The sequence below is a fragment of the Chamaea fasciata genome, unplaced genomic scaffold, assembly GCF_029207755.1.
Source record: "Chamaea fasciata isolate MVZ Bird 193981 ecotype frontalis unplaced genomic scaffold, bChaFas1.0.hap1 SCAF_42, whole genome shotgun sequence".
In the NCBI taxonomy this organism is placed as follows: Eukaryota; Metazoa; Chordata; class Aves; order Passeriformes; family Sylviidae; genus Chamaea; species Chamaea fasciata.
The window spans coordinates 1,438,167-1,684,126 of record NW_027094127.1 but is presented as its reverse complement, the minus strand read 5'-3'; the positions used below and the strand labels follow the sequence as shown (position 1 = coordinate 1,684,126).

General features: G+C 53.0%; 4 protein-coding genes across 4 annotated transcripts; 2 read left to right on the top strand and 2 right to left on the bottom strand.

Annotated features, from left to right (window-relative positions):
* Positions 1 to 59,007: 59,007 nt before the first annotated feature.
* Positions 59,008 to 69,962, bottom strand: LOC136303908 (serine/threonine-protein kinase PAK 3-like). Its single transcript, XM_066207607.1, has 10 exons — positions 69,884 to 69,962; positions 69,464 to 69,501; positions 68,897 to 69,019; positions 67,979 to 68,320; positions 64,903 to 65,015; positions 64,147 to 64,264; positions 63,204 to 63,303; positions 62,561 to 62,757; positions 60,460 to 60,597; positions 59,008 to 59,091 (listed from the first exon to the last, which is right to left on the bottom strand). Exons 1-10 carry the CDS (start codon positions 69,960 to 69,962, stop codon positions 59,008 to 59,010), a joined length of 1,332 nt encoding a protein of 443 aa, XP_066063704.1.
* A 21,912-nt stretch (positions 69,963 to 91,874) lies between these two features.
* On the top strand, positions 91,875 to 93,441 carry LOC136303907 (transient receptor potential cation channel subfamily M member 8-like). Its single transcript, XM_066207606.1, has 3 exons — positions 91,875 to 91,926; positions 92,278 to 92,396; positions 93,112 to 93,441. Exons 1-3 carry the CDS (start codon positions 91,875 to 91,877, stop codon positions 93,439 to 93,441), a joined length of 501 nt encoding a protein of 166 aa, XP_066063703.1.
* Positions 93,442 to 124,279: 30,838 nt separating this feature from the next.
* On the bottom strand, positions 124,280 to 135,228 carry LOC136303906 (serine/threonine-protein kinase PAK 3-like). Its single transcript, XM_066207605.1, has 10 exons — positions 135,150 to 135,228; positions 134,730 to 134,767; positions 134,163 to 134,285; positions 133,245 to 133,586; positions 130,174 to 130,286; positions 129,418 to 129,535; positions 128,475 to 128,574; positions 127,832 to 128,028; positions 125,732 to 125,869; positions 124,280 to 124,363 (listed from the first exon to the last, which is right to left on the bottom strand). The coding sequence occupies exons 1-10, from the start codon at positions 135,226 to 135,228 to the stop codon at positions 124,280 to 124,282; spliced, it is 1,332 nt and encodes a 443-aa protein (XP_066063702.1).
* Positions 135,229 to 136,897: 1,669 nt separating this feature from the next.
* Positions 136,898 to 241,837, top strand: LOC136303905 (transient receptor potential cation channel subfamily M member 8-like). The gene is made up of 3 exons (XM_066207604.1): positions 136,898 to 136,901; positions 240,675 to 240,793; positions 241,508 to 241,837. The coding sequence occupies exons 1-3, from the start codon at positions 136,898 to 136,900 to the stop codon at positions 241,835 to 241,837; spliced, it is 453 nt and encodes a 150-aa protein (XP_066063701.1).
* Positions 241,838 to 245,960: the final 4,123 nt, after the last annotated feature.

The following is a 245,960-nucleotide window of genomic DNA, read 5'->3' as shown; positions in this document are numbered from 1 at the left end:
CAGCCGCATCCCTAGCCTCCTGGGATGGCACCAGCGCCCTGTGCTGCTGCTGCCTGGGGCTGGCCCTGGGCAGTTCTGGGCTCCTGCCAGCTGGGCCCTGTACCACTGCCCTGTGCCTTTCAGGTTCTGGAGTGCCTGGACTGGACTAAATGTGGTGGCTGGGTCCTGAGGGTCGTGTCGAGGTACCTGCGGACCGAGTGCAGGAAGAGGTGTCGCCTGGCGCTCAAAGGCCTGCTGGTGCTCAGCAAGGATCCCCTGATGGTGAGAAGGGGGCAGCAGCTGAAGCTGCACTGGGGAGAGCAGCCCCATGGGCTGGCTGGGCTTCAGGAGCTGAGGCAGCTGCTCCCAGCTCTCCTGCCTCAGCTGCCCGAGTGCTTTGGGACAGGCCTTTGGTGTCTGGGCCCTGCGGCAGCAGGCTGGGCTTGCAGTGCCTGGGCGCTGTCGCTGGTGCAGCTGTTCACGGCTTCACAGCGCAGCCTTGTGTTCCACACAGGCCAGAAGAATGTGCTGCCTGTCTGAAAGCTTTGTGGATCTGCTGGCTGATGAAGATGGAGTGGTGGTTGCCCTGACCCTCCGTGTGCTTACTAATATGCTGGAGAGCGAAGACATCCTGGTATCCAGCACCACCGCCCCAAAGCTGGCTGAGGCACTCCTGGCGCTCTTTAACAATGTAAGGTTCTGCAACCCGAGCCACAGGAATTGGGTGCTGCCCAGAAACCTTGTGCTGTCTGCATTTTCAGGCCTTTGCCTAGGTGGGCCTGGAGTAATTGATGCTTAGGTTTTTTCCTTTCCTCTAGGAAAATAGCTACATGCAACTGCTCTCCATTGACCTCTTCTGTAAGGTGATGGAGTTGGTAGTGAAGGAGGGAAAAAAGCGCCTGAAGGCAACTGTAAACAAGAGCCTGTACCTACTTTTATTCTACTGCCATGATGAGAACCGGCGTGTGGCAAATGTGAGGTTTTGTGCATCCCTGGGACGGGGGCTCAGCTGCCTCCTGCCCTGCTGCAGGAGGAGGAGGAGGCTGCGTCCTTCTCCAGGCCTTGGCACAGGGATGCGGGTCCTTGTGCCCTGGGCTGTGGTGCCATCTCTGCATCTCTGCTGCTCTTCAGGCCTCTCGGGAAACCCTGTATTGTGCGGCCAAGTTCCTGAAGAGGAGGGATCTCGAGAAGCTCCTGACAAAGGAACATCCCTTGACTATCGATGACTGCAAGGTAAGGATGGCTTGGAGAAGTGGCAGCCTCAGCCTGGAGAAGATCCGTGGCCGCGGGGCTGGAAGCCGTGGCCCCTGCCCAGTGCTGCACCCGGGGGCTCCAGCCTGCGCCCCACACGCCGCTGCCTTCCCTGGGCCCCGCGGGCTCTTCTCCAGGCTCCTGCGGCCCCGAGCCGGGTGCCCGTGGAGTCCCGGCCCAGCGGGGCTGCGGGCACGGGGCGGCACCGCGGCTCCCCGGGCAGCAGCCGGCCCTCTGCCCCCTCCAGAGCCCGGCGCCAGCGGCTGCTGGCCGGGCCTCAGGGCCGTGCGGGCAGGGGAGGCCGGGGCTGGGCGCGGCCAGAGCCCGGCCCAGGGGCTGAGCCCGCGCCAACCCTTCCCTCCTGCCGCTCTCTCCAGCTGGCAGATGACAGGATCCTAGCGGCCGAGCACCTGCGCCGGGCCCTGCCCTACCTGGAGAACCCACAGGAGTCCCTGCCAGAGGCAGCCATGTGGTTCTTGGGTGAGCCACGAGCCCGGGCTCCCTCCCTGGCCCGCCGCAGCTCGGCCCCGGCCCTGGCTGCTGCTGCCCCGGCTGCAGCAGCGGCATCCGGGCCCGGCGCCGTGGAGCCCCGCCTGCCCTCGGGGCTGCTGCCGCCCTCTGGCAGCCGTGCCCTGGGGCGGCAGCTGGCGGCAAGGGCCCGGGCTGAGCCCTGCCGGGGCAGGAGGCCGTGTGGCCACAGGGCTGGCAGCGGCGCTGGCAGGGAGCCGTGCCGCTGGGGCCGTGACACGCTCTCTGAGGGGGCAGCCAGGACAGCTTCACCTTCTCAGTCAGGGTGAGTGAGGGCAGCGGGCCGTCAGCGGCTCTGGCGGGGGAAGCTGCACTGCCCGGGCAGACAGCTGCAATCCTCAGCTCTGGAGGCCTTTGCTCCCTGTGTGGACGAGGGCTGGATGGGATGGCCCTGGCAGGAAGATCTCCTAGGATTCCCACAGATCCAGCCTCTGACCATGTCTCTATTCTTCTCTCTTGCAGCCCTTCAAACCCAGAGGCAAGACAACAGGCCGTCATGCTCTGAACCTGCAAAATGAAGCCTGCTTTCCCCAGAAAGCTAAACAACTGGGGACGTCTTCTGAATCCAGCAAACCGGTGTCCCAAGAACACACCAGGAGACACTGAAGAGGACACCATCTCTCAGTGCTGCTGGAGCTCCACGCACAGCTGAGGCTGAGCACAATTCTCCTGGCTTCACACCTCTCGCTCTTTGTACTTAGCTCCCTCCCCCCAGCCCTCAGACCCTGCCCATCCCCCCTTATTCCTTCCCAGCTCATCCCTTTGCTTGGCCTTGAATTAATAAACACTTTGGCTTCTTCACTTCACCTGCGTCTCTGTGGAGCTGAAACGGTGTAAAATCTGAGCCCTAGCACACACAGGCCCCTGCTGCCGTCCTCTTGCGCGCCGTCTTTTGTGCAGAGACACAGAGGAGCGAGGCCGCGTCAGGTTGGAAAGGTGCCTGTGCTGAAGGTCCAGTTCCACAACACTGTGCAGTTTAAGGTCCTACTGAGCAGCCTGAAGCTCCCGGATTTTGAGAGAGCCAACCTGAGGACGCTCTGAAGCCAGCTGTGAGGGATTCCATGGCAAGCATCTACAGAGGGCAAAGGAGCTTGGAATGCTGGAAGCTTTCAAGAATAGCTTGCTGAAAGCACAGCAGTGCTCCATCCCTGCACAGGGTCGGGGAGATGGCAGAAGCAGAGACCATCAGGCCTTAACAGGGAGCTTGGGGTGTGCCTAAGGGCAAGTGAAGCAGCAGCAGCAGCAGCACGGTGGCCGAGACTCGGACGCGTGACCCGGCCAATGGCCCCAGCACCGTCAGGCAGTTCCGGGATCCCGGCTGCGGTTCTGGTGCCCAGAGCTGAGGAATCGCAGCCCCTGCCTCAGAGGCTGCCAGAAAGCCAAGCGAGTGAGAGCAGAGGGAGGGCAGCCTTCCAGTCTCTCCTGGGCATGGCCGCAAAGCAGCCCCTGCTTCTCCTTCCTCTGCCCGTGTTTGCAGTGTGCTGATGGCAGCGCCAGCCAGGTTGTGCTCTGTCTTCCAAAGGCTGTGGAGAGCGGGCAGGAAAAGTGCTGCGTGCACAGCGGAGAGTCCTGGAAGGTGCTGGCGAGAGCGTCCTGCGGGGTCAGGGCTCTGGTCTCTGGCCGGGAAGAGCCTGCTTTTGCTGCTGTGAGCGCAGGCAGGAGTGGAGGCAGCGGGCAGCTTGTGTTTGTAGAGGGCCTGGGGCTGCATGTGTCAACCTCCAGCTGGAATCACACTGGGGGAAATGCCAGCTAGAGCTGGAGCGCCTGTCCAGAAAGGACCAGAAAGAAATTCAGCCTTGCCAGGGTTTCTTAAGAGTGTCTTGGCATTCCCCAGGAAAGCTTCCAATCTGGGGAAAGGCCTCTGGGGGAAAGGGGCTTGCTGCTGAAGGAATGCGCTTTCCTAGGAGCTCCCAGTGATGTAGGAACAACTGTCCCCCTTTGGCTCTCTGTGGTCCTTTCAGTCCTTGAGGCCCGTTGCCCTTGGCAGGCGGACAAGGGAAGGGAGAAGGCTGTGAAGAGCAGGTTTGGAATCCAGCTGGACCTGCAGAGACCAAGGCAAGCACCTGCAGCAGGGTGTGTTTCCCCCCTTTGGACACAGGTGTGAGCAGGAGCATCTCTGTCCAGCTGCCAGCCCCAAAGCTGTCTTGGAGAGCTGTGAATTCAAAGGCCTTCCCGCACACACGTCTCACATCTTACCTGTCTGCTGTGCTTCAACTCTTGGCAATATGCATTTGCCTCTTGCTTGCTGGAGGCTGCTGCGGCCCAGAGGGCCAGCACCGAGCTGGGCTGTGTGGGCCAGGCAGCAGGGAGAGTCTTGGCTGCTCTTGGTGTGTGAGCGGCCTCAGAAAAGGCTTGGAAGCTTTGCCTCCCAAGGCGCCCTGCTCCCTGCCTCTTCCTCTGCATCTTGGAGAGAACAAGGCAGGCATTTCTGGCAGCTGGGCATTAGCAGGCCTTCAAATGGGGGCGTCTTGTGGAGCAGGCCCAGCTGAGACACCCTGAGAGGAGCCCAGCGCTCCTTGCCCCTCTGCGCTGACACGTGAGCCTTGTCTGCTTTCGGGATGACCCTGGCTGTGTCAGGGGGTGCTACGTGGACACGAGACAGCCGGTCCTGTCCTGCTGGGTCCCAGCAGTGCCTGGCAGCGGTCCTGCCTCCCCGTCAGGATGCCGGCCAAGAGAGGTCCTGGAAGCTGAGGGAGCTGATCTGAAGCTTGCGCGGGTGCCTACAGCTCAAGGCCAAGGGCCTTCCCTCAGGATAGAGCAGTCCTGAGAGGTCTCTAGAATTCAATGAAATCAGCAGACAAATGCATTGTCCACCAAGAGCTCTTTTATTGGCAGGAGGTTAGGGCTCTGCACCCCAGCACAAGGCTTCTTCGCCACGTCCAAATTTCAGTGGGTTTCTGTAGGAATTCTATCAAAAATCCCTTCCGTCTTTAGACTGCTGAGGTGATTCCATAGGCAGGGGCTTAGAAGGAAACACATTGCGTCAGAATCCTAGGCCTGAAGTTAATGTCCACCTGCTGGCCAGGAGGAGTCTCAGCTCACCAAAGCAGCTCATCTTCCTCATGCCTTCCCTACACAGGGCTGATTCTGTAGCCGCCCTTAGGTCTTCCCAAAGGCTATGTCTCAAGCTTTTTGTCAAGTCACTCTCATGTCAAGTTAGGCTTCCAGGTTTTGCTGATGTTAACTGGTGCTAAGGACTTCTGGATATCTGTGCTAAGTCCTCTTCACTTCTGTCAATTGCTTGTGCTTCCTTCCATCGAACAAAGGCCTTGTTTCATTCCTCAATGTGCCTGATGCTGGCCCAAGTCTTTTGGCACTGCTTGCTTTCCTGTGGCATGTTCTACCTGCCCCAAGAGTAAAGAGGGAGCTGGAGAAGGAGCTTGCCGGGCTGCTCTCCATCCTTTAGCAGCAGTCCTGGTGAAGCGGCCAAGTCGGAGCTGAGCGCAAATGGACCAGCCGTGCACGGGAAGGGTGGGTGGGAAGGATGATCCAGGAACCGTAGGCCTGGCAGCCTGAGCTTGCTAGCGGGGAAGGCCTTGGAGCACATCCTCCTGAGTGCCATGCCACGGCACGTGCAGGGAACCAGGGGTTGGGAAAGCTCTGCGCAGGCATGGGGACGGCTGCGGGTCTTGGCAGGGTGTTGAGCTGGGGTTGCTGTTGCTGGGCGTGTTGGGGAAGGAGTTGTCTGGAAGGTGAGAGGTCTAGGCTGGAACTGGGGTCACTTTGAAGGCAGCACCTGTGCTATGGCACAGCTTTGGTGATGGAGGACTGAAGGAATAGCTGGGACTTTTTCTCTTAGTCATCCTGCTTCTCCTGCAGAGAAGAAGAGGGGAGAGCTCTACTTTTTTGGCCACTTCCATATCTGGAGCAGGGGGAGGATTAGCCCTTTTGCAATCTACTCATTTGTTTGGGCTTCTTTTGTAACACTGAGTGGGCTTTCATTCCTGGAGAGCTTTGATTCCTTAAGAGAATTAGGCTCTTCCCATGCCTTCCTAGAAAAATGTTTGAAACCAAAGTAAGGCCTTTGTTTTGCCTCTGTGTGGTCTTCTGCTTTGCAAAGCGACATGCAGTGGATGACCTTAAGGCAAATGTGTTGCTGCTGTAATAGATACAAAGTATTAAATTCCTGGATTTTAATCGTGTGTCTTAAAACTTTGCAGTGGAAGGTAAAATCCCCTGAATTGCTGGAAACACTTCCAGGGCCTCTCTTTGCATACCACAGTCTTTTCACTGTCCTAAGGTGTTACCTGGACATCTGCCAGAGAGATAAGCGGGAAAGGGCCCATGAAGCATGGGCTGACCACATCTTCACAGCTCATCAGGAGATCCCATACCAATCTGGGCGGAGGGCGGCAGAAACCATCTGACAGAAGATTCGGAGACTTTTCATGCAGACGTCTTTTCAATTTCTCAGGAAACTCTTTCAGATACCCCTTGCGGACACCAGACATTTCAATGATTCTCTTATGTACACGATGTCATGTTCTTCGGGTTCTTTGTTACCGTCTTGTTTTTGCCTCAGGGTAGAACAATGGTCTAAAACACCTCCCCCGAGACCCCGAAGTTGTGGGCAGTACTCTGGAGAAGCACCCTTTGCTGCTCCCGGATTGACCACCCAACATTGGATCCATGTTGTCCTGATTTATCGTAGCATTTCCCGAAATTGCTTTTCAAATTTGTTAACTAAATCTTTGAGTTTGGAAATTGGCTCTGATCATTTCTAACACTGCTTTGAGATGGGAAGGAAGCTTGCAAATCTATCAGGTTCTCAGGCCATTGCTATAAATTTAGGAAGTTGGCAACTTTTTGCAACTACTTGAGTTGAGTAACGGGAAGAAAAGCTTTCCTGAATTGAGGATTCTTAAATGCCAACTCCTTCTATGCCTCTGCTGCCAGGGTGATTTTGTGCTTCAGGAAATCACTCCAAGTAGAAAACAATTTCAGCATGGAGTAAGAGCTTCTGACAGAGACCAAGTGTTGCCAGCACTTGCTCCAGGTGCTCCTGCCAACATCCCCTGTAGGAAGGAGCCCAGCCGCCAGGGCCCGTTGGCTTTGGCTGCCCTGTGGCAGAGAAGCGCCCCGGGGCACAGGTCTCTGGGGCAGGAGATGGCACCAGCGTTGCCAGGGCTCGGGGGGCGGCAGCTCTGCTTGGGCGGGGGCTCCGTCACGCCTGCCGATTTCAGCGCTGCCCTGGCCCCAGGGGTCAGAGCAGCGTCCGTGCCCCGGCCCACAGGTTCCTCGTCTGTGTCACACCCGCGGGTTTAGGACGGCCACCGGCTGGGACGTGTCCCAGGGAGGCCGCGCCAGCTTCTGTGCGAGGCCCCGTGCCCTTCCCGCTGCGGCTGCATCGGCGGCCCTGGGGGCTCCTTCTGCTGCCCTGAACCCGCAGAGCAGGGCAGCGTTTGCCCACGGTTTGAGCCGCTGCGAAAAATGCTGTCTCAGGGCTGTCTTAGACACTTGGGGTGAGGGGTTCCTTCCAACCTGGGCCACTTTGGCTGGGCTGGGAGCGGCCCCAGGGCAGGTGACAGTGTGTGCATTGGCCCTTTGTGACGCGGTGCAGCAGCGCGGTCACCGTGGCTTGGAATGGCACAGGGTGTCCAAGGACCCTTTGTGACACGTGGGGACATAGGTGCTGGCGGTGACGCAGCCAGGCCACATTCCTTGGAGCAGGCGACGGGACAGGACGCGCCAGAGCGGTGCTGTGAGGAGCCCCCACACAGCGCACTCGTTTGTGCCTGACCCAGAGCTTCTACGAGGAGTGACTCGTGCAGCTGACCTCACGGCCAGACTGCACGACTTGGTGACTCGGAGGTTTTCCAAGTCATCTCTTATCCCCGTGGCCTGTGGCCTCCAGGCCGGACTGTGGGATTTGGTGGCTTGAATCGTCTACGAGGAACCTCCTGTCATTGTGGCAGGAGCCCTTGAGACCAGAGTGCAGGACTTGCTGTCCTGCAGCCTTCCTGAGGCTTCTTCTGCCACAGGTGCTTTCAAGGCGCAAGTGCACAACTTGTTGCCTCAGTGCTTTCCTGAGGCATCTCTCTTGAAAGGTGCTGTGGCATGGCGGGCAGAATTCTCGGCCTGTCCAAAGTGTTCAGGGGGAAAAAAAGCAAAGGCCCTGGAGCTACCCCAGCACAAGAGCCTGAAGAGCCCGAGCGGATCCAGACACTACAGGATGGTGAGTGGCAGAGCTGGGCCACAGGGCTGATGGCTGCAGCCAATGTGGCCCCATCCCATCCCATCCCTATCGCAGCCTGGGGAGGGCAGGGCTGGGCTGTGTTCTCCGGCCTCTCCCGCAGCCCCTCAGCTCTGGCTGCTCTCGCTCTTTGCCAGATGCAGCCATGGATGGCACACAAGAGCAGAGGCCTGCCGGTGGAAGCTTCCGCAGGACACTGAAGGTACCTGCAGCCATCCCCGCCTGGGCTGGGCCTGCTGTCACTGCTCAGCCGAGCACCGCGCTTGGAGCACTCCATGGAACACGTCTCTCTTCCCTGTCCTTTGTTCTCCTGCAGATGATCCGAAAATTCCTGCGCATACGGCGTAGAAACACCAGCAGCACGGCAGCTGAGGGCTCAGCTGAGCCTGACTGTGGGCTGACCGAGCCCCAGGCAGAGCCTGATGTCAACACGGATTTGGCTGAGCCATTAGAAAATTTTGATGCTGCATTGAATGATCAAAGGGCAAGGGCTGACAAGGCAGTGGCTGAGGCTGTGGCCCTCCAAACGGCTGACACTGGAGAGACTCAGGGCATCAGAGATACTGGCGCCACGCCCACTCCCACTGCCATTCCTGCTCCCGCCATGGATTTTATCCAGAAGAGTGGTATTCCTTCTGAGCAGCAGGTAAACAGCCTGGGGCTGGGGCTAGAGGCCTCCCAGGATTGTGTGTCATCTCCAGCCACGGCCACTGGGCCCCCTCAGCCTTTGAGGCCGGCACAGCGTGGCAGGAAGGGAAGCGATTCTTGGGGGAAGCTGGTGAAGTTGCTCCCCTAGACAGCGGCCCAAGTCTTCCCCATGCCTTTTCCAGGTGCCAGCCATTGTAAAGAAGATGCACCAGAATTTTGCATCGCATGGAAATGTGGATACCAGGCTGCCCATGAACATCGTGAGGCTGGCCGAAGAACACCCAGCTGATGTGGTGCTGACCCTCCTGCGCTGTGCCCCAACATGTGACAGGTATGGGCCCACCTGCCTGGAGAGCTCAGGCCTCCTCGGCCTTTAGGACCATGGCCCTGCACGGCCTGTGCAATGGGCTCTGCCAGAGCGGCAGACAGGTCCGGGACCCTCGGGCCCCTCTGTTTCCCGAGCCTGCTGCCGTGCTCCCTCCCTGCCCTTCAGGGCACCGGGGCTCTGTCACCCGGCCCCCAGAGCCGCACAGGGCATGGTAGTGTGGCTGAGATGCCCCTGACACAGAGCTCTGATCCCACAGAGCTGCTGCAATGATCTGGAGAAGCATAGGCTCATCGAGTCCCACAGTGGAGAAGGTTCTGCCAACACTGCTCTGTGTGATGGAGGATTGGCCTCTGCACAGCACGTTCACCTCGGATGGGGACAAGGAGGACGTCTTTGCCCTGGCTGTGAGTTTCTGGGCATTTGCTCACCCCCAGGTCACCTCTCCAGCAGCTCTCCATCCTCTCCCTGCCTCAGGCCCTGGGCTGAAACCTGGCCTAAGGGCAGGCTCAGGGGCCACCAGGCCCGCTGCTCCCCCTGCGTCTCCCCTGGGGCCCTGCCACATGGACACCTCGCACTGAGCGCTCTCCATGGCAACTTCTTTTGCAGGCAACTCTGGTGGTGTGGGTGATTGTCCAGGTGCCTGAGTGCCACGAGGCAATGATCCTTTTTTCCTCCCGCCTCTTTGTGGCTCTGCTTTTCCATGTTGTCGTCACCACACAGCAGATGCCACCACAGGAAGTCGATCACTTCTGGAGAGCGTGCCGAGAGGAACACCACCTTCCCAGCGACCCCAACAGGTCTCCGTCCTCCCGTCCTTTCCATGTCCTTGTGGCCAGTGCCAGTGCTCCCAATGTGACCCGGGCTTTGCTCTGCACACAGGTTTGCAGTGCAGGTCATGAAGACCCTGCTCTGCCGGCTGCAGTGTGAGAATGAGGTGATGGCTGTGGAGTCCAAGCATGGCTGGGACACCATGCTCTGTGCTCATACCCAGTACTATGCTGTGGCTCTGCTGGCCAGGTGAGACCCCCTGCTCCCTGCTGTCCCTGGAGTTGGTGCCCTGTGCCCGGGCTGCCCCACACAGTCCCTCTGGTCATGGGCCAGAGGGCCTCGTCTCTTTAGGGACGGCCGAGCAGACTGGAAAAGGCTGGGAGAGGAGGGTGCACAGGAGTGGCCACCTCCCAAAGCACCCACGTCCCCTCCAGGGATACTGGGGAAAGACTGCACCTCTGGGAGTCAGTCCTGAGAAAAGTGTGCCCCCCCCTACTCAGGCTCTTTCTTCCTTTTTGCCCCTGACAGGGAGATGCGCCATGTCTTGATCCCTTTCTCTTCCTGCATCGCAACCCGCATGCTCCGGCTGCTCAGCATTGAGAAGCCAGGCTGCGATCTGCCTTTCCTGGCATTCCTTGTGGAGGTGAGCCTGAAGAGCAGCGCTGCCTGGCTGAGCTGCCTCCCAGCTCTCTGCCCTCTCGCAGCCGCATCCCTAGCCTCCTGGGATGGCACCAGCGCCCTGTGCTGCTGCTGCCTGGGGCTGGCCCTGGGCAGTTCTGGGCTCCTGCCAGCTGGGCCCTGTACCACTGCCCTGTGCCTTTCAGGTTCTGGAATGCCTGGACTGGACTAAATGTGGTGGCTGGGTCCTGAGGGTCGTGTCGAGGTACCTGCGGACCGAGTGCAGGAAGAGGTGTCGCCTGGCGCTCAAAGGCCTGCTGGTGCTCAGCAAGGATCCCCTGATGGTGAGAAGGGGGCAGCAGCTGAAGCTGCACTGGGGAGAGCAGCCCCATGGGCTGGCTGGCCTTCAGGAGCTGAGGCAGCTGCTCCCAGCTCTCCTGCCTCAGCTGCCCGAGTGCTTTGGGACAGGCCTTTGGTGTCTGGGCCCTGCGGCAGCAGGCTGGGCTTGCAGTGCCTGGGCGCTGTCGCTGGTGCAGCTGTTCACGGCTTCACAGCGCAGCCTTGTGTTCCACACAGGCCAGAAGAATGTGCTGCCTGTCTGAAAGCTTTGTGGATCTGCTGGCTGATGAAGATGGAGTGGTGGTTGCCCTGACCCTCCGTGTGCTTACTAATATGCTGGAGAGCGAAGACATCCTGGTATCCAGCACCACCGCCCCAAAGCTGGCTGAGGCACTCCTGGCGCTCTTTAACAATGTAAGGTTCTGCAACCCGAGCCACAGGAATTGGGTGCTGCCCAGAAACCTTGTGCTGTCTGCATTTTCAGGCCTTTGCCTAGGTGGGCCTGGAGTAATTGATGCTTAGGTTTTTTCCTTTCCTCTAGGAAAATAGCTACATGCAACTGCTCTCCATTGACCTCTTCTGTAAGGTGATGGAGTTGGTAGTGAAGGAGGGAAAAAAGCGCCTGAAGGCAACTGTAAACAAGAGCCTGTACCTACTTTTATTCTACTGCCATGATGAGAACCGGCGTGTGGCAAATGTGAGGTTTTGTGCATCCCTGGGACGGGGGCTCAGCTGCCTCCTGCCCTGCTGCAGGAGGAGGAGGAGGCTGCGTCCTTCTCCAGGCCTTGGCACAGGGATGCGGGTCCTTGTGCCCTGGGCTGTGGTGCCATCTCTGCATCTCTGCTGCTCTTCAGGCCTCTCGGGAAACCCTGTATTGTGCGGCCAAGTTCCTGAAGAGGAGGGATCTCGAGAAGCTCCTGACAAAGGAACATCCCTTGACTATCGATGACTGCAAGGTAAGGATGGCTTGGAGAAGTGGCAGCCTCAGCCTGGAGAAGATCCGTGGCCGCGGGGCTGGCAGCCGTGGCCCCTGCCCAGTGCTGCACCCGGGGGCTCCAGCCTGCGCCCCACACGCCGCTGCCTTCCCTGGGCCCCGCGGGCTCTTCTCCAGGCTCCTGCGGCCCCGAGCCGGGTGCCCGTGGAGTCCCGGCCCAGCGGGGCTGCGGGCACGGGGCGGCACCGCGGCTCCCCGGGCAGCAGCCGGCCCTCTGCCCCCTCCAGAGCCCGGCGCCAGCGGCTGCTGGCCGGGCCTCAGGGCCGTGCGGGCAGGGGAGGCCGGGGCTGGGCGCGGCCAGAGCCCGGCCCAGGGGCTGAGCCCGCGCCAACCCTTCCCTCCTGCCGCTCTCTCCAGCTGGCAGATGACAGGATCCTAGCGGCCGAGCACCTGCGCCGGGCCCTGCCCTACCTGGAGAACCCACAGGAGTCCCTGCCAGAGGCAGCCATGTGGTTCTTGGGTGAGCCACGAGCCCGGGCTCCCTCCCTGGCCCGCCGCAGCTCGGCCCCGGCCCTGGCTGCTGCTGCCCCGGCTGCAGCAGCGGCATCCGGGCCCGGCGCCGTGGAGCCCCGCCTGCCCTCGGGGCTGCTGCCGCCCTCTGGCAGCCGTGCCCTGGGGCGGCAGCTGGCGGCAAGGGCCCGGGCTGAGCCCTGCCGGGGCAGGAGGCCGTGTGGCCACAGGGCTGGCAGCGGCGCTGGCAGGGAGCCGTGCCGCTGGGGCCGTGACACGCTCTCTGAGGGGGCAGCCAGGACAGCTTCACCTTCTCAGTCAGGGTGAGTGAGGGCAGCGGGCCGTCAGCGGCTCTGGCGGGGGAAGCTGCACTGCCCGGGCAGACAGCTGCAATCCTCGGCTCTGGAGGCCTTTGCTCCCTGTGTGGACGAGGGCTGGATGGGATGGCCCTGGCAGGAAGATCTCCTAGGATTCCCACAGATCCAGCCTCTGACCATGTCTCTATTCTTCTCTCTTGCAGCCCTTCAAACCCAGAGGCAAGACAACAGGCCGTCATGCTCTGAACCTGCAAAATGAAGCCTGCTTTCCCCAGAAAGCTAAACAACTGGGGACGTCTTCTGAATCCAGCAAACCGGTGTCCCAAGAACACACCAGGAGACACTGAAGAGGACACCATCTCTCAGTGCTGCTGGAGCTCCACGCACAGCTGAGGCTGAGCACAATTCTCCTGGCTTCACACCTCTCGCTCTTTGTACTTAGCTCCCTCCCCCCAGCCCTCAGACCCTGCCCATCCCCCCTTATTCCTTCCCAGCTCATCCCTTTGCTTGGCCTTGAATTAATAAACACTTTGGCTTCTTCACTTCACCTGCGTCTCTGTGGAGCTGAAACGGTGTAAAATCTGAGCCCTAGCACACACAGGCCCCTGCTGCCGTCCTCTTGCGCGCCGTCTTTTGTGCAGAGACACAGAGGAGCGAGGCCGCGTCAGGTTGGAAAGGTGCCTGTGCTGAAGGTCCAGTTCCACAACACTGTGCAGTTTAAGGTCCTACTGAGCAGCCTGAAGCTCCCGGATTTTGAGAGAGCCAACCTGAGGACGCTCTGAAGCCAGCTGTGAGGGATTCCATGGCAAGCATCTACAGAGGGCAAAGGAGCTTGGAATGCTGGAAGCTTTCAAGAATAGCTTGCTGAAAGCACAGCAGTGCTCCATCCCTGCACAGGGTCGGGGAGATGGCAGAAGCAGAGACCATCAGGCCTTAACAGGGAGCTTGGGGTGTGCCTAAGGGCAAGTGAAGCAGCAGCAGCAGCAGCACGGTGGCCGAGACTCGGACGCGTGACCCAGCCAATGGCCCCAGCGCCGTCAGGCAGTTCCGGGATCCCGGCTGCGGTTCTGGTGCCCAGAGCTGAGGAATCGCAGCCCCTGCCTCAGAGGCTGCCAGAAAGCCAAGCGAGTGAGAGCAGAGGGAGGGCAGCCTTCCAGTCTCTCCTGGGCATGGCCGCAAAGCAGCCCCTGCTTCTCCTTCCTCTGCCCGTGTTTGCAGTGTGCTGATGGCAGCGCCAGCCAGGTTGTGCTCTGTCTTCCAAAGGCTGTGGAGAGCGGGCAGGAAAAGTGCTGCGTGCACAGCGGAGAGTCCTGGAAGGTGCTGGCGAGAGCGTCCTGCGGGGTCAGGGCTCTGGTCTCTGGCCGGGAAGAGCCTGCTTTTGCTGCTGTGAGCGCAGGCAGGAGTGGAGGCAGCGGGCAGCTTGTGTTTGTAGAGGGCCTGGGGCTGCATGTGTCAACCTCCAGCTGGAATCACACTGGGGGAAATGCCAGCTAGAGCTGGAGCGCCTGTCCAGAAAGGACCAGAAAGAAATTCAGCCTTGCCAGGGTTTCTTAAGAGTGTCTTGGCATTCCCCAGGAAAGCTTCCAATCTGGGGAAAGGCCTCTGGGGGAAAGGGGCTTGCTGCTGAAGGAAAGCGCTTTCCTAGGAGCTCCCAGTGATGTAGGAACAACTGTCCCCCTTTGGCTCTCTGTGGTCCTTTCAGTCCTTGAGGTCCGTTGCCCTTGGCAGGCGGACAAGGGAAGGGAGAAGGCTGTGAAGAGCAGGTTTGGAATCCAGCTGGACCTGCAGAGACCAAGGCAAGCACCTGCAGCAGGGTGTGTTCCCCCCCTTTGGACACAGGTGTGAGCAGGAGCATCTCTGTCCAGCTGCCAGCCCCAAAGCTGTCTTGGAGAGCTCTGAATTCAAAGGCCTTCCCGCACACACGTCTCACATCTTACCTGTCTGCTGTGCTTCAACTCTTGGCAATATGCATTTGCCTCTTGCTTGCTGGAGGCTGCTGCGGCCCAGAGGGCCAGCACCGAGCTGGGCTGTGTGGGCCAGGCAGCAGGGAGAGTCTTGGCTGCTCTTGCTGTGTGAGCGGCCTCAGAAAAGGCTTGGAAGCTTTGCCTCCCAAGGCGCCCTGCTCCCTGCCTCTTCCTCTGCATCTTGGAGAGAACAAGGCAGGCATTTCTAGCAGCTGGGCATTAGCAGGCCTTCAAATGGGGGCGTCTTGTGGAGCAGGCCCAGCTGAGACACCCTGAGAGGAGCCCAGCGCTCCTTGCCCCTCTGCGCTGACACGTGAGCCTTGTCTGCTTTCGGGATGACCCTGGCTGTGTCAGGGGGTGCTACGTGGACACGAGACAGCCGGTCCTGTCCTGCTGGGTCCCAGCAGTGCCTGGCAGCGGTCCTACCGCCCCGTCAGGATGCCGGCCAAGAGAGGTCCTGGAAGCTGAGGGAGCTGATCTGAAGCTTGCGCGGGTGCCTACAGCTCAAGGCCAAGGGCCTTCCCTCAGGATAGAGCAGTCCTGAGAGGTCTCTAGAATTCAATGAAATCAGCAGACAAATGCATTGTCCACCAAGAGCTCTTTTATTGGCAGGAGGTTAGGGCTCTGCACCCCAGCACAAGGCTTCTTCGCCACGTCCAAATTTCAGTGGGTTTCTGTAGGAATTCTATCAAAAATCCCTTCCGTCTTTAGACTGCTGAGGTGATTCCATAGGCAGGGGCTTAGAAGGAAACACATTGCGTCAGAATCCTAGGCCTGAAGTTAATGTCCACCTGCTGGCCAGGAGGAGTCTCAGCTCACCAAAGCAGCTCATCTTCCTCATGCCTTCCCTGCACAGGGCTGATTCTGTAGCCGCCCTTAGGTCTTCCCAAAGGCTATGTCTCAAGCTTTTTGTCAAGTCACTCTCATGTCAAGTTAGGCTTCCAGGTTTTGCTGATGTTAACTGGTGCTAAGGACTTCTGGATATCTGTGCTAAGTCCTCTTCACTTCTGTCAATTGCTTGTGCTTCCTTCCATCGAACAAAGGCCTTGTTTCATTCCTCAATGTGCCTGATGCTGGCCCAAGTCTTTTGGCACTGCTTGCTTTCCTGTGGCATGTTCTACCTGCCCCGAGAGTAAAGAGGGAGCTGGAGAAGGAGCTTGCCGGGCTGCTCTCCATCCTTTAGCAGCAGTCCTGGTGAAGCGGCCAAGTCGGAGCTGAGCGCAAATGGACCAGCCGTGCACGGGAAGGGTGGGTGGGAAGGATGATCCAGGAACCGTAGGCCTGGCAGCCTGAGCTTGCTAGCGGGGAAGGCCTTGGAGCACATCCTCCTGAGTGCCATGCCACGGCACGTGCAGGGAACCAGGGGTTGGGAAAGCTCTGCGCAGGCATGGGGACAGCTGCGGGTCTTGGCAGGGTGTTGAGCTGGGGTTGCTGTTGCTGGGCGTGTTGGGGAAGGAGTTGTCTGGAAGGTGAGAGGTCTAGGCTGGAACTGGGGTCACTTTGAAGGCAGCACCTGTGCTATGGCACAGCTTTGGTGATGGAGGACTGAAGGAATAGCTGGGACTTTTTCTCTTAGTCATCCTGCTTCTCCTGCAGAGAAGAAGAGGGGAGAGCTCTACTTTTTTGGCCACTTCCATATCTGGAGCAGGGGGAGGATTAGCCCTTTTGCAATCTACTCATTTGTTTGGGCTTCTTTTGTAACACTGAGTGGGCTTTCATTCCTGGAGAGCTTTGATTCCTTAAGAGAATTAGGCTCTTCCCATGCCTTCCTAGAAAAATGTTTGAAACCAAAGTAAGGCCTTTGTTTTGCCTCTGTGTGGTCTTCTGCTTTGCAAAGCGACATGCAGTGGATGACCTTAAGGCAAATGTGTCGCTGCTGTAATAGATACAAAGTATTAAATTCCTGGATTTTAATCGTGTGTCTTAAAACTTTGCAGTGGAAGGTAAAATCCCCAGAATTGCTGGAAACACTTCCAGGGCCTGTCTTTGCATACCACAGTCTTTTCACAGTCCTAAGGTGTTACCTGGACATCTGCCAGAGAGATAAGCGGGAAAGGGCCCATGAAGCATGGGCTGACCACATCTTCACAGCTCATCAGGAGATCCCATACCAATCTGGGCGGAGGGCGGCAGAAACCATCTGACAGAAGATTCGGAGACTTTTCATGCAGACGTCTTTTCAATTTCTCAGGAAACTCTTTCAGATACCCCTTGCGGACACCAGACATTTCAATGATTCTCTTATGTACACGATGTCATGTTCTTCGGGTTCTTTGTTACCGTCTTGTTTTTGCCTCAGGGTAGAACAATGGTCTAAAACACCTCCCCCGAGACCCCGAAGTTGTGGGCAGTACTCTGGAGAAGCACCCTTTGCTGCTCCCGGATTGACCACCCAACATTCGATCCATGTTGTCCTGATTTATCGTAGCATTTCCCGAAATTGCTTTTCAAATTTGTTAACTAAATCTTTGAGTTTGGAAATTGGCTCTGATCATTTCTAACACTGCTTTGAGATGGGAAGGAAGCTTGCAAATCTATCAGGTTCTCAGGCCATTGCTATAAATTTAGGAAGTTGGCAACTTTTTGCAACTACTTGAGTTGAGTAACGGGAAGAAAAGCTTTCCTGAATTGAGGATTCTTAAATGCCAACTCCTTCTATGCCTCTGCTGCCAGGGTGATTTTGTGCTTCAGGAAATCACTCCAAGTAGAAAACAATTTCAGCATGGAGTAAGAGCTTCTGACAGAGACCAAGTGTTGCCAGCACTTGCTCCAGGTGCTCCTGCCAACATCCCCTGTAGGAAGGAGCCCAGCCGCCAGGGCCCGTTGGCTTTGGCTGCCCTGTGGCAGAGAAGCGCCCCGGGGCACAGGTCTCTGGGGCAGGAGATGGCACCAGCGTTGCCAGGGCTCGGGGGGCGGCAGCTCTGCTTGGGCGGGGGCTCCGTCACGCCTGCCGATTTCAGCGCTGCCCTGGCCCCAGGGGTCAGAGCAGCGTCCGTGCCCCGGCCCACAGGTTCCTCGTCTGTGTCACACCCGCGGGTTTAGGACGGCCACCGGCTGGGACGTGTCCCAGGGAGGCCGTGCCAGCTTCTGTGCGAGGCCCCGTGCCCTTCCCGCTGCGGCTGCATCGGCGGCCCTGGGGGCTCCTTCTGCTGCCCTGAACCCGCAGAGCAGGGCAGCGTTTGCCCACGGTTTGAGCCGCTGCGAAAAATGCTGTCTCAGGGCTGTCTTAGACATTTGGGGTGAGGTGTTCCTTCCAACCTGGGCCACTTTGGCTGGGCTGGGAGCGGCCCCAGGGCAGGTGACAGTGTGTGCATTGGCCCTTTGTGACGCGGTGCAGCAGCGCGGTCACCGTGGCTTGGAATGGCACAGGGTGTCCAAGGACCCTTTGTGACACGTGGGGACATAGGTGCTGGCGGTGACGCAGCCAGGCCACATTCCTTGGAGCAGGCGACGGGACAGGACGCGCCAGAGCGGTGCTGTGAGGAGCCCCCGCACAGCGCACTCGTTTGTGCCTGACCCAGAGCTTCTACGAGGAGTGACTCGTGCAGCTGACCTCACGGCCAGACTGCACGACTTGGTGACTCGGAGGTTTTCCAAGTCATCTCTTATCCCCGTGGCCTGTGGCCTCCAGGCCGGACTGTGGGATTTGGTGGCTTGAATCGTCTACGAGGAACCTCCTGTCATTGTGGCAGGAGCCCTTGAGACCAGAGTGCAGGACTTGCTGTCCTGCAGCCTTCCTGAGGCTTCTTCTGCCACAGGTGCTTTCAAGGCGCAAGTGCACAACTTGTTGCCTCAGTGCTTTCCTGAGGCATCTCTCTTGAAAGGTGCTGTGGCATGGCGGGCAGATTTCTCGGCCTGTCCAAAGTGTTCAGGGGGAAAAAAAGCAAAGGCCCTGGAGCTACCCCAGCACAAGAGCCTGAAGAGCCCGAGCGGATCCAGACACTACAGGATGGTGAGTGGCAGAGCTGGGCCACAGGGCTGATGGCTGCAGCCAATGTGGCCCCATCCCATCCCATCCCTATCGCAGCCTGGGGAGGGCAGGGCTGGGCTGTGTTCTCCGGCCTCTCCCGCAGCCCCTCAGCTCTGGCTGCTCTCGCTCTTTGCCAGATGCAGCCATGGATGGCACACAAGAGCAGAGGCCTGCCGGTGGAAGCTTCCGCAGGACACTGAAGGTACCTGCAGCCATCCCCGCCTGGGCTGGGCCTGCTGTCACTGCTCAGCCGAGCACCGCGCTTGGAGCACTCCATGGAACACGTCTCTCTTCCCTGTCCTTTGTTCTCCTGCAGATGATCCGAAAATTCCTGCGCATACGGCGTAGAAACACCAGCAGCACGGCAGCTGAGGGCTCAGCTGAGCCTGACTGTGGGCTGACCGAGCCCCAGGCAGAGCCTGATGTCAACACGGATTTGGCTGAGCCATTAGAAAATTTTGATGCTGCATTGAATGATCAAAGGGCAAGGGCTGACAAGGCAGTGGCTGAGGCTGTGGCCCTCCAAACGGCTGACACTGGAGAGACTCAGGGCATCAGAGATACTGGCGCCACGGCCACTCCCACTGCCATTCCTGCTCCCGCTGTAGATTTTATCCAGAAGAGTGGTATTCCTTCTGAGCAGCAGGTAAACAGCCTGGGGCTGGGGCTAGAGGCCTCCCAGGATTGTGTGTCATCTCCAGCCACGGCCACTGGGCCCCCTCAGCCTTTGAGGCCGGCACAGCGTGGCAGGAAGGGAAGCGATTCTTGGGGGAAGCTGGTGAAGTTGCTCTCCTAGACAGCGGCCCAAGTCTTCCCCATGCCTTTTCCAGGTGCCAGCCATTGTGAAGAAGATGCACCAGAATTTTGCATCGCATGGAAATGTGGATACCAGGCTGCCCATGAACATCGTGAGGCTGGCCGAAGAACACCCAGCTGATGTGGTGCTGACCCTCCTGCGCTGTGCCCCAACATGTGACAGGTATGGGCCCACCTGCCTGGAGAGCTCAGGCCTCCTCGGCCTTTAGGACCATGGCCCTGCACGGCCCGTGCAATGGGCTCTGCCAGAGCGGCAGACAGGTCCGGGACCCTCGGGCCCCTCTGTTTCCCGAGCCTGCTGCCGTGCTCCCTCCCTGCCCTTCAGGGCACCGGGGCTCTGTCACCCGGCCCCCAGAGCCGCACAGGGCATGGTAGTGTGGCTGAGATGCCCCTGACACAGAGCTCTGATCCCACAGAGCTGCTGCAATGATCTGGAGAAGCATAGGCTCATCGAGTCTCACAGTGGAGAAGGTTCTGCCAACACTGCTCTGTGTGATGGAGGATTGGCCTCTGCACAGCACGTTCACCTCGGATGGGGACAAGGAGGGCGTCTTTGCTCTGGCTGTGAGTTTCTGGGCATTTGCTCACCCCCAGGTCGCCTCTCCAGCAGCTCTCCATCCTCTCCCTGCCTCAGGCCCTGGGCTGAAACCTGGCCTAAGGGCAGGCTCAGGGGCCACCAGGCCCGCTGCTCCCCCTGCGTCTCCCCTGGGGCCCTGCCACATGGACACCTCGCACTGAGCGCTCTCCATGGCAACTTCTTTTGCAGGCAACTCTGGTGGTGTGGGTGATTGTCCAGGTGCCTGAGTGCCACGAGGCAATGATCCTTTTTTCCTCCCGCCTCTTTGTGGCTCTGCTTTTCCATGTTGTCGTCACCACACAGCAGATGCCACCACAGGAAGTCGATCACTTCTGGAGAGCGTGCCGAGAGGAACACCACCTTCCCAGCGACCCCAACAGGTCTCCGTCCTCCCGTCCTTTCCATGTCCTTGTGGCCAGTGCCAGTGCTCCCAATGTGACCCGGGCTTTGCTCTGCACACAGGTTTGCAGTGCAGGTCATGAAGACCCTGCTCTGCCGGCTGCAGTGTGAGAATGAGGTGATGGCTGTGGAGTCCAAGCATGGCTGGGACACCATGCTCTGTGCTCATACCCAGTACTATGCTGTGGCTCTGCTGGCCAGGTGAGACCCCCTGCTCCCTGCTGTCCCTGGAATTGGTGCCCTGTGCCCGGGCTGCCCCACACAGTCCCTCTGGTCATGGGCCAGAGGGCCTCGTCTCTTTAGGGACGGCCGAGCAGACTGGAAAAGGCTGGGAGAGGAGGGTGCATAGGAGTGGCCACCTCCCAAAGCACCCACGTCCCCTCCAGGGATGCTGGGGAAAGACTGCACCTCTGGGAGTCAGTCCTGAGAAAAGTGTGCCCCCCCCTACTCAGGCTCTTTCTTCCTTTTTGCCCCTGACAGGGAGATGCGCCATGTCTTGATCCCTTTCTCTTCCTGCATCGCAACCCGCATGCTCTGGCTGCTCAGCATTGAGAAGCCAGGCTGCGATCTGCCTTTCCTGGCATTCCTTGTGGAGGTGAGCCTGAAGAGCAGCGCTGCCTGGCTGAGCTGCCTCCCAGCTCTCTGCCCTCTCGCAGCCGCATCCCTAGCCTCCTGGGATGGCACCAGCGCCCTGTGCTGCTGCTGCCTGGGGCTGGCCCTGGGCAGTTCTGGGCTCCTGCCAGCTGGGCCCTGTACCACTGCCCTGTGCCTTTCAGGTTCTGGAATGCCTGGACTGGACTAAATGTGGTGGCTGGGTCCTGAGGGTCGTGTCGAGGTACCTGCGGACCGAGTGCAGGAAGAGGTGTCGCCTGGCGCTCAAAGGCCTGCTGGTGCTCAGCAAGGATCCCCTGATGGTGAGAAGGGGGCAGCAGCTGAAGCTGCACTGGGGAGAGCAGCCCCATGGGCTGGCTGGGCTTCAGGAGCTGAGGCAGCTGCTCCCAGCTCTCCTGCCTCAGCTGCCCGAGTGCTTTGGGACAGGCCTTTGGTGTCTGGGCCCTGCGGCAGCAGGCTGGGCTTGCAGTGCCTGGGCGCTGTCGCTGGTGCAGCTGTTCACGGCTTCACAGCGCAGCCTTGTGTTCCACGCAGGCCAGAAGAATGTGCTGCCTGTCTGAAAGCTTTGTGGATCTGCTGGCTGATGAAGATGGAGTGGTGGTTGCCCTGACCCTCCGTGTGCTTACTAATATGCTGGAGAGCGAAGACATCCTGGTATCCAGCACCACCGCCCCAAAGCTGGCTGAGGCACTCCTGGCGCTCTTTAACAATGTAAGGTTCTGCAACCCGAGCCACAGGAATTGGGTGCTGCCCAGAAACCTTGTGCTGTCTGCATTTTCAGGCCTTTGCCTAGGTGGGCCTGGAGTAATTGATGCTTAGTTTTTTCCTTTCCTCTAGGAAAATAGCTACATGCAACTGCTCTCCATGGACCTCTTCTGTAAGGTGATGGAGTTGGTAGTGAAGGAGGGAGAAGAGCCTCTAAAGACGATTGTCAACAATAGCCTGTACCTACTTTTAATCTACTGCCATGATGAGAACCGGCGTGTGGCAAATGTGAGGTTTTGTGCATCCCTGGGACGGGGGCTCAGCTGCCTCCTGCCCTGCTGCAGGAGGAGGAGGAGGCTGCGTCCTCCTCCAGGCCATGGCACAGGGATGCGGGTCCTTGTGCCCTGGGCTGTGGTGCCATCTCTGCATCTCTGCTGCTCTTCAGGCCTCTCGGGAAACCCTGCAATGTGCGGCCAAGTTCCTGAAGAGGAGGGATCTTGAGGAGCTACTGACGAAGAAACAACCCTTGACTATTGATGACTGCAAGGTAAGGATGGCTTGGAGAAGTGGCAGCCTCAGCCTGGAGAAGATCCGTGGCCGCGGGGCTGGAAGCCGTGGCCCCTGCCCAGTGCTGCACCCGGGGGCTCCAGCCTGCGCCCCACACGCCGCTGCCTTCCATGGGCCCCGCGGGCTCTTCTCCAGGCTCCTGCGGCCCCGAGCCGGGTGCCCGTGGAGTCCCGGCCCAGCGGGGCTGCGGGCACGGGGCGGCACCGCGGCTCCCCGGGCAGCAGCCGGCCCTCTGCCCCCTCCAGAGCCCGGCGCCAGCGGCTGCTGGCCGGGCCTCAGGGCCGTGCGGGCAGGGGAGGCCGGGGCTGGGCGCGGCCAGAGCCCGGCCCAGGGGCTGAGCCCGCGCCAACCCTTCCCTCCTGCCACTCTCTCCAGCTGGCAGATGACAGGATCCGACCGGTCGAGCACCTGCGCCGGGCCCTGCCCTACCTGGAGAACCCACAGGAGTCCCTGCCAGAGGCGGCCATGCGGTTCATGGGTGAGCCATGAGCCCGGGCTCCCTCCCCGGCCCGCCGCAGCTCGGCCCCGGCCCCGGCTGCTGCTGCCCCGGCTGCAGCGGCATCTGGGCCTGGCGCCGTGGAGCCCCGCCTGCCCTCGGGGCTGCTGCCGCCCTCTGGCAGCCGTGCCCTGGGGCGGTAGCTGGCGGCAAGGGCCCGGGCTGAGCCCTGCCGGGGCAGGAGGCCGTGTGGCCACAGGGCTGGCAGCGGCGCTGGCAGGGAGCCGTGCCGCTGGGGCCGTGACACGCTCTCTGAGGGGGCAGCCAGGACAGCTTCACCTTCTCAGTCAGGGTGAGTGAGGGCAGCGGGCCGTCAGCGGCTCTGGCGGGGGAAGCTGCACTGCCCGGGCAGACAGCTGCAATCCCCGGCTCTGGAGGCCTTTGCTCCTTGTGTGGACGAGGGCTGGAGAGGGCACAACACACAGAGATTTTAGGGGCACGTGGGGGATTCGTGGCAAGGACCTTCAGGCTGATCCCAATGTCTCCTGCTTGCTTCTGGGTGGGATGGTTCTGGCAGGAAGATCTCCTAGGATTCCCACTGATCCAGCCTCTGACCATGGCTCTGTTCTTCTCTCTTGCAGCCCTTCAAACCCAGAGGCAAGACAACAGCCCGTCATGCTCTGAACCTGCAAAATGAAGCCCGCTTTCCCCAGGAAGCTAAACAACTGGGGACGTCTTCTGAATCCAGCAAACCAGTGTCCCAAGAACACACCAGGAGACACTGAAGAGGACACCATCTCTCAGTGCTACTGGAGCTCCACGCACAGCTGAGGCGGAGTACAATTCTCCTGGCTTCATACCTTTCCCTCTTTGTAGTTAACTCCCTCCCTCCAGCCCTCAGACCCTGCCCATCCCTCCTTATTCCCTCCAAGCTCATCCCTTTGCTTGGCCTTGAATTAATAAACACTTTGGCTTCTTCACTTCACCTGTGTCTCTGTGGAGCTGATGCGGCGTAAAAACCTGAGCCCTGGCACACACAGGCCCCTGCTGCCGTCCTCTTGCGCGCCGTCTTTTGTGCAGAGACACAGAGGAGCGAGGCCGCGTCAGGTTGGAAAGGTGCCTGTGCTGAAGGTCCAGTTCCACAACACTGTGCAGTTTAAGGTCCTACTGAGCAGCCTGAAGCTCTGGATTTTGGGAGAGCCAACCTGAGGACGCTCTGAAGCCAGCTGTGAGGGATTCCTTGGCAAGCATCTACAGAGGGCAAAGGAGCTTGGAATGCTGGAAGCTTTCAAGAATAGCTTGCTGAAAGCACAGCAGTGCTCCATCCCTGCACAGGGTCGGGGAGATGGCAGAAGCAGAGACCACCAGGCCTTAACAGGGAGCTTGGGGTGTGCCTAAGGGCAAGTGAAGCAGCAGCAGCAGCAGCACGGTGGCCGAGACTCGGACGCGTGACCCAGCCAATGGCCCCAGCGCCGTCAGGCAGTGCCGGGATCCCGGCTGCGGTTCTGGTGCCCAGAGCTGAGGAATCGCAGCCCCTGCCTCAGAGGCTGCCAGAAAGCCAAGCGAGTGAGAGCAGAGGGAGGGCAGCCTTCCAGTCTCTCCTGGGCATGGCCGCAAAGCAGCCCCTGCTTCTCCTTCCTCTGCCTGTGTTTGGGGTGTGCTGATGGCAGCGCCAGCCAGGTTGCGCTCTGTCTTCCAAAGGATGTGGAGAGTGGGCATGAAAAGTGCTGCGTGCACAGCGGAGAGTCCTGGAAGGTGCTGGCGAGAGCGTCCTGCGGGAACAGGGCTCTCTGGTCTCTGGCCGGGAAGAGCCTGCTTTTGCTGCTGTGAGCGCAGGCAGGAGTGGAGGCAGCGGGCAGCTTGTGTTTGTAGAGGGCCTGGGGCTGCATGTGTCAACCTCCAGCTGGAATCACACTGGGGGAAATGCCATCAAGAGCTGGAGCGCCTGTCCAGATAGGACCAGAAAGAAATTCAGCCTTGCCAGGGTTTCTTAAGAGTGTCTTGGCATTCCCCAGGAAAGCTTCCAATCCGGGGAAAGGCCTCTGGGGGAAAGGGGCTAGCTGCTGAAGGAAAGTGCTTTCCTAGGAGCTCCCAGTGATGTAGGAACAACTGTCCTCCTTTGGCTCTCTGTGGTCCTTTCAGTCCTTGAGGCCCGTTGCCCTTGGCAGACGGACAAGGGAAGGGAGAAGGCTGTGAAGAGCAGGTTTGGAATCCAGCTGGACCTGCAGAGACCAAGGCAAGCACCTGCAGCAGAGTGTGTTTCCCCCCTTTGGACACAGGTGTGAGCAGGAGCATCTCTGTCCAGCTGCCAGCCCCAAAGCTGTCTTGGAGAGCTGTAAATTCAAAGGCCTTCCCGCACACACGTCTCACGTCTTAGCTGTCTGCTGTGTTTCAACTCTTGGCAATATGCATTTGCCTCTTGCTTGCTGGAGGCTGCTGTGGCCCAGAGGGCCAGCACCGAGCTGGGCTGTGTGGGCCAGGCAGCAGGGAGAGTCTTGGCTGCTCTTGCTGTGTGCGTGGCCTCAGAAAAGGCTTGGAAGCTTTGCCTCCCAATGGGCCCTGCTCCCTGCCTCTTCCTCTGCATCTTGGAGAGAACAAGGCAGGCATTTCTGGCAGCTGGGCATTAGCAGGCCTTCAAATGGGGGCGTCTTGTGGAGCAGGCCCAGCTGAGACACCCTGAGAGGAGCCCAGCGCTCCTTGCCCCTCTGCGCTGACACGTGAGCCTTGTCTGCTTTCGGGATGACCCTGGCTGTGTCAGGGGGTGCTACGTGGACACGAGACAGCCGGTCCTGTCCTGCTGGGTCCCAGCAGTGCCTGGCAGCGGTCCTACCGCCCCGTCAGGATGCCGGCCAAGAGAGGTCCTGGAAGCTGAGGGAAGTGATCTGAAGCTTGCGCGAGTGCCTACAGCTCAAGGTCAAGGGCCTTCCCTCAGGATAGAGCAGTCCTGAGAGGTCTCTAGAATTCAATGAAATCAGCAGACAAATGCATTGTCCACCAAGAGCTCTTTTATTGGCAGGAGGTTAGGGCTCTGCACCCCAGCACAAGGCTTCTTCGCCACGTCCAAATTTCAGTGGGTTGCTGTAGGAATTCTATCAAAAATCCCTTCCGTCTTTAGAGTGCTGAGGTGATTCCATAGGCAGGGGCTTAGAAGGAAACACATTGCGTCAGAATCCTAGACCTGAAGTTAATGTCCACCTGCTGGCCAGGAGGAGTCTCAGCGCACCAAAGCAGCTCATCTTCCTCATGCCTTCCCTGCACAGGGCTGATTCTGTAGCCGCCCTTAGGTCTTCCCAAAGGCTATGTCTCAAGCTTTTTATCAAGTCACTCTCATGTCAAGTTAGGCTTCCAGGTTTTGCTGATGTTAACTGGTGCTAAGGACTTCTGGATATCTGTGCTAAGTCCTCTTCACGTCTGTCAATTGCTTGTGCTTCCTTCCATCGAACAAAGGCCTTGTTTCATTCCTCAATGTGCCTGATGCTGGCCCAAGTCTTTTGGCACTGCTTGCTTTCCTGTGGCATGTTCTACCTGCCCCGAGAGTAAAGAGGGAGCTGGAGAAGGAGCTTGCCGGGCTGCTCTCCATCCTTTAGCAGCAGTCCTGGTGAAGCGGCCAAGTCGGAGCTGAGCGCAAATGGACCAGCCGTGCACGGGAAGGGTGGGTGGGAAGGATGATCCAGGAACCGTAGGCCTGGCAGCCTGAGCTTGCTAGCGGGGAAGGCCTTGGAGCACATCCTCCTGAGTGCCATGCCACGGCACGTGCAGGGAACCAGGGGGTGGGAAAGCTCTGCGCAGGCATGGGGACAGCTGCGGGTCTTGGCAGGGTGTTGAGCTGGGGTTGCTGTTGCTGGGCGTGTTGGGGAAGGAGTTGTCTGAAAGGTGAGAAGTCTAGGCTGGAACTGGGGTCACTTTGAAGGCAGCACCTGTGCTATGGCACAGCTTTGGTGATGGAGGACTGAAGGAATAGCTGGGACTTTTTCTCTTAGTCATCCTGCTTCTCCTGCAGAGAAGAAGAGGGGAGAGCTCTACTTTCTTGGCCACTTCCATATCTGGAGCAGGGGGAGGATTAGCCCTTTTGCAATCTACTCATTTGTTTGGGCTACTTTTGTAGCACTGAGTGGACTTTCATTCCTGGAGAGCTTTGATTCCTTAAAAGAATTAGGTTCTTCTCATGCCTTCCTAGGAAAATGTTTGAAACCAAAGTAAGGCCTTTGTTTTGCCTCTGTGTGGTCTTCTGCTTTGCAAAGTGACACTCAGAGGATGACATTAATGGAAATTTCTTGCTGTATCTAATTACTGAGATGATATCTTGGTGTTAAAGATGATCTGCATCGGGGAATCACATTTCTTTGCTGTATGTTCAGAGGATAATTAATGTTGTCCTTTGGTGACTTTAAAATCCAACTCATTATCTACTTCCACTTAGGCTTGTTTAAATTTGTTAAAACCCAGGACTGATGAGAAGCAGCTTTACTACGATGCGGTGATAAATTTCTTTGTTAAAGGATCTAGAAGATCTGCTACTAAACAGCCTTGAAAGCTTTGAAAGGGAATTTTTCTCTTTTTTTGTAGATCAAAGACGTCCTTGAAAGCCTTCATTTACTGACAGTGATCAGAATAGAAGTTGGAGATGGAATTGTGGGCAATGCCATTTCCTTTGCTCTGTACAAAGGCAAATAATTGTTTTTCTGGGTTTGTTTGGGAATTTAATAATAAATGGAAATGGGATGGCTATTTATTCCCTAGAGGAGGTTTCCTTAGAGCAGTGCCATCTCCCTAGAGCTAAGCTCCTGCCTCAATTTGGAGCCTGTCTTCTTCTGCTGAAGGGGTGTGGGCAGGCTACAACAGCAGTATGGGATCTCTGAGCATGGGAAAGATCCAAACCAGGTAACTGGGAAGGCATTTTGGAGAGTCTTGGGGATGCTGGTAGGGCCCCACTTGGGAATCCTGCAGAATCTCCCTGGTGTAGAGGGTGCAGGACTCTGAGCAGCCTGAAGAAAGCCTTGTGCTGATCTTGGTTAGGAAGTGGTCCTGGACCATAAATACATCCCTGAGCCTCCAGCAGCCTCCAGCCCCCAGTCAGGAAGATGTGCATGAGTCTGGGGAAAAAGCCACTTGGAAGAAGTCTTGTCCTGGCAGTGTGAGAAGCAGAGATGATAAATGTGCCTGGTTGTTACTCAGAGATTGTTCCTCGCCTGCAGCTTTCAGCACCAAGGAGCACGACAGGGAGAACTGGAACGGGCAGCTGAAGCTGCTGCTGGAGTGGAACCAGCTGGACCTGGTCAGCGACGAGATCTTCAACAATGACCGAAACTGGCAGGTGCAGCCCCCTTCTGAGGGAGTGCTGGGAGCTGTGGGGAGGGACACATCCCAGCAGGAGCCACTGTCTCAGCACCTGGGCCTCTGTGTCAAGAGAGTGTCTATTGCTCCCGCACTGACCGTCACATTCTGTTCAGCCTGGAGAAGAGGAGGTCAGACCTCCTTGGCAGCTGCTGCTTCCTCACAAGGGGCAGCTCCCATCTCTACTGTTACAGGGACAGGACCCCAGGGAATGGCTGGAGCTGTGCCAGGGGAGGCTCAGGCTGGAGACCAGGGAAAGGTTCTTCTCCCAGAGGGTACAGGGCGCTGCCCAGGCTCCCCAGGGAATGGGCACAGCCCCAAGGCTGCCACAGCCCAAGGAGCATTTGAGCAACACTCTCAGGGATGCATAGGGTGGCATTGTTGGGGTGTCTGTGAAGGGCCGGGAGCTGGACTCCATGATCCTTGTGGTCCTTTCCAACTCATTCAGTCAGGATAGTCCATAGAGCCAGCTCCATCATTCCCTGATGATCCATCCATTCTATCATCACTGGTTAGAAAGGTGATCTGCCCATGCCAGAAATGCTCTGGGCCATCTAGCCAAGGCAATTGTGCACAGAAAAAGCCCCCGGCCTGATTCTGATGAAAGTGTGACAGTGATTGTGTATCAGGCCATAGATGAAATTTACATGTCTCACATGTGATCCCTCACATTTGCTTTTCCAGTTCTTCCTAGGCTGCTGACCTTCAGGATGTGATGTTCACAGCCCTGGTGAAAGACAGGCCCAAATTTGTCTGGCTCTTCCTGGAGAACGGCTTGAATCTGCGGAAGTTCCTCACCACAGGGGTCCTGAGGAAGCTATACACCAACAACTTGAGCAGCCTGGTGTTCTGGAACCTGCAGATTGCCAAGAACCCCTACAACGATGCCCTCCTCACCTTCGTGTGGAAGATGGTGGAGGATTTCCAGAGAGGTTTCAAAAGACATTACAAAAACAGCAAGGAGGAGATGGAGATACAGCTTTCAGTGAGTGAGGAGCATTACCACATAACCATCACCACATAATAAGTCATTCACTCTTAACTGCAAATGTCAAGATTAAATGAAATATATGATTTGCAATTGTTTTTTGCTTGTAGCTTACAAGCTTTTCTTGAAAATGTCTTTGTTTCACATTAACTTTTTTGATTAACCAATTCCAGGCAGTAGACAGAAAGGTGGTTTGGGCCCTCCATTCTACACATGTTGTACCTTTAGAGTCTGTAAATTTCTGCAACCAGCTCGATTTCTAACTCATGACTTGTGATGTAACTCCTTTCAGTTTTTATACAGCAGATATCATTTCATATTTCAATTGGAACTTCATATTGTTTCTAACACAATTAGAGAAACTCTTAACGTAATGGTAAAATCTTTGTGTACCCAAAATAACCTCTAAATGGTTTCAGTATTATGGAGCTTTTTATTCAGAGCAACAACAAATGGCCTTTATATTCTTGATTTTAACTACAGAGGAAGGGGAGGAAGAGTGTGTGCAGTCTGCTCTGCTAGATATGATTGCAGGACCTTGCTCATCAAACCATCTGTTTACCATGACAGCAAAAGCTGCTGTGCATAGTTAGACAAAGGGGCCAGTGGGGTTCAGCAGAGGCCAGTTAGGAACGGAGTCAAAGCAAGGCAAGCAGATAGTAAGATTTTGCTTCACAGAATCATTGGACAGTCTGAGTTGGAAGACACCCTAAAGATCTCCCCGTGTGACCCGCATGCCATGGGCAGGGACCCTTTCCACTAGACCGGATTCCCTAAAGCCTCATGCAAGTTGGCCTTGAACACTTCCAGGATGGGGCATCCACAGCTTTTCTGAGCAACCTGTGCCGGTGCTTCACCACCTTCACAGAGAGGAATTTCTTTCAAACATCTAATAATGCCCTGGCCTCTTTCAGTTTGAAAACATTCTTCCTTATCCTATCACTCCATGCCCTCATCAAAAGTCCCTCTCCAGTTCTCTTATAGCACTCTTAGTTGCTGGAAGGTACTCTGAGATCTCTCCAGAGCCTTCTCTTCTCCATTCGGAACAACGCCTGTCAACCGTTTCTCACAGGAGAGCTGCACCAGGCCCTATGACCTGCTCTGGACGTGATCCAACAAGGTGATGTCCTTCTTTTTCTGAAGGGCCCAGAAATGGACCCAGTGGGGTTTCATGCGAGGGTAGTAGAAGGACAGAATGCCTTCCCTCAACCTGCTTTGGTCCCATTTCTTTGGCTGCCGCCAAGGACAGAGGCTTTCTAATCTGGGAGCTCACATGTTGGGCTTCTCATCCACCAACACTCCTAAGTCCTTCTTCTTGGGCTGCTCTTAATCTAGTCTCCTCACAGCCTGTAATTTGTGCTTGGGATTGCCTTGGCTCAAGTGCCTGACTTTGTACTTGGCTTAGTAGAACTTCAGAAGGTTTTTTCATAAACCTTCTAGAAATATAATACCTTCAGACAATGCAGTCTGCAATGTCACTGAAAGAATATTAGGAAGGAAGATACACAGATGCACAGGTGCAGGCATGCCTCTTAACCTGTGAAAACATGAGCTTTGTCTCTTTGGACAAGTAGGTAAGAAAGAAATTTGAAACTAGTCTCATCTCATGTCTCTCTTTCCCACTGTCGACTCCATCTGCATGGCCAAATTGTCTTTTTTGTTTCTTTTCTCACTTGAGATGCATCAGTTCAACAGCCAATGAAGAAGAATAGATGTAAAAAACCACCTTAATTTTAGAAAATGGGTAAACCATCCTCCTTTAATTTTCATTGATGAGGATTTTCTTAAGAACATCTCCTTGGATGCCACTCTGACTCTGAGGTGAGGTTTGGTTTGCCATACACATCCATTCCTCATTAAAAATCCAGTACTTGCCATCTGTCTGAGTCTTCCCTACTGGCAGAGGCAGTAAAAATAGACAACGTGAAAGGCAGAAGGGGACGCTAAAATAAGCAATGGGAAGAATGCTCTCCATCTTTTCTTGGTGGTCTGGATAGATAATAGGCAGCATTTTGTGCCTCCAAAAAAGCATGGTAGGAAGGGGAAAAGATATTCTGAAAGAGTATCAAAGGCAAAATGTGCAGAGGAAAGGCCTAGGAGGATCCAGGAGGATAAGAGGAGAGAGTTGGTTTGGGTTTAAAAGGTACAAGAGGTTCCTTGAAGGAACAAGTCAAGTGTGAGAAGATTCCTAAAGGATCTGAAAATTCCATTGCATTTCTCACATCAATTTTTAATTCTTTAGCTGATTTCCACTTTTGCTGAATTAACTTCTTTCTAATCAGACTTGCCCTGAAATAATATGCCCTTGATCTTTGCTAATATTTGTAATGGAATCAAAATCCCCAAGGATAAAGACATTAGGATTCAGAGGCAAATCTATCTTCATTTTTGTATCTACTTTTCCATTACTTTTCTTTCGAATTAATGCTCTTCCTAGCCTGGATTCACCCTTGAAAGTCCACAAGGACAACTACAGAACACTCCTCCACCCTCTCCCGCATTCCTGACCCTGGAGGCAACAAATTCCTCTTCAGAGAGACAAGTTCTGGTGCAGAGTCCCATTAAGCCTGTTCCTGAAGTTTCAGATAGAAATTGAAGTAGTAATTCTTTCTTCTATACAGACAGATGAAAAAAGCTTGTCTGTGTTGTCACTGTGAATTTTTAAAACTTTTTTTCCTGTCTTCAGGCCTAAAGAGCTGGACTGACACTTTGGCACAGTGGCCCCCTATTGTCCTGCTCTGGGGACTGCTAAGTCTTAACTCTCCAAAAAAATTATACTTTCATCCACTAAAGCAGCTCCAGTTCCTATGTGTAAAATGAAATCAAGGTTCAAAATTCTGTTGATGTCTTTCATTACAATTTGTTTCCACTAATCTTTTAATTCAAAGTCTCCAGTTATTCTCAATCTCACTACTTCTGGTAGCATAGGGCTGGAAACACCTAATCAAACGGTGGGGGCATTTATTGGTATAGTGATGAGAGAAGGGATGGGTCACAGGAAACTGGAAATGTACAGCTATTCTGTGAGGGGAAATTGTTCGTAATGTCTTTAACTTTGGGCTGAAAACAAAAGAAGGCACAAAAGAAAGCACAACATCCAGAAGTTGTCTATGGGACAATCCTGAAAGGTCTTTTAGCTTAAATTGTTTCTACATTAGTTCTGAAACATGTGTCTCATAAGGGGAACTCAAAGTTCTCACAAAAGCTTAGGATGGGTCATCTTTCCATGTCTTGCCATCTCAGAGGATGGGGGAGATGGCAACACACCTTCATTTCCCATCTGTGGGTAACCATTCTTTCCTGCTCAGCTGTCAAAGGAAGGGTAGCAGGAGACGGGAGGTTTCATGTTCAGGGTGTGAACTGCTCTTGCACCTGCTGGTGCCCAAGACAGTGCTGAAACAAACTCAGTGGGAAAAGGGAAAAATGCAACAGAGGAACAGGCATGAAAATAGGACTCTCACGTTTTTGGGGGCATGAATCCCAATATATCACAGCAATTTCCTAGACAACTGCACACCTTCCAACAGAAAGAGAGGGTGCCCTTTACTGAGGTGCTTTTCATGAAGCGTTTTTCTGAGGCCATGGAAGACCTGGCAATAGCTCACTGTAGATCTTCCCACTGAATTAATTAATGAGCAGGCATTTGGATAAACATGGCCAAAACATCCAAGGGCTGTTAATCTCCACGTGCAAAATTGTCTATTTCAACAGTGTGGTAAAAGCAACTTTTAGCCTGCTCCTGCAGCCAGGTCACATGAAATGCTCTTGATGAGTGCATCAGCCCATCCATTGAAGTGATGACCAGCAGAAAGATGGACAAGCTCACAGGGCAGCGTTTCTGGAGCTCAGCCTCCTTTTCCTACCCCAATTCAGTTTCTCTCATCTTGAGAGTAAGAAAGCACATGCAGGGGCTTGACACACAGGCAGCAACTGACAGGCAGCATAAAAGGACACAGTCTCAAGCTGTGCCAAGGGAAATATAGGCTGGATATTATAATAAAGCTTTTTACACAAAGGGTGATAAAGTATTGGTATGGTCTGCTCAGGATGGTGGAGTCACCATGCCTGGATGTGTTTAAAGAAAGACTGGGTGTGGCACTTGGTGCCTTACTTTAGTCGAGGTGTTAAGGCTTGGTTGGACTCAATGATCTCGAAGATCTCTTCTGACCTAGGGATTCTGCGATTCTGTGACTTATCACTTTGCCCTGTGGAAAATGAAATCCAAGGTTCAACATAATTTGCACCCACACACCTCAGCCACAAGGTCCAGGGCAAGGCTGCTTCGTATACGGTGAGTGTATGTGTGTATGTGTGCTGCACTGAGTCTGACAGGTAATATCAAGGCCAGTAGAGGAAGGCCACTTGTTGCTTCTGTCATTGCTGAGGCGATTGTCATTAATCCTCTGTGCTTTCATGTATATAGGGGCTGTGTTCACTGGGGATTCACTTTCATAAATAGCACTTAACATGTATGCAGGCTTCTGTCATTCCCTCCTGTCCACATCCTGCTTTTTTCTCCTATTTTTAAGGCACCCCTTGAAGAGTCCCAGGAGCTTTCATAGGGGGCTGCACAGCAGGGAAGAAAAGGTGATGTGCTATTTTTCTGAGGCAGCTTTTCTGTGCCCAGGACATTCCTGTAAATGACAGGAGTATTAAGACTCTAACAAAACTCAGATAAAGGGAAAAGATGAAGGGACAAAAGGAATGAAACTTCCATTAAGCATAATGTAAGCAGTCTCTTCATGATAGCTGAGGTTAATCAGGCTGACAAGTAAACAATTCTCTTTTCACTTTAACAAAAGCATTCCATCTGTGTGCAATGCAGTGGAGCCACAAAAGTGTCATGTTTAAATTAACTAAAGCAGGAAAGAAAGCTCTTGACCAGTTCAGTGAGGAAAATCAGTGAGTTTGCTTTTCCAGTTAGCATGGTGAGAAGTGCCCCTTCTCCCTTCTGTTACTCCAATGAAAAATGCTTTCTTTCTCCAGACTATTGCCCTTAAGTGCTCTTGCACTAATTCAAGTGAAAAGTTTTACATTCCATCAGTTCAGAATCTTGCCATGGGAAACATGGCCAGCTCTTCTGTCATGATTCCTTTTATTTCTGCTTGGCTGATTTTGGGATTTAAAACAGCTCTCACTTTCAATGGCTGCTCAAAGATTTTCTCCTGTACTCATCGAGTCTTCAGACAGAGGGTTCAGGTGATTCTTCTGTCATCTCTGGTGATGAGAAATTCTTAGATGAGAGAAGGAATCCAGATTCGGGTCTGCCTGCAGCCCTTCTGGAAGACAGCAACTCAATGACCGCAGTTCTTGCAGTTTGTGAGGAGACATTAATATCTTATCGGACAATTGGTCATGAGCAGAAGTTCTTGCAGTGAATGTTGAGGCATTTCATGTCCTCCCAGGCCAGACCAACACAGTATTTTGGAGGCCAAATCCACGCTTAGAGCCTTCTTATGCATTGGTTAGGCACTTTGGCACTGTAAGAGGGAAATACAATGTTTTTATGGAGCTGGGGAAGGGGAGAAGGAAAGCAGGAGTAAATTGCCCAGTGACTGCTAATAACTTGAGGTTAGAGCCTCTCCTAGATTTATGCAGAACAGTTACAATGTAAGGAGTGGAAAGAAGGCAAATATTAATTCCTCCCTGTAAATTTAAAAGCTAGGCTGAAGAGAGCTGGATTGACAATTCTTCGGTATTTCTGCTTTCTCTGCAGATCTTGCAGAGCCTTGGCTTCATGCTCATTTTCTGTAGTAAAACAAATGACAGTACATCAGAGGAAAATCCCTCACATTTTAGCAAAGTACTCAGTGGTACATGAACTTAGGACAGTGGTTAAATACTGCCATGGAACTGGATGCTTCCTTCACAAGCAATTTTACACTCTAAAATCAGCAACAAGCGATCTCTGGGTTCAACGGACCTGAATTTTAGAGGCTGAATATCCAAGATATATGCCACCTTGTCTGAAGCTTTGATCTTGTGTTAGAAAGAAAAATAACATTATTATCATGCTGTTCAGCCCAGCTGACAGATGATTTTGTATTTCAAGAATGCTTTTAAGATGCCTAAATTGAGAACAGAAGGATGTTCTATTCCTCGCTAAATGGAATGAGAGTTGTAGTTTGATCAACATGGTGTTGCCGCTGAAAATAAAGCACCTAAAACACAACAAAGCTAATATGTGATGAAAGAAGATGAGCGTTGAGTGATTGGCCAAACCTCTACTTGACACAGATAACATAATCACGTTTCTTCATTATAACATTGACACTTGCAGGGATGTGTGGGTCTGTCAGTTCCCAATTCAAAGTAATGCAGCATTGTCAAGCATCAGTGCTCAAAAAAAGTGCTCTGCCATTTATTCCCCTCTCACAGGCAAGATGTTAAGTCACCACATTATTTCTATATAGATATATTTGTGGATATAGATGGAATAAATGCACACATATTCAAATTTAGAGATACACATGTGTAAACATGTATTTGTACATACATGTGCAGATGTTGGGGGTTAGGTTTGTTCCTTCTTTCTCTAAAGAATTTTTTCTCCAGAAGTTACCAAGGAGACCAAGTGTTGGAGTTGGAGAGTCCTTAACTGAAACAAAGAGGTGGACAAAGTTGGAAGAGGGAGATAAGGCAGGTAAAAGACAGAGCTTGAGGCAGCTGCGGGCTGTTCTTTTTCCGGCGTTCGGCGTTCGGGGAGGGAGAGAAGGGCTATTGCTGGCTGGAAGAGTTTCACTGTGGCCAAAGGGATCCAGTCCTGGAAATCGACTATCACCGGTTCGGCCTGAATCCGGAGTTTTCTCTGCCACCCACGGGAGCTGGGCCGGCTTTGCCTCGCCTTCAGCTCCTTCGGCGCTGCTCGTCTTGCTGCAGTGTGACCCTGCACCCCCTGCCCTGCCGGGACATCCTGCCCCTGCCTGCCGGGACACCCTGCCATCCCAGCTACCAGCCCGGGACTTTTCCACTCTTTCAGCTTGGTGCTCTGAGGATCCTGCAGGAACACCGAAACCAAACTGCCCTGGGTTTTGTGAAACAATGCCCTCAAGGTTCTTAGTACTGTTTTTGTTTGTTACTAATGCTGTAGTTGTTTGGTAGGGGTTTTTTGTGTTTGTTTGCTTTGTAATACATTCTAGTAAAGAACTGCTATTCCTATTTCCCAAATCTTTGCCTAAGAGTCTCTGATTGTAAATTTATAATTGAAAAAGAAGAAAAAAGGGGTGGAGGGTGTAGTTTACACTCTCCATTCCAAAGGAAACTCCAGTTGTTTTCTTTTTATTACCTGGCAGATACCTGTCTCCCCAAACCAAGACAGCAGATATATATAAATACATTAAAGGAACTCCTCATTTCTCCACCTCATTTGTAATCTATCTTTATGTACCTGCTTCTCAAGTGCGGGACTATTTTTGTTCAGTCTCTAGGCCAAGCAAAATGCCTTTTTTTAATTTGGGGGTTCTTAGATTGTGTTGATTTGTTGGGAGGGTTTTTTGCTGTTATTTTTTATTATTAACACAGCTGGAAAAACTGCTCCTGTCACCACATCATGTTTACAAGGACTTGAGGGCTAAAAATAGAAGTTTAATGCTATGTTGACTTAGTCAATTATCTGGTTTGGATAAAAAATCCCTGCAGACTGTTCAGAGGAATGGGAAATAATTCCATTACCTTTCCCAATTATTTCCATGACTGTGCAATAAATTAGAAGAAATCAAACTCTTTTATTCTAGAAATCCCAGCAAGGGATGTTTCAGCAGGTAGATGTCCTGTAAAAACATTCACTGCCCAGACACAATCAAGGTGAGCTGTTACAAGACAGGTATAGTTTTTGCTACAAACACCGAGAGCAAAGGCTTGGACCAAGACTGCTGCTGGGATGAGGCAGGTCTCTGTTTAGCTGTGGTCTCACCATGTCCACAGGTCACATGCAAATATTTAATCTTACCTATAAAAATGTAGATAATATTCCTGTCAATGTGGCATTTTAGAAGGGGCGTGTAAACGAAAGATGTGTGGATTCTTTTTTTTCTAGTAGACAGGTGCACAAGTTAGAATAAATTGGCTGCCAGCCCAAATCACTGGAGTGGTCTCTGGAGTTCATGCGAGTCTCATCTGATGGTGTTGCTGGTGCATCTTAAGGTGAAGGTTATGCCAGGTGGAAAGTTTTTCCTAGGATGTCCTGAAATGGGTTCTTGGTCTTACACCAGAGAATTTCTAAAGTACAAATGAGTGTAATCTCTTAGAGTGACCACAAATTTGGCAAGTATATCTGCTCATTAAAGTTTTATTTTTAGCAAATCCAAACCTGGAACTTGCTTGCAGACAACACACATATGCGCTAGCATCTGTTTTAACTTTGGTTTTAATGTCTGGTGTAATTATTTTAAAAAGTGAAATATGAAGGGAAATGAGATGGTGCTTCCTTTAATGTTCCTTTTAAAAGATAAGGATGTTTCATTCTTTTTCACTTAGTACTGGCAGAAAAATCTTGATTGAAATTAAGTTCCAACAAAACCAAGGAAAATATTAAATCTTTGAATGAATATTTTATCCTAACTTAAACAAGGTCTACCTTCTTTGCACAGGACAGACAAAGAGAACCAGAGGTTCTTTTTCCCTCCAAAAAAAAAACCAAAATCATTTCCTATACACTGAAATTATTACTTCAAGTTAAAACAAAATAGGCACGTTCATCTTTTAAGCATTAAAAGGGTGATTAAGGAAGTATCTGAAGCTTTAAATTGGTTTTATCTGCATCCCAAAATGTTCCTCGTTTCATAAAAATATAGTCACTTGTTAGGAGCTTTAGAAGCTGTTGCAAAAAAAAATCAAGGTAGGTAGAACAAACCATTTTACAGAAATTTGGTAAACCTGAATTTCACTTCCCAACAAGTAAAGAATCAGACAAGGTAAAAAAAAAATGATCGTGGTCTGAGTCAAGATAGAGCAGTTTGGACAGGCCAAATTCTCTGATCCATGGCAGAGAGTCCGTTTTAAGATTTATTGATATCTTCCCACTAGAAGTTACCAGGAGATAAATGGCTGGTAGTGAGACCCTATTCAACAGCAGTAGGGAAACCATGACTCCCTTACCAGTGTGGGTGCAAGGTCTTGTGGACATGAGATTTGCCAAAGCAATACACTAATGAAATGTACTTTTCATGGGGCATTCTCTTAAGAAACATTGCCGGTGGGAACAAAAGGAACATGTCTTTGTTCCTTGAAGGCCATGTCCCTAAGAATTGGGGCCCATCTGCCTCCTTTCTACCTGACCCTGAAATACATCTCAGAGGGTGCAGAAGTTAATGCAGATCCTGCCTACCATGGACTTTCTCACAATTAGTAGAAAGTGCTGTACTGTAATTAAGGGGTGAAGTGGGGCATGATGAATATATGGAAAGGAAGACCCTTAATAACTGATAGAGCCTTGAAAAGAAATTTCTAATTCGTATGCATTTGATGTGTAATGTACCACTTTTAAGACTTTGCCTGGAAGAAACTGCTATGGTTGGTCTTTGAAGGAGTGGTGAGATTAGCATTTACAACGGGGGCAATTTCCTGTCTTCTTGGCTCTGTTCAATGAAGGAAATAACTTCCAAGATGGAAGCAGTAGTCAGCCCATCAATCATCCTCACAGCTGGAAACAGGGTCCCAAATGCTGAGATGAGTTAATCTGTCACTTAATAAATACATAGTGGCAGCGTATGGTGCTGACACACTGCACACTGTGGCAAAGGACAGAACTGTTTACACAGGCATGCTGCTTTCTCAGGTACCTCCCCACTGGCAGACCCTTTTGTTTGGGAGGATCAATTTACTTTGCACAGTAATTTGGCTGAACTGATCAGTTCAGAGAACCTAAGTGTTGGCTAATCCTAGGTAATTCTGTTCTACCCAGATGGAAGGAACAAAGGGTGCTGGCAGCAGGCCAGTTTTTTCTCCATTCTGGAGGATGCTGTCTCTGGGCATGATGAACTTGAATTAAAGCTGATGGTAGGCAGATGTGTAGCCTGTACCCAATGGGTGTCAGAGATAACAGGAGGAAGCTAATTTATATGTCCCAGACTGGCTGCTGTCCTTAATAGTCCCTCTGCCAGTTGTCCTGACTGGGAGAGGAACACAAACAAAAGTCAGGATTACTAGCTCCAAGAGTGACTGCACTTCTTTACAAACCAAATGAGGAATGATAGGCTGGTAAGCAAAAAATAGTAACCCCTCCCTTCAACATGTTTAAAACCACATGAGCAGGACAATTTAGTACAAGTCATGAACATGACATTTTTTCTGAATCATATAAGGACACACCCAGACTGTGCTAGGCACTGCAGAATATGTAACTTTCTAGTTTTAACTATTAAATTCCTCAATTTTACACTTATGTTTGAAGCCACTAATTCTAAATACTTTGGTTACATTTCAACTGGAGTAATAAAACTCAAAGCAGTCTGTAAATATTCAAAGTATTCATTTGAATATTTTCTTTTGAATCAAGCTTCTTTTCTATAGCCAGCACCTTTCTGATTAGTCTTCAACAGAGGTGGTAGCTTATTCTTTCACTTTAAAAACAGAATAAAATAAAATAAAATAAAATAAAATAAAATAAAATAAAATAAAATAAAATAAAATAAAATAAAATAAAATAAAATAAAATAAAGTAATCTTTTTTTTTTTAAAAACCAGCACAATAAACAAATTTCCAAATATCAAAATACATGTTTGGAATTTGTAATGCAGCATGAAACAGTTTCCCAAAATTGGGATTATAGCACTGAGAAATACAATCACACATTTTTAGGGAGTTTCCCCACCTTGTCTTCACAGCATCTTTTTAATACATGGTGCAGGGACTTTTCTTAACTTTTAGCTTGCTGTTCCTTTCAGTTTCCTAACTTTTACCTTGTATTACTTCCATCCCTTTGAAATTGGTGGACTGAAATTGATGGATAAATATGACCTAGAATTTAGAAATAGCCCCCCACTCTGAGGTAGATCTCATGAACTGAAAGAGATGCGTAATAGACAATTGGTTGGTGATTGTAAATGGTTTTGAGCTATTATGTTTATTTTATGGTCCACTGTTTTTGGATATTCATCTCAGTAGGCAGAACTGATCATTGTGACAGACAAAAAACTGTGAAATGTCCCTTTTCCTCCCCTCTTTCCTCTTCCATGTCCTCCAAACTTGTTCATTCATTTCAACAAAGATGTGCTGGAAGGAAGCTTGGACTGTCAGGAGAATTTTGCCAGAATTCTCCCCAACTTCTAGGAAAGCTTGTCTTGTCCCTTTTCAGCAGTGAAAACTAGAGTTTAGAAAACTACCGCTCAGCAATCTTTTAGGATAAATTAGAAAGGATCAGTGGCAAATACCTTCAAAATCAAGGGATGCAGCTTCCACATCATTCCATAAAAGAAAGATGTGATTTATTCAAGAGCAGACAAAGGCAGAGCGGATGACCTTAGTTCACTCAGTGAAAGGGCAGCTCTTCACATGTACTTTTTCAGAAGGTAGTTCTATGTGGAAAGTACATGTAAGAGAGTGTAAATACTGGAATGTATGTTCCTTATTTTCCTCTTGAAAGAAAAGAACTTCAGAAGAACAAAAATTCAACTAAATTTATTTCTTGCATAGAAGTAGAAGAAAAAAATTTTCCTGCATATTAGTCCTTGTGTTTTTTAATCCCATAGTATATTAGTTCATACAGAGTGCAATATTAACTACAATAGAAAATTCCTATTGGAGGGTATGACTTTATTTTAAATGAATGATGGAACTTTTGAGGAGGGAGATAAAAGAGAAGCCTTGTAGATATTAGATTTGGGCATGGATCTGTTTTCAAAATGATAGGCAAAAGTATATGTTAATGAAGATCTTTTCATTAGATCATTTCAAATTTCAGAAACAATCTGGTGACATACAAACCCTCAAAAACCTGTATTATTAACCACTAGCTGTTTGAGCAACAAAGTCAGAGTTGAGTGTGCTGAAAATAGAATGCCCCACTAGCATGCTTATAATATGTACAGCACTATATACATGAAGTATGCAATATATAAAAGAATCAGTTATTTATACCAACTTTCATTTCAAAGTCTATATTTTGCAGCTGAGTTCTGCAAAGCTTTCAAAAGCTGTCTTCCAAATGGAAGTACATCTATATCTTCATGTGGAAAGCAATAAAGGCATGTTTTCCTATGTAAAGAATGTGGAAACAGGTTTCATATTCTGGGTTGTCTGTTTTGACTAATTTTATTTTCCTTTCTTTACTACCTTTATATATGCAAAGCATAGAGAATTGGCAGAATATTTAGAGACAGCCTCATTGCTATTTGTGAACTCCCACTAGGCTTATCCTCTCCCTAAAAAATGCACAGAGAAGATTCCTGAGGTCACAAGTGCTGTCCAACAGAAAGGGGACAAATGGACACTCTAAGGAATCCTTGGCAATGGCAGCAGTAAATTGTAGTTACAATTAAAACTTCATTTTATTCAGAGAATATATGGTTAGTAGAGCACAGAATTTATGTTTATGGCACTAGTTCCCTACAAACAGATAGAATATAGTACAACTTATAACATTACTGGGTTTCAAGCTGGGGAAGCATGTCACAGGCAGGTGCCACTCATGCAGATGAGGTCAGTGCTTTGAAGACACATCCCAGAGACCCCTAAAACCTCCTTGGCTGTAATCCAATCTTACCTGTGAGCCTCTGTAAGAGCTAGGCTGAGCAGATGTGAAGTACCATGGATGTCCTCTCCAAAGGAGTGTAAAGGACTTCTCTACATTTTTCATCCTTGAAAAAACAAAGAGAAACATCCTATGCATGGGATACTGTGACAGAACACCACCTAGTGAACGCAACTGGTTCAGTTTTACCTCCATTAGCTCTTCCCTCTCTTTCAGAAAAAGAAAATACAGTACATGAAAATACAGCAACCCTTCATCAAGGAGTATCTACTCCACATCCCCTGAGTTTCTGGCACACACAGCAGGACTTTGAGAAGGAGTTCCAATCCAGAATGTGCAATTGCACAGCTGAATTTGGGACAAGGCTAAACAATCAGAGGTTTCAGTTTCAAAAAAGCGGTTTCATCATTTTCTCAAGGCAGAGAGAATACTCAAATTGCCCTTCCCGATAGTTTCAGTAGTTTTTTGATTTATTAAGGTCCTTAGACAAAAATGAGATTCTAGAAAGCGCTTACCTTTGTGTCTCACCATCTTACAGTGTCCACAATACTGACAACAAAGGAGCAAGGAAAACAGAAAATTTTGATTGATTTACTAGCTATCTTTCAAGGTACCTGAATGCTCCTTTTCTGTTTTGCTTGACATACATGATCATTGAGCATAATATAAAGGCAAAACATTAACCTCTTTTGCCTTGTGCATGTCAAGAATCAAAGTTAATAGGACTAGAACCAACGCCAAATAGCTGTTCTGATACGTAAAAACATTATTGGTACAAAGAATTGACCAATATGAATATTTCTGGGTTTTATTTGCTGAATACAATCCTCCTCAAAGAAGAGATCTTCTTGGCAAGAATTCCCTTAATAAATAATCACACTTCTAGAGCTTGAAATTTTTGGCTTCAGTTGCAGGAGACATTTTTCCATTTTTGAGGGGGAAAAGTCACCCAGCCCCCATATTTTTTCAGTCAGCTATGTTTTCTCAGACTCCTAGTAAATCAGCCTTCCCGTGTTCATGTGGTTCTTACAGACAGTATCTCATTGTGTCCTGATTGCAGACAATTTATACTAATTTTTTCATAGATTCTGGAAAGAAACCTTTGTGTGACTGTGTAACAGGAGCAGTGGAAAAGGACTGGAATTTGCAGGAATTGTGAACAATTCTCTTCCAATTACACTCATGTAATTAAGAGTGTAATTTGAGGCACAGCTATTATGACCCAGAGCAGCAGGTTTGCTTTCTTACCTGCTTAGGTCATTTCCATCCCTCACTGTGTTTTGAAGGTTTATGTCAGAACACTGAGTGCACGCATAGACAACCATTATCACCATGCTACTTGAGGATATTTTGCTGCATCCCACAACCCCCAGGTACAAAATGATGATGCCCAGGTTGCTTCTGCAGACCCAGTTGCACTTTTGGAAGCATGTAATATTAAAACAGATCCCACTGTCCTGCTAGGCTGCACTGTCCAGCTTGCAGAGTACATAGCAACAAGTGGCCTGTTAAATGATGAAAAATCCTTTAGCTCCTGGCTTTAGATCTCTGGCCTCCCTGCCTGTACCCAGGGAGCAGTCTGGGGAGAAGTCTGGGAAAAGAAATTACATCAAAACCAGCTGTTACATTAAAGCTACTACCATTAAAGATGGACAACATGTTAACCAAAATAGGGTCTTTTTACAGTGTGGGCTTTTGCGGTCACTGAGAGTCCTAAGCTGCTTCCTCTCCATGCACACCAGCCGCCCCCCCCCCCCCCCCACCCCCCCCCACCCCGGTCCCCGCTTTCCCACTTTATGGAAACAGCAGTAAATGTCCTTCTAAGATGTCCTATTGTCCCTTAAATTATGAGTAAATCGTGTTTTATTGAAATCTCTTCTTTCTTCTTTTAATTTACTATGTTTCTCAGCTCTGAGCATTATGTGTTCCCAGCTTCACAGCACAGAAGTGATTCAGCACATAAGTCCTGCTTTTCAGTTGCTCTGACTGACATTTAGAGTTTGCTTTTATTGTAATTATGAATGATAATAAAATCTCTGATTTTCTTCTGGAAATTTATACACAGGAACATAGGAAATAATGTCTACGTTTGCCTTGCTAGTTTCAGTGCTGGCACCTGAAATTATTTGAGGCACAAGTTAAAGTGGATTGTGCCCAACAGAGGATGTCAAATTTTACCATGGGAGGTTTCAAACACCCACTGTGCTGTTCATACACACCTGCATCCAAAATAGAGAAAACCAGCAAGCATCTCAGAATTGTAGAATTACTGACTCATTTATGTCGGACAAGACCTCTAACATCATACAGTCTGTGCATTTACGCAGAGCTCACAAGCCCATCACTAAACTGTGCCCCCGAACAACACATCTACACATTTAGATCACTCTGGGGATGGTGACTTCAACATTGCCCTGAGCAGTCTGTGCCAGGGCTTGACAACCTTTCCAGTAAAGAAATTTTACTTGATTTCCTATCCCAACCTGTCATGGCCCAACTTGAGGCCATTTCCTCTTGTCCTATCACTTGCTGCTTCAGGGATTTGGCTGTCGTGCATAGAGGAGAAAACAAGGGAAGGAGCATGATGGTGGTGGAGAAGCTCAGAGAAGAATGCATGCTGAGAAGCACCTCTTAAGAGTCCTTCAAACCCAAAATAGTTGTCTGTAGAATATTTGAACAAGAGTAGAGATGGAAAGGACAGCTCCTGAGAAGGAAGTTCAAACTTTTTTCACCACTTCTATTTTCCTCACTTTCACCACTATCATCTCAAGGTTTTTCATCAAATCTCCACTTGTTGCTGTTTCCTCTAACACTCTATGCTCTTTCTATGCCATTCCCTATCAAACTCAATTCTCCCTCTAATCAAATTCTATGCGGTAAACTAAAGGAAAAGAATAGTATTGGAAGTTCAACCAGAAACTTCAGTGAAGACATCGATTTATGGCCTTGTAAATAATCATTTTAAAAAGGTATTACTTTAGGTGACAGAGAAGAGTTGTTTTCAGCGAATGTTTGTCTAAAACCACCAACTGTGTCAGCTGTTGACATTTGTGAAAAGTAGTTAAAAGTTGAGGAAATCTGGCAAGAGGAGGCAGCTACAACAGTTCATGTGAAGTCACATGATATTCCCAAAACACAGAAGAGACTGCCTCCTGCTGGTGAAGAAGAGATGGAGAGCAACATTTAGTCTGGAGTAAATATAACTGTTAATATAACTAGAGACCAAAATTAAGCCTATCTGTAGGTGTCTAGTAGCTGTCTCAGCAGTCTACTTACTTTTCCAAACCTGTCTAAGCTTACAATACAGCAATGTGCTCAGAGGAGCTTGATCTGTAAGAAACAGGCTCTTACTTTTTGTTATTCATTAGAATACAGGACTAAAGAGAATACTGTTTAACAGGACTTTGTGGTACTCCACTTGAGTAGCTGATGGGTCCTTCACTGAGATAGCGCAGGTCCACTTTTAGGAAGGATGACAGCCTACATTCAAAGAGAAATTTCTCATTCCTAGGTAAGCTGGGCGAAATTCCTCCTCTTCCAAATCATGATACTAAATTTCTAAAACTGAATATGTGAGTGGAGGATAGACAGTTTGATGGCTTTATGGACCAGTTGTGGTGGGTACGTTTTTGGAATAGCAGTGGCCTGAGATCCTGCCCCTCATTTTTGTGAGTTCTATGCAAGCCAGTTCACTGGCCTAGGGCCAAATCTCTGCTACGTGTCACCCAAAAGTTGCCTATCCTCCTGTCCTCTTTCTTACTAATCCTAAGGATCTTCCTTTTCTGCCGTTCTACTAGGATAGAAAAGGAAGGGGCTAGGGGGCTCTATTACAACGAGTAACCAGGAAGATGGCTTTCGAAAAAAGTGGTCAGACACCAGTTTCTGTTACTGTTTCTATTTTTCCCATCCTTAAAGGAGAGGAGTTCTCAGATCATTGGTATTTCCTCTGACTCTCTCAGTAGGCTAACTGGAGCCTCACTTAAATACAGTTAAGCCCATTCCACACGCTTACTTGGAAATTTGGTATTTTGTTGGGAGGAATGGATGAGCTCTGAGTGTATGCACTAACATTTAGGCAAAGCAATGCACTATGGCTCACTCAACAAACAGAAAAGAGTTGGGCAAGAGAACAGAATTAAATTTTAGGGTTTAAAATGTATATATTATTGAGCTTTACAGATCTGAGTAGAAACAAAAGGTGTTTAGGTACCCAAAATTATTTTCTTACATTTCAAATCTCCTTGTAGGATCCAACTGAGCTGCCTTCACAAAGGACTCTTATTCTGTGTTTAGGATGACACTTCAGTAGGTATATGCATACATGGATTTTTCTCACTTTGTGAGAAAATGGATAAGAATACTTTCAACTTTTCTACCTACCAAGGAAACAGTTCTATCTGTAACAGCTAAAAGATATGCAGCTCCAGCTGGTTTGGAAAGTTACAAAGTGTGAAGGGAAGTTGAAAAACCCTATATGAGTTACATGTGGAAGAGCAGAAAGAAAGAAATGGCAACTTGTGTTCATTTAAGAGAAACCTTAACAGCAAAAGGATAATTGTCTTGAGGTTTTCCTTCCCCAAGCTCTACATTTAACCGATTCTCTTCCCTTTTTTTAATTTTATTTATTTATTTATTTATTTATTTATTTTTTTAATCATAGAAACCAAGACTGAGAAATACGCTTTCAGGAGTATATGTGCATATTTCCCAACAAATCAGGTAGTAGTGTCACTCCATTTTTTATTTGTTTTCAATCATTGTAAAAAATACCTTCCTTCTGGAAATGTGAAGGATAGCAAAATGATTGGCCAGGGAGACCAAATGCCCCTGTTTTGGTTTAGATCATTTATTTGAGGTTTGTTTTTGGGTACAGGAAGGTTTGTGAGCCATCTTCATTGTCACACCTCATAGAATCATGGAATCATCATGCAATCACTGAAACACAGAATAGTGTGGACTGAAAGGAACTATAATCATCACCTCTATCCAACCCCTCTGTCATGGGCAGGGTCACCTTCCACTAGACCAGGATGCTCTAAGCCTCTTCCAACCTGAATTTAAACATTTCCAGATGTATAAATTCCCTGTGCCAATGTCCCACCCTCCTCACAGAAACAAATTTCTGCCTAAAACTCCCCTCTATTATTTCAAAACCATTCCCTCCTTATTCTATCACTATTTTCCCATGTAAAAAGTTGCTTTTCACCTTTTTTAGAAACTCTCTTTAATAACTGAAAGACCATATCTATCTTACTTCCAGTTTGCTTCAAAACTCTCCGTCAGCCCTCAGAGTCCAGCTACCTGGTGCATCACTAAAAATGATGCAATCACAAGACCAGCAGGTAAGACCTGCTTTCTTCCCCCAAAGACCTGTGATGACCTCTGACACAATGTCGGGCTCACAGCTGAAACTGAAGGCCGAAACAATTTCATTCTGTAAGAGGACAATGGGCACAAGCACTGCTTCAGAGAAATGCTTCTGCCTAGATGCCAAAACTGTGAGAACCTGTGAAGAAGCAATGTCAAGGCCAAGATGTATTGCTCTGCTGAAGCTAAACAGGCCCATTAATACTACTCCTGAAGTAATAATTAATAATAATTAATATTTAATACTACTCCTGAAGTCTTCTAGCACCTCTTTTCGTCCACAAACCTGTCCACTTTCAGAATGTGCTAAATAATACGAAAGACAGAATTTTCCAGTGGCCTCCTTGGTGATGCACCGGCTAGAGAAATACTCATCACAAAATTCTTAATTGTTCCGTGGACGTTGTTTTTGCAAAGCAATATTGGCAAATCTTTGATTTTCTTTTCTGTGCTGAACGACCTCTGTGATTTCCCTATATAGTTTCTAATCATCTAAGCAAAATATCCCCAGTGTTGCTCCTCTTCCTCATAGGAAATTTAACTTTCTGAGGTGGATTAAAAAGTCAGTAGTCCATGGAAGTCTAAAGTGATCAGCTAAGCATTAGCATACACAAGTGGCAGAAAAATAATTAAGTAATCCATTGCAGAAAAAAGTCAACTAGGATTCTCTAGCTGAAAAGCAGAAAAAACCCCAGTTCTGACTCAGTACACTGAAAGTACTGAGTTTTTCTATTGATGCCACCGGATAAGAGCTCTAACTTATTTATTTAGCAAGGTCATGGGGTAATTGCATATTTCAGACTGATGTCAGCAAAGTCAATATCTGTCTTCTGAATTCACCATTGTTTCAATTCACTCCTGTCTAATTCATTTCAGAATTGCCCACACATTGTTCCCAACTCGTGAAGAAATGCAATTAACAATTAAAAGGGGAGTAGCCTCTCGACAAATAATTCCACTTAACCATGTTAGACATAAGCTATTAATAGTATTTGCAAAATAGTGGGTGATGAACTAATGAAATACTTCATTCTGTCATGTAAGACAAAATTTCCTCCCAATTCCAGACAGGAATATCGTCTCAGAGACCGTGCTGCCAAAATGGAACTTTTCCTGATACGTAATGATTCTGTGACAGTTCTGTGTTTCCAGTTAAGGTACTGATGCTTTGGAGTGGCTACCTGGAACAGAGTGGGGGCCCAGAACTGGCACAGCACTCCAGCTGTGCCCGCAGCGCTGCCCAGCACAGGGGGACGGTCACTGCCCTGCTCCTGCTCTTCCCCTATTGCTGACACAGGCCAGGATGCCCTTGGCCTTCCTGGCACCCTGGGCTCACATTCTGCTGCTCTTGACCCGCACCCCTGCCTCCTTTTGTCCCACCCACCTCTCCTGGCACACAGGTGCACGTTTGCTATAAAATACAGCCTACAGGATTTCAACGTGTCCTTCCTGTTCTTAGCAACACAAGACAACAGGCAAGGACCTGCAGCTTCATCCCCGCTCCAGGCTCCAATGCACTTTTCAATGCTGTAAGACTTCACCACAAAATGGAGCAACAGAGACTTGCTGCTTCTGCCTTTTGCCTTACGAGAAGGATTCAGAGCCATATGGTTGCTTTCTTTTGCCACACGGGACAACAGTGGCCCCACAGCTTCATGGACAACACAATCACCTCCTTGCAGCTTATCAAAAGCCAGAAGACTCTGTAGAAGTGAAGAACGACTCGAGAAAACTGCAGAACACTTCCACAAGTCAAACACAAGTCCCAAATGGGAAAACAAGCAAACAAAACCTCGTGACCTCCAGAAGGAGCCCCTGCACCCTTGGGCTATTGCGCTGCAGAAGACATGACACAGAGCTTCACTGAGCCAGATGCTCACATGGAGCACCAGCCCTTTGGTGCCTCAACATGGCAGATCAAAGCCCATTGCCCAGCTGTCACTGGCTGGGGCAAATGCTAGGTCCTGGCAGGACTGCAGCACTCAGCATCCTTAGCCAGCAGCAGCAAGTGCTGGCTGGGCAGAAACTTGCACCTCTGCCTTGCACTAAAGACAGCACCCTCCAGAACTGGCATTTACTATCTCAGGAAAATCTGACTCTGCTGTCACCACAGCTGTAGGGTTGTGGTAACTTTGCTCATTTTGCTCCTCTTTGGCCTCTTCTCCAGCAGAAGGGAGAGCCATCAGCACAGCAGGTGGCTGAGGAGCTACCAGTAACTGTAGCAATGGATCTGCAGCAATGGATCCGCACAACTTGGAATACAAAGTGCTCCAGCCGAACTACCACCTAGAGATATTAGTTACAAGTATCAGCTCTTTGGGAATATATCAAGGCCACAGAGACACAAACTGTTCTAAAAAGAAGAGGAGCCTGGGAAATTGAATACCAGGACAAGAAGAATGAGATAGAGGCCATGAAGGCTCGGAATTATAGCCAATCAAATTGCCTAAGGGACGTGTGCTGAGCAAACAAAGCAGACGAACCGATCAAGAAAGGCATGAAGGTGTGAACAGTGGTCTTACAATCTATAAACATAGTGTAATGTAAATATGAAATGGCTTCTGCAGAAATCTAATTGGTTCTGTTGTTCAGAGGTACCGAGCTCCCACAAGTATCATTCAGATGTATTTGCTGGCAGCCAGAAATGAAAATTCAGAACTCAAGCTGTAGCCCCAAAGAGCAGGGAGATGCTCGAGGAGGCACAACCGTTGTTTCAGCAATTCAGCAAGTGAGCAAGTCCTTCAGTGAAAGGAGCCACTCCCCTCCTTGCCTTCCTTCTGGCAGCTGAGAAGGACAAAGACTGTCCCAAATGCAATTGGCAGGCTGCCACAAGTCTGTGCTTCTTGTGTCTTTTCAACACAGCTCTAGCCAAAGCTGCAGCTACAGCTGACACAGAGAGGAAAGCCCCCAAGAGCAGCAGAGTCTGTGGGGGCTGTTGACATTTACCTCTCCTCCTGTGGCAGTGTCGAGTGCTCTACAAACCTCTCCAAAAGTCCTAGAAACAAAAGAGCAGCAAAGAAAGGAGAAAGCGTTTAGACCTTGGAGTGAAAGCCAGCCCAGACTGGAGATCTCTGCTGGAAATGCCTAGAACCTGCAGGATGCAGAAGGGCTCTGTCAGAAGGCAGATGATGCATTTTGCTCTCAAGTGCATGGCCACTGGGCCTGAAGCATTGAGGATTACTGCCTCAGCTCAGAAAGAGGGTTTCTTCTTTCTTCTCAGGTTTCAGTCTCTAACTTATGCAGTTCTAATCCTGACCATGGAGGATTTCCTTCAGCAAACTCTTGGAAAGAAGGCTATGGCAGAGGGTAGGTTTCTCTTTCAGGCAAGCAAGATCCTTCTCCCTCTGGTATTGTGGCCAGCTGATTATAGATATACAAAAATGCAAAGGAAATTAACACAGAGCTGTCCCATGCTTGAGAGACCAGGAGATCAACCAGGTCATATTCCTTGCTCCAGGCAAGGCCTTGGCAGTGTGACAATTTGACAATTTGACAATGTCTTCTGGTCATGCTTACAAACTCTGACTGATACTGAGAGATGGGACAATCTATCCTCAGTGTCTGAACATTTTTGCAGCTTGCCTGACTTCAGACTTGATAGATATTCTACCAGGAAAACACCTGGCCCATGGTTTTGTGGTTGGACTCATCCACTGCTGATATTTTTGACTTTGATTTATTCTGTCATAGGATTTTCCATGCTCACAATTGTCACTGAGGAAAACAAAACTCAAGATGCTGACTTTCAAGCAGAGATCCCAGCTTCCAGGAGACACCTAAAAAGGCAGCCCCATTGCTGGGGCTCTGAACCCTTTGTGGTGAGCTGGGTAACAACAACCAAAGAACAAGACAGACAGATCTGAAGCAAAAATGGCCAGCAGAGACTGATTTTCTACACAGGTTCCTATGGGGAATCCTAACTGTCCCTGTGATATCAGACTGAGGAGGAACATTTGGTCCAGCTACGCTGCCACGTGCACACAAGACACCGTCCCTCAGACAAGAAATACACAAGACGTACTCAGTAGCTCCAGGGAGTCCTCCTCGATCTGCTGTTGCTGAGCAGCAGCTGTGTCAGCGCTGCAGATGAACCGACTGCCCGGGCTCACCTTCTCGGCTTGGGGAGCAAAGGCTCTTTGACACAATGCTCCTGCTGCAGCAGGTTTGGTGCAAGAGCCTGTGTAGATCTGGGAGAAGAAATGAGTTTGGTTCAGAAAGGTGGCTGGCAGAGATGACCCTGAGATGCCGTTCCAAATGCAAGCCCTTAGGAAGATGCTGTCAGCCTGCCACACGCAGGGCTCTTAAAATGGATTTTTTGCACGTCCACTTCCCTTTGACTGGATGGCTCAAAGTCAAAGACTGGTTTTACTGGAGTTCATGGTCAGATTTATGTTCCATTTTCAGAGATCTTCTGAAGGACGACTGCCACAAGGACCATTCCACTTCATCCCAAGGGCTCTTTCCCCCCTCCAAGGGCTGCAGACACACTTGCAGCTCCCGGTTCAAATGTTCTACCTCCCCCCACGGAGTGCTCTTGTCCTCCAACACGTTCAGGTCATTCTCAACCGGCAGCACTTCTGGTGGAGGCAGTTCCTGCGGCTCACGCCGATCCTAGGGCTCCTCCTTGTCACTCATTTGCAGGAGGCCTTTGCAGGCTGCCTGGCCAGATGACAACACTTCCACCTCGAGTCAAAGAGAACAAAGCAGTCAGAGACTACAGCTTGTCCCTCTTAGCCAAGAGTCATCAGCTGTGAGCAAAGGGAAAGAAGAGATTTACAAGGGCTACAGACAGCTTGTTTCCATCCTCCATCTTGGGCACCACGTTCCACTGTTAGAACACCACAAGAAACGAGGAGAGCAAGAAGAGGCCAGCAGGAGTCAGTTTGGATGACTGCTGGCCAAAAGGCCAAAGGACTACTTCCATTGTCCAAGGCAGCAGTTGAGATTCAAGATACCAGGAAATGTCCTTCAGAATGGCTGCCACAGACACTACAGCAGGATGGCCCTCAGAGGCATCACCCCAACCCCCTGCACATAGTTTCATATATTTAAATCACTTCCACAAAATTAATTGCATCAGAATAGAGGTCGCTTTAAAAGTCTCTGGTGGTCATTTGGGAAAGATCTCACGCCTCAAATTCTCCTTTGATGGTCAAGAGCCTCTGAAAACAAATTTCTTCCCCTTAAATACATTGAAGCTATCTTTTCAGCAGGCCCACTCTCTTTATTCTCCCACCTCAGATAACCACTTGCACTGCTAAGAGGGAATACAGGACTAAGAACTGTCTGGTAAAGCTTAAGGAATTCACAGTTTGTTACAGTCAAACATTTCCCCAATCTTTTCCACTGCACTCTCTTGCCAGCAGACATCACCAACCTGTTCCATTCTCCTTGCAGAACCCTGTACCTGCTATCCATGGGCAGCCAGGAGCAGAGGCAGTCACATAGGAGACGCACCTGCCACAGCAGGCAGCAACCAAAACCCTCTCGAGTCACAGCTGCAGGCCTGTAACTGCACAGAATGCTCTGGCTGCCCCACTCCTTGTGGGCTTTTGGCTGGAAATGTGTTTTCTGCCTCATGTAGAAGGACCAGAGCTGTGCAAACAAGGGCGGATGGGCCATATTCCAAAGGCACCGCAGTGTGGAGGAAGTGGTGCCCTAATGACTGAAAAATAAAACAACCCACTTTTGCCACATTACTATAGCAGGTAATATCAAATCTGGCCTTTAACTGGAGGCCTCCAGGGGCAGGTATGGAAAAACACCCGCCCCACATAGGGCAAATGTGGTTTTACAAGTGTGGAACATTAGCATAATTGACAAGAATTCTCAATTAGCAGCACAAGAAATGAGGAAATATCCCTGCTTTGTTCCCACCTCCTCTGGAGCCCCTCTTTCTTGCTCCTAGCTGTACTGCCTATCAGTACTGCTGTTTCAACCTTTGCTCCTAGAGGAGGCAAGATCAGATAGGAGACTTTGGAATGTGTTTTGTCTTTCTGCCTATCAGAGGAGGAAAAGTACTGAAGTTACCTAGGAACTATATAACTATACAACAGTAGTCGACAGAGGTAGGAATATATATGAAGGAAATAGAAAAGCAGAAATCGTGTTGGCATTAGAAGGAGACCATTCCGCAATTCCTAACTGAACCAAAATCACCATCAACAGGATTTTCCATCTTGAAAAGACAATGGACAATTCAGAAAGGTCATGTAGACCTTATTCACAGGGTGACAAGGAAGGGAATCTTCCAATGGAGTTGAGGTTTGATAGAGTTTTTATTCTGACTCCCACTCAGGGCTTGAACTGGAGAGAGTCATCCTGAAATGGTCGTCACCACCTCCTGAACTGCCTGCATTGCTTCACTGCAATGATCAGAGATGCCCATCTGGAGAGAGGCTCGGCTGGCATCAAATAGGGATGCAGCACAAAGGGAAAACAATAAGAACAACAACAGCAGCAGCAACAACAACAGCAACAATGGAACCATTACTTTGCAAACTCAGTGCCTCATAGGATCAAGAGGGATTCCCTGGTTCCCAGAAATACGCTGAAATAGGACTGGCAGGACACTCTGCACCTCTGCCTTCATGTCCAGGACCTTGCTATCACAGGCTCATATGGCCCACAACCCCACTAATCCATTCATTGAGGTGTCTTGAGCAGCAGCAGTGGCGCAGCTGAAAAACGTCAGGCAGCAGTTCCCATTCCCTGTGCATGCATGGCAGTAGGGCCAGCACTGCCACGGCCAGGGCCAGGGCCAGGGCAGAGAGCACAGGCAGCACCAATGCCGAGGAGCCGCTGCTCTGACACTGCCGGTGGGACTTCCACTGAGATGAGGCATCTGGGCGTGCCATGAGCACTGAGATGGATTTTGCAGTGCGGCGAGGCAGCTCAGGTGCCTACCTGAGCCTTGAGTAGGCAGCAGCTAGCTCAGCCAACAGCACCGAAAGGCCAGAGAGCTGCTGTGTTTCAGACTCACAGCAAAGCCCACGCAGCAGGACAATTTCCATGTCAGAACTGCAGAAGCGCTTTCCTCTTTTTACCTTGGTAAATCCCAGAGCAGAATTTTGGACTCCGTGACAGAGAATCTGCTCACCCAAGAGACTGACGACTCCGCTCACAAGGAGTGCAGCACAACCAGAGTGTTGGCAATCCCTGTGGGACCAGCTGAAGATGCCATTGCAGCCGAGGGGACAGCACCACTGCCTGTAAAAAGACAATTCTGGTGAAGTACTAAAAACTCAACAACAGGCCCTAAGCCAAAGCTAACCTCCGGACGACCCTTCCAACCAAACATTGTATTTATATTGGCTCATAAACAAAACAGGCAGGACCGTTACCGGGATGATAGATGAATCCGGTTGGTAGTGCAACAGGTATTTACCTTTCCGCACTTAGAAGCCAGACAAGGCCACAGAATCAGATCTGTGTGGTCTTGTTTGAAGATATATGGTCAAAGCAAACTGCCTTGGTTCCTCTCTGAGCCCGGGCCAAGAGAAGGATGAAATCAGATGTTCCTGCACTAAAAGTTTTGGTAGCTTGTTTATTCAACAGAATAAAATCTGGGGTCTCTAACAGCAAAGTCTGCGGCCTGGCCTGTGGGTGGGCCAGCTGCATAGGAATCCCTGGCTACGGGGAGTGCATTTCCAATCCTTTGGTGTGACAGGGGCTCGCCAGCTGACGAGTGTGTCAGGAGGATGGCAAAGCATATGGGTAACTGTCGATGTACCTTTCTTAATCCCTACGGGCAGTCTTCTGCTGTAATAATCAGGTGCATTGCTTAGCTTATCCTCTGGTACTCCTTTGCTGCTTTGCACTCCAGTAAAAGCCGCTTACTCCTTACGCTGGTGTTGGCGTCTCTGGTGCTGACTGCTGGCAAAACAGCGACACGTTTGTTTCAGAGTTGGACTAGGTGGATGCACAAGATGGCAGCCAGGGCTGAGGCAGCCAAGAACAACATGGCGGCCGGGGCTGGAGCAGCCACGCCCAAGATGGAGGCCAGAGAGCAGAGGCAGCCACGCACAAGATGGCGGCTGGGGCAGGCCGAGCCCTCAGCCGTCTGCTGAAACGGACATTAACAGACACCCGGGAAACGGAGACGGCGTGGCACCTCTGCTCTGCGCACACCAACACAGACCAGCCAGTTTGGAACGGCGGCTGGCAGTATTTGGATGTCGAGGCAATTCAAATAGGTGAACAGAGGAAGAAACTCCGGGGTTTGAATGTTTTCAAATAAAAACTTTTCTTTTTTTTCCAGGAGAGGGCCAAAAGCATTTCCTGTGCAGATGGACTTGGTTTAGCATCAAGAAGCATCACAAGTGGTTTCGTCCAGGCAGGAGTCACAGTGACTGTGAGGTGATGAAAACGGAGATGGGATCCGCTTGGGGCGGATGGTGCAGTGGCTGCTCACCTGCCATGTGTATCCCTCGGGGTACCTCTTTATTTAGAACACTGTGAAGACCCTATAGAATTGAAACACTAATCAAAACTGCAGCAGGAAGTGCAGTGCAGCTGAGGTTGTTCTTAATGGGATTCTTCAAGCTGAGCAGCGACATTCTGTTCAGCAGACGCACAGGCAGGGGCTTCTTGGAGCGCTGCTCTGGCGCCCATTATTTGGAGTAGGGGATGACAGGAGGAAAGAAGAGAAGCCCCTCAGCTTCTGAAGAGGAACAGTCACTGACAGGAAGCAGTGGCTTAAGAAATGTGAGGGGAAAAAAAGGCAGCAAACGTGAGGTGACAAGTGTGAGAAATGTGAATGAAAAAAGGAGGGAAGTGTGAGGGAAGAAAAGGGAAGGAAACCTGAGTGGGAAATGGTGAAAAATGTGAGCGAAAACAGGAGAGGAAGGTGAGAGGAGGAAAAGGCAGGAAATACAATGGGAAAATTCTAAAAACATGAGGGGAAAAGCGTGAGAACTCTCGGGGGAAAACATGGAAGGAAATGTGGGGGGAAAAGAGGGAGAAACTTGACTGGCAAAGAGAGAGAAAGGGGCAGAAAACGTGAGGGGAACATGGTGAGAATCCTGCGGGGAAAAGAGTGAGAAACCAGAGGGCAGAAAAAGGCAGAAAACATGAGGGGAAAGAAAGGTGGGAAGTTTGATGGGAAAAGTGGCAGAAAACAGGAGTGAATAAAGGGCACAAAATGCAAGAGGAGAAGTAAAAGGAACGTGACGGGGAAAGAATGCTAAACGTGAGGGGAAAAGTGTGAGAAATGTGAGAGGAAAAGGGCGAGAAACCGGAGGGTGAAAGTGAGAAACGAGAAGAGAAAATACTGAGAAATATGACGGAGAAAAGAAGAGAAACGTGAGGGGAGAAAAGGGCAGGGTAAGTGAGGGAAAAACGGTGAGAAGCATGAGGGAAGAAAAAACCAGGCAAGAGTGGGAAGGTGGGAAAAGATGAGAGATAAAGCAGGAGGAAAGTGAGCTGAACAGGGTGGGGGAAATGAGAAAACTGGGAGGGAAACACGACAGGAAAACTGTGAGAATTGTGAGTGGGAAGGGGGGGAAATGTGAGATGGAAAAGAAGAGGAAATGTGAAGAGAGAAAAGGAGAGCAGGCAGTGTTGGCACAACAGTTGAAATGATTCCTAACACATTCTCCCATACATTTGCCCACTTCTTGGACAAGCCCGGGCTTTCTCTGTATGTATGTCTCTGTCTCCACCTGGATTCCCACTTGGAAGCGATACAAGGGGCCAGGTCTGCCCCCCACCAGCAGCAGCTGCTCCAAGCCGGGAACGCGACATGTGGTGCTGCTTTCCAGAGGCTTCTGTGTCCCAGGCGAAGCCAAGGCAGGAGTGGTTTGAAAGGTGCCGGCACTGCTGCTGCTCTGTGCCAGAGTGCCCCGGCTGGGCAGGGCACGGTGCCCACTGCGCTGCGGGCTCTTTCTCCTGCCACAGCTGGGCACACCTGGCAAGAAATCATGATGGCTTGTGGGGAAACCAAGGGCTTTGTGGAGGCTGCATTGCTCTGCACACACCCGGGCCACCTGCAGCACAGAGCTTTGGCCCCCAAGAATGGAAACCAGAGGGAAACGGCTGGAAGAAGTTTCATTCTCACCTTTCAATAGAAGGGACTAAAATGGAAGTTCCCAAGCAGGGCCCGGTCCCCGGTGCCAGCTCAGTGTGAGAAAGGAGGCATGACTTTATTTCAGTGCTGCCTGTGTGGGGAATCACTTCTCTAACATGTGCTCACTCAGAAATCTCACCTACTGATTTGTAACCATGGAAATAAGACCTACTCATTACTTTGCAGAAACTCACAGGCTAAATATTCCCTCAAATTATTGGACAAATTTAAATCACGTCTCAGAAGTGAAGAACGAGAGAGTAGGGCTCTCTTAAGGATCTCTGGTGGTCATTCGGGGAACATCCCATTCCTCAAATTCTCCTCTGATGCTCAAGAGCCTCCTAGAACCACTTGCTTCCCCTTGAATGCATTCCCGCTACCTTCTTAGGAGGACCACTCCATTCTCAAGGCTAAGGTAGCCACTTGCACACATTAATCAGTGCACTGGAGGAAATAGACAGCTCAACTCTCTCTGTTAATGCTAAGGGAATTCATGATTTCTTTCAGTTCAAGATTTTCTCAGCACCTTCCTTCTCTGGGAATTGCTCCCAAGCATTTTGTCACTGCACCTTGAAAAGGTGTTTGCTGACTGAAGCCACGTTGTGTCTTTCCTTCAGAAATTAATCAAGAAAACACCAGTCACCTACTGAAAGCCTTCTGCTCCCATCCAAATCAGTTCCCTGCTCAAGCGCAAGCCACAGGCTCATCCCCGATTCCCTCTGTGAGATACAGGGTAATATTTTGCTGCAGCCGGAAGATGATTACAAAAATGAATGAAAATTGTTGGTTCTAGGTACTGTTATTTATGGCTTGGATTTGTTCTAGTTAATTTGTTGGCTTTTGCTGGGAGCTGGGAGAGGGGCCAGCTTGAAGCCCAGACCAAAAGGGAAGTAGTAGAAGAGGGGAGGGGACAGAAAGGTAGGCAGTCAGGAGAGAATAAAAGTTCCCCAGTACCCAGCCAAAGGGAAAGGGCACATGGTTCACCCTGGGCTGGGAAAGGCAATAAAAAGCAGCATTCCATTGCAGTGGGTGTGTGTGTTTGGCCCTTGGGGCAAGCTGTCCCTGCCGCCCGCCAACCTCGGTTCCCTCGGCAGAAGCGCCGTGCCTGGAGGACACTACTCTGTGCTGGAGCCTGCAGAGCAGCCCGGCTCCCTCCCCTGTGCCCGGAGTGCTGCACACACTGCTCCCCTTTGCCAGGAGTTCCAGGGCAGCCGGCACAAGAGTGGGAATCCTCAGCCAGGCCTGCAGCCCTCGGCTGCCGTTTGCCTTTCTCTGCTCCTGTGCAGACTGCAGACGGCCGATGCCACCCGTCTGTGCTGTGCCCAGCTGGGCTACGCTTCCCCTCGGGAGCGGCCGGCTGCCAGCCGGGCTCTGAGAGCGGAGCATTCGCCTGCTCCCAGGCTACAAGGGCCTCCTTGCAGCCTGCCTCTGCCCAGGCTCAGGCTGCTCCGGGCTCTGCCAGGGGCCTCCGCCCTGGGCGAGACTGCGTCCGCTCTCACCTCACAGACGCTGACAGCTCTGCACCAGAGGAAACCTCTCAGAGCATTCTCACTGATCTTGCTGATTTCTCACTTGAGCAAGACTCTCCTGCAGCCAAAGAGATTGCACTTCGGGATACAAATCCAAATGGCACGAACCCAAACGCTCTTGAGTCACAGCTGAAGACCTGCATGTGCACAGGATCTTTTGGCTGCCCCACTCCTCCTTTGGTTTTGCCTGCCAATGCCACTGTCCTTTCTGCCTCAAATTGAAGTACCACAGGTGTGCAAAATACGGTCAGTGGGCCGTATTCCAAAGGCACTGTGGTCTGGAGAGGATGACTGAAGCGGAGCCTTCCCCACTTTCAAGGCACACCTAAGAAGCTGTCAATGTCACTCTGCACCTTCAACAGACAACGGAACACTCAGACAGAAAAGCTGCACTTATTGACGGGGTGAGAAAGAACGGAATCTTCCAGATGAGCTTACGTTTCAGCAATTTTATTTCCTCATAACCCTATTCTATATAGATAATATAGAATATCAAACCTATAATCCTACTCTACAAGCCTTCTCTAAGGTGGTTATTGAGATAACCAGTCACTACATGAATGTCACATTCATGTCTACTCCTTCTTCTTTATCTTCTTCACTGCCATGATCAGCGGTGTCAGGGTGAATGCTGAATTTCCTGATCTTACAAACGGATGCTGTCCACAGGAAAGAAAATAAAAAACACAAACCAAAAATCAATGAACCATGACTTTCCAAGCTTAGTGCTTCACAGGCTCAATCAGGGTCCCTCTGGTTTCTAGAAAGAGCCAGAAACACGACCAGTGGGACAATCTGCACCTACAGCTTCGTATGAGGACCTTGGCATCATAGGCAAACCTGGCCCAGAATCCCACTCATCTGTTTATTCTGGTGTCTTCATCTTGATGGGACTTTTGCCCTGCCGCTGCTCTAGAAATTTCCCTGGGGTTTCCTCTTTCCAGGATACCTCTATGACTCACATAGGTCCCTCTCTTTGAAAGACAGGCACTGTGCTGATTTCCACAGGGACACGGAACAGTGCCTACCTTTCCATGCCCTGCCCCTCCTGTGCTGGCTGGCACCTTGCTTCCCAGCAGGGACAGCCGAGCGGCACTGGATCCTGCACTTCCCTCTCTGCCACACAAGCTGGCAGTAAACCCTGGGGCAGTTGCCATCGGCTTGACTGTGCCAGGCAGCAGATGGGGCTGGGACCAGTCACCCTCAGCTGTCCCTGTCTGCGTGGCAGAAACATCCAAGAGTGGAGGGGGGGTACAAACCAGAACCCCTCAGAGGCCCCCAGTGAGCCCTCCACAGCCCCTTCTGCCCACGGCCAAATGCCTGACTGCTTGGCTGGGACTGGTTTCCCATGCTTCCTCCACCACTATTTCATGCCTCTGTTCTCCACATTGCTCTGCTTCAACTCTTTTGCCATTAGATAGAACTGAGCACCCCACCAAATTACAAAACAGGGCAACAGAAACAGTCAGAGGACAGAGCACCTGTCCTCTGAAGACAGGCTGAGAGACCTGGACTTATACAGCCTGAAGAAAGAAGAATGGACCCCAGGGAGACATTATTGCCACCTTCTAAAACTTCAAAGTGGCTTCTGAGGGAAAATAGAAGACTTTTTTACATAGGTCCACTTCCAATAGCAAGTGGGCTAATACTTTTAAACAAAATGGGGATGGAGTCAGAGCAGGTCTAACAACAAACCTGTTTACTCAAAGCATGGTGCAGCACTGGCACAGGTTGCCCTGAGAGCTGGTAGGTGCATTGTCCCTGGAACCATTCAAGGTCAGATGGGACAGGCCTCTGAGCTACCCGATCTCTTCAAAGATGTCCCTGCTCATTGCAGGCCACTTGGACCAGATGAACTTTACAGGTCCCTGCCAGCCCAGGCCACTCTAGGATTCCTCAGCGTTCTCATTTGAAAGCACCAAGTGTGGAAGTGAGGAGGAGGGGAGCTCATCTGATGCCTTGCACTTCAGTGCAGGAGGAGCCCGTCCCTGGGACACTGTTTCCCCTGCGGCCCCTTGGCATTTTACCTGCAGCAGCTCCTTGGCAGACCAGCGCCGTGCCTCGTCTGTCTGCAGGCAGCAGCTCAGGAAGTGACGTGTGCGCGGCAAGAACAGGTTGGGCTGCCACAGCCTTGGTCTCCCTCCAGTGGCTATCAGCAGTTGAGGCTGGAGAAAATGGAAACACCCGGCTCCACCTGCTTCTTTCCCTGGAACTGCAACTGCCCTCCCAGATCCCATTGTTTAAGCTCCACTCTGCAGCGACAGTTTGTGCCCTGGCCGAGAGGCAGAGCTGACTTTCCTGTACCAACAAAAACCCCAATGCCCATGCAGCCACAGATTTCCAACATCCAGCAGATCTTGCTTTGGCAGCTATTTCATTGACTGACGTAGTTAGTGGGAACTCCATCAGCAAAAGCATGTTTCCTTCTCTGAGGATTCACAGCAGCCTGACAGGCTTTTTAGAAGAGGCACTTTGCTAGTCTAACTAACCCTACTATTTCCAAGGATTATTACATGAAAGGCACCTCTGCACTGCTTGTTGGTCCCTTCCGCACAGCTGCCATAAAACAAAACTCATCAGGCCTTTTGTCCTGTTCCAGAAAACAATGGGAATTGGAAGAAATGAAAGGAAATCCACCAGGCGTTCCTCGGGGAAGGAAACAAACATTTGGAATCTCCTATTCAACACAGACACAAAAAGATGCCTGCACCAATCTTTTGCCATGAAAATGCCTCTTTGGGCACAGAGGAGACACCTACAGCTCTGTCTGTCCGCAGTCTGCAAGTTTCAGCTTCTTTATGTGGCAAAAGGAAACCTTCTCATGGTCAAATCAGAGGAAGGAGAAGTGCCATCCCTATGATAAGCCAATGCTCATTTGGATACTCGAGTCAATGCACTCATGGTGTGCCCAGCGCAGAAAGTGCCGGGCAGAGAACGGCAAGTTTCGGCAGGCTCTGCGCATGACACCAGGAGGCTTCTGAGCTGGTCTCTGTAAAAATGCCCATCACAATACCAACAGCTCTGTGCTGCTGGCACTGAAATAGATGGTGACCAAAGAGACTTTGTTATTATCTTCTTCAATCCAGAGAAAAATTTCCAAACCTAAACCAGCAAACAAACTCCCCTTGAGTGCAAATACTTATGGCAGCTTGCTTTCCTTTTCTCACACCGCCAGAGGTGAGATCAAAGGGGCTTTGATCGTGTCCCTCTGCAGCTGAGCTCAGCCACTGGGCATGGTGGGGAGCTGCAGTGCTCCCTGTCATTACAACTGTGCAACCCAGGGCTGTCCCTGCTCCCACGGTAAAGGAACAGCAGCGGCGTCAACCGCACCCCTTGGATCCCAGCCACGGGCACCTGACTGCAAGCCCATCAACTTTTTAAAGTACCCAGAAACAGCTCAGGGTCCGGCATACAATTCTAACTGCAGTTGGGGAGCAACACATCCTGAATTTAGAGAGGCCACCCAGACAGATGTCTTGAAAAGCTGAAAATCTGGATAACTCACAGGATTTGGGAAAGATGCTACAGCATGGAGAAAAATTGTTGTGCTGTGGTCAAAAAAGGAAAAAGGAAGCACGACTGCTTTGGGATTTACTTGGTGATTGTTTCTTTTCTCTTTTGATCTTTCTTTTGGCTTTTCTTTTTCTCTATTCTTTTGGCTTTTCTTTTTTTTTTTCTTTCCCTTTTTCACTTGCTTTTGCTATTTTTCCTTTTTCTTTTTCTCTGGGGTTTTCCTTGGCTTTTTCCTCTTTTCTTACTTTGTCTATAAAATTGAAACTGCGAAGATTAAACCTCCCTTTCCAAGGGTACTAAGAACATATCTAACCATTCCACAGTAAAATTCCTTTCCTTCAGAGACAGAGCTCCAACATGGTTCAAAAAGCAAATGTCAGGCATGGCTGGAGGGCAAAATGGCAGGTTTCTGAACTGCTTGACCTTCCACTTCCCTTCTGATGCAACCAAAGCTACAGCAGATGCTGATGTGCTGCAGGGGACACTTTTAGGAGGCCACCTTCTAAAAAGAGCTGCAAGTGGTACCAGCAGATGGCAATGGGATTTTGTCCAATGGCACACACAACATGGGACAGCTGAGAAAGACAGCGGGATCGGTGAGCATTTGCACCTTACCGAGACAGGAGTTTCATTCCAGGAAGGAACTTCTCCTTCCACCATGTGAATGCCCACGATTCCAAGCGACCAAATGTCTGCTTTGGGGCCATACGGTTGGTCTTTCATAACTTCAGGAGCCATCCACCCAGGTGTCCTGGCCACTGAGCTCTGCCTACTTTGCTCAGGGAGGAGCTGAGCAAAGAGGCCAAAATCAGCTGTGGAGAAAACAACACACAATGAAAACCACCTCAAATTAGGAACCCAAAGAAAAGAATTCCCCGCTCTCAGTCTAAGAATGTGCTCTTGAATCTCCTGGAGCACTGTCCACACTTCCTTTCCTCGGGGCTTAAGCCCAGGAAGTGTGGTATTGGCCACCTGCAAAAAAATGCCAGCTTTCTAAACACTGCTCACAGCAGTGTCCTTTATTCCCCTGAAGCTTTAGATTGTAGCTCTCTCCCTCTGGAAGGGACACAGACCCACGCCACTCTTGACTGCTTGTGGTTCCTTGTCACACCTCTGTGCATGTTGCAATTTTGCCTTCAGCTTGCAACAGGAGCCCCTGCACTCCCACCAGCACCATTTTTGGGGAGCTGGCAGTCACTCAAAGCAGCCCCACGCTCTGCGTGCTTGGAACGCCGCACCTGACTAAGAATACACTGACCCAGCTTGACAGAGCCGTCGCTTCCCAGAAGGATGTTGTGGCTCTTCACATCTCGGTGGATCACGTGCTTCGAGTGAAGAAAATACAATCCTTGCAGGCACTGAGAGAGAAAACAGAAACAGGAGGGCGAAACTTAGGGAAGTGATTTCATCACACAAGAAAGGAAACAGCCTAAAAATTCCCTCTCCAGGGGAATGGGGCGGCATGGCAGAACACAGTGCCAGCGAGAGGAAGAGCTTGCTGCTCCAAGACTAGCAGAGCAGCACCTTTCTAAGGAGAGGCATGCCAGCCTTTGGAAGAGCAGCAGCAACTGCCTTTGTAGACTGCCTTCTGCAAAGCAGCCAGAATGACTGCTGCTGCAGTGCATGTGCTCTCTTCATGCAGAGGTCAAACGAGGGTTGCCAAGAAAGAAAATGTCCCTCCCTTTGCTGTCAAGTTGGATCACTTTTGGCTGGGAGGCTGCATGACAAAGGTTTTATTGCTGGCCTCAGCACAGACTTGGAAGTATCACAGCAGTTCCCTTCCATGAGCAGAGAGCATTTTGGCTGCACTGCTGTCCTTTTCAGCTTAGGACTGTGAGAAATGAATCTCTCTCTTTTGTTTGCACTTTGTTTCAAATCCTGCTGCCACCACCTTGGCTTTTACAGGCAAGGAATGCAGTGCAGACAGGCTTGAGGTAAACATTTAAAGAGGCAAGGCGGAGAAGGGCAGATACAAATACAAGAAACAGAGCGAGAATACAACAGCAGGAGATAAGAGTACAGGATCAGAGTCCAGTGAGTGCAGAGGCCCTGGCAGGCAGTTGTCTTGAGATGCTCTTGCCTGCCCATAGCACACCAGCAATACTGAAACAAAGGCTGGCACATGGAATCACTCCAGTTCTGAGCCCAGTTTCCCAGACCACCCTGCCCAAGGCCTGAGAAGTACAGATGGGATCCCTGACCTCACGACTGATTGCTGCCATCTCGTCTTCAGAAAGGCAGACCTTGCTGATGATTTCACTCAGCGTGCCTCCATCCACGTACTCCATAACCAGCCAGAATTGCTCATTGACAAGGTAGCTGAAAGAAGGAAACAAGGGCATAGACATAAACATGCATGGCTACCTTGGTCTCGTGCTTGATTCTTGTTTCCAGGTCCCTCTGTGACAAGGAGAGAATAAAAGGAATGACATTGCCTCTAGGTTGTGCAGTGTTTGCAGTCTGTCTCAAGGAGAAAGGCAGAGCTGTGAAAAAGGAGATGCCAGCAAGTGAAAAATGCAGTTTAGGAACAGGCCAAATAAAAGACCAGTCAAGCTGCATGTTTCTGGGAAAAAAGCCCCTAGTCTTCCTGCCATGCAAAGCCATGGAAAAGAGGAGACACAATCCAAGGCAAATCCTTGTTTCGTTTATCCGCACCTAAGAAGATACTTGAAAAAAAATCAAGCCCCAAAACAACATGGCAGCACTGAACTTGCAGGCTGTTGATTTACTTAGATACGATTGATCCAGGTCTTTGAACACTTTTCAAACTACACATGCCAGGCACGACTCATGCAGGCAAGATGCACTCTCTTCCCATCCATGGCAGATGAACAGAGCAATAAGAATCAACCAATAATTAACAGCTCTATTTTCTGCCAGTGACCAAAGCGGGTTTTTACTTTGCGTCTCTGCAAGAGGTAACCAAACATTCATGGGACAGAAGCACAACAACCCACCTGTCTAAAATGTTGACCAGGTTGGGATTCCCATTCATCTTCATGACCAGTAATTCAGAGAAGGTTAATTCCTTCTTCCGCAGTCCTTGGAGATTGATTTTCTTTATGGCCACCTAAAATGACATTGAAAATCAGTCACTTTCCAAGCTGGTGGCAGGAGACCACAACGCTCATGCAGTGCATGGTTTTGGAATGGCACAGCTAAGCTGTGCCAAAGTGCCTTGGGATTAGACCAAGGAGTAATTAGCAACTGACATTCCAACAGCCCATTTCTCTGCTCCTTTGGGGGCCAGTCACAGGACACGTGGTCACTGATATTTTGTCTTGTCCACTTGGTAACAAGGGTGTCTCAGCTATCACCCACAGACCTCTGAGCACACTCTTTGCTGCTCTTTCTGGGATTCAGAAGTAATCCGCCCCTTACTACTCTGTGGCTACCTCTTGGGCTATGGGCAGGGCTTAGGGCTTTTAGGGATGCCTTGCAGCTCTCTCCCTAAGGGCACTTCCTAAGTGCAGCACTGCAGGTGGCTAAGGGAACTACCAGTGACATTCAGATGTATTTGCTGACAGTCAGAAATGAGAACTCAGGACTCAAGCTGTAGCCCCAAAGAGCAGGGAGATGCTCGAGGAGGCACCACCTTTGTTTCAGCAATTCAGCAAGTGAGCGAGTCCTTCAGTGAAAGGAGCCACTACCCCCCTTGCCTTCCTTCTGGCAGCTGAGAAGGACAAAGACTGTCCCAAATGCAACTGGCAGGCTGTCACAAGTCTGTGCTTCTTGTGTCTTTTCAACACAGCTCTAGCCAAAGCTGCAGCCACAGCTGACACCAGAGAGAAAAGCCCCCGAGAGCAGCAGAGTCTGTGGGGGCTGTTGACATTTACCTCTCCTCCTGTGGCAGTGTCGAGTGCTCTACAAACCTCTCCAAAAGTCCTAGAAACAAAAGAGCAGCAAAGAAAGGAGAAACCATTTAGACCTTGGAGTGAAAGCCAGCCCAGACTGGAGATCTCTGCTGGAAATGCCTAGAACCTGCAGGATGCAGAAGGGCTCTGTCAGAAGGCAGATGATGCATTTTGCTCTCAAGTGCATGGCCACTGGGCCTGAAGCATTGGGGTTTACTGTCTCAGCTCAGAAAGAGAGTTTCTTCTTTCTTCTCGGGTTTCAGTTTCTAAACTGTGCAGTTCTAATCCTGACCATGGAATATTTCCTACAGCAAACTCTTGCAAAGAGAGCTATGATAGGGGCTAGGCTTCCTCTTTCAGGCAAGCAAGATTCTTCTCCCTCTGTTAGTGTGGCCAGCTGATTAGAGATATACAAAAATGCAAAGGAAATTAGCACACAGCTGTCCCACACTTGAGAGACCAGGAGATCTACCAGGTCCTGTTGCCTACTGCAGGCAAGACCTTGGCAGTGTGGAGATGTCTTTGATAACGCCTTCTGGCCAGGTTCACAAATTCTGACTGGTACTGAGAGATGGGACAGTCTAGCCTCAGTGTCTGAACACGTTTGCAGCTGGCCTGACTTCAGACCTGATAGATACTCCACCAGGAAAACACCTGGCCCATGGTTTTGTGGTTGGACTCACCCGCTGCCGATATTTTCGACTTTGATGTATTTTGTCATGGGATTTTCCGTGCTGACAACTGTCCCTGAGGAAAACAAAATTCAAGATGCTGACTTTCAAGCAGAGATCCCAGCTTCCAGGAGACACCTAAAAAGGCAGCCCCGTTGCGTGGGGCTCTGAACCCTTTGTGGTCCGCTGGCTAACAGCAACAACAACAAGTAGACAGACAGACAGACAGACAGACAGCTCTGAAGCACAGATGGCCAGCAGAGACTGATTTTCTACACAAGTTCCTATGGAGAATCCTAACTGTCCCTGTGATATCAGACTGAGGAGGACCACTTGGTCCAGCTACGCTGCCACATGCACACAAGACACCGTCCCTCAGACAAGAAATACACAAGACGTACTCAGTAGCTCCAGGGAGTCCTCCTCGATCTGCTGTTGCTGAGCAGCAGCTGTGTCAGCGCTGCAGATGAACCGACTGCCCGGGCTCACCTTCTCGGCTTGGGGAGCAAAGGCTCTTTGACACAATGCTCCTGCTGCAGCAGGTTTAGTGCAAGAGCCTGTGTAGATCTGGGAGAAGAAATGAGTTTGGTTCAGAAACGTGGCTGGCGGAGATGACCCTGAGATGCCGTCCCAAATGCAAGCCCTTAGGAAGATGCTGTCAGCCTGCCACACGCAGGGCTCTTAAAATGGATTTTTTGCACGTCCACTTCTCTTTGACTGGATGGGCCAAAGCCAAAGGCTGGTTTTACTGGAGTTCATGGCCAGATTCATCTTCCATTTCCAGGGATTTTCTGAAGGACGACTGCCACATGGACCATATTCCACTTCTTCCCAAGGACCATATTGCACTTCCTCCCTCTTTTCCCCCTCCAAGGGCTGCAGACACACTTGCAGCTCCCGGTTCAAATGTTCTACCTCCCCCCACGGAGTGCTCTTGTCCTCCACCACGTTCAGGTCATTCTCAACCGGCAGCACTTCTGGTGGAGGCAGTTCCTGTGGCTCACACCAATCCTGGGGCTCCTCCTTCTCAGCCATTTGCAGGAGGCCTTTGCAGGCTGCCTGGCCAGATGTCAACACTTCCACCTCGAGTCAAAGAGAACAAAGCAGTCAGAGGCTACAGCTTGTCCCTGTTAGCCAAGAGTCATCAGCTGTGAGCAAAGGGAAAGAAGAGATTTACAAGGGCTACAGACAGCTTGTTTCCATCCTCCATCTTGGGATCCACGTTCCACTGTTAAAACACCACAAGAAACGAGGAGAGCGAGAAGAGGCCAGCAGGAGTCAGTTTGGATGACTGCTGGCCAAAAGGCCAAAGGACTACTTCCATTGTCCAGGGCAGCAGTCGAGATTCAAGATACCAGGAAATGTCCTTTAGAATGGCTGCCACAGACACTACAGCAGGATGGCCCTCAGAGGCATCACCCCATTTGCCTGCTGCTCTGCAGTGGAAAGGCAAGAAGGGCAGAAAGCACCAGCTTGGTGACTGTGGCAGTTATTGCTGTTTCACTCACTTGCTTTTGAAGATTTTGACGGAGGGCATTGAGTATGTCTCTCATTGTTTTCATTTCTTGCTCCATCCTCTTCTCTTTTGCCTTGACCCTAGCCTCCATTTCCTGCAGCCCTGCTTGCAGCTGTTCCTTGTCATTCTGAAAATAAAGTGAGAGAGGATGTTTCCTCATTGGAGTAGCTTCACCTCTCTCACTCACCTGAGCTTGTTGATGTCCCCTCTGCTGATGGAGATGCATCTCCTCTTGAGGATGAATCTCCATCATGTCTTCTGTGTTCCTCCTCTTCACTGCCTTGATGTCACTCTGAGCTTCAGGCAGCTCTGCTTGTGGCTCTGCCTTGAGATTCTGCACACACAAACGCAGAGCAAGTGACAGGGAGCTGCCATCAGGCTCAGCTTTTTCCTCTTTCAGCCTCAAAATCACATTCGCTCAGCCACTTCTTTCTGTGTCCCTGCCCACCTCTGCTTCCACTGCCAACCTCCTTTCCCAGTGCCGATCTCTGCACGTGACAAGGCTGGGCACAACTGGAGTGCCCAAAAGACTCTGTAGAAGTGATGAACGACTCGAGAAAACTACAGAAACTTTCCAGAAGCCAAACACAGGTGTCCCAAGTAGGAAAACAAACAAACAAAATCTCTTGACTTCCAGAAGGAGCCCGTGCGCCCTTGGGCTATAGCTCTGCAGAAGCCAAGGCATAGAGCTTCGCTGAGCCAGATGCTCACGCGGAGCACCAGCCCTTTGGTGACTCAACGTGGCAGATCAAAGCCCATTGCCCAGCTGTCACTGGCTGGGGGGAGACCCTAGGTCCTGGCAGCACTGCAGCACTCAGCATCCTCAGCCAGCAGCAGCGAGAGCTGGCTGGGCAGAAACTTGCACCTCTGCCTTGCACTAAAGACAGCACCCTCCAGAAGTGGCACTTACTGTCTGGGAAAGTTCCAGCTGTGGTGTGACCGCTGCTGGAGGCCTGTGGTCATTTGGCTCCTCGTTGGCCTCTTCTGCAGGAGCAGAGGGAGCCAGAGGAGAGTCTGCTCTTGCTTCTGTGATCTGTGGACAGAGAGGACGGTGAGATACAGGCTCATTTATAAGCTTCCTTCTCTTCAGCCCTCAAACCGCCTGTACTAAGCACAAATCATCGACCTTAAGAGCAATGGGATTCTAAGTCACTCAGACTAAATTCAAATAGGCTGATTCAACTGTGCTGCCAATTGCTCTGAATTAGATTTTCCCCCCTTGGCTACTATGTGGGGGCAACTTTCTCCCTGCAAAACTGGGCTTTTAGCTCTTTTAAAGCTCTGCAATGGAAAATGAGGAAATGGAAAATTAGGAAATAGCCAGTGACGCCTTTGCTCTTGCTGCTGCAGACATGGAAATGGATTTTCTTGCAGCCTGCTCATCTGGTCCTCTGCACTCTACTGCCACAGGCCAAGCTGACAGCTTGCTGCACAATTCTTAAACGCCAGGAACATCAAATGTTCCTTTCTTACTCACCTCAGGATCAGAACCTCTGAACACTCGGCTCAGGTGACCTGCAGTGGGCAAGGGAAAATAAACCAGATTTTTTGACAACGCTGGAGACAACCAGAGCATTTTTACAGCACCTTCCAAGAAGGCCTCCCAGTCCACATTTTCAAAGTTGTCCCGCTTGACCCAGCAAAGGGAGGAAATGACAGACTCTGCTGCCACACACTCTCTCATGGAGGGAACACAACCCCTGCAGGCTCCCTTGCAAATGCTGCCCGCACAGCCCTGGCTACAGACACCCCCTTTTGAGCTGAACGTGTTGACAGCGCTTCACCCAAGCGGCATCCAAATGGCCTTTCTGTTTCCAAATAAACTCAGTCACTAAGAAAGAGCAGGAAGACATACAAAAGCCAGGTTAGGTGACACCCAGGGGAAACCTCTACTTACCTGCCAGCTGTGTCAGGAAATAGCAGGAATATCCGACTCCATAAACAGAGAAAACTACAGCTGCAAGCTGCCCAATCATTGTGGCAGCTGCTGTGCAAGTTTGCAAACTCTAACACTAAAGAACAGCAAGGCTACTCTCCGTGTTCAGCTGCCCACTGACAAAAGACTCAAGCGCAGGACAAAAGCTCCTGTGCTGAGCAAGCTCAAGAGCTGCTCTGACACCCCTGAGGCCTTCCGTGCACCAAGACAACCTCAGATGTCACCACGACCACGTGGCAACCGTGCCCTGACATCACAAAGCAAACGCTCTGTGATGGTCTGTGAATTGATACCGACGGAGAGACTGATGTCTGTGTAGGCCTAGGCTGCATTTTCACCTCTTTCCCTCCTCGGCTGCCTGTTTCAGCTCTTGTTTTTCCCCCTGTGCCCCCTGTGCCCCCTGTTGCTGTGCCCAGCCCCAGCTGGCGGCCGGGCCGGGCGGAGCAGCAGTTCCAGCCCCGGGTGTCCCTGGAGCGTTGGGAGCTGCCGGTGGCCCCCGGCGCTGTCCCCTGAGGAGCTGCTGAAGGACGGGGAGACACAGGGGGCTGAGGGGGCAGCTCTGCCAGGCCGTGGAACCAATTCCAGAGGCTCCACTTTGGCCACGGCTGCCCTGCCGACCTTGAGGACAGGCAGGGACTGACAGGAGGCAGCGGGGAGAAGCTGAAGGCCACCAGCTCCAGCAGTGAGCAGGGAGCTGCTGCTGCTAGCCCCGAGCCCAGGTGAGGCCGCAGGGCCGGTCAGGCGGGCTGGACTGAGGGTGCCGCGGGGCTTTGGCCCTGGGCCGTGCAGCTGCCCCGGCCGCCACAGCGGCTGTCCTTGGGCAAGGCAGCTCTGCCCGCAGGGCCCGGGAGCTGTGCCCCTCTGAGGATCGTTTCCTGAGGCAAACTCCAACTCTAACCCCGAGCAGGAAGCAGAACCCCTCACAGTGCCTTTGCAGTAGCTTGGAAGGGGAAGGGCCAAGGGAGGAGTTTTGGGGGCAGGAGCCAATACCAAAGCAATAGGGGCAGGGTTCAATGTGGAGTGACAAGGTTTGAGCCAACCAGGCGGAACATGACAACACTGGAGGACTTTGTCCCTGCAATTCTCCAGCCATGCCCAGCACATGCCCCACTTGCGCCCTGGCTGGGCAAGGCAGGCACAGATTTGGGATGGCAGCAGAGCCACACGTTGGCTGAGAACTCGCTGCAAAGGCTGCTGAGAAAACTCGGGGACTCCAGAGTGTAGAACTCCAACCAGAAGCCAGCTGGGCAGGAGAAATCCTTCACCAGGAAAGAAAAGAGAGAAAATGTGGCAAAACCGGTGTGAGGATAACTATGAGAGTCACAAAATGCTCTAAAATCACCATTGCCTAGGCATGTCTTCAGCAAAAATAATCTGTTAAAAACTGAACAGCTTCCATGAAAGATAGATTGCACTTTCTCTTTCACTTCCCTTGCTATGATAAGTGAAGATGTCCTTATCACTGAGAATTTTTGCCCTTCAGCACCTCCCACACATTCAATCAAAGGTTCTGTGCTGCCACATGGCACCATAAATGGAAGCAGCCCTGCCCTTGTACCAGTGTTTGCAGCCTGTTCCTTCTCCTGTCTCCACGTCTCAGAAACTGAACCGTCCCCCTCCTGTCCAAACTGTGCCTGAGGGGACTGGGGCCTCCAGGAGCTCAGGAGGCTGCAACACCACTAGAGGTGGGAAGGTTTTGCAAAGGTTTCCTAAGCATGGGTAAACTCTGGGTTTGCCAGTCTTCCCCTGGAACATGTCCTACTCGTGAATGGTCTTGGAGGACACTGTGCCCAGCTCACTCAAGAAAGTTTGTTTTCTTGACGGCTTGAATAGAGGAGAATGAAATTTGTCATTTTTTAGAGTGAAACTTGGGGTTGGGTGCACCTGGGTATGCTTCATTCTTTGCTGCCAAAAGTAGAGGAAAAGCTTTAAATTGCCAACAGAAGCTGACTACCAGCCCACACAGAGACCTGAAGGAGGCCCAGGTGTGCTTGCTGCTCACTGGTGCGAGGAACAAAAGCTGGAACAAAATCCCCTTTTATTGCGGATTGAGCCTCAATGCAGTGTTGTCTCCAGGGCTGTCTGTGGTAAGACAAAGTAATCCAGCCAGAAACTGTGCATGTGTGAGTTCCAAGAGCAAGCTGCTTCTCCAGAGTGAGGGACAAGGCCAGCCCAAAAGCCTGAAAGATGGTTGGGTACTGGAGAAGGCCAGGCTGTCCTTGTGCAGAGACGGCCCTCAAAGAGGACCTTCACACCTTCTGCTGCTGGCAAAGGGCAGCTGGTGGCCTTCCACAAAACGCTTCTTTTCTCCAGCTCTTCAAAATGTTCCAGCCAGCAACATTCCTGCTGCTCACACCAGCCAATTCCAAGCAGTGCTCCCAGCTTGGCTCTCTAGCTGTATTCCCAAACCTGGGCATTCCCACTGAGCCTGACCTCATCCTAAACCCACTGCAATTAGCGTTTTACAGAATTCTCCTGTTACGTGAGGGTCGTGGGTTGGAGACAGGCACATGACACAGCACGCACCAAAGGTTGTCAGCAAACAGCTCCTTTTATTGTTCACAGCTTCTTTTTAGAGGGGCTTTGAATTTCCCAGGCTTGGATAGCTGATTAGTTGGGATCTCTGCACTGCCCAGCTCTCTGGCCAGTGATATGTTTGCATCCAGGGCTCGGATGGGGTTGTCTGAGGTCTCTGCTTGAGTTCAATTGTTGACCTAGGGATTTGTTTCTAGAACAAGCCAGGTTAGCCCAATTGGATTTATGACCAGATTTATTTTGTCCAGCTACAGACCAGCTGTGCTGCGACATCTCTGTGTTAGAGACGGTCTGAAGATCCCTCATCTGCCTAACGACTATCCTCAAGGACAGAGATTGAAACCCCTAAAAGGGACTTTAAAATCTCAACACAGGAGTTCTGGCCTGGCTGAGGTGGGATGTTGGCCAAGTGCTGCCTGCAGGTGTGTTCGATGGAAAAACCCAGCATCCATATGGGAACATCAGAACCTGAGCAGAAACACTGGGCAAGTCAAGGTGAAGTGACTGCGCCTGCTGACTTGTACTGGTTGTCACTGTACCTGCTGACGGCCGACTTGTTCTGAGTTCTCTTAATGAACACACTGCAATGATTTCCCCCACCTGTTTGGCCAACTGCCTGTCGCTTCGGAGAGGACTCTAAGGAGCCCTGAGTTAACCACAGACTTTGTGATCACCCCACTGGAGACACTCGCGTCTATAGGCATCTTCAAAAGCCTCGAAGACTTGACCCTCCACGTTAATCCTAGCTATAATCCCTTTCCCCTCTTTTTCTGTCTTTCTTACTGTTCTCTTTTCTCTCCCCATTATTGCCTTTGTTGGCACTAAATAAAGGTGCATTTGTGGTTGAGTAAACTGAGTTTGTCCCCCGCTGTGTCTTTTGCGCTCTGAGATCCCTAAAACGGACCATCACAAACGCCGCTTCTGTGAGCGGATCGTGACATTAAATTGGTGTCACGGACAGGGTCTTGATGGACAGAGGGGTTGCGGGTTTTATATCGTTTGTAAAAGGGGAAGGACCCTCGTCTCAGCAGCACCTAGCACGCCACTTCGGTGAGCGCTGTTAGAAAGCAAGGGGGGCGAGGGAAAATTCCCGCAAACTGTATACACCCAGGCGAATAGCACTCCCTGTCATCAGGATTTCTCAGAAAGATCTCATTGTGCAAAAGATGGGACTGCAGTTAGTTTTTGTGTTTTGGGCTGCTTGGTGTAGTTGAGGAGACAACTATTTGTAACTAAGGTGAACCTCCCAGGCAGTTTTGGTCTCCTCGCCCATTCCAGGGAAGTGAAGGGAAACACCGTTTTAGCTGTGCCTTTGGTGTAACTTGAAGAGTACCTCCCTGAGAGTGGTTTTGGTCCCTTCACAAAATGAATGAAAAAGATAAGTATGCATTTTATGCCTTGTTAGCAAAACATGGTGCTAGACTTTCTCTAGACGGAGAAAGGTGGGCACAGAATAATTGGTTTAACTTTGAAAACATTGTAGATAGAATATATTCTTTGCAACATGATGCTAGATACAAACTGGGCAGAAATAAAAGCATTCTTTGCTCAGTTTTGGGGGCCTGCCTTTCGGCAGCCATAGAAACCCGTTTTGAACAGGTAAGTGAAGAAAAAACAGTAATAGAATCCCTGCTAAATATGGTAGAAGCTTTGAAAGAGCAATTAGAACAGGAAAGAAATCAGAATTATTTGCTGCAGATTTCCCTTGCAGAAGGGCGAAGTAAAAACTTAAAATCTGCAGATTCACCCACAGAAATAGAAGGAAAGGAGACATACAGCCTTAAACGAATATATCCTCAGAAAGAATTAGTACACATGCAAAATTGTGGGGAACACTGTTGCTCCAACTTGAGACCTCTCATTAAAACAGAATATAATTATATAAATGAAGAGGATCATGATCCCCACATAACCACCAAAGAAATACCATACACAGCCACTGAATTAGCTCAATTAACCACCAAAGAAATACCATACACAGCCACTGAATTAGCTCAATTAAAGAAAGAATACTCCCGCCTCCCTAGTGAATCAGAGACGGAGTATGTTTTTAGAGTCTCACTCACTGTGGGTGACCAAATTAAATTAAGTGAACAAGAAGCAAGTGGCTATTGGGGACATGGAGTTTTCTTAACAACAGGAAATACGCCTGCTCCATGGTCCCTGACACAGCGCGCAGCTTACTGGGCAGGGGGGTTAAACCCCCTTGAGAGGGGCGACCCTCTGGCAATAGTTGGCACCTCAGACCAACTCCTAGAAAACATACACCAAGCGGCGTGCTTGCAAATGATACATGAATGGAAATTAATCCCTGGCTATGAGTCACCATTGCAACAGCCTGTAAAACCTGAGATTATGACCCCCCCTAATTGGAGGTTTGCCAGAGTCTCTTAAACCAACAGCAATTCTTCAGAAAACAATAGCATCTATCTCTCCGGTAGATAGACTTGAAAGATTTCTTGGACATACAAGAGATCAAACTGGTTCCACTGACTTCTCACCTTTCACAACTCCTAGATCACAATGTAACAGCAGTCATAAAGTTGGGACATGGAGTGAGGTAGCAGAAGAGTTAATAAGTTACAGTAGAAAATATGGACCAGTGAAGTACTCAGAGGACAAACAAGAAAAACCCAGAGGAGTCAGGCACATTGCTTCTCCGAATGAAAACCCAGAAAAGGGAAAACAAATTTGCAACCGGCAGCAGCTGTGGTTGCTAGGACTGAAAAGGGGAGTTCCACGAGAGTAATGGATAAATAGCCGTATGATAAATTGGCGAAAATAATTTCTAATTGGCCCTGTCCCAAACCTATTGTGTCGGAATCATCCAACCGACAACCCAGCGCACCTCCTCTTCCACAAGCCTTGGGCAACAAGCCACAGCACTCCCTAGCACAAGTTTTAACAATAAAACACAGCAAGTGGGGGTGTTCAACAGAAAATAACTTCCCACTTAGAAAGCCTTGGTTTGCAGGTCCCCTTAGAGAGACTACAAAAGCCTTTTCAAGAAGTAAAATTTCAGGGTATCCGGTGGAAAGGAGGTCTGACATGTATCCCACCTGACACCCTAACCTCCTCAGATCAAATTAAAGTGCCTGAGTCCAGGAAAGATCTACAGCATGCCTTGGGATTATTAGTGTTTTGGGGAAAACACATTCCAGATTTTTCCATAATTGCCAGACCTCTTTATGATTTGTTGAGAAAGGGAGTAAAATGGGACTGGAGCCCTTCTCAGGAAAAGGCATCACAGTTGTTGATTTTTGGAGCCACAGCTCATCAGGCCCTAGGCCCTATCCACCCAACAGATCCTTTTCAGGTAGAATGGGGATTTGCTTCCTCAGGGTTGTCAGTACACATATGGCAGTGGGGTCCTGAGGGTCCGACATGGCCTGTTGGTTTTTATTCCCGTGGTTTCAGAGATGCTGAAAAGAGGTATACTACCTGGGAAAAAGGCTTGCTTGTGGTTAGCCTAGCTCTGACAGAAGTAGAGAAGATTGTACCACAACAACCAATTGTTTGGAGAAGACCTTTCCAAGTTTTTAAGTCAGTCACTACTGGGACTCCCCCACCTGATGGGGTGGCCCAGACAGCCTCAGTAAGAAAGTGGTATGCTCAGATTGAACATTATTGTAACATCTTCTCAATAACTGAAGGAGCTGTGGAAAAACTGGCAGTACAAGAAGCAGAAAACTTGGATAGCATCCAAGACAAACCTGCCTCAGTTATAGCCCCTCCCTTTTCCCCCGAACAGTCAGCAAATCCTTGGTTTACTGATGCTTTTCCTTTTGGCCCAACAGCTCCAAGCATAGTTCCCTCACTACGGGGACCAAGTGATTCCAAGAATCCAGCACGTTACCCTGGACAACCTGTTTTGGTGGACCTCCCCACGGAGGGAGAGGTACCACTAGTGCTAAAAACCCCTCTGAATAAATACACATGGGTAACCTTTGATGCTCTAGGGAAAGAGTATTGAATAAATGCACATTGGAGAATTTCCATTATTCTAACTTTCTGCCTTCTGGTGGCAGATTCTCTTGTGCTTACTTTTTACAGGAGAACTCCGAGGGACATGAAGGCCATATAAACCATGATAAATATCTTAAATTGGGAATTTTGAACAGTATTGATTTAGAGGTATTAATGAACAAATTGGCTTCTACAACTAGGGATTTGACCGAATTACAACAACCATTGCAGTTGTCCTTATTGGTTTTGGGGACACATCAGTGGTTGCTATCAAACACATTATCAAATTGGGAAAAGGTGAATGTGAATGATCACAAAATGTTAATCGATGCACTTGGTGCTACACAAAACAATGTTTCTTTGGCTCTTAGCTGCACCCAGACACACCTTTGGATGCAGACAGTTGTTGCCTCAATCATAAGGGAAGGAAAAGAAGGCACTTTTCCTACTGAAATTCAGAAAATAATTTGGGACAATGCAAATGATTTTGAAAAGGAATTCCAATCCTGGTGGAAGTTGGTGAACTTTACTTGTAACCCCAATACCAACAGTCACAGCTTTTGTGTTAACCATATGTAATGCCTTTTTGCACTCGATATTCCCCATCATTGCATTAGGACTGAATCATGATAGAGCTGTCCTCTATCTTTCCGAGCATAGGGAATAGGCCTATCAAAATGGTGAGAAATGGCAAACTGTTAATTTAGAGTCATGTATTGTCTGTGAAAAACAAGGGTTCATCTGTGAGAGTAATGCAATCATAGCTCAAGACATTTGTTTGGACACAGAGCAAACTATTTGTCATTTTGAAGTACACCCTAACGAAAGTCCTGAAAGAGTGCTTGTGTATATAGGCAATGGACGTGCTTGTGTAAGGACTGCTTGTGATGTAGTGTTTGTAGAAGAAATAGGAGTGAATCTTAAAAATCACTCAAATTTTTGTGTCTGCAATTTTACCCCAATTACAGGATGTGACTTTTCTTGCTCAGCCCCAGTTACATGCTATCACATTTTACAATCACATTTTACCCTGTTTCACCGGATAACATCTGCCCCCATTGGAATGAATCTGACTTTAATTAAGCAATTGTTGCTTCACGAAGACTTAGTAGGAATTTTGGAAAAGGTCAAGAAAAATGGACAGAACACTTTGGTGACAGTCCATCATGATGTGAAAGAAATACATTGTGTTTTAGAAAGGGTCAAAAAAGATGCTGAATACAGGTGGTGGGATATCCTTTTTGGGTGGTCACCTGCTGCCACAGGTATCCTGAACAGAGTGTGTCACCCCCCTGTTGTTCTTTCGGTTTTGGTTTTGATTGGTTTTGTCTTAGCAATCATTTTATACATCCTAAATTGGAAAATGATGAAGAAGTTAACCCACTTGGCATCTATAATGGAAGCGCACAGTTTAATCAATACCCCTTTTGCAAGAGACACTCCCAAAGTTATTGACACAAGACGTACTACCCTAAGAGTGAAAATTAGACCTCCAACAGCAGCTTAATTTGAACTAGTTGGTTGCTTGTTTTGATTATTGTTGTTTGTTTTAATTATGTTATATTGTAATCAAAATTAAGCTTTTGTTTGAAAATTGTTATAACTTTAAGGAATTTGATGATTTGTTTTGATTATTTTGATGAAATTGTTTTAATCAATATTGATTGATTTGTTTTGTTTCTATTTCCTTTTCCTATTTCTCCTCTCTCTCTCTCTCTCTTACTCTCTCTCTCTCTCTCTCTCTCACTCTCTCTCTCTTTCATACACGCTCTCTACTGTCTCTGTTTTTTCCAGGATATGCTACTAACATGGATGAGTCCTGAAGACTTTGCAAGACTACGGAACCCTGCTGAAGGAGCTCTCTTGACGACAATTGTGAGTCACGGGGTGGTGTACAAGATGGCCTGAAGTTCCCTCATCTGCCTCACAACCATCGTCACGGACAGAGACTGAAACCCCTAAAAGGGACTTTAAAATCTCAACATTGAAGTTCTGGCCTGGCTGAGGTGGGATGTCGGCCAAGTGCTGCCTGCAGGTGTGTTCGATGGAAAAACCCAGCATCCATATCAGAACATCAGAACCTGAGCAGAAACAATGGGCAAGTCACGGTGAAGTGACTGCGCCTGCTGACTTGTACTGGTTGACACTGTACCTGCTGATGACCGACTTGTTCTGAGTTCTCTAAGTGAACACACTGCAATGATTTCCCCCACCTGTTTGGCCAACTGCCTGTTGCTTCGGAGAGGACTATAAAAACCCTGGAGACCCTCGCTCACTTTTGAGATATCCCCACTGGAGAAGAACACGTCTATAGGCATCTTCAAAAGCCTTGAGGACTCGAACCTCCATGTTGGAAGCTATAATCCCCTTCCCCTCCTTTCTGTCTTTCTTACTATTTTCTCTCCCCACTATCGCATTTGTTGGCACTAAATAAAGGTGCATTTGTGATTGAGTAAACTGAGTTTGTCCCCCACAGTGTCTTTTGCGCTCTGAGACCCCTAAAACGAACCCGGCTTGTGTAAGCGGATTGTGACAAGGTGTGAGCAGGAGCATCTCTGTCCAGCTGCCAGCCCCAAAGCTGTCTTGGAGAGCTGTGAATTCAAAGGCCTTCCAGCACACACGTCTCACGTCTTACCTGTCTGCTGTGCTTCAACTCTTGGCAATATGCATTTGCCTCTTGCTTGCTGGAGGCTGCTGCGGCCCAGAGGGCCAGCACCGAGCTGGGCTGTGTGGGCCAGGCAGCAGGGAGAGTCTTGGCTGCTCTTGGTGTGTGCGTGGCCTCAGAAAAGGCTTGGAAGTTTTGCCTCCCAAGGCGCCCTGCTCCCTGCCTCTTCCTCTGCATCTTGGAGAGAACAAGGCAGGCATTTCTGGCAGCTGGGCATTAGCAGGCCTTCAAATGGGGGCGTCTTGTGGAGCAGGCCCAGCTGAGACACCCTGAGAGGAGCCCAGCGCTCCTTGCCCCTCTCCACTGACACGTGAGCCTTGTCTGCTTTCGGGATGACCCTGGCTGTGTCAGGGGGTGCTACGTGGACACGAGACAGCCGGTCCTGTCCTGCTGGGTCCCAGCAGTGCCTGGCAGCGGTCCTGCCTCCCCGTCAGGATGCCGGCCAAGAGAGGTCCTGGAAGCTGAGGGAGCTGATTTGAAGCTTGCGCGGGTGCCTACAGCTCAAGGCCAAGGGCCTTCCCTCAGGATAGAGCAGTCCTGAGAGGTCTCTAGAATTCAATGAAATCAGCAGACAAATGCATTGTCCACCAAGAGCTCTTTTATTGGCAGGAGGTTAGGGCTCTGCACCCCAGCACAAGGCTTCTTCGCCACGTCCAAATTTCAGTGGGTTTCTGTAGGAATTCTATCAAAAATCCCTTCCGTCTTTAGACTGCTGAGGTGATTCCATAGGCAGGGGCTTAGAAGGAAACACATTGCGTCAGAATCCTAGACCTGAAGTTAATGTCCACCTGCTGGCCAGGAGGAGTCTCAGCGCACCAAAGCAGCTCATCTTCCTCATGCCTTCCCTGCACAGGGCTGATTCTGTAGCTGCCCTTAGGTCTTCCCAAAGGCTATGTCTCAAGCTTTTTGTCAAGTCACTCTCATGTCAAGTTAGGCTTCCAGGTTTTTCTGATGTTCACTGGTGCTAAGGACTTCTGGATATCTGTGCTAAGTCCTCTTCACTTCTGTCAATTGCTTGTGCTTCCTTCCATCGAACAAAGGCCTTGTTTCATTCCTCAATGTGCCTGATGCTGGCCCATGTCTTTTGGCACTGCTTGCTTTCCTGTGGCATGTTCTACCTGCCCCGAGAGTAAAGAGGGAGCTGGAGAAGGAGCTTGCCGGGCTGCTCTCCATCCTTTAGCAGCAGTCCTGCTGAAGCGGCCAAGTCGGAGCTGAGCGCAAATGGACCAGCGGTGCACGGGAAGGGTGGGTGGGAAGGATGATCCAGGAACCGTAGGCCTGGCAGCCTGAGCTTGCTAGCGGGGAAGGCCTTGGAGCACATCCTCCTGAGTGCCATGCCACGGCACGTGCAGGGAACCAGGGGGTGGCAAAGCTCTGCGCAGGCATGGGGCCAGCTGCGGGTCTTGGCAGGGTGTTGAGCTGGGGTTGCTGTTGCTGGGCGTGTTGGGGAAGGAGTTGTCTGGAAGGTGAGAGGTCTAGGCTGGAACTGGGGTCACTTTGAAGGCAGCACCTGTGCTATGGCACAGCTTTGGTGATGGAGGACTGAAGGAATAGCTGGGACTTTTTCTCTTAGTCATCCTGCTTCTCCTGCAGAGAAGAAGAGGGGAGAGCTCTACTTTTTTGGCCACTTCCATATCTGGAGCAGGGGGAGGATTAGCCCTTTTGCAATCTACTCATTTGTTTGGGCTACTTTTGTAACACTGAGTGGACTTTCATTCCTGGAGAGCTTTGATTCCTTAAGAGAATTAGGCTCTTTCCATGCCTTCCTAGAAAAATGTTTGAATCCAAAGTAAGGTCTTTATTTTTCCTCTGTGTGGTCTTCTGCTTTGCAAAGCGACATTCAGTGGATGACCTTAAGGCAGATGTGTTGCTGCTGTAATAGATACAAAGTATTAAATTGCTGGATTAAAATTGTGTGTCTTAAAACTTTGCAGTGGAAGGTAAAATCCCCTGAATTGCTGGAAACACTTCCAGGGCCTCTCTTTGCATACCACAGTCTTTTCACTGTCCTAAGGTGTTACCTGGACATCTGCCAGAGAGATAAGCGGGAAAGGGCCCATGAAGCATGGGCTGACCACATCTTCACAGTTCATCAGGAGATCCCATACCAATCTGGGCGGAGGGCGGCAGAAACCTTCTGACAGAAGATTCGGAGACTTTTCATGCAGACGTCTTTTCAATTTCTCAGGAAACTCTTTCAGATATCCCTTGCGGACACCAGACATTTCAATGATTCTCTTATGTACACGGTGTCATGTTCTTCGGGTTCTTTGTTACCATCTTGTTTTCGCCTCAGGGTAGAACAATGGTCGAAAACACCTCCCCCGAGACCCCGAATTTGTGGGCAGTACTACGGAGAGGCACCCTTTTCTGCTCCCGGATTGGCCACCCAACATTCGATCCATGTTGTCCTGATTTATCGTAGCATTTCCCGAAATTGCTTTTCAAATTTGTTAACTAAATCTTTGAGTTTGGAAATTGGCTCTGATCATTTCTAACACTGCTTTGAGATGGGAAGGAAGCTTGCAAATCTATCAGGTTCTCAGGCCATTGCTATAAATTTAGGAAGTTGGCAACTTTTTGCAACTACTTGAGTTGAGTAACGGGAAGAAAAGCTTTCCTGAATTGAGGATTCTTAAATGCCAACTCCTTCTATGCCTCTGCTGCCAGGGTGATTTTGTGCTTCAGGAAATCACTCCAAGTAGAAAACAATTTCAGCATGGAGTAAGAGCTTCTGACAGAGACCAAGTGTTGCCAGCACTTGCTCCAGGTGCTCCTGCCAACATCCCCTGTAGGAAGGAGCCCAGCCGCCAGGGCCCGTTGGCTTTGGCTGCCCTGTGGCAGAGAAGCGCCCCGGGGCACAGGTCTCTGGGGCAGGAGATGGCACCAGCGTTGCCAGGGCTCGGGGGGCGGCAGCTCTGCTTGGGCGGGGGCTCCGTCACGCCTGCCGATTTCAGCGCTGCCCTGGCCCCAGGGGTCAGAGCAGCGTCCGTGCCCCGGCCCACAGGTTCCTCATCTGTGTCACACCCGCGGGTTTAGGACGGCCACCGGCTGGGACGTGTCCCAGGGAGGCCGTGCCAACTTCTGTGCGAGGCCCCGTGCCCTTCCCGCTGCGGCTGCGTCGGCGGCCCTGGGGGCTCCTTCTGCTGCCCTGGACCCGCAGAGCAGGGCAGCGTTTGCCCAAGGATTGAGCCGCTGCAAAAGATGCTGTCTCAGGGCTGTCTTAGACACTTGGGGTGAGGGGTTCCTTCCAACCTGGGCCACTTTGGCTGGGCTGGGAGCGGCCCCAGGGCAGGTGGCAGTGTGTGCATTGGCCCTTTGTGACGCGGTGCAGCAGCGCGGTCACCGTGGCTTGGAATGGCACAGGGTGTCCAAGGACCCTTTGTGACACGTGGTGACATAGGTGCTGGCGGTGACGCAGCCAGGCCACATTCCTTGGAGCAGGCGACGGGACAGGACGCGCCAGAGCGGTGCTGTGAGGAGCCCCCGCACAGCGCACTCGTTTGTGCCTGACCCAGAGCTTCTACAAGGAGTGACTCGTGCAGCTGACCTCACGGCCAGACTGCACGACTTGGTGACTCGGAGGTTTTCCAAGTCATCTCTTATCCCTGTGGCCTGTGGCCTCCAGGCCGGACTGTGGGATTTGGTGACTTGAATCGTCTACGAGGAACCTCCTGTCATTGTGGCAGGAGCCCTTGGGACCAGAGTGCAGGACTTGCTGTCCTGCAGCCTTCCTGAGGCTTCTTCTGCCACAGGTGCTTTCAAGGCGCAAGTGCACAACTTGTTGCCTCAGTGCTTTCCTGAGGCATCTCTCTTGAAAGGTGCTGTGGCATGGCGGGCAGATTTCTCGGCCTGTCCAAAGTGTTCAGGGGGAAAAAAAGCAAAGGCCCTGGAGCTACCCCAGCACAAGAGCCTGAAGAGCGCGAGCGGTTCCAGACACTACAGGATGGTGAGTGGCAGAGCTGGGCCACAGGGCTGATGGCTGCAGCCAACGTGGCCCCATCCCATCCCGTCCCTATCGCAGCCTGGGGAGGGCAGGGCTGGGCTGTGTTCTCCGGCCTCTCCCGCAGCCCCTCAGCTCTGGCTGCTCTCGCTCTTTGCCAGATGCAGCCACGGACGGCACACAAGAGCAGAGGCCTGCCGGTGGAAGCTTCCGCAGGACACTGAAGGTACCTGCAGCCATCCCCGCCTGGGCTGGGCCTGCTGTCACTGCTCAGCCGAGCACCGCGCTTGGAGCACTCCATGGAACACGTCTCTCTTCCCTGTCCTTTGTTCTCCTGCAGATGATCCGAGAATTCCTGCGCATACGGCGTAGAAACACCAGCAGCACGGCAGCTGAGGGCTCAGCTGAGCCTGACTGTGGGACGACGGAGGCCAGGGCAGAGCCTGATGTCAACACGGATTTGGCTGAGCCATTAGAAAATTTTGACACTGCATTGAATAATCAAAGGGCAAAGGCTGACAAGGCAGTGGCTGAGGATGTGGCCCTCCAAACGGCTGACACTGGAGAGACTCAGGGCATCAGAGATACTGGCGCCACGGCCACTCCCACTGCCATTCCTGCTCCCGCTGTGGATTTTATCCAGAAGAGTGGTATTTCTTCTGAGCAGCAGGTAAACAGCCTGGGGCCGGGGCTAGAGGCTTCCCAGGATTGTGTGTCATCTCCAGCCACGCGGCCACTGGGCCCCCTCAGCCTTTGAGGCCGGCACAGCGTGGCAGGAAGGGAAGCGATTCTTGGGGGAAGCTGGTGAAGTTGCTCTCCTAGACAGCGGCCCAAGTCTTCCCCATGCCCTTTCCAGGTGCCAGCCATTGTAAAGAAGATGCACCAGAATCTTGCATCGCATGGAAATGTGGATACCAGGCTGCCCATGAACATCGTGAGGCTGGCTGAAGAACACCCAGCTGACGTGGTGCTGACCCTCCTGCGCTGTGCCCCAACATGTGACAGGTATGGGCCCACCTGCCTGGAGAGCTCAGGCCTCCCTGGCCTTTAGGACCATGGCCCTGCACGGCCTGTGCAATGGGCTCTGCCAGAGCGGCAGACAGGTCCGGGACCCTCGGGCCCCTCTGTTTCCCGAGCCTGCTGCCGTGCTCCCTCCCTGCCCTTCAGGGCACCGGGGCTCTGTCACCCGGCCCCCAGAGCCGCACAGGGCATGGTAGTGTTGCTGAGATGTCCCTGACACAGAGCTCTGATCCCACAGAGCTGCTGCAATGATCTGGAGAAGCATAGGCTCATCGAGTCCCACAGTGGAGAAGGTTCTGCCAACACTGCTCTGTGTGATGGAGGATTGGCCTCTGCACAGCACATTCACCTCGGATGGGGACAACGATGGCGTCTTTGCTCTGGCTGTGAGTTTCTGGGCATTTGCTCACCCCCAGGTCGCCTCTCCAGCAGCTCTCCATCCTCTCCCTGCCTCAGGCCCTGGGCTGAAACCTGGCCTAAGGGCAGGCTCAGGGGGCACCAGGCCCGCTACTCCCCCTGCGTCTCCCCTGGGGCCCTGCCACATGGACACCTCGCACTGAGCGCTCTCCTTGGCAACTTCTTTTGCAGGCAACTCTGGTGGTGTGGGTGATTGTCCAGGTGCCTGAGTGCCACGAGGCAATGATCCTTTTTTCCTCCCGCCTCTTTGTGGCTCTGCTTTTCCATGTTGTCGTCACCACACAGCAGATGCCACCACAGGAAGTCGATCACTTCTGGAGAGCGTGCCGAGAGGAACACCACCTTCCCAGCGACCCCAACAGGTCTCCGTCCTCCCGTCCTTCCCATGTCTTTGTGGCCAGTGCCAGTGCTCCCAATGTGACCCGGGCTTTGCTCTGCACACAGGTTTGCAGTGCAGGTCATGAAGACCCTGCTCTGCCGGCTGCAGTGTGAGAATGAGGTGATGGCTGTGGAGTCCAAGCATGGCTGGGACACCATGCTCTGTGCTCATACCCAGTACTATGCTGTGGCTCTGCTGGCCAGGTGAGACCCCCTGCTCCCTGCTGTCCCTGGAATTGGTGCCCTGTGCCCGGGCTGCCCCACACAGTCCCTGTGGTCAGTGGCCAGAGGGCCTCGTCTCTTTAGGGACGGCCGAGCAGACTGGAAAAGGCTGGGAGACGAGGGTGCACAGGAGTGGCCACCTCCCAAAGCACCCACGTCCCCTCCAGGGATGCTGGGGAAAGACTGCACCTCTGGGAGTCAGTCCTGAGAAAAGTGTGCCCCCCCCTACTCAGGCTCTTTCTTCCTTTTTGCCCCTGACAGGGAGATGCGCCATGTCTTGATCCCTTTCTCTTCCTGCATCGCAACCCGCATGCTCCGACTGCTCAGCATTGAGAAGCCAGGCTGCGATCTGCCTTTCCTGGCATTCCTTGTGGAGGTGAGCCTGAAGAGCAGCGCTGCCTGGCTGAGCTGCCTCCCAGCTCTCTGCCCTCTCGCAGCCGCATCCCTAGCCTCCTGGGATGGCACCAGCGCCCTGTGCTGCTGCTGCCTGGGGCTGGCCCTGTGCAGTTCTGGGCTCCTGCCAGCCGGACCCTGTACCACTGCCCTGTGCCTTTCAGGTTCTGGAGTGCCTGGACTGGACTAAATGTGGTGGCTGGGTCCTGAGGGTCGTGTCCAGGTACCTGCGGATCGAGTGCAGGAAGAGGTGTCGCCTGGCGCTCAAAGGCCTGCTGGTGCTCAGCAAGGATCCCCTGATGGTGAGAAGGGGCCAGCAGCTGAAGCTGCACTGGGGAGAGCAGCCCAATGGCCTGGCTGGGCTTCAGGAGCTGAGGCAGCTGCTCCCAGCTCTCCTGCCTCAGCTGCCCGAGTGCTTTGGGACAGGCCTTTGGTGTCTGGGCCCTGCGGCAGCAGGCTGGGCTTGCAGTGCCAGGGCGCTGTCGCTGGTGCAGCTGTTCACGGCTTCACAGCGCAGCCTTGTGTTCCACACAGGCCAGAAGAATGTGCTGCCTGTCTGAAAGCTTTGTGGATCTGCTGGCTGATGAAGATGGAGTGGTGGTTGCCCTGACCCTCCGTGTCTTTACTAATATGCTGGAGAGCGAAGACATCCTGGTATCCAGCACCACCGCCCCAAAGCTGGCTGAGGCACTGCTGGCGCTCTTTAACAATGTAAGGTTCTGCAACCCGAGCCACAGGCATTGGGTGCTGCCCAGAAACCTTGTGCTGTCTGCATTTTCAGGCCTTTGCCTAGGTGGGCCTGGAGTAATTGATGCTTAGGTTTTTTCCTTTCCTCTAGGAAAATAGCTACATGCAACTGCTCTCCATTGACCTCTTCTGTAAGGTGATGGAGTTGGTAGTGAAGGAGGGAAAAAAGCCCCTGAAGGCAACTGTCAACAAGAGCCTGTACCTACTTTTATTCTACTGCCATGATGAGAACCGGCGTGTGGCAAATGTGAGGTTTTGTGCATCCTTGGGACGGGGGCTCAGCTGCCTCCTGCCCTGCTGCAGGAGGAGGAGGAGGCTGCGTCCTCCTCCAGGCCTTGGCACAGGGATGCGGGTCCTTGTGCCCTGGGCTGTGGTGCCATCTCTGCATTTCTGCTGCTCTTCAGGCCTCTCGGGAAACCCTGCATTGTGCGGCCAAGTTCCTGAAGAGGAGGGATCTTGAGGAGCTACTGACAAAGGAACATCCCTTGACTATCAATGACTGCAAGGTAAGGATGGCTTGGAGAAGTGGCAGCCTCAGCCTGGAGAAGATCCATGGCCGCGGGGCTGGCAGCCGTGGCCCCTGCCCAGTGCTGCACCCGGGGGCTCCAGCCTGCGCCCCACACGCCGCTGCCTTCCCTGGGCCCCGCGGGCTCTTCTCCAGGCTCCTGCGGCCCCGAGCCGGGTGCCCGTGGAGTCCCGGCCCAGCGGGGCTGCGGGCACGGGGCGGCACCGCGGCTCCCCGGGCAGCAGCCGGCCCTCTGCCCCCTCCAGAGCCCGGCGCCAGCGGCTGCTGGCCGGGCCTCAGGGCCGTGCGGGCAGGGGAGGCCGGGGCTGGGCGCGGCCAGAGCCCGGCCCAGGGGCTGAGCCCGCGCCAACCCTTCCCTCCTGCCGCTCTCTCCAGCTGGCAGACGACAGGATCCGAGCAGCCGAGCACCTGCGCCGGGCCCTGCCCTACCTGGAGAACCCACAGGAGTCCCTGCCAGAGGCAGCCATGCGGTTCATGGGTGAGCCACGAGCCCGGGCTCCCTCCCCGGCCCGCCGCAGCTCGGCCCCGGCCCCGGCTGCTGCTGCCCCGGCTGCAGCAGCGGCATCCGGGCCCGGCGCCGTGGAGCCCCGCCTGCCCTCGGGGCTGCTGCCGCCCTCTGGCAGCCGTGCCCTGGGGCGGCAGCAGGCGGCAAGGGCCCGGGCTGAGCCCTGCCGGGGCAGGAGGCCGTGTGGCCACAGGGCTGGCAGCGGCGCTGGCAGGGAGCCGTGCCGCTGGGGCCGTGACACGCTCTCTGAGGGGGCAGCCAGGACAGCTTCACCTTCTCAGTCAGGGTGAGTGAGGGCAGCGGGCCGTCAGCGGCTCTGGCGGGGGAAGCTGCACTGCCCGGGCAGACAGCTGCAATCCCCGGCTCTGGAGGCCTCTGCTCCCTGTGTGGACGAGGGCTGGATGGGATGGCCCTGGCAGGAAGATCTCCTAGGATTCCCACAGATCCAGCCTCTGACCATGTCTCTATTCTTCTCTCTTGCAGCCCTTCAAACCCAGAGGCAAGACAACAGCTTGTCATGCTCTGAACCTGCAAAATGAAGCCCGCTTTCCCCAGAAAGCGAAACAACTGGGGACGTCTTCTGAATCCAGCAAACCGGTGTCCCAAGAACACACCAGGAGACACTGAAGAGGACACCATCTCTCAGTGCTGCTGGAGCTCCACGCACAGCTGAGGCTGAGCACAATTCTCCTGGCTTCACACCTCTCGCTCTTTGTACTTAGCTCCCTCCCTCCAGCCCTCAGACCCTGCCCATCCCCCCTTATTCCTTCCCAGCTCATCCCTTTGCTTGGCCTTGAATTAATAAACACTTTGGCTTCTTCACTTCACCTGCGTCTCTGTGCAGCTGAAACGGTGTAAAATCTGAGCCCTGGCACACACAGGCCCCTGCTGCCGTCCTCTTGCGCGCCGTCTTTTGTGCAGAGACACAGAGGAGCGAGGCCGCGTCAGGCTGGAAAGGTGCCTGTGCTGAAGGTCCAGTTCCACAACACTGTGCAGTTTAAGGTCCTACTGAGCAGCCTGAAGCTCCCGGATTTTGGGAGAGCCAACCTGAGGACGCTCTGAAGCCAGCTGTGAGGGATTCCATGGCAAGCATCTACAGAGGGCAAAGGAGTTTGGAATGCTGGAAGCTTTCAAGAATAGCTTGCTGAAAGCACAGCAGTGCTCCATCCCTGCACAGGGTCGGGGAGATGGCAGAAACAGAGACCATCAGGCCTTAACAGGGAGCTTGGGGTGTGCCTAAGGGCAAGTGAAGCAGCAGCAGCAGCAGCACGGTGGCCGAGACTCGGACGCGTGACCCAGCCCATGGCCCCAGCGCCGTCAGGCAGTGCCGGGATCCCGGCTGCGGTTCTGGTGCCCAGAGCTGAGGAATCGCAGCCCCTGCCTCAGAGGCTGCCAGAAAGCCAAGCGAGTGAGAGCAGAGGGAGGGCAGCCTTCCAGTCTCTCCTGGGCATGGCCGCAAAGCAGCCCCTGCTTCTCCTTCCTCTGCCCGTGTTTGCAGTGTGCTGATGGCAGCGCCAGCCAGGTTGTGCTCTGTCTTCCAAAGGCTGTGGAGAGCGGGCAGGAAAAGTGCTGCGTGCACAGCGGAGAGTCCTGGAAGGTGCTGGCGAGAGCGTCCTGCGGGATCAGGGCTCTGGTCTCTGGCCGGGAAGAGCCTGCTTTTGCTGCTGTGAGCGCAGGCAGGAGTGGAGGCAGCGGGCAGCTTGTGTTTGTAGAGGGCCTGGGGCTGCATGTGTCAACCTCCAGCTGGAATCACACTGGGGGAAATGCCAGCTAGAGCTGGAGCGCCTGTCCAGAAAGGACCAGAAAGAAATTCAGCCTTGCCAGGGTTTCTTAAGAGTGTCTTGGCATTCCCCAGGAAAGCTTCCAATCTGGGGAAAGGCCTCTGGGGGAAAGGGGCTTGCTGCTGAAGGAAAGCGCTTTCCTAGGAGCTCCCAGTGACGTAGGAACAAGTGTCCCCGTTTGGCTCTCTGTGGTCCTTTCAGTCCTTGAGGCCTGTTGCCCTTGGCAGACGGACAAGGGAAGGGAGAAGGCTGTGAAGAGCAGGTTTGGAATCCAGCTGGACCTGCAGAGACCAAGGCAAGCACCTGCAGCAGGGTGTGTTCCCCCCCTTTGGACACAGGTGTGAGCAGGAGCATCTCTGTCCAGCTGCCAGCCCCAAAGCTGTCTTGGAGAGCTGTGAATTCAAAGGCCTTCCAGCACACACGTCTCACATCTTACCTGTCTGCTGTGCTTCAACTCTTGGCAATATGCATTTGCCTCTTGCTTGCTGGAGGCTGCTGCGGCCCAGAGGGCCAGCACCGAGCTGGGCTGTGTGGGCCAGGCAGCAGGGAGAGTCTTGGCTGCTCTTGGTGTGTGCGTGGCCTCAGGAAAGGCTTGGAAGCTTTGCCTCCCAATGGGCCCTGCTCCCTGCCTCTTCCTCTGCATCTTGGAGAGAACAAGGCAGGCATTTCTGGCAGCTGGGCATTAGCAGGCCTTCAAATGGGGGCGTCTTGTGGAGCAGGCCCAGCTGAGACACCCTGAGAGGAGCCCAGCGCTCCTTGCCCCTCTCCGCTGACACGTGAGCCTTGTCTGCTTTCGGGATGACCCTGGCTGTGTCAGGGGGTGCTACGTGGACACGAGACAGCCGGTCCTGTCCTGCTGGGTCCCAGCAGTGCCTGGCAGCGGTCCTGCCTCCCCGTCAGGATGCCGGCCAAGAGAGGTCCTGGAAGCTGAGGGAGCTGATCTGAAGCTTGCGCGGGTGCCTACAGCTCAAGGCCAAGGGCCTTCCCTCAGGATAGAGCAGTCCTGAGAGGTCTCTAGAATTCAATGAAATCAGCAGACAAATGCATTGTCCACCAAGAGCTCTTTTATTGGCAGGAGGTTAGGGCTCTGCACCCCAGCACAAGGCTTCTTCGCCACGTCCAAATTTCAGTGGGTTTCTGTAGGAATTCTATCAAAAATCCCTTCCGTCTTTAGACTGCTGAGGTGATTCCATAGGCAGCGGCTTAGAAGGAAACACTTTGCGTCAGAATCCTAGGCCTGAAGCTAATGTCCACCTGCTGGCCAGGAGGAGTCTCAGCGCACCAAAGCAGCCCATCTTCCTCATGCCTTCCCTGCACAGGGCTGATTCTGTAGCTGCCCTTAGGTCTTCCCGAAGGCTGTGTCTCAAGCTTTTTGTCAAGTCACTCTCATGTCAAGTTAGGCTTCCAGGTTTTTCTGATGTTAACTGGTGCTAAGGACTTCTGGATATCTGTGCTAAGTCCTCTTCACTTCTGTCAATTGCTTGTGCTTCCTTCCATCGAACAAAGGCCTTGTTTCATTCCTCAATGTGCCTGATGCTGGCCCAAGTCTTTTGGCACTGCTTGCTTTCCTGTGGCATGTTCTACCTGCCCCGAGAGTAAAGAGGGAGCTGGAGAAGGAGTTTGCCGGGCTGCTCTCCATCCTTTAGCAGCAGTCCTGCTGAAGCGGCCAAGTCGGAGCTGAGCGCAAATGGACCAGCCGTGCACGGGAAGGGTGGGTGGGAAGGATGATCCAGGAACCGTAGGCCTGGCAGCCTGAGCTTGCTAGCAGGGAAGGCCTTGGAGCACATCCTCCTGAGTGCCATGCCACGGCACGTGCAGGGAACCAGGGGGTGGGAAAGCTCTGCGCAGGCATGGGGACAGCTGCGGGTCTTGGCAGGGTGTTGAGCTGGGGTTGCTGTTGCTGGGCGTGTTGGGGAAGGAGTTGTCTGGAAGGTGAGAGGTCTAGGCTGGAACTGGGGTCACTTTGAAGGCAGCACCTGTGCTATGGCACAGCTTTGGTGATGGAGGACTGAAGGAATAGCTGGGACTTTTTCTTTTAGTCATCCTGCTTCTCCTGCAGAGAAGAAGAGGGGAGAGCTCTACTTTCTTGGCCGCTTCCATGTCTGGAGCAGGGGGTGGATTAGCCCTTTTGCAATCTACTCATTTGTTTGGGCTACTTTTGTAGCACTGAGTGGACTTTCATTCATGGAGAGCTTTGATTCCTTAAGAGAATTAGGTTCTTCTCATGCCTTCCTAGGAAAATGTTTGAATCCAAAGTAAGGCCTTTATTTTGTCTCTGTGTGGTCTTCTGCTTTGCAAAGTGACATTCAGTGGATGACCGTAAGGCAAATGTGTTGCTGCTTCTAATTACTGAGACGATATCTTGGTGTTCAAGATCTTCTGCATAGGGGAATCATAGTTCTTTGCTGTATGTTCAGAGGATAATTAATGTTGTCCTTTGGTGACTTTAAAATCTAACTCATTATCTACTTCCATTTAGGCTTGTTTAAATTTGTTAAAACCCAGGACTGATGAGAAGCAGCTTTGCTACGATGTGGTGGTAAATTTCTTTGTTAAAGGATCTGAGAGATCTGCTACTAAACTGCCTTGATAGCTTTGAAAGGGAATTTTTCTCTTTTTTTGTAGATCAAAGACATCCTTGAAAGCCCTCATTTACTGACAATGATCAAAATAGAAGAAGGTGGCAATGAAATTTTGAGCAATGCCATTTCCTTTGCTCTGTACAAAGGCAAATAATTGTTTTTCTGGGTTTGTTTGGGAATTTAATAATAAATGGAAATGGGATGGCTATTTATTCCCTAGAGGAGGTTTCCTTAGAGCAGTGCCATCTCCCTAGAGCTAAGCTCCTGTCACAATGTGGAGCCTGTCTTCTTCTGCTGAAGGGGTGTGGGCAGGCTACAACAGCAGTATGGGATCTCTGAGCGTGGGAAAGATCCAAACCAGGTAACTGGGAAGGCATTTTGGAGAGTCTTGGGGATGCTGGTCGGGCCCCACTTGGGAATCCTGCAGAATCTCCCTGGTGTAGAGGGTGCAGGACTCTGAGCAGCCTGAAGAAAGCCTTGTGCTGATCTTGGTTAGGAAGTGGTCCTGGACCATAAACACATCCCTGAGCCTCCAGCAGCCTCCAGCCCCCAGTCAGGAAGATGTGCATGAGTCTGGGGAAAAAGCCACTTGGAAGAAGTCTTGTCCTGGCAGTGTGAGAAGCAGCAATGATAAATGTGCCTGGTTGTTACTCAGAGATTGTTCCTCGCCTGCAGCTTTCAGCACCAAGGAGCACGACAGGGAGAACTGGAACGGGCAGCTGAAGCTGCTGCTGGAATGGAACGAGCTGGACCTGGCCAGCGACAAGATCTTCACCAATGACCGAAACTGGCAGGTGCAGCCCCCTTCTGAGGGAGTGCTGGGAGCTGTGGGGAGGGACACATCCCAGCAGGAGCCACTGTCTCAGCACCTGGGCCTCTGTGTCAAGAGAGTGTCTATTGCTCCCGCACTGATCGTCACATTCCGTTCAGCCTGGAGAAGAGGAGGTCAGACCTCCTTGGCAGCTGCTGCTTCCTCACAAGGGGCAGCTCCCATCTCTACTGTTACAGGGACAGGACCCCAGGGAATGGCTGGAGCTGTGCCAGGGGAGGCTCAGGCTGGAGACCAGGGAAAGGTTCTTCTCCCAGAGGGTACAGGGCACTGCCCAGGCTCCCCAGGGAATGGGCACGGCCCCAAGGCTGCCACAGCCCAAGGAGCATTTGAGCAACACTCTCAGGGATGCATAGGGTGGCATTGTTGGGGTGTCTGTGCAGGGCCGGGGGCTGGACTCCATGATCCTTGTGGGTCCTTTCCAACTCATTCAGTCAGGATAATCCATAGAGCCAGCTCCATCATTCGCTGATGATCCATCCATTCTATCATCACTGGTTAGAAAGGTGATCTGCCCATGCCAGAAATGCTCTGGGCCATCTAGCCAAGGCAATTGTGCACAGAAAAAGCCCCCGGCCTGATTCTGATGAAAGTGTGACAGTGATTGTGTATCAGGCCATAGATGAAATTTACATGTCTCACATGTGATCCCTCACATTTGCTTTTCCAGTTCTTCCTAGGCTGCTGACCTTCAGGATGTGACGTTCACAGCCCTGGTGAAAGACAGGCCCAAATTTGTCTGGCTCTTCCTGGAGAACGGCTTGAATCTGCGGAACTCCCTCACCCCAGGGGTCCTGATGAAGCTATACACCAACAACTTGAGCAGCCTGGTGTTCTGGAACCTGCAGTTTGCCAAGAACTCCTACAACGATGCCCTCCTCACCTTCATGTGGAAGATGGTGGAGGATTTCCAGAGAGGTTTCAAAAGACATTACAAAAACAGCAAGGAGGAGATGGAGATACAGCTTTCAGTGAGTGAGGAGCATTACCACATAACCATCACCACATAATAAGTCATTCACTCTTAACTGCAAATGTCAAGATTAAATTAAATATATGATTTGCAATTGTTTTTTGCTTGTAGCTTACAAGCTTTTCTTGAAAATGTCTTTGTTTCACATTAACTTTTTTGATTAACCAATTCCAGGCAGTAGACAGAAAGGTGGTTTGGGCCCTCTATCCTTCACATGTTGTACCTTTAGAGTTTGTAAATTTCTGCAACCAGCTCGATTTCTAACTCATGACTTGTGATGTAACTCCTTTCAGTTTTTATACAGCAGATATCATTTCATATTTCAATTGGAACTTCATATTGTTTCTAACACAATTAGAGGAACTCTAAACATAATGGTAAAATCTTTGTGTACCCAAAATAACCTCTAAATGGTTTCAGTATTATGGAGCTTTTTATTCAGAGCAACAACAAATGGCCTTTATATTCTTGATTTTAACTACAGAGGAAGGGGAGGAAGAGTGTGTGCAGTCTGCTCTGCTAGATATGATTGCAGGACCTTGCTCATCAAACCATCTGTTTACCATGACAGCAAAAGCTGCTGTGCATAGTTAGACAAAGGGGCCAGTGGGGTTCAGCAGAGGCCAGTTAGGAACGGAGTCAAAGCAAGGCAAGCAGATAGTAAGATTTTGCTTCACGGGATCATTGGACAGTCTGAGTTGGAAGACACCCTAAAGATCTCCCCGTGTGACCCACATGCCATGGGCAGGGACCCTTTCCACTAGACCGGATTCCCTAAAACCTCATGCAAGTTGGCCTTGAGCACTTCCAGGATGGGGCATCCACAGCTTTTCTGAGCAACCTGTGCCGGTGCTTCACCACCTTCACAGAGAGGAATTTCTTTCAAACATCTAATAATGCCCTGGCCTCTTTCAGTTTGAAAACATTCTTCCTTATCCTATCACTCCATGCCCTCATCAAAAGGCCCTCTCCAGTTCTCTTATAGCACTCTTAGTTGCTGGAAGGTACTCTGAGATCTCTCCAGAGCCTTCTCTTCTCCATTCGGAACAACGCCTGTCAACCGTTTCTCACAGGAGAGCTGCACCAGGCCCTATGACCTGCTCTGGACGTGATTCAGCAAGGTGATGTCCTTCTTATTCTGAAGGGCCCAGAAACGGACCCAGTGGGGTTTCATGAGAGGATAGTAGAAGGACAGAATGCCTTCCCTCAACCTGCTTTGGTCCCATTTCTTTGGCTGCCGCCAAGGACAGAGGCTTTCTAATCTGGGAGCTCACATGTTGGGCTTCTCATCCACCAACACTCCTAAGTCCTTCTTCTTGGGCTGCTCTTAATCTAGTCTCCTCACAGCCTGTAATTTGTGCTTGGGATTGCCTTGGCTCAAGTGCCTGACTTTGTACTTGGCTTAGTAGAACTTCAGAAGGCTTTTTCATAAACCTTCTAGAAATACAATAGCTTCAGACAATGCAGTCTGCAATGTCACTGAAAGAATATTAGGAAGGAAGATACACAGATGCACAGGTGCAAGCATGCCTCTTAACCTGTGAAAACATGAGCTTTGTCTCTTTGGACAAGTAGGTAAGAAAGAAATTTGAAACTAGTCTCATCTCATGTCTCTCTTTCCCACTGTCGACTCCATCTGCATGGCCAAATTGTCTTTTTTGTTTCTTTTCTCACTTGAGATGCATCAGTTCAACAGCCAATGAAGAATAGATGTAAAAAACCACCTTAATTTTAGAAAATGGGTAAACCATCCTCCTTTAATTTTCATTGAGGAGGATTTTCTTAAGAACATCTCCTTGGATGCCACTCTGACTCTGAGGTGAGGTTTGGTTTGCCATACACATCCATTCCTCATTAAAAATCCAGTACTTGCCATCTGTCTGAGTCTTCCCTACTGGCAGAGGCAGTAAAAATAGACAACGTGAAAGGCAGAAGGGGACGCTAAAATAAGCAATGGGGAGAATGCTCTCCATCTTTTCTTGGTGGTCTAGGTAGATAATAGGCAGCATTTTGTGCCTCCAAAAAAGCATGGTAGGAAGGGGAGAAGATATTCTGAAAGAGTATCAAAGGCAAAATGTGCAAAGGAAGGGCTAGGTGGATCTACGAGGATAAGTGGAGAGAGTAGGTTTGGGTTTAAAAGATACAAGAAGTTCCTTGAAGGTCCAAGTCAAGTGTGGGAAGACTCCTAAAAGATCTGAGAATTCCATTGAATATCTCACATCAGTTTTCAATTCTTTAGCTGATTTCCACATTTGTTGAATTGACTTCTTTCCAAACAGACTTGGCCCTGAAATAATATGCCCTTGATCTTTGCTAATGTTTGTAACGGAATCAAAATCCCCAAGGATAAAGACATTAGGATTCAGAGGCAAATCTATCTTCATTTTTGTATCTACTTTTCTACTACTTTTCTTTCAAATTAATACTCTTCCTAGCCTGGATTCACCCTTGAAAGTCCACAAGGACAACTACAGAACACTCCTCCACCCTCTCCCGCATTCCTGACCCTGGAGGCAGCAAATTCCTCTTCAGAGAGACAAGTTCTGGTGCAGAGTCCCATTAAGCCTGTTCCTGAAGTTTCAGATAGAAATTGAAGTAGTAATTCTTTCTTCTATACAGACAGATGAAAAAAGCTTGTCTGTGTTGTCACTGTGAATTTTTAAAACTTTTTTTCCTGTCTTCAGACCTAAAGAGCTGGACTGACACTTTGGCACAGTGGCCCCCTATTGTCCTGCTCTGGGGACTGCTAAGTCTTAACTCTCCAAAAAAATTATACTTTCCTCCACTAAAGCAATTCCAGTTCCTATGTGTAAAATGAAATCAAGGTTCAAAATTCTGTTGATGTCTTTCATTACAATTTGTTTCCACTAATCTTTTAATTCAAAGTCTCCAGTTATTCTCAATCTCACTACTTCTGGTAGCATAGGGCTGGAAACACCTAATCAAACGGTGGGGGCATTTATTGGTATAGTGATGAGAGAAGGGATGGGTCACAGGAAACTGGAAATGTTCAGCTTTTCTGCAAGGGGAAATTGTTCGTAATGTCTTTAACTTTGGGCTGAAAACAAAAGAAGGCACAAAAGAAAGCACAACATCCAGAAGTTGTCTATGGGACAATCCTGAAAGGTCTTTTAGCTTAAATTGTTTCTACATTAGTTCTGAAACATGTGTCTCATAAGGGGAACTCAAAGTTCTCACAAAAGCCTAGGATGGGTCATCTTTCCATGTCTTGCCATCTCAGAGGATGGGGGAGATGGCAACACACCTTCATTTCCCATCTGTGGGTAACCACTCTTTCCTGCTCAGCTGTCAAAGGAAGGGTAGCAGGAGACAGGAGGTTTCATGTTCAGGGTGTGAACTGCTCTTGCACCTGCTGGTGCCCAAGACAGTGCTGGAACAAACTCAGTGGGAAAAGGGAAAAATGCAACAGAGGAACAGGCATGAAAATAGGACTCTCACGTTTTTGGGGGCATGAATCCCAGTATATCACAGCAATTTCCTAGACAACTGCACACCTTCCAACAGAAAGAGAGTGTGCCCTTTATTGAGGTGCTTTTCATGAAGCGTTTTTCTGAGGCCATGGCAGACCTGGCAATAGCTCACTGTAGATCTTCCCACTGAATTAATTAATGAGCAGGCATTTGGATAAACATGGCCAAAACATCCAAGGACTGTTAATCTCCACGTGCAAAATTGTCTATTTCAACAGTGTGGTAAAAGCAACTTTTAGCCTGCTCCTGCAGCCAGGTCACATGAAATGCTCTTGATGAGTGCATCAGCCCATCCATTGAAGTGATGACCAGCAGAAAGATGGGCAAGCTCACAGGGCAGCGTTTCTAGAGCTCAGCCTCCTTTTCCTACACTAATTCAGTTTCTCTCATCTTGAGAGTATAAAAGCACATGCAGGGGCTTGACACACAGGCAGCAACTGACAGGCAGCACAAAAGGACACAGTCTCAAGCTGTGCCAAGGGAAATATAGGCTGGATAGTATAAAAAAGCTTTTTACACAAAGGGTGATAAAGTATTGGTATGGTCTGCTCAGGATGGTGGAGTCACCATCCCTGGATGTGTTTAAAGAAAGACTGGGTGAGGCACTTGGTGCCTTGCTTTAGTTGAGGTGTTAAGGCTGGGTTGGACTCAATGATCTCGAAAATCTCTTCTGACCTAGGGATTTTGCGATTCTGTGACTTATCACTTTGCCCTGTGGATAATGAAATCCAAGGTTCAACATAATTTGCACCCACACACCTCAGCCACAAGGTCCAGGGCAAGGCTGCTTCGTATACGGTGAGTGTATGTGTGTATGTGTGCTGCACTGAGTCTGACAGGTAATATCAAGGCCAGTGGAGGAAGGCCACTTGTTGCTTCTGTCATTGCTGAGGCGATTGTCATTAATCCTCTGTGCTTTCATGTATATAGGGGCTGTGTTCACTGGGGATTCACTTTCATAAATAGCACTTAACGTGAATGCAGGCTTCTGTCATTCCCTCCTGTCCACGTCCTGCTTTTTTCTCCTATTTTTCAGGCACCCCCTGAAGAGTCCCAGGAGCTTTCATAGGGGGCTGCACAGCAGGGAAGAAAAGGTGATGTGCTATTTTTCTGAGGCAGCTTTTCTGTGCCCAGGACATTCCTGTAAATGACAGGAGTATTAAGACTAACAAAACTCAGATAAAGGGAAAAGATGAAGGGACAAAAGGAATGAAACTTCCATTAAGCATAATGTAAGCAGTCTCTTCATGATAGCTGAGGTTATTCAGGCTGACAAGTAAGCAATTCTCTTTTCACTTTACAAAAGCATTCCATCTGTGTGCAATGCAGTGGAGCCACAGAAGATCCATGTTTAAATTAACTAAAGCAGGAAAGAAAGCTCTTGACCAGTTCAGTGAGGAAAATCAGTGAGTTTGCTTTCCCAGTTAGCATGGTTAGAAGTGCCCCTTCTCCCTTCTGTTACTCCAATGAAAAATGCTTTCTTTCTCCAGACTATTGCCCTTAAGTGCTCTTGCACTAATTCAAGTGAAAAGTTTTACATTCCATCAGTTCAGAATTTTGCCATGGGAAACATGGCCAGCTCTTCTGTCATGATTCCTTTTATTTCTGATTGACTGATTTGGGGATTTAAAACAGCTCTCACTTTCAATGGCTGCTCAAAGATTTTCTCCTGTACTCATCGAGTCTTCAGACAGAGGGTTCAGGTGATTCTTCTGTCATCTCTGGTGATGAGAAATTCTTAGATGAGAGAAGGAATCCAGATTCAGGTCTGCCTGCAGCCCTTCTGGAAGACAGCAACTCAATGACCGCAGTTCTTGCAGTTTGTGAGGAGACATTAATATCTTATCGGACAATTGGTCATGAGCAGAAGTTCTTGCAGTGAATGTTGAGGCATTTCATGTCCTCCCAGGCCAGACCAACACAGTATTTTGGAGGCCAAATCCACGCTTAGAGCCTTCTTATGCATTGGTTAGGCACTTTGGCACTGTAAGAGGGAAATACGATGTTTTTATGGAGCTGGGGAAGGGGAGAAGGAAAGCAGGAGTAAATTGCCCAGTGACTGCTAATAACATGAGGTTAGAGCCTCTCCTAGATTTATGCAGAACAGTTACAATGTAAGGAGTGGAAAGAAGGCAAATATTAATTCCTCCCTGTAAATTTAAAAGCTAGGCTGAAGAGAGCTGGATTGACAATTCTTCGGTATTTCTGCTTTCTCTGCAGATCTTGCAGAGCCTTGGCTTCATGCTCATTTTCTGTACTAAAACAAATGACAGTACATCAGAGGAAAATCCCTCACATTTTAGCAAAGTACTCAGTGGTACATGAACTTAGGACAGTGGTTAAATACTGCCATGGAACTGGATGCTTCCTTCACAAGCAATTTTACACTCTAAAATCAGCAACAAGCGATCTCTGGGTTCAACGGACCTGAATTTTAGAGGCTGAATATCCAAGATATATGCCACCTTGTCTGAAGCTTTGATCTTGTGTTAGAAAGAAAAATAACATTATTATCATGCTGTTCAGCCCAGCTGACAGAGGATTTTGTATTTCAAGAATGCTTTTAAGATGCCTAAATTGAGAACAGAAGGATGTTCTATTCCTCACTAAATGGAATGAGAGTTGTAGTTTGATCAACATGGTGTTGCCGCTGAAAATAAAGCACCTAAAACACAACAAAGCTAATATGTGATGAAAGAAGATGAGCGTTGAGTGATTGGCCAAACCTCTACCTGACACAGATAACATAATCACGTTTCTTCATTATAACATTGACACTTGCAGGGATGTGTGGGTCTGTCAGTTCCCAATTCAAAGTAATGCAGCATTGTCAAGCATCAGTGCTCAAAAAAAGTGCTCTGCTATTTACTCCACTCTCACAGGCAAGATGTTAAGTCATGACATTATTTCTATATAGATATATTTGTGGATATAAATGGAATAAATGCACACATACTCAAATTTAGAGATACACATGTGTAAACATGTATTTGTACATACATGTGCAGATGTTGGGAGTTAGGTTTGTTCCTTCTTTCTCTAAAGAATTTTTTCTCCAGAAGTTACCAAGGAGACCAAGTGTTGGAGAGTTGGAGAGTCCTTAACTGAAACAAAGAGGTGGACAAAGTTGGAGAGGGAGATAAGGCAGGTAAAAGACAGAGCTTGAGGCAGCTGCGGGCTGTTCTTTTTCCGGCGTTCGGCGTTCGGGGAGAGAGAGAAAGGCTGTTGCTGGCTGGAAGAGTTTCACTGTGGCCAAAGGGATCCAGTCCTGGAAATCTACTATCACCCGTTCGGCCTGAATCCGGAGTTTTCTCTGCCACCCGCGGGAGCTGGGCCGGCTCTGCCTCGCCTTCGGCTCCTTCGGCGCTGCTCGTCTTTCTGCAGTGTGACCCTGCACCCCCTGCGCTGCCGGGACATCCTGCCCCTGCCTGCCGGGACACCCTGCCATCCCAGCTACCAGCCCGGGACTTTTCCACTCTTTCAGCTTGGTGCTCTGAGGATCCTGCAGGAACACCGAAACCAAACTGCCCTGGGTTTTGTGAAACAAAGCCCTCAAGGTTCTTAGTACTGTTTTTGTTTGTTACTAATGCTGTAGTTGTTTGGTAGGGGTTTTTTGTGTTTGTTTGCTTTGTAATACATTCTAGTAAAGAACTGCTATTCCTATTTCCCAAATCTTTGCCTAAGAGCCTCTGATTGTAAATTTATAATTGAAAAAGAAGAAAAAAGGGGTGGAGGGTGTAGTTTACACTCTCCATTCCAAAGGAAACTCCAATTGTTTTCTTTTTATTACCTGGCAGATACCTGTCTCCCCAAACCAAGACAGCAGATATATATATAAATACATTAAAGGAACTCCTCATTTCTCCACCTCATTTGTAAGCTATCTTTATGTACCTGCTTCTCAAGTGTGGGACTATTTTTGTTCAGTCTCTAGGCCAAGCAAAATGCCTTTTTTTAATTTGGGGGTTCTTAGATTGTGTTGATTTGTTGGGAGGGTTTTTTGCTCTTATTTTTTATTATTAACACAGCTGGAAAAACTGCTCCTGTCACCACATCATGTTTACAAGGACTTGAGGGCTAAAAATAGAAGTTTAATGCTATGTTGACTTAGTCAATTATCTGGTTTGGATAAAAAATCCCTGCAGAGTGTTCAGAGGAATGGGAAATAATTCCATTACCTTTCCCAATTATTTCCATGACTGTGCAATAAATTAGAAGAAATCAAACTCTTTTATTCTAGAAATCCCAGCAAGGGATGTTTCAGCAGGTAGATGTCCTGTAAAAACATCCACTGCCCAGACACAATCAAGGTGAGCTGTTACAAGACAGGTATAGTTTTTGCTACAAACACCGAGAGCAAAGGCTTGGACCAAGACTGCTGCTGGGATGAGGCAGGTCTCTGTTTAGCTGTGGTCTCACCATGTCCACAGGTCACATGCAAATATTTAATCTTACCTATAAAAATGTAGATAATATTCCTGTCAATGTGGCATTTTAGAAGGGGCGTGTAAACGAAAGATGTGTGGATTCTTTTTTTTCTAGTAGACAGGTGCACAAGTTAGAATAAATTGGCTGCCAGCCCAAATCACTGGAGTGGTCTCTGGAGTTCATGCGAGTCTCATCTGATGGTGTTGCTGGTGCATCTTAAAGTGAAGGTTATGCCAGGTGGAAAGTTTTTCCTAGGATGTCCTGAAATGGGTTCTTGGTCTTACACCAGAGAATTTCTAAAGTACAAATGATTGTAATCTCTTAGAGTGACCACAAATTTGGCAAGTATATCTGCTCATTAAGGTTTTATTTTTAGCAAATCCAAACCTGGAACTTGCTTGCAGACAACACACATATGCGCTAGCATCTGTTTTAACTTTGGTTTTAATGTCTGGTGTAATTATTTTAAAAAGTGAAATATGAAGGGAAATGAGATGGTGCTTCCTTTAATGTTCCTTTTAAAAGATAAGGATGTTTCATTCTTTTTCACTTAGTACTGGCAGAAAAATCTTGATTGAAATTAAGTTCCAACAAAACCAAGGAAAATATTAAATCTTTGAATGAATATTTTATCCTAACTTAAACAAGGTCTACTTTCTTTGCACAGGACAGACAAAGAGAACCAGAGGTTCTTTTTCCCTCCAAAAAAAAACCAAAATCATTTCCTATACACTGAAATTATTACTTCAAGTTAAAACAAAATAGGCACGTTCATCTTTTAAGCATTAAAAGGGTGATTAAGGAAGTATCTGAAGCTTTAAATTGGTTTTATCTGCATTCCAAAATGTTCCTCGTTTCATAAAAATGTAGTCACTTGTTAGGAGCTTTAGAAGCTGTTGCAAAAAAAAATCAAGGTAGGTAGAACAAACCATTTTACAGAAATTTGGTAAACCTGAATTTCACTTCCCAACAAGTAAAGAATCAGACAAGGTAAAAAAAAAATGATCGTGGTCTGAGTCAAGATAGAGCAGTTTGGACAGGCCAAATTCTCTGATCCATGGCCGAGAGTCCGTTTTAAGATTTATTGATATCTTCCCACTAGAAGTTTCCAGGAGATAAATGGCTGGTAGTGAGACCCTATTCAACAGCAGTAGGGAAACCGTGACTCCCTTACCAGTGTGGGTGCAAGGTCTTGTGGACATGAGATTTGCCAAAGCAATACACTAATGAAATGTACTTTTCATGGGGCATTCCCTTAAGAAACATTGCCGGTGGGAACAAAAGGAACATGTCTTTGTTCCTTGAAGGCCATGTCCCTAAGAATTGGGGCCCATCTGCCTCCTTTCTACCTGACCCTGAACTACATCTCAGAGGGTGCAGAAGTTAATGCAGATCCTGCCTACCATGGACTTTCTCACAATTAGTAGAAAGTACTGTACTGTAATTAAGGGGTGAAGTGGGGCATGATGAATATATGGAAAGGAAGACCCTTAATAAATGATAGAGCCTTGAAAAGAAATTTCTAATTCGTATGCATTTGATGTGTAATGTACCACTTTTAAGACTTTGCCTGGAAGAAACTGCTATGGTTGGTCTTTGAAGGAGTGGTGAGATTAGCATTTCCAAAGGGGGCAATTTCCTGTCTTCTTGGCTCTGTTCAATGAAGGAAATAACTTCCAAGACTGAAGCAGTAGTCAGCCCATCAATCATCCTCACAGCTGGAAACAGGGTCCCAAATGCTGAGATGAGTTAATCTGTCACTTAATAAATACATAGTGGCAGCGTATGGTGCTGACACACTCCACACTGTGGCAAAGGACAGAACTGTTTACACAGGCATGCTGCTTTCTCAGGTACCTCCCCACTGGCAGACCCTTTTGTTTGGGAGGATCAATTTACTTTGCACAGTAATTTGACTGAACTGATCAGTTCAGAGAACCTAAGTGTTGGCTAATCCTAGGTAGTCCTGTTCTACCCAGATGGAAGGAACAAAGGGTGCTGGCAGCAGGCCAGTTTTTTCTTCATTCTGGAGGATGCTGTCTCTGGGCATGATGAACTTGAATTAAAGCTGATGGTAGGCAGATGTGTAGCCTGTACCCAATGGGTGTCAGAGATAACAGGAGGAAGCTAATTTACATGTCCCAGCCTGGCTGCTGTCCTTAATAGTCCCTCTGCCAGTTGTCTTGACTGGGAGAGGAACACAAACAAAAGTCAGGATTACTAGCTCCAAGAGTGACTGCACTTCTTTACAAACCACATGAGGAATGATAGGCTGGTAAGCAAAAAATAGTAACCCCTCCCTTCAACATGTTTAAAACCACACGAGCAGAACAATTTAGTACAAGTCATGAACATGACATCTTTCTGAATCATATAAGGACACACCCAGACTGTGCTAGGCACTGCAGAATATGTAACTTTCTAGTTTTAACTTTAAAATTCCTCAATTTTACACTTATGTTTGAAGCCACTAATTCTAAATACTTTGATTACATTTCAACTGGAGTAATAAAACTCAAAGCAGTCTGTAAATATTCAAAGTATTCATTTGAATATTTTCTTTTGAATCAAGCTTGTTGTCTATAGCCAGCACCTTTCTGATTAGTTTTCAACAGAGGTGGTAGATTATTCTTTCACTTTAAAAACAGAATAAAATAAAATAAAATAAAATAAAATAAAATAAAATAAAATAAAATAAAATAAAATAAAATAAAATAAAATAAAATAATCTCTTTTTAAAAAAACAGCACAATAAACAAATTTCCAAATATCAAAATACATGTTTGGAATTTGTAATGCAGCATGAAACAGTTTCCCAAAACTGGGATTATAGCGCTGAGAAATACAATCACACATTTTTAGGGAGTTTCCCCACCTTGTCTTCACAGCATCTTTTTAATACATGGTGCAGGGACTTTTCTTAACTTTTAGCTTGCTGTTCCTTTCAGTTTCCTAACTTTTACCTTGTATTACTTCCATCCCTTTGAAATTGGTGGACTGAAATTGATGGTTAAATATGACCTAGAATTTAGAAATAGCCCCCCACTCTGAGGTAGATCTCATGAACTGAAAGAGATGCGTAATAGACAATTGGTTGGTGATTGTAAATGGTTTTGAGCTATTATATTTATTTTATGGTCCACTGTTTTTGGATATTCATCTCAGTAGGCAGAACTGATCATTGTGACAGACAAAAAACTGTGAAATGTCCCTTTTCCTCCCCTCTTTCCTCTTCCATGTCCTCCAAACCTGTTCATTCATTTCAACAAAGATGTGCTGGAAGGAAGCTTGGACTGCCAGGAGAATTTTGCCAGAATTCTCCCCAACTTCTAGGAAAGCTTGTCTTGTCCCTTTTCAGCAGTGAAAACTAGAGTTTAGAAAACTACTGCTCAGCAATCTTCCAGGATAAATTAGAAAGGCTCAGTGGCAAATACCTTCAAAATCAAGGGATGCAGCTTCCACATCATTGCATAAAAGAAAGATGTGATTTATTCAATAGCAGACAAAGGCAGAGCGGATGACCTTAGTTCACTCAGTAAAAGGGCAGCTCTTCACATGTACTTTTTCAGAAGGTAGTTGTATGTGGAAAGTACATGTAAGAGAGTGTAAATAGTGGAATGTATGTTCCTTATTTTCCTCTTGAAAGAAAAGAACTTCAGAAGAACAAAAATTCAACTAAATTTATTTCTTGCATAGAAGTAGAAGAAAAAAAAATTTCCTGCATATTAGTCCTTGTGTTTTTTAATCCCATAGTATATTAGTTCATACAGAGTGTAATATCAACTACAATAAAAAATTCCTATTGGAGGGTATGACTTTATTTTAAATGAATGATGGAACTTTTGAGGAGGGAGATAAAAGGGAAGCCTTGTAGATATTAGATTTGGGCATGGATCTGTTTTCAAAATGATAGGCAAAAGTATATGTTAATGAAGATCTTTTCATTAGATCATTTCAAATTTCAGAAACAATCTGGTGACATACAAACCCTCAAAAATCTGTATTATTAACCACTAGCTGTTTGAGCAACAAAGTCAGAGTTGAGTGTGCTGAAAATAGAATGCCCCACTAGCATGCTTATAATATGTACAGCATTATATACATGAAGTATGCAATATATAAAAGAATCAGTTGCTTTATACCAACTTTCATTTCAAAGTCTATATTTTGCAGCTGAGTTCTGCAAAGCTTTCAAAAGCTGTCTTCCAAATGGAAGTACATCTATATCTTCATATGGAAAGCAATAAAGGCACATTTTCTTATGTAAAGAATGTGGAAACAGGTTTCATATTCTGGGTTGTCTGTTTTGACTAATTTTATTTTCCTTTCTTTACTACCTTTATATATGCAAAGCATAGAGAATTGGCAGAATATTTAGAGACAGCCTCATTTCTAATGGTGAACTCCCACTAGGCTTACCCTCTCCCTAAAAAATACACAGAGAAGATTCCTGAGGTCACAAGTGCTATCCAACAGAAAGGGGACAAATGGACACTCTAAGGAATCCTTGGCAATGGCAGCAGTAAATTGTAGTTACAATTAAAACTTCATTTTATTAAGAGAATACATGGTTAGTAGAGCACAGAATTTATGTTTATGGCACTAGTTCCCTACAAACAGATAGAATATAGTACAACTTATAACATTACTGGGTTTCAAGCTGGGGAAGCATGTCACAGGCAGGTGCCACTCATGCAGATGAGGTCAGTGCTTTGAAGACACATCCCAGAGACTCCTGAAACCTCCTTGGCTGTGATCCAATCTTACCTGTGAGCCTCTGTAAGAGCTAGGCTGAGCAGATGTGAAGTACCATGGATGTCCTCTCCAAAGGAGTGTAAAGGACTTCTCTACATTTTTCATCCTTAAAAAAAAAAGGAGAAACATCCTATGCATGGGATACAGTGACAGAACACCACCTAGTGAACTCAACCGGTTCAGTTTTACCTCCATTAGCTCTTCCCTCTCTTTCAGAAAAAGAAAATACAGTACATGAAAATACAGCAACCCTTCATCAAGGAGTATCTACTCCACATCCCCTGAGTTTCTGGCACACACAGCAGGACCTAGGGAAGGAGTTCCAATCCAGAATGTGCGATTGCACAACTGAATTTGGGACAAGGCTAAACAATCAGAGGTTTCAGTTTCAAAAAAGCGGTTTCATCATTTTCTCAAGGCAGAGAGAATACTCAAATTGCCCTTCCCGATAGTTTCAGTAGTTTTTTGATTTATTAAGGTCCTTAGACAAAAATGAGATTCTAGAAAGCGCTTACCTTTGTGTCTCACCATCTTACAGTGTCCACAATACTGACAACAAAGGAGCAAGGAAAACAGCAAATTTTGATTGATTTACTAGCTATCTTTCAAGTTACCTGAGTGCTCCTTTTCTGTTTGGCTTGACATACATGATCATTGAGCATAATATAAAGGCAAAACATTAACCTCTTTTGCCTTGTGCATGTCAAGAATCAAAGTTAATAGGACTAGAACCAACGCCAAATAGCTGTTCTGATACGTAAAAACATTATTGGCACAAAGAATTGACCAATATGAATATTTCTGGGTTTTATTTGCTGAATACAATCCTCCTCAAAGAAGAGATCTTCTTGGCAAGAATTCCCTTAATAAATAATCACACTTCTAGAGCTTGACATTTTTGGCTTCAGTTGCAGGAGACATTTTTCCATTTTTGAGGGGGAAAAGTCACCCAGCCCCCATATTTTCTCAGTCTGCAATGTTTTCTCAGACTCCTAGTAAATCAGCCTTCCCGTGTTCATGTGGTTCTTACAGACAGTATCTCATTGTGTCCTGATTGCAGACAATTTATACTAATTTTTTCATAGATTCTGGAAAGAAACCCTTGTGTGACTGTGTAACAGGAGCAGTGGAAAAGGACTGGAATTTGCAGGAATTGTGAACAATTCTCTTCCAATTACACTCATGTAATTAAGAGTGTAATTTGAGGCACAGCTATTATGACCCAGAGCAGCAGGTTTGCTTTCTTACCTGCTTAGGTCATTTCCATCCCTCACTGTGTTTTGAAGGTTTATGTCAGAACATCGAGTGCACGCATAGGCAACCATTATCACCATGCTACTTGAGGATATTTTGCTGCATCCCACAACCCCCAGGTACAAAATGATGATGCCCAGGTTGCTTCTGCAGACCCAGTTGCACTTTTGGAAGCATGTAATATTAAAACAGATCCCACTGTCCTGCTAGGCTGCACTGTCCAGCTTGCAGAGTACATAGCAACAAGTGGCCTGTTAAATGATGAAAAATCCTTTAGCTCCTGGCTTTAGATCTCTGGCCTCCCTGCCTGTACCCAGGGAGCAGTCTGGGGGGAAGTCTGGGAAAAGAAATTATATCAAAACCAGCTGTTACATTAAAGCTATTACCATTAAAGATGGACAACATGTTAACCAAAATAGGGTCTTTTTACAGTGTGGGCTCTTGCAATCACTGAGAGTCCTAAGCTGCTTCCTCTCCATGCACACCAGCCGTCCCCCCCCCCCTCGGTCCCCGCTTTCCCACTTTATGGAAACAGCTGTAAATGTCATTCTAAGATGTCCTATTGTCCCTCAAATTATGAGTACATCGTGTTTTATTGAAATCTCTTCTTTCTTCTTTTAATTTACTATGTTTCTCAGCTCTGAGCATTATGTCTTCCCAGCTTCACAGCACAGAAGTGATTCAGCACATAAGTCCTGCTTTTCAGTTGCTCTGACTGACATTTAGAGTTTGCTTGTATTGTAATTATGAATGATAATAAAATCTCTGATTTTCTTCTGGAAATTTATACACAGGAACATAGGAAATAATGTCTACATTTGCCTTGCTAGTTTCAGTGCTGGCACCTGAAATTATCTTAGGCACAAGTTAAAGTGGATTGTGCCCAACAGAGGATGTCAAATTTTACCATGGGAGGTTTCAAACACCCACTGTGCTGTTCATACACACCTGCATCCAAAATAGAGAAAACCAGCAAGCATCTCAGAATTGTAGAATTACTGACTCATTTATGTCGGACAAGACCTCTAACATCATAGAGTCTGTGCATTTACGCAGAGCTCACAAGCCCATCACTAAACTGTGTCCCCAAACAACACATCTACACATTTAGATCACTCTGGGGATGGTGACTTCAACATTGCCCTGAGCAGTCTGTGCCAGGGCTTGACAACCTTTCCAGTAAAGAAATTTTACTTGATTTCCTATCTAAACCTATTGTGGCCCAACTTGAGGCCATTTCCTCTTGTTCTATCACTTGCTGCTTCAGGGATTTGGCTGTCGTGCATAGAGGAGAAAACAAGGGAAGGAGCATGATGGTGGTGGAGAAGCTCAGAGAAGAATGCATGCTGAGAAGCACCTCTTAAGAGTCCTTCAAACCCAAAATAGTTGTCTGTAGAATATTTGAACAAGAGTAGAGATGGAAAGGACAGCTCCTGAGAAGGAAGTTCAAATTTTTTTCACCACTTCTATTTTCCTCACTTTCACCACTATCATCTCAAGGTTTTTCATCAAATCTCCACTTGTTGCTGTTTCCTCTAACACTCTGTGCTCTTTCTATGCCATTCCCTATCAAACTCAATTCTCCCTCTAATCAAATTCTATGTGGTAAACTAAAGGAAAAGAACAGTATTGGAAGTTCAACCAGAAATTTCAGTGAAGACATCGATTTATGGCCTTGTAAATAATCATTTTAAAAAGGTATTACTTTAGGTGACAGAGAAGAGTTGTTTTCAGCGAATGTTTGTCTAAAACCACCAACTGTGTCAGCTGTTGACGTTTGTGAAAAGTAGTTAAAAGTTGAGGAAATCTGGCAAGAGGAGGCAGCTACAACAGTTCTTGTGAAGTCACATGATATTCCCAAAACACAGAAGAGACTGCCTCCTGCTGGTGAAGAAGAGATGGAGAGCAACATTTAGTCTGGAGTAAATATAACTGTTAATATAACTAGAGACCAAAATTAAGCCTATCTGTAGGTGTCTAGTAGCTGTCTCAGCAGTCTACTTACTTTTCCAAACCTGTCTAAGCTTACAATACAGCAATGTGCTCAGAGGAGCTTGATCTGTAAGAAACAGGCTCTTACTTTTTGTTATTCATTAGAATACAGGACTAAAGAGAATACTGTTTAACAGGACTTTGTGGTACTCCACTTGAGTAGCTGATGGGTCCTTCACTGAGATAGCGCAGGTCCACTTTTAGGAAGGACGACAGCCTACATTCAAGGAGAGATTTCTCATTCCTAGGTAAGCTGGGCGAAATTCCTCCTCTTCCAAATCATGATACTAAATTTCTAAAACTGAATATGTGAGTGGAGGATAGACTGTTTGATGGCTTTACGGACCAGTTGTGGTGGGTACGTTTTTGGACTAGCAATGGCCTGAGATCCTGCCCCTCATTTTTGTGAGATCTATGCAAGCCAGTTCACTGGCCTAGGGCCAAATCTCTGCTACGTGTCACCCAAAAGTTGCCTATCCTCCTGTCCTCTTTCTTACTAATCCTAAGGATCTTCCTTTTCTGCCGTTCTACTAGGATAGAAAAGGAAGGGGCTAGGGGGCTCTATTACAACGAGTAACCAGGAAGATGGCTTTCGAAAAAAGTGGTCAGACACCACTTTCTGTTACTGTTTCTATTTTTCCCATCCTTAAAGGAGATGAGTTCTCAGATCATTGGTATTTCCTCTGACTCTCTCAGTAGGCTAACTGGAGCCTCACTTAAATACAGTTAAGCCCATTCCACACGCTTACTTGGAAATTTGGTATTTTGTTGGGAGGAATGGATGAGCTCTGAGTGTATGCACTAACATTTAGGCAAAGCAATGCACTATGGCTCACTCAACAAACAGAAAAGAGTTGGGCAAGAGAACAGAATTAAATTTTAGGGTTTAAAATGTATATATTATTGAGCTTTACAGATCTGAGTAGAAACAAAAGGTGTTTAGGTACCCAAAATTATTTTCTTACATTTCAAATCTCCTTGTAGGATCCAACTGAGCTGCCTTCACAAAGGACTCTTATTCTGTGTTTAGGATGACACTTCAGTAGGTATATGCATACATGGATTTTTCTCACTTTGTGAGAAAATGGATAAGAATACTTTCAACTTTTCTACCTACCAAGGAAACAGTTCTATCTGTAACAGCTAAAAGATATGCAGCTCCAGCTGGTTTGCAAAGTTACAAAGTGTGAAGGGAAGTTGAAAAACCCTATATGAGTTACATGTGGAAGAGCAGAAAGAAAGAAATGACAACTTGTGTTCATTTAAGAGAAACCTTAACAGCAAAAGGATAATTGTCTTGAGGTTTTCCTTCCCCAAGCTCGACATTTAACTGATTCTCTTCCCTTTTTTTAATTTTATTTTTTTCTTTTGTTTTGGGTTTTTTTTTTTTTTTTTTATTATTTTTATCATAGAAACCAAGACTGAGAAATATGCTTTCAGGAGTATATGTGCATATTTCCCAACAAATCAGGTAGTAGTGTCACTCCATTTATTTATTTGTTTTCAATCGTTGTAAAAAATACCTTCCTTCTGGAAATGTGAAGGATAGCAAAATGATTGGCCAGGGAGACCAAATGCCCCTGTTTTGGTTTAGATCATTGTCTTGGTTTAGGAAGACAGGTATCTGCTAGGTAAAATTACAATCAGAGGCTCTTTGGCAAAGATTTGGGAAATAGGAATAGCAGTTCTTTACTAGTATGTAATACAAAGCAAACAAACACAAAAAAAACTCCCCCCCCCCACCAAACAACTACAGCATTAATGACAAACGACAACAGTACCAAGAACCTTGAGGGCTTTGTTTCACAAAACCCAGGGCAGTTTGGTTTCGGTGTCCCTGCAGGATCCTCAGAGCACCAAGCTGGAACAGTGGAAAAGTCCCGGGCTGGTAGCTGGGATGGCAGGGTGTCCCGGCAGGCAGGGGCAGGATGTCCCGGCAGCGCAGGGAGTGCAGGGTCACGCTGCAGCAAGACGAGCAGCGCCGAAGAAGCTCGAAGGCGAGGCAGAAAAGCGGCCCAGCTTCTGCTCCGCGTGCTTTGCGGCGGCTGAGATCTTCGAGGAGCGGCCGACACGCGTCTCCCGAACGCCGGAAGAAGAAGAGCACGCCGCTGCCTCAAGCCCTGTCCTCTACCTGCGTTATCTCCCCCCTCTACCTTTTGTCTACCTCTTTGTTTCAGCCAAGCACTCTCAAGTATCCAACACCCGGTCCCCTTGGCAACCCGTGGGGAAAAAATTCCCCAGAGAAAGAAGGAACAAACCCAACCCCCAACAATCATTTATTTGAGGTTCGTTTTTGGGGACAGGAAGGTTTGTGAGCCATCTTCATTGTCACACCTCATAGAATTATGGAATCATCATGCAATCACTGAAACACAGAATAGTGTGGACTGAAAGGAACTATAATCATCACCTCTATCCAACCCCTCTGTCATGGGCAGGGTCACCTTCCACTAGACCAGGATGCTCTAAGCCCCTTCCAACCTGAATTTAAACATTTCCAGATGTATAAATTCCCTGTGCCAATGTCCCACCCTCCTCACAGAAACAAATTTCTTCCTAAAACTCCCCTCTATTATTTCAAAACCATTCCCTCCTTATTCTATCACTATTTTCCCATGTAAAAAGTTGCTTTTCACCTTTTTTAGAAACTCTCTTTAATAACTGAAAGACCATATCTATCTTACTTCCAGTTTGCTTCAAAACTCTCCGTCAGCCCTCAGAGTCCAGCTACCTGGTGCATCACTAAAAATGATGCAATCACAAGACCAGCAGGTAAGACCTGCTTTCTTCCCCCAAAGACCTGTGATGACCTCTGACACAATGTCGGGCTCACAGCTGAAACTGAAGGCCGAAACAATTTCATTCTGTAAGAGGACAATGGGCACAAGCACTGCTTCAGAGAAATGCTTCTGCCTAGATGCCAAAACTGTGAGAACCTGTGAAGAAGCAATGTCAAGGCCAAGATGTATTGCTCTGCTGAAGCTAAACAGGCCCATTAATACTACTCCTGAAGTAATAATTAATAATAATTAATATTTATTACTACTCCTGAAGTCTTCTAGCACCTCTTTTCGTCCACAAACCTGTCCACTTTCAGAATGTGCTAAATAATACGAAAGACAGAATTTTCCAGTGGCCTCCTTGGTGATGCACCGGCTAGAGAAATACTCATCACAAAATTCTTAATTGTTCCGTGGACGTTGTTTTTGCAAAGCAATATTGGCAAATCTTTGATTTTCTTTTCTGTGCTGAACGACCTCTGTGATTTCCCTATATAGTTTCTAATCATCTAAGCAAAATATTCCCAGTGTTGCTCCTCTTCCTCATAGGAAATTTAACTTTCTGAGGTGGATTAAAAAGTCAGTAGTCCATGGAAGTCTAAAGTGGTCAGCTAAGCATTAGCATACACAAGTGGCAGAAAAATAATTAAGTAATCCATTGCAGAAAAAAGTCAGCTAGGATTCTCTAGTTGAAAAGCAGAAAAAACCCCAGTTCTGACTCAGTACACTGAAAGTACTGAGTTTTTCTATTGATGCCACCGGATAAGAGCTCTAACTTATTTATTTAGCAAGGTCATGGGGTAATTGCATATTTCAGACTGATGTCAGCAAAGTCAATATCTGTCTTCTGAATTCACCATTGTTTCAATTCACTCCTGTCTAATTCATCTCAGAATTGCCCACACATTGTTCCCAACTCGTCAAGAAATGCAATTAACAATTAAAAGGGGAGTAGCCTCTCGACAAATAATTCCACTTAACCATGTTAGACATAAGCTATTAATAGTATTTGCAAAATAGTGGGTGATGAACTAATGAAATACTTCATTCTGTCATGTAAGACAAAATTTCATCCCAATTCCAGACAGGAATATCATCTCAGAGACCGTGCTGCCAAAATGGAACTTTTCCTGATACGTAATGATTCTGTGACAGTTCTGTGTTTCCAGTTAAGGTACTGATGCTTTGGAGTGGCTACCTGGAACAGAGTAGGGGCCCAGAACTGGCACAGCACTCCAGCTGTGCCCGCAGCGCTGCCCAGCACAGGGGGACGGTCACTGCCCTGCTCCTGCTCTTCCCCTATTGCTGACACAGGCCAGGATGCCCTTGGCCTTCCTGGCACGCTGGGCTCACATTCTGCTGCTCTTGACCCGCACCCCTGCCTCCTTTTGTCCCACCCACCTCTCCTGGCACACAGGTGCACGTTTGCTATAAAATACAGCCTACAGGATTTCAACGTGTCCTTCCTGTTCTTAGCAACACAAGACAACAGGCAAGGACCTGCAGCTTCATCCCCGCTCCAGGCTCCAATGCACTTTTCAATGCTGTAAGACTTCACCACAAAATGGAGCAACAGAAACTTGCTGCTTCTGCCTTTTGCCTTACGAGAAGGATTCAGAGCCATATGGTTGCTTTCTTTTGTCACACGGGACAAAAGTGGCCCCACAGCTTCATGGACAACACAATCACCTCCTTGCAGCTTATCAAAAGCCAGAAGACTCTGTAGAAGTGAAGAACGACTCGAGAAAACTGCAGAACACTTCCACAAGTCAAACACAGGTCCCAAATGGGAAAACAAGCAAACAAAACCTTGTGACCTCCAGAAGGAGCCCCTGCACCCTTGGGCTGTTGCGCTGCAGAAGACATGACACAGAGCTTCACTGAGCCAGATGCTCACATGGAGCACCAGCCCTTTGGTGCCTCAACATGGCAGATCAAAGCCCATTGCCCAGCTGTCACTGGCTGGGGCAAATGCTAGGTCCTGGCAGGACTGCAGCACTCAGCATCCTTAGCCAGCAGCAGCAAGTGCTGGCTGGGCAGAAACTTGCACCTCTGCCTTGCACTAAAGACAGCACCCTCCAGAACTGGCATTTACTATCTCAGGAAAATCTGACTCTGCTGTCACCACAGCTGTAGGGTTGTGGTAACTTTGCTCATTTTGCTCCTCTTTGGCCTCTTCTCCAGCAGAAGGGAGAGCCATCAGCACAGCAGGTGGCTGAGGAGCTACCAGTAACTGTAGCAATGGATCTGCAGCAATGGATCCGCACAACTTGGAATACAAAGTGCTCCAGCCGAACTACCACCTAGAGATATTAGTTACAAGTATCAGCTCTTTGGGAATATATCAAGGCCACAGAGACACAAACTGTTCTAAAAAGAAGAGGAGCCTGGGAAATTGAATACCAGGACAAGAAGAATGAGATAGAGGCCATGAAGGCTCGGAATTATAGCCAATCAAATTGCCTAAGGGACGTGTGCTGAGCAAACAAAGCAGACGAACCGATCAAGAAAGGCATGAAGGTGTGAACAGTGGTCTTACAATCTATAAACATAGTGTAATGTAAATATGAAATGGCTTCTGCAGAAATCTAATTGGTTCTGTTGTTCAGAGGTACCGAGCTCCCACAAGTATCATTCAGATGTATTTGCTGGCAGCCAGAAATGAAAATTCAGAACTCAAGCTGAAGCCCCAAAGAGCAGGGAGATGCTCGAGGAGGCACAACCGTTGTTTCAGCAATTCAGCAAGTGAGCAAGTCCTTCAGTGAAAGGAGCCACTCCCCTCCTTGCCTTCCTTCTGGCAGCTGAGAAGGACAAAGACTGTCCCAAATGCAACTGGCAGGCTGCCACAAGTCTGTGCTTCTTGTGTCTTTTCAACACAGCTCTAGCCAAAGCTGCAGCTACAGCTGACACAGAGAGGAAAGCCCCCGAGAGCAGCAGAGTCTGTGGGGGCTGTTGACATTTACCTCTCCTCCTGTGGCAGTGTCGAGTGCTCTACAAACCTCTCCAAAAGTCCTAGAAACAAAAGAGCAGCAAAGAAAGGAGAAACCGTTTAGACCTTGGAGTGAAAGCCAGCCCAGACTGGAAATCTCTGCTGGAAATGCCTAAAACCTGCAGGTGGGCTCTGTCAGAAGGCAGATGATGCATTTTGCTCTCAAGTGCATGGCCACTGGGTCTGAAGCATTGAGGATTACTGCCTCAGCTCAGAAAGAGGGTTTCTTCTTTCTTCTCAGGTTTCAGTCTCTAACTTATGCAGTTCTAATCCTGACCATGGAGGATTTCCTTCAGCAAACTCTTGGAAAGAAAGCTATGACAGGTTTCTCTTTCAGGCAAGCAAGATTCTTCTCCGTCTGTTAGTGTGGCCAGCTGATTATAGATATACAAAAATGCAAAGGAAATTAACACAGAGCTGTCCCATGCTTGAGAGACCAGGAGATCTACCAGGTCATATTCCTTGCTCCAGGCAAGGCCTTGGCAGTGTGACAATTTGACAATTTGACAATGCCTTCTGGCCACGCTTACAAACTCTGACTGGTACTGAGAGATGGGACAGTCTGTCCTCAGTGTCTGAACATTTTTGCAGCTTGCCTGACTTCAGACTTGATAGATATTCTACCAGGAAAACACTTGGCCCATGGCTTTGTGGTTGGACTCACCCGCTGCCGATATTTTTGACTTTGATGTACTTTGTCATAGGATTTTCCATGCTCACAATTGTCCCTGAGGAAAACAAAATTCAAGATGCTGACTTTCAAGCAGAGATCCCAGCTTCCAGGAGACACCTAAAAAGGCAGCCCCATTGCGTGGTGCTCTGAACCCTTTGTGGTGAGCTGGGTAACAACAACCAAAGAACCAGACAGACAGATCTGAAGCAAAAATGGCCAGCAGAGACTGATTTTCTACACAGGTTCCTATGGGGAATCCTAAATGTCCCTGTGATATCAGACTGAGGAGGAACACTTGGTCCAGCTACGCTGCCACGTGCACACAAGACACCGTCCCTCAGACAAGAAATACACAAGACGTACTCAGTAGCTCCAGGGAGTCCTCCTCGATCTGCTGTTGCTGAGCAGCAGCTGTGTCAGCGCTGCAGATGAACCGACTGCCCGGGCTCACCTTCTCGGCTTGGGGAGCAAAGGCTCCTTGACACAATGCTCCTGCTGCAGCAGGTTTGGTGCAAGAGCCTGTGTAGATCTGGGAGAAGAAATGAGTTTGGTTCAGAAAGGTGGCTGGCAGAGATGGCCCTGAGATGCCGTTCCAAATACAAGCCCTTAGGAAGACGCTGTCAGCCTGCCACACGCAGGGCTCTTAAAATGGATTTTTTGCACGTCCACTTCCATTTGACTGGATGGGTCAAAGCCAAAGACTGGTTTTACTGGAGTTCATGGCCAGATTCATCTTCCATTTTCAGAGATTTTCTGAAGGACGACTGCCACAAGGACCATTCCACTTCATCCCAAGGGCTCCTTTCCCCCTCCAAGGGCTGCAGACACACTTGCAGCTCCCTGTTCAAATGTTCTACCTCCCCCCACGGAGTGCTCTTGTCCTCCAACACGTTCAGGTCATTCTCAACTGGCAGCACTTCTGGTGGAGGCAGTTCCTGCGGCTCACGCCGATCCTGGGGCTCCTCCTTCTCAGTCATTTGCAGGAGGCTTTTGCAGGCTGCCTGGCCAGATGTCAACACTTCCACCTCGAGTCAAAGAGAACAAAGCAGTCAGAGACTACAGCTTGTCCCTCTTAGCCAAGAGTCATCAGCTGTGAGCAAAGGGAAAGAAGAGATTTACAAGGGCTACAGACAGCTCGTTTCCATCCTCCATCTTGGGCACCACGTTCCACTGTTAGAACACCACAAGAAACGAGGAGAGCGAGAAGAGGCCAGCAGGAGTCAGTTTGGATGACTGCTGGCCAAAAGGCCAAAGGACTACTTCCATTGTCCAGGGCAGCAGTTGAGATTCAAGATACCAGGAAATGTCCTTCAGAATGGCTGCCACAGACACTACAGCAGGATGGCCCTCAGAGGCATCACCCCAACCCCCTGCACATAGTTTCATATATTTAAATCACTTCCACAAAATTAATTGCATCAGAATAGAGGTCGCTTTAAAAGTCTCTGGTGGTCATTTGGGAAAGATCTCACGCCTCAAATTCTCCTTTGATGGTCAAGAGCCTCTGAAAACAAATTTCTTCCCCTTAAATACATTGAAGCTATCTTTTCAGCAGGCCCACTCTCTTTATTCTCCCACCTCAGATAACCACTTGCACTGCTAAGAGGGAATACAGGACTAAGAACTGTCTGGTAAAGCTTAAGGAATTCACAGTTTGTTAAGGTCAAACATTTCCCCCAATCTTTTCCACTGCACTCTCTTGCCAGCAGACATCACCAACCTGTTTCCATTCTCCTTGCAGAACCCTGTACCTGCTATCCATGGGCAGCCAGAGCAGAGGCAGTCACATAGGAGACGCACCTGCCACAGCAGGCAGCAACCAAAACCCTCTCGAGTCACAGCTGCAGGCCTGTAACTGCACAGAATGCTCTGGCTGCCCCACTCCTTGTGGGCTTTTGGCTGGAAATGTGTTTTCTGCCTCATGTAGAAGGACCAGAGCTGTGCAAACAAGGGCGGATGGGCCATATTCCAAAGGCACCGCAGTGTGGAGGAAGTGGTGCCCTAATGACTGAAAAATAAAACAACCCACTTTTGCCACATTACTATAGCAGGTAATATCAAATCTGGCCTTTAACTGGAGGCCTCCAGGGGCAGGTATGGAAAAACACCCGCCCCACATAGGGCAAATGTGGTTTTACAAGTGTGGAACATTAGCATAATTGACAAGAATTCTCAATTAGCAGCACAAGAAATGAGGAAATATCCCTGCTTTGTTCCCACCTCCTCTGGAGCCCCTCTTTCTTGCTACTAGCTGTACTGCCTATCAGTACTGCTGTTTCAACCTTTGCTCCTAGAGGAGGCAAGATCAGATAGGAGACTTTGGAATGTGTTTTGTCTTTCTGCCTATCAGAGGAGGAAAAGTACTGAAGTTACCTAGGAACTATATAACTATACAACAGTAGTCGGCAGAGGTAGGAATATATATGAAGGAAATAGAAAAGCAGAAATCGTGTTGGCATTAGAAGGAGACCATTCCGCAATTCCTAACTGAACCAAAATCACCATCAACAGGATTTTCCATCTTGAAAAGACAATGGACAATTCAGAAAGGTCATGTAGACCTTATTCACAGGGTGACAAGGAAGGGAATCTTCCAATGGAGTTGAGGTTTAATAGAGTTTTTATTCTGACTCCCACTCAGGTCTTGAACTGGAGAGAGTCATCCTGAAATGGTCGTCACCACCTCCTGAACTGCCTGCATTGCTTCACTGCAATGATCAGAGATGCCCATCTGGAGAGAGGCTCGGCTGGCATCAAATAGGGATGCAGCACAAAGGGAAAACAACAAGAACAACAACAGCAGCAGCAACAACAACAGCAACAATGGAACCATTACTTTGCAAACTCAGTGCCTCATAGGATCAAGAGGGATTCCCTGGTTCCCAGAAATACGCTGAAATAGGACTGGCAGGACACTCTGCACCTCTGCCTTCATGTCCAGGACCTTGCTATCACAGGCTCATATGGCCCACAACCCCACTAATCCATTCATTGAGGTGTCTTGAGCAGCAGCAGTGGCGCAGCTGAAAAACGTCAGGCAGCAGTTCCCATTCCCTGTGCATGCATGGCAGTAGGGCCAGCACTGCCACGGCCAGGGCCAGGGCCAGGGCAGAGAGCACAGGCAGCACCAATGCCGAGGAGCCGCTGCTCTGACACTGCCGGTGGGACTTCCACTGAGATGAGGCATCTGGGCGTGCCATGAGCACTGAGATGGATTTTGCAGTGCGGCGAGGCAGCTCAGGTGCCTACCTGAGCCTTGAGTAGGCAGCAGCTAGCTCAGCCAGCAGCACCGAAAGGCCAGAGAGCTGCTGTGTTTCAGACTCACAGCAAAGCCCACGCAGCAGGACAATTTCCATGTCAGAACTGCAGAAGCGCTTTCCTCTTGTTACCTTGGTGAATCCCAGAGCAGAATTTTGGACTCCGTGACAGAGAATCTGCTCACCCAAGAGACTGACGACTCCGCTCACAAGGAGTGCAGCACAACCAGAGTGTTGGCAATCCCTGTGGGACCAGCTGAAGATGCCATTGCAGCCGAGGGGACAGCACCACTGCCTGTAAAAAGACAATTCTGGTGAAGTACTAAAAACTCAACAACAGGCCCTAAGCCAAAGCTAACCTCCGGACGACCCTTCCAACCAAACATTGTATTTATATGGGCTCATAAACAAAACAGGCAGGACCGTTACCGGGATGATAGATGAATCCGGTTGGTAGTGCAACAGGTATTTACCTTTCCGCACTTAGAAGCCAGACAAGGCCACAGAATCAGATCTGTGTGGTCTTGTTTGAAGATATATGGTCAAAGCAAACTGCCTTGGTTCCTCTCTGAGCCCGGGCCAAGAGAAGGATGAAATCAGATGTTCCTGCACTAAAAGTTTTGGTAGCTTGTTTATTCAACAGAATAAAATCTGGGGTCTCTAACAGCAAAGTCTGCGGCCTGGCCTGTGGGTGGGCCAGCTGCATAGGAATCCCTGGCTACGGGGAGTGCATTTCCAATCCTTTGGTGTGACAGGGGCTCGCCAGCTGACGAGTGTGTCAGGAGGATGGCAAAGCATATGGGTAACTGTCGATGTACCTTTCTTAATCCCTACGGGCAGTCTTCTGCTGTAATAATCAGGTGCATTGCTTAGCTTATCCTCTGGTACTCCTTTGCTGCTTTGCACTCCAGTAAAAGCCGCTTACTCCTTACGCTGGTGTTGGCGTCTCTGGTGCTGACTGCTGGCAAAACAGCGACACGTTTGTTTCAGAGTTGGACTAGGTGGATGCACAAGATGGCAGCCAGGGCTGAGGCAGCCAAGAACAACATGGCGGCCGGGGCTGGAGCAGCCACGCCCAAGATGGAGGCCAGAGAGCAGAGGCAGCCACGCACAAGATGGCAGCTGGGGCAGGCCGAGCCCTCAGCCGTCTGCTGAAACGGACATTAACAGACACCCGGGAAACGGAGACGGCGTGGCACCTCTGCTCTGCGCACACCAACACAGACCAGCCAGTTTGGAACGGCGGCTGGCAGTATTTGGATGTCGAGGCAATTCAAATAGGTGAACAGAGGAAGAAACTCCGGGGTTTGAATGTTTTCAAATAAAAACTTTTCTTTTTTTTCCAGGAGAGGGCCAAAAGCATTTCCTGTGCAGATGGACTTGGTTTAGCATCAAGAAGCATCACAAGTGGTTTCGTCCAGGCAGGAGTCACAGTGACTGTGAGGTGATGAAAACGGAGATAGGATCCGCTTGGGGCGGATGGTGCAGTGGCTGCTCACCTGCCATGTGTATCCCTCGGGGTACCTCTTTATTTAGAACACTGTGAAGACCCTATAGAATTGAAACACTAATCAAAACTGCAGCAGGAAGTGCAGTGCAGCTGAGGTTGTTCTTAATGGGATTCTTCAAGCTGAGCAGCGACATTCTGTTCAGCAGACGCACAGGCAGGGGCTTCTTGGAGCGCTGCTCTGGCGCCCATTATTTGGAGTAGGGGATGACAGGAGGAAAGAAGAGAAGCCCCTCAGCTTCTGAAGAGGAACAGTCACTGACAGGAAGCAGTGGCTTAAGAAATGTGAGGGGAAAAAAAGGCAGCAAACGTGAGGTGACAAGTGTGAGAAATGTGAATGAAAAAAGGAGGGAAGTGTGAGGGAAGAAAAGGGAAGGAAACCTGAGTGGGAAATGGTGAAAAATGTGAGCGAAAACAGGAGAGGAAGGTGAGAGGAGGAAAAGGCAGGAAATACAATGGGAAAATTCTAAAAACATGAGGGGAAAAGCGTGAGAACTCTCGGGGGAAAACATGGAAGGAAATGTGGGGGGAAAAGAGTGAGAAACTTGACTGGCAAAGAGAGAGAAAGGGGCAGAAAACGTGAGGGGAACATGGTGAGAATCCTGCGGGGAAAAGAGTGAGAAACCAGAGGGCAGAAAAAGGCAGAAAACATGAGGGGAAAGAAAGGTGGGAAGTTTGATGGGAAAAGTGGCAGAAAACAGGAGTGAATAAAGGGCACAAAATGCAAGAGGAGAAGTAAAAGGAACGTGACGGGGAAAGAATGCTAAACGTGAGGGGAAAAGTGTGAGAAATGTGAGAGGAAAAGGGCGAGAAACCGGAGGGTGAAAGTGAGAAACGAGAAGAGAAAATACTGAGAAATATGACGGAGAAAAGAAGAGAAACGTGAGGGGAGAAAAGGGCAGGGTAAGTGAGGGAAAAACGGTGAGAAGCATGAGGGAAGAAAAAACCAGGCAAGAGTGGGAAGGTGGGAAAAGATGAGAGATAAAGCAGGAGGAAAGTGAGCTGAACAGGGTGGGGGAAATGAGAAAACTGGGAGGGAAACACGACAGGAAAACTGTGAGAATTGTGAGTGGGAAGGGGGGGAAATGTGAGATGGAAAAGAAGAGGAAATGTGAAGAGAGAAAAGGAGAGCAGGCAGTGTTGGCACAACAGTTGAAATGATTCCTAACACATTCTCCCATACATTTGCCCACTTCTTGGACAAGCCCGGGCTTTCTCTGTATGTATGTCTCTGTCTCCACCTGGATTCCCACTTGGAAGCGATACAAGGGGCCAGGTCTGCCCCCCACCAGCAGCAGCTGCTCCAAGCCGGGAACGCGACATGTGGTGCTGCTTTCCAGAGGCTTCTGTGTCCCAGGCGAAGCCAAGGCAGGAGTGGTTTGAAAGGTGCTGGCACTGCTGCTGCTCTGTGCCAGAGTGCCCCGGCTGGGCAGGGCACGGCGCCCACTGCGCTGCGGGCTCTTTCTCCTGCCACAGCTGGGCACACCTGGCAAGAAATCATGATGGCTTGTGGGGAAACCAAGGGCTTTGTGGAGGCTGCATTGCTCTGCACACACCCGGGCCACCTGCAGCACAGAGCTTTGGCCCCCAAGAATGGAAACCAGAGGGAAACGGCTGGAAGAAGTTTCATTCTCACCTTTCAATAGAAGGGACTAAAATGGAAGTTCCCAAGCAGGGCCCGGTCCCCGGTGCCAGCTCAGTGTGAGAAAGGAGGCATGACTTTATTTCAGTGCTGCCTGTGTGGGGAATCACTTCTCTAACATGTGCTCACTCAGAAATCTCACCTACTGATTTGTAACCATGGAAATAAGACCTACTCATTACTTTGCAGAAACTCACAGGCTAAATATTCCCTCAAATTATTGGACAAATTTAAATCACGTCTCAGAAGTGAAGAACGAGAGAGTAGGGCTCTCTTAAGGATCTCTGGTGGTCATTCGGGGAACATCCCATTCCTCAAATTCTCCTCTGATGCTCAAGAGCCTCCTAGAACCACTTGCTTCCCCTTGAATGCATTCCCGCTACCTTCTTAGGAGGACCACTCCATTCTCAAGGCTAAGGTAGCCACTTGCACACATTAATCAGTGCACTGGAGGAAATAGACAGCTCAACTCTCTCTGTTAATGCTAAGGGAATTCATGATTTCTTTCAGTTCAAGATTTTCTCAGCACCTTCCTTCTCTGGGAATTGCTCCCAAGCATTTTGTCACTGCACCTTGAAAAGGTGTTTGCTGACTGAAGCCACGTTGTGTCTTTCCTTCAGAAATTAATCAAGAAAACACCAGTCACCTACTGAAAGCCTTCTGCTCCCATCCAAATCAGTTCCCTGCTCAAGCGCAAGCCACAGGCTCATCCCCGATTCCCTCTGTGAGATACAGGGTAATATTTTGCTGCAGCCGGAAGATGATTACAAAAATGAATGAAAATTGTTGGTTCTAGGTACTGTTATTTATGGCTTGGATTTGTTCTAGTTAATTTGTTGGCTTTTGCTGGGAGCTGGGAGAGGGGCCAGCTTGAAGCCCAGACCAAAAGGGAAGTAGTAGAAGAGGGGAGGGGACAGAAAGGTAGGCAGTCAGGAGAGAATAAAAGTTCCCCAGTACCCAGCCAAAGGGAAAGGGCACATGGTTCACCCTGGGCTGGGAAAGGCAATAAAAAGCAGCATTCCATTGCAGTGGGTGTGTGTGTTTGGCCCTTGGGGCAAGCTGTCCCTGCCGCCCGCCAACCTCGGTTCCCTCGGCAGAAGCGCCGTGCCTGGAGGACACTACTCTGTGCTGGAGCCTGCAGAGCAGCCCGGCTCCCTCCCCTGTGCCCGGAGTGCTGCACACACTGCTCCCCTTTGCCAGGAGTTCCAGGGCAGCCGGCACAAGAGTGGGAATCCTCAGCCAGGCCTGCAGCCCTCGGCTGCCGTTTGCCTTTCTCTGCTCCTGTGCAGACTGCAGACGGCCGATGCCACCCGTCTGTGCTGTGCCCAGCTGGGCTACGCTTCCCCTCGGGAGCGGCCGGCTGCCAGCCGGGCTCTGAGAGCGGAGCATTCGCCTGCTCCCAGGCTACAAGGGCCTCCTTGCAGCCTGCCTCTGCCCAGGCTCAGGCTGCTCCGGGCTCTGCCAGGGGCCTCCGCCCTGGGCGAGACTGCGTCCGCTCTCACCTCACAGACGCTGACAGCTCTGCACCAGAGGAAACCTCTCAGAGCATTCTCACTGATCTTGCTGATTTCTCACTTGAGCAAGACTCTCCTGCAGCCAAAGAGATTGCACTTCGGGATACAAATCCAAATGGCACGAACCCAAACGCTCTTGAGTCACAGCTGAAGACCTGCATGTGCACAGGATCTTTTGGCTGCCCCACTCCTCCTTTGGTTTTGCCTGCCAATGCCACTGTCCTTTCTGCCTCAAATTGAAGTACCACAGGTGTGCAAAATACGGTCAGTGGGCCATATTCCAAAGGCACTGTGGTCTGGAGAGGATGACTGAAGCGGAGCCTTCCCCACTTTCAAGGCACACCTAAGAAGCTGTCAATGTCACTCTGCACCTTCAACAGACAACGGAACACTCAGACAGAAAAGCTGCACTTATTGACGGGGTGAGAAAGAACGGAATCTTCCAGATGAGCTTACGTTTCAGCAATTTTATTTCCTCATAACCCTATTCTATATAGATAATATAGAATATCAAACCTATAATCCTACTCTACAAGCCTTCTCTAAGGTGGTTATTGAGATAACCAGTCACTACATGAATGTCACATTCATGTCTACTCCTTCTTCTTTATCTTCTTCACTGCCATGATCAGCGGTGTCAGGGTGAATGCTGAATTTCCTGATCTTACAAACGGATGCTGTCCACAGGAAAGAAAATAAAAAACACAAACCAAAAATCAATGAACCATGACTTTCCAAGCTTAGTGCTTCACAGGCTCAATCAGGGTCCCTCTGGTTTCTAGAAAGAGCCAGAAACACGACCAGTGGGACAATCTGCACCTACAGCTTCGTATGAGGACCTTGGCATCATAGGCAAACCTGGCCCAGAATCCCACTCATCTGTTTATTCTGGTGTCTTCATCTTGATGGGACTTTTGCCCTGCCGCTGCTCTAGAAATTTCCCTGGGGTTTCCTCTTTCCAGGATACCTCTATGACTCACATAGGTCCCTCTCTTTGAAAGACAGGCACTGTGCTGATTTCCACAGGGACACGGAACAGTGCCTACCTTTCCATGCCCTGCCCCTCCTGTGCTGGCTGGCACCTTGCTTCCCAGCAGGGACAGCCGAGCGGCACTGGATCCTGCACTTCCCTCTCTGCCACACAAGCTGGCAGTAAACCCTGGGGCAGTTGCCATCGGCTTGACTGTGCCAGGCAGCAGATGGGGCTGGGACCAGTCACCCTCAGCTGTCCCTGTCTGCGTGGCAGAAACATCCAAGAGTGGAGGGGGGGTACAAACCAGAACCCCTCAGAGGCCCCCAGTGAGCCCTCCACAGCCCCTTCTGCCCACGGCCAAATGCCTGACTGCTTGGCTGGGACTGGTTTCCCATGCTTCCTCCACCACTATTTCATGCCTCTGTTCTCCACATTGCTCTGCTTCAACTCTTTTGCCATTAGATAGAACTGAGCACCCCACCAAATTACAAAACAGGGCAACAGAAACAGTCAGAGGACAGAGCACCTGTCCTCTGAAGACAGGCTGAGAGACCTGGACTTATACAGCCTGAAGAAAGAAGAATGGACCCCAGGGAGACATTATTGCCACCTTCTAAAACTTCAAAGTGGCTTCTGAGGGAAAATAGAAGACTTTTTTACATAGGTCCACTTCCAATAGCAAGTGGGCTAATACTTTTAAACAAAATGGGGATGGAGTCAGAGCAGGTCTAACAACAAACCTGTTTACTCAAAGCATGGTGCAGCACTGGCACAGGTTGCCCTGAGAGCTGGTAGGTGCATTGTCCCTGGAACCATTCAAGGTCAGATGGGACAGGCCTCTGAGCAACCCGATCTCTTCAAAGATGTCCCTGCTCATTGCAGGCCACTTGGACCAGATGAACTTTACAGGTCCCTGCCAGCCCAGGCCACTCTAGGATTCCTCAGCGTTCTCATTTGAAAGCACCAAGTGTGGAAGTGAGGAGGAGGGGAGCTCATCTGATGCCTTGCACTTCAGTGCAGGAGGAGCCCGTCCCTGGGACACTGTTTCCCCTGCGGCCCCTTGGCATTTTACCTGCAGCAGCTCCTTGGCAGACCAGCGCCGTGCCTCGTCTGTCTGCAGGCAGCAGCTCAGGAAGTGACGTGTGCGCGGCAAGAACAGGTTGGGCTGCCACAGCCTTGGTCTCCCTCCAGTGGCTATCAGCAGTTGAGGCTGGAGAAAATGGAAACACCCGGCTCCACCTGCTTCTTTCCCTGGAACTGCAACTGCCCTCCCAGATCCCATTGTTTAAGCTCCACTCTGCAGCGACAGTTTGTGCCCTGGCCGAGAGGCAGAGCTGACTTTCCTGTACCAACAAAAACCCCAATGCCCATGCAGCCACAGATTTCCAACATCCAGCAGATCTTGCTTTGGCAGCTATTTCATTGACTGACGTAGTTAGTGGGAACTCCATCAGCAAAAGCATGTTTCCTTCTCTGAGGATTCACAGCAGCCTGACAGGCTTTTTAGAAGAGGCACTTTGCTAGTCTAACTAACCCTACTATTTCCAAGGATTATTACAGGAAAGGCACCTCTGCACTGCTTGTTGGTCCCTTCCGCACAGCTGCCATAAAACAAAACTCATCAGGCCTTTTGTCCTGTTCCAGAAAACAATGGGAATTGGAAGAAATGAAAGGAAATCCACCAGGCGTTCCTCGGGGAAGGAAACAAACATTTGGAATCTCCTATTCAACACAGACACAAAAAGATGCCTGCACCAATCTTTTGCCATGAAAATGCCTCTTTGGGCACAGAGGAGACACCTACAGCTCTGTCTGTCCGCAGTCTGCAAGTTTCAGCTTCTTTATGTGGCAAAAGGAAACCTTCTCATGGTCAAATCAGAGGAAGGAGAAGTGCCATCCCTATGATAAGCCAATGCTCATTTGGATACTCGAGTCAATGCACTCATGGTGTGCCCAGCGCAGAAAGTGCCGGGCAGAGAACGGCAAGTTTCGGCAGGCTCTGCGCATGACACCAGGAGGCTTCTGAGCTGGTCTCTGTAAAAATGCCCATCACAATACCAACAGCTCTGTGCTGCTGGCACTGAAATAGATGGTGACCAAAGAGACTTTGTTATTATCTTCTTCAATCCAGAGAAAAATTTCCAAACCTAAACCAGCAAACAAACTCCCCTTGAGTGCAAATACTTATGGCAGCTTGCTTTCCTTTTCTCACACCGCCAGAGGTGAGATCAAAGGGGCTTTGATCGTGTCCCTCTGCAGCTGAGCTCAGCCACTGGGCATGGTGGGGAGCTGCAGTGCTCCCTGTCATTACAACTGTGCAACCCAGGGCTGTCCCTGCTCCCACGGTAAAGGAACAGCAGCGGCGTCAACCGCACCCCTTGGATCCCAGCCACGGGCACCTGACTGCAAGCCCATCAACTTTTTAAAGTACCCAGAAACAGCTCAGGGTCCGGCATACAATTCTAACTGCAGTTGGGGAGCAACACATCCTGAACTTAGAGAGGCCACCCAGACAGATGTCTTGAAAAGCTGAAAATCTGGAAGACTCACAGGATTTGGGAAAGATGCTACAGCATGGAGAAAAATTGTTGTGCTGTGGTCAAAAAAGGAAAAAGGAAGCACAACTGCTTTGGGATTTACTTGGTGATTGTTTCTTTTCTCTTTTGATCTTTCTTTTGGCTTTTCTTTTTCTCTATTCTTTTGGCTTTTCTTTTTTTTTTCTTTCCCTTTTTCACTTGCTTTTGCTATTTTTCCTTTTTCTTTTTCTCTGGGGTTTTCCTTGGCTTTTTCCTCTTTTCTTACTTTGTCTATAAAATTGAAACTGCGAAGATTAAACCTCCCTTTCCAAGGGTACTAAGAACATATCTAAACATTCCACAGTAAAATTCCTTTCCTTCAGAGACAGAGCTCCAACATGGTTCAAAAAGCAAATGTCAGGCATGGCTGGAGGGCAAAATGGCAGGTTTCTGAACTGCTTGACCTTCCACTTCCCTTCTGATGCAACCAAAGCTACAGCAGATGCTGATGTGCTGCAGGGGACACTTTTAGGAGGCCACCTTCTAAAAAGAGCTGCAAGTGGTGCCAGCAGATGGCAATGGGATTTTGTCCAATGGCACACACAACATGGGACAGCTGAGAAAGACAGCGGGATCGGTGAGCATTTGCACCTTACCGAGACAGGAGTTTCATTCCAGGAAGGAACTTCTCCTTCCACCATGTGAATGCCCACGATTCCAAGCGACCAAATGTCTGCTTTGGGGCCATACGGTTGGTCTTTCATAACTTCAGGAGCCATCCACCCAGGTGTCCTGGCCACTGAGCTCTGCCTACTTTGCTCAGGGAGGAGCTGAGCAAAGAGGCCAAAATCAGCTGTGGAGAAAACAACACACAATGAAAACCACCTCAAATTAGGAACCCAAAGAAAAGAATTCCCCGCTCTCAGTCTAAGAATGTGCTCTTGAATCTCCTGGAGCACTGTCCACACTTCCTTTCCTCGGGGCTTAAGCCCAGGAAGTGTGGTATTGGCCACCTGCAAAAAAATGCCAGCTTTCTAAACACTGCTCACAGCAGTGTCCTTTATTCTCCTGAAGCTTTAGATTGTAGCTCTCTCCCTCTGGAAGGGACACAGACCCACGCCACTCTTGACTGCTTGTGGTTCCTTGTCACACCTCTGTGCATGTTGCAATTTTGCCTTCAGCTTGCAACAGGAGCCCCTGCACTCCCACCAGCACCATTTTTGGGGAGCTGGCAGTCACTCAAAGCAGCCCCACGCTCTGCGTGCTTGGAACGCCGCACCTGACTAAGAATACACTGACCCAGCTTGACAGAGCCGTCGCTTCCCAGAAGGATGTTGTGGCTCTTCACATCTCGGTGGATCACGTGCTTCGAGTGAAGAAAATACAATCCTTGCAGGCACTGAGAGAGAAAACAGAAACAGGAGGGCGAAACTTAGGGAAGTGATTTCATCACACAAGAAAGGAAACAGCCTAAAAATTCCCTCTCCAGGGGAATGGGGCGGCATGGCAGAACACAGTGCCAGCGAGAGGAAGAGCTTGCTGCTCCAAGACTAGCAGAGCAACACCTTTCTAAGGAGAGGCATGCCAGCCTTTGGAAGAGCAGCAGCAACTGCCTTTGTAGACTGCCTTCTGCAAAGCAGCCAGAATGACTGTTGCTGCAGTGCATGTGCTCTCTTCATGCAGAGGTCAAACGAGGGTTGCCAAGAAAGAAAATGTCCCTCCCTTTGCTGTCAAGTTGGATCACTTTTGGCTGGGAGGCTGCATGACAAAGGTTTTATTGCTGGCCTCAGCACAGACTTGGAAGTATCACAGCAGTTCCCTTCCATGAGCAGAGAGCATTTTGGCTGCACTGCTGTCCTTTTCAGCTTAGGACTGTGAGAAATGAATCTCTCTCTTTTGTTTGCACTTTGTTTCAAATCCTGCTGCCACCACCTTGGCTTTTACAGGCAAGGAATGCAGTGCAGACAGGCTTGAGGTAAACATTTAAAGAGGCAAGGCGGAGAAGGGCAGATACAAATACAAGAAACAGAGCGAGAATACAACAGCAGGAGATAAGAGTACAGGATCAGAGTCCAGTGAGTGCAGAGGCCCTGGCAGGCAGTTGTCTTGAGATGCTCTTGCCTGCCCATAGCACACCAGCAATACTGAAACAAAGGCTGGCACATGGAATCACTCCAGTTCTGAGCCCAGTTTCCCAGACCACCCTGCCCAAGGCCTGAGAAGTACAGATGGGATCCCTGACCTCACGACTGATTGCTGCCATCTCGTCTTCAGAAAGGCAGACCTTGCTGATGATTTCACTCAGCGTGCCTCCATCCACGTACTCCATAACCAGCCAGAATTGCTCATTGACAAGGTAGCTGAAAGAAGGAAACAAGGGCATAGACATAAACATGCATGGCTACCTTGGTCTCGTGCTTGATTCTTGTTTCCAGGTCCCTCTGTGACAAGGAGAGAATAAAAGGAATGACATTGCCTCTAGGTTGTGCAGTGTTTGCAGTCTGTCTCAAGGAGAAAGGCAGAGCTGTGAAAAAGGAGATGCCAGCAAGTGAAAAATGCAGTTTAGGAACAGGCCAAATAAAAGACCAGTCAAGCTGCATGTTTCTGGGAAAAAAGCCCCCAGTCTTCCTGCCATGCAAAGCCATGGAAAAGAGGAGACACAATCCAAGGCAAATCCTTGTTTCGTTTATCCACACCTAAGATGATACTTGAAAAAAAATCAAGCCCCAAAACAACATGGCAGCACTGAACTTGCAGGCTGTTGATTTACTTAGATACGATTGATCCAGGTCTTTGAACACTTTTCAAACTACACATGCCAGGCACGACTCATGCAGGCAAGATGCACTCTCTTCCCATCCATGGCAGATGAACAGAGCAATAAGAATCAACCAATAATTAACAGCTCTATTTTCTGCCAGTGACCAAAGTGGGTTTTTACTTTGCGTCTCTGCAAGAGGTAACCAAACATTCATGGGACAGAAGCACAACAACTCACCTGTCTAAAATGTTGACCAGGTTGGGATTCCCATTCATCTTCATGACCAGTAATTCAGAGAAGGTTAATTCCTTCTTCCGCAGTCCTTGGAGATTGATTTTCTTTATGGCCACCTAAAATGACATTGAAAATCAGTCACTTTCCAAGCTGGTGGCAGGAGACCACAACGCTCATGCAGCGCATGGTTTTGGAATGGCACAGCTAAGCTGTGCCAAAGTGCCTTGGGATTAGACCAAGGAGTAATTAGCAACTGACATTCCAACAGCCCATTTCTCTGCTCCTTTGGGGGCCAGTCACAGGACACGTGGTCACTGATATTTTGTCTTGTCCACTTGGTAACAAGGGTGTCTCAGCTATCACCCACAGACCTCTGAGCACACTCTTTGCTGCTCTTTCTGGGATTCAGAAGTAATCCGCCCCTTACTACTCTGTGGCTACCTCTTGGGCTATGGGCAGGGCTTAGGGCTTTTAGGGATGCCTTGCAGCTCTCTCCCTAAGGGCACTTCCTAAGTGCAGCACTGCAGGTGGCTAAGGGAACTACCAGTGACATTCAGATGTATTTGCTGACAGTCAGAAATGAGAACTCAGGACTCAAGCTGTAGCCCCAAAGAGCAGGGAGATGCTCGAGGAGGCACCACCTTTGTTTCAGCAATTCAGCAAGTGAGCAAGTCCTTCAGTGAAAGGAGCCACTCCCCTCCTTGCCTTCCTTCTGGCAGCTGAGAAGGACAAAGACTGTCCCAAATGCAACTGGCAGGCTGTCACAAGTCTGTGCTTCTTGTGTCTTTTCAACACAGCTCTAGCCAAAGCTGCAGCTACAGCTGACACAGAGAGGAAAGCCCCCGAGAGCAGCAGAGTCTGTGGGGGCTGTTGACATTTACCTCTCCTCCTGTGGCAGTGTCGAGCGCTCTACAAACCTCTCCAAAAGTCCTAGAAACAAAAGAGCAGCAAAGAAAGGAGAAACCATTTAGACCTTGGAGTGAAAGCCAGCCCAGACTGGAGATCTCTGCTGGAAATGCCTAGAACCTGCAGGATGCAGAAGGGCTCTGTCAGAAGGCAGATGATGCATTTTGCTCTCAAGTGCATGGCCACTGGGCCTGAAGCATTGAGGATTACTGCCTCAGCTCAGAAAGAGAGTTTCTTCTTTCTTCTCGGGTTTCAGTTTCTAAACTGTGCAGTTCTAATCCTGACCATGGAATATTTCCTACAGCAAACTCTTGCAAAGAGAGCTATGATAGGGGCTAGGCTTCCTCTTTCAGGCAAGCAAGATTCTTCTCCCTCTGTTAGTGTGGCCAGCTGATTAGAGATATACAAAAATGCAAAGGAAATTAACACAGAGCTGTCCCACACTTGAGAGACCAGGAGATCTACCAGGTCCTGTTGCCTACTGCAGGCAAGACCTTGGCAGTGTGGAGATGTCTTTGATAACGCCTTCTGGCCAGGCTCACAAATTCTGACTGGTACTGAGAGATGGGACAGTCTAGCCTCAGTGTCTGAACACGTTTGCAGCTGGCCTGACTTCAGACCTGATAGATACTCCACCAGGAAAACACCTGGCCCATGGTTTTGTGGTTGGACTCACCCGCTGCCGATATTTTCGACTTTGATGTATTTTGTCATGGGATTTTCCGTGCTGACAACTGTCCCTGAGTAAAACAAAATTCAAGATGCTGACTTTCAAGCAGAGATCCCAGCTTCCAGGAGACACCTAAAAAGGCAGCCCCGTTGCGTGGGGCTCTGAACCCTTTGTGGTCCGCTGGCTAACAGCAACAACAACAAGCAGACAGACAGACAGACAGACAGCTCTGAAGCACAGATGGCCAGCAGAGACTGATTTTCTACACAAGTTCCTATGGAGAATCCTAACTGTCCCTGTGATATCAGACTGAGGAGGACCACTTGGTCCAGCTACGCTGCCACATGCACACAAGACACCGTCCCTCAGACAAGAAATACACAAGACGTACTCAGTAGCTCCAGGGAGTCCTCCTCGATCAGCTGTTGCTGAGCAGCAGCTGTGTCAGCGCTGCAGATGAACCGACTGCCCGGGCTCACCTTCTCGGCTTGGGGAGCAAAGGCTCTTTGACACAATGATCCTGCTGCAGCAGGTTTAGTGCAAGAGCCTGTGTAGATCTGGGAGAAGAAATGAGTTTGGTTCAGAAACGTGGCTGGCGGAGATGACCCTGAGATGCCGTTCCAAATGCAAGCCCTTAGGAAGATTCTGTCAGCCTGCCACACGCAGGGCTCTTAAAATGGATTTTTTGCACGTCCACTTCTCTTTGACTGGATGGGCCAAAGCCAAAGGCTGGTTTTACTGGAGTTCATGGCCAGATTCATCTTCCATTTCCAGGGATTTTCTGAAGGATGACTGCCACATGGACCATATTCCACTTCTTCCCAAGGACCATATTGCACTTCCTCCCTCTTTTCCCCCTCCAAGGGCTGCAGACACACTTGCAGCTCCCGGTTCAAATGTTCTACCTCCCCCCACGGAGTGCTCTTGTCCTCCACCACGTTCAGGTCATTCTCAACCGGCAGCACTTCTGGTGGAGGCAGTTCCTGTGGCTCACACCAATCCTGGGGCTCCTCCTTCTCAGCCATTTGCAGGAGGCCTTTGCAGGCTGCCTGGCCAGATGTCAACACTTCCACCTCGAGTCAAAGAGAACAAAGCAGTCAGAGGCTACAGCTTGTCCCTGTTAGCCAAGAGTCATCAGCTGTGAGCAAAGGGAAAGAAGAGATTTACAAGGGCTACAGACAGCTTGTTTCCATCCTCCATCTTGGGATCCACGTTCCACTGTTAAAACACCACAAGAAACGAGGAGAGCGAGAAGAGGCCAGCAGGAGTCAGTTTGGATGACTGCTGGCCAAAAGGCCAAAGGACTACTTCCACTGTCCAGGGCAGCAGTCGAGATTCAAGATACCAGGAAATGTCCTTTAGAATGGCTGCCACAGACACTACAGCAGGATGGCCCTCAGAGGCATCACCCCATTTGCCTGCTGCTCTGCAGTGGAAAGGCAAGAAGGGCAGAAAGCACCAGCTTGGTGACTGTGGCAGTTATTGCTGTTTCACTCACTTGCTTTTGAAGATTTTGACGGAGGGCATTGAGTATGTCTCTCATTGTTTTCATTTCTTGCTCCATCCTCTTCTCTTTTGCCTTGACCCTAGCCTCCATTTCCTGCAGCCCTGCTTGCAGCTGTTCCTTGTCATTCTGAAAATAAAGTGAGAGAGGATGTTTCCTCATTGGAGTAGCTTCACCTCTCTCACTCACCTGAGCTTGTTGATGTCCCCTCTGCTGATGGAGATGCATCTCCTCTTGAGGATGAATCTCCATCATGTCTTCTGTGTTCCTCCTCTTCACTGCCTTGATGTCACTCTGAGCTTCAGGCAGCTCTGCTTGTGGCTCTGCCTTGAGATTCTGCACACACAAACGCAGAGCAAGTGACAGGGAGCTGCCATCAGGCTCAGCTTTTTCCTCTTTCAGCCTCAAAATCACATTCGCTCAGCCACTTCTTTCTGTGTCCCTGCCCACCTCTGCTTCCACTGCCAACCTCCTTTCCCAGTGCCAATCTCTGCACGTGACAAGACTGGGCACAACTGGAGTGCCCAAAAGACTCTGTAGAAGTGATGAACGACTCGAGAAAACTACAGAAACTTTCCAGAAGCCAAACACAGGTGTCCCAAGTAGGAAAACAAACAAACAAAATCTCTTGACTTCCAGAAGGAGCCCGTGCGCCCTTGGGCTATAGCTCTGCAGAAGCCAAGGCATAGAGCTTCGCTGAGCCAGATGCTCACGCGGAGCACCAGCCCTTTGGTGACTCAACGTGGCAGATCAAAGCCCATTGCCCAGCTGTCACTGGCTGGGGGGAGACCCTAGGTCCTGGCAGCACTGCAGCACTCAGCACCCTCAGCCAGCAGCAGCGAGAGCTGGCTGGGCAGAAACTTGCACCTCTGCCTTGCACTAAAGACAGCACCCTCCAGAAGTGGCACTTACTGTCTGGGAAAGTTCCAGCTGTGGTGTGACCGCTGCTGGAGGCCTGTGGTCATCTGGCTCCTCGTTGGCCTCTTCTGCAGGAGCAGAGGGAGCCAGAGGAGAGTCTGCTCTTGCTTCTGTGATCTGTGGACAGAGAGGACGGTGAGATACAGGCTCATTTATAAGCTTCCTTCTCTTCAGCCCTCAAACCGCCTGTACTAAGCACAAATCATCGACCTTAAGAGCAATGGGATTCTAAGTCACTCAGACTAAATTCAAATAGGCTGATTCAACTGTGCTGCCAATTGCTCTGAATTAGATTTTCCCCCCTTGGCTACTATGTGGGGGCAACTTTCTCCCTGCAAAACTGGGCTTTTAGCTCTTTTAAAGCTCTGCAATGGAAAATGAGGAAATGGAAAATTAGGAAATAGCCAGTGACGCCTTTGCTCTTGCTGCTGCAGACATGGAAATGGATTTTCTTGCAGCCTGCTCATCTGGTCCTCTGCACTCTACTGCCACAGGCCAAGCTGACAGCTTGCTGCACAATTCTTAAACGCCAGGAACATCAAATGTTCCTTTCTTACTCACCTCAGGATCAGAACCTCTGAACACTCGGCTCAGGTGACCTGCAGTGGGCAAGGGAAAATAAACCAGATTTTTTGAGAACGCTGGAGACAACCAGAGCATTTTTACAGCACCTTCCAAGAAGGCCTCCCAGTCCACATTTTCAAAGTTGTCCCGCTTGACCCAGCAAAGGGAGGAAATGACAGACTCTGCTGCCACACACTCTCTCATGGAGGGAACACAACCCCTGCAGGCTCCCTTGCAAATGCTGCCCGCACAGCCCTGGCTACAGACACCCCCTTTTGAGCTGAACGTGTTGACAGCGCTTCACCCAAGCGGCATCCAAATGGCCTTTCTGTTTCCAAATCAACTCAGTCACTAAGAAAGAGCAGGAAGACATACAAAAGCCCGGTTAGGTGACACCCAGGGGAAACCTCTACTTACGTGCCAGCTGTGTCAGGAAATAGCAGGAATATCCGACTCCATAAACAGAGAAAACTACAGCTGCAAGCTGCCCAATCATTGTGGCAGCTGCTGTGCAAGTTTGCAAACTCTAACACTAAAGAACAGCAAGGCTACTCTCCGTGTTCAGCTGCCCACTGACAAAAGACTCAAGCGCAGGACAAAAGCTCCTGTGCTGAGCAAGCTCAAGAGCTGCTCTGACACCCCTGAGGCCTTCCGTGCACCAAGACAACCTCGGATGTCACCACGACCACGTGGCAACCGTGCCCTGACATCACAAAGCAAACGCTCTGTGATGGTCTGTGAATTGATACCGACGGAGAGACTGATGTCTGTGTAGGCCTAGGCTGCATTTTTACCTCTTTCCCTCCTCGGCTGCCTGTTTCAGCTCTTGTTTTTCCCCCTGTGCCCCCTGTGCCCCCTGTTGCTGTGCCCAGCCCCAGCTGGCGGCCGGGCCGGGCGGAGCAGCAGTTCCAGCCCCGGGTGTCCCTGGAGCGTTGGGAGCTGCCGGTGGCCCCCGGTGCTGTCCCCTGAGGAGCTGCTGAAGGACGGGGAGACACAGGGGGCTGAGGGGGCAGCTCTGCCAGGCCGTGGAACCAATTCCAGAGGCTCCACTTTGGCCACGGCTGCCCTGCCGACCTTGAGGACAGGCAGGGACTGACAGGAGGCAGCGGGGAGAAGCTGAAGGCCACCAGCTCCAGCAGTGAGCAGGGAGCTGCTGCTGCTAGCCCCGAGCCCGGGTGAGGCCGCAGGGCCGGTCAGGCGGGCTGGACTGAGGGTGCCGCGGGGCTTTGGCCCTGGGCCGTGCAGCTGCCCCGGCCGCCACAGCGGCTGTCCTTGGGCAAGGCAGCTCTGCCCGCAGGGCCCGGGAGCTGTGCCCCTCTGAGGATCGTTTCCTGAGGCAAACTCCAACTCTAACCCCGAGCAGGAAGCAGAACCCCTCACAGTGCCTTTGCAGTAGCTTGGAAGGGGAAGGGCCAAGGGAGGAGTTTTGGGGGCAGGAGCCAATACCAAAGCAATAGGGGCAGGGTTCAATGTGGAGTGACAAGGTTTGAGCCAACCAGGCGGAAGATCACAACACTGGAGGACTTTGTCCCTGCAATTCTCCAGCCATGCCCAGCACATGCCCCACTTGTGCCCTGGCTGGGCAAGGCAGGCACAGATTTGGGATGGCAGCAGAGCCACACGTTGGCTGAGGACTCGCTGCAAAGGCTGCTGAGAAAACTCGGGGAATCCAGAGTGTAGAACTCCAACCAGAAGCCAGCTGGGCAGGAGAAATCCTTCACCAGGAAAGAAAAGAGAGAAAATGTGGCAAAACCGGTGTGAGGATAACTCTGAGAGTCACAAAATGCTCTAAAATCACCATTGCCTAGGCATGTCTTCAGCAAAAATAATCTGTTAAAAACTGAACAGCTTCCATGAAAGATAGATTGCACTTTCACTTCCCTTGCTATGATAAGTGAAGATGTCCTTATCACTGAGAATTTTTGCCCTTCAGCACCTCCCACACATTCAATCAAAGGTTCTGTGCTGCCACTTGGCACCATAAATGGAAGCAGCCCTGCCCTTGTACCAGTGTTTGCAGCCTGTTCCTCCTCCTGTCTCCACGTCTCAGAAACTGAACCGTCCCCTTCCTGTCCAAACTGTGCCTGAGGGGACTGGGGCCTCCAGGAGCTCAGGAGGCTGCAACACCACTAGAGGTGGGAAGGTTTTGCAAAGGTTTCCTAAGCATGGGTAAACTCTGGGTTTGCCAGTCTTCCCCTGGAACATGTCCTACTCGTGAATGGTCTTGGAGGACACTGTGCCCAGCTCACTCAAGAAAGTTTGTTTTCTTGACGGCTTGAATAGAGGAGAATGAAATTTGTCATTTTTTAGAGTGAAACTTGGGGTTGGGTGCACCTGGGTATGCTTCATTCTTTGCTGCCAAAAGTAGAGGAAAAGCTTTAAATTGCCAACAGAAGCTAACTACCAGCCCACACAGAGACCTGAAGGAGGCCCAGGTGTGCTTGCTGCTCACTGGTGCGAGGGAAAAGCTGGAACAAAATCCCCTTTTATTGCGGATTGAGCCTCAATGCAGTGTTGTCTCCAGGGCTGTCTGTGGTAAGACAAAGTAATCCAGCCAGAAACTGTGCATATGTGAGTTCCAAGAGCAAGCTGCTTCTCCAGAGTGAGGGACAAGGCGAGCCCTAAAGCCTGAAAGATGGTTGGGTACTGGAGAAGGCCAGGCTGTCCTTGCGCAGAGACGGCCCTCAAAGAGGACCTTCACACCTTCTGCTGCTGGCAAAGGGCAGCTGGTGGCCTTCCACAAAACGCTTCTTTTCTCCAGCTCTTCAAAATGTTCCAGCCAGCAACATTCCTGCTGCTCACACCAGCCAATTCCAAGCAGTGCTCCCAGCTTGGCTCTCTAGCTGTATTCCCAAACCTGGGCATTCCCACTGAGCCTGACCTCATCCTAAACCCACTGCAATTAGCGTTTTACAGAATTCTCCTGTTACGTGAGGGTCGTGGGTTGGAGACAGGCACATGACACAGCACGCACCAAAGGTTGTCAGCAAACAGCTCCTTTTATTGTTCACAGCTTCTTTTTAGAGGGGCTTTGAATTTCCCAGGCTTGGATAGCTGATTAGTTGGGATCTCTGCACTGCCCAGCTCTCTGGCCAGTGATGTGTTTGCATCCAGGGCTCAGATGGGGTTGTCTGAGGTCTCTGCTTGAGTTCAATTGTTGACCTAGGGATTTGTTTCTAGAACAAGCCAGGTTAGCCCAATTGGATTTATGACCAGATTTATTTTGTCCAGCTACAGACCAGCTGTGCTGCGACATCTCTGTGTTAGAGACGGTCTGAAGATCCCTCATCTGCCTAACGACTATCCTCAAGGACAGAGATTGAAACCCCTAAAAGGAACTTTAAAATCTCAACACAGGAGTTCTGGCCTGGCTGAGGTGGGATGTTGGCCAAGTGCTGCCTGCAGGTGTGTTCGATGGAAAAACCCAGCATCCATATGGGAACATCAGAACCTGAGCAGAAACACTGGGCAAGTCAAGGTGAAGTGACTGCGCCTGCTGACTTGTACTGGTTGTCACTGTACCTGCTGACGGCCGACTTGTTCTGAGTTCTCTTAATGAACACGCTGCAATGATTTCCCCCACCTGTTTGGCCAACTGCCTGTCGCTTCGGAGAGGACTCTAAGGAGCCCTGAGTTAACCACAGACTTTGTGATCACCCCACTGGAGACACTCGCGTCTATAGGCATCTTCAAAAGCCTCAAAGACTTGACCCTCCACGTTAATCCTAGCTATAATCCCTTTCCCCTCTTTTTCTGTCTTTCTTACTGTTCTCTTTTCTCTCCCCATTATTGCCTTTGTTGGCACTAAATAAAGGTGCATTTGTGGTTGAGTAAACTGAGTTTGTCCCCCGCTGTGTCTTTTGCGCTCTGAGATCCCTAAAACGGACCATCACAAACGCCGCTTCTGTGAGCGGATCGTGACATTAAATTGGTGTCACGGACAGGATCTTGATGGACAGAGGGGTTGCGGGTTTTATATCGTTTGTAAAAGGGGAAGGACCCTCGTCTCAGCAGCACCTAGCACGCCACTTCGGTGAGCGCTGTTAGAAAGCAAGGGGGGCGAGGGAAAATTCCCGCAAACTGTATACACCCAGGCGAATAGCACTCCCTGTCATCAGGATTTCTCAGAAAGATCTCATTGTGCAAAAGATGGGACTGCAGTTAATTTTTGTGTTTTGGGCTGCTTGGTGTAGTTGAGGAGACAACTATTTGTAACTAAGGTGAACCTCCCAGGCAGTTTTGGTCTCCTCGCCCATTCCAGGGAAGTGAAGGGAAACACCGTTTTAGCTGTGCCTTTGGTGTAACTTGAAGAGTACCTCCCTGAGAGTGGTTTTGGTCCCTTCACAAAATGAATGAAAAAGATAAGTATGCATTTTATGCCTTGTTAGCAAAACATGGTGCTAGACTTTCTCTAGACGGAGAAAGGTGGGCACAGAATAATTGGTTTAACTTTGAAAACAGTGTAGATAGAATATATTCTTTGCAACATGATGCTAGATACAAACTGGGCAGAAATAAAAGCATTCTTTGCTCAGTTTTGGGGGCCTGCCTTTCGGCAGCCATAGAAACCCGTTTTGAACGGGTAAGTGAAGAAAAAACAGTAATAGAATCCCTGCTAAATATGGTAGAAGCTTTGAAAGAACAATTAGAACAGGAAAGAAATCAGAATTATTTGCTGCAGATTTCCCTTGCAGAAGGGCGAAGTAAAAACTTAAAATCTGCAGATTCACCCACAGAAATAGAAGGAAAGGAGACATACAGCCTTAAACAAATATATCCTCAGAAAGAATTAGTACACATGCAAAATTGTGGGGAACACTGTTGCTCCAACTTGAGACCTCTCATTAAAACAGAATATAATTATATAAATGAAGAGGATCATGATCCCCACATAACCACCAAAGAAATACCATACACAGCCACTGAATTAGCTCAATTAAAGAAAGAATACTCCCGCCTCCCTAGTGAATCAGAGACGGAGTATGTTTTTAGAGTCTCACTCACTGTGGGTGACCAAATTAAATTAAGTGAACAAGAAGCAAGTGGCTATTGGGGACATGGAGTTTTCTTAACAACAGGAAATACGCCTGCTCCATGGTCCCTGACACAGCGTGCAGCTTACTGGGCAGGGGGGTTAAACCCCCTTGAGAGGGGCGACCCTCTGGCAATAGTTGGCACCTCAGACCAACTCCTAGAAAACATACACCAAGCGGCGTGCTTGCAAATGATACATGAATGGAAATTAATCCCTGGCTATGAGTCACCATTGCAACAGCCTGTAAAACCTGAGATTATGACCCCCCCTAATTGGAGGTTTGCCAGAGTCTCTTAAACCAACAGCAATTCTTCAGAAAACAATAGCATCTATCTCTCCGGTAGATAGACTTGAAAGATTTCTTGGACATACAAGAGATCAAACTGGTTCCACTGACTTCTCACCTTTCACAACTCCTAGATCACAATGTAACAGCAGTCATAAAGTTGGGACATGGAGTGAGGTAGCAGAAGAGTTAATAAGTTACAGTAGAAAATATGGACCAGTGAAGTACTCAGAGGACAAACAAGAAAAACCCAGAGGAGTCAGGCACATTGCTTCTCCGAATGAAAACCCAGAAAAGGGAAAACAAATTTGCAACCGGCAGCAGCTGTGGTTGCTAGGGCTGAAAAGGGGAGTTCCACGAGAGTAATGGATAAATAGCCGTATGATAAATTGGCGAAAATAATTTCTAATTGGCCCTGTCCCAAACCTATTGTGTCGGAATCATCCAACCGACAACCCAGCGCACCTCCTCTTCCACAAGCCTTGGGCAACAAGCCACAGCACTCCCTAGCACAAGTTTTAACAATAAAACACAGCAAGTGGGGGTGTTCAACAGAAAATAACTTCCCACTTAGAAAGCCTTGGTTTGCAGGTCCCCTTAGAGAGACTACAAAAGCCTTTTCAAGAAGTAAAATTTCAGGGTATCCGGTGGAAAGGAGGTCTGACATGTATCCCACCTGACACCCTAACCTCCTCAGATCAAATTAAAGTGCCTGAGTCCAGGAAAGATCTACAGCATGCCTTGGGATTATTAGTGTTTTGGGGAAAACACATTCCAGATTTTTCCATAATTGCCAGACCTCTTTATGATTTGTTGAGAAAGGGAGTAAAATGGGACTGGAGCCCTTCTCAGGAAAAGGCATCACAGTTGTTGATTTTTGGAGCCACAGCTCATCAGGCCCTAGGCCCTATCCACCCAACAGATCCTTTTCAGGTAGAATGGGGATTTGCTTCCTCAGGGTTGTCAGTACACATATGGCAGTGGGGTCCTGAGGGTCCGACATGGCCTGTTGGTTTTTATTCCCGTGGTTTCAGAGATGCTGAAAAGAGGTATACTACCTGGGAAAAAGGCTTGTTTGTGGTTAGCCTAGCTCTGACAGAAGTAGAGAAGATTGTACCACAACAACCAATTGTTTGGAGAAGACCTTTCCAAGTTTTTAAGTCAGTCACTACTGGGACTCCCCCACCTGATGGGGTGGCCCAGACAGCCTCAGTAAGAAAGTGGTATGCTCAGATTGAACATTATTGTAACATCTTCTCAATAACTGAAGGAGCTGTGGAAAAACTGGCAGTACAAGAAGCAGAAAACTTGGATAGCATCCAAGACAAACCTGCCTCAGTTATAGCCCCTCCCTTTTCCCCCGAACAGTCAGCAAATCCTTGGTTTACTGATGCTTTTCCTTTTGGCCCAACAGCTCCAAGCATAGTTCCCTCACTACGGGGACCAAGTGATTCCAAGAATCCAGCACGTTACCCTGGACAACCTGTTTTGGTGGACCTCCCCACGGAGGGAGAGGTACCACTAGTGCTAAAAACCCCTCTGAATAAATACACATGGGTAACCTTTGATGCTCTAGGGAAAGAGTATTGAATAAATGCACATTGGAGAATTTCCATTATTCTAACTTTCTGCCTTCTGGTGGCAGATTCTCTTGTGCTTACTTTTTACAGGAGAACTCCGAGGGACATGAAGGCCATATAAACCATGATAAATATCTTAAATTGGGAATTTTGAACAGTATTGATTTAGAGGTATTAATGAACAAATTGGCTTCTACAACTAGGGATTTGACCGAATTACAACAACCATTGCAGTTGTCCTTATTGGTTTTGGGGACACATCAGTGGTTGCTATCAAACACATTATCAAATTGGGAAAAGGTGAATGTGAATGATCACAAACTGTTAATCGATGCACTTGGTGCTACACAAAACAATGTTTCTTTGGCTCTTAGCTGCACCCAGACACAGCTTTGGATGCAGACAGTTGTTGCCTCAATCATAAGGGAAGGAAAAGAAGGCACTTTTCCTACTGAAATTCAGAAAATAATTTGGGACAATGCAAATGATTTTGAAAAGGAATTCCAATCCTGGTGGAAGTTGGTGAACTTTACTTGTAACCCCAATACCAACAGTCACAGCTTTTGTGTTAACCATATGTAATGCCTTTTTGCACTCGATATTCCCCATCATTGCATTAGGACTGAATCATGATAGAGCTGTCCCCTATCTTTCCGAGCATAGGGAATAGGCCTATCAAAATGGTGAGAAATGGCAAACTGTTAATTTAGAGTCATGTATTGTCTGTGAAAAACAAGGGTTCATCTGTGAGAGTAATGCAATCATAGCTCAAGACATTTGTTTGGACACAGAGCAAACTATTTGTCATTTTGAAGTACACCCTAATGAAAGTCCTGAAAGAGTGCTTGTGTATATAGGCAATGGACGTGCTTGTGTAAGGACTGCTTGTGATGTAGTGTTTGTAGAAGAAATAGGAGTGAATCTTAAAAATCACTCAAATTTTTGTGTCTGCAATTTTACCCCAATTACAGGATGTGACTTTTCTTGCTCAGCCCCAGTTACATGCTATCACATTTTACAATCACATTTTACCCTGTTTCACCGGATAACATCTGCCCCCATTGGAATGAATCTGACTTTAATTAAGCAATTGTTGCTTCACGAAGACTTAGTAGGAATTTTGGAAAAGGTCAAGAAAAATGGACAGAACACTTTGATGACAGTCCATCATGATGTGAAAGAAATACATTGTGTTTTAGAAAGGGTCAAAAAAGATGCTGAATACAGGTGGTGGGATATCCTTTTTGGGTGGTCACCTGCTGCCACAGGTATCCTGAACAGAGTATGTCACCCCCCTGTTGTTCTTTCGGTTTTGGTTTTGATTGGTTTTGTCTTAGCAATCATTTTATACATCCTAAATTGGAAAATGATGAAGAAGTTAACCCACTTGGCATCTATAATGGAAGCGCACAGTTTAATCAATACCCCTTTTGCAAGAGACACTCCCAAAGTTATTGACACAAGACGTACTACCCTAAGAGTGAAAATTAGACCTCCAACAGCAGCTTAATTTGAACTAGTTGGTTGCTTGTTTTGATTATTGTTGTTTGTTTTAATTATGTTATATTGTAATCAAAATTAAGCTTTTGTTTGAAAATTGTTATAACTTTAAGGAATTTGATGATTTGTTTTGATTATTTTGATGAAATTGTTTTAATCAATATTGATTGATTTGTTTTGTTTCTATTTCCTTTTCCTATTTCTCCTCTCTCTCTCTCTCTCTTACTCTCTCTCTCTCTCTCTCTCTCTCTCTCTCTCTCTCTCTCTCTCACTCTCTCTCTCTTTCATACACGCTCTCTACTGTCTCTGTTTTTTCCAGGATATGCTACTAACATGGATGAGTCCTGAAGACTTTGCAAGACTACGGAACCCTGCTGAAGGAGCTCTCTTGACGACAATTGTGAGTCACGGGGTGGTGTACAAGATGGCCTGAAGTTCCCTCATCTGCCTCACGACCATCGTCACGGACAGAGACTGAAACCCCTAAAAGGGACTTTAAAATCTCAACATTGAAGTTCTGGCCTGGCTGAGGTGGGATGTCGGCCAAGTGCTGCCTGCAGGTGTGTTCGATGGAAAAACCCAGCATCCATATCAGAACATCAGAACCTGAGCAGAAACAATGGGCAAGTCACGGTGAAGTGACTGCTCCTGCTGACTTGTACTGGTTGACACTGTACCTGCTGATGACCGACTTGTTCTGAGTTCTCTAAGTGAACACACTGCAGTGATTTCCCCCACCTGTTTGGCCAACTGCCTGTTGCTTCGGAGAGGACTATAAAAACCCTGGAGACCCTCGCTCACTTTTGAGATATCCCCACTGGAGAAGATCACGTCTATAGGCATCTTCAAAAGCCTTGAGGACTCGAACCTCCATGTTGGAAGCTATAATCCCCTTCCCCTCCTTTCTGTCTTTCTTACTATTTTCTCTCCCCACTATCGCATTTGTTGGCACTAAATAAAGGTGCATTTGTGATTGAGTAAACTGAGTTTGTCCCCCACAGTGTCTTTTGCGCTCTGAGACCCCTAAAACGAACCCGGCTTGTGTAAGCGGATTGTGACAAGGTGTGAGCAGGAGCATCTCTGTCCAGCTGCCAGCCCCAAAGCTGTCTTGGAGAGCTCTGAATTCAAAGGCCTTCCCGCACACACGTCTCACATCTTACCTGTCTGCTGTGTTTCAACTCTTGGCAATATGCATTTGCCTCTTGCTTGCTGGAGGCTGCTGCGGCCCAGAGGGCCAGCACCGAGCTGGGCTGTGTGGGCCAGGCAGCAGGGAGAGTCTTGGCTGCTCTTGGTGTGTGCGTGGCCTCAGAAAAGGCTTGGAAGCTTTGCCTCCCAAGGCGCCCTGCTCCCTGCCTCTTCCTCTGCATCTTGGAGAGAACAAGGCAGGCATTTCTGGCAGCTGGGCATTAGCAGGCCTTCAAATGGGGGCGTCTTGTGGAGCAGGCCCAGCTGAGACACCCTGAGAGGAGCCCAGCGCTCCTTGCCCCTCTGCGCTGACACGTGAGCCTTGTCTGCTTTCGGGATGACCCTGGCTGTGTCAGGGGGTGCTACGTGGACACGAGACAGCCGGTCCTGTCCTGCTGGGTCCCAGCAGTGCCTTGCAGCGGTCCTGCCTCCCCGTCAGGATGCCGGCCAAGAGAGGTCCTGGAAGCTGAGGGAGCTGATCTGAAGCTTGCGCGGGTGCCTACAGCTCAAGGCCAAGGGCCTTCCCTCAGGATAGAGCAGTCCTGAGAGGTCTCTAGAATTCAATGAAATCAGCAGACAAATGCATTGTCCACCAAGAGCTCTTTTATTGGCAGGAGGTTAGGGCTCTGCACCCCAGCACAAGGCTTCTTCGCCACGTCCAAATTTCAGTGGGTTTCTGTAGGAATTCTATCAAAAATCCCTTCCGTCTTTAGACTGCTGAGGTGATTCCATAGGCAGCGGCTTAGAAGGAAACACATTGCGTCAGAATCCTAGACCTGAAGTTAATGTCCACCTGCTGGCCAGGAGGAGTCTCAGCGCACCAAAGCAGCTCATCTTCCTCATGCCTTCCCCTGCACAGGGCTGATTCTGTAGCCGCCCTTAGGTCTTCCCAAAGGCTATGTCTCAAGCTTTTTGTCAAGTCACTCTCATGTCAAGTTAGGCTTCCAGGTTTTTCTGATGTTCACTGGTGCTAAGGACTTCTGGATATCTGTGCTAAGTCCTCTTCACTTCTGTCAATTGCTTGTGCTTCCTTCCATCGAACAAAGGCCTTGTTTCATTCCTCAATGTGCCTGATGCTGGCCCAAGTCTTTTGGCACTGCTTGCTTTCCTGTGGCATGTTCTACCTGCCCCGAGAGTAAAGAGGGAGCTGGAGAAGGAGCTTGCCGGGCTGCTCTCCATTCTTTAGCAGCAGTCCTGCTGAAGCGGCCAAGTCGGAGCTGAGCGCAAATGGACCAGCGGTGCACGGGAAGGGTGGGTGGGAAGGATGATCCAGGAACCGTAGGCCTGGCAGCCTGAGCTTGCTAGCGGGGAAGGCCTTGGAGCACATCCTCCTGAGTGCCATGCCACGGCACGTGCAGGGAACCAGGGGGTGGGAAAGCTCTGCGCAGGCATGGGGACAGCTGCGGGTCTTGGCAGGGTGTTGAGCTGGGGTTGGTGCTGCTGGGCGTGTTGGGGAAGGAGTTGTCTGGAAGGTGAGAGGTCTAGGCTGGAACTGGGGTCACTTTGAAGGCAGCACCTGTGCTATGGCACAGCTTTGGTGATGGAGGACTGAAGGAATAGCTGGGACTTTTTCTCTTAGTCATCCTGCTTCTCCTGCAGAGAAGAAGAGGGGAGAGCTCTACTTTCTTGGCCACTTCGATAACTGGAGCAGGGGGAGGATTAGCCCTTTTGCAATCTACTCATTTGTTTGGGCTTCTTTTGTAACACTGAGTGGACTTTCATTCCTGGAGAGCTTTGATTCCTTAAGAGAATTAGGTTCTTCTCATGCCTTCCTAGGAAAATGTTTGAAACCAAAGCAAGGCCTTTGTTTTGCCTCTGTGTGGTCTTCTGCTTTGCAAAGTGACATGCAGTGGATGACCTTAAGGCAAAGGTGTTGCTGCTGTAATTGATACATAGTATTGAATTCCTGGATTTAAATTGTGTGTCTTAAAACTTTGCAGTGGAAGGTAAAATCCCCTGAATTGCTGGAAACACTTCCAGGGCCTCTCTTTGCATACCACAGTCTTTTCACAGTCCAAAGGTGTTACCTGGACATCTGCCAGAGAGATAAGCGGGAAAGGTCCCATGAAGCATGGGCGGACCACATCTTCACAGTTCATCAGGAGATCCCATACCAATCTGGGCGGAGGGCAACAGAAACCTTCTGACAGAAGATTCGGAGACTTTTCATGCCGACGTCTTTTCAATTTCTCAGGAAACTCTTTCAGATATCCCTTGCGGACACCAGACATTTCAATGATTCTCTTATGTACATGATGTCATGCTCTTCGGGTTCTTTGTTACCGTCTTGTTTTCGCCTCAGGGTAGAAAAATGGTCTCAAACACCTCCCCTGAGACCCCGAATTTGTGGGCAGTACTCCGGAGGGGCACCCTTTGCTGCTCCCGGATTGACCACCCAACATTCGATCCATGTTGTCCTGATTTATCGTGGCGTTTCCCGAAATTGCTTTTCAAATTTGTTAACTAAATCTTTGATTTTGGAAATTGGCTCTGATCATTTCTAACACTGCTTTGAGATGGGAAGGAAACTTGCAAATCTATCAGGTTCTCAGGCCATTGCTCTTAATTTAGCAAGTTGGCAACTTTTTGCAACTACTTGAGTTGAGTAATGGGAAGAAAAGCTTTCCCGAGTTGAGGATTTTTAAATGCCAGCTCCTTCTATGCCTCTGCTGCCAGGGTGATTTTGTGCTTCAGGAAATCAATCCAAGTAGAAAACAATTTCAGCATGGAGTAAGAGCTTCTGACAGAGACCAAGTGTTGCCAGCACTTGCTCCAGGTGCTCCTGCCAACATCCCCTGTAGGAAGGAGCCCAGCCGCCAGGGCCCGTTAACTTTGGCTGCCCTGTGGCAGAGAAGCGCCCCGGGGCACAGGTCTCTGGGGCAGGAGATGGCACCAGCGTTGCCAGGGCTTGAGGGGCGGCAGCTCTGCTTGGGCGGGGGCTCCGTCACGCCTGCCGATTTCAGCACTGCCCTGGCCGCAGGGGTCAGGGCAGCGTCTGTGCCCTGGCCCACAGGTTCCTCATCTGTGTCACACCCGCGGGTTTAGGACGGCCACCGGCTGGGACGTGTCCCAGGGAGGCCGTGCCAGCTTCTGTGCGAGGCCCCGTGCCCTTCCCGCTGCGGCTGCATCGGCGGCCCTGGGGGCTCCTTCTGCTGCCCTGAGCCCGCAGAGCAGGGCAGCGTTTGCCCATGGATTGAGCCGCAGCGAAAAATGCTGTCTCAGGGCTGTCTTAGACACTTGGGGAGAGGGGTTCCTTCCAACCTGGGCCACTTTGGCTGGGCTGGGAGCGGCCCCAGGGCAGGTGGCAGTGTGTGCATTGGCCCTTTGTGACACGGTGCAGCAGCGCGGTCACCGTGGCATGGAACTGCACAGGGTGTCCAAGGACCCTTTGTGACACGTGGTGACATAGGTGCTGGCGGTGACGCAGCCAGGCCACATTCCTTGGAGCAGGCGACGGGACAGGACGCGCCAGAGCGGTGCTGTGAGGAGCCCCCGCACAGCGCACTCGTTTGTGCCTGACCCAGAGCTTCTACAAGGAGTGAGTTGTGCAGCTGACCTCAGGGCCAGACTGCACGACTTGGTGACTCGGAGGCTTTCCAAGTCATCTCTTATCCCTGTGGCCTGTGGCCTCCAGGCCGGACTGTGGGATTTGGTGACTTGAATCATCTACGAGGAACCTCCTGTCATCGTGGCAGGAGCCCTTGAGACCAGAGTGCAGGACTTGCTGTCCTGCAGCCTTCCTGAGGCTTCTTCTGCCACAGGCGCTTTCAAGGCGCAAGTGCACAACTTGTTGCCTCAGTGCTTTCCTGAGGCATCTCTCTTGAAAGGTGCTGTGGCATGGCGGGCAGATTTCTCGGCCTGTCCAAAGTGTTCAGGGGGAAAAAAAGCAAAGGCCCTGGAGCTACCCCAGCACAGGAGCCTGAAGAGCCCGAGCGGATCCAGACACTACAGGATGGTGAGTGGCAGAGCTGGGCCACAGGGCTGATGGCTGCAGCCAACGTGGCCCCATCCCATCCCGTCCCTATCGCAGCCTGGGGAGGGCAGGGCTGGGCTGTGTTCTCCGGCCTCTCCCGCAGCCCCTCAGCTCTGGCTGCTCTCGCTCTTTGCCAGATGCAGCCACGGACGGCACACAAGAGCAGAGGCCTGCCGGTGGAAGCTTCCGCAGGACACTGAAGGTACCTGCAGCCATCCCCGCCTGGGCTGGGCCTGCTGTCACTGCTCAGCCGAGCACCGCGCTTGGAGCACTCCATGGAACACGTCTCTCTTCCCTGTCCTTTGTTCTCCTGCAGATGATCCGAAAATTCCTGCGCATTCGGCGTAGAAACACCAGCAGCACGGCAGCTGAGGGCTCAGCTGAGCCTGACTGTGGGCTGACCGAGCCCCAGGCAGAGCCTGATGTCAACACGGATTTGGCTGAGCCCTCAGAAAATTTTGACGCTGCGTTGAATGATCAAAGGGCAAGGGCTGACAAGGCAGTGGCTGAGGATGTGGCCCTCCAAACGGCTGACACTGGAGAGACTCAGGGCATCAGAGATACTGGCGCCACGCCCACTCCCACTGCCATTCCTGCTCCCACCGTGGATTTTATCCAGAAGAGTGGTATTCCTTCTGAGCAGCAGGTAAACAGCCTGGGGCCGGGGCTAGAGGCTTCCCAGGATTGTGTGTCATCTCCAGCCACGGCCACTGGGCCCCCTCAGCCTTTGAGGCCGGCACAGCGTGGCAGGAAGGGAAGCGATTCTTGGGGGAAGCTGGTGAAGTTGCTCCCCGAGACAGCGGCCCAAGTCTTCCCCATGCCCTTTCCAGGTGCCAGCCATTGTAAAGAAGATGCACCAGAATCTTGCAACGCATGGAAATGTGGATACCAGGCTGCCCATGAACATCGTGAGGCTGGCCGAAGAACACCCAGCTGATGTGGTGCTGACCCTCCTGCGCTGTGCCCCAACATGTGACAGGTATGGGCCCACCTCCCTGGAGAGCTCAGGCCTCCCCGGCCTTTAGGGCCATGGCCCTGCACGGCCCGTGCAATGGGCTCTGCCAGAGCGGCAGACAGGTCCGGGACCCTCGGGCCCCTCTGTTTCCCGAGCCTGCTGCCGTGCTCCCTCCCTGCCCTTCAGGGCACCGGGGCTCTGTCACCCGGCCCCCAGAGCCGCACAGGGCATGGTAGTGTGGCTGAGATGTCCCTGACACAGAGCTCTGATCCCACAGAGCTGCTGCAATGATGTGGAGAAGCATAGGCTCTTCGGTTCCCACAGTGGAGAAGGTGCTGCCAGCACTGCTCTGTGTGATGGAGAATTGGCCTCTGCACAGCATGTTCACCTCCGATGGCGACAAGGCGGACGTTTTTGCCCTGGCTGTGAGTTTCTGGGCATTTGCTCACCCCCAGGTCACCTCTCCAGCAGCTCTCCATCCTCTCCCTGCCTCAGGCCCTGGGCTGAAACCTGGCCTAAGGGCAGGCTCAGGGGGCACCAGGCCCGCTGCTCCCCCTGCGTCTCCCCTGGGGCCCTGCCACATGGACACCTCGCACTGAGCGCTCTCCTTGGCAACTTCTTTTGCAGGCAACTCTGGTGGTGTGGGTGATTGTCCAGGTGCCTGAGTGCCACGAGGCTATGACCCTTTATTCCTCCCGCCTCTTTGTGGCTCTGCTTTTCCATGTTGTCATCACCACACAGCAGATGCCACCACAGGAAGTCGATCGCTTCTGGAGAGCGTGCCGAGAGGAACACCGCCTTCCCAGCGACCCCAACAGGTCTCCGTCCTCCCGTCCTTCCCATGTCCTTGTGGCCAGTGCCAGTGCTCCCAATGTGACCCGGGCTTTGCTCTGCACACAGGTTTGCAGTGCAGGTCATGAAGACCCTGCTCTGCCGGCTGCAGTGTGAGAATGAGGTGATGGCTGTGGAGTCCAAGCATGGCTGGGACACCATGCTCTGTGCTCGTACCCAGTACTATGCTGTGGCTCTGCTGGCCAGGTGAGACCCCCTGCTCCCTGCTGTCCCTGGAATTGGTGCCCTGTGCCCGGGCTGCCCCACACAGTCCCTCTGGTCAGTGGCCAGAGGGCCTCGTCACTTTAGGGACGGCCGAGCAGACTGGAAAAGGCTGGGAGAGGAGGGTGCACGGGAGTGGCCGCCTCCCAAAGCACCCACATCCCCTCCAGGGATGCTGGGGAAAGACTGCACCTCTGGGAGTCAGTCGTGAGGAAAGTGTGCCCCCCCCAGCTCAGGCTCTTTCTTCCTTTTTGCCCCTGACAGGGAGATGCGCTATGTCTTGATCCCTTTCTCTGCCTGCATCGCAACCCGCATGCTCCGGCTGCTCAGCATTGAGAAGCCAGGCTGCGATCTGCCTTTCCTGGCATTCCTTGTGGAGGTGAGCCTGAAGAGCAGCGCTGCCTGGCTGAGCCGCCTCCCAGCTCTCTGCCCTCCCGCAGCCGCATCCCTAGCCTCCTGGGATGGCACCAGCGCCCTGTGCTGCTGCTGCCCGGGGCTGGCCCTGGGCAGTTCTGGGCTCCTGCCAGCCGGGCCCTGTGCCACTGCCCTGTGCCTTTCAGGTCCTGGAGTGCCTGGACTGGACTAAATGTGGTGGCTGGGTCCTGAGGGTCGTGTCCAGGTACCTGCGGATCGAGTGCAGGAAGAGGTGTCGCCTGGCGCTCAAAGGCCTGCTGGTGCTCAGCAAGGATCCCCTGATGGTGAGAAGGGGGCAGCAGCTGAAGCTGCACTGGGGAGAGCAGCCCCATGGGCTGGCTGGGCTTCAGGAGCTGAGGCAGCTGCTCCCAGCTCTCCTGCCTCAGCTGCCCGAGTGCTTTGGGACAGGCCTTTGGTGTCTGGGCCCTGCGGCAGCAGGCTGGGCTTGCAGTGCCAGGGCGCTGTCGCTGGTGCAGCTGTTCACGGCTTCACAGCGCAGCCTTGTGTTCCACACAGGCCAGAAGAATGTGCTGCCTGTCTGAAAGCTTTGTAGATCTGCTGGCTGATGAAGATGGAGTGGTGGTTGCCCTGACCCTCCGTGTCTTTACTAATATGCTGGAGAACAAAGACATCCTGGTATCCAGCACCACCGCCCCAAAGCTGGCTGAGGCACTGCTGGCGCTCTTTAACAATGTAAGGTTCTGCAACCCGAGCCACAGGCATTGGGTGCTGCCCAGAAACCTTGTGCTGTCTGCATTTTCAGGCCTTTGCCTAGGTGGGCCAGGAGTAATTGATGCTTAGGTTTTTTCCTTTCCTCTAGGAAAATAGCTACATGAAACAGCTCTCCATTGACCTCTTCTGTAAAGTGATGGAGTTGGTAGTGAAGGAGGGAAAAAAGCCCCTGAAGGCAACTGTCAACAAGAGCCTGTACCTACTTTTAATCTACTGCCATGATGAGAACCGGCGTGTGGCAAATGTGAGGTTTTGTGCATCCCTGGGACGGGGGCTCAGCTGCCTCCTGCCCTGCTGCAGGAGGAGGAGGAGGCTGCGTCCTCCTCCAGGCCATGGCACAGGGATGCGGGTCCTTGTGTTTTGGGCTGTGGTGCCATCTCTGCATCTCTGCTGCTCTTCAGGCCTCTCGGGAAACCCTGTATTGTGCGGCCAAGTTCCTGAAGAGGAGGGATCTCGAGAAGCTCCTGACAAAGGAACAACCGTTGACTATCGATGACTGTAAGGTAAGGATGGCTTGGAGAAGTGGCAGCCTCAGCCTGGAGAAGATCCGTGGCCGCGGGGCTGGCAGCCGTGGCCCCTGCCCAGTGCTGCACCCGGGGGCTCCAGCCTGCGCCCCACACGCCGCTGCCTTCCCTGGGCCCCGCGGGCTCTTCTCCAGGCTCCTGCGGCCCCGAGCCGGGTGCCCGTGGAGTCCCGGCCCAGCGGGGCTGCGGGCACGGGGCGGCACCGCGGCTCCCCGGGCAGCAGCCGGCCCTCTGCCCCCTCCAGAGCCCGGCGCCAGCGGCTGCTGGCCGGGCCTCAGGGCCGTGCGGGCAGGGGAGGCCGGGGCTGGGCGCGGCCAGAGCCCGGCCCAGGGGCTGAGCCCGCGCCAACCCTTCCCTCCTGCCGCTCTCTCCAGCTGGCAGATGACAGGATCCTAGCGGCCGAGCACCTGCGCCGGGCCCTGCCCTACCTGGAGAACCCACAGGAGTCCCTGCCAGAGGCAGCCATGTGGTTCTTGGGTGAGCCACGAGCCCGGGCTCCCTCCCTGGCCCGCCGCAGCTCGGCCCCGGCCCTGGCTGCTGCTGCCCCGGCTGCAGCAGCGGCATCCGGGCCCGGCGCCGTGGAGCCCCGCCTGCCCTCGGGGCTGCTGCCGCCCTCTGGCAGCCGTGCCCTGGGGCGGCAGCAGGCGGCAAGGGCCCGGGCTGAGCCCTGCCGGGGCAGGAGGCCGTGTGGCCACAGGGCTGGCAGCGGCGCTGGCAGGGAGCCGTGCCGCTGGGGCCGTGACACGCTCTCTGAGGGGGCAGCCAGGACAGCTTCACCTTCTCAGTCAGGGTGAGTGAGGGCAGCGGGCCGTCAGCGGCTCTGGCGGGGGAAGCTGCACTGCCCGGGCAGACAGCTGCAATCCTCAGCTCTGGAGGCCTTTGCTCCCTGTGTGGACGAGGGCTGGATGGGATGGCCCTGGCAGGAAGATCTCCTAGGATTCCCACAGATCCAGCCTCTGACCATGTCTCTATTCTTCTCTCTTGCAGCCCTTCAAACCCAGAGGCAAGACAACAGCCTGTCATGCTCTGAACCTGCAAAATGAAGCCTGCTTTCCCCAGAAAGCTAAACAACTGGGGACGTCTTCTGAATCCAGCAAACCGGTGTCCCAAGAACACACCAGGAGACACTGAAGAGGACACCATCTCTCAGTGCTGCTGGAGCTCCACGCACAGCTGAGGCTGAGCACAATTCTCCTGGCTTCACACCTCTCGCTCTTTGTACTTAGCTCCCTCCCCCCAGCCCTCAGACCCTGCCCATCCCCCCTTATTCCTTCCCAGCTCATCCCTTTGCTTGGCCTTGAATTAATAAACACTTTGGCTTCTTCACTTCACCTGCGTCTCTGTGGAGCTGAAACGGTGTAAAATCTGAGCCCTAGCACACACAGGCCCCTGCTGCCGTCCTCTTGCGTGCCGTCTTTTGTGCAGAGACACAGAGGAGCGAGGCCGCGTCAGGCTGGAAAGGTGCCTGTGCTGAAGGTCCAGTTCCACAACACTGTGCAGTTTAAGGTCCTACTGAGCAGCCTGAAGCTCCCGGATTTTGAGAGAGCCAACCTGAGGACGCTCTGAAGCCAGCTGTAAAGGGATTCCTTGGCAAGCATCTACAGAGGGCAAAGGAGCTTGGAATGCTGGAAGCTTTCAAGAATAGCTTGCTGAAAGCACAGCAGTGCTCCATCCCTGCACAGGGTCGGGGAGATGGCAGAAGCAGAGACCATCAGGCCTTAACAGGGAGCTTGGGGTGTGCCTAAGGGCAAGTGAAGCAGCAGCAGCAGCAGCACGGTGGCCGAGACTCGGACGCGTGACCCAGCCAATGGCCCCAGCACCGTCAGGCAGTGCCGGGATCCCGGCTGCGGTTCTGGTGCCCAGAGCTGAGGAATCGCAGCCCCTGCCTCAGAGGCTGCCAGAAAGCCAAGCGAGTGAGAGCAGAGGGAGGGCAGCCTTCCAGTCTCTCCTGGGCATGGCCGCAAAGCAGCCCCTGCTTCTCCTTCCTCTGCCCGTGTTTGCAGTGTGCTGATGGCAGCGCCAGCCAGGTTGTGCTCTGTCTTCCAAAGGCTGTGGAGAGCGGGCAGGAAAAGTGCTGCGTGCACAGCGGAGAGTCCTGGAAGGTGCTGGCGAGAGCGTCCTGCGGGGTCAGGGCTCTGGTCTCTGGCCGGGAAGAGCCTGCTTTTGCTGCTGTGAGCGCAGGCAGGAGTGGAGGCAGCGGGCAGCTTGTGTTTGTAGAGGGCCTGGGGCTGCATGTGTCAACCTCCAGCTGGAATCACACTGGGGGAAATGCCATCAAGAGCTGGAGCACCTGTCCAGAAAGGACCAGAAAGAAATTCAGCCTTGCCAGGGTTTCTTAAGAGTGTCTTGGCATTCCCCAGGAAAGCTTCCAATCTGGGGAAAGGCCTCTGGGGGAAAGGGGCTTGCTGCTGAAGGAAAGCGCTTTCCTAGGAGCTCCCAGTGATGTAGGAACAACTGTCCCCCTTTGGCTCTCTGTGGTCCTTTCAGTCCTTGAGGCCCGTTGCCCTTGGCAGGCGGACAAGGGAAGGGAGAAGGCTGTGAAGAGCAGGTTTGGAATCCAGCTGGACCTGCAGAGACCAAGGCAAGCACCTGCAGCAGGGTGTGTTCCCCCCCTTTGGACACAGGTGTGAGCAGGAGCATCTCTGTCCAGCTGCCAGCCCCAAAGCTGTCTTGGAGAGCTGTGAATTCAAAGGCCTTCCCGCACACACGTCTCACATCTTACCTGTCTGCTGTGCTTCAACTCTTGGCAATATGCATTTGCCTCTTGCTTGCTGGAGGCTGCTGCGGCCCAGAGGGCCAGCACCGAGCTGGGCTGTGTGGGCCAGGCAGCAGGGAGAGTCTTGGCTGCTCTTGGTGTGTGAGCGGCCTCAGAAAAGGCTTGGAAGCTTTGCCTCCCAAGGCGCCCTGCTCCCTGCCTCTTCCTCTGCATCTTGGAGAGAACAAGGCAGGCATTTCTAGCAGCTGGGCATTAGCAGGCCTTCAAATGGGGGCGTCTTGTGGAGCAGGCCCAGCTGAGACACCCTGAGAGGAGCCCAGCGCTCCTTGCCCCTCTGCGCTGACACGTGAGCCTTGTCTGCTTTCGGGATGACCCTGGCTGTGTCAGGGGGTGCTACGTGGACACGAGACAGCCGGTCCTGTCCTGCTGGGTCCCAGCAGTGCCTGGCAGCGGTCCTGCCTCCCCGTCAGGATGCCGGCCAAGAGAGGTCCTGGAAGCTGAGGGAGCTGATCTGAAGCTTGCGCGGGTGCCTACAGCTCAAGGCCAAGGGCCTTCCCTCAGGATAGAGCAGTCCTGAGAGGTCTCTAGAATTCAATGAAATCAGCAGACAAATGCATTGTCCACCAAGAGCTCTTTTATTGGCAGGAGGTTAGGGCTCTGCACCCCAGCACAAGGCTTCTTCGCCACGTCCAAATTTCAGTGGGTTTCTGTAGGAATTCTATCAAAAATCCCTTCCGTCTTTAGACTGCTGAGGTGATTCCATAGGCAGGGGCTTAGAAGGAAACACATTGCGTCAGAATCCTAGGCCTGAAGTTAATGTCCACCTGCTGGCCAGGAGGAGTCTCAGCGCACCAAAGCAGCTCATCTTCCTCATGCCTTCCCTGCACAGGGCTGATTCTGTAGCCGCCCTTAGGTCTTCCCAAAGGCTGTGTCTCAAGCTTTTTGTCAAGTCACTCTCATGTCAAGTTAGGCTTCCAGGTTTTGCTGATGTTAACTGGTGCTAAGGACTTCTGGATATCTGTGCTAAGTCCTCTTCACTTCTGTCAATTGCTTGTGCTTCCTTCCATCGAACAAAGGCCTTGTTTGATTCCTCAATGTGCCTGATGCTGGCCCAAGTCTTTTGGCACTGCTTGCTTTCCTGTGGCATGTTCTACCTGCCCCGAGAGTAAAGAGGGAGCTGGAGAAGGAGCTTGCCGGGCTGCTCTCCATCCTTTAGCAGCAGTCCTGGTGAAGCGGCCAAGTCGGAGCTGAGCGCAAATGGACCAGCCGTGCACGGGAAGGGTGGGTGGGAAGGATGATCCAGGAACCGTAGGCCTGGCAGCCTGAGCTTGCTAGCGGGGAAGGCCTTGGAGCACATCCTCCTGAGTGCCATGCCACGGCACGTGCAGGGAACCAGGGGTTGGGAAAGCTCTGCGCAGGCATGGGGACAGCTGCGGGTCTTGGCAGGGTGTTGAGCTGGGGTTGCTGTTGCTGGGCATGTTGGGGAAGGAGTTGTCTGGAAGGTGAGAGGTCTAGGCTGGAACTGGGGTCACTTTGAAGGCAGCACCTGTGCTATGGCACAGCTTTGGTGATGGAGGACTGAAGGAATAGCTGGGACTTTTTCTCTTAGTCATCCTGCTTCTCCTGCAGAGAAGAAGAGGGGAGAGCTCTACTTTTTTGGCCACTTCCATATCTGGAGCAGGGGGAGGATTAGCCCTTTTGCAATCTACTCATTTGTTTGGGCTTCTTTTGTAACACTGAGTGGGCTTTCATTCCTGGAGAGCTTTGATTCCTTAAGAGAATTAGGCTCTTCCCATGCCTTCCTAGAAAAATGTTTGAAACCAAAGTAAGGCCTTTGTTTTGCCTCTGTGTGGTCTTCTGCTTTGCAAAGCGACATGCAGTGGATGACCTTAAGGCAAATGTGTTGCTGCTGTAATAGATACAAAGTATTAAATTCCTGGATTTTAATCGTGTGTCTTAAAACTTTGCAGTGGAAGGTAAAATCCCCTGAATTGCTGGAAACACTTCCAGGGCCTCTCTTTGCATACCACAGTCTTTTCACTGTCCTAAGGTGTTACCTGGACATCTGCCAGAGAGATAAGCGGGAAAGGGCCCATGAAGCATGGGCTGACCACATCTTCACAGCTCATCAGGAGATCCCATACCAATCTGGGCGGAGGGCGGCAGAAACCATCTGACAGAAGATTCGGAGACTTTTCATGCAGACGTCTTTTCAATTTCTCAGGAAACTCTTTCAGATACCCCTTGCGGACACCAGACATTTCAATGATTCTCTTATGTACACGATGTCATGTTCTTCGGGTTCTTTGTTACCGTCTTGTTTTTGCCTCAGGGTAGAACAATGGTCTAAAACACCTCCCCCGAGACCCCGAAGTTGTGGGCAGTACTCTGGAGAAGCACCCTTTGCTGCTCCCGGATTGACCACCCAACATTCGATCCATGTTGTCCTGATTTATCGTAGCATTTCCCGAAATTGCTTTTCAAATTTGTTAACTAAATCTTTGAGTTTGGAAATTGGCTCTGATCATTTCTAACACTGCTTTGAGATGGGAAGGAAGCTTGCAAATCTATCAGGTTCTCAGGCCATTGCTATAAATTTAGGAAGTTGGCAACTTTTTGCAACTACTTGAGTTGAGTAACGGGAAGAAAAGCTTTCCTGAATTGAGGATTCTTAAATGCCAACTCCTTCTATGCCTCTGCTGCCAGGGTGATTTTGTGCTTCAGGAAATCACTCCAAGTAGAAAACAATTTCAGCATGGAGTAAGAGCTTCTGACAGAGACCAAGTGTTGCCAGCACTTGCTCCAGGTTCTCCTGCCAACATCCCCTGTAGGAAGGAGCCCAGCCGCCAGGGCCCGTTGGCTTTGGCTGCCCTGTGGCAGAGAAGCGCCCCGGGGCACAGGTCTCTGGGGCAGGAGATGGCACCAGCGTTGCCAGGGCTCGGGGGGCGGCAGCTCTGCTTGGGCGGGGGCTCCGTCACGCCTGCCGATTTCAGCGCTGCCCTGGCCCCAGGGGTCAGAGCAGCGTCCGTGCCCCGGCCCACAGGTTCCTCGTCTGTGTCACACCCGCGGGTTTAGGACGGCCACCGGCTGGGACGTGTCCCAGGGAGGCCGTGCCAGCTTCTGTGCGAGGCCCCGTGCCCTTCCCGCTGCGGCTGCATCGGCGGCCCTGGGGGCTCCTTCTGCTGCCCTGAACCCGCAGAGCAGGGCAGCGTTTGCCCACGGTTTGAGCCGCTGCGAAAAATGCTGTCTCAGGGCTGTCTTAGACACTTGGGGTGAGGGGTTCCTTCCAACCTGGGCCACTTTGGCTGGGCTGGGAGCGGCCCCAGGGCAGGTGACAGTGTGTGCATTGGCCCTTTGTGACGCGGTGCAGCAGCGCGGTCACCGTGGCTTGGAATGGCACAGGGTGTCCAAGGACCCTTTGTGACACGTGGGGACATAGGTGCTGGCGGTGACGCAGCCAGGCCACATTCCTTGGAGCAGGCGACGGGACAGGACGCGCCAGAGCGGTGCTGTGAGGAGCCCCCGCACAGCGCACTCGTTTGTGCCTGACCCAGAGCTTCTACGAGGAGTGACTCGTGCAGCTGACCTCACGGCCAGACTGCACGACTTGGTGACTCGGAGGTTTTCCAAGTCATCTCTTATCCCCGTGGCCTGTGGCCTCCAGGCCGGACTGTGGGATTTGGTGGCTTGAATCGTCTACGAGGAACCTCCTGTCATTGTGGCAGGAGCCCTTGAGACCAGAGTGCAGGACTTGCTGTCCTGCAGCCTTCCTGAGGCTTCTTCTGCCACAGGTGCTTTCAAGGCGCAAGTGCACAACTTGTTGCCTCAGTGCTTTCCTGAGGCATCTCTCTTGAAAGGTGCTGTGGCATGGCGGGCAGAATTCTCGGCCTGTCCAAAGTGTTCAGGGGGAAAAAAAGCAAAGGCCCTGGAGCTACCCCAGCACAAGAGCCTGAAGAGCCCGAGCGGATCCAGACACTACAGGATGGTGAGTGGCAGAGCTGGGCCACAGGGCTGATGGCTGCAGCCAATGTGGCCCCATCCCATCCCATCCCTATCGCAGCCTGGGGAGGGCAGGGCTGGGCTGTGTTCTCCGGCCTCTCCCGCAGCCCCTCAGCTCTGGCTGCTCTCGCTCTTTGCCAGATGCAGCCATGGATGGCACACAAGAGCAGAGGCCTGCCGGTGGAAGCTTCCGCAGGACACTGAAGGTACCTGCAGCCATCCCCGCCTGGGCTGGGCCTGCTGTCACTGCTCAGCCGAGCACCGCGCTTGGAGCACTCCATGGAACACGTCTCTCTTCCCTGTCCTTTGTTCTCCTGCAGATGATCCGAAAATTCCTGCGCATACGGCGTAGAAACACCAGCAGCACGGCAGCTGAGGGCTCAGCTGAGCCTGACTGTGGGCTGACCGAGCCCCAGGCAGAGCCTGATGTCAACACGGATTTGGCTGAGCCCTCAGAAAATTTTGATGCTGCATTGAATGATCAAAGGGCAAGGGCTGACAAGGCAGTGGCTGAGGCTGTGGCCCTCCAAACGGCTGACACTGGAGAGACTCAGGGCATCAGAGATACTGGCGCCACGCCCACTCCCACTGCCATTCCTGCTCCCACCGTGGATTTTATCCAGAAGAGTGGTATTCCTTCTGAGCAGCAGGTAAACAGCCTGGGGCTGGGGCCAGAGGCCTCCCAGGATTGTGTGTCATCTCCAGCCACGGCCACTGGGCCCCCTCAGCCTTTGAGGCCGGCACAGCGTGGCAGGAAGGGAAGCGATTCTTGGGGGAAGCTGGTGAAGTTGCTCCCCTAGACAGCGGCCCAAGTCTTCCCCATGCCTTTTCCAGGTGCCAGCCATTGTGAAGAAGATGCACCAGAATTTTGCATCGCATGGAAATGTGGATACCAGGCTGCCCATGAACATCGTGAGGCTGGCCGAAGAACACCCAGCTGATGTGGTGCTGACCCTCCTGCGCTGTGCCCCAACATGTGACAGGTATGGGCCCACCTGCCTGGAGAGCTCAGGCCTCCTCGGCCTTTAGGACCATGGCCCTGCACGGCCTGTGCAATGGGCTCTGCCAGAGCGGCAGACAGGTCCGGGACCCTCGGGCCCCTCTGTTTCCCGAGCCTGCTGCCGTGCTCCCTCCCTGCCCTTCAGGGCACCGGGGCTCTGTCACCCGGCCCCCAGAGCCGCACAGGGCATGGTAGTGTGGCTGAGATGCCCCTGACACAGAGCTCTGATCCCACAGAGCTGCTGCAATGATCTGGAGAAGCATAGGCTCATCGAGTCCCACAGTTGAGAAGGTTCTGCCAACACTGCTCTGTGTGATGGAGGATTGGCCTCTGCACAGCACGTTCACCTCGGATGGGGACAAGGAGGGCGTCTTTGCTCTGGCTGTGAGTTTCTGGGCATTTGCTCACCCCCAGGTCACCTCTCCAGCAGCTCTCCATCCTCTCCCTGCCTCAGGCCCTGGGCTGAAACCTGGCCTAAGGGCAGGCTCAGGGGCCACCAGGCCCGCTGCTCCCCCTGCGTCTCCCCTGGGGCCCTGCCACATGGACACCTCGCACTGAGCGCTCTCCATGGCAACTTCTTTTGCAGGCAACTCTGGTGGTGTGGGTGATTGTCCAGGTGCCTGAGTGCCACGAGGCAATGATCCTTTTTTCCTCCCGCCTCTTTGTGGCTCTGCTTTTCCATGTTGTCGTCACCACACAGCAGATGCCACCACAGGAAGTCGATCACTTCTGGAGAGCGTGCCGAGAGGAACACCACCTTCCCAGCGACCCCAACAGGTCTCCGTCCTCCCGTCCTTTCCATGTCCTTGTGGCCAGTGCCAGTGCTCCCAATGTGACCCGGGCTTTGCTCTGCACACAGGTTTGCAGTGCAGGTCATGAAGACCCTGCTCTGCCGGCTGCAGTGTGAGAATGAGGTGATGGCTGTGGAGTCCAAGCATGGCTGGGACACCATGCTCTGTGCTCATACCCAGTACTATGCTGTGGCTCTGCTGGCCAGGTGAGACCCCCTGCTCCCTGCTGTCCCTGGAATTGGTGCCCTGTGCCCGGGCTGCCCCACACAGTCCCTCTGGTCATGGGCCAGAGGGCCTCGTCTCTTTAGGGACGGCCGAGCAGACTGGAAAAGGCTGGGAGAGGAGGGTGCACAGGAGTGGCCACCTCCCAAAGCACCCACGTCCCCTCCAGGGATGCTGGGGAAAGACTGCACCTCTGGGAGTCAGTCCTGAGAAAAGTGTGCCCCCCCTACTCAGGCTCTTTCTTCCTTTTTGCCCCTGACAGGGAGATGCGCCATGTCTTGATCCCTTTCTCTTCCTGCATCGCAACCCGCATGCTCCGGCTGCTCAGCATTGAGAAGCCAGGCTGCGATCTGCCTTTCCTGGCATTCCTTGTGGAGGTGAGCCTGAAGAGCAGCGCTGCCTGGCTGAGCTGCCTCCCAGCTCTCTGCCCTCTTGCAGCCGCATCCCTAGCCTCCTGGGATGGCACCAGCGCCCTGTGCTGCTGCTGCCTGGGGCTGGCCCTGGGCAGTTCTGGGCTCCTGCCAGCTGGGCCCTGTACCACTGCCCTGTGCCTTTCAGGTTCTGGAATGCCTGGACTGGACTAAATGTGGTGGCTGGGTCCTGAGGGTCGTGTCGAGGTACCTGCGGACCGAGTGCAGGAAGAGGTGTCGCCTGGCGCTCAAAGGCCTGCTGGTGCTCAGCAAGGATCCCCTGATGGTGAGAAGGGGGCAGCAGCTGAAGCTGCACTGGGGAGAGCAGCCCCATGGGCTGGCTGGGCTTCAGGAGCTGAGGCAGCTGCTCCCAGCTCTCCTGCCTCAGCTGCCCGAGTGCTTTGGGACAGGCCTTTGGTGTCTGGGCCCTGCGGCAGCAGGCTGGGCTTGCAGTGCCTGGGCGCTGTCGCTGGTGCAGCTGTTCACGGCTTCACAGCGCAGCCTTGTGTTCCACACAGGCCAGAAGAATGTGCTGCCTGTCTGAAAGCTTTGTGGATCTGCTGGCTGATGAAGATGGAGTGGTGGTTGCCCTGACCCTCCGTGTGCTTACTAATATGCTGGAGAGCGAAGACATCCTGGTATCCAGCACCACCGCCCCAAAGCTGGCTGAGGCACTCCTGGCGCTCTTTAACAATGTAAGGTTCTGCAACCCGAGCCACAGGAATTGGGTGCTGCCCAGAAACCTTGTGCTGTCTGCATTTTCAGGCCTTTGCCTAGGTGGGCCTGGAGTAATTGATGCTTAGGTTTTTTCCTTTCCTCTAGGAAAATAGCTACATGCAACTGCTCTCCATTGACCTCTTCTGTAAGGTGATGGAGTTGGTAGTGAAGGAGGGAAAAAAGCGCCTGAAGGCAACTGTAAACAAGAGCCTGTACCTACTTTTATTCTACTGCCATGATGAGAACCGGCGTGTGGCAAATGTGAGGTTTTGTGCATCCCTGGGACGGGGGCTCAGCTGCCTCCTGCCCTGCTGCAGGAGGAGGAGGAGGCTGCGTCCTTCTCCAGGCCTTGGCACAGGGATGCGAGTCCTTGTGCCCTGGGCTGTGGTGCCATCTCTGCATCTCTGCTGCTCTTCAGGCCTCTCGGGAAACCCTGTATTGTGCGGCCAAGTTCCTGAAGAGGAGGGATCTCGAGAAGCTCCTGACAAAGGAACATCCCTTGACTATCGATGACTGCAAGGTAAGGATGGCTTGGAGAAGTGGCAGCCTCAGCCTGGAGAAGATCCATGGCCGCGGGGCTGGCAGCCGTGGCCCCTGCCCAGTGCTGCACCCGGGGGCTCCAGCCTGCGCCCCACACGCCGCTGCCTTCCCTGGGCCCCGCGGGCTCTTCTCCAGGCTCCTGCGGCCCCGAGCCGGGTGCCCGTGGAGTCCCGGCCCAGCGGGGCTGCGGGCACGGGGCGGCACCGCGGCTCCCCGGGCAGCAGCCGGCCCTCTGCCCCCTCCAGAGCCCGGCGCCAGCGGCTGCTGGCCGGGCCTCAGGGCCATGCGGGCAGGGGAGGCCGGGGCTGGGCGCGGCCAGAGCCCGGCGCCAGCGGCTGAGCCCGCGCCAACCCTTCTTTCCTGCCGCTCTCTCCAGCTGGCAGATGACAGGATCCTAGCGGCCGAGCACCTGCGCCGGGCCCTGCCCTACCTGGAGAGCCCACAGGAGTCCCTGCCAGAGGCAGCCATGTGGTTCTTGGGTGAGCCACGAGCCCGGGCTCCCTCCCTGGCCCGCCGCAGCTCGGCCCCGGCCCTGGCTGCTGCTGCCCCGGCTGCAGCAGCGGCATCCGGGCCCGGCGCCGTGGAGCCCCGCCTGCCCTCGGGGCTGCTGCCGCCCTCTGGCAGCCGTGCCCTGGGGCGGCAGCTGGCGGCAAGGGCCCGGGCTGAGCCCTGCCGGGGCAGGAGGCCGTGTGGCCACAGGGCTGGCAGCGGCGCTGGCAGGGAGCCGTGCCGCTGGGGCCGTGACACGCTCTCTGAGGGGGCAGCCAGGACAGCTTCACCTTCTCAGTCAGGGTGAGTGAGGGCAGCGGGCCGTCAGCGGCTCTGGCGGGGGAAGCTGCACTGCCCGGGCAGACAGCTGCAATCCTCAGCTCTGGAGGCCTTTGCTCCCTGTGTGGACGAGGGCTGGATGGGATGGCCCTGGCAGGAAGATCTCCTAGGATTCCCACAGATCCAGCCTCTGACCATGTCTCTATTCTTCTCTCTTGCAGCCCTTCAAACCCAGAGGCAAGACAACAGGCCGTCATGCTCTGAACCTGCAAAATGAAGCCTGCTTTCCCCAGAAAGCTAAACAACTGGGGACGTCTTCTGAATCCAGCAAACCGGTGTCCCAAGAACACACCAGGAGACACTGAAGAGGACACCATCTCTCAGTGCTGCTGGAGCTCCACGCACAGCTGAGGCTGAGCACAATTCTCCTGGCTTCACACCTCTCGCTCTTTGTACTTAGCTCCCTCCCCCCAGCCCTCAGACCCTGCCCATCCCCCCTTATTCCTTCCCAGCTCATCCCTTTGCTTGGCCTTGAATTAATAAACACTTTGGCTTCTTCACTTCACCTGCGTCTCTGTGGAGCTGAAACGGTGTAAAATCTGAGCCCTAGCACACACAGGCCCCTGCTGCCGTCCTCTTGCGCGCCGTCTTTTGTGCAGAGACACAGAGGAGCGAGGCCGCGTCAGGTTGGAAAGGTGCCTGTGCTGAAGGTCCAGTTCCACAACACTGTGCAGTTTAAGGTCCTACTGAGCAGCCTGAAGCTCCCGGATTTTGAGAGAGCCAACCTGAGGACGCTCTGAAGCCAGCTGTGAGGGATTCCATGGCAAGCATCTACAGAGGGCAAAGGAGCTTGGAATGCTGGAAGCTTTCAAGAATAGCTTGCTGAAAGCACAGCAGTGCTCCATCCCTGCACAGGGTCGGGGAGATGGCAGAAGCAGAGACCATCAGGCCTTAACAGGGAGCTTGGGGTGTGCCTAAGGGCAAGTGAAGCAGCAGCAGCAGCAGCACGGTGGCCGAGACTTGGACGCGTGACCCAGCCAATGGCCCCAGCACCGTCAGGCAGTTCTGGGATCCCGGCTGCGGTTCTGGTGCCCAGAGCTGAGGAATCGCAGCCCCTGCCTCAGAGGCTGCCAGAAAGCCAAGCGAGTGAGAGCAGAGGGAGGGCAGCCTTCCAGTCTCTCCTGGGCATGGCCGCAAAGCAGCCCCTGCTTCTCCTTCCTCTGCCCGTGTTTGCAGTGTGCTGATGGCAGCGCCAGCCAGGTTGTGCTCTGTCTTCCAAAGGCTGTGGAGAGCGGGCAGGAAAAGTGCTGCGTGCACAGCGGAGAGTCCTGGAAGGTGCTGGCGAGAGCGTCCTGCGGGGTCAGGGCTCTGGTCTCTGGCCGGGAAGAGCCTGCTTTTGCTGCTGTGAGCGCAGGCAGGAGTGGAGGCAGCGGGCAGCTTGTGTTTGTAGAGGGCCTGGGGCTGCATGTGTCAACCTCCAGCTGGAATCACACTGGGGGAAATGCCAGCTAGAGCTGGAGCGCCTGTCCAGAAAGGACCAGAAAGAAATTCAGCCTTGCCAGGGTTTCTTAAGAGTGTCTTGGCATTCCCCAGGAAAGCTTCCAATCTGGGGAAAGGCCTCTGGGGGAAAGGGGCTTGCTGCTGAAGGAAAGCGCTTTCCTAGGAGCTCCCAGTGATGTAGGAACAACTGTCCCCCTTTGGCTCTCTGTGGTCCTTTCAGTCCTTGAGGCCCGTTGCCCTTGGCAGGCGGACAAGGGAAGGGAGAAGGCTGTGAAGAGCAGGTTTGGAATCCAGCTGGACCTGCAGAGACCAAGGCAAGCACCTGCAGCAGGGTGTGTTCCCCCCCTTTGGACACAGGTGTGAGCAGGAGCATCTCTGTCCAGCTGCCAGCCCCAAAGCTGTCTTGGAGAGCTGTGAATTCAAAGGCCTTCCCGCACACACGTCTCACATCTTACCTGTCTGCTGTGCTTCAACTCTTGGCAATATGCATTTGCCTCTTGCTTGCTGGAGGCTGCTGCGGCCCAGAGGGCCAGCACCGAGCTGGGCTGTGTGGGCCAGGCAGCAGGGAGAGTCTTGGCTGCTCTTGGTGTGTGAGCGGCCTCAGAAAAGGCTTGGAAGTTTTGCCTCCCAAGGCGCCCTGCTCCCTGCCTCTTCCTCTGCATCTTGGAGAGAACAAGGCAGGCATTTCTAGCAGCTGGGCATTAGCAGGCCTTCAAATGGGGGCGTCTTGTGGAGCAGGCCCAGCTGAGACACCCTGAGAGGAGCCCAGCGCTCCTTGCCCCTCTGCGCTGACACGTGAGCCTTGTCTGCTTTCGGGATGACCCTGGCTGTGTCAGGGGGTGCTACGTGGACACGAGACAGCCGGTCCTGTCCTGCTGGGTCCCAGCAGTGCCTGGCAGCGGTCCTGCCTCCCCGTCAGGATGCCGGCCAAGAGAGGTCCTGGAAGCTGAGGGAGCTGATCTGAAGCTTGCGCGGGTGCCTACAGCTCAAGGCCAAGGGCCTTCCCTCAGGATAGAGCAGTCCTGAGAGGTCTCTAGAATTCAATGAAATCAGCAGACAAATGCATTGTCCACCAAGAGCTCTTTTATTGGCAGGAGGTTAGGGCTCTGCACCCCAGCACAAGGCTTCTTCGCCACGTCCAAATTTCAGTGGGTTTCTGTAGGAATTCTATCAAAAATCCCTTCCGTCTTTAGACTGCTGAGGTGATTCCATAGGCAGCGGCTTAGAAGGAAACACATTGCGTCAGAATCCTAGGCCTGAAGTTCATGTCCACCTGCTGGCCAGGAGGAGTTTCAGCTCACCAAAGCAGCTCATCTTCCTCATGCCTTCCCTGCACAGGGCTGATTCTGTAGCCGCCCTTAGGTCTTCCCAAAGGCTATGTCTCAAGCTTTTTGTCAAGTCACTCTCATGTCAAGTTAGGCTTCCAGGTTTTGCTGATGTTAACTGGTGCTAAGGACTTCTGGATATCTGTGCTAAGTCCTCTTCACTTCTGTCAATTGCTTGTGCTTCCTTCCATCGGACAAAGGCCTTGTTTCATTCCTCAATGTGCCTGATGCTGGCCCAAGTCTTTTGGCACTGCTTGCTTTCCTGTGGCATGTTCTACCTGCCCCGAGAGTAAAGAGGGAGCTGGAGAAGGAGCTTGCCGGGCTGCTCTCCATCCTTTAGCAGCAGTCCTGCTGAAGCGGCCAAGTCGGAGCTGAGCGCAAATGGACCAGCCGTGCACGGGAAGGGTGGGTGGGAAGGATGATCCAGGAACCATAGGCCTGGCAGCCTGAGCTTGCTAGCGGGGAAGGCCTTGGAGCACATCCTCCTGAGTGCCATGCCACGGCACGTGCAGGGAACCAGGGGTTGGGAAAGCTCTGCGCAGGCATGGGGACAGCTGCGGGTCTTGGCAGGGTGTTGAGCTGGGGTTGCTGTTGCTGGGCGTGTTGGGGAAGGAGTTGTCTGGAAGGTGAGAGGTCTAGGCTGGAACTGGGGTCACTTTGAAGGCAGCACCTGTGCTATGGCACAGCTTTGGTGATGGAGGACTGAAGGAATAGCTGGGACTTTTTCTCTTAGTCATCCTGCTTCTCCTGCAGAGAAGAAGAGGGGAGAGCTCTACTTTCTTGGCCACTTCCATAGCTGGAGCAGGGGGAGGATTAGCCCTTTTGCAATCTACTCATTTGTTTGGGCTTCTTTTGTAACACTGAGTGGGCTTTCATTCCTGGAGAGCTTTGATTCCTTAAGAGAATTAGGCTCTTCCCATGCCTTCCTAGAAAAATGTTTGAAACCAAAGTAAGGCCTTTATTTTGCCTCTGTGTGGTCTTCTGCTTTGCAAAGCGACATGCAGTGGATGACCTTAAGGCAAATGTGTTGCTGCTGTAATAGATACAAAGTATTAAATTCCTGGATTTTAATCGTGTGTCTTAAAACTTTGCAGTGGAAGGTAAAATCCCCTGAATTGCTGGAAACACTTCCAGGGCCTCTCTTTGCATACCACAGTCTTTTCACTGTCCTAAGGTGTTACCTGGACATCTGCCAGAGAGATAAGCGGGAAAGGGCCCATGAAGCATGGGCTGACCACATCTTCACAGCTCATCAGGAGATCCCATACCAATCTGGGCGGAGGGCGGCAGAAACCATCTGACAGAAGATTCGGAGACTTTTCATGCAGACGTCTTTTCAATTTCTCAGGAAACTCTTTCAGATACCCCTTGCGGACACCAGACATTTCAATGATTCTCTTATGTACACGATGTCATGTTCTTCGGGTTCTTTGTTACCGTCTTGTTTTTGCCTCAGGGTAGAACAATGGTCTAAAACACCTCCCCCGAGACCCCGAAGTTGTGGGCAGTACTCTGGAGAAGCACCCTTTGCTGCTCCCGGATTGACCACCCAACATTCGATCCATGTTGTCCTGATTTATCGTAGCATTTCCCGAAATTGCTTTTCAAATTTGTTAACTAAATCTTTGAGTTTGGAAATTGGCTCTGATCATTTCTAACACTGCTTTGAGATGGGAAGGAAGCTTGCAAATCTATCAGGTTCTCAGGCCATTGCTATAAATTTAGGAAGTTGGCAACTTTTTGCAACTACTTGAGTTGAGTAACGGGAAGAAAAGCTTTCCTGAATTGAGGATTCTTAAATGCCAACTCCTTCTATGCCTCTGCTGCCAGGGTGATTTTGTGCTTCAGGAAATCACTCCAAGTAGAAAACAATTTCAGCATGGAGTAAGAGCTTCTGACAGAGACCAAGTGTTGCCAGCACTTGCTCCAGGTGCTCCTGCCAACATCCCCTGTAGGAAGGAGCCCAGCCGCCAGGGCCCGTTGGCTTTGGCTGCCCTGTGGCAGAGAAGCGCCCCGGGGCACAGGTCTCTGGGGCAGGAGATGGCACCAGCGTTGCCAGGGCTCGGGGGGCGGCAGCTCTGCTTGGGCGGGGGCTCCGTCACGCCTGCCGATTTCAGCGCTGCCCTGGCCCCAGGGGTCAGAGCAGCGTCCGTGCCCCGGCCCACAGGTTCCTCGTCTGTGTCACACCCGCGGGTTTAGGACGGCCACCGGCTGGGACGTGTCCCAGGGAGGCCGTGCCAGCTTCTGTGCGAGGCCTCGTGCCCTTCCCGCTGCGGCTGCATCGGCGGCCCTGGGGGCTCCTTCTGCTGCCCTGAACCCGCAGAGCAGGGCAGCGTTTGCCCACGGTTTGAGCCGCTGCGAAAAATGCTGTCTCAGGGCTGTCTTAGACACTTGGGGTGAGGGGTTCCTTCCAACCTGGGCCACTTTGGCTGGGCTGGGAGCGGCCCCAGGGCAGGTGACAGTGTGTGCATTGGCCCTTTGTGACGCGGTGCAGCAGCGCGGTCACCGTGGCTTGGAATGGCACAGGGTGTCCAAGGACCCTTTGTGACACGTGGGGACATAGGTGCTGGCGGTGACGCAGCCAGGCCACATTCCTTGGAGCAGGCGACGGGACAGGACGCGCCAGAGCGGTGCTGTGAGGAGCCCCCACACAGCGCACTCGTTTGTGCCTGACCCAGAGCTTCTACGAGGAGTGACTCGTGCAGCTGACCTCACGGCCAGACTGCACGACTTGGTGACTCGGAGGTTTTCCAAGTCATCCCTTATCCCCGTGGCCTGTGGCCTCCAGGCCGGACTGTGGGATTTGGTGGCTTGAATCGTCTACGAGGAACCTCCTGTCATTGTGGCAGGAGCCCTTGAGACCAGAGTGCAGGACTTGCTGTCCTGCAGCCTTCCTGAGGCTTCTTCTGCCACAGGTGCTTTCAAGGCGCAAGTGCACAACTTGTTGCCTCAGTGCTTTCCTGAGGCATCTCTCTTGAAAGGTGCTGTGGCATGGCGGGCAGAATTCTCGGCCTGTCCAAAGTGTTCAGGGGGAAAAAAAGCAAAGGCCCTGGAGCTACCCCAGCACAAGAGCCTGAAGAGCCCGAGCGGATCCAGACACTACAGGATGGTGAGTGGCAGAGCTGGGCCACAGGGCTGATGGCTGCAGCCAATGTGGCCCCATCCCATCCCATCCCTATCGCAGCCTGGGGAGGGCAGGGCTGGGCTGTGTTCTCCGGCCTCTCCCGCAGCCCCTCAGCTCTGGCTGCTCTCGCTCTTTGCCAGATGCAGCCATGGATGGCACACAAGAGCAGAGGCCTGCCGGTGGAAGCTTCCGCAGGACACTGAAGGTACCTGCAGCCATCCCCGCCTGGGCTGGGCCTGCTGTCACTGCTCAGCCGAGCACCGCGCTTGGAGCACTCCATGGAACACGTCTCTCTTCCCTGTCCTTTGTTCTCCTGCAGATGATCCGAAAATTCCTGCGCATACGGCGTAGAAACACCAGCAGCACGGCAGCTGAGGGCTCAGCTGAGCCTGACTGTGGGCTGACCGAGCCCCAGGCAGAGCCTGATGTCAACACGGATTTGGCTGAGCCATTAGAAAATTTTGATGCTGCATTGAATGATCAAAGGGCAAGGGCTGACAAGGCAGTGGCTGAGGCTGTGGCCCTCCAAACGGCTGACACTGGAGAGACTCAGGGCATCAGAGATACTGGCGCCACGCCCACTCCCACTGCCATTCCTGCTCCCACCGTGGATTTTATCCAGAAGAGTGGTATTCCTTCTGAGCAGCAGGTAAACAGCCTGGGGCTGGGGCCAGAGGCCTCCCAGGATTGTGTGTCATCTCCAGCCACGGCCACTGGGCCCCCTCAGCCTTTGAGGCCGGCACAGCGTGGCAGGAAGGGAAGCGATTCTTGGGGGAAGCTGGTGAAGTTGCTCCCCTAGACAGCGGCCCAAGTCTTCCCCATGCCTTTTCCAGGTGCCAGCCATTGTGAAGAAGATGCACCAGAATTTTGCATCGCATGGAAATGTGGATACCAGGCTGCCCATGAACATCGTGAGGCTGGCCGAAGAACACCCAGCTGATGTGGTGCTGACCCTCCTGCGCTGTGCCCCAACATGTGACAGGTATGGGCCCACCTGCCTGGAGAGCTCAGGCCTCCTCGGCCTTTAGGACCATGGCCCTGCACGGCCTGTGCAATGGGCTCTGCCAGAGCGGCAGACAGGTCCGGGACCCTCGGGCCCCTCTGTTTCCCGAGCCTGCTGCCGTGCTCCCTCCCTGCCCTTCAGGGCACCGGGGCTCTGTCACCCGGCCCCCAGAGCCGCACAGGGCATGGTAGTGTGGCTGAGATGCCCCTGACACAGAGCTCTGATCCCACAGAGCTGCTGCAATGATCTGGAGAAGCATAGGCTCATCGAGTCCCACAGTGGAGAAGGTTCTGCCAACACTGCTCTGTGTGATGGAGGATTGGCCTCTGCACAGCACGTTCACCTCGGATGGGGACAAGGAGGGCGTCTTTGCTCTGGCTGTGAGTTTCTGGGCATTTGCTCACCCCCAGGTCACCTCTCCAGCAGCTCTCCATCCTCTCCCTGCCTCAGGCCCTGGGCTGAAACCTGGCCTAAGGGCAGGCTCAGGGGCCACCAGGCCCGCTGCTCCCCCTGCGTCTCCCCTGGGGCCCTGCCACATGGACACCTCGCACTGAGCGCTCTCCATGGCAACTTCTTTTGCAGGCAACTCTGGTGGTGTGGGTGATTGTCCAGGTGCCTGAGTGCCACGAGGCAATGATCCTTTTTTCCTCCCGCCTCTTTGTGGCTCTGCTTTTCCATGTTGTCGTCACCACACAGCAGATGCCACCACAGGAAGTCGATCACTTCTGGAGAGCGTGCCGAGAGGAACACCACCTTCCCAGCGACCCCAACAGGTCTCCGTCCTCCCGTCCTTTCCATGTCCTTGTGGCCAGTGCCAGTGCTCCCAATGTGACCCGGGCTTTGCTCTGCACACAGGTTTGCAGTGCAGGTCATGAAGACCCTGCTCTGCCGGCTGCAGTGTGAGAATGAGGTGATGGCTGTGGAGTCCAAGCATGGCTGGGACACCATGCTCTGTGCTCATACCCAGTACTATGCTGTGGCTCTGCTGGCCAGGTGAGACCCCCTGCTCCCTGCTGTCCCTGGAATTGGTGCCCTGTGCCCGGGCTGCCCCACACAGTCCCTCTGGTCATGGGCCAGAGGGCCTCGTCTCTTTAGGGACGGCCGAGCAGACTGGAAAAGGCTGGGAGAGGAGGGTGCACAGGAGTGGCCACCTCCCAAAGCACCCACGTCCCCTCCAGGGATGCTGGGGAAAGACTGCACCTCTGGGAGTCAGTCCTGAGAAAAGTGTGCCCCCCCTACTCAGGCTCTTTCTTCCTTTTTGCCCCTGACAGGGAGATGCGCCATGTCTTGATCCCTTTCTCTTCCTGCATCGCAACCCGCATGCTCCGGCTGCTCAGCATTGAGAAGCCAGGCTGCGATCTGCCTTTCCTGGCATTCCTTGTGGAGGTGAGCCTGAAGAGCAGCGCTGCCTGGCTGAGCTGCCTCCCAGCTCTCTGCCCTCTTGCAGCCGCATCCCTAGCCTCCTGGGATGGCACCAGCGCCCTGTGCTGCTGCTGCCTGGGGCTGGCCCTGGGCAGTTCTGGGCTCCTGCCAGCTGGGCCCTGTACCACTGCCCTGTGCCTTTCAGGTTCTGGAATGCCTGGACTGGACTAAATGTGGTGGCTGGGTCCTGAGGGTCGTGTCGAGGTACCTGCGGACCGAGTGCAGGAAGAGGTGTCGCCTGGCGCTCAAAGGCCTGCTGGTGCTCAGCAAGGATCCCCTGATGGTGAGAAGGGGGCAGCAGCTGAAGCTGCACTGGGGAGAGCAGCCCCATGGGCTGGCTGGGCTTCAGGAGCTGAGGCAGCTGCTCCCAGCTCTCCTGCCTCAGCTGCCCGAGTGCTTTGGGACAGGCCTTTGGTGTCTGGGCCCTGCGGCAGCAGGCTGGGCTTGCAGTGCCTGGGCGCTGTCGCTGGTGCAGCTGTTCACGGCTTCACAGCGCAGCCTTGTGTTCCACACAGGCCAGAAGAATGTGCTGCCTGTCTGAAAGCTTTGTGGATCTGCTGGCTGATGAAGATGGAGTGGTGGTTGCCCTGACCCTCCGTGTGCTTACTAATATGCTGGAGAGCGAAGACATCCTGGTATCCAGCACCACCGCCCCAAAGCTGGCTGAGGCACTCCTGGCGCTCTTTAACAATGTAAGGTTCTGCAACCCGAGCCACAGGAATTGGGTGCTGCCCAGAAACCTTGTGCTGTCTGCATTTTCAGGCCTTTGCCTAGGTGGGCCTGGAGTAATTGATGCTTAGGTTTTTTCCTTTCCTCTAGGAAAATAGCTACATGCAACTGCTCTCCATTGACCTCTTCTGTAAGGTGATGGAGTTGGTAGTGAAGGAGGGAAAAAAGCGCCTGAAGGCAACTGTAAACAAGAGCCTGTACCTACTTTTATTCTACTGCCATGATGAGAACCGGCGTGTGGCAAATGTGAGGTTTTGTGCATCCCTGGGACGGGGGCTCAGCTGCCTCCTGCCCTGCTGCAGGAGGAGGAGGAGGCTGCGTCCTTCTCCAGGCCTTGGCACAGGGATGCGAGTCCTTGTGCCCTGGGCTGTGGTGCCATCTCTGCATCTCTGCTGCTCTTCAGGCCTCTCGGGAAACCCTGTATTGTGCGGCCAAGTTCCTGAAGAGGAGGGATCTCGAGAAGCTCCTGACAAAGGAACATCCCTTGACTATCGATGACTGCAAGGTAAGGATGGCTTGGAGAAGTGGCAGCCTCAGCCTGGAGAAGATCCGTGGCCGCGGGGCTGGCAGCCGTGGCCCCTGCCCAGTGCTGCACCCGGGGGCTCCAGCCTGCGCCCCACACGCCGCTGCCTTCCCTGGGCCCCGCGGGCTCTTCTCCAGGCTCCTGCGGCCCCGAGCCGGGTGCCCGTGGAGTCCCGGCCCAGCGGGGCTGCGGGCACGGGGCGGCACCGCGGCTCCCCGGGCAGCAGCCGGCCCTCTGCCCCCTCCAGAGCCCGGCGCCAGCGGCTGCTGGCCGGGCCTCAGGGCCATGCGGGCAGGGGAGGCCGGGGCTGGGCGCGGCCAGAGCCCGGCGCCAGCGGCTGAGCCCGCGCCAACCCTTCTTTCCTGCTGCTCTCTCCAGCTGGCAGACGACAGGATCCTAGCGGCCAAGCACCTGCGCCGGGCCCTGCCCTACCTGGAGAACCCACAGGAGTCCCTGCCAGAGGCAGCCATGTGGTTCTTGGGTGAGCCACGAGCCCGGGCTCCCTCCCTGGCCCGCCGCAGCTCGGCCCCGGCCCTGGCTGCTGCTGCCCCGGCTGCAGCAGCGGCATCCGGGCCCGGCGCCGTGGAGCCCCGCCTGCCCTCGGGGCTGCTGCCGCCCTCTGGCAGCCGTGCCCTGGGGCGGCAGCTGGCGGCAAGGGCCCGGGCTGAGCCCTGCCGGGGCAGGAGGCCGTGTGGCCACAGGGCTGGCAGCGGCGCTGGCAGGGAGCCGTGCCGCTGGGGCCGTGACACGCTCTCTGAGGGGGCAGCCAGGACAGCTTCACCTTCTCAGTCAGGGTGAGTGAGGGCAGCGGGCCGTCAGCGGCTCTGGCGGGGGAAGCTGCACTGCCCGGGCAGACAGCTGCAATCCTCAGCTCTGGAGGCCTTTGCTCCCTGTGTGGACGAGGGCTGGATGGGATGGCCCTGGCAGGAAGATCTCCTAGGATTCCCACAGATCCAGCCTCTGACCATGTCTCTATTCTTCTCTCTTGCAGCCCTTCAAACCCAGAGGCAAGACAACAGGCCGTCATGCTCTGAACCTGCAAAATGAAGCCTGCTTTCCCCAGAAAGCTAAACAACTGGGGACGTCTTCTGAATCCAGCAAACCGGTGTCCCAAGAACACACCAGGAGACACTGAAGAGGACACCATCTCTCAGTGCTGCTGGAGCTCCACGCACAGCTGAGGCTGAGCACAATTCTCCTGGCTTCACACCTCTCGCTCTTTGTACTTAGCTCCCTCCCCCCAGCCCTCAGACCCTGCCCATCCCCCCTTATTCCTTCCCAGCTCATCCCTTTGCTTGGCCTTGAATTAATAAACACTTTGGCTTCTTCACTTCACCTGCGTCTCTGTGGAGCTGAAACGGTGTAAAATCTGAGCCCTAGCACACACAGGCCCCTGCTGCCGTCCTCTTGCGCGCCGTCTTTTGTGCAGAGACACAGAGGAGCGAGGCCGCGTCAGGTTGGAAAGGTGCCTGTGCTGAAGGTCCAGTTCCACAACACTGTGCAGTTTAAGGTCCTACTGAGCAGCCTGAAGCTCCCGGATTTTGAGAGAGCCAACCTGAGGACGCTCTGAAGCCAGCTGTGAGGGATTCCATGGCAAGCATCTACAGAGGGCAAAGGAGCTTGGAATGCTGGAAGCTTTCAAGAATAGCTTGCTGAAAGCACAGCAGTGCTCCATCCCTGCACAGGGTCGGGGAGATGGCAGAAGCAGAGACCATCAGGCCTTAACAGGGAGCTTGGGGTGTGCCTAAGGGCAAGTGAAGCAGCAGCAGCAGCAGCACGGTGGCCGAGACTTGGACGCGTGACCCAGCCAATGGCCCCAGCACCGTCAGGCAGTTCTGGGATCCCGGCTGCGGTTCTGGTGCCCAGAGCTGAGGAATCGCAGCCCCTGCCTCAGAGGCTGCCAGAAAGCCAAGCGAGTGAGAGCAGAGGGAGGGCAGCCTTCCAGTCTCTCCTGGGCATGGCCGCAAAGCAGCCCCTGCTTCTCCTTCCTCTGCCCGTGTTTGCAGTGTGCTGATGGCAGCGCCAGCCAGGTTGTGCTCTGTCTTCCAAAGGCTGTGGAGAGCGGGCAGGAAAAGTGCTGCGTGCACAGCGGAGAGTCCTGGAAGGTGCTGGCGAGAGCGTCCTGCGGGGTCAGGGCTCTGGTCTCTGGCCGGGAAGAGCCTGCTTTTGCTGCTGTGAGCGCAGGCAGGAGTGGAGGCAGCGGGCAGCTTGTGTTTGTAGAGGGCCTGGGGCTGCATGTGTCAACCTCCAGCTGGAATCACACTGGGGGAAATGCCAGCTAGAGCTGGAGCGCCTGTCCAGAAAGGACCAGAAAGAAATTCAGCCTTGCCAGGGTTTCTTAAGAGTGTCTTGGCATTCCCCAGGAAAGCTTCCAATCTGGGGAAAGGCCTCTGGGGGAAAGGGGCTTGCTGCTGAAGGAAAGCGCTTTCCTAGGAGCTCCCAGTGATGTAGGAACAACTGTCCCCCTTTGGCTCTCTGTGGTCCTTTCAGTCCTTGAGGCCCGTTGCCCTTGGCAGGCGGACAAGGGAAGGGAGAAGGCTGTGAAGAGCAGGTTTGGAATCCAGCTGGACCTGCAGAGACCAAGGCAAGCACCTGCAGCAGGGTGTGTTCCCCCCCTTTGGACACAGGTGTGAGCAGGAGCATCTCTGTCCAGCTGCCAGCCCCAAAGCTGTCTTGGAGAGCTGTGAATTCAAAGGCCTTCCCGCACACACGTCTCACATCTTACCTGTCTGCTGTGCTTCAACTCTTGGCAATATGCATTTGCCTCTTGCTTGCTGGAGGCTGCTGCGGCCCAGAGGGCCAGCACCGAGCTGGGCTGTGTGGGCCAGGCAGCAGGGAGAGTCTTGGCTGCTCTTGGTGTGTGAGCGGCCTCAGAAAAGGCTTGGAAGCTTTGCCTCCCAAGGCGCCCTGCTCCCTGCCTCTTCCTCTGCATCTTGGAGAGAACAAGGCAGGCATTTCTAGCAGCTGGGCATTAGCAGGCCTTCAAATGGGGGCGTCTTGTGGAGCAGGCCCAGCTGAGACACCCTGAGAGGAGCCCAGCGCTCCTTGCCCCTCTGCGCTGACACGTGAGCCTTGTCTGCTTTCGGGATGACCCTGGCTGTGTCAGGGGGTGCTACGTGGACACGAGACAGCCGGTCCTGTCCTGCTGGGTCCCAGCAGTGCCTGGCAGCGGTCCTGCCTCCCCGTCAGGATGCCGGCCAAGAGAGGTCCTGGAAGCTGAGGGAGCTGATCTGAAGCTTGCGCGGGTGCCTACAGCTCAAGGCCAAGGGCCTTCCCTCAGGATAGAGCAGTCCTGAGAGGTCTCTAGAATTCAATGAAATCAGCAGACAAATGCATTGTCCACCAAGAGCTCTTTTATTGGCAGGAGGTTAGGGCTCTGCACCCCAGCACAAGGCTTCTTCGCCACGTCCAAATTTCAGTGGGTTTCTGTAGGAATTCTATCAAAAATCCCTTCCGTCTTTAGACTGCTGAGGTGATTCCATAGGCAGCGGCTTAGAAGGAAACACATTGCGTCAGAATCCTAGGCCTGAAGTTCATGTCCACCTGCTGGCCAGGAGGAGTTTCAGCTCACCAAAGCAGCTCATCTTCCTCATGCCTTCCCTGCACAGGGCTGATTCTGTAGCCGCCCTTAGGTCTTCCCAAAGGCTATGTCTCAAGCTTTTTGTCAAGTCACTCTCATGTCAAGTTAGGCTTCCAGGTTTTGCTGATGTTAACTGGTGCTAAGGACTTCTGGATATCTGTGCTAAGTCCTCTTCACTTCTGTCAATTGCTTGTGCTTCCTTCCATCGGACAAAGGCCTTGTTTCATTCCTCAATGTGCCTGATGCTGGCCCAAGTCTTTTGGCACTGCTTGCTTTCCTGTGGCATGTTCTACCTGCCCCGAGAGTAAAGAGGGAGCTGGAGAAGGAGCTTGCCGGGCTGCTCTCCATCCTTTAGCAGCAGTCCTGCTGAAGCGGCCAAGTCGGAGCTGAGCGCAAATGGACCAGCCGTGCACGGGAAGGGTGGGTGGGAAGGATGATCCAGGAACCATAGGCCTGGCAGCCTGAGCTTGCTAGCGGGGAAGGCCTTGGAGCACATCCTCCTGAGTGCCATGCCACGGCACGTGCAGGGAACCAGGGGTTGGGAAAGCTCTGCGCAGGCATGGGGACAGCTGCGGGTCTTGGCAGGGTGTTGAGCTGGGGTTGCTGTTGCTGGGCGTGTTGGGGAAGGAGTTGTCTGGAAGGTGAGAGGTCTAGGCTGGAACTGGGGTCACTTTGAAGGCAGCACCTGTGCTATGGCACAGCTTTGGTGATGGAGGACTGAAGGAATAGCTGGGACTTTTTCTCTTAGTCATCCTGCTTCTCCTGCAGAGAAGAAGAGGGGAGAGCTCTACTTTTTTGGCCACTTCCATATCTGGAGCAGGGGGAGGATTAGCCCTTTTGCAATCTACTCATTTGTTTGGGCTTCTTTTGTAACACTGAGTGGGCTTTCATTCCTGGAGAGCTTTGATTCCTTAAGAGAATTAGGCTCTTCCCATGCCTTCCTAGAAAAATGTTTGAAACCAAAGTAAGGCCTTTATTTTGCCTCTGTGTGGTCTTCTGCTTTGCAAAGCGACATGCAGTGGATGACCTTAAGGCAAATGTGTTGCTGCTGTAATAGATACAAAGTATTAAATTCCTGGATTTTAATCGTGTGTCTTAAAACTTTGCAGTGGAAGGTAAAATCCCCTGAATTGCTGGAAACACTTCCAGGGCCTCTCTTTGCATACCACAGTCTTTTCACTGTCCTAAGGTGTTACCTGGACATCTGCCAGAGAGATAAGCGGGAAAGGGCCCATGAAGCATGGGCTGACCACATCTTCACAGCTCATCAGGAGATCCCATACCAATCTGGGCGGAGGGCGGCAGAAACCATCTGACAGAAGATTCGGAGACTTTTCATGCAGACGTCTTTTCAATTTCTCAGGAAACTCTTTCAGATACCCCTTGCGGACACCAGACATTTCAATGATTCTCTTATGTACACGATGTCATGTTCTTCGGGTTCTTTGTTACCGTCTTGTTTTTGCCTCAGGGTAGAACAATGGTCTAAAACACCTCCCCCGAGACCCCGAAGTTGTGGGCAGTACTCTGGAGAAGCACCCTTTGCTGCTCCCGGATTGACCACCCAACATTCGATCCATGTTGTCCTGATTTATCGTAGCATTTCCCGAAATTGCTTTTCAAATTTGTTAACTAAATCTTTGAGTTTGGAAATTGGCTCTGATCATTTCTAACACTGCTTTGAGATGGGAAGGAAGCTTGCAAATCTATCAGGTTCTCAGGCCATTGCTATAAATTTAGGAAGTTGGCAACTTTTTGCAACTACTTGAGTTGAGTAACGGGAAGAAAAGCTTTCCTGAATTGAGGATTCTTAAATGCCAACTCCTTCTATGCCTCTGCTGCCAGGGTGATTTTGTGCTTCAGGAAATCACTCCAAGTAGAAAACAATTTCAGCATGGAGTAAGAGCTTCTGACAGAGACCAAGTGTTGCCAGCACTTGCTCCAGGTGCTCCTGCCAACATCCCCTGTAGGAAGGAGCCCAGCCGCCAGGGCCCGTTGGCTTTGGCTGCCCTGTGGCAGAGAAGCGCCCCGGGGCACAGGTCTCTGGGGCAGGAGATGGCACCAGCGTTGCCAGGGCTCGGGGGGCGGCAGCTCTGCTTGGGCGGGGGCTCCGTCACGCCTGCCGATTTCAGCGCTGCCCTGGCCCCAGGGGTCAGAGCAGCGTCCGTGCCCCGGCCCACAGGTTCCTCGTCTGTGTCACACCCGCGGGTTTAGGACGGCCACCGGCTGGGACGTGTCCCAGGGAGGCCGTGCCAGCTTCTGTGCGAGGCCTCGTGCCCTTCCCGCTGCGGCTGCATCGGCGGCCCTGGGGGCTCCTTCTGCTGCCCTGAACCCGCAGAGCAGGGCAGCGTTTGCCCACGGTTTGAGCCGCTGCGAAAAATGCTGTCTCAGGGCTGTCTTAGACACTTGGGGTGAGGGGTTCCTTCCAACCTGGGCCACTTTGGCTGGGCTGGGAGCGGCCCCAGGGCAGGTGACAGTGTGTGCATTGGCCCTTTGTGACGCGGTGCAGCAGCGCGGTCACCGTGGCTTGGAATGGCACAGGGTGTCCAAGGACCCTTTGTGACACGTGGGGACATAGGTGCTGGCGGTGACGCAGCCAGGCCACATTCCTTGGAGCAGGCGACGGGACAGGACGCGCCAGAGCGGTGCTGTGAGGAGCCCCCACACAGCGCACTCGTTTGTGCCTGACCCAGAGCTTCTACGAGGAGTGACTCGTGCAGCTGACCTCACGGCCAGACTGCACGACTTGGTGACTCGGAGGTTTTCCAAGTCATCCCTTATCCCCGTGGCCTGTGGCCTCCAGGCCGGACTGTGGGATTTGGTGGCTTGAATCGTCTACGAGGAACCTCCTGTCATTGTGGCAGGAGCCCTTGAGACCAGAGTGCAGGACTTGCTGTCCTGCAGCCTTCCTGAGGCTTCTTCTGCCACAGGTGCTTTCAAGGCGCAAGTGCACAACTTGTTGCCTCAGTGCTTTCCTGAGGCATCTCTCTTGAAAGGTGCTGTGGCATGGCGGGCAGAATTCTCGGCCTGTCCAAAGTGTTCAGGGGGAAAAAAAGCAAAGGCCCTGGAGCTACCCCAGCACAAGAGCCTGAAGAGCCCGAGCGGATCCAGACACTACAGGATGGTGAGTGGCAGAGCTGGGCCACAGGGCTGATGGCTGCAGCCAATGTGGCCCCATCCCATCCCATCCCTATCGCAGCCTGGGGAGGGCAGGGCTGGGCTGTGTTCTCCGGCCTCTCCCGCAGCCCCTCAGCTCTGGCTGCTCTCGCTCTTTGCCAGATGCAGCCATGGATGGCACACAAGAGCAGAGGCCTGCCGGTGGAAGCTTCCGCAGGACACTGAAGGTACCTGCAGCCATCCCCGCCTGGGCTGGGCCTGCTGTCACTGCTCAGCCGAGCACCGCGCTTGGAGCACTCCATGGAACACGTCTCTCTTCCCTGTCCTTTGTTCTCCTGCAGATGATCCGAAAATTCCTGCGCATACGGCGTAGAAACACCAGCAGCACGGCAGCTGAGGGCTCAGCTGAGCCTGACTGTGGGCTGACCGAGCCCCAGGCAGAGCCTGATGTCAACACGGATTTGGCTGAGCCCTCAGAAAATTTTGATGCTGCATTGAATGATCAAAGGGCAAGGGCTGACAAGGCAGTGGCTGAGGCTGTGGCCCTCCAAACGGCTGACACTGGAGAGACTCAGGGCATCAGAGATACTGGCGCCACGCCCACTCCCACTGCCATTCCTGCTCCCACCGTGGATTTTATCCAGAAGAGTGGTATTCCTTCTGAGCAGCAGGTAAACAGCCTGGGGCTGGGGCCAGAGGCCTCCCAGGATTGTGTGTCATCTCCAGCCACGGCCACTGGGCCCCCTCAGCCTTTGAGGCCGGCACAGCGTGGCAGGAAGGGAAGCGATTCTTGGGGGAAGCTGGTGAAGTTGCTCCCCTAGACAGCGGCCCAAGTCTTCCCCATGCCTTTTCCAGGTGCCAGCCATTGTGAAGAAGATGCACCAGAATTTTGCATCGCATGGAAATGTGGATACCAGGCTGCCCATGAACATCGTGAGGCTGGCCGAAGAACACCCAGCTGATGTGGTGCTGACCCTCCTGCGCTGTGCCCCAACATGTGACAGGTATGGGCCCACCTGCCTGGAGAGCTCAGGCCTCCTCGGCCTTTAGGACCATGGCCCTGCACGGCCTGTGCAATGGGCTCTGCCAGAGCAGCAGACAGGTCCGGGACCCTCGGGCCCCTCTGTTTCCCGAGCCTGCTGCCGTGCTCCCTCCCTGCCCTTCAGGGCACCGGGGCTCTGTCACCCGGCCCCCAGAGCCGCACAGGGCATGGTAGTGTGGCTGAGATGCCCCTGACACAGAGCTCTGATCCCACAGAGCTGCTGCAATGATCTGGAGAAGCATAGGCTCATCGAGTCCCACAGTGGAGAAGGTTCTGCCAACACTGCTCTGTGTGATGGAGGATTGGCCTCTGCACAGCACGTTCACCTCGGATGGGGACAAGGAGGGCGTCTTTGCTCTGGCTGTGAGTTTCTGGGCATTTGCTCACCCCCAGGTCGCCTCTCCAGCAGCTCTCCATCCTCTCCCTGCCTCAGGCCCTGGGCTGAAACCTGGCCTAAGGGCAGGCTCAGGGGCCACCAGGCCCGCTGCTCCCCCTGCGTCTCCCCTGGGGCCCTGCCACATGGACACCTCGCACTGAGCGCTCTCCATGGCAACTTCTTTTGCAGGCAACTCTGGTGGTGTGGGTGATTGTCCAGGTGCCTGAGTGCCACGAGGCAATGATCCTTTTTTCCTCCCGCCTCTTTGTGGCTCTGCTTTTCCATGTTGTCGTCACCACACAGCAGATGCCACCACAGGAAGTCGATCACTTCTGGAGAGCGTGCCGAGAGGAACACCACCTTCCCAGCGACCCCAACAGGTCTCCGTCCTCCCGTCCTTTCCATGTCCTTGTGGCCAGTGCCAGTGCTCCCAATGTGACCCGGGCTTTGCTCTGCACACAGGTTTGCAGTGCAGGTCATGAAGACCCTGCTCTGCCGGCTGCAGTGTGAGAATCAGGTGATGGCTGTGGAGTCCAAGCATGGCTGGGACACCATGCTCTGTGCTCATACCCAGTACTATGCTGTGGCTCTGCTGGCCAGGTGAGACCCCCTGCTCCCTGCTGTCCCTGGAATTGGTGCCCTGTGCCCGGGCTGCCCCACACAGTCCCTCTGGTCATGGGCCAGAGGGCCTCGTCTCTTTAGGGACGGCCGAGCAGACTGGAAAAGGCTGGGAGAGGAGGGTGCACAGGAGTGGCCACCTCCCAAAGCACCCACGTCCCCTCCAGGGATGCTGGGGAAAGACTGCACCTCTGGGAGTCAGTCCTGAGAAAAGTGTGCCCCCCCCTACTCAGGCTCTTTCTTCCTTTTTGCCCCTGACAGGGAGATGCGCCATGTCTTGATCCCTTTCTCTTCCTGCATCGCAACCCGCATGCTCCGGCTGCTCAGCATTGAGAAGCCAGGCTGCGATCTGCCTTTCCTGGCATTCCTTGTGGAGGTGAGCCTGAAGAGCAGCGCTGCCTGGCTGAGCTGCCTCCCAGCTCTCTGCCCTCTCGCAGCCGCATCCCTAGCCTCCTGGGATGGCACCAGCGCCCTGTGCTGCTGCTGCCTGGGGCTGGCCCTGGGCAGTTCTGGGCTCCTGCCAGCCGGGCCCTGTACCACTGCCCTGTGCCTTTCAGGTTCTGGAGTGCCTGGACTGGACTAAATGTGGTGGCTGGGTCCTGAGGGTCGTGTCCAGGTACCTGCGGACCGAGTGCAGGAAGAGGTGTCGCCTGGCGCTCAAAGGCCTGCTGGTGCTCAGCAAGGATCCCCTGATGGTGAGAAGGGGGCAGCAGCTGAAGCTGCACTGGGGAGAGCAGCCCCATGGGCTGGCTGGGCTTCAGGAGCTGAGGCAGCTGCTCCCAGCTCTCCTGCCTCAGCTGCCCGAGTGCTTTGGGACAGGCCTTTGGTGTCTGGGCCCTGCGGCAGCAGGCTGGGCTTGCAGTGCCTGGGCGCTGTCGCTGGTGCAGCTGTTCACGGCTTCACAGCGCAGCCTTGTGTTCCACACAGGCCAGAAGAATGTGCTGCCTGTCTGAAAGCTTTGTGGATCTGCTGGCTGATGAAGATGGAGTGGTGGTTGCCCTGACCCTCCGTGTGCTTACTAATATGCTGGAGAGCGAAGACATCCTGGTATCCAGCACCACCGCCCCAAAGCTGGCTGAGGCACTCCTGGCGCTCTTTAACAATGTAAGGTTCTGCAACCCGAGCCACAGGAATTGGGTGCTGCCCAGAAACCTTGTGCTGTCTGCATTTTCAGGCCTTTGCCTAGGTGGGCCTGGAGTAATTGATGCTTAGGTTTTTTCCTTTCCTCTAGGAAAATAGCTACATGCAACTGCTCTCCATTGACCTCTTCTGTAAGGTGATGGAGTTGGTAGTGAAGGAGGGAAAAAAGCGCCTGAAGGCAACTGTAAACAAGAGCCTGTACCTACTTTTATTCTACTGCCATGATGAGAACCGGCGTGTGGCAAATGTGAGGTTTTGTGCATCCCTGGGACGGGGGCTCAGCTGCCTCCTGCCCTGCTACAGGAGGAGGAGGAGGCTGCGTCCTTCTCCAGGCCTTGGCACAGGGATGCGGGTCCTTGTGCCCTGGGCTGTGGTGCCATCTCTGCATCTCTGCTGCTCTTCAGGCCTCTCGGGAAACCCTGTATTGTGCGGCCAAGTTCCTGAAGAGGAGGGATCTCGAGAAGCTCCTGACAAAGGAACATCCCTTGACTATCGATGACTGCAAGGTAAGGATGGCTTGGAGAAGTGGCAGCCTCAGCCTGGAGAAGATCCGTGGCCGCGGGGCTGGCAGCCGTGGCCCCTGCCCAGTGCTGCACCCGGGGGCTCCAGCCTGCGCCCCACACGCCGCTGCCTTCCCTGGGCCCCGCGGGCTCTTCTCCAGGCTCCTGCGGCCCCGAGCCGGGTGCCCGTGGAGTCCCGGCCCAGCGGGGCTGCGGGCACGGGGCGGCACCGCGGCTCCCCGGGCAGCAGCCGGCCCTCTGCCCCCTCCAGAGCCCGGCGCCAGCGGCTGCTGGCCGGGCCTCAGGGCCGTGCGGGCAGGGGAGGCCGGGGCTGGGCGCGGCCAGAGCCCGGCCCAGGGGCTGAGCCCGCGCCAACCCTTCCCTCCTGCCGCTCTCTCCAGCTGGCAGATGACAGGATCCTAGCGGCCGAGCACCTGCGCCGGGCCCTGCCCTACCTGGAGAACCCACAGGAGTCCCTGCCAGAGGCAGCCATGTGGTTCTTGGGTGAGCCACGAGCCCGGGCTCCCTCCCTGGCCCGCCGCAGCTCGGCCCCGGCCCTGGCTGCTGCTGCCGCGGCTGCAGCAGCGGCATCCGGGCCCGGCGCCGTGGAGCCCCGCCTGCCCTCGGGGCTGCTGCCGCCTTCTGGCAGCCGTGCCCTGGGGCGGCAGCTGGCGGCAAGGGCCCGGGCTGAGCCCTGCCGGGGCAGGAGGCCGTGTGGCCACAGGGCTGGCAGCGGCGCTGGCAGGGAGCCGTGCCGCTGGGGCCGTGACACGCTCTCTGAGGGGGCAGCCAGGACAGCTTCACCTTCTCAGTCAGGGTGAGTGAGGGCAGCGGGCCGTCAGCGGCTCTGGTGGGGGAAGCTGCACTGCCCGGGCAGACAGCTGCAATCCTCGGCTCTGGAGGCCTTTGCTCCCTGTGTGGACGAGGGCTGGATGGGATGGCCCTGGCAGGAAGATCTCCTAGGATTCCCACAGATCCAGCCTCTGACCATGTCTCTATTCTTCTCTCTTGCAGCCCTTCAAACCCAGAGGCAAGACAACAGGCCGTCATGCTCTGAACCTGCAAAATGAAGCCTGCTTTCCCCAGAAAGCTAAACAACTGGGGACGTCTTCTGAATCCAGCAAACCGGTGTCCCAAGAACACACCAGGAGACACTGAAGAGGACACCATCTCTCAGTGCTGCTGGAGCTCCACGCACAGCTGAGGCTGAGCACAATTCTCCTGGCTTCACACCTCTCGCTCTTTGTACTTAGCTCCCTCCCCCCAGCCCTCAGACCCTGCCCATCCCCCCTTATTCCTTCCCAGCTCATCCCTTTGCTTGGCCTTGAATTAATAAACACTTTGGCTTCTTCACTTCACCTGCGTCTCTGTGGAGCTGAAACGGTGTAAAATCTGAGCCCTAGCACACACAGGCCCCTGCTGCCGTCCTCTTGCGCGCCGTCTTTTGTGCAGAGACACAGAGGAGCGAGGCCGCGTCAGGTTGGAAAGGTGCCTGTGCTGAAGGTCCAGTTCCACAACACTGTGCAGTTTAAGGTCCTACTGAGCAGCCTGAAGCTCCCGGATTTTGAGAGAGCCAACCTGAGGACGCTCTGAAGCCAGCTGTGAGGGATTCCATGGCAAGCATCTACAGAGGGCAAAGGAGCTTGGAATGCTGGAAGCTTTCAAGAATAGCTTGCTGAAAGCACAGCAGTGCTCCATCCCTGCACAGGGTCGGGGAGATGGCAGAAGCAGAGACCACCAGGCCTTAACAGGGAGCTTGGGGTGTGCCTAAGGGCAAGTGAAGCAGCAGCAGCAGCAGCACGGTGGCCGAGACTCGGACGCGTGACCCAGCCAATGGCCCCAGCGCCGTCAGGCAGTTCCGGGATCCCGGCTGCGGTTCTGGTGCCCAGAGCTGAGGAATCGCAGCCCCTGCCTCAGAGGCTGCCAGAAAGCCAAGCGAGTGAGAGCAGAGGGAGGGCAGCCTTCCAGTCTCTCCTGGGCATGGCCGCAAAGCAGCCCCTGCTTCTCCTTCCTCTGCCCGTGTTTGCAGTGTGCTGATGGCAGCGCCAGCCAGGTTGTGCTCTGTCTTCCAAAGGCTGTGGAGAGCGGGCAGGAAAAGCGCTGCGTGCACAGCGGAGAGTCCTGGAAGGTGCTGGCGAGAGCGTCCTGCGGGGTCAGGGCTCTGGTCTCTGGCCGGGAAGAGCCTGCTTTTGCTGCTGTGAGCGCAGGCAGGAGTGGAGGCAGCGGGCAGCTTGTGTTTGTAGAGGGCCTGGGGCTGCATGTGTCAACCTCCAGCTGGAATCACACTGGGGGAAATGCCAGCTAGAGCTGGAGCGCCTGTCCAGAAAGGACCAGAAAGAAATTCAGCCTTGCCAGGGTTTCTTAAGAGTGTCTTGGCATTCCCCAGGAAAGCTTCCAATCTGGGGAAAGGCCTCTGGGGGAAAGGGGCTTGCTGCTGAAGGAAAGCGCTTTCCTAGGAGCTCCCAGTGATGTAGGAACAACTGTCCCCCTTTGGCTCTCTGTGGTCCTTTCAGTCCTTGAGGCCCGTTGCCCTTGGCAGGCGGGCAAGGGAAGGGAGAAGGCTGTGAAGAGCAGGTTTGGAATCCAGCTGGACCTGCAGAGACCAAGGCAAGCACCTGCAGCAGGGTGTGTTTCCCCCCTTTGGACACAGGTGTGAGCAGGAGCATCTCTGTCCAGCTGCCAGCCCCAAAGCTGTCTTGGAGAGCTGTGAATTCAAAGGCCTTCCCGCACACACGTCTCACATCTTACCTGTCTGCTGTGCTTCAACTCTTGGCAATATGCATTTGCCTCTTGCTTGCTGGAGGCTGCTGCGGCCCAGAGGGCCAGCACCGAGCTGGGCTGTGTGGGCCAGGCAGCAGGGAGAGTCTTGGCTGCTCTTGGTGTGTGAGCGGCCTCAGAAAAGGCTTGGAAGCTTTGCCTCCCAAGGCGCCCTGCTCCCTGCCTCTTCCTCTGCATCTTGGAGAGAACAAGGCAGGCATTTCTAGCAGCTGGGCATTAGCAGGCCTTCAAATGGGGGCGTCTTGTGGAGCAGGCCCAGCTGAGACACCCTGAGAGGAGCCCAGCGCTCCTTGCCCCTCTGCGCTGACACGTGAGCCTTGTCTGCTTTCGGGATGACCCTGGCTGTGTCAGGGGGTGCTACGTGGACACGAGACAGCCGGTCCTGTCCTGCTGGGTCCCAGCAGTGCCTGGCAGCGGTCCTGCCTCCCCGTCAGGATGCCGGCCAAGAGAGGTCCTGGAAGCTGAGGGAGCTGATCTGAAGCTTGCGCGGGTGCCTACAGCTCAAGGCCAAGGGCCTTCCCTCAGGATAGAGCAGTCCTGAGAGGTCTCTAGAATTCAATGAAATCAGCAGACAAATGCATTGTCCACCAAGAGCTCTTTTATTGGCAGGAGGTTAGGGCTCTGCACCCCAGCACAAGGCTTCTTCGCCACGTCCAAATTTCAGTGGGTTTCTGTAGGAATTCTATCAAAAATCCCTTCCGTCTTTAGACTGCTGAGGTGATTCCATAGGCAGCGGCTTAGAAGGAAACACATTGCGTCAGAATCCTAGGCCTGAAGTTCATGTCCACCTGCTGGCCAGGAGGAGTTTCAGCTCACCAAAGCAGCTCATCTTCCTCATGCCTTCCCTGCACAGGGCTGATTCTGTAGCCGCCCTTAGGTCTTCCCAAAGGCTATGTCTCAAGCTTTTTGTCAAGTCACTCTCATGTCAAGTTAGGCTTCCAGGTTTTGCTGATGTTAACTGGTGCTAAGGACTTCTGGATATCTGTGCTAAGTCCTCTTCACTTCTGTCAATTGCTTGTGCTTCCTTCCATCGGACAAAGGCCTTGTTTCATTCCTCAATGTGCCTGATGCTGGCCCAAGTCTTTTGGCACTGCTTGCTTTCCTGTGGCATGTTCTACCTGCCCCGAGAGTAAAGAGGGAGCTGGAGAAGGAGCTTGCCGGGCTGCTCTCCATCCTTTAGCAGCAGTCCTGCTGAAGCGGCCAAGTCGGAGCTGAGCGCAAATGGACCAGCCGTGCACGGGAAGGGTGGGTGGGAAGGATGATCCAGGAACCATAGGCCTGGCAGCCTGAGCTTGCTAGCGGGAAAGGCCTTGGAGCACATCCTCCTGAGTGCCATGCCACGGCACGTGCAGGGAACCAGGGGTTGGGAAAGCTCTGCGCAGGCATGGGGACAGCTGCGGGTCTTGGCAGGGTGTTGAGCTGGGGTTGCTGTTGCTGGGCGTGTTGGGGAAGGAGTTGTCTGGAAGGTGAGAGGTCTAGGCTGGAACTGGGGTCACTTTGAAGGCAGCACCTGTGCTATGGCACAGCTTTGGTGATGGAGGACTGAAGGAATAGCTGGGACTTTTTCTCTTAGTCATCCTGCTTCTCCTGCAGAGAAGAAGAGGGGAGAGCTCTACTTTCTTGGCCACTTCCATAGCTGGAGCAGGGGGAGGATTAGCCCTTTTGCAATCTACTCATTTGTTTGGGCTTCTTTTGTAACACTGAGTGGGCTTTCATTCCTGGAGAGCTTTGATTCCTTAAGAGAATTAGGCTCTTCCCATGCCTTCCTAGAAAAATGTTTGAAACCAAAGTAAGGCCTTTGTTTTGCCTCTGTGTGGTCTTCTGCTTTGCAAAGCGACATGCAGTGGATGACCTTAAGGCAAATGTGTTGCTGCTGTAATAGATACAAAGTATTAAATTCCTGGATTTTAATCGTGTGTCTTAAAACTTTGCAGTGGAAGGTAAAATCCCCTGAATTGCTGGAAACACTTCCAGGGCCTCTCTTTGCATACCACAGTCTTTTCACTGTCCTAAGGTGTTACCTGGACATCTGCCAGAGAGATAAGCGGGAAAGGGCCCATGAAGCATGGGCTGACCACATCTTCACAGCTCATCAGGAGATCCCATACCAATCTGGGCGGGGGGCGGCAGAAACCATCTGACAGAAGATTCGGAGACTTTTCATGCAGACGTCTTTTCAATTTCTCAGGAAACTCTTTCAGATACCCCTTGCGGACACCAGACATTTCAATGATTCTCTTATGTACACGATGTCATGTTCTTCGGGTTCTTTGTTACCGTCTTGTTTTTGCCTCAGGGTAGAACAATGGTCTAAAACACCTCCCCCGAGACCCCGAAGTTGTGGGCAGTACTCTGGAGAAGCACCCTTTGCTGCTCCCGGATTGACCACCCAACATTCGATCCATGTTGTCCTGATTTATCGTAGCATTTCCCGAAATTGCTTTTCAAATTTGTTAACTAAATCTTTGAGTTTGGAAATTGGCTCTGATCATTTCTAACACTGCTTTGAGATGGGAAGGAAGCTTGCAAATCTATCAGGTTCTCAGGCCATTGCTATAAATTTAGGAAGTTGGCAACTTTTTGCAACTACTTGAGTTGAGTAACGGGAAGAAAAGCTTTCCTGAATTGAGGATTCTTAAATGCCAACTCCTTCTATGCCTCTGCTGCCAGGGTGATTTTGTGCTTCAGGAAATCACTCCAAGTAGAAAACAATTTCAGCATGGAGTAAGAGCTTCTGACAGAGACCAAGTGTTGCCAGCACTTGCTCCAGGTGCTCCTGCCAACATCCCCTGTAGGAAGGAGCCCAGCCGCCAGGGCCCGTTGGCTTTGGCTGCCCTGTGGCAGAGAAGCGCCCCGGGGCACAGGTCTCTGGGGCAGGAGATGGCACCAGCGTTGCCAGGGCTCGGGGGGCGGCAGCTCTGCTTGGGCGGGGGCTCCGTCACGCCTGCCGATTTCAGCGCTGCCCTGGCCCCAGGGGTCAGAGCAGCGTCCGTGCCCCGGCCCACAGGTTCCTCGTCTGTGTCACACCCGCGGGTTTAGGACGGCCACCGGCTGGGACGTGTCCCAGGGAGGCCGTGCCAGCTTCTGTGCGAGGCCTCGTGCCCTTCCCGCTGCGGCTGCATCGGCGGCCCTGGGGGCTCCTTCTGCTGCCCTGAACCCGCAGAGCAGGGCAGCGTTTGCCCACGGTTTGAGCCGCTGCGAAAAATGCTGTCTCAGGGCTGTCTTAGACACTTGGGGTGAGGGGTTCCTTCCAACCTGGGCCACTTTGGCTGGGCTGGGAGCGGCCCCAGGGCAGGTGACAGTGTGTGCATTGGCCCTTTGTGACGCGGTGCAGCAGCGCGGTCACCGTGGCTTGGAATGGCACAGGGTGTCCAAGGACCCTTTGTGACACGTGGGGACATAGGTGCTGGCGGTGACGCAGCCAGGCCACATTCCTTGGAGCAGGCGACGGGACAGGACGCGCCAGAGCGGTGCTGTGAGGAGCCCCCACACAGCGCACTCGTTTGTGCCTGACCCAGAGCTTCTACGAGGAGTGACTCGTGCAGCTGACCTCACGGCCAGACTGCACGACTTGGTGACTCGGAGGTTTTCCAAGTCATCTCTTATCCCCGTGGCCTGTGGCCTCCAGGCCGGACTGTGGGATTTGGTGGCTTGAATCGTCTACGAGGAACCTCCTGTCATTGTGGCAGGAGCCCTTGAGACCAGAGTGCAGGACTTGCTGTCCTGCAGCCTTCCTGAGGCTTCTTCTGCCACAGGTGCTTTCAAGGCGCAAGTGCACAACTTGTTGCCTCAGTGCTTTCCTGAGGCATCTCTCTTGAAAGGTGCTGTGGCATGGCGGGCAGAATTCTCGGCCTGTCCAAAGTGTTCAGGGGGAAAAAAAGCAAAGGCCCTGGAGCTACCCCAGCACAAGAGCCTGAAGAGCCCGAGCGGATCCAGACACTACAGGATGGTGAGTGGCAGAGCTGGGCCACAGGGCTGATGGCTGCAGCCAATGTGGCCCCATCCCATCCCATCCCTATCGCAGCCTGGGGAGGGCAGGGCTGGGCTGTGTTCTCCGGCCTCTCCCGCAGCCCCTCAGCTCTGGCTGCTCTCGCTCTTTGCCAGATGCAGCCATGGATGGCACACAAGAGCAGAGGCCTGCCGGTGGAAGCTTCCGCAGGACACTGAAGGTACCTGCAGCCATCCCCGCCTGGGCTGGGCCTGCTGTCACTGCTCAGCCGAGCACCGCGCTTGGAGCACTCCATGGAACACGTCTCTCTTCCCTGTCCTTTGTTCTCCTGCAGATGATCCGAAAATTCCTGCGCATACGGCGTAGAAACACCAGCAGCACGGCAGCTGAGGGCTCAGCTGAGCCTGACTGTGGGCTGACCGAGCCCCAGGCAGAGCCTGATGTCAACACGGATTTGGCTGAGCCCTCAGAAAATTTTGATGCTGCATTGAATGATCAAAGGGCAAGGGCTGACAAGGCAGTGGCTGAGGCTGTGGCCCTCCAAACGGCTGACACTGGAGAGACTCAGGGCATCAGAGATACTGGCGCCACGCCCACTCCCACTGCCATTCCTGCTCCCACCGTGGATTTTATCCAGAAGAGTGGTATTCCTTCTGAGCAGCAGGTAAACAGCCTGGGGCTGGGGCCAGAGGCCTCCCAGGATTGTGTGTCATCTCCAGCCACGGCCACTGGGCCCCCTCAGCCTTTGAGGCCGGCACAGCGTGGCAGGAAGGGAAGCGATTCTTGGGGGAAGCTGGTGAAGTTGCTCCCCTAGACAGCGGCCCAAGTCTTCCCCATGCCTTTTCCAGGTGCCAGCCATTGTGAAGAAGATGCACCAGAATTTTGCATCGCATGGAAATGTGGATACCAGGCTGCCCATGAACATCGTGAGGCTGGCCGAAGAACACCCAGCTGATGTGGTGCTGACCCTCCTGCGCTGTGCCCCAACATGTGACAGGTATGGGCCCACCTGCCTGGAGAGCTCAGGCCTCCTCGGCCTTTAGGACCATGGCCCTGCACGGCCTGTGCAATGGGCTCTGCCAGAGCAGCAGACAGGTCCGGGACCCTCGGGCCCCTCTGTTTCCCGAGCCTGCTGCCGTGCTCCCTCCCTGCCCTTCAGGGCACCGGGGCTCTGTCACCCGGCCCCCAGAGCCGCACAGGGCATGGTAGTGTGGCTGAGATGCCCCTGACACAGAGCTCTGATCCCACAGAGCTGCTGCAATGATCTGGAGAAGCATAGGCTCATCGAGTCCCACAGTGGAGAAGGTTCTGCCAACACTGCTCTGTGTGATGGAGGATTGGCCTCTGCACAGCACGTTCACCTCGGATGGGGACAAGGAGGGCGTCTTTGCTCTGGCTGTGAGTTTCTGGGCATTTGCTCACCCCCAGGTCGCCTCTCCAGCAGCTCTCCATCCTCTCCCTGCCTCAGGCCCTGGGCTGAAACCTGGCCTAAGGGCAGGCTCAGGGGCCACCAGGCCCGCTGCTCCCCCTGCGTCTCCCCTGGGGCCCTGCCACATGGACACCTCGCACTGAGCGCTCTCCATGGCAACTTCTTTTGCAGGCAACTCTGGTGGTGTGGGTGATTGTCCAGGTGCCTGAGTGCCACGAGGCAATGATCCTTTTTTCCTCCCGCCTCTTTGTGGCTCTGCTTTTCCATGTTGTCGTCACCACACAGCAGATGCCACCACAGGAAGTCGATCACTTCTGGAGAGCGTGCCGAGAGGAACACCACCTTCCCAGCGACCCCAACAGGTCTCCGTCCTCCCGTCCTTTCCATGTCCTTGTGGCCAGTGCCAGTGCTCCCAATGTGACCCGGGCTTTGCTCTGCACACAGGTTTGCAGTGCAGGTCATGAAGACCCTGCTCTGCCGGCTGCAGTGTGAGAATCAGGTGATGGCTGTGGAGTCCAAGCATGGCTGGGACACCATGCTCTGTGCTCATACCCAGTACTATGCTGTGGCTCTGCTGGCCAGGTGAGACCCCCTGCTCCCTGCTGTCCCTGGAATTGGTGCCCTGTGCCCGGGCTGCCCCACACAGTCCCTCTGGTCATGGGCCAGAGGGCCTCGTCTCTTTAGGGACGGCCGAGCAGACTGGAAAAGGCTGGGAGAGGAGGGTGCACAGGAGTGGCCACCTCCCAAAGCACCCACGTCCCCTCCAGGGATGCTGGGGAAAGACTGCACCTCTGGGAGTCAGTCCTGAGAAAAGTGTGCCCCCCCCTACTCAGGCTCTTTCTTCCTTTTTGCCCCTGACAGGGAGATGCGCCATGTCTTGATCCCTTTCTCTTCCTGCATCGCAACCCGCATGCTCCGGCTGCTCAGCATTGAGAAGCCAGGCTGCGATCTGCCTTTCCTGGCATTCCTTGTGGAGGTGAGCCTGAAGAGCAGCGCTGCCTGGCTGAGCTGCCTCCCAGCTCTCTGCCCTCTCGCAGCCGCATCCCTAGCCTCCTGGGATGGCACCAGCGCCCTGTGCTGCTGCTGCCTGGGGCTGGCCCTGGGCAGTTCTGGGCTCCTGCCAGCCGGGCCCTGTACCACTGCCCTGTGCCTTTCAGGTTCTGGAGTGCCTGGACTGGACTAAATGTGGTGGCTGGGTCCTGAGGGTCGTGTCCAGGTACCTGCGGACCGAGTGCAGGAAGAGGTGTCGCCTGGCGCTCAAAGGCCTGCTGGTGCTCAGCAAGGATCCCCTGATGGTGAGAAGGGGGCAGCAGCTGAAGCTGCACTGGGGAGAGCAGCCCCATGGGCTGGCTGGGCTTCAGGAGCTGAGGCAGCTGCTCCCAGCTCTCCTGCCTCAGCTGCCCGAGTGCTTTGGGACAGGCCTTTGGTGTCTGGGCCCTGCGGCAGCAGGCTGGGCTTGCAGTGCCTGGGCGCTGTCGCTGGTGCAGCTGTTCACGGCTTCACAGCGCAGCCTTGTGTTCCACACAGGCCAGAAGAATGTGCTGCCTGTCTGAAAGCTTTGTGGATCTGCTGGCTGATGAAGATGGAGTGGTGGTTGCCCTGACCCTCCGTGTGCTTACTAATATGCTGGAGAGCGAAGACATCCTGGTATCCAGCACCACCGCCCCAAAGCTGGCTGAGGCACTCCTGGCGCTCTTTAACAATGTAAGGTTCTGCAACCCGAGCCACAGGAATTGGGTGCTGCCCAGAAACCTTGTGCTGTCTGCATTTTCAGGCCTTTGCCTAGGTGGGCCTGGAGTAATTGATGCTTAGGTTTTTTCCTTTCCTCTAGGAAAATAGCTACATGCAACTGCTCTCCATTGACCTCTTCTGTAAGGTGATGGAGTTGGTAGTGAAGGAGGGAAAAAAGCGCCTGAAGGCAACTGTAAACAAGAGCCTGTACCTACTTTTATTCTACTGCCATGATGAGAACCGGCGTGTGGCAAATGTGAGGTTTTGTGCATCCCTGGGACGGGGGCTCAGCTGCCTCCTGCCCTGCTGCAGGAGGAGGAGGAGGCTGCGTCCTTCTCCAGGCCTTGGCACAGGGATGCGAGTCCTTGTGCCCTGGGCTGTGGTGCCATCTCTGCATCTCTGCTGCTCTTCAGGCCTCTCGGGAAACCCTGTATTGTGCGGCCAAGTTCCTGAAGAGGAGGGATCTCGAGAAGCTCCTGACAAAGGAACATCCCTTGACTATCGATGACTGCAAGGTAAGGATGGCTTGGAGAAGTGGCAGCCTAAGCCTGGAGAAGATCCATGGCCGCGGGGCTGGCAGCCGTGGCCCCTGCCCAGTGCTGCACCCGGGGGCTCCAGCCTGCGCCCCACACGCCGCTGCCTTCCCTGGGCCCCGCGGGCTCTTCTCCAGGCTCCTGCGGCCCCGAGCCGGGTGCCCGTGGAGTCCCGGCCCAGCGGGGCTGCGGGCACGGGGCGGCACCGCGGCTCCCCGGGCAGCAGCCGGCCCTCTGCCCCCTCCAGAGCCCGGCGCCAGCGGCTGCTGGCCGGGCCTCAGGGCCGTGCGGGCAGGGGAGGCCGGGGCTGGGCGCGGCCAGAGCCCGGCCCAGGGGCTGAGCCCGCGCCAACCCTTCCCTCCTGCCGCTCTCTCCAGCTGGCAGATGACAGGATCCTAGCGGCCGAGCACCTGCGCCGGGCCCTGCCCTACCTGGAGAGCCCACAGGAGTCCCTGCCAGAGGCAGCCATGTGGTTCTTGGGTGAGCCACGAGCCCGGGCTCCCTCCCTGGCCCGCCGCAGCTCGGCCCCGGCCCTGGCTGCTGCTGCCCCGGCTGCAGCAGCGGCATCCGGGCCCGGCGCCGTGGAGCCCCGCCTGCCCTCGGGGCTGCTGCCGCCCTCTGGCAGCCGTGCCCTGGGGCGGCAGCTGGCGGCAAGGGCCCGGGCTGAGCCCTGCCGGGGCAGGAGGCCGTGTGGCCACAGGGCTGGCAGCGGCGCTGGCAGGGAGCCGTGCCGCTGGGGCCGTGACACGCTCTCTGAGGGGGCAGCCAGGACAGCTTCACCTTCTCAGTCAGGGTGAGTGAGGGCAGCGGGCCGTCAGCGGCTCTGGCGGGGGAAGCTGCACTGCCCGGGCAGACAGCTGCAATCCTCAGCTCTGGAGGCCTTTGCTCCCTGTGTGGACGAGGGCTGGATGGGATGGCCCTGGCAGGAAGATCTCCTAGGATTCCCACAGATCCAGCCTCTGACCATGTCTCTATTCTTCTCTCTTGCAGCCCTTCAAACCCAGAGGCAAGACAACAGCCCGTCATGCTCTGAACCTGCAAAATGAAGCCTGCTTTCCCCAGAAAGCTAAACAACTGGGGACGTCTTCTGAATCCAGCAAACCGGTGTCCCAAGAACACACCAGGAGACACTGAAGAGGACACCATCTCTCAGTGCTGCTGGAGCTCCACGCACAGCTGAGGCTGAGCACAATTCTCCTGGCTTCACACCTCTCGCTCTTTGTACTTAGCTCCCTCCCCCCAGCCCTCAGACCCTGCCCATCCCCCCTTATTCCTTCCCAGCTCATCCCTTTGCTTGGCCTTGAATTAATAAACACTTTGGCTTCTTCACTTCACCTGCGTCTCTGTGGAGCTGAAACGGTGTAAAATCTGAGCCCTAGCACACACAGGCCCCTGCTGCCGTCCTCTTGCGCGCCGTCTTTTGTGCAGAGACACAGAGGAGCGAGGCCGCGTCAGGCTGGAAAGGTGCCTGTGCTGAAGGTCCAGTTCCACAACACTGTGCAGTTTAAGGTCCTACTGAGCAGCCTGAAGCTCCCGGATTTTGAGAGAGCCAACCTGAGGACGCTCTGAAGCCAGCTGTAAAGGGATTCCTTGGCAAGCATCTACAGAGGGCAAAGGAGCTTGGAATGCTGGAAGCTTTCAAGAATAGCTTGCTGAAAGCACAGCAGTGCTCCATCCCTGCACAGGGTCGGGGAGATGGCAGAAGCAGAGACCATCAGGCCTTAACAGGGAGCTTGGGGTGTGCCTAAGGGCAAGTGAAGCAGCAGCAGCAGCAGCACGGTGGCCGAGACTCGGACGCGTGACCCAGCCAATGGCCCCAGCACCGTCAGGCAGTGCCGGGATCCCGGCTGCGGTTCTGGTGCCCAGAGCTGAGGAATCGCAGCCCCTGCCTCAGAGGCTGCCAGAAAGCCAAGCGAGTGAGAGCAGAGGGAGGGCAGCCTTCCAGTCTCTCCTGGGCATGGCCGCAAAGCAGCCCCTGCTTCTCCTTCCTCTGCCCGTGTTTGCAGTGTGCTGATGGCAGCGCCAGCCAGGTTGTGCTCTGTCTTCCAAAGGCTGTGGAGAGCGGGCAGGAAAAGTGCTGCGTGCACAGCGGAGAGTCCTGGAAGGTGCTGGCGAGAGCGTCCTGCGGGGTCAGGGCTCTGGTCTCTGGCCGGGAAGAGCCTGCTTTTGCTGCTGTGAGCGCAGGCAGGAGTGGAGGCAGCGGGCAGCTTGTGTTTGTAGAGGGCCTGGGGCTGCATGTGTCAAGCTCCAGCTGGAATCACACTGGGGGAAATGCCAGCTAGAGCTGGAGCGCCTGTCCAGAAAGGACCAGAAAGAAATTCAGCCTTGCCAGGGTTTCTTAAGAGTGTCTTGGCATTCCCCAGGAAAGCTTCCAATCTGGGGAAAGGCCTCTGGGGGAAAGGGGCTTGCTGCTGAAGGAAAGCGCTTTCCTAGGAGCTCCCAGTGATGTAGGAACAACTGTCCCCCTTTGGCTCTCTGTGGTCCTTTCAGTCCTTGAGGCCCGTTGCCCTTGGCAGGCGGACAAGGGAAGGGAGAAGGCTGTGAAGAGCAGGTTTGGAATCCAGCTGGACCTGCAGAGACCAAGGCAAGCACCTGCAGCAGGGTGTGTTCCCCCCCTTTGGACACAGGTGTGAGCAGGAGCATCTCTGTCCAGCTGCCAGCCCCAAAGCTGTCTTGGAGAGCTGTGAATTCAAAGGCCTTCCCGCACACACGTCTCACATCTTACCTGTCTGCTGTGCTTCAACTCTTGGCAATATGCATTTGCCTCTTGCTTGCTGGAGGCTGCTGCGGCCCAGAGGGCCAGCACCGAGCTGGGCTGTGTGGGCCAGGCAGCAGGGAGAGTCTTGGCTGCTCTTGGTGTGTGAGCGGCCTCAGAAAAGGCTTGGAAGCTTTGCCTCCCAAGGCGCCCTGCTCCCTGCCTCTTCCTCTGCATCTTGGAGAGAACAAGGCAGGCATTTCTAGCAGCTGGGCATTAGCAGGCCTTCAAATGGGGGCGTCTTGTGGAGCAGGCCCAGCTGAGACACCCTGAGAGGAGCCCAGTGCTCCTTGCCCCTCTGCGCTGACACGTGAGCCTTGTCTGCTTTCGGGATGACCCTGGCTGTGTCAGGGGGTGCTACGTGGACACGAGACAGCCGGTCCTGTCCTGCTGGGTCCCAGCAGTGCCTGGCAGCGGTCCTGCCTCCCCGTCAGGATGCCGGCCAAGAGAGGTCCTGGAAGCTGAGGGAGCTGATCTGAAGCTTGCGCGGGTGCCTACAGCTCAAGGCCAAGGGCCTTCCCTCAGGATAGAGCAGTCCTGAGAGGTCTCTAGAATTCAATGAAATCAGCAGACAAATGCATTGTCCACCAAGAGCTCTTTTATTGGCAGGAGGTTAGGGCTCTGCACCCCAGCACAAGGCTTCTTCGCCACGTCCAAATTTCAGTGGGTTTCTGTAGGAATTCTATCAAAAATCCCTTCCGTCTTTAGACTGCTGAGGTGATTCCATAGGCAGCGGCTTAGAAGGAAACACATTGCGTCAGAATCCTAGGCCTGAAGTTAATGTCCACCTGCTGGCCAGGAGGAGTCTCAGCTCACCAAAGCAGCTCATCTTCCTCATGCCTTCCCTGCACAGGGCTGATTCTGTAGCCGCCCTTAGGTCTTCCCAAAGGCTATGTCTCAAGCTTTTTGTCAAGTCACTCTCATGTCAAGTTAGGCTTCCAGGTTTTGCTGATGTTAACTGGTGCTAAGGACTTCTGGATATCTGTGCTAAGTCCTCTTCACTTCTGTCAATTGCTTGTGCTTCCTTCCATCGAACAAAGGCCTTGTTTCATTCCTCAATGTGCCTGATGCTGGCCCAAGTCTTTTGGCACTGCTTGCTTTCCTGTGGCATGTTCTACCTGCCCCGAGAGTAAAGAGGGAGCTGGAGAAGGAGCTTGCCGGGCTGCTCTCCATCCTTTAGCAGCAGTCCTGGTGAAGCGGCCAAGTCGGAGCTGAGCGCAAATGGACCAGCCGTGCACGGGAAGGGTGGGTGGGAAGGATGATCCAGGAACCGTAGGCCTGGCAGCCTGAGCTTGCTAGCGGGGAAGGCCTTGGAGCACATCCTCCTGAGTGCCATGCCACGGCACGTGCAGGGAACCAGGGGTTGGGAAAGCTCTGCGCAGGCATGGGGACAGCTGCGGGTCTTGGCAGGGTGTTGAGCTGGGGTTGCTGTTGCTGGGCATGTTGGGGAAGGAGTTGTCTGGAAGGTGAGAGGTCTAGGCTGGAACTGGGGTCACTTTGAAGGCAGCACCTGTGCTATGGCACAGCTTTGGTGATGGAGGACTGAAGGAATAGCTGGGACTTTTTCTCTTAGTCATCCTGCTTCTCCTGCAGAGAAGAAGAGGGGAGAGCTCTACTTTTTTGGCCACTTCCATATCTGGAGCAGGGGGAGGATTAGCCCTTTTGCAATCTACTCATTTGTTTGGGCTTCTTTTGTAACACTGAGTGGGCTTTCATTCCTGGAGAGCTTTGATTCCTTAAGAGAATTAGGCTCTTCCCATGCCTTCCTAGAAAAATGTTTGAAACCAAAGTAAGGCCTTTGTTTTGCCTCTGTGTGGTCTTCTGCTTTGCAAAGCGACATGCAGTGGATGACCTTAAGGCAAATGTGTTGCTGCTGTAATAGATACAAAGTATTAAATTCCTGGATTTTAATCGTGTGTCTTAAAACTTTGCAGTGGAAGGTAAAATCCCCTGAATTGCTGGAAACACTTCCAGGGCCTCTCTTTGCATACCACAGTCTTTTCACAGTCCTAAGGTGTTACCTGGACATCTGCCAGAGAGATAAGCGGGAAAGGGCCCATGAAGCATGGGCTGACCACATCTTCACAGCTCATCAGGAGATCCCATACCAATCTGGGCGGAGGGCGGCAGAAACCATCTGACAGAAGATTCGGAGACTTTTCATGCAGACGTCTTTTCAATTTCTCAGGAAACTCTTTCAGATACCCCTTGCGGACACCAGACATTTCAATGATTCTCTTATGTACACGATGTCATGTTCTTCGGGTTCTTTGTTACCGTCTTGTTTTTGCCTCAGGGTAGAACAACGGTCTAAAACACCTCCCCCGAGACCCCGAATTTGTGGGCAGTACTCCGGAGAAGCACCCTTTGCTGCTCCCGGATTGACCACCCAACATTGGATCCATGTTGTCCTGATTTATCGTAGCATTTCCCGAAATTGCTTTTCAAATTTGTTAACTAAATCTTTGAGTTTGGAAATTGGCTCTGATCATTTCTAACACTGCTTTGAGATGGGAAGGAAGCTTGCAAATCTATCAGGTTCTCAGGCCATTGCTATAAATTTAGGAAGTTGGCAACTTTTTGCAACTACTTGAGTTGAGTAACGGGAAGAAAAGCTTTCCTGAATTGAGGATTCTTAAATGCCAACTCCTTCTATGCCTCTGCTGCCAGGGTGATTTTGTGCTTCAGGAAATCACTCCAAGTAGAAAACAATTTCAGCATGGAGTAAGAGCTTCTGACAGAGACCAAGTGTTGCCAGCACTTGCTCCAGGTGCTCCTGCCAACATCCCCTGTAGGAAGGAGCCCAGCCGCCAGGGCCCGTTGGCTTTGGCTGCCCTGTGGCAGAGAAGCACCCCGGGGCACAGGTCTCTGGGGCAGGAGATGGCACCAGCGTTGCCAGGGCTCGGGGGGCGGCAGCTCTGCTGGGGCGGGGGCTCCGTCACGCCTGCCGATTTCAGCGCTGCCCTGGCCCCAGGGGTCAGAGCAGCGTCCGTGCCCCGGCCCACAGGTTCCTCGTCTGTGTCACACCCGCGGGTTTAGGACGGCCACCGGCTGGGACGTGTCCCAGGGAGGCCGTGCCAGCTTCTGTGCGAGGCCCCGTGCCCTTCCCGCTGCGGCTGCATCGGCGGCCCTGGGGGCTCCTTCTGCTGCCCTGAACCCGCAGAGCAGGGCAGCGTTTGCCCACGGTTTGAGCCGCTGCGAAAGATGCTGTCTCAGGGCTGTCTTAGACACTTGGGGTGAGGGGTTCCTTCCAACCTGGGCCACTTTGGCTGGGCTGGGAGCGGCCCCAGGGCAGGTGACAGTGTGTGCATTGGCCCTTTGTGACGCGGTGCAGCAGCGCGGTCACCGTGGCTTGGAATGGCACAGGGTGTCCAAGGACCCTTTGTGACACGTGGGGACATAGGTGCTGGCGGTGACGCAGCCAGGCCACATTCCTTGGAGCAGGCGACGGGACAGGACGCGCCAGAGCGGTGCTGTGAGGAGCCCCCGCACAGCGCACTCGTTTGTGCCTGACCCAGAGCTTCTACGAGGAGTGACTCGTGCAGCTGACCTCACGGCCAGACTGCACGACTTGGTGACTCGGAGGTTTTTCAAGTCATCTCTTATCCCCGTGGCCTGTGGCCTCCAGGCCGGACTGTGGGATTTGGTGGCTTGAATCGTCTACGAGGAACCTCCTGTCATTGTGGCAGGAGCCCTTGAGACCAGAGTGCAGGACTTGCTGTCCTGCAGCCTTCCTGAGGCTTCTTCTGCCACAGGTGCTTTCAAGGCGCAAGTGCACAACTTGTTGCCTCAGTGCTTTCCTGAGGCATCTCTCTTGAAAGGTGCTGTGGCATGGCGGGCAGATTTCTCGGCCTGTCCAAAGTGTTCAGGGGGAAAAAAAGCAAAGGCCCTGGAGCTACCCCAGCACAAGAGCCTGAAGAGCCCGAGCGGATCCAGACACTACAGGATGGTGAGTGGCAGAGCTGGGCCACAGGGCTGATGGCTGCAGCCAATGTGGCCCCATCCCATCCCGTCCCTATCGCAGCCTGGGGAGGGCAGGGCTGGGCTGTGTTCTCCGGCCTCTCCCGCAGCCCCTCAGCTCTGGCTGCTCTCGCTCTTTGCCAGATGCAGCCATGGATGGCACACAAGAGCAGAGGCCTGCCGGTGGAAGCTTCCGCAGGACACTGAAGGTACCTGCAGCCATCCCCGCCTGGGCTGGGCCTGCTGTCACTGCTCAGCCAAGCACCGCGCTTGGAGCACTCCATGGAACACGTCTCTCTTCCCTGTCCTTTGTTCTCCTGCAGATGATCCGAAAATTCCTGCGCATACGGCGTAGAAACACCAGCAGCACGGCAGCTGAGGGCTCAGCTGAGCCTGACTGTGGGCTGACCGAGCCCCAGGCAGAGCCTGATGTCAACACGGATTTGGCTGAGCCATTAGAAAATTTTGATGCTGCATTGAATGATCAAAGGGCAAGGGCTGACAAGGCAGTGGCTGAGGTTGTGGCCCTCCAAACGGCTGACACTGGAGAGACTCAGGGCATCAGAGATACTGGCGCCACGGCCACTCCCACTGCCATTCCTGCTCCCGCCGTGGATTTTATCCAGAAGAGTGGTATTCCTTCTGAGCAGCAGGTAAACAGCCTGGGGCTGGGGCTAGAGGCCTCCCAGGATTGTGTGTCATCTCCAGCCACGGCCACTGGGCCCCCTCAGCCTTTGAGGCCGGCACAGCGTGGCAGGAAGGGAAGCGATTCTTGGGGGAAGCTGGTGAAGTTGCTCCCCTAGACAGCGGCCCAAGTCTTCCCCATGCCTTTTCCAGGTGCCAGCCATTGTAAAGAAGATGCACCAGAATTTTGCATCGCATGGAAATGTGGATACCAGGCTGCCCATGAACATCGTGAGGCTGGCCGAAGAACACCCAGCTGATGTGGTGCTGACCCTCCTGCGCTGTGCCCCAACATGTGACAGGTATGGGCCCACCTGCCTGGAGAGCTCAGGCCTCCTCGGCCTTTAGGACCATGGCCCTGCACGGCCTGTGCAATGGGCTCTGCCAGAGCGGCAGACAGGTCCGGGACCCTCGGGCCCCTCTGTTTCCCGAGCCTGCTGCCGTGCTCCCTCCCTGCCCTTCAGGGCACCGGGGCTCTGTCACCCGGCCCCCAGAGCCGCACAGGGCATGGTAGTGTGGCTGAGATGCCCCTGACACAGAGCTCTGATCCCACAGAGCTGCTGCAATGATCTGGAGAAGCATAGGCTCATCGAGTCCCACAGTGGAGAAGGTTCTGCCAACACTGCTCTGTGTGATGGAGGATTGGCCTCTGCACAGCACGTTCACCTCGGATGGGGACAAGGAGGGCGTCTTTGCTCTGGCTGTGAGTTTCTGGGCATTTGCTCACCCCCAGGTCGCCTCTCCAGCAGCTCTCCATCCTCTCCCTGCCTCAGGCCCTGGGCTGAAACCTGGCCTAAGGGCAGGCTCAGGGGCCACCAGGCCCGCTGCTCCCCCTGCGTCTCCCCTGGGGCCCTGCCACATGGACATCTCGCACTGAGCGCTCTCCATGGCAACTTCTTTTGCAGGCAACTCTGGTGGTGTGGGTGATTGTCCAGGTGCCTGAGTGCCACGAGGCAATGATCCTTTTTTCCTCCCGCCTCTTTGTGGCTCTGCTTTTCCATGTTGTCGTCACCACACAGCAGATGCCACCACAGGAAGTCGATCACTTCTGGAGAGCGTGCCGAGAGGAACACCACCTTCCCAGCGACCCCAACAGGTCTCCGTCCTCCCGTCCTTTCCATGTCCTTGTGGCCAGTGCCAGTGCTCCCAATGTGACCCGGGCTTTGCTCTGCACACAGGTTTGCAGTGCAGGTCATGAAGACCCTGCTCTGCCGGCTGCAGTGTGAGAATGAGGTGATGGCTGTGGAGTCCAAGCATGGCTGGGACACCATGCTCTGCGCTCATACCCAGTACTATGCTGTGGCTCTGCTGGCCAGGTGAGACCCCCTGCTCCCTGCTGTCCCTGGAATTGGTGCCCTGTGCCCGGGCTGCCCCACACAGTCCCTCTGGTCATGGGCCAGAGGGCCTCGTCTCTTTAGGGACGGCCGAGCAGACTGGAAAAGGCTGGGAGAGGAGGGTGCACAGGAGTGGCCACCTCCCAAAGCACCCACGTCCCCTCCAGGGATGCTGGGGAAAGACTGCACCTCTGGGAGTCAGTCCTGAGAAAAGTGTGCCCCCCCCTACTCAGGCTCTTTCTTCCTTTTTGCCCCTGACAGGGAGATGCGCCATGTCTTGATCCCTTTCTCTTCCTGCATCGCAACCCGCATGCTCCGGCTGCTCAGCATTGAGAAGCCAGGCTGCGATCTGCCTTTCCTGGCATTCCTTGTGGAGGTGAGCCTGAAGAGCAGCGCTGCCTGGCTGAGCTGCCTCCCAGCTCTCTGCCCTCTCGCAGCCGCATCCCTAGCCTCCTGGGATGGCACCAGCGCCCTGTGCTGCTGCTGCCTGGGGCTGGCCCTGGGCAGTTCTGGGCTCCTGCCAGCCGGGCCCTGTACCACTGCCCTGTGCCTTTCAGGTTCTGGAGTGCCTGGACTGGACTAAATGTGGTGGCTGGGTCCTGAGGGTCGTGTCGAGGTACCTGCGGACCGAGTGCAGGAAGAGGTGTCGCCTGGCGCTCAAAGGCCTGCTGGTGCTCAGCAAGGATCCCCTGATGGTGAGAAGGGGGCAGCAGCTGAAGCTGCACTGGGGAGAGCAGCCCCATGGGCTGGCTGGCCTTCAGGAGCTGAGGCAGCTGCTCCCAGCTCTCCTGCCTCAGCTGCCCGAGTGCTTTGGGACAGGCCTTTGGTGTCTGGGCCCTGCGGCAGCAGGCTGGGCTTGCAGTGCCTGGGCGCTGTCGCTGGTGCAGCTGTTCACGGCTTCACAGCGCAGCCTTGTGTTCCACACAGGCCAGAAGAATGTGCTGCCTGTCTGAAAGCTTTGTGGATCTGCTGGCTGATGAAGATGGAGTGGTGGTTGCCCTGACCCTCCGTGTGCTTACTAATATGCTGGAGAGCGAAGACATCCTGGTATCCAGCACCACCGCCCCAAAGCTGGCTGAGGCACTCCTGGCGCTCTTTAACAATGTAAGGTTCTGCAACCCGAGCCACAGGCATTGGGTGCTGCCCAGAAACCTTGTGCTGTCTGCATTTTCAGGCCTTTGCCTAGGTGGGCCTGGAGTAATTGATGCTTAGGTTTTTTCCTTTCCTCTAGGAAAATAGCTACATGCAACTGCTCTCCATTGACCTCTTCTGTAAGGTGATGGAGTTGGTAGTGAAGGAGGGAAAAAAGCGCCTGAAGGCAACTGTAAACAAGAGCCTGTACCTACTTTTATTCTACTGCCATGATGAGAACCGGCGTGTGGCAAATGTGAGGTTTTGTGCATCCCTGGGACGGGGGCTCAGCTGCCTCCTGCCCTGCTGCAGGAGGAGGAGGAGGCTGCGTCCTTCTCCAGGCCTTGGCACAGGGATGCGAGTCCTTGTGCCCTGGGCTGTGGTGCCATCTCTGCATCTCTGCTGCTCTTCAGGCCTCTCGGGAAACCCTGTATTGTGCGGCCAAGTTCCTGAAGAGGAGGGATCTCGAGAAGCTCCTGACAAAGGAACATCCCTTGACTATCGATGACTGCAAGGTAAGGATGGCTTGGAGAAGTGGCAGCCTCAGCCTGGAGAAGATCCATGGCCGCGGGGCTGGCAGCCGTGGCCCCTGCCCAGTGCTGCACCCGGGGGCTCCAGCCTGCGCCCCACACGCCGCTGCCTTCCCTGGGCCCCGTGGGCTCTTCTCCAGGCTCCTGCGGCCCCGAGCCGGGTGCCCGTGGAGTCCCGGCCCAGCGGGGCTGCGGGCACGGGGCGGCACCGCGGCTCCCCGGGCAGCAGCCGGCCCTCTGCCCCCTCCAGAGCCCGGCGCCAGCGGCTGCTGGCCGGGCCTCAGGGCCGTGCGGGCAGGGGAGGCCGGGGCTGGGCGCGGCCAGAGCCCGGCCCAGGGGCTGAGCCCGCGCCAACCCTTCCCTCCTGCCGCTCTCTCCAGCTGGCAGATGACAGGATCCTAGCGGCCGAGCACCTGCGCCGGGCCCTGCCCTACCTGGAGAACCCACAGGAGTCCCTGCCAGAGGCAGCCATGTGGTTCTTGGGTGAGCCACGAGCCCGGGCTCCCTCCCCGGCCCGCCGCAGCTCGGCCCCGGCCCTGGCTGCTGCTGCCCCGGCTGCAGCAGCGGCATCCGGGCCCGGCGCCGTGGAGCCCCGCCTGCCCTCGGGGCTGCTGCCGCCCTCTGGCAGCCGTGCCCTGGGGCGGCAGCTGGCGGCAAGGGCCCGGGCTGAGCCCTGCCGGGGCAGGAGGCCGTGTGGCCACAGGGCTGGCAGCGGCGCTGGCAGGGAGCCGTGCCGCTGGGGCCGTGACACGCTCTCTGAGGGGGCAGCCAGGACAGCTTCACCTTCTCAGTCAGGGTGAGTGAGGGCAGCGGGCCGTCAGCGGCTCTGGCGGGGGAAGCTGCACTGCCCGGGCAGACAGCTGCAATCCCCGGCTCTGGAGGCCTTTGCTCCCTGTGTGGACGAGGGCTGGATGGGATGGCCCTGGCAGGAAGATCTCCTAGGATTCCCACAGATCCAGCCTCTGACCATGTCTCTATTCTTCTCTCTTGCAGCCCTTCAAACCCAGAGGCAAGACAACAGGCCGTCATGCTCTGAACCTGCAAAATGAAGCCTGCTTTCCCCAGAAAGCTAAACAACTGGGGACGTCTTCTGAATCCAGCAAACCGGTGTCCCAAGAACACACCAGGAGACACTGAAGAGGACACCATCTCTCAGTGCTGCTGGAGCTCCACGCACAGCTGAGGCTGAGCACAATTCTCCTGGCTTCACACCTCTCGCTCTTTGTACTTAGCTCCCTCCCCCCAGCCCTCAGACCCTGCCCATCCCCCCTTATTCCTTCCCAGCTCATCCCTTTGCTTGGCCTTGAATTAATAAACACTTTGGCTTCTTCACTTCACCTGCGTCTCTGTGGAGCTGAAACGGTGTAAAATCTGAGCCCTAGCACACACAGGCCCCTGCTGCCGTCCTCTTGCGCGCCGTCTTTTGTGCAGAGACACAGAGGAGTGAGGCCGCGTCAGGTTGGAAAGGTGCCTGTGCTGAAGGTCCAGTTCCACAACACTGTGCAGTTTAAGGTCCTACTGAGCAGCCTGAAGCTCCCGGATTTTGGGAGAGCCAACCTGAGGACGCTCTGAAGCCAGCTGTGAGGGATTCCATGGCAAGCATCTACGGAGGGCAAAGGAGCTTGGAATGCTGGAAGCTTTCAAGAATAGCTTGCTGAAAGCACAGCAGTGCTCCATCCCTGCACAGGGTCGGGGAGATGGCAGAAGCAGAGACCATCAGGCCTTAACAGGGAGCTTGAGGTGTGCCTAAGGGCAAGTGAAGCAGCAGCAGCAGCAGCACGGTGGCCGAGACTCGGACGCGTGACCCAGCCAATGGCCCCAGCGCCGTCAGGCAGTGCCGGGATCCCGGCTGCGGTTCTGGTGCCCAGAGCTGAGGAATCGCAGCCCCTGCCTCAGAGGCTGCCAGAAAGCCAAGCGAGTGAGAGCAGAGGGAGGGCAGCCTTCCAGTCTCTCCTGGGCATGGCCGCAAAGCAGCCCCTGCTTCTCCTTCCTCTGCCCGTGTTTGCAGTGTGCTGATGGCAGCGCCAGCCAGGTTGTGCTCTGTCTTCCAAAGGCTGTGGAGAGCGGGCAGGAAAAGTGCTGCGTGCACAGCGGAGAGTCCTGGAAGGTGCTGGCGAGAGCGTCCTGCGGGATCAGGGCTCTGGTCTCTGGCCGGGAAGAGCCTGCTTTTGCTGCTGTGAGCGCAGGCAGGAGTGGAGGCAGCGGGCAGCTTGTGTTTGTAGAGGGCCTGGGGCTGCATGTGTCAACCTCCAGCTGGAATCACACTGGGGGAAATGCCAGCTAGAGCTGGAGCGCCTGTCCAGAAAGGACCAGAAAGAAATTCAGCCTTGCCAGGGTTTCTTAAGAGTGTCTTGGCATTCCCCAGGAAAGCTTCCAATCTGGGGAAAGGCCTCTGGGGGAAAGGGGCTTGCTGCTGAAGGAAAGCGCTTTCCTAGGAGCTCCCAGTGATGTAGGAACAACTGTCCCCCTTTGGCTCTCTGTGGTCCTTTCAGTCCTTGAGGCCCGTTGCCCTTGGCAGGCGGACAAGGGAAGGGAGAAGGCTGTGAAGAGCAGGTTTGGAATCCAGCTGGACCTGCAGAGACCAAGGCAAGCACCTGCAGCAGGGTGTGTTCCCCGCCTTTCGACACAGGTGTGAGCAGGAGCATCTCTGTCCAGCTGCCAGCCCCAAAGCTGTCTTGGAGAGCTGTGAATTCAAAGGCCTTCCCGCACACACGTCTCACATCTTACCTGTCTGCTGTGCTTCAACTCTTGGCAATATGCATTTGCCTCTTGCTTGCTGGAGGCTGCTGCGGCCCAGAGGGCCAGCACCGAGCTGGGCTGTGCGGGCCAGGCAGCAGGGAGAGTCTTGGCTGCTCTTGGTGTGTGAGCGGCCTCAGAAAAGGCTTGGAAGCTTTGCCTCCCAAGGCGCCCTGCTCCCTGCCTCTTCCTCTGCATCTTGGAGAGAACAAGGCAGGCATTTCTAGCAGCTGGGCATTAGCAGGCCTTCAAATGGGGGCGTCTTGTGGAGCAGGCCCAGCTGAGACACCCTGAGAGGAGCCCAGCGCTCCTTGCCCCTCTGCGCTGACACGTGAGCCTTGTCTGCTTTCGGGATGACCCTGGCTGTGTCAGGGGGTGCTACGTGGACACGAGACAGCCGGTCCTGTCCTGCTGGGTCCCAGCAGTGCCTGGCAGCGGTCCTGCCTCCCCGTCAGGATGCCGGCCAAGAGAGGTCCTGGAAGCTGAGGGAGCTGATCTGAAGCTTGCGCGGGTGCCTACAGCTCAAGGCCAAGGGCCTTCCCTCAGGATACAGCAGTCCTGAGAGGTCTCTAGAATTCAATGAAATCAGCAGACAAATGCATTGTCCACCAAGAGCTCTTTTATTGGCAGGAGGTTAGGGCTCTGCACCCCAGCACAAGGCTTCTTCGCCACGTCCAAATTTCAGTGGGTTTCTGTAGGAATTCTATCAAAAATCCCTTCCGTCTTTAGACTGCTGAGGTGATTCCATAGGCAGCGGCTTAGAAGGAAACACATTGCGTCAGAATCCTAGGCCTGAAGTTCATGTCCACCTGCTGGCCAGGAGGAGTTTCAGCTCACCAAAGCAGCTCATCTTCCTCATGCCTTCCCTGCACAGGGCTGATTCTGTAGCCGCCCTTAGGTCTTCCCAAAGGCTATGTCTCAAGCTTTTTGTCAAGTCACTCTCATGTCAAGTTAGGCTTCCAGGTTTTGCTGATGTTAACTGGTGCTAAGGACTTCTGGATATCTGTGCTAAGTCCTCTTCACTTCTGTCAATTGCTTGTGCTTCCTTCCATCGGACAAAGGCCTTGTTTCATTCCTCAATGTGCCTGATGCTGGCCCAAGTCTTTTGGCACTGCTTGCTTTCCTGTGGCATGTTCTACCTGCCCCGAGAGTAAAGAGGGAGCTGGAGAAGGAGCTTGCCGGGCTGCTCTCCATCCTTTAGCAGCAGTCCTGGTGAAGCGGCCAAGTCGGAGCTGAGCGCAAATGGACCAGCCGTGCACGGGAAGGGTGGGTGGGAAGGATGATCCAGGAACCGTAGGCCTGGCAGCCTGAGCTTGCTAGCGGGGAAGGCCTTGGAGCACATCCTCCTGAGTGCCATGCCACGGCACGTGCAGGGAACCAGGGGTTGGGAAAGCTCTGCGCAGGCATGGGGACAGCTGCGGGTCTTGGCAGGGTGTTGAGCTGGGGTTGCTGTTGCTGGGCGTGTTGGGGAAGGAGTTGTCTGGAAGGTGAGAGGTCTAGGCTGGAACTGGGGTCACTTTGAAGGCAGCACCTGTGCTATGGCACAGCTTTGGTGATGGAGGACTGAAGGAATAGCTGGGACTTTTTCTCTTAGTCATCCTGCTTCTCCTGCAGAGAAGAAGAGGGGAGAGCTCTACTTTCTTGGCCACTTCCATAGCTGGAGCAGGGGGAGGATTAGCCCTTTTGCAATCTACTCATTTGTTTGGGCTTCTTTTGTAACACTGAGTGGGCTTTCATTCCTGGAGAGCTTTGATTCCTTAAGAGAATTAGGCTCTTCCCATGCCTTCCTAGAAAAATGTTTGAAACCAAAGTAAGGCCTTTGTTTTGCCTCTGTGTGGTCTTCTGCTTTGCAAAGCGACATGCAGTGGATGACCTTAAGGCAAATGTGTTGCTGCTGTAATAGATACAAAGTATTAAATTCCTGGATTTTAATCGTGTGTCTTAAAACTTTGCAGTGGAAGGTAAAATCCCCTGAATTGCTGGAAACACTTCCAGGGCCTCTCTTTGCATACCACAGTCTTTTCACTGTCCTAAGGTGTTACCTGGACATCTGCCAGAGAGATAAGCGGGAAAGGGCCCATGAAGCATGGGCTGACCACATCTTCACAGCTCATCAGGAGATCCCATACCAATCTGGGCGGAGGGCGGCAGAAACCATCTGACAGAAGATTCGGAGACTTTTCATGCAGACGTCTTTTCAATTTCTCAGGAAACTCTTTCAGATACCCCTTGCGGACACCAGACATTTCAATGATTCTCTTATGTACACGATGTCATGTTCTTCGGGTTCTTTGTTACCGTCTTGTTTTTGCCTCAGGGTAGAACAATGGTCTAAAACACCTCCCCCGAGACCCCGAAGTTGTGGGCAGTACTCTGGAGAAGCACCCTTTGCTGCTCCCGGATTGACCACCCAACATTCGATCCATGTTGTCCTGATTTATCGTAGCATTTCCCGAAATTGCTTTTCAAATTTGTTAACTAAATCTTTGAGTTTGGAAATTGGCTCTGATCATTTCTAACACTGCTTTGAGATGGGAAGGAAGCTTGCAAATCTATCAGGTTCTCAGGCCATTGCTATAAATTTAGGAAGTTGGCAACTTTTTGCAACTACTTGAGTTGAGTAACGGGAAGAAAAGCTTTCCTGAATTGAGGATTCTTAAATGCCAACTCCTTCTATGCCTCTGCTGCCAGGGTGATTTTGTGCTTCAGGAAATCACTCCAAGTAGAAAACAATTTCAGCATGGAGTAAGAGCTTCTGACAGAGACCAAGTGTTGCCAGCACTTGCTCCAGGTTCTCCTGCCAACATCCCCTGTAGGAAGGAGCCCAGCCGCCAGGGCCCGTTGGCTTTGGCTGCCCTGTGGCAGAGAAGCACCCCGGGGCACAGGTCTCTGGGGCAGGAGATGGCACCAGCGTTGCCAGGGCTCGGGGGGCGGCAGCTCTGCTTGGGCGGGGGCTCCGTCACGCCTGCCGATTTCAGCGCTGCCCTGGCCCCAGGGGTCAGAGCAGCGTCCGTGCCCCGGCCCACAGGTTCCTCGTCTGTGTCACACCCGCGGGTTTAGGACGGCCACCGGCTGGGACGTGTCCCAGGGAGGCCGTGCCAGCTTCTGTGCGAGGCCTCGTGCCCTTCCCGCTGCGGCTGCATCGGCGGCCCTGGGGGCTCCTTCTGCTGCCCTGAACCCGCAGAGCAGGGCAGCGTTTGCCCACGGTTTGAGCCGCTGCGAAAAATGCTGTCTCAGGGCTGTCTTAGACACTTGGGGTGAGGGGTTCCTTCCAACCTGGGCCACTTTGGCTGGGCTGGGAGCGGCCCCAGGGCAGGTGACAGTGTGTGCATTGGCCCTTTGTGACGCGGTGCAGCAGCGCGGTCACCGTGGCTTGGAATGGCACAGGGTGTCCAAGGACCCTTTGTGACACGTGGGGACATAGGTGCTGGCGGTGACGCAGCCAGGCCACATTCCTTGGAGCAGGCGACGGGACAGGACGCGCCAGAGCGGTGCTGTGAGGAGCCCCCACACAGCGCACTCGTTTGTGCCTGACCCAGAGCTTCTACGAGGAGTGACTCGTGCAGCTGACCTCACGGCCAGACTGCACGACTTGGTGACTCGGAGGTTTTCCAAGTCATCTCTTATCCCCGTGGCCTGTGGCCTCCAGGCCGGACTGTGGGATTTGGTGGCTTGAATCGTCTACGAGGAACCTCCTGTCATTGTGGCAGGAGCCCTTGAGACCAGAGTGCAGGACTTGCTGTCCTGCAGCCTTCCTGAGGCTTCTTCTGCCACAGGTGCTTTCAAGGCGCAAGTGCACAACTTGTTGCCTCAGTGCTTTCCTGAGGCATCTCTCTTGAAAGGTGCTGTGGCATGGCGGGCAGAATTCTCGGCCTGTCCAAAGTGTTCAGGGGGAAAAAAAGCAAAGGCCCTGGAGCTACCCCAGCACAAGAGCCTGAAGAGCCCGAGCGGATCCAGACACTACAGGATGGTGAGTGGCAGAGCTGGGCCACAGGGCTGATGGCTGCAGCCAATGTGGCCCCATCCCATCCCATCCCTATCGCAGCCTGGGGAGGGCAGGGCTGGGCTGTGTTCTCCGGCCTCTCCCGCAGCCCCTCAGCTCTGGCTGCTCTCGCTCTTTGCCAGATGCAGCCATGGATGGCACACAAGAGCAGAGGCCTGCCGGTGGAAGCTTCCGCAGGACACTGAAGGTACCTGCAGCCATCCCCGCCTGGGCTGGGCCTGCTGTCACTGCTCAGCCGAGCACCGCGCTTGGAGCACTCCATGGAACACGTCTCTCTTCCCTGTCCTTTGTTCTCCTGCAGATGATCCGAAAATTCCTGCGCATACGGCGTAGAAACACCAGCAGCACGGCAGCTGAGGGCTCAGCTGAGCCTGACTGTGGGCTGACCGAGCCCCAGGCAGAGCCTGATGTCAACACGGATTTGGCTGAGCCCTCAGAAAATTTTGATGCTGCATTGAATGATCAAAGGGCAAGGGCTGACAAGGCAGTGGCTGAGGCTGTGGCCCTCCAAACGGCTGACACTGGAGAGACTCAGGGCATCAGAGATACTGGCGCCACGCCCACTCCCACTGCCATTCCTGCTCCCACCGTGGATTTTATCCAGAAGAGTGGTATTCCTTCTGAGCAGCAGGTAAACAGCCTGGGGCTGGGGCCAGAGGCCTCCCAGGATTGTGTGTCATCTCCAGCCACGGCCACTGGGCCCCCTCAGCCTTTGAGGCCGGCACAGCGTGGCAGGAAGGGAAGCGATTCTTGGGGGAAGCTGGTGAAGTTGCTCCCCTAGACAGCGGCCCAAGTCTTCCCCATGCCTTTTCCAGGTGCCAGCCATTGTGAAGAAGATGCACCAGAATTTTGCATCGCATGGAAATGTGGATACCAGGCTGCCCATGAACATCGTGAGGCTGGCCGAAGAACACCCAGCTGATGTGGTGCTGACCCTCCTGCGCTGTGCCCCAACATGTGACAGGTATGGGCCCACCTGCCTGGAGAGCTCAGGCCTCCTCGGCCTTTAGGACCATGGCCCTGCACGGCCTGTGCAATGGGCTCTGCCAGAGCAGCAGACAGGTCCGGGACCCTCGGGCCCCTCTGTTTCCCGAGCCTGCTGCCGTGCTCCCTCCCTGCCCTTCAGGGCACCGGGGCTCTGTCACCCGGCCCCCAGAGCCGCACAGGGCATGGTAGTGTGGCTGAGATGCCCCTGACACAGAGCTCTGATCCCACAGAGCTGCTGCAATGATCTGGAGAAGCATAGGCTCATCGAGTCCCACAGTGGAGAAGGTTCTGCCAACACTGCTCTGTGTGATGGAGGATTGGCCTCTGCACAGCACGTTCACCTCGGATGGGGACAAGGAGGGCGTCTTTGCTCTGGCTGTGAGTTTCTGGGCATTTGCTCACCCCCAGGTCGCCTCTCCAGCAGCTCTCCATCCTCTCCCTGCCTCAGGCCCTGGGCTGAAACCTGGCCTAAGGGCAGGCTCAGGGGCCACCAGGCCCGCTGCTCCCCCTGCGTCTCCCCTGGGGCCCTGCCACATGGACACCTCGCACTGAGCGCTCTCCATGGCAACTTCTTTTGCAGGCAACTCTGGTGGTGTGGGTGATTGTCCAGGTGCCTGAGTGCCACGAGGCAATGATCCTTTTTTCCTCCCGCCTCTTTGTGGCTCTGCTTTTCCATGTTGTCGTCACCACACAGCAGATGCCACCACAGGAAGTCGATCACTTCTGGAGAGCGTGCCGAGAGGAACACCACCTTCCCAGCGACCCCAACAGGTCTCCGTCCTCCCGTCCTTTCCATGTCCTTGTGGCCAGTGCCAGTGCTCCCAATGTGACCCGGGCTTTGCTCTGCACACAGGTTTGCAGTGCAGGTCATGAAGACCCTGCTCTGCCGGCTGCAGTGTGAGAATCAGGTGATGGCTGTGGAGTCCAAGCATGGCTGGGACACCATGCTCTGTGCTCATACCCAGTACTATGCTGTGGCTCTGCTGGCCAGGTGAGACCCCCTGCTCCCTGCTGTCCCTGGAATTGGTGCCCTGTGCCCGGGCTGCCCCACACAGTCCCTCTGGTCATGGGCCAGAGGGCCTCGTCTCTTTAGGGACGGCCGAGCAGACTGGAAAAGGCTGGGAGAGGAGGGTGCACAGGAGTGGCCACCTCCCAAAGCACCCACGTCCCCTCCAGGGATGCTGGGGAAAGACTGCACCTCTGGGAGTCAGTCCTGAGAAAAGTGTGCCCCCCCCTACTCAGGCTCTTTCTTCCTTTTTGCCCCTGACAGGGAGATGCGCCATGTCTTGATCCCTTTCTCTTCCTGCATCGCAACCCGCATGCTCCGGCTGCTCAGCATTGAGAAGCCAGGCTGCGATCTGCCTTTCCTGGCATTCCTTGTGGAGGTGAGCCTGAAGAGCAGCGCTGCCTGGCTGAGCTGCCTCCCAGCTCTCTGCCCTCTCGCAGCCGCATCCCTAGCCTCCTGGGATGGCACCAGCGCCCTGTGCTGCTGCTGCCTGGGGCTGGCCCTGGGCAGTTCTGGGCTCCTGCCAGCCGGGCCCTGTACCACTGCCCTGTGCCTTTCAGGTTCTGGAGTGCCTGGACTGGACTAAATGTGGTGGCTGGGTCCTGAGGGTCGTGTCCAGGTACCTGCGGACCGAGTGCAGGAAGAGGTGTCGCCTGGCGCTCAAAGGCCTGCTGGTGCTCAGCAAGGATCCCCTGATGGTGAGAAGGGGGCAGCAGCTGAAGCTGCACTGGGGAGAGCAGCCCCATGGGCTGGCTGGGCTTCAGGAGCTGAGGCAGCTGCTCCCAGCTCTCCTGCCTCAGCTGCCCGAGTGCTTTGGGACAGGCCTTTGGTGTCTGGGCCCTGCGGCAGCAGGCTGGGCTTGCAGTGCCTGGGCGCTGTCGCTGGTGCAGCTGTTCACGGCTTCACAGCGCAGCCTTGTGTTCCACACAGGCCAGAAGAATGTGCTGCCTGTCTGAAAGCTTTGTGGATCTGCTGGCTGATGAAGATGGAGTGGTGGTTGCCCTGACCCTCCGTGTGCTTACTAATATGCTGGAGAGCGAAGACATCCTGGTATCCAGCACCACCGCCCCAAAGCTGGCTGAGGCACTCCTGGCGCTCTTTAACAATGTAAGGTTCTGCAACCCGAGCCACAGGAATTGGGTGCTGCCCAGAAACCTTGTGCTGTCTGCATTTTCAGGCCTTTGCCTAGGTGGGCCTGGAGTAATTGATGCTTAGGTTTTTTCCTTTCCTCTAGGAAAATAGCTACATGCAACTGCTCTCCATTGACCTCTTCTGTAAGGTGATGGAGTTGGTAGTGAAGGAGGGAAAAAAGCGCCTGAAGGCAACTGTAAACAAGAGCCTGTACCTACTTTTATTCTACTGCCATGATGAGAACCGGCGTGTGGCAAATGTGAGGTTTTGTGCATCCCTGGGACGGGGGCTCAGCTGCCTCCTGCCCTGCTGCAGGAGGAGGAGGAGGCTGCGTCCTTCTCCAGGCCTTGGCACAGGGATGCGAGTCCTTGTGCCCTGGGCTGTGGTGCCATCTCTGCATCTCTGCTGCTCTTCAGGCCTCTCGGGAAACCCTGTATTGTGCGGCCAAGTTCCTGAAGAGGAGGGATCTCGAGAAGCTCCTGACAAAGGAACATCCCTTGACTATCGATGACTGCAAGGTAAGGATGGCTTGGAGAAGTGGCAGCCTCAGCCTGGAGAAGATCCGTGGCCGCGGGGCTGGCAGCCGTGGCCCCTGCCCAGTGCTGCACCCGGGGGCTCCAGCCTGCGCCCCACACGCCGCTGCCTTCCCTGGGCCCCGCGGGCTCTTCTCCAGGCTCCTGCGGCCCCGAGCCGGGTGCCCGTGGAGTCCCGGCCCAGCGGGGCTGCGGGCACGGGGCGGCACCGCGGCTCCCCGGGCAGCAGCCGGCCCTCTGCCCCCTCCAGAGCCCGGCGCCAGCGGCTGCTGGCCGGGCCTCAGGGCCGTGCGGGCAGGGGAGGCCGGGGCTGGGCGCGGCCAGAGCCCGGCGCCAGCGGCTGAGCCCGCGCCAACCCTTCTTTCCTGCTGCTCTCTCCAGCTGGCAGACGACAGGATCCTAGCGGCCGAGCACCTGCGCCGGGCCCTGCCCTACCTGGAGAACCCACAGGAGTCCCTGCCAGAGGCGGCCATGTGGTTCTTGGGTGAGCCACGAGCCCGGGCTCCCTCCCTGGCCCGCCGCAGCTCGGCCCCGGCCCTGGCTGCTGCTGCCCCGGCTGCAGCAGCGGCATCCGGGCCCGGCGCCGTGGAGCCCCGCCTGCCCTCGGGGCTGCTGCCGCCCTCTGGCAGCCGTGCCCTGGGGCGGCAGCTGGCGGCAAGGGCCCGGGCTGAGCCCTGCCGGGGCAGGAGGCCGTGTGGCCACAGGGCTGACAGCGGCGCTGGCAGGGAGCCGCGCCGCTGGGGCCGTGACACGCTCTCTGAGGGGGCAGCCAGGACAGCTTCACCTTCTCAGTCAGGGTGAGTGAGGGCAGCGGGCCGTCAGCGGCTCTGGCGGGGGAAGCTGCACTGCCCGGGCAGACAGCTGCAATCCTCAGCTCTGGAGGCCTTTGCTCCCTGTGTGGACGAGGGCTGGATGGGATGGCCCTGGCAGGAAGATCTCCTAGGATTCCCACAGATCCAGCCTCTGACCATGTCTCTATTCTTCTCTCTTGCAGCCCTTCAAACCCAGAGGCAAGACAACAGCCCGTCATGCTCTGAACCTGCAAAATGAAGCCTGCTTTCCCCAGAAAGCTAAACAACTGGGGACGTCTTCTGAATCCAGCAAACCGGTGTCCCAAGAACACACCAGGAGACACTGAAGAGGACACCATCTCTCAGTGCTGCTGGAGCTCCACGCACAGCTGAGGCTGAGCACAATTCTCCTGGCTTCACACCTCTCGCTCTTTGTACTTAGCTCCCTCCCCCCAGCCCTCAGACCCTGCCCATCCCCCCTTATTCCTTCCCAGCTCATCCCTTTGCTTGGCCTTGAATTAATAAACACTTTGGCTTCTTCACTTCACCTGCGTCTCTGTGGAGCTGAAACGGTGTAAAATCTGAGCCCTAGCACACACAGGCCCCTGCTGCCGTCCTCTTGCGCGCCGTCTTTTGTGCAGAGACACAGAGGAGCGAGGCCGCGTCAGGCTGGAAAGGTGCCTGTGCTGAAGGTCCAGTTCCACAACACTGTGCAGTTTAAGGTCCTACTGAGCAGCCTGAAGCTCCCGGATTTTGAGAGAGCCAACCTGAGGACGCTCTGAAGCCAGCTGTAAAGGGATTCCTTGGCAAGCATCTACAGAGGGCAAAGGAGCTTGGAATGCTGGAAGCTTTCAAGAATAGCTTGCTGAAAGCACAGCAGTGCTCCATCCCTGCACAGGGTCGGGGAGATGGCAGAAGCAGAGACCATCAGGCCTTAACAGGGAGCTTGGGGTGTGCCTAAGGGCAAGTGAAGCAGCAGCAGCAGCAGCACGGTGGCCGAGACTCGGACGCGTGACCCAGCCAATGGCCCCAGCACCGTCAGGCAGTTCCGGGATCCCGGCTGCGGTTCTGGTGCCCAGAGCTGAGGAATCGCAGCCCCTGCCTCAGAGGCTGCCAGAAAGCCAAGCGAGTGAGAGCAGAGGGAGGGCAGCCTTCCAGTCTCTCCTGGGCATGGCCGCAAAGCAGCCCCTGCTTCTCCTTCCTCTGCCCGTGTTTGCAGTGTGCTGATGGCAGCGCCAGCCAGGTTGTGCTCTGTCTTCCAAAGGCTGTGGAGAGCGGGCAGGAAAAGTGCTGCGTGCACAGCGGAGAGTCCTGGAAGGTGCTGGCGAGAGCGTCCTGCGGGGTCAGGGCTCTGGTCTCTGGCCGGGAAGAGCCTGCTTTTGCTGCTGTGAGCGCAGGCAGGAGTGGAGGCAGCGGGCAGCTTGTGTTTGTAGAGGGCCTGGGGCTGCATGTGTCAACCTCCAGCTGGAATCACACTGGGGGAAATGCCAGCTAGAGCTGGAGCGCCTGTCCAGAAAGGACCAGAAAGAAATTCAGCCTTGCCAGGGTTTCTTAAGAGTGTCTTGGCATTCCCCAGGAAAGCTTCCAATCTGGGGAAAGGCCTCTGGGGGAAAGGGGCTTGCTGCTGAAGGAAAGCGCTTTCCTAGGAGCTCCCAGTGATGTAGGAACAACTGTCCCCCTTTGGCTCTCTGTGGTCCTTTCAGTCCTTGAGGCCCGTTGCCCTTGGCAGGCGGACAAGGGAAGGGAGAAGGCTGTGAAGAGCAGGTTTGGAATCCAGCTGGACCTGCAGAGACCAAGGCAAGCACCTGCAGCAGGGTGTGTTCCCCCCCTTTGGACACAGGTGTGAGCAGGAGCATCTCTGTCCAGCTGCCAGCCCCAAAGCTGTCTTGGAGAGCTGTGAATTCAAAGGCCTTCCCGCACACACGTCTCACATCTTACCTGTCTGCTGTGCTTCAACTCTTGGCAATATGCATTTGCCTCTTGCTTGCTGGAGGCTGCTGCGGCCCAGAGGGCCAGCACCGAGCTGGGCTGTGTGGGCCAGGCAGCAGGGAGAGTCTTGGCTGCTCTTGGTGTGTGAGCGGCCTCAGAAAAGGCTTGGAAGCTTTGCCTCCCAAGGCGCCCTGCTCCCTGCCTCTTCCTCTGCATCTTGGAGAGAACAAGGCAGGCATTTCTAGCAGCTGGGCATTAGCAGGCCTTCAAATGGGGGCGTCTTGTGGAGCAGGCCCAGCTGAGACACCCTGAGAGGAGCCCAGTGCTCCTTGCCCCTCTGCGCTGACACGTGAGCCTTGTCTGCTTTCGGGATGACCCTGGCTGTGTCAGGGGGTGCTACGTGGACACGAGACAGCCGGTCCTGTCCTGCTGGGTCCCAGCAGTGCCTGGCAGCGGTCCTGCCTCCCCGTCAGGATGCCGGCCAAGAGAGGTCCTGGAAGCTGAGGGAGCTGATCTGAAGCTTGCGCGGGTGCCTACAGCTCAAGGCCAAGGGCCTTCCCTCAGGATAGAGCAGTCCTGAGAGGTCTCTAGAATTCAATGAAATCAGCAGACAAATGCATTGTCCACCAAGAGCTCTTTTATTGGCAGGAGGTTAGGGCTCTGCACCCCAGCACAAGGCTTCTTCGCCACGTCCAAATTTCAGTGGGTTTCTGTAGGAATTCTATCAAAAATCCCTTCCGTCTTTAGACTGCTGAGGTGATTCCATAGGCAGCGGCTTAGAAGGAAACACATTGCGTCAGAATCCTAGGCCTGAAGTTCATGTCCACCTGCTGGCCAGGAGGAGTCTCAGCTCACCAAAGCAGCTCATCTTCCTCATGCCTTCCCTGCACAGGGCTGATTCTGTAGCCGCCCTTAGGTCTTCCCAAAGGCTATGTCTCAAGCTTTTTGTCAAGTCACTCTCATGTCAAGTTAGGCTTCCAGGTTTTGCTGATGTTAACTGGTGCTAAGGACTTCTGGATATCTGTGCTAAGTCCTCTTCACTTCTGTCAATTGCTTGTGCTTCCTTCCATCGAACAAAGGCCTTGTTTGATTCCTCAATGTGCCTGATGCTGGCCCAAGTCTTTTGGCACTGCTTGCTTTCCTGTGGCATGTTCTACCTGCCCCGAGAGTAAAGAGGGAGCTGGAGAAGGAGCTTGCCGGGCTGCTCTCCATCCTTTAGCAGCAGTCCTGGTGAAGCGGCCAAGTCGGAGCTGAGCGCAAATGGACCAGCCGTGCACGGGAAGGGTGGGTGGGAAGGATGATCCAGGAACCGTAGGCCTGGCAGCCTGAGCTTGCTAGCGGGGAAGGCCTTGGAGCACATCCTCCTGAGTGCCATGCCACGGCACGTGCAGGGAACCAGGGGTTGGGAAAGCTCTGCGCAGGCATGGGGACAGCTGCGGGTCTTGGCAGGGTGTTGAGCTGGGGTTGCTGTTGCTGGGCGTGTTGGGGAAGGAGTTGTCTGGAAGGTGAGAGGTCTAGGCTGGAACTGGGGTCACTTTGAAGGCAGCACCTGTGCTATGGCACAGCTTTGGTGATGGAGGACTGAAGGAATAGCTGGGACTTTTTCTCTTAGTCATCCTGCTTCTCCTGCAGAGAAGAAGAGGGGAGAGCTCTACTTTTTTGGCCACTTCCATATCTGGAGCAGGGGGAGGATTAGCCCTTTTGCAATCTACTCATTTGTTTGGGCTTCTTTTGTAACACTGAGTGGGCTTTCATTCCTGGAGAGCTTTGATTCCTTAAGAGAATTAGGCTCTTCCCATGCCTTCCTAGAAAAATGTTTGAAACCAAAGTAAGGCCTTTGTTTTGCCTCTGTGTGGTCTTCTGCTTTGCAAAGCGACATGCAGTGTTAAGGCAAATGTGTTGCTGCTGTAATAGATACAAAGTATTAAATTCCTGGATTTTAATCGTGTGTCTTAAAACTTTGCAGTGGAAGGTAAAATCCCCTGAATTGCTGGAAACACTTCCAGGGCCTCTCTTTGCATACCACAGTCTTTTCACTGTCCTAAGGTGTTACCTGGACATCTGCCAGAGAGATAAGCGGGAAAGGGCCCATGAAGCATGGGCTGACCACATCTTCACAGCTCATCAGGAGATCCCATACCAATCTGGGCGGAGGGCGGCAGAAACCATCTGACAGAAGATTCGGAGACTTTTCATGCAGACGTCTTTTCAATTTCTCAGGAAACTCTTTCAGATACCCCTTGCGGACACCAGACATTTCAATGATTCTCTTATGTACACGATGTCATGTTCTTCGGGTTCTTTGTTACCGTCTTGTTTTTGCCTCAGGGTAGAACAATGGTCTAAAACACCTCCCCCGAGACCCCGAAGTTGTGGGCAGTACTCTGGAGAAGCACCCTTTGCTGCTCCCGGATTGACCACCCAACATTCGATCCATGTTGTCCTGATTTATCGTAGCATTTCCCGAAATTGCTTTTCAAATTTGTTAACTAAATCTTTGAGTTTGGAAATTGGCTCTGATCATTTCTAACACTGCTTTGAGATGGGAAGGAAGCTTGCAAATCTATCAGGTTCTCAGGCCATTGCTATAAATTTAGGAAGTTGGCAACTTTTTGCAACTACTTGAGTTGAGTAACGGGAAGAAAAGCTTTCCTGAATTGAGGATTCTTAAATGCCAACTCCTTCTATGCCTCTGCTGCCAGGGTGATTTTGTGCTTCAGGAAATCACTCCAAGTAGAAAACAATTTCAGCATGGAGTAAGAGCTTCTGACAGAGACCAAGTGTTGCCAGCACTTGCTCCAGGTGCTCCTGCCAACATCCCCTGTAGGAAGGAGCCCAGCCGCCAGGGCCCGTTGGCTTTGGCTGCCCTGTGGCAGAGAAGCGCCCCGGGGCACAGGTCTCTGGGGCAGGAGATGGCACCAGCGTTGCCAGGGCTCGGGGGGCGGCAGCTCTGCTTGGGCGGGGGCTCCGTCACGCCTGCCGATTTCAGCGCTGCCCTGGCCCCAGGGGTCAGAGCAGCGTCCGTGCCCCGGCCCACAGGTTCCTCATCTGTGTCACACCCGCGGGTTTAGGACGGCCACCGGCTGGGACGTGTCCCAGGGAGGCCGTGCCAGCTTCTGTGCGAGGCCCCGTGCCCTTCCCGCTGCGGCTGCATCGGCGGCCCTGGGGGCTCCTTCTGCTGCCCTGAACCCGCAGAGCAGGGCAGCGTTTGCCCACGGTTTGAGCCGCTGCGAAAAATGCTGTCTCAGGGCTGTCTTAGACACTTGGGGTGAGGGGTTCCTTCCAACCTGGGCCACTTTGGCTGGGCTGGGAGCGGCCCCAGGGCAGGTGACAGTGTGTGCATTGGCCCTTTGTGACGCGGTGCAGCAGCGCGGTCACCGTGGCTTGGAATGCCACAGGGTGTCCAAGGACCCTTTGTGACACGTGGGGACATAGGTGCTGGCGGTGACGCAGCCAGGCCACATTCCTTGGAGCAGGCGACGGGACAGGACGCGCCAGAGCGGTGCTGTGAGGAGCCCCCACACAGCGCACTCGTTTGTGCCTGACCCAGAGCTTCTACGAGGAGTGACTCGTGCAGCTGACCTCACGGCCAGACTGCACGACTTGGTGACTCGGAGGTTTTCCAAGTCATCTCTTATCCCCGTGGCCTGTGGCCTCCAGGCCGGACTGTGGGATTTGGTGGCTTGAATCGTCTACGAGGAACCTCCTGTCATTGTGGCAGGAGCCCTTGAGACCAGAGTGCAGGACTTGCTGTCCTGCAGCCTTCCTGAGGCTTCTTCTGCCACAGGTGCTTTCAAGGCGCAAGTGCACAACTTGTTGCCTCAGTGCTTTCCTGAGGCATCTCTCTTGAAAGGTGCTGTGGCATGGCGGGCAGAATTCTCGGCCTGTCCAAAGTGTTCAGGGGGAAAAAAAGCAAAGGCCCTGGAGCTACCCCAGCACAAGAGCCTGAAGAGCCCGAGCGGATCCAGACACTACAGGATGGTGAGTGGCAGAGCTGGGCCACAGGGCTGATGGCTGCAGCCAATGTGGCCCCATCCCATCCCATCCCTATCGCAGCCTGGGGAGGGCAGGGCTGGGCTGTGTTCTCCGGCCTCTCCCGCAGCCCCTCAGCTCTGGCTGCTCTCGCTCTTTGCCAGATGCAGCCATGGATGGCACACAAGAGCAGAGGCCTGCCGGTGGAAGCTTCCGCAGGACACTGAAGGTACCTGCAGCCATCCCCGCCTGGGCTGGGCCTGCTGTCACTGCTCAGCCGAGCACCGCGCTTGGAGCACTCCATGGAACACGTCTCTCTTCCCTGTCCTTTGTTCTCCTGCAGATGATCCGAAAATTCCTGCGCATACGGCGTAGAAACACCAGCAGCACGGCAGCTGAGGGCTCAGCTGAGCCTGACTGTGGGCTGACCGAGCCCCAGGCAGAGCCTGATGTCAACACGGATTTGGCTGAGCCATTAGAAAATTTTGACGCTGCATTGAATGATCAAAGGGCAAGGGCTGACAAGGCAGTGGCTGAGGCTGTGGCCCTCCAAACGGCTGACACTGGAGAGACTCAGGGCATCAGAGATACTGGCGCCACGCCCACTCCCACTGCCATTCCTGCTCCCGCCGTGGATTTTATCCAGAAGAGTGGTATTCCTTCTGAGCAGCAGGTAAACAGCCTGGGGCTGGGGCTAGAGGCCTCCCAGGATTGTGTGTCATCTCCAGCCACGGCCACTGGGCCCCCTCAGCCTTTGAGGCCGGCACAGCGTGGCAGGAAGGGAAGCGATTCTTGGGGGAAGCTGGTGAAGTTGCTCCCCTAGACAGCGGCCCAAGTCTTCCCCATGCCTTTTCTAGGTGCCAGCCATTGTAAAGAAGATGCACCAGAATTTTGCATCGCATGGAAATGTGGATACCAGGCTGCCCATGAACATCGTGAGGCTGGCCGAAGAACACCCAGCTGACGTGGTGCTGACCCTCCTGCGCTGTGCCCCAACATGTGACAGGTATGGGCCCACCTGCCTGGAGAGCTCAGGCCTCCTCGGCCTTTAGGACCATGGCCCTGCACGGCCTGTGCAATGGGCTCTGCCAGAGCGGCAGACAGGTCCGGGACCCTCGGGCCCCTCTGTTTCCCGAGCCTGCTGCCGTGCTCCCTCCCTGCCCTTCAGGGCACCGGGGCTCTGTCACCCGGCCCCCAGAGCCGCACAGGGCATGGTAGTGTGGCTGAGATGCCCCTGACACAGAGCTCTGATCCCACAGAGCTGCTGCAATGATCTGGAGAAGCATAGGCTCATCGAGTCCCACAGTGGAGAAGGTTCTGCCAACACTGCTCTGTGTGATGGAGGATTGGCCTCTGCACAGCACGTTCACCTCGGATGGGGACAAGGAGGGCGTCTTTGCTCTGGCTGTGAGTTTCTGGGCATTTGCTCACCCCCAGGTCGCCTCTCCAGCAGCTCTCCATCCTCTCCCTGCCTCAGGCCCTGGGCTGAAACCTGGCCTAAGGGCAGGCTCAGGGGCCACCAGGCCCGCTGCTCCCCCTGCGTCTCCCCTGGGGCCCTGCCACATGGACACCTCGCACTGAGCGCTCTCCATGGCAACTTCTTTTGCAGGCAACTCTGGTGGTGTGGGTGATTGTCCAGGTGCCTGAGTGCCACGAGGCAATGATCCTTTTTTCCTCCCGCCTCTTTGTGGCTCTGCTTTTCCATGTTGTCGTCACCACACAGCAGATGCCACCACAGGAAGTCGATCACTTCTGGAGAGCGTGCCGAGAGGAACACCACCTTCCCAGCGACCCCAACAGGTCTCCGTCCTCCCGTCCTTTCCATGTCCTTGTGGCCAGTGCCAGTGCTCCCAATGTGACCCGGGCTTTGCTCTGCACACAGGTTTGCAGTGCAGGTCATGAAGACCCTGCTCTGCCGGCTGCAGTGTGAGAATGAGGTGATGGCTGTGGAGTCCAAGCATGGCTGGGACACCATGCTCTGTGCTCATACCCAGTACTATGCTGTGGCTCTGCTGGCCAGGTGAGACCCCCTGCTCCCTGCTGTCCCTGGAATTGGTGCCCTGTGCCCGGGCTGCCCCACACAGTCCCTCTGGTCATGGGCCAGAGGGCCTCGTCTCTTTAGGGACGGCCGAGCAGACTGGAAAAGGCTGGGAGAGGAGGGTGCACAGGAGTGGCCACCTCCCAAAGCACCCACGTCCCCTCCAGGGATGCTGGGGAAAGACTGCACCTCTGGGAGTCAGTCCTGAGAAAAGTGTGCCCCCCCCTACTCAGGCTCTTTCTTCCTTTTTGCCCCTGACAGGGAGATGCGCCATGTCTTGATCCCTTTCTCTTCCTGCATCGCAACCCGCATGCTCCGGCTGCTCAGCATTGAGAAGCCAGGCTGCGATCTGCCTTTCCTGGCATTCCTTGTGGAGGTGAGCCTGAAGAGCAGCGCTGCCTGGCTGAGCTGCCTCCCAGCTCTCTGCCCTCTCGCAGCCGCATCCCTAGCCTCCTGGGATGGCACCAGCGCCCTGTGCTGCTGCTGCCTGGGGCTGGCCCTGGGCAGTTCTGGGCTCCTGCCAGCTGGGCCCTGTACCACTGCCCTGTGCCTTTCAGGTTCTGGAATGCCTGGACTGGACTAAATGTGGTGGCTGGGTCCTGAGGGTCGTGTCCAGGTACCTGCGGACCGAGTGCAGGAAGAGGTGTCGCCTGGCGCTCAAAGGCCTGCTGGTGCTCAGCAAGGATCCCCTGATGGTGAGAAGGGGGCAGCAGCTGAAGCTGCACTGGGGAGAGCAGCCCCATGGGCTGGCTGGCCTTCAGGAGCTGAGGCAGCTGCTCCCAGCTCTCCTGCCTCAGCTGCCCGAGTGCTTTGGGACAGGCCTTTGGTGTCTGGGCCCTGCGGCAGCAGGCTGGGCTTGCAGTGCCTGGGCGCTGTCGCTGGTGCAGCTGTTCACGGCTTCACAGCGCAGCCTTGTGTTCCACACAGGCCAGAAGAATGTGCTGCCTGTCTGAAAGCTTTGTGGATCTGCTGGCTGATGAAGATGGAGTGGTGGTTGCCCTGACCCTCCGTGTGCTTACTAATATGCTGGAGAGCGAAGACATCCTGGTATCCAGCACCACCGCCCCAAAGCTGGCTGAGGCACTCCTGGCGCTCTTTAACAATGTAAGGTTCTGCAACCCGAGCCACAGGAATTGGGTGCTGCCCAGAAACCTTGTGCTGTCTGCATTTTCAGGCCTTTGCCTAGGTGGGCCTGGAGTAATTGATGCTTAGGTTTTTTCCTTTCCTCTAGGAAAATAGCTACATGCAACTGCTCTCCATTGACCTCTTCTGTAAGGTGATGGAGTTGGTAGTGAAGGAGGGAAAAAAGCGCCTGAAGGCAACTGTAAACAAGAGCCTGTACCTACTTTTATTCTACTGCCATGATGAGAACCGGCGTGTGGCAAATGTGAGGTTTTGTGCATCCCTGGGACGGGGGCTCAGCTGCCTCCTGCCCTGCTGCAGGAGGAGGAGGAGGCTGCGTCCTTCTCCAGGCCTTGGCACAGGGATGCGGGTCCTTGTGCCCTGGGCTGTGGTGCCATCTCTGCATCTCTGCTGCTCTTCAGGCCTCTCGGGAAACCCTGTATTGTGCGGCCAAGTTCCTGAAGAGGAGGGATCTCGAGAAGCTCCTGACAAAGGAACATCCCTTGACTATCGATGACTGCAAGGTAAGGATGGCTTGGAGAAGTGGCAGCCTCAGCCTGGAGAAGATCCGTGGCCGCGGGGCTGGCAGCCGTGGCCCCTGCCCAGTGCTGCACCCGGGGGCTCCAGCCTGCGCCCCACACGCCGCTGCCTTCCCTGGGCCCCGCGGGCTCTTCTCCAGGCTCCTGCGGCCCCGAGCCGGGTGCCCGTGGAGTCCCGGCCCAGCGGGGCTGCGGGCACGGGGCGGCACCGCGGCTCCCCGGGCAGCAGCCGGCCCTCTGCCCCCTCCAGAGCCCGGCGCCAGCGGCTGCTGGCCGGGCCTCAGGGCCGTGCGGGCAGGGGAGGCCGGGGCTGGGCGCGGCCAGAGCCCGGCCCAGGGGCTGAGCCCGCGCCAACCCTTCCCTCCTGCCGCTCTCTCCAGCTGGCAGATGACAGGATCCTAGCGGCCGAGCACCTGCGCCGGGCCCTGCCCTACCTGGAGAACCCACAGGAGTCCCTGCCAGAGGCAGCCATGTGGTTCTTGGGTGAGCCACGAGCCCGGGCTCCCTCCCTGGCCCGCCGCAGCTCGGCCCCGGCCCTGGCTGCTGCTGCCGCGGCTGCAGCAGCGGCATCCGGGCCCGGCGCCGTGGAGCCCCGCCTGCCCTCGGGGCTGCTGCCGCCTTCTGGCAGCCGTGCCCTGGGGCGGCAGCTGGCGGCAAGGGCCCGGGCTGAGCCCTGCCGGGGCAGGAGGCCGTGTGGCCACAGGGCTGGCAGCGGCGCTGGCAGGGAGCCGTGCCGCTGGGGCCGTGACACGCTCTCTGAGGGGGCAGCCAGGACAGCTTCACCTTCTCAGTCAGGGTGAGTGAGGGCAGCGGGCCGTCAGCGGCTCTGGTGGGGGAAGCTGCACTGCCCGGGCAGACAGCTGCAATCCTCGGCTCTGGAGGCCTTTGCTCCCTGTGTGGACGAGGGCTGGATGGGATGGCCCTGGCAGGAAGATCTCCTAGGATTCCCACAGATCCAGCCTCTGACCATGTCTCTATTCTTCTCTCTTGCAGCCCTTCAAACCCAGAGGCAAGACAACAGGCCGTCATGCTCTGAACCTGCAAAATGAAGCCTGCTTTCCCCAGAAAGCTAAACAACTGGGGACGTCTTCTGAATCCAGCAAACCGGTGTCCCAAGAACACACCAGGAGACACTGAAGAGGACACCATCTCTCAGTGCTGCTGGAGCTCCACGCACAGCTGAGGCTGAGCACAATTCTCCTGGCTTCACACCTCTCGCTCTTTGTACTTAGCTCCCTCCCCCCAGCCCTCAGACCCTGCCCATCCCCCCTTATTCCTTCCCAGCTCATCCCTTTGCTTGGCCTTGAATTAATAAACACTTTGGCTTCTTCACTTCACCTGCGTCTCTGTGGAGCTGAAACGGTGTAAAATCTGAGCCCTAGCACACACAGGCCCCTGCTGCCGTCCTCTTGCGCGCCGTCTTTTGTGCAGAGACACAGAGGAGCGAGGCCGCGTCAGGTTGGAAAGGTGCCTGTGCTGAAGGTCCAGTTCCACAACACTGTGCAGTTTAAGGTCCTACTGAGCAGCCTGAAGCTCCCGGATTTTGAGAGAGCCAACCTGAGGACGCTCTGAAGCCAGCTGTGAGGGATTCCATGGCAAGCATCTACAGAGGGCAAAGGAGCTTGGAATGCTGGAAGCTTTCAAGAATAGCTTGCTGAAAGCACAGCAGTGCTCCATCCCTGCACAGGGTCGGGGAGATGGCAGAAGCAGAGACCACCAGGCCTTAACAGGGAGCTTGGGGTGTGCCTAAGGGCAAGTGAAGCAGCAGCAGCAGCAGCACGGTGGCCGAGACTCGGACGCGTGACCCAGCCAATGGCCCCAGCACCATCAGGCAGTTCCGGGATCCCGGCTGCGGTTCTGGTGCCCAGAGCTGAGGAATCGCAGCCCCTGCCTCAGAGGCTGCCAGAAAGCCAAGCGAGTGAGAGCAGAGGGAGGGCAGCCTTCCAGTCTCTCCTGGGCATGGCCGCAAAGCAGCCCCTGCTTCTCCTTCCTCTGCCCGTGTTTGCAGTGTGCTGATGGCAGCGCCAGCCAGGTTGTGCTCTGTCTTCCAAAGGCTGTGGAGAGCGGGCAGGAAAAGCGCTGCGTGCACAGCGGAGAGTCCTGGAAGGTGCTGGCGAGAGCGTCCTGCGGGGTCAGGGCTCTGGTCTCTGGCCGGGAAGAGCCTGCTTTTGCTGCTGTGAGCGCAGGCAGGAGTGGAGGCAGCGGGCAGCTTGTGTTTGTAGAGGGCCTGGGGCTGCATGTGTCAACCTCCAGCTGGAATCACACTGGGGGAAATGCCAGCTAGAGCTGGAGCGCCTGTCCAGAAAGGACCAGAAAGAAATTCAGCCTTGCCAGGGTTTCTTAAGAGTGTCTTGGCATTCCCCAGGAAAGCTTCCAATCTGGGGAAAGGCCTCTGGGGGAAAGGGGCTTGCTGCTGAAGGAAAGCGCTTTCCTAGGAGCTCCCAGTGATGTAGGAACAACTGTCCCCCTTTGGCTCTCTGTGGTCCTTTCAGTCCTTGAGGCCCGTTGCCCTTGGCAGGCGGACAAGGGAAGGGAGAAGGCTGTGAAGAGCAGGTTTGGAATCCAGCTGGACCTGCAGAGACCAAGGCAAGCACCTGCAGCAGGGTGTGTTTCCCCCCTTTGGACACAGGTGTGAGCAGGAGCATCTCTGTCCAGCTGCCAGCCCCAAAGCTGTCTTGGAGAGCTGTGAATTCAAAGGCCTTCCCGCACACACGTCTCACATCTTACCTGTCTGCTGTGCTTCAACTCTTGGCAATATGCATTTGCCTCTTGCTTGCTGGAGGCTGCTGCGGCCCAGAGGGCCAGCACCGAGCTGGGCTGTGTGGGCCAGGCAGCAGGGAGAGTCTTGGCTGCTCTTGGTGTGTGAGCGGCCTCAGAAAAGGCTTGGAAGCTTTGCCTCCCAAGGCGCCCTGCTCCCTGCCTCTTCCTCTGCATCTTGGAGAGAACAAGGCAGGCATTTCTAGCAGCTGGGCATTAGCAGGCCTTCAAATGGGGGCGTCTTGTGGAGCAGGCCCAGCTGAGACACCCTGAGAGGAGCCCAGCGCTCCTTGCCCCTCTGCGCTGACACGTGAGCCTTGTCTGCTTTCGGGATGACCCTGGCTGTGTCAGGGGGTGCTACGTGGACACGAGACAGCCGGTCCTGTCCTGCTGGGTCCCAGCAGTGCCTGGCAGCGGTCCTGCCTCCCCGTCAGGATGCCGGCCAAGAGAGGTCCTGGAAGCTGAGGGAGCTGATCTGAAGCTTGCGCGGGTGCCTACAGCTCAAGGCCAAGGGCCTTCCCTCAGGATAGAGCAGTCCTGAGAGGTCTCTAGAATTCAATGAAATCAGCAGACAAATGCATTGTCCACCAAGAGCTCTTTTATTGGCAGGAGGTTAGGGCTCTGCACCCCAGCACAAGGCTTCTTCGCCACGTCCAAATTTCAGTGGGTTTCTGTAGGAATTCTATCAAAAATCCCTTCCGTCTTTAGACTGCTGAGGTGATTCCATAGGCAGCGGCTTAGAAGGAAACACATTGCGTCAGAATCCTAGGCCTGAAGTTCATGTCCACCTGCTGGCCAGGAGGAGTCTCAGCTCACCAAAGCAGCTCATCTTCCTCATGCCTTCCCTGCACAGGGCTGATTCTGTAGCCGCCCTTAGGTCTTCCCAAAGGCTATGTCTCAAGCTTTTTGTCAAGTCACTCTCATGTCAAGTTAGGCTTCCAGGTTTTGCTGATGTTAACTGGTGCTAAGGACTTCTGGATATCTGTGCTAAGTCCTCTTCACTTCTGTCAATTGCTTGTGCTTCCTTCCATCGAACAAAGGCCTTGTTTGATTCCTCAATGTGCCTGATGCTGGCCCAAGTCTTTTGGCACTGCTTGCTTTCCTGTGGCATGTTCTACCTGCCCCGAGAGTAAAGAGGGAGCTGGAGAAGGAGCTTGCCGGGCTGCTCTCCATCCTTTAGCAGCAGTCCTGGTGAAGCGGCCAAGTCGGAGCTGAGCGCAAATGGACCAGCCGTGCACGGGAAGGGTGGGTGGGAAGGATGATCCAGGAACCGTAGGCCTGGCAGCCTGAGCTTGCTAGCGGGGAAGGCCTTGGAGCACATCCTCCTGAGTGCCATGCCACGGCACGTGCAGGGAACCAGGGGTTGGGAAAGCTCTGCGCAGGCATGGGGACAGCTGCGGGTCTTGGCAGGGTGTTGAGCTGGGGTTGCTGTTGCTGGGCGTGTTGGGGAAGGAGTTGTCTGGAAGGTGAGAGGTCTAGGCTGGAACTGGGGTCACTTTGAAGGCAGCACCTGTGCTATGGCACAGCTTTGGTGATGGAGGACTGAAGGAATAGCTGGGACTTTTTCTCTTAGTCATCCTGCTTCTCCTGCAGAGAAGAAGAGGGGAGAGCTCTACTTTTTTGGCCACTTCCATATCTGGAGCAGGGGGAGGATTAGCCCTTTTGCAATCTACTCATTTGTTTGGGCTTCTTTTGTAACACTGAGTGGGCTTTCATTCCTGGAGAGCTTTGATTCCTTAAGAGAATTAGGCTCTTCCCATGCCTTCCTAGAAAAATGTTTGAAACCAAAGTAAGGCCTTTGTTTTGCCTCTGTGTGGTCTTCTGCTTTGCAAAGCGACATGCAGTGGATGACCTTAAGGCAAATGTGTTGCTGCTGTAATAGATACAAAGTATTAAATTCCTGGATTTTAATCGTGTGTCTTAAAACTTTGCAGTGGAAGGTAAAATCCCCTGAATTGCTGGAAACACTTCCAGGGCCTCTCTTTGCATACCACAGTCTTTTCACAGTCCTAAGGTGTTACCTGGACATCTGCCAGAGAGATAAGCGGGAAAGGGCCCATGAAGCATGGGCTGACCACATCTTCACAGCTCATCAGGAGATCCCATACCAATCTGGGCGGAGGGCGGCAGAAACCATCTGACAGAAGATTCGGAGACTTTTCATGCAGACGTCTTTTCAATTTCTCAGGAAACTCTTTCAGATACCCCTTGCGGACACCAGACATTTCAATGATTCTCTTATGTACACGATGTCATGTTCTTCGGGTTCTTTGTTACCGTCTTGTTTTTGCCTCAGGGTAGAACAATGGTCTAAAACACCTCCCCCGAGACCCCGGAGTTGTGGGCAGTACTCCGGAGAAGCACCCTGTGCTGCTCCCGGATTGACCACCCAACATTCGATCCATGTTGTCCTGATTTATCGTAGCATTTCCCGAAATTGCTTTTCAAATTTGTTAACTAAATCTTTGAGTTTGGAAATTGGCTCTGATCATTTCTAACACTGCTTTGAGATGGGAAGGAAGCTTGCAAATCTATCAGGTTCTCAGGCCATTGCTATAAATTTAGGAAGTTGGCAACTTTTTGCAACTACTTGAGTTGAGTAACGGGAAGAAAAGCTTTCCTGAATTGAGGATTCTTAAATGCCAACTCCTTCTATGCCTCTGCTGCCAGGGTGATTTTGTGCTTCAGGAAATCACTCCAAGTAGAAAACAATTTCAGCATGGAGTAAGAGCTTCTGACAGAGACCAAGTGTTGCCAGCACTTGCTCCAGGTGCTCCTGCCAACATCCCCTGTAGGAAGGAGCCCAGCCGCCAGGGCCCGTTGGCTTTGGCTGCCCTGTGGCAGAGAAGCGCCCCGGGGCACAGGTCTCTGGGGCAGGAGATGGCACCAGCGTTGCCAGGGCTCGGGGGGCAGCAGCTCTGCTTGGGCGGGGGCTCCGTCACGCCTGCCGATTTCAGCGCTGCCCTGGCCCCAGGGGTCAGAGCAGCGTCCGTGCCCCGGCCCACAGGTTCCTCGTCTGTGTCACACCCGCGGGTTTAGGACGGCCACCGGCTGGGACGTGTCCCAGGGAGGCCGTGCCAGCTTCTGTGCGAGGCCCCGTGCCCTTCCCGCTGCGGCTGCATCGGCGGCCCTGGGGGCTCCTTCTGCTGCCCTGAACCCGCAGAGCAGGGCAGCGTTTGCCCACGGTTTGAGCCGCTGCGAAAAATGCTGTCTCAGGGCTGTCTTAGACACTTGGGGTGAGGGGTTCCTTCCAACCTGGGCCACTTTGGCTGGGCTGGGAGCGGCCCCAGGGCAGGTGACAGTGTGTGCATTGGCCCTTTGTGACGCGGTGCAGCAGCGCGGTCACCGTGGCTTGGAATGGCACAGGGTGTCCAAGGACCATTTGTGACACGTGGGGACATAGGTGCTGGCGGTGACGCAGCCAGGCCACATTCCTTGGAGCAGGCGACGGGACAGGACGCGCCAGAGCGGTGCTGTGAGGAGCCCCCGCACAGCGCACTCGTTTGTGCCTGACCCAGAGCTTCTACGAGGAGTGACTCGTGCAGCTGACCTCACGGCCAGACTGCACGACTTGGTGACTCGGAGGTTTTCCAAGTCATCTCTTATCCCCGTGGCCTGTGGCCTCCAGGCCGGACTGTGGGATTTGGTGGCTTGAATCGTCTACGAGGAACCTCCTGTCATTGTGGCAGGAGCCCTTGAGACCAGAGTGCAGGACTTGCTGTCCTGCAGCCTTCCTGAGGCTTCTTCTGCCACAGGTGCTTTCAAGGCGCAAGTGCACAACTTGTTGCCTCAGTGATTTCCTGAGGCATCTCTCTTGAAAGGTTCTGTGGCATGGCGGGCAGAATTCTCGGCCTGTCCAAAGTGTTCAGGGGGAAAAAAAGCAAAGGCCCTGGAGCTACCCCAGCACAAGAGCCTGAAGAGCGCGAGCGGTTCCAGACACTACAGGATGGTGAGTGGCAGAGCTGGGCCACAGGGCTGATGGCTGCAGCCAATGTGGCCCCATCCCATCCCATCCCTATCGCAGCCTGGGGAGGGCAGGGCTGGGCTGTGTTCTCCGGCCTCTCCCGCAGCCCCTCAGCTCTGGCTGCTCTCGCTCTTTGCCAGATGCAGCCATGGATGGCACACAAGAGCAGAGGCCTGCCGGTGGAAGCTTCCGCAGGACACTGAAGGTACCTGCAGCCATCCCCGCCTGGGCTGGGCCTGCTGTCACTGCTCAGCCGAGCACCGCGCTTGGAGCACTCCATGGAACACGTCTCTCTTCCCTGTCCTTTGTTCTCCTGCAGATGATCCGAAAATTCCTGCGCATACGGCGTAGAAACACCAGCAGCACGGCAGCTGAGGGCTCAGCTGAGCCTGACTGTGGGCTGACCGAGCCCCAGGCAGAGCCTGATGTCAACACGGATTTGGCTGAGCCATTAGAAAATTTTGACGCTGCATTGAATGATCAAAGGGCAAGGGCTGACAAGGCAGTGGCTGAGGCTGTGGCCCTCCAAACGGCTGACACTGGAGAGACTCAGGGCATCAGAGATACTGGCGCCACGCCCACTCCCACTGCCATTCCTGCTCCCGCCGTGGATTTTATCCAGAAGAGTGGTATTCCTTCTGAGCAGCAGGTAAACAGCCTGGGGCTGGGGCTAGAGGCCTCCCAGGATTGTGTGTCATCTCCAGCCACGGCCACTGGGCCCCCTCAGCCTTTGAGGCCGGCACAGCGTGGCAGGAAGGGAAGCGATTCTTGGGGGAAGCTGGTGAAGTTGCTCCCCTAGACAGCGGCCCAAGTCTTCCCCATGCCTTTTCCAGGTGCCAGCCATTGTAAAGAAGATGCACCAGAATTTTGCATCGCATGGAAATGTGGATACCAGGCTGCCCATGAACATCGTGAGGCTGGCCGAAGAACACCCAGCTGATGTGGTGCTGACCCTCCTGCGCTGTGCCCCAACATGTGACAGGTATGGGCCCACCTGCCTGGAGAGCTCAGGCCTCCTCGGCCTTTAGGACCATGGCCCTGCACGGCCCGTGCAATGGGCTCTGCCAGAGCGGCAGACAGGTCCGGGACCCTCGGGCCCCTCTGTTTCCCGAGCCTGCTGCCGTGCTCCCTCCCTGCCCTTCAGGGCACCGGGGCTCTGTCACCCGGCCCCCAGAGCCGCACAGGGCATGGTAGTGTGGCTGAGATGCCCCTGACACAGAGCTCTGATCCCACAGAGCTGCTGCAATGATCTGGAGAAGCATAGGCTCATCGAGTCCCACAGTGGAGAAGGTTCTGCCAACACTGCTCTGTGTGATGGAGGATTGGCCTCTGCACAGCACGTTCACCTCGGATGGGGACAAGGAGGGCGTCTTTGCTCTGGCTGTGAGTTTCTGGGCATTTGCTCACCCCCAGGTCGCCTCTCCAGCAGCTCTCCATCCTCTCCCTGCCTCAGGCCCTGGGCTGAAACCTGGCCTAAGGGCAGGCTCAGGGGCCACCAGGCCCGCTGCTCCCCCTGCGTCTCCCCTGGGGCCCTGCCACATGGACACCTCGCACTGAGCGCTCTCCATGGCAACTTCTTTTGCAGGCAACTCTGGTGGTGTGGGTGATTGTCCAGGTGCCTGAGTGCCACGAGGCAATGATCCTTTTTTCCTCCCGCCTCTTTGTGGCTCTGCTTTTCCATGTTGTCGTCACCACACAGCAGATGCCACCACAGGAAGTCGATCACTTCTGGAGAGCGTGCCGAGAGGAACACCACCTTCCCAGCGACCCCAACAGGTCTCCGTCCTCCCGTCCTTTCCATGTCCTTGTGGCCAGTGCCAGTGCTCCCAATGTGACCCGGGCTTTGCTCTGCACACAGGTTTGCAGTGCAGGTCATGAAGACCCTGCTCTGCCGGCTGCAGTGTGAGAATGAGGTGATGGCTGTGGAGTCCAAGCATGGCTGGGACACCATGCTCTGTGCTCATACCCAGTACTATGCTGTGGCTCTGCTGGCCAGGTGAGACCCCCTGCTCCCTGCTGTCCCTGGAATTGGTGCCCTGTGCCCGGGCTGCCCCACACAGTCCCTCTGGTCATGGGCCAGAGGGCCTCGTCTCTTTAGGGACGGCCGAGCAGACTGGAAAAGGCTGGGAGAGGAGGGTGCACAGGAGTGGCCACCTCCCAAAGCACCCACGTCCCCTCCAGGGATGCTGGGGAAAGACTGCACCTCTGGGAGTCAGTCCTGAGAAAAGTGTGCCCCCCCCTACTCAGGCTCTTTCTTCCTTTTTGCCCCTGACAGGGAGATGCGCCATGTCTTGATCCCTTTCTCTTCCTGCATCGCAACCCGCATGCTCCGGCTGCTCAGCATTGAGAAGCCAGGCTGCGATCTGCCTTTCCTGGCATTCCTTGTGGAGGTGAGCCTGAAGAGCAGCGCTGCCTGGCTGAGCTGCCTCCCAGCTCTCTGCCCTCTCGCAGCCGCATCCCTAGCCTCCTGGGATGGCACCAGCGCCCTGTGCTGCTGCTGCCTGGGGCTGGCCCTGGGCAGTTCTGGGCTCCTGCCAGCCGGGCCCTGTACCACTGCCCTGTGCCTTTCAGGTTCTGGAGTGCCTGGACTGGACTAAATGTGGTGGCTGGGTCCTGAGGGTCGTGTCGAGGTACCTGCGGACCGAGTGCAGGAAGAGGTGTCGCCTGGCGCTCAAAGGCCTGCTGGTGCTCAGCAAGGATCCCCTGATGGTGAGAAGGGGGCAGCAGCTGAAGCTGCACTGGGGAGAGCAGCCCCATGGGCTGGCTGGGCTTCAGGAGCTGAGGCAGCTGCTCCCAGCTCTCCTGCCTCAGCTGCCCGAGTGCTTTGGGACAGGCCTTTGGTGTCTGGGCCCTGCGGCAGCAGGCTGGGCTTGCAGTGCCTGGGCGCTGTCGCTGGTGCAGCTGTTCACGGCTTCACAGCGCAGCCTTGTGTTCCACACAGGCCAGAAGAATGTGCTGCCTGTCTGAAAGCTTTGTGGATCTGCTGGCTGATGAAGATGGAGTGGTGGTTGCCCTGACCCTCCGTGTGCTTACTAATATGCTGGAGAGCGAAGACATCCTGGTATCCAGCACCACCGCCCCAAAGCTGGCTGAGGCACTCCTGGCGCTCTTTAACAATGTAAGGTTCTGCAACCCGAGCCACAGGAATTGGGTGCTGCCCAGAAACCTTGTGCTGTCTGCATTTTCAGGCCTTTGCCTAGGTGGGCCTGGAGTAATTGATGCTTAGGTTTTTTCCTTTCCTCTAGGAAAATAGCTACATGCAACTGCTCTCCATTGACCTCTTCTGTAAGGTGATGGAGTTGGTAGTGAAGGAGGGAAAAAAGCGCCTGAAGGCAACTGTAAACAAGAGCCTGTACCTACTTTTATTCTACTGCCATGATGAGAACCGGCGTGTGGCAAATGTGAGGTTTTGTGCATCCCTGGGACGGGGGCTCAGCTGCCTCCTGCCCTGCTGCAGGAGGAGGAGGAGGCTGCGTCCTTCTCCAGGCCTTGGCACAGGGATGCGAGTCCTTGTGCCCTGGGCTGTGGTGCCATCTCTGCATCTCTGCTGCTCTTCAGGCCTCTCGGGAAACCCTGTATTGTGCGGCCAAGTTCCTGAAGAGGAGGGATCTCGAGAAGCTCCTGACAAAGGAACATCCCTTGACTATCGATGACTGCAAGGTAAGGATGGCTTGGAGAAGTGGCAGCCTCAGCCTGGAGAAGATCCGTGGCCGCGGGGCTGGCAGCCGTGGCCCCTGCCCAGTGCTGCACCCGGGGGCTCCAGCCTGCGCCCCACACGCCGCTGCCTTCCCTGGGCCCCGCGGGCTCTTCTCCAGGCTCCTGCGGCCCCGAGCCGGGTGCCCGTGGAGTCCCGGCCCAGCGGGGCTGCGGGCACGGGGCGGCACCGCGGCTCCCCGGGCAGCAGCCAGCCCTCTGCCCCCTCCAGAGCCCGGCGCCAGCGGCTGCTGGCCGGGCCTCAGGGCCGTGCGGGCAGGGGAGGCCGGGGCTGGGCGCGGCCAGAGCCCGGCCCAGGGGCTGAGCCCGCGCCAACCCTTCCCTCCTGCCGCTCTCTCCAGCTGGCAGATGACAGGATCCTAGCGGCCGAGCACCTGCGCCGGGCCCTGCCCTACCTGGAGAACCCACAGGAGTCCCTGCCAGAGGCAGCCATGTGGTTCTTGGGTGAGCCACGAGCCCGGGCTCCCTCCCCGGCCCGCCGCAGCTCGGCCCCGGCCCTGGCTGCTGCTGCCCCGGCTGCAGCAGCGGCATCCGGGCCTGGCGCCGTGGAGCCCCGCCTGCCCTCGGGGCTGCTGCCGCCCTCTGGCAGCCGTGCCCTGGGGCGGCAGCAGGCGGCAAGGGCCCGGGCTGAGCCCTGCCGGGGCAGGAGGCCGTGTGGCCACAGGGCTGGCAGCGGCGCTGGCAGGGAGCCGTGCCGCTGGGGCCGTGACACGCTCTCTGAGGGGGCAGCCAGGACAGCTTCACCTTCTCAGTCAGGGTGAGTGAGGGCAGCGGGCCGTCAGCGGCTCTGGCGGGGGAAGCTGCACTGCCCGGGCAGACAGCTGCAATCCTCAGCTCTGGAGGCCTTTGCTCCCTGTGTGGACGAGGGCTGGATGGGATGGCCCTGGCAGGAAGATCTCCTAGGATTCCCACAGATCCAGCCTCTGACCATGTCTCTATTCTTCTCTCTTGCAGCCCTTCAAACCCAGAGGCAAGACAACAGCCCGTCATGCTCTGAACCTGCAAAATGAAGCCTGCTTTCCCCAGAAAGCTAAACAACTGGGGACGTCTTCTGAATCCAGCAAACCGGTGTCCCAAGAACACACCAGGAGACACTGAAGAGGACACCATCTCTCAGTGCTGCTGGAGCTCCACGCACAGCTGAGGCTGAGCACAATTCTCCTGGCTTCACACCTCTCGCTCTTTGTACTTAGCTCCCTCCCCCCAGCCCTCAGACCCTGCCCATCCCCCCTTATTCCTTCCCAGCTCATCCCTTTGCTTGGCCTTGAATTAATAAACACTTTGGCTTCTTCACTTCACCTGCGTCTCTGTGGAGCTGAAACGGTGTAAAATCTGAGCCCTAGCACACACAGGCCCCTGCTGCCGTCCTCTTGCGCGCCGTCTTTTGTGCAGAGACACAGAGGAGCGAGGCCGCGTCAGGCTGGAAAGGTGCCTGTGCTGAAGGTCCAGTTCCACAACACTGTGCAGTTTAAGGTCCTACTGAGCAGCCTGAAGCTCCCGGATTTTGAGAGAGCCAACCTGAGGACGCTCTGAAGCCAGCTGTAAAGGGATTCCTTGGCAAGCATCTACAGAGGGCAAAGGAGCTTGGAATGCTGGAAGCTTTCAAGAATAGCTTGCTGAAAGCACAGCAGTGCTCCATCCCTGCACAGGGTCGGGGAGATGGCAGAAGCAGAGACCATCAGGCCTTAACAGGGAGCTTGGGGTGTGCCTAAGGGCAAGTGAAGCAGCAGCAGCAGCAGCACGGTGGCCGAGACTCGGACGCGTGACCCAGCCAATGGCCCCAGCGCCGTCAGGCAGTTCCGGGATCCCGGCTGCGGTTCTGGTGCCCAGAGCTGAGGAATCGCAGCCCCTGCCTCAGAGGCTGCCAGAAAGCCAAGCGAGTGAGAGCAGAGGGAGGGCAGCCTTCCAGTCTCTCCTGGGCATGGCCGCAAAGCAGCCCCTGCTTCTCCTTCCTCTGCCCGTGTTTGCAGTGTGCTGATGGCAGTGCCAGCCAGGTTGTGCTCTGTCTTCCAAAGGCTGTGGAGAGCGGGCAGGAAAAGTGCTGCGTGCACAGCGGAGAGTCCTGGAAGGTGCTGGCGAGAGCGTCCTGCGGGGTCAGGGCTCTGGTCTCTGGCCGGGAAGAGCCTGCTTTTGCTGCTGTGAGCGCAGGCAGGAGTGGAGGCAGCGGGCAGCTTGTGTTTGTAGAGGGCCTGGGGCTGCATGTGTCAACCTCCAGCTGGAATCACACTGGGGGAAATGCCAGCTAGAGCTGGAGCGCCTGTCCAGAAAGGACCAGAAAGAAATTCAGCCTTGCCAGGGTTTCTTAAGAGTGTCTTGGCATTCCCCAGGAAAGCTTCCAATCTGGGGAAAGGCCTCTGGGGGAAAGGGGCTTGCTGCTGAAGGAAAGCGCTTTCCTAGGAGCTCCCAGTGATGTAGGAACAACTGTCCCCCTTTGGCTCTCTGTGGTCCTTTCAGTCCTTGAGGCCCGTTGCCCTTGGCAGGCGGACAAGGGAAGGGAGAAGGCTGTGAAGAGCAGGTTTGGAATCCAGCTGGACCTGCAGAGACCAAGGCAAGCACCTGCAGCAGGGTGTGTTTCCCCCCTTTGGACACAGGTGTGAGCAGGAGCATCTCTGTCCAGCTGCCAGCCCCAAAGCTGTCTTGGAGAGCTGTGAATTCAAAGGCCTTCCCGCACACACGTCTCACATCTTACCTGTCTGCTGTGCTTCAACTCTTGGCAATATGCATTTGCCTCTTGCTTGCTGGAGGCTGCTGCGGCCCAGAGGGCCAGCACCGAGCTGGGCTGTGTGGGCCAGGCAGCAGGGAGAGTCTTGGCTGCTCTTGGTGTGTGAGCGGCCTCAGAAAAGGCTTGGAAGCTTTGCCTCCCAAGGCGCCCTGCTCCCTGCCTCTTCCTCTGCATCTTGGAGAGAACAAGGCAGGCATTTCTAGCAGCTGGGCATTAGCAGGCCTTCAAATGGGGGCGTCTTGTGGAGCAGGCCCAGCTGAGACACCCTGAGAGGAGCCCAGCGCTCCTTGCCCCTCTGCGCTGACACGTGAGCCTTGTCTGCTTTCGGGATGACCCTGGCTGTGTCAGGGGGTGCTACGTGGACACGAGACAGCCGGTCCTGTCCTGCTGGGTCCCAGCAGTGCCTGGCAGCGGTCCTGCCTCCCCGTCAGGATGCCGGCCAAGAGAGGTCCTGGAAGCTGAGGGAGCTGATCTGAAGCTTGCGCGGGTGCCTACAGCTCAAGGCCAAGGGCCTTCCCTCAGGATAGAGCAGTCCTGAGAGGTCTCTAGAATTCAATGAAATCAGCAGACAAATGCATTGTCCACCAAGAGCTCTTTTATTGGCAGGAGGTTAGGGCTCTGCACCCCAGCACAAGGCTTCTTCGCCACGTCCAAATTTCAGTGGGTTTCTGTAGGAATTCTATCAAAAATCCCTTCCGTCTTTAGACTGCTGAGGTGATTCCATAGGCAGCGGCTTAGAAGGAAACACATTGCGTCAGAATCCTAGGCCTGAAGTTCATGTCCACCTGCTGGCCAGGAGGAGTCTCAGCTCACCAAAGCAGCTCATCTTCCTCATGCCTTCCCTGCACAGGGCTGATTCTGTAGCCGCCCTTAGGTCTTCCCAAAGGCTATGTCTCAAGCTTTTTGTCAAGTCACTCTCATGTCAAGTTAGGCTTCCAGGTTTTGCTGATGTTAACTGGTGCTAAGGACTTCTGGATATCTGTGCTAAGTCCTCTTCACTTCTGTCAATTGCTTGTGCTTCCTTCCATCGAACAAAAGCCTTGTTTCATTCCTCAATGTGCCTGATGCTGGCCCAAGTCTTTTGGCACTGCTTGCTTTCCTGTGGCATGTTCTACCTGCCCCGAGAGTAAAGAGGGAGCTGGAGAAGGAGCTTGCCGGGCTGCTCTCCATCCTTTAGCAGCAGTCCTGGTGAAGCGGCCAAGTCGGAGCTGAGCGCAAATGGACCAGCCGTGCACGGGAAGGGTGGGTGGGAAGGATGATCCAGGAACCGTAGGCCTGGCAGCCTGAGCTTGCTAGCGGGGAAGGCCTTGGAGCACATCCTCCTGAGTGCCATGCCACGGCACGTGCAGGGAACCAGGGGTTGGGAAAGCTCTGCGCAGGCATGGGGACAGCTGCGGGTCTTGGCAGGGTGTTGAGCTGGGGTTGCTGTTGCTGGGCGTGTTGGGGAAGGAGTTGTCTGGAAGGTGAGAGGTCTAGGCTGGAACTGGGGTCACTTTGAAGGCAGCACCTGTGCTATGGCACAGCTTTGGTGATGGAGGACTGAAGGAATAGCTGGGACTTTTTCTCTTAGTCATCCTGCTTCTCCTGCAGAGAAGAAGAGGGGAGAGCTCTACTTTCTTGGCCACTTCCATAGCTGGAGCAGGGGGAGGATTAGCCCTTTTGCAATCTACTCATTTGTTTGGGCTTCTTTTGTAACACTGAGTGGGCTTTCATTCCTGGAGAGCTTTGATTCCTTAAGAGAATTAGGCTCTTCCCATGCCTTCCTAGAAAAATGTTTGAAACCAAAGCAAGGCCTTTGTTTTGCCTCTGTGTGGTCTTCTGCTTTGCAAAGTGACACTCAGAGGATTACATTAATGGAAATTTCTTGCTGCTTCTAATTACTGAGATGATATCTTGGTGTTAAAGATGATCTGCATCGGGGAATCACATTTCTTTGCTGTATGTTCAGAGGATAATTAATGTTGTCCTTTGGTGACTTTAAAATCCAACTCATTATCTACTTCCACTTAGGCTTGTTTAAATTTGTTAAAACCCAGGACTGATGAGAAGCAGCTTTACTACGATGCGGTGATAAATTTCTTTGTTAAAGGATCTAGAAGATCTGCTACTAAACAGCCTTGAAAGCTTTGAAAGGGAATTTTTCTCTTTTTTTGTAGATCAAAGACGTCCTTGAAAGCCTTCATTTACTGACAGTGATCAGAATAGAAGTTGGAGATGGAATTGTGGGCAATGCCATTTCCTTTGCTCTGTACAAAGGCAAATAATTGTTTTTCTGGGTTTGTTTGGGAATTTAATAATAAATGGAAATGGGATGGCTATTTATTCCCTAGAGGAGGTTTCCTTAGAGCAGTGCCATCTCCCTAGAGCTAAGCTCCTGCCTCAATTTGGAGCCTGTCTTCTTCTGCTGAAGGGGTGTGGGCAGGCTACAACAGCAGTATGGGATCTCTGAGCATGGGAAAGATCCAAACCAGGTAACTGGGAAGGCATTTTGGAGAGTCTTGGGGATGCCGGTAGGGCCCCACTTGGGAATCCTGCAGAATCTCCCTGGTGTAGAGGGTGCAGGACTCTGAGCAGCCTGAAGAAAGCCTTGTGCTGATCTTGGTTAGGAAGTGCTCCTGGACCATAAATACATCCCTGAGCCTCCAGCAGCCTCCAGCCCCCAGTCAGGAAGATGTGCATGAGTCTGGGGAAAAAGCCACTTGGAAGAAGTCTTGTCCTGGCAGTGTGAGAAGCAGAGATGATAAATGTGCCTGGTTGTTACTCAGAGATTGTTCCTCGCCTGCAGCTTTCAGCACCAAGGAGCACGACAGGGAGAACTGGAACGGGCAGCTGAAGCTGCTGCTGGAGTGGAACCAGCTGGACCTTGTCAGCGACGAGATCTTCAACAATGACCGAAACTGGCAGGTGCAGCCCCCTTCTGAGGGAGTGCTGGGAGCTGTGGGGAGGGACACATCCCAGCAGGAGCCACTGTCTCAGCACCTGGGCCTCTGTGTCAAGAGAGTGTCTATTGCTCCCGCACTGACCGTCACATTCTGTTCAGCCTGGAGAAGAGGAGGTCAGACCTCCTTGGCAGCTGCTGCTTCCTCACAAGGGGCAGCTCCCATCTCTACTGTTACAGGGACAGGACCCCAGGGAATGGCTGGAGCTGTGCCAGGGGAGGCTCAGGCTGGAGACCAGGGAAAGGTTCTTCTCCCAGAGGGTACAGGGCGCTGCCCAGGCTCCCCAGGGAATGGGCACAGCCCCAAGGCTGCCACAGCCCAAGGAGCATTTGAGCAACACTCTCAGGGATGCACAGGGTGGCATTGTTGGGGTGTCTGTGAAGGGCCGGGGGCTGGACTCCATGATCCTTGTGGTCCTTTCCAACTCATTCAGTCAGGATAGTCCATAGAGCCAGCTCCATCATTCCCTGATGATCCATCCATTCTATCATCACTGGTTAGAAAGGTGATCTGCCCATGCCAGAAATGCTCTGGGCCATCTAGCCAAGGCAATTGTGCACAGAAAAAGCCCCCGGCCTGATTCTGATGAAAGTGTGACAGTGATTGTGTATCAGGCCATAGATGAAATTTACATGTCTCACATGTGATCCCTCACATTTGCTTTTCCAGTTCTTCCTAGGCTGCTGACCTTCAGGATGTGATGTTCACAGCCCTGGTGAAAGACAGGCCCAAATTTGTCTGGCTCTTCCTGGAGAACGGCTTGAATCTGCGGAAGTTCCTCACCACAGGGGTCCTGAGGAAGCTATACACCAACAACTTGAGCAGCCTGGTGTTCTGGAACCTGCAGATTGCCAAGAACCCCTACAACGATGCCCTCCTCACCTTCGTGTGGAAGATGGTGGAGGATTTCCAGAGAGGTTTCAAAAGACATTACAAAAACAGCAAGGAGGAGATGGAGATACAGCTTTCAGTGAGTGAGGAGCATTACCACATAACCATCACCACATAATAAGTCATTCACTCTTAACTGCAAATGTCAAGATTAAATTAAATATATGATTTGCAATTGTTTTTTGCTTGTAGCTTACAAGCTTTTCTTGAAAATGTCTTTGTTTCACATTAACTTTTTTGATTAACCAATTCCAGGCAGTAGACAGAAAGGTGGTTTGGGCCCTCCATTCTACACATGTTGTACCTTTAGAGTCTGTAAATTTCTGCAACCAGCTCGATTTCTAACTCATGACTTGTGATGTAACTCCTTTCAGTTTTTATACAGCAGATATCATTTCATATTTCAATTGGAACTTCATATTGTTTCTAACACAATTAGAGAAACTCTTAACGTAATGGTAAAATCTTTGTGTACCCAAAATAACCTCTAAATGGTTTCAGTATTATGGAGCTTTTTATTCGGAGCAACAACAAATGGCCTTTATATTCTTGATTTTAACTACAGAGGAAGGGGAGGAAGAGTGTGTGCAGTCTGCTCTGCTAGATATGATTGCAGGACCTTGCTCATCAAACCATCTGTTTACCATGACAGCAAAAGCTGCTGTGCATAGTTAGACAAAGGGGCCAGTGGGGTTCAGCAGAGGCCAGTTAGGAACGGAGTCAAAGCAAGGCAAGCAGATAGTAAGATTTTGCTTCACAGAATCATTGGACAGTCTGAGTTGGAAGACACCCTAAAGATCTCCCCGTGTGACCCGCATGCCATGGGCAGGGACCCTTTCCACTAGACCGGATTCCCTAAAGCCTCATGCAAGTTGGCCTTGAACACTTCCAGGATGGGGCATCCACAGCTTTTCTGAGCAACCTGTGCCGGTGCTTCACCACCTTCACAGAGAGGAATTTCTTTCAAACATCTAATAATGCCCTGGCCTCTTTCAGTTTGAAAACATTCTTCCTTATCCTATCACTCCATGCCCTCATCAAAAGGCCCTCTCCAGTTCTCTTATAGCACTCTTAGTTGCTGGAAGGTACTCTGAGATCTCTCCAGAGCCTTCTCTTCTCCATTCGGAACAACGCCTGTCAACCGTTTCTCACAGGAGAGCTGCACCAGGCCCTATGACCTGCTCTGGACGTGATTCAGCAAGGTGATGTCCTTCTTATTCTGAAGGGCCCAGAAATGGACCCAGTGGGGTTTCATGCGAGGGTAGTAGAAGGACAGAATGCCTTCCCTCAACCTGCTTTGGTCCCATTTCTTTGGCTGCCGCCAAGGACAGAGGCTTTCTAATCTGGGAGCTCACATGTTGGGCTTCTCATCCACCAACACTCCTAAGTCCTTCTTCTTGGGCTGCTCTTAATCTAGTCTCCTCACAGCCTGTAATTTGTGCTTGGGATTGCCTTGGCTCAAGTGCCTGACTTTGTACTTGGCTTAGTAGAACTTCAGAAGGTTTTTTCATAAACCTTCTAGAAATATAATAGCTTCAGACAATGCAGTCTGCAATGTCACTGAAAGAATATTAGGAAGGAAGATACACAGATGCACAGGTGCAGGCATGCCTCTTAACCTGTGAAAACATGAGCTTTGTCTCTTTGGACAAGTAGGTAAGAAAGAAATTTGAAACTAGTCTCATCTCATGTCTCTCTTTCCCACTGTCGACTCCATCTGCATGGCCAAATTGTCTTTTTTGTTTCTTTTCTCACTTGAGATGCATCAGTTCAACAGCCAATGAAGAAGAATAGATGTAAAAAACCACCTTAATTTTAGAAAATGGGTAAACCATCCTCCTTTAATTTTCATTGATGAGGATTTTCTTAAGAACATCTCCTTGGATGCCACTCTGACTCTGAGGTGAGGTTTGGTTTGCCATACACATCCATTCCTCATTAAAAATCCAGTACTTGCCATCTGTCTGAGTCTTCCCTACTGGCAGAGGCAGTAAAAATAGACAACGTGAAAGGCAGAAGGGGACGCTAAAATAAGCAATGGGAAGAATGCTCTCCATCTTTTCTTGGTGGTCTGGATAGATAATAGGCAGCATTTTGTGCCTCCAAAAAAGCATGGTAGGAAGGGGAAAAGATATTCTGAAAGAGTATCAAAGGCAAAATGTGCAGAGGAAAGGCCTAGGAGGATCCAGGAGGATAAGAGGAGAGAGTTGGTTTGGGTTTAAAAGGTACAAGAGGTTCCTTGAAGGAACAAGTCAAGTGTGAGAAGATTCCTAAAGGATCTGAAAATTCCATTGCATTTCTCACATCAATTTTTAATTCTTTAGCTGATTTCCACTTTTGCTGAATTAACTTCTTTCTAATCAGACTTGCCCTGAAATAATATGCCCTTGATCTTTGCTAATATTTGTAATGGAATCAAAATCCCCAAGGATAAAGACATTAGGATTCAGAGGCAAATCTATCTTCATTTTTGTATCTACTTTTCCATTACTTTTCTTTCGAATTAATGCTCTTCCTAGCCTGGATTCACCCTTGAAAGTCCACAAGGACAACTACAGAACACTCCTCCACCCTCTCCCGCATTCCTGACCCTGGAGGCAACAAATTCCTCTTCAGAGAGACAAGTTCTGGTGCAGAGTCCCATTAAGCCTGTTCCTGAAGTTTCAGATAGAAATTGAAGTAGTAATTCTTTCTTCTATACAGACAGATGAAAAAAGCTTGTCTGTGTTTCCACTGTGAATTTTTAAAAATTTTTTTCCTGTCTTCAGGCCTAAAGAGCTGGACTGACACTTTGGCACAGTGGCCCCCTATTGTCCTGCTCTGGGGACTGCTAAGTCTTAACTCTCCAAAAAAATTATACTTTCATCCACTAAAGCAGCTCCAGTTCCTATGTGTAAAATGAAATCAAGGTTCAAAATTCTGTTGATGTCTTTCATTACAATTTGTTTCCACTAATCTTTTAATTCAAAGTCTCCAGTTATTCTCAATCTCACTACTTCTGGTAGCATAGGGCTGGAAACACCTAATCAAACGGTGGGGGCATTTATTGGTATAGTGATGAGAGAAGGGATGGGTCACAGGAAACTGGAAATGTACAGCTATTCTGTAAGGGGAAATTGTTCGTAATGTCTTTAACTTTGGGCTGAAAACAAAAGAAGGCACAAAAGAAAGCACAACATCCAGAAGTTGTCTATGGGACAATCCTGAAAGGTCTTTTAGCTTAAATTGTTTCTACATTAGTTCTGAAACATGTGTCTCATAAGGGGAACTCAAAGTTCTCACAAAAGCTTAGGATGGGTCATCTTTCCATGTCTTGCCATCTCAGAGGATGGGGGAGATGGCAACACACCTTCATTTCCCATCTGTGGGTAACCATTCTTTCCTGCTCAGCTGTCAAAGGAAGGGTAGCAGGAGACGGGAGGTTTCATGTTCAGGGTGTGAACTGCTCTTGCACCTGCTGGTGCCCAAGACAGTGCTGAAACAAACTCAGTGGGAAAAGGGAAAAATGCAACAGAGGAACAGGCATGAAAATAGGACTCTCACGTTTTTGGGGGCATGAGTCCCAATATATCACAGCAATTTCCTAGACAACTGCACACCTTCCAACAGAAAGAGAGGGTGCCCTTTACTGAGGTGCTTTTCATGAAGCGTTTTTCTGAGGCCATGGAAGACCTGGCAATAGCTCACTGTAGATCTTCCCACTGAATTAATTAATGAGCAGGCATTTGGATAAACATGGCCAAAACATCCAAGGGCTGTTAATCTCCACGTGCAAAATTGTCTATTTCAACAGTGTGGTAAAAGCAACTTTTAGCCTGCTCCTGCAGCCAGGTCACATGAAATGCTCTTGATCAGTGCATCAGCCCATCCATTGAAGTGATGACCAGCAGAAAGATGGACAAGCTCACAGGGCAGCGTTTCTGGAGCTCAGCCTCCTTTTCCTACCCCAATTCAGTTTCTCTCATCTTGAGAGTAAGAAAGCACATGCAGGGGCTTGACACACAGGCAGCAACTGACAGGCAGCATAAAAGGACACAGTCTCAAGCTGTGCCAAGGGAAATATAGGCTGGATATTATAATAAAGCTTTTTACACAAAGGGTGATAAAGTATTGGTATGGTCTGCTCAGGATGGTGGAGTCACCATCCCTGGATGTGTTTAAAGAAAGACTGGGTGAGGCACTTGGTGCCTTGCTTTAGTTGAGGTGTTAAGGCTGGGTTGGACTCAATGATCTCGAAGATC

Bases quoted from the DNA above. Each gene is read 5' to 3' on its own strand.
- LOC136303908 (XM_066207607.1), bottom strand. From the start codon at position 69,962: ATGATTGGGCAGCTTGCAGCTGTAGTTTTCTCTGTTTATGGAGTCGGA. The intron at 60,598-62,560 runs GTAAGGTGCAAA...CATTTTCTCCAG, and splicing joins GGAATGAAACTCCTGTCTCG to CCTCAACTGCTGATAGCCAC. The intron at 59,092-60,459 runs GTAAAATGCCAA...TCCTGTGGACAG, and splicing joins CTGCCAAGGAGCTGCTGCAG to CATCCGTTTGTAAGATCAGG.
- LOC136303907 (XM_066207606.1), top strand. From the start codon at position 91,875: ATGTGGAGCCTGTCTTCTTCTGCTGAAGGGGTGTGGGCAGGCTACAAC. The intron at 91,927-92,277 runs GTATGGGATCTC...CCTCGCCTGCAG, and splicing joins GTGGGCAGGCTACAACAGCA to CTTTCAGCACCAAGGAGCAC. The intron at 92,397-93,111 runs GTGCAGCCCCCT...AGTTCTTCCTAG, and splicing joins CCAATGACCGAAACTGGCAG to GCTGCTGACCTTCAGGATGT.
- LOC136303906 (XM_066207605.1), bottom strand. From the start codon at position 135,228: ATGATTGGGCAGCTTGCAGCTGTAGTTTTCTCTGTTTATGGAGTCGGA. The intron at 134,286-134,729 runs GTGAGTAAGAAA...CTCTGTCCACAG, and splicing joins TCAGAGGTTCTGATCCTGAG to ATCACAGAAGCAAGAGCAGA. The intron at 125,870-127,831 runs GTAAGGTGCAAA...CATTTTCTCCAG, and splicing joins GGAATGAAACTCCTGTCTCG to CCTCAACTGCTGATAGCCAC.
- LOC136303905 (XM_066207604.1), top strand. The intron at 240,794-241,507 runs GTGCAGCCCCCT...AGTTCTTCCTAG, and splicing joins ACAATGACCGAAACTGGCAG to GCTGCTGACCTTCAGGATGT.